Source organism: Candoia aspera, chromosome 14 (genome assembly GCF_035149785.1).
Source record: "Candoia aspera isolate rCanAsp1 chromosome 14, rCanAsp1.hap2, whole genome shotgun sequence".
Classification (NCBI taxonomy): Eukaryota; Metazoa; Chordata; class Lepidosauria; order Squamata; family Boidae; genus Candoia; species Candoia aspera.
Window position 1 is genome coordinate 511,224 of NC_086166.1, and position 261,866 is coordinate 773,089.

General features: G+C 54.2%; 12 protein-coding genes and 1 long non-coding RNA gene across 19 annotated transcripts; 6 read left to right on the plus strand and 7 right to left on the minus strand.

Moving 5' to 3' along the window:
• Positions 1-608: 608 nt before the first annotated feature.
• On the minus strand, positions 609-6,454 carry LOC134505325 (alpha-N-acetylgalactosaminidase-like). Of its 2 annotated transcripts, XM_063314984.1 has the most exons (7): positions 5,986-6,454; positions 5,518-5,692; positions 4,901-5,078; positions 4,291-4,385; positions 3,588-3,749; positions 2,836-3,033; positions 615-1,098 (listed from the first exon to the last, which is right to left on the minus strand). In XM_063314984.1, the coding sequence occupies exons 1-7, from the start codon at positions 6,138-6,140 to the stop codon at positions 838-840; spliced, it is 1,224 nt and encodes a 407-aa protein (XP_063171054.1). In that variant the 5' UTR covers positions 6,141-6,454; the 3' UTR covers positions 615-837. The 2 variants fall into 2 exon arrangements, with proteins under 2 accessions (XP_063171055.1, XP_063171054.1); XM_063314985.1 differs by lacking the exon at positions 2,836-3,033 and having other exon boundaries at positions 609-1,098.
• A 601-nt stretch (positions 6,455-7,055) lies between these two features.
• On the plus strand, positions 7,056-28,823 carry ZC3H7A (zinc finger CCCH-type containing 7A). The gene is made up of 23 exons (XM_063314966.1): positions 7,056-7,196; positions 9,513-9,616; positions 12,265-12,304; positions 12,660-12,857; positions 14,161-14,319; positions 14,838-14,918; positions 15,000-15,035; positions 15,613-15,646; positions 16,440-16,720; positions 17,215-17,422; positions 18,443-18,507; positions 18,863-19,061; positions 19,692-19,853; positions 20,068-20,264; positions 20,894-20,991; positions 22,302-22,483; positions 23,048-23,124; positions 24,595-24,728; positions 25,228-25,333; positions 25,879-25,987; positions 26,328-26,461; positions 26,984-27,147; positions 27,890-28,823. The coding sequence occupies exons 2-23, from the start codon at positions 9,549-9,551 to the stop codon at positions 28,077-28,079; spliced, it is 2,922 nt and encodes a 973-aa protein (XP_063171036.1). The 5' UTR covers positions 7,056-7,196; positions 9,513-9,548; the 3' UTR covers positions 28,080-28,823.
• Positions 28,824-29,448: 625 nt separating this feature from the next.
• TXNDC11 (thioredoxin domain containing 11) lies at positions 29,449-44,599 on the plus strand. The gene is made up of 12 exons (XM_063314977.1): positions 29,449-29,702; positions 30,921-31,137; positions 31,342-31,439; positions 32,017-32,146; positions 33,400-33,493; positions 35,205-35,317; positions 36,581-36,781; positions 37,711-38,470; positions 39,656-39,804; positions 40,381-40,490; positions 41,758-41,842; positions 43,673-44,599. Exons 1-12 carry the CDS (start codon positions 29,542-29,544, stop codon positions 44,291-44,293), a joined length of 2,739 nt encoding a protein of 912 aa, XP_063171047.1. The 5' UTR covers positions 29,449-29,541; the 3' UTR covers positions 44,294-44,599.
• Positions 44,600-46,206: 1,607 nt separating this feature from the next.
• Positions 46,207-48,591, minus strand: SNN (stannin). Its single transcript, XM_063315001.1, has 2 exons — positions 48,468-48,591; positions 46,207-46,591 (listed from the first exon to the last, which is right to left on the minus strand). Exon 2 carries the CDS (start codon positions 46,523-46,525, stop codon positions 46,262-46,264), a length of 264 nt encoding a protein of 87 aa, XP_063171071.1. The 5' UTR covers positions 46,526-46,591; positions 48,468-48,591; the 3' UTR covers positions 46,207-46,261.
• A 14,376-nt stretch (positions 48,592-62,967) lies between these two features.
• LITAF (lipopolysaccharide induced TNF factor) lies at positions 62,968-64,050 on the plus strand. The gene is made up of 3 exons (XM_063315009.1): positions 62,968-63,220; positions 63,581-63,742; positions 63,853-64,050. Exons 1-3 carry the CDS (start codon positions 63,030-63,032, stop codon positions 63,959-63,961), a joined length of 462 nt encoding a protein of 153 aa, XP_063171079.1. The 5' UTR covers positions 62,968-63,029; the 3' UTR covers positions 63,962-64,050.
• Positions 64,051-65,482: 1,432 nt separating this feature from the next.
• LOC134505338 (multidrug resistance-associated protein 1-like) lies at positions 65,483-95,955 on the minus strand. Its single transcript, XM_063315005.1, has 32 exons — positions 95,791-95,955; positions 90,179-90,355; positions 89,334-89,459; positions 88,945-89,082; positions 88,266-88,391; positions 86,302-86,363; positions 85,781-85,912; positions 84,413-84,640; positions 83,325-83,502; positions 82,164-82,325; positions 81,869-81,961; positions 81,278-81,481; positions 80,801-80,947; positions 79,973-80,060; positions 79,399-79,471; positions 79,058-79,184; positions 78,547-78,723; positions 78,138-78,305; positions 77,746-77,927; positions 76,895-76,908; positions 75,993-76,071; positions 75,156-75,294; positions 73,562-73,769; positions 71,950-72,260; positions 71,207-71,406; positions 70,980-71,106; positions 70,060-70,161; positions 68,940-69,086; positions 68,337-68,495; positions 67,767-67,933; positions 66,414-66,608; positions 65,483-66,324 (listed from the first exon to the last, which is right to left on the minus strand). The coding sequence occupies exons 1-32, from the start codon at positions 95,839-95,841 to the stop codon at positions 66,216-66,218; spliced, it is 4,596 nt and encodes a 1,531-aa protein (XP_063171075.1). The 5' UTR covers positions 95,842-95,955; the 3' UTR covers positions 65,483-66,215.
• Positions 95,956-96,881: 926 nt separating this feature from the next.
• On the plus strand, positions 96,882-99,234 carry CEP20 (centrosomal protein 20). The gene is made up of 5 exons (XM_063314999.1): positions 96,882-96,927; positions 97,091-97,288; positions 97,587-97,671; positions 98,120-98,256; positions 99,132-99,234. Exons 1-5 carry the CDS (start codon positions 96,900-96,902, stop codon positions 99,206-99,208), a joined length of 525 nt encoding a protein of 174 aa, XP_063171069.1. The 5' UTR covers positions 96,882-96,899; the 3' UTR covers positions 99,209-99,234.
• Positions 99,235-104,153: 4,919 nt separating this feature from the next.
• On the plus strand, positions 104,154-142,737 carry MYH11 (myosin heavy chain 11). Its single transcript, XM_063315003.1, has 41 exons — positions 104,154-104,284; positions 108,052-108,413; positions 110,866-111,022; positions 116,448-116,475; positions 118,974-119,076; positions 120,125-120,145; positions 122,341-122,433; positions 122,732-122,795; positions 124,238-124,336; positions 124,757-124,900; positions 125,512-125,607; positions 125,743-125,861; positions 125,993-126,145; positions 126,336-126,509; positions 127,021-127,194; positions 127,343-127,457; positions 127,696-127,889; positions 128,648-128,769; positions 129,647-129,716; positions 130,084-130,244; positions 130,751-130,859; positions 131,085-131,216; positions 131,657-131,863; positions 132,427-132,564; positions 132,914-133,209; positions 133,617-133,829; positions 133,993-134,137; positions 134,235-134,441; positions 135,014-135,118; positions 135,204-135,356; positions 135,757-136,005; positions 136,283-136,495; positions 137,000-137,212; positions 137,437-137,598; positions 137,825-137,953; positions 138,441-138,529; positions 138,688-138,811; positions 138,922-139,130; positions 139,723-139,831; positions 139,996-140,168; positions 142,085-142,737. Exons 2-41 carry the CDS (start codon positions 108,069-108,071, stop codon positions 142,230-142,232), a joined length of 5,955 nt encoding a protein of 1,984 aa, XP_063171073.1. The 5' UTR covers positions 104,154-104,284; positions 108,052-108,068; the 3' UTR covers positions 142,233-142,737.
• Positions 142,738-144,088: 1,351 nt separating this feature from the next.
• Positions 144,089-149,333, minus strand: NDE1 (nudE neurodevelopment protein 1). Of its 3 annotated transcripts, XM_063314988.1 has the most exons (9): positions 149,227-149,333; positions 148,303-148,456; positions 147,188-147,336; positions 146,892-147,028; positions 146,325-146,504; positions 145,704-145,795; positions 145,430-145,566; positions 144,815-144,894; positions 144,089-144,339 (listed from the first exon to the last, which is right to left on the minus strand). In XM_063314988.1, exons 1-9 carry the CDS (start codon positions 149,310-149,312, stop codon positions 144,317-144,319), a joined length of 1,038 nt encoding a protein of 345 aa, XP_063171058.1. In that variant the 5' UTR covers positions 149,313-149,333; the 3' UTR covers positions 144,089-144,316. The 3 variants fall into 3 exon arrangements, with proteins under 3 accessions (XP_063171058.1, XP_063171059.1, XP_063171057.1); XM_063314989.1 differs by lacking the exon at positions 144,815-144,894; XM_063314987.1 differs by lacking the exon at positions 144,089-144,339 and having other exon boundaries at positions 144,479-144,894.
• Positions 149,334-159,023: 9,690 nt separating this feature from the next.
• SOCS1 (suppressor of cytokine signaling 1) lies at positions 159,024-162,362 on the plus strand. The gene is made up of 2 exons (XM_063314998.1): positions 159,024-159,296; positions 161,194-162,362. Exon 2 carries the CDS (start codon positions 161,269-161,271, stop codon positions 161,890-161,892), a length of 624 nt encoding a protein of 207 aa, XP_063171068.1. The 5' UTR covers positions 159,024-159,296; positions 161,194-161,268; the 3' UTR covers positions 161,893-162,362.
• Positions 162,363-190,441: 28,079 nt separating this feature from the next.
• Positions 190,442-238,739, minus strand: CLEC16A (C-type lectin domain containing 16A). Of its 4 annotated transcripts, XM_063314969.1 has the most exons (24): positions 238,475-238,739; positions 235,896-236,024; positions 234,824-234,957; positions 233,783-233,931; positions 232,589-232,694; positions 231,102-231,225; positions 230,841-231,015; positions 229,166-229,219; positions 228,512-228,625; positions 225,696-225,906; positions 225,088-225,196; positions 224,053-224,153; positions 221,292-221,414; positions 220,484-220,593; positions 219,834-219,878; positions 219,222-219,272; positions 218,515-218,643; positions 215,505-215,625; positions 212,496-212,647; positions 210,698-210,902; positions 209,595-209,762; positions 198,340-198,483; positions 195,171-195,291; positions 191,387-191,500 (listed from the first exon to the last, which is right to left on the minus strand). In XM_063314969.1, the coding sequence occupies exons 1-23, from the start codon at positions 238,546-238,548 to the stop codon at positions 195,215-195,217; spliced, it is 2,805 nt and encodes a 934-aa protein (XP_063171039.1). In that variant the 5' UTR covers positions 238,549-238,739; the 3' UTR covers positions 191,387-191,500; positions 195,171-195,214. The 4 variants fall into 4 exon arrangements, with proteins under 4 accessions (XP_063171037.1, XP_063171038.1, XP_063171040.1 ...); XM_063314967.1 differs by lacking the exon at positions 195,171-195,291 and having other exon boundaries at positions 190,442-191,500; positions 238,475-238,735; XM_063314968.1 differs by lacking the exons at positions 195,171-195,291; positions 198,340-198,483 and having other exon boundaries at positions 190,442-191,500; positions 238,475-238,738.
• A 3,624-nt stretch (positions 238,740-242,363) lies between these two features.
• CIITA (class II major histocompatibility complex transactivator) lies at positions 242,364-255,522 on the minus strand. The gene is made up of 18 exons (XM_063315056.1): positions 255,385-255,522; positions 254,637-254,762; positions 253,094-253,153; positions 252,633-252,702; positions 251,401-251,555; positions 251,201-251,316; positions 250,614-251,064; positions 250,209-250,496; positions 247,702-249,343; positions 246,691-246,864; positions 246,101-246,148; positions 245,660-245,740; positions 245,115-245,207; positions 244,687-244,770; positions 244,330-244,413; positions 243,807-243,890; positions 243,373-243,464; positions 242,364-242,921 (listed from the first exon to the last, which is right to left on the minus strand). The coding sequence occupies exons 1-17, from the start codon at positions 255,401-255,403 to the stop codon at positions 243,389-243,391; spliced, it is 3,651 nt and encodes a 1,216-aa protein (XP_063171126.1). The 5' UTR covers positions 255,404-255,522; the 3' UTR covers positions 242,364-242,921; positions 243,373-243,388.
• LOC134505343 (uncharacterized) lies at positions 249,220-251,296 on the minus strand. Its single transcript, XR_010068721.1, has 3 exons — positions 251,167-251,296; positions 250,209-250,328; positions 249,220-249,343 (listed from the first exon to the last, which is right to left on the minus strand). It is a non-coding gene; the product is annotated as an uncharacterized LOC134505343 (long non-coding RNA).
• Positions 255,523-261,866: the final 6,344 nt, after the last annotated feature.

The window sequence follows — 261,866 nt, forward strand, 5'->3', positions numbered from 1 at the left end:
GTAGCCGGCAGGGGGCCACGGCAGCCCCTCAGCCACGGGACCCACACCCAGAAGGGGTCAACGCATCTGAGAGCCTTTCGGCAGGGGTTGGGCGCCAGAGCCGCCCGCTGGTGCCAAAACCAGCAGTCCCTGTGCTCACGGGACGTCGCCTCAGACCTCCAACGCTTTGCTCTGGCTTCGCTTCGCTTCCTGCCAAACTGGGCTCCATTGCCGCTGCTTTCCAGACTCCTCCGCTGGCTCTGCTGGCCGTCTCGCTGGAGAGGGGGGCTCTCTGAGTCTCAAGGCGGAAACTTGAGAGGATTCTGAAGGGGCCTTTCAGAGAGGATTCCTGGGGGGGAGATCGATCCGGGGCTGGATGAACGTGGGAAGCATCTCCTCCTCCCTGAACCTCCCCACACCCAGCATGGGAACGTCTGCAGAGATCCAGTTCTTTGGCCCCCCCCTCATCTGGCCCAGCAGATGCTGGGTGTGCCAGTGCATGACGTATGATGGAGAGCTGGCCCGCTGGCCCCCCCTGCCTCCCTGGTCTTCGGAGGGAAACCAGTTCAGGATAACTGGAGCATCTAAACTAGTACATCTGCTGCAGGTCTGCTGTGGGGCGAACTTGCAGCTGCAGTGACTATTGCACCCTCTGCAGGCTCCGAATTTGTTAAGTGGTCCTTCTCTGGCTCGGGAAATGCATCTTCACGGAGGTGCTTCAGAGATGAAGTTCCCTCTGGGAGAAGTGGCAGCAGGACAGCAAGGAAGAGGATGGGGGAGCCCACCTTACCTTAAGCGTCACACAAGGAGGACGCAGCCGGTCCAGTTCCCCAAACGCAACCCTCCGCAAGGATTGGGTTAGCACAGCGGGTACAGGAAGAGCAGGACCACTCCGGTGGGGGGAACCTTAGCAATGAGGGTGTCACTGAGAGCATATGCTCCCAGGAACAGCTTGTCCAGCACACTGTAGATCTTATAGCCCACTCTGCAGCTCGAGATATCCAGAAGTCTCAGCGTTGTGGCAAAGGAGCGAGGGGCCCCGTCGGTGCAGTTGTTCAGAACAGCAATGGCATACTGCCCATTGACAAGGGGCCTCTTCCACACTTCGAAGTTCTGCTTCTGTTCGAGAGACAAGCCGGAGGGCAGAGCGGTGACCAGCCTTGCTCACTCCACAGAAATCCGCCCTTTCCACCTCTGCTTGTTCAGAGCGTTAGGCTTTTCTTCTGAATGGAAAAAAACTTACTTAGAAGGCTTTTTTCCTCCTGTACTTGCTCTGGAAAAATCTGTAAACATTACTTAGTATCCTTCATTCCGTCATTGATCCCCCTGTGAGTCTGCTGTGTAGATCAAGCCTCAGTTCAGTACCATGCAGGTCTGCTGAGTTCCAGTTCACGCCCCACGGCTGGCATGACCGTCTCACTGGGTCTGCAGCCCGAAACTGCGGTGAGGCTCTGGCCAGCCACAAGACCTATCCCTGTCTCTGTCCTGAATGCTGAGTTTAAAAGTCTGCAATACTCACCTGCCTGGAACAAGACCCTTTTCAACCAGATGGAGGCTGTGAAACAGACCTCAGAGACACAGGAAGTATTCTGCTAGTTGCTGAAAGGGAGATGGGAGAAGCTTCTGCCCCCCCTGAGCTGCCTGGAAGGCTGGCACTGGCATGGACGACGCAGCACGCTGGGCCTTTGGCCTGTTCCAGCAAAGCACTTCAACTGTTCGTAGATTTCTAGCTCCATCCCCCTAACTGTTTTCAAAACATTCCTTCTGGGTACCCTCTTCTCAACTCTTTCCCCAGTTCGCTGCTGCCAAGAGGGTCACAGCCTGCCTGGATTGGCACAGCCCCCAGCAGGGGATGGGGGCGTGGTTCAATCTCAGCAGTCAGCCTGGCTCAGCCCGACTGGGGGCGGCAGAGAGAGGGCCACCCCCTGCCAAACTGTGGCAGCAGCGCAGGACTCAGTAAAAGGTCACCCTCCCGCTCACCCATGCCAGCAACTGGATTGGACCTTGCCAAGATTGCTGGCAGGTGCTCAGTTCTTCCTGCTGCTACAGTGCCCAACATGTTCAAAGCCGAGCAGGGCTCCCTAGCAAGTGGATATCCTGGGAGGAGGTTGTTGCTGTTAGAGCCATAAGGACTGCAGTGGTGCACAAACGGATAGTCTGCTCAGTGACGAGCAAAGAGTGCAAAGGCTTGAGAGAGTGCTCAGCCCATCAAGAAACTGGTCTCCCACAGGAGCTGCACGAGGCCAAGGTCAGGAGGAGACGCCAGGGGGCTTCAGCTGCCTCTCAACAAATAGACTTGGGCAGACTCTGCAAAACACGGGATTCTGCCACCAAGCACAGTGGCAGTCCCATCAAGCCCAGGGTCGGTGGCCTCTCCCTTCCCAGTGTCTGTTCTGCCAGATACCGAGAAAGCTGATGCTCAGCCTTCTCTTCTGACTGATGTGCCACAGGCCTTGTTGAGCAGAGAGCTCCTGCCCAAGAGCCCACAAACTCTGCTGCATATCAACTGGCTCAGCCACTTCCTGACCTTCCACAGAGAGACCCCCTCCCCCTGAAGCTGCCGATGGGCACAGTGACCCTCCGCTTTGGGCTGCTCAGCCCATTCCCACTCTGCCAGAGGCTCCCCAGCTGGAGCCCACCACTGGGCCCAGCCCATCTTGGCCTGTGGACTGAACTCTGCCCAGTCCCTAGCAGCATCTGCACCTCAGGGAATGCAGGGCAACAGCTCCTCCCCCCAGGAGAATGGTTGCCACCCGGTGGTAGAAGCGCCAGGGGCAAGAGAACAAGAAGGCAGCTGCTCATTTTTCCCAGGCCACAAAACATCTCTGCTCTGGTGAAAAGACTTCCAATACGTACCCTGGCAACAAGTCTGCCTTGAATCCCCCTCAGATCCTGGTTTATGTAGATCAGGAGCGGATTCTGTAAGATATCCTTGGCCTCCTCTGAGATGTTCCTCAAGTTGCAGGAGATGAAGAAGGGGGCAGCCAGGATCGCCCACAGTGCCGCCTGCACCTTCGATTGCTCGTGACTCAGGCCAAAGTCACTGACAATCAGCTGGAAAGAGACCAGACGTCAGGCGCCTGGCCCGGTCCACTGGGAAGAGAAGCGCGATGTGGGAATAAAAGGAACTTCAGCTTTGGAGCAGGATCCGGCACACCCAGGAAGCTGAGCTGCTTCAGAACTGCCGAGTGGTTAGTAGTAACCAGCTCTGAGCGAGAGCTCCAATTTAACGCAGCCACCGTCAAACGGAGAGATGCTGCTGCTGCTGGTGGGATTAATGCTGTATGAAAAGGGTCAGGGTCTGCACAGATTTCAAAAGCTTTGACTCTTGGGGACAGAAAGCTGGACAGAAAGTTGGCTGCTGGTGGCCCTGAAGGTGACAGACTTGTCTCAAGGGATGTCCAACCCAACCCACCGCTTCTTCCTCACTCATGTCCACTTTCTGTTCTAGCTGCCCATTTCCCAGCACACCTTTGCATATTTTCCTCTTGCCCTTTCTGCCAACTGACGCCTGTCTGGTCTTGACGCCTCCTTGAGGAGCTGCCATCACACATCACCCTTTCCTGGGCTCAGGGGACAGGAAAGTGGGTGCAGAAGCAGCAGCTCACCATATCAGGGTCATTCCACCTTCCTGGCCCTGAAGCAGGCTGCAGGATGTCTTGATGATCTCCATACCATTCAATGATACCGAAGAGGCTGTCCCAGGTATCTTCAATATCAGCATAATTTCTCCACAAGTTACATATTTGGCCCAGTAAAGTGTAATTCACCTTAATTAAAACAAAAAGATTTAGGCTTCTGAAACGAAAGAAGTGCCTACCCTGTCTTTGTGACTGCCTGCTATCTTCAAAATCGCTTGCTTGGCCAACGGAAAACAGAAAGAATTGCCACAGCTAATGGACAATTTATGGTCCCACAAGGAGAGAGGGAACGTTGCCTTCACTGCCCTGCCTCTCAAACAGTCATCAGAAAGATACCTATCAAAAACATGGTAGGAGTGCTGGCTGCTTCTCCCGCCCTTGCTGCCATCCCAGAGGAGAAAAGGGGGCTTGAGGCTGGGGCCCCTTTGGTGGGAAGGGTGGGAGGCAGGCCTTTGCTCACAACCACAGGCCATTGTCTCCCTTAACAAACTGCTGCCCAGGGTTTTATCCTATGCAGAAACTGTGTTCACAAGCCCTTCCTTTCTCCTCTCAATGGCCTTGAAAGAAACCATGCCCGTAAAGGTGCAGTCCTGTGGGCATGCCATTTGCTGGATGGTCCTCCACCCCAGGCCAAGGGCGGGAAAAGGCATGAAACGGGCTCTGAGATTACCTTTGGCGGAAGACCCCCTTCGTAAGCGGGCCAACTGCAAGACAAGGCAATTGGCCGTCCAGTTCTGTTTAATGCTCTGCTCATTTTGGGATAGCCTGCAAAGAGATCGTTGCAAGAGATGTGTAAGTTGCACAGGTGGAGGCTGTGTAAGCTACTTCAAGCCCTCTGGGGATCCCGAGAGCCGGTCGGCCTCCATCGCCTGCACAGGAGGGACTGTTTTGGGAGCAAAGCCCCTGGCGTGTGCCCACCTTTGGCATTAAAGAACCCTAAAGGGAGTTTGAGGACCCCAACTGGACCGGCCCTCCCCCAGGATGACGCCTCGTGACATCGAGTTTCCGTCTTTACCAACTTTCTTTGGAAGTGAAACAACCCTGTCTCTGGTGCCTGAAGTGGAACTGCCCCACCTGGGGGTGTCCACAGCAAACTGCGGTGTTGCCATAAAGAGGACGTGGGCGCAGCAACAGCCTTGCGCAAACCCTGCCGCTCCCCTGACGGCTCAGGCCAGTGTGGAAGCGGTGACGGCTTTTGGGACGGTGTTGTCTGCCCCTTCCCCCCTGACCTGCAGACCCCCGTGCCCCCTGAGCGATGGTTCCACCACGGAAGAGCAGACCTATTGCCTTGAGAGAGGAGTTGGAGTGGCAGCCATCCAGTTTCAGCATGTCAACCCCCCACTCCGCAAAGGTTTCTGCGTCCGTCTCAACAACATCCAGCGTTGTCCCGGGATAACCCGCACAGGTGGCATTGCCCAAGTCACTGTAGATGCCAAATTTCAAGCCTTTGGAATGAACCTGGAGAAGGAGAAAAGGGGCTGGAGACGCCCAGTGCAATTCTGCAAGTCCCAGTAAATCCACAGGAGCAGACGCCCCCCAGAGGGGCCCGACTGCTGGTCTGAGCTGGAGCAAGGCAGCTGCATTGTGCCACTCTCCCGAGATGAGGGCTGAGCCATAGATACCAATGCTAAGGTCTGGTCTATGTTATATTTTCAAATGACCTGTAAAATATTGATGCAATGCAGCACGCACAATTTGTTAAAAACTCTTAGTTTTTATATTCATGGGCAGCCTTGTTCAGCTGAGCAGACATAAAACCTGAACGGGTGCCTGATATTCCATGTTCTTTGCGTAAAGTTACCTTTGAATGTAGCTAACCATTAGCAGTTTTTTCTTACAAATCTAAAACCTTTTGATGATAACGCGGTTTTAGAGGAAGGCGCTTTCCCGAACGTACGTAATCAGCAAGGGTCTTCATGCCGCTGGGGAACCTCTGGGGATCCGCCTGGAGTCTCCCTTCAACATCCCGCTTCCTGGCTGCCCAGCAGTCATCCAGCGTGATGTACTCATAGCCGAGCTTCTTCCACCCATCACCAGCCAGTCTGTCTGCCATAGCCTTGATCAAGTGTTCACTGTGGATAAAGTTAGGCTTGATCTCACTTGGAGCTTTATTTTTTGTTTTTTAATCCCAGGATTCAGCAGATCCAGCAGAGAACGTTAACATCTTACATGAGCAAAACTAAAGAGGTCTCCTGAGACTGGAAAAGACCTTTTAACAGTTCCTGGGACAGGCTCCAATTCACGTCTAATTGGACAACTATCAGCTTCGTGAATACGCCCGACGCTAGACCTTTTGGGGAAGACCCGAATCCTCGCCCCTCCCTCTCTAACCACACCAATCGCGGGCAGCCTTGCGCCCCCACACCTGATGCAGTTCTCGGGATCCCTCTTGCAGTCCGTGTTGCATTTGAAGCGCACCCAGGGCTCCCAGCCCATCGGAGGCGTCCTCAGCAGCCCGTTGTCAAGAAGGGAGACGCAAGCGGCCAGGCCCAGCAAGACCCCCAGGGCGAAGGACAGCATGCTGCGGCCGACCCTCCGCCGAGCAAAGGCTCAGACCGACAACCGGTCGCCCTCCAACTTCATCTCAGGAGCTTGACGTTACGTTTGACACCGAACACGTGTCTCTCCGTAGACTTTCTGGGGCCACCTGGAGGTTCCGCGCGGTCCACCGGGCGCCGCAGCTCGCTCCTCCCAGCGCTCCAGTCCCGCGGGAGCAGCGGAAGGCTCCGGGCCGGGGCCGCCTGCCCAGCTGACGGGGCTTCCCCGTTGCGTCACAGGGACCCCCTCTGTGACGTCGCCAAAGGACGCGGCGAGCGGTTAACCGCAGGCGCCTTCGAACCCCACCTCCACTTAGCGCCGCCCACGCGTCGCGGACGGCCGCGCGCAAGCGCACTCTCCATCCCCCCCCCGCGGAGGGAAGAAGTCTGGGTGGCCGCGTGCTTAGGACGCATGCGCAGCGCGTGCCACACCTCCCTCTCTTTACCTCCTCCAGACGGCAAACGGTTCCGTTCGCTGGGAACGCGTCCGCGCATCGGGCAAGGGAGGGCGGCACGTGCGGACGGCAGACACTCTCGTCCAAAGCTGCCCCCTCTTTAGCAGCCTTCCCTCACGAGCCCAGGGGCGCTCCGGTTCCCGTTTGAGGAGGCGGAGCTCGGAGAGAGCGGGACCGTAGGGTCGAAATTGTTGACCTATCCGAGCGCCGACCCGTCCAAGACTAGCCAATGGGCAGGGAGCACCTCTTCGTTCTGACCAATGGGAACGAGAGGGGGTGCAATCTCGGCCCGGCCCTCTGGGGAGCCTAAGGAGCCGCGGCGCCCTGTCCGCGTCGTCTGTGGCCCCGCCCCTCGAGGTCGCTGCCCGCTTCGCCCGCCGTTTCGCATTGTGGCGCCTCAAGGCGGCCTCCGGTCGGAAGAGGGCGCTCCAGTGAGCGCAGCCAGCGGCCTAGCCTGGAAGGGGACGCCGGCGAGGCGGAAGCAGCGGGGAGAGAGAGTGGGCCTGGCTCGCCGCAACGCGCCTCGACCGCCGCCGCCGCCTCCTCCGCTGCCGACGCGACGCGGCTCCGGCCTGAGGGAGCAGGTGAGGCCGCAGCCGGAGGCGGGGAGGGGGGATAACAGAGGTGACCTCGCGCTGAGCCGCTCCGGGGCCGAGCTCCCCCGCGGCGGGCAGGGGCCCCCGTGCTGCCACGAAGGGGAACGGCCGCTTTCCCCGCGCCCGCCCCGGGGCGGCAGGAGCCCCGCGGACGAGATCCCGGTTGGCCGAGCCCGGTTGGCGAGAGGCGGCGGGCCTGCAGGGCTCCCGGGCGGAGGCCGAGCGAGCGGAAGGGCTGGCGCGCCTCGGGACACAGGCCCGCTGCTCCCTCGGCGTAGGCCCGAAGGATCGCCGCTCTCGAAGAGCGAAGGGGAGACGGGGCCGGCCGGCCGGCGGCCTTCTGCCCTCCGCTCCCTTGAGGTTGGCGCTCGTGGGGCCTGTCCGGGCGAGGTGAGGGGACCTCCCGGCCCCAGCGCGGACTTGTGGCCCGTGGAGTCTGCAGCCACCGCCCCTGGTTGGGGTGGCGCGAGGCTGCTCCTCGGCCGCTTTTTGCCCTCGCGTTCTGTATTTCGGACGTATCCGGTCTGGTTAAAAACGGCAAAACCGACCGCCGCCTCCGTGGTTAATCCGGGTGCCAGCACCAGGGACAGGGCTTTTCCACCATCCCGGAGGAATTCCCGCAAAATCCTGGCCCCTTTCGGGGGATCGTAAGCATTTGCGTCTTGTGCTCAACCTTTTAATCTGGGGCCGATTCTAATATATAATCGTATACGCTACGACTTTTTATTCCGCGTTAATTCCATTATAGTCTTTTAAGTGTTTGAATAGGAAGGTGTATTCGGAGAGCCTGCCCTACAGAGTGGGGTGGAAGTGACATAAGTGGTCCTGGTTTGTTCCGTATTGCTCTTTAGAGCTTGTTGGAGGGGAGGAACTTATGAATTTAACGTGTAGAGTAAAATTAGATTTGCAGACTATATATTGTTTAGATTGTCTACATAGCTGAGGCCAAGTTAAGGTGAATTACAGGAACTAAAGTTGGAGTGATGTAAAATAATTTCAGACTTCAAAGTAAGTTTTCCTAGTATGATGCCTTTCAGAAGTTTTGAACCTAACCCAACTCCTAATTCCTTGACAGAGTAGTCAGCAGGAAGATTGGTTTAACCAAATGCAAATAGCATTGTTCTTTTGCTTTCATTTTCTTTTATTTTTGGTGGTGGTGTTCTCCATCATAATGCATTATATATTGAAAGGGACCCATGATTAATTGTGAGTCTCTTATCCTGTTTCAGAATAGAATGTTTCAGAAACATTCAAAATATTTATTTATTTATCTATCAAATTTGTCACCGCCCATCTCCTCCCACCGGAGGGACTCTGGGTGGTTTACAAGAAGGTAGTCAGTTAAATAACAACAACAAATAAAAAATCCTGTGTTGTTTGAAATATTTTGTTTTGTTTCCCAGGATGGTGGGGCTTTTATTTTGATAAGTTACTTCAAAATATGGCTGTGTTTATTTGCATTTATCTTTGAAGTAATAATTTAGGTTTTATGTTGCAATATTTAGAATTAATTGGTTTCTGGCTAAAACAGTGAAAAGTTTTATAGTATCTTAATGTGCTTATTGTGCACCATGTTTTTGTGAACTAGACTCTGTTTTCTCAGATAAATGAAAGGGGTTAATGCTGTTTGCTGGATTGGTCTAAATATATTGCGACAACCTTGCTGGGTGGGTATCCTGGGGAATTGTAGTCCCAAGTATTGGGAAGATACCAGCTGGCAAAGGCTGCATTATAGCTTTTTCCCCTGGAATTTGTAAGTATTAATAGGTTGATATTTTTTTTTAATGAGATTCTGGAGGGTACTACCCTTCATTTATACAGAACCCAGTTTCAGAGGGATAATGATAGAACAGAGGGGATATTTATTGCATAATTTGTCTAAATTAATAAAGCTTAAACTGTAGTTAATGTATGGATCACTTTGGGTGAAAAAGACTCTAAACATTGTTTAGCAACATGGTTAATATAAACAAACTTACTTTATAAAATAGATTTATTGTATTAGAGCTGATGTTGAATATTCTAGGGCTGATGCTGGAACTGAATATTTTTATTAGCCTATAGTTAAGATCAACCATGGTTTATCTGGCTTTGGATGGGAAGGTGAGTTGTACTTAATAAAATGAAAAGTTTGTCATTCCTCCTGATGGCTGTACCAGAGGAATAGGGGGGTATGTGCACAAGTTTAATGTTAAATATAAACCAAGATAGCTAGTTTACATACATTTGTCCTGCTTCTGTTTGATAAATAACTTCTCACAGATTGTTTTGCAAGCCAGCAACTCGCTGTTATTTTTGTTTCAGAAGCTGCATACTGAAGACGAGGGTGCTCATGATAACATGTCCAGTGTTTCTGTGGACAGAAGCATCAGACTGCAGGACATTAAGAAAGGGCTGCAGTTTATACAGTAAGAACGTTGGGTAACTGGACATATGTGCGTGAGAGCTGTTTAACGTGATGCAATATTTTTCTTTTTTACAGCAGTTGTGCTAAGCTTATATTAAAGATTAGCTCGCCATGCTGTTACAAAATAAAAACATGGGCACACAATTTTCTAGGTGGACTGTCTCTCATGTCTTGTGCACAGTACTCTTTAGCTTGCATTTGATTGCGCCCTTATTTTGGAGTATCCACTATTTGTTAATTGTTTGCAACAGGAAGTAATTTTGTCAGAAGCAAATAAAATCACTTGGATCCGTTCCAAGCTGGACTCCGAGTGTGAGACAGAGTCTGAGGAGATACTCAGGGAATGTACTTACCATGTTATCTAGGAACAGTTTAATCCTGTTGAACCCGAGGAAGTGGACAGGATCCTTTGGTCTGTAAATGCCACCACTTGCCAATTAGATCCGTGTCCCTCCTGGCTGGTGAAAGCAGCTCGGGAGGTTACATGTGATTGGGTCCAAGTGGTGGTGGATTCATCCTTGAGAGAGGGGGTGTTCCCAGCAGCTTTCAAGGAAGTGCTGGTGCACCCCCTCCTCAAGAAACCATCGCTGGACCCTACCATCCTGGACGTTTTTCACCCAGTCTCCCTCCTCCCCTTTTTGGGGAAAGTGTTTGAGAAAATGGTGGCCCTGCAGCTCCAGAGGATCCTGGATGAAACGGATTATCTGGACCCCTTTCAGTCAGGTTTCAGACCCAGTTATGGGACAGAAATGGCATTGGTCGCACTTATGGATGATCTGTGGTGGGAGCGGGATGGGGGCAGTGCATCCATCCTCACTCTCCTTGACCTCTCAGCAGCTTTTGATACCATCGACCATGGTATCCGTCTGGACTGACTTAGGGAGTTGGGAGTGGGCAGTGTGGTTCTGCGCTGGTTCACCTCCTTCCTCCAGGATCGATCTCAGTCGGTGTTGATAGGGAACGAGAGATCCACCCCACGGCCCCTACTCTGTGAGGTGCTGCAGGGCTCGGTTCTCTCCCCACTGCTCTTTAACATCTACATGAAACTGCTGGGTGAGATCACCCGTCACCATGGGATGAGGTATCATCAATATGTGGATGATACTCAATTATACACCTCCATCCCGGGTGAAGTAAGTGATGCCGTGACCACCCTCTCCAAGTGTCTGGGGGCTGTGGGGGCCTGGATGGGGAACAACAGTCTTTGGCTGAACCCTGGTAAGACGGAGTGGCTGTGGATTAATGGCCCTTCGGTTTCTGGGAATTTGTCACCTTTGGACCTGGATGGGGTTGCACTGCCCCAGACAGATCTGGTGCATAACTTGGGGGTCCTTCTGGACTCACGACTCCTGCTTGAAGGAGTTGTGCGCCAGTTACGCCCCTTCCTGGAACAAGAGGCCCTTCGAACAGTCACTCATGCCCTGGTTATCTCGCATATAGACTACTGTAATGCGCTCTACATGGGGCTACCCTTGAAGAGTATCTGGAAGCTACAGCTGGTCCAGAATGCAGCCACATGGGTAATTTTAGGTGCCCCTAGGGTGGCACATGTAACACCTTTACTGCGCAAGCTGCATTGGGTGCTAGTTTGCTTCCGGGTCCGATTCAAGGTGTTGGTTATGGCCTTGAAAGCCCTACATGGCATGGGACCAGGCTTCCTGAGGGACCGTCTCGTCCCCATTACATAGACCCCTCCCACCCGATCGTGCAGGGACCCCGTCTGTTAAAGAGTTTCGTCTGGCGGGATTGTGGAAGCATGCCTTCTCTGCAGTAGTGACTGCCCTTTGGAACGTTCTCCCCCCGGAGTTGAGGCAGGTCCCCTCACCCCTGGACTTCTGAAAAAAATTAAAAATCTGGCTCTGTCAACATGCCTCGGGGGGGAAAGAGAATAATTCTTCTTGGGGATGGTTAGCTCCATAGAGTTGCCCTGTTTGCTTGTGCATAGAGAGAATATTTTAGCCTTTTGATTTTTATTATATTTTAACATATTTATGTTTTTATGTTATTGATATTACTGTATATCGTTGATGTTATATTATGGCCAAATGTTTTTATTGTGAACTGCCCGGAGTCCCTCCTTGTAGGGGAGATGGGCAGTAATAAATTTGACAGACAGACAGACAGGAAGATCAGTGAATGCTGCTTTTCCCTCCTGGTCTCTCAGCTGGGCTTTAGGATTGTCACATTGCTCCATTGTTAAAATATTCAATTTCTTATTAGTACATAGTTTAAAGATTTTATACTCTTGAAAAGGAGTGAAACTGAAATATTTTGGTGGAGGAAAAAAAACCGGTAAGCCACAAATGAACTGCAATTTTTGTACCCTTAACTGTGAGGAAGCCTCTCCGAACAGTTGGTTGGTCTAAAGGCAGCGCTTAAATCCATGCTGCTGTCAGGAGACGGAGGGGGCTACTGGGAGTCGCAGAAGAACAGTTCTCTTGTTGGTTCCATCAGAAATAAACAGTCTTCTGTTTGGCACGTGGATATCTTGACTAAGTTTTCATAGGTTTCATCGAGGTGGCTGAGCTTGGGGATGATTCGGATTGCACAGTCCATTCTTGTGGCAAAGATGGACAATCCCAGTAGCAAGTGTCGTAGACGTATAAGATCCTTAAATGTGATCTGACATTTTATCTTTTTGATTCCTAGGTCTACTCTGCCGTACCCTGGGTCTCAAGAACAATATGAGGTGACTGATGTTCCTTTCTGAACTTCTTTGCCTGAGGCATTGGGGTCTCAGCAGTGGTAGGAACCTCTAGAATCCTGGCCTTTGTAGAATGTGATGAATTCTCTTTATCTTACTGGCCATATCAGCCTTGTCTGATGATTGGTTGTTAGCAGCAGTTGTGTTGAGGCAGTAGAAGGGCCTCCTTACTGCATTTTGGTAGAAGGACAAACTGGTAATAAAGAAGCTTTGCTATGAGATGCGCTTCTTTGCGCCTCTGCTTGGACCCACTCCAGAACAGGTGGTTGATGAGAGCAAAGCTCCTCTTGCTGCGTTGCAGAACGGCCTGTGTGCACTTAACCAAGGATTTGTGTTTCAGATCTTCATACGAGAACTTGTTAAAAACCTATTTAATGAAGGGAATGATGCATACCGAGAAAGTGATTGGGAAGGGTCACTGAACAATTATTCAGAAGCTTTGAACATAGCCGATTATGCCAATTCCGAAGGAATCCACATTTCTGATGAAATATTAGAGAAACTGCGTGTTAATCGTATAGCATGTTACTCAAAGAAGGTAGGTGCTTCATAGAAAAGCTCATGGCTTATCAAGAACTGTATTCCCATTCTAACTCTAGTGGGTGGGGTGGAATCAGCATTTTAAGAGCCTGGGCAGTTTACAATAGAGCATTAAAAACAAACACCATGTGACTCTCACACAACCATATTTACCACCTTGGTGACAATCGGTAAGGCAGGAGCCAGGTGAACCTCCAAGGGCAAGGTGTTCTTCAGCGTTAAAGGCATCACAGAAGGGTTGCCTTTGGGCCCATGCCCCCTTGATTTCTCATAGGAACAGGACCTTAGGCATCCTCTCTCATCCTCAACCCCAGCCCAGGCAGACTCCACGTGGGATCTCATCCTCTGGCCCAGCCCAAGACCGACGACGAATCAATCCAGTCAAACTTCAGTTCTTTATTTGCTCACGCTGTGTAGACCAAATCTTGCCAGACTAAAGCAACTCCACCTAACCTCGGGGGAAATTACCTGGGAAAGCTCTAGGGCGGTGCTATCTGAACCTCCTAGTTTTCCCACAACGCTTCCCAGGCTGCGTTCCCTCTTATCTTGTCCCACTCCTTGGAATGTGTTCCCTCCTTCCTGAGAACCAGCAGCATTACTGAAATCCACCACATCACCTCCCTCTTCAGAGGCACGTTCCATAACGTTTATAGACTAAAACCAGCACTTAAACTGATGTCAGAAATCTATTGGTAACCAATCCAGTCACCAGATAATTGGTGTTACATTAGAACAGCAGCTCTCACTCGCCAAAATCCTGCCTGCAGTTTCTGGGTTGTCTTCAAAGGCAGACCTGTGCTTAACTTGTTACAGTAGTTGAGGGGGCTGGTGATGAGGACGTAAGTCACTGTCACCAAAACGTCACCATCACTGTAGGGCCACAACTGGTGCACGTGCTGAAGTCTTCCAAAGAAGGAGGAAGAAAAACTCACTCAGGTGTGAGTTCTTCAGAACATTGCAGTACCTGATAGTGATCTACTGGCTCTGAGAAAAGGAGCTGGTGTGGGCTTTTAAATTTAAATTAGGGTGGTACATGTTTAATCCATGATCCAATGTAGGAATACAGATTTGATTTCAAGGGGAGTGTTGAATTCTCACTTCACGCTTTTCTTTTTGACATTTCTTAGGAAATAAAGAAGTCTTGGCATTTAGTGTTCTGAGATTATAAGAGTTTAGAAAGAATTTGCCTGATCTCCCTGATGTGTGTGTGTGTATGTGTATGCTGTTTTGGAATATGCTTGCAGCCTGAGATTCGAATCACAAAATGCCTATTTCCTTTGTTCTGTGTTTCATTCTTACAGGGGTTGCATGATAGAGTTCTAGAAGACTGTGGGATAGTTTTAAAGTTGAATGAAAATAATTTCAGAGCCCTTTACCGGAAATCCAGAGCTTTAAAAGAACTGGGAAGATACAAAGAGGCTTATGATGCCGTTGCAAAATGTTCCCTTGCTGTGCCCCAGGTGCGCATATCATGTTAGCTAGTAGAGGGGGGCATTTAATAGTCTTTACCTGCCCATGGTTTGAGAACAATGGAGAGTAGATAAGTCCTCCAGAATAAAAACTTACTGGAGAAGCTTGATTCCATTCCTGTATTCATTGTTCTAGCAATCCAATAGGCCTGGGGGAGAGTGAATACATGTATGATTACAATATATTGTTGTGTTATTTTATTAATTGAATGTTGCACATGGCCTAGAATCGTAGCTGATTGAGGTGAGAAATGGATTTCATGGATACATAAATACGCATCATAACCTTGCCTGTACTCAGTGCAAGAATTATTATTAATTATTTAAATTTATTGGCTGCCCCACTCCAGTGGACTCCGAGCATCTTGGTCCACAGCCCTGACTCAGGGTGGCTCCATGCAAAGCCCAGATCAGATGCTGGTGACATTGATGTGCCTGATGCTGTTGTGTGAAATTTCTGACTAACGTTTGGTGATAACTTACATTAGATTCTGTTTTTTACAATCTAGGATGAAAGTGTAATAAAATTAACTCAAGAACTTGCTCAGAAGCTTGGATTAAAAATAAGGAAAGCCTATGTTAGGGCAAAAGTAAGTAAAAGTAGTTGTGTACTTCTGTTTTGAAGTTTTGCTTAATGCATTTGTTATTTATGATGGTATGCTTAATTTCAGCCTTCCCCAAACACTGTTTCTGGAGAAGTATCAAAGGTAAGGTTCCGTTCTGTTTTCCCTTTGGATCCGATCAGTGAAGTAAAAATGTGACATTGTTAAAAGATACATGGCTTCCTTAATTTTTAAATATTTCAATTGGAACCTTGTTTGATTTAAATATTTAAAGTAAGTAGCTGTTGAGTTTGAAGAGTCTGTGTACTGTTCTTGCTTCAGAGTTTTAGCTAGGATTCCCCTTTAATAACTGAAAATAAAAGTAAGATTTGCTTTTGAGAGGAGGAGGTCAGCTTGCTGACTTTATGCTTCCCATGTGAACAGCACCAGAGTCATGCTTCAGTAGCCACTCTGCCAAAAGTGGTTTGCAATAATGGTAATAGTAGTAGAAAATAGTAATGGTAGTAACTTATTGAATGTGTATGCCACCTGACTCCCAGCAACTCTGGATGGTTAATAGAAAGGAAACCTGGCATCAAAACTGCAGGAGCATCTTGTAAACTGCATGTGTGTTACTTAGCAGGGGTCCGATGCATTTTAGAAAATAGCCTGGCAGGAGATAGCTGGCCTAAGTCTTTTGCTGTTTATACTTCTGGATGACAGATCTTTCGCTTGCTTTCAGAGTTCAAATTCTTCTATAGAAGACATTGAATCAGGTGAGGCCTTCTGGACTAAATGGGAGGAAGTTTTGTAAGGGAAACAACAGCATCACTTTGTGTAGATCAGCTTGAGGTAGCTCTGTCTGTTTTTGCTGCTTTGTATTTCTGTGTGTGGGAGAGAGATACATTTCTCCCTTCCCAAAGTGTAAGCTGGGGTTCCACTGGCTTCTAAGCAGGCAAGAGAGAGTCAGGGATGAATGGTGTCCCAGGACTGAGCTGCTGAAGGGAAGGTCCCTCTGTGAGACTTTCCCTGCAGCCTTCTCCCTGCTGTTCAATATGTGCTGCTTAAGAATCTGGGGTTGTTTATTTCTTTATAAAAACAAATGATAGTATTTCCTTAAGTGCTGGACAGGCACACTTCTCTGGAAAGCCAGCCTTCTGATCTGTGCTGCACGAGCCTTGCCTCTTTTCTGGGGAAAGCATCCATTGGTGCCTTTTATCAGCAGTGATCGCCCTGCTCTTAAGGGGGCCTGACTGAGTAAAAGCTTGGCTGCTCGTCCTGCATGTGAGGGATGCTCTGGCTTGGCGTGGGCTGGCTTCTTCCAGCTGAGCTCTGACCAGTTTGATCTGGAGGGCTTTGCATCAGGAGGGAGCCAGTTGGGGATACGCCAGGGTCCAGTGCCACTGGGACTTGGAAGCGAGGGCAGGAGCCGTGGCCAGCTCCTGAACTGTGGGGGCTCGGAGAGGATATGGCAGCATCCGTGCTCCCTCTGTGCCTCCCTTGGGGGTTTGCCTCCGCCTTTCAGAACCTCTGCTAAGAGCGCTCTTCCCAAATCAACATCTGTTTCAGATTTTTCCAGTTGGACGGAAAAGATCCTTTCTTCCTCCTCCGCTTCCTCTTCCCCTTCCAGTTTTGCTCCCGAACTGCCAAGCGACCTCCCTCCCTTACCAGCGGTGTCCCGAATTGCCCTCCCAGCTGAGAAGGCTGCTCTCTCCGCCCCTTCACTGGCAAACGGAGGGCCCTTCTCCATCCCTGACGGCTGCTTGGATTGTGGGGATGGGGATGACATTATTGGAGACGAGCTAGATGAATTGCTTGATTCGGTTTCTGATCCTGGCGAAGGTGGAATGGTGAGCCGCCATTCGGTTTTCTGGGAGGGAGCTCGGCAGAAGCTGCAGGGCTGCCCATCCCCCTCCCTGCTTCTGGGGGAGCAGCCCTCGCCAGCCTGGTGCTGCTCACGCTAACGGGCCGCGTTCGCACCAGCTGCCCACCGTTTGGGGAGGAGAGCCCGGGTGTTTGTCAGTCCCACTGGGCTCCCTCTCCCGTTCCAGTATACAGCTAGGGGGCGTGCCTTCTGCAGTCCTTTATCTCCTCCAGCACTTCCAGCAAGCTCTCCGGGCCCTTCGTCAGAAGAGCGCTTTGGCCACGCTTGCTGCGTGATACTTTCACTTGGGGAGACGGGGCTATAGCTGAGATCTCTGCGTAGCCGCTGAATCGTCAGCTGTCCTGCGGCTTCTCAGGAAGCAGAACTCGAGTTGGGCCGTTCCCGGGAGGGAGATACGGGTGGGGCCCGGGCGGAAGGAGAGAGCCTTGAAGGCCACAGCCATCTCCCTTCTTTCCTCAGCCGAGCACCGTCGTCCGAGGAGCCTTGCCGGCTGCTCCCGTGGCTCCTGGCATCCCATTCTCTGCCCCTCTGCTTGGGACGCTGTCGGTCGGGGCACGGTTCGTTCCCACTGCCTCTCTGTCCGAAATGTATTCCCAGCCTTTGGTTTCTGCCCTGGACAGCTTCTGCTCCTCTCTAAATGCTTTCTCAATCAGCGACTCTAAAAGAGGTAAGACAAGTCTCAGGCAGAGCCTCGTTAGCAGGTGGCGTGCCTCCGTCGGGACAACCGTCCTGTGCTGTGACCCGGCCCTGGGGAGGGGTGCTGGATGGGGCATCCGTCTCGGGAGCAGGAAGCTCTGCGCCCCGACTTTTCTGCCTGAAGAGGTGGGGGGCAGACACGAACGCAGCCCTCCCCAGCCCACCTGCTCCCGCTGGAGGTGCTGGGACTGCATGGCCAGCCCTGTCGGCAGCAGGCGGGGAGTGCTTGAAGCCACAGCCCCAACACCTGTGGAGGGTGCCCGGCCAGGGAAGGCTGAGCCTGAAATGGGTGGTTCCAGCGCTCCCCCCCCCCCAGTGAACAAAGCTGCTGACCGAGCCTGTGCTGCCCTGGGCAAGGTTCCCCTTCGGGACCCCTGACGCCTGGGCCGTCTGCAGGGGCCGCCCTCCCCCAGAAAAGGCACGTTCGTGGCGGCCCAGTTTTCTGTTTCTCTCCCGCTTGACGGCAGGTTCCTTCTGAGTTACCCTTATTGCAGGAGTAATAAAACTGCACATACATTTCATCTTCTGCCTCCCATCGGAACACAAACCTCTGAGTGGCGGCGGCAGCAGCAGCAGCAGCAGAGTCCCACTAATGCTGTCTCCCGGTGCCCTCCGTGCCCTTCGTTTCCTATTGCTCAGGAATGACCTGGCCTCTGGGCAGCAGCAGTCCCTTTGCACACTTGCCCCCCCCCCAATGTCTGTCCTTGTTGCATAAGTGATTCGTTGTATCCGAACGTGGCTGTTTCTCCAGATGTTGGTTGGAGACCGGATTGGTGCACGTGTCCTTGGTGGGAGTCTAATTCCGAAAGACGCAGTTCAGCCCCTCGCAGCTCTTTGCTGTGTCTGAGTTACACACGTGGTGGGAGAGGGGGCTGGATTCTCACCATGGTAAAGCAGATCCTGCTCCTGCGAGCGAGGCCATTGCCCATTTTGCTGTGCGTGCATAAGCAGCATGTACCAAACTAATGCGTGGTGTTCTTAATTCCAATAGATATACCCAATTCTCTTTCTAGAGATGTCAGCGCAGCATTAAGCAGTAATTCTCCTCTGCGACTTGTAAGTATCTGTGTGGGTTTTCCTTCACAAGCACTTTGTTGTTCTAATATTGTTTTGTGCAAATTTTAAATGGGTTTGTTTTGATCGTGTTTCTTTAAATTGGAACCCGTAACCTCAGAATATATTTTAAAAATGAGCTAGGACCGTTTGAGGCCCAGACTCAGATCTCCAGTCAGTCCCCTGGATGACCTTGGGGGCAGCCACCACCCCTCAAGGTTGTGGTAGTAATAAGATGGCGAGCAGGAGACCCCTAAATAATTCCCCAAGTTCCTTGAAAAGAGGGCAGGGGAAGAATGGGTGTTGTGGCTGTGATGAGACTGTTTTCCAGCAACAACGCGTCTGTTTCATCCAACAGATGAACGGCCCCACAAGTCTGTTTGGGTCTGAGACCTACATGGGGATGGCAAGTCCGGCTCGGAATGACTATTCTGGCGTATTTAGCAGCGGACCTGCTAATCTGCCTGTCTCAACGGCATCCTCCTTAGCTGCAAGAAACCCACTGGAAGGCACCCATGAGCTCAGACAGGCCTGCCAGGCGTGTTTTGTCAAGAAGGGTGAGGAGCTGGGGGAGGCCTGCGGGACGGCCTGCTCTTTGGCTCGGGAGGCGAAGGCGGCTTCCCGGGTTTCAGCCTTTTGGACTGTTCTGGGGAGAGGGGGCCATTGTTCTCATTGCTCGCTCTTTGGGTGCCTAAAAGCATCCCTGAAATGCAGGCGGATTGGGTGAGAGAATGGTCAGCATGTGCAGCTGTGTGACATTCGCTTTCTATGCATGAAAACCCATCTTTTGAGGTTTTATAACTCAGTCATGTAACCTGTTTTTTTTCCTTTGATTGTTTTTTAGTATATATAATTAGTAGAGATTACCCTGCCCTCCTTTTCCACATGTCAGTTTCAGAGTATTTCAAGAGCCAAGAATGCATAATTTAAAAATTGGTTGCTATTGGAAATAAAATTATAGGACGGCGAGCACATGTCTTATGGACACAGCTGTGCTCTTCTAAGCTCAGCTTCCTCCCATCAGACCCTTGAAATGTTAGCTTCTGGATCCTCCCATTCCAGCATTTTGCAGCTAGAGAGAATCGTTTGGGGAGGGTTGATGTGGGTTTTCCAGAGGTAAAAATTGGTTAAAGTGGGCTGGAAAAAAATTGGGACAACCTTTGTAACCATTCTCCTATATCTTTTAGATCCCAAATCATTGGAGTACACTTACCATCCAAACTTAGAGCACATGTGTAAGAAGGATATCCTAATTGGTAGAATAAAGATCTCTGAAGATAAATCTTGGAAAAAAATAAGACCAAGACCAACAAAAACACAGTATGTGGGACCATATTATATATGCAAAGGTAAGGGTGCCCATTCCTGGATGCCTGTTTGGAAGCCCCTTTTCCCCAAGGATTTGGGATGGGTCGCAGCATTTCCCTATTGATCAGTGAAAGAACGGTCCCTGGAAGGCACCTGGTTTTCCCATCTCTCACACGGGAAGCTGACCTGAGAGCTGGCCAGGGCACCCCAGCTGCCCCCCTGCCTCACGGTGTTGTCTTTCTTGTGGTGCTGCAGATGTGGCTGCAGGAGAGGAGTGCCGATACTCCGGCCATTGCACCTTTGCGTATTGTCAGGAGGAGATTGACGTGTGGACCCTGGAGCGGAAGGGGGCCTTCAGCCGCGAGGCCCTCTTCGAAGGCAGCGGAGAGATCAGCCTGACAGTCCCCCGGCTCCTTCAGGAGCACCACGGACTCTTCATGTTTCTGTGCGAGGTGCTTTTCTTCTTACGTTGCCCGCAGGAACTGTGCCACAGAGTAGTCGGCCACTTTAGAGTGTGGCCTGGTTATGGGTGGGTGATGGTCCTGGCTTGGGCTGCCAGTGTTCCCTCCTTCGGTAGCTAGCGCTTTTTCATTAGCCTTTGAGCCAGGCAAGCCCAGCAGTTCATCCTAGCAGCATGGGCGGCCCCAAGAGGACCTCGTGTGGGCTTCTGGGAGAGGAGGGGCATGGCCGTTGGCATTCTGCAGCTCATGAACCCTTGTTGTTTTCCTTCCAGTTTACCAAACCGATAGGAACTTAGCTGCTCAAACATGCCTAGGAAAAAAGAACCTGCAGCTGAATGTTCAGTTCAAGCAGGAGCTCCTGCTGAAGGAGCTCCCTGTCCTGCCCGCCCCAGCAGTGGGGCAGAAGGCCAAGGAGGGTCCTCTTTGGGCCACCCTTCCTGTTCCAGCTGGCACTTTGGCTGCCCCCTCCTGGGACTGACGCTCCATCCCCAGAATTCTTCCTTCTTCCCAGGGGCCTCATCTTGACTCCAGTTCGGTTGGCCCTGACAAGCAGAATTTGAGGGTGTGGAACAAGGAGCGGACTTCCTGTTTTGCTTATGTGCTTTGGTTTTGCATTTCAGAAATGTTTTGAGCATAAACCCAGAATAATCAGCAAGAGGAATAAGGATAACTCCTCTTCCTGCTCTCACCCTGCTATGCACGACTTTGAGGAGAACAAGTATGTTCCTTTTCTGCCTTGTGTTTTAAACTATAAGATGCACAGAGTTATTTCTAGTGTGCGCATGTGCTCCTTCCCAAGTGCTCATCAGCTGCTACATTGTGCCCTTTCCCCATGGAGAGTTAGTGTGCAGGAGAGGGATGGCTGCAGCTCCCAGTGAGGCTTCCTGGTCTCCTTCCTGCAGCCACCATGGGCTGCCTGCAAGTATCATCTCTTGATAGCTTTTTAATTTTGCCTGCCACCTCGCCATCTTTTGACATTTTGGAGATACTGGAGATTCAGCCGGAATAAAAATGTGCTTTGTCAGCTGTAGACTTAGGTTGTGGCTGGTTTGTGCATGTGGTTGGGTGTCCCTTCTTTTGCAGGCTTGCACCCTTTAGAGCAGCCTTGCTCAACCTTTTGACCTGGAGGAACCCCTGAAATATTTTTCAGGCCTCAGGGAACCCCTGCACATTCAGGCTCCAAGATAGGCCAGAAGTTACAAAATGATTATGTTCATTTCATGTGTGGGCCTGTATATATGCATTCACAGTGTTCTTAAACTAAAAATGAAAATGAAACTTACCTCTTTAATGTGAAGTTGCCTGAATTTGAAATATTTTTTTCAATAAATTGTGATCTCCCAGGGAACCTCTAGTGGCCTCTCACGGAACCCTGGCTGAGAAACCCTGGTTTAGAGAGTCTCCTTCTGCCAGGAGAGCCAGAAGCTCAAACTGCACAGAGAAGCCATCCTGGCTGAGTGGGTTGGGCCCTGCTTTGCAGCCAGCAATCACAGCTTCAGATCCCTGCTCCCCACAGCCAGTGGGGGCGGGAACGGCTTCTGCCTTGCGAGGAGTTGGAGAAGCTGCCGCCCCAGCCAGACATGGCTGGCCTGGTAGAAGGTGGTGCTTTGGTCTCTAGTACCGTAGCAACGGACCAGGGAGCTAGACGGGGGCAGTGGTTAAGGCTGAGCTGCATCTCGGAGAAGTTCCGGCTTCTCAGCCCTTCGTTGCCATGGATCACTCTGTCTTCGTCCTCTGAGACTCCCTCAGTCTAGCTCTGCAACAGACAAGGGCAGAGTTGTGGGCCTGTGAAGGATTGGCTTGAAACTGATCCTGGGAAGTTCCATTTGGGAGCAAGCAAGCAAGCAGAAGTAAATGTTTTCACTGTAAAGAGTGACGAATGCAGGCCTGTTTCTTAAGTGACTATGGAGAGATGTTCCTAAATATAATGGCTTATATATTACTTTGTGATTTTTGAAGCAGATTTTCAAAAACTTCCTTTACTCACCCTTGACCTTTCTCTAAAAACCCCCAACAATATAACCCTAGGTGCCTTGTCCACATTTTGCGAGAAACGACCGTGAAGTATTCTAAGATACGACCCTTTCACCCTCAAGGTCAGCTAGACTTGTGCAGGCATGAAGCTCGCTATGGCTGTTCTCGGGATGATGAGTGTTTCTATGCTCACAGTCTTGTCGAGCTCCAAGTATGGATGATGCAGAATAAGACAGGTGAGACTGTGCTTCAGACAAGTTCTCAGCCCTTCCGGAATTAGGGGGATATCCGCGTGGTTTCTCTTTCAGCAGAAACACTCTTCTGCTTCTGGTGTTCTGAGGGTTAGTGCTTTGCGCTGAGTCCGTTGGTTTTCCGATATGCTCAGTTCCCAGCACACAGATACTTGGGAAAGGAGCCAGACCATTTCTGCTTTGACTAAATGCAGATTTGTGTTTATATTCATAAAGGCTCTAACCTTTTCCCATGTTAAAAAAAACCTAAATGATCAGCGGTGAATTTTGCCTTTTATGAAAACAATTTTTTTTCATTTCACCTGTGATCTTCTGCCTGCCTTACCTGAAAGTGAGCCCTCTCAGAAGGGGAAGAGTAGTGACTTCTGCACAGACACGTCCAGAGTCGCACGGCTCGCCTCCCTGGACAGGATCGTTCCGTCAGAAGCCGTTTTAAAATACTGCCCGTCACCGGAATCAAAACGTTCCCAAAGTGGTCTTCCCCATCAGTGCTTGCACCAGAGCTGGGTACGGCCCAGTTGCCTGAGATGCCTCTTTCCCTCCCTGCAGGTATCACCCAGGAGGCTATTGTTCAAGAATCAAAAAAATATTGGCAGAATCTGGACTCTGCTGCACACGGAGCACAGGTACTTCTCTCAGGTTGCCTCACAAGCCAAAATAGTGGCTTGCAAAAACAAAACAAAACAAAAAACCCGTGGTGGCTTTGCACGCTGAAGGGACTGGGTCCAGTTCATGTAGACATTGGAGCGTCTGTTGCCTCAGAGGACACACTGGCCAAGCACACTGGGCATAGAAGCTCTCCTTCGAAAGAGGCCGGCCAGGCTGGTCCTTCCTCAAAAGGAAAGGCGGTGGTTTCTGAAGTGACCTGAGGCCCTGCTCCAGGTGGGCCTCCCCGCTTGGGCAGGTCACGCTGCGCTTCAGGGAGGAGCGAGGGCCGGGAAACTAGTTGGCGCTTGGCTGATGATTGCATCGTCCTTTTGTCAGCCCTTTGCTCAGATTCCAATAGATGAACCGGCAGTACAACTGCAGAGCTCTAGTGAGGTGGTGCCCGGCAAAATACTCTGTGTAATTTTGGAAGCCTTAAGACCCTTCCCTCCTGGATCTTAAGTCTGCAGAGCTTCTGGGCCTTGTACAACTTTCTCAGAGGGAGAAGAGAAGAGAGGTAGCCCATTTGGAAGCATCAACTTTTGATTCCCCAAGTTTAAAACATCTTTTGTCAGTTTGGATAAAGCTACGTTGAGGCAGAATTGCTCCTAAATTTCAACTGCTACTGACATAACTAGTGAAGGTTATCAGAGATTTCTATGCTGCATACCATTATATATTATATTACGCTGGTCTATGACCATTATAAAGATTTGTTGATGGTGATGACGTGTTATGTTGATTCTCTCTGTAGTTTCAGAGGTGGTTAGCAACACATGATGGGAGATAGATGTTTGACACCACTTCCCAAAGAAACTGCAAGGGTTCAGGATAAGCAGTCCTGTACTTTGGATCTTGACTGGGTCGCTGTATTTTAAAAGAAGAAAAAATTAAATGAACAATTAAAACATGATGATAGACGGTCCCACCCAGATTTTTACATATTTAAAGCATTTTTATATTGTTGTATTTTTAAAAAGGCTAAAGCGTCTTGTAAGAAATACAGTAATCCTACATTGTATAAACAGCAAGCAGACAGCAATAAAAAAAATTAAACTGAGAACATGGAGGACATGTTTAAAAATAAAATCTGTAAAGCCGCAATTAAAAACAATTGCCAAAAGCTAACAAGCCCTCTAAAGTTTTTTTTAAAAAAGTCTTCACCTGTCACTGAAATAAGGAACGGATTGGTCCCTTCATTGCTTGCTGAGGAAGTTGTCCCATAAATGGGGTGCCAACACAAAGCTCTCTTCACGATTGCCATCCACCTGACTGCTCCTGCGGTTGCATCCAGTTGAGAAAAAGGTTCTGAACTAAATCTTAAGTTCCAGGTAGAGCCATGTGGGGAAAAGTGGCCTTTATGGCTTTGTCCTTTCTTCATGGATCGCTAATGGCCCAAACAATCATTCCGAACCACCTAAACTGTCTTGTCTTCTGTTGTATCTCTCAAGATTCTCAGCAGCCAGGTGAAGCATGGCTCCCTGAATTTGAAAATGAAGTTTGTCTGTGCTCAGTGCTGGAGAAATGGCCAAGTTAGCGAGCCAGACAAAAACAAAAAATACTGCAGTGCAAAAGCTAGGCACCCGTAAGTCTTTTCTGCTTTTCAAAGTTGCCTGGGGGTGGTGAGCGGGTCAACCTAAGTTCTGTGGTTTCTGGGGAATCTGGGAGTTGAAGTCCACCCATCTTAAAGTTGCCAAGGTTGAGAAACACTGGACTAGAGAATAAGGCACCTCTCACCTCAGATTGGGGTGCTGTCAAAGCTCCAGAATCTCCAGGTAAGTAGATTCTTAAGATGGACTTGGGGAGGACACTTTAGGCCATGCTTGTGCCAGGATGGCATCCAACTGCTCCCAGGCACTCCCCGGGACTGCTGGAGCAAGGGAGCAGACAGCTGTTGATTCCCTGGTGGAAGCTGAATTACAATTGGGTGGTGTCCATCTGTTTTGGAGTAGGTTGTCAGTGGGGTATGCAGAGTTCTGTTTAGAGCCACGAGCTGAGAAATTTCCATTTGTTGGAGCTCCATTCTGGTTTTGATGCCGCCACCTTGAAGCGGTTCTGTAGCTGAGTTGGCCTTTCCTTGATAGGTGGACCAAAGACCGCCGTGTGATGCTGGTGATGTCAAACGAGCGCAGGAAGTGGAATACAATTCGCCCCCTTCCCACAAAGAAGCAAGTGCCTTTGCAATTTGATGTGAGCATGTCTCTTACAATCAGGTTTTTTTTTCTTTTCCTAATTTGTCCTTTGCTGGAGAAGCCTATTAGTGAACTTCATGTGATTATCCAAATTTTAGGAAAAAGTCATTTTGTTATCCTACTTCAAAATGCTTTTCAACTGGGAATATTTTAAAAAATCCTAAACAAGGAAAATAAGTTTAAATTTTACTTTAAAGGAATGGAGGTAATCTTATTTGCCTCCCATTTTCTCTGAAGGAATTCAGGGTGGTTACAAGGGAGACTGCATAGCCTCTGAGGTAGGCTGTCTGAGAGACTGGCCCAGATTCATCCAAGGGGGTGGACATCGACCCTCTGTGCCACCGTGGCTGCCTTCAGAACCCTTTGCAGGCCAGAAGAAGTTTGCCCCAGTCATTCACTTCGCTGCTCCCGCCAAACACCGGCTCCTTCTTGTCCTCCTCCCGCCTGTACCCGCTGCTCTCCATCTGTGTGTGTGTGGGAAGGAGAGCCCCCCCCCCCCCAGGAGAACACATCTCGGCTGATTTGTTTCTCTCCTTTATCTAGCTGTGCAATCATATTGCCTCGGGCAAGAAGTGTTTATATGTTGGAAACTGCTCCTTTGCTCACAGTCAGGAGGAGCGAGAAATGTGGACTTACATGAAAGAGAACGGCAGTAAGTAAAGTGAACAGGGCCTGAACGTGTGCTGTGCATCCCTGGGCCTTCTGCCTTTCTGACAGCTGTCTGCTCTCCCTTCCTGCCTTTATTCAGTTGATCAGTCTCCCCCATTTCCGTCTCCTCTTTCTGGGGATGATCCAACCCCCATAGCCCAATTCCCGATGGAAGCGTTGCCATGAAGATCTGAGAGAATAACCCCAATTTTCTAAGTTGTAATAACAATGGTCCTTGAGTTTATTCTGTTAGTAATAACTTGTTTCTCAGTTAATGCCAGCTTCTAGAGCTTCCTTGTGCAAACGCCAATTGCTGGGAACTTACCCCAGCCCGTTTCCTTCAGTTCAGGACATGGAGCAGCTGTATGAAATGTGGCTGAAGAGTCAAAAGCCAGAAAAAGGAGAGGATCCAGCTCCTCAAGCAAGCAAAGAAAACGGGAAACAAATCCATATGCCAACAGATTATGCTGAAGTTACAGTAAGTCGCGGGGACTGAGCAGTTACCTGGGACTCTGGCATCTTGTGCAATGGTTGCTTGACAGTTGTGTGGCATTTTGGCTGAGAAAATGGTTGGAATCAGACAGAGGAAGGCGAGCTTTCTGATGGTCTGAAGTGCAGGAGGCCTGGATATCCAGGCTCTGCTATTCTGGGTGTAACTCAAGCAAGCCCTGCCCTGGGGTGCTCTGTGATTGGTCGATAGTACCTGTAAATAAAAGTGCAGTTTATGCTGTTCCTAAGCACGTTGCTCTGGGGGAGGAGCCAACAGGTACACATGGGCGCTTTCAGGTCCTCTCAGCACGTTCAGGTCTGGAGGGATGTTCTTCTCTATTCACTAGCACTGCATGGCTAAACTTCCATGAGTCTGCCCTGTGTATGGAGAGAAAACGCCAATTCCTTGATCAAAAAAGCTGCATGTTTGGATCTGCATAAATTGCTTAGATTAACCAGATTTATACAAGTGGCCTCTCCTGCAGTTTTCATCTTGGGTTTGTGTAAACAGGTGGACTTCCACTGCTGGATGTGTGGCAAAAACTGTAACAGTGAGAAACAATGGCAAGGCCACATTTCTTCAGAAAAACATAAAGAGAAAGTTTTCCACACAGAAGATGACCAAAACCGCTGGCAGCATCGCTTTCCAACTGGGTGTTTCAGCATTTGTGATAGGTAGGTTCCTTCTAAAAATTTGGGATCTGTTTATCTATTCAACAAAAAGCCAGCTGTCGAATTATGATTCCTTTACACTCCCAGTTTCTAGTGTTTGGCAGAGCTGAAGTAAAATTGTTAATCCATTTCATTGTCTGTACATGCAAAATGAGCTGTAAGGAAAGGTTCCATTTTTCACTGTTACATATTTGGTGCTGCAGAGTATTAGGGGGACCGTGAGGGTCTTGTGATGGGAGATGTGAGACTGTTGATGAGTGACAACCCTTCCCACAACTTGCCTTTGACCATCTTGTGATTCATAAAATCAGTTTTTTTTGGGGGCAGGGTGTTAAATCTTTCAGAAACATTAGCTCTTCCATTTAGTAACATAACAATTTTCAGACATTCGCCTAACCTTTAAAAACTGAGTCACTGGCAAGAATTCCTTTTCAATTTACGTCCTGATCTCTCCACGTTTTGAGTCCTCCTCTTAAGCAGTCTGTTGGGCTTCTCTGCTTTCCCTTTTCAGTAGAGAGCAGGACTGGTGTTAAATTCAGCAGCAAGGCAGAGCCATAGCAAATGAGCCGCTGGCCCCTCCCGTTGCCTGTTTGTGGAGGCTCAGCCAGGTTGTGAGGGCTGGTTGGAAGCTGGAATTGACGGTGGAAGGCCTGGTCTTGTATCAGGGGTTGTATTATTAGCCCCCCAATGTTTTGCACTGATGCTGTATTCGGAGAATGTGCTACTTGCTTGTTCTTTTGCACAGATTTATGGCTGGTACGTGTGTCGAGGGAAATAACTGTAAATTTGCACATGGGCCGGCCGAACTCCGTGAATGGGAGGAGCGGAGACACGTTCTGAGGATGAAGTTCAACAAAGCCAGAAAAGACCACTTGATTGCTCCCAACGATAATGACTTTGGAAAATATAGTTTTTTGTTTAAAGATTTAAACTAACCTTATAACAATGCACTTGTGTTGCCAGATGGAAGCATCAGATCAGAATTTGACAATAATCAAAAGCATGTGACAGAAGCTGCAGATTTTCTGCTTTTATTGGCCCGTATTGTTCCTCCTGAAGAACAAAATGTAGTAGATGTGTAGGGGGGGAGTGAGTCGGCAGGTCTGTCTGTGCTCTCATGAAGCAGAATGGTGAAGTAATAATAAAAAAACACAGCCTGAAGTCTTACGTGCTTATTCGCCTTCTGTTGGACAGAAGAAAATTGGAAAACAGCCAGAGGAGGGTGTTGTAATGCCGAGGGAGCCCCTCCTGTTGGCCTTTCAGCTGAAGCCTTTTAAGGTAAGCTTCTTAAAACAGAGGGTTTGAGCTCAGAAGAAAATGATGGATGAAATTCTTCAGATGTTTTAATGGAGAGGATTTCTTTAAAAACCAGTTTGCTATTTATCTCTATGTAGGTTGCTTAATAAAAGGATTTTCTTATTAAAAAGATTTTAAGCAAAATAACCATTTAACTACAATATATGTTGAATGGGGTATTTTTCTCTATTTGTATGTTTCAATATAACTTACCAAAAAGGATCTTGGAAGAGAAGAGAGACGCGTATTACTTTTTTGAGAATCAAGTAGTTAAAAATTCTGTTTCTTGGTCTTTACTGTTAAATGATGATTTTGAAAGATTCACCTTGTATGTCAGTATTGTGTATTGTATGGACCAATATTGCCTGTAATAAAGATAACTTTACATAAAGACTAAAGGGTCATTGATAACCAGCTGGACGCTGACCCCTTTCTGCAGCGTGGGAGGGGCAGGTCCTCCTCTGGGGGGCTGGCCAGAAGGGGGAGCCCCCCCCCCGCAGCGTGAGCCCGGCCAGGCTCTTCCAGGGCACCTGCGCCCCCTCCCCGCACACCTGGCCCGGCGGCGCCCCCTGCTGGCCCCCTCGGCGGACGGGGGCGCTGCCCCTTCGATTGGCCCGCTCAGGGTCCAATGCCTGCGCAGGCGCCTTCCCATTGGCTGAGAGGAGCTGGCCCACCCTTATAAAAGGCAGGCAGGCGGCCGGCCGGGCGCCACCCTCTGCCCAGTCCCCTCGGGCAGCGCGGGGGGGGGGGAAGGAGTCGGGGTCCCACCCAGGCCCGCGTAAGCCCGGCGCCACGCGGCCACTCCTCCCTCGGTTACTCGCTCAGAGCGCGCCCGAGGACGCTCACTTGCTCCCGGCCGGCAGGACGCCACGGCGAGGCCCCTAGACCCGATAGACTTGTCCGGGCGCGGAGGCTCGTCGCGGGCCATGGCGGCGGAGGCGGGCCCGAGGAGGCCGGGCGTCGCGCGCCCCCGCCCCGTCACGCCGTCATCGGGCGGGCCGGGAGACGTGGCGGCGCCTCGTTCGGCTTCCCGGCGAGGGCCCGACCCGGAGGCGCGCTCGGCCCCGCCTCGGGCAGGGAGGCCCGGCGGCCGGGGAGGGGATGTCGTCGGCCCGCGAAGGCCCCGCCGCCCCGCCGCCGCCCGCGCAGGAGAGCCCAGCGCGCCCCGCCGCCCCCCGCATGGCCCGGCGGCCCGAGCTGCTGTGCGGCGCGGCCGTGGTGCTGGGCTGCGCCTGCCTGGTGGCGCTGCGGGCCTCGTGCAGGTGAGCCGGGGCCCCGGGGGCCGCGTCGCTCGGGGGCCCGCGCGGAACTGAGCCCCGAGGCAGGCCCCGCATCGCCGGCCGAGAGGAAAGTGGCCGGGCCGGTCTCTGCCCGCTCGCCTGGCCTGGGGCCTGCAGGGGCTCCGCGGGGCGAGCAGGCGAGGCGTCCGGAGGGAGCAGGCCCGGGCGTCTGGAGGGCGGGTCGCTTTGGAGGGTGTCCGTGTGAGGCGGTGGACACGTGCAGGCAAAAAGGCATCCGCGGCTCGGGTGTGCGGAGAAGCTCGCTGGGAAACCGTGCTGGCTGCAGGCTGCGACAGGCGCGCGTCGGGCTCCGGGCAGGCTTGCCCTGCCACGTAATGCGTGACGCGCCCGAGTTTACTTTCGGAGCACATGGGAAAGGGAGAGCGGAGGGGTGGCGTGGCAGGTGGAGGTGGCTGAGAACGTATTTGCGGCCCCGGAGCCTTGTTTTTCGCGCGTAGGAAAGGGCTTGAACGCAAGGAACCGTTGAATGCCCCCGGAGGCCTGCTTGGATGCCGGCTAAGAGTACTTTGCGTGTGCGTGAACGTCAACGAATAGTACCCTGGTGCTTATAACGGAGACGCCTTTAAAAATAAGTGCAGGTTTCTCTCGGACTGCAAGTCCACCGTTTTCTCCACCATTTCAGTCACCACCATCCAGTTAAATCTGCGTTTAAAAACTTTTTGATAGCGTTTTTGGAATCAAGTGGGACAAATATCAGAAACTCAGGGAACACTGCTGGAAGAGTCCCACACTCCTCCAGCATTCCCTTTTGGAAAATCCAACGTGCAGGACCTAAAAATAGGGCTGTGGTCAGGAGAGTGGAATGGACTGTGTCTTCACAAGCCTTTGGGAGCTGCTTTTTCATAGGACGTTGTGTTGGACACCAACACAGCAGCTTTAAATTGAGGTCAGCAAATGTGGTGGCTCGGCACAGTTCGCAGCTCAGAGGCAGCCTCCTTCTAAGGTTACCTGATGGTGGGGCCCACCATGCTCTGCAGTTCAGCCGCTGGGCTTTTCCAGAGCCAAGAGTGGGCTTCCGTGGGCTGAAGCTGAAGGACTTTTTCCACAAGTGGACTGTGGACTGAGCAGCTGCTTGCACAAGTTCAGTTCTCCCTATTAGAAGGGAGAAGGTGCAGTTCTGTTGATCTCTGGTCTCTGAGTTTGTGATGCCTCTCCCCTTCTCTCTGCCCCCCCCCCCAGCCGTGCAAAAGATGTGACAATGCCTGCCAAGCTGCCGATCGGCTTCTTCTCTTCGACATCAGCAGTCCACGATCTTTTCCTTGGGCAGCTGGATCAAGCTGAGGACATCCGCCAGAGTTCAGAGATCACACTGTTTTTTTTCTACGCTCCTTGGTGCGGTCAGTCGGCCGCAGTGAGGGAAGAGATTGAGCACGTGGCAAAGAGCCTGGCGGATCAGGTAACAAAGGGTGGGCTGCGGTCAGCCACGGTCCCGTTCTCCAAACTTCTTTGCCTTGGATGGCTGCCAGTTTTGATTGCCTGCAGATCCTTTGAGGCTCTACCTGCAGCTCAGAAGCACGCTGGTTGCTGTGCAGGTCCAAGAAACGCTTTCTGAACCAGGCCGAACCTTTGCACTTGCATGTTTTGTGTTTTTCCCTGGTAGGTGATGTTTGTGGCCATCAACTGCTGGTGGAATCAAGGGAAATGCAGGAAGCAGAAGCATTTCTTCTACTTTCCCGTGATATACTTGTACCATCAGAGGTGAGAGCTTTGGTGAAGTGGATATTGGGGCTGCGATGGGGGGGAAAAAAATCACAGAGTGACAGTTGTGTTTTTAGAACGAATTAATCCTGACGGCCTGAGCAAAATAAAGAAGATGGTACTTGAAAGCAGGCACCAGGGAGGCTGTTTCCAGTTTCCTAACTCTCTGGTTTCACCCGTCACATCCTTTGTGTGCAGTGGCTATCATCAGCCTTTTCTGTAACGCTGCTCTGACTGGCTGCTTTTCCAGCTGTTTGTTCCACAGCTCTGACTCTGCCCTTCTGGGCTGGGCAGGGAGGTCCAGCAGGCTGAGAAAGGTGTCTGGGTGATGGTGGGCGAATCAAACCTGTGAGCAGTTTGCACAGTGATCTCTTGCCCAGCCAGGAGTTGTCTCTCTCTCTGCCTGAGACTGAAATTAAAGTGCTTTCCCATTTATATTAAACCCTTCCTTGACAGACCATCCTGGTCTTTGATGCTGACGTTTTGCTTTTGCCGGCTCCAGTGTTTCTCAGCGTAGGAATTTGATTTACATTGGCAGACAGACTTCTGACATGATTTACGTTTTCTTTAATGCCAGCTTTGGGCCCATTGAATACAAAGGCCCAATGAAAGCCGTTTACATTGAGGAATTTGTTCGTCGAGTGATGACTCCTCTCCTTTACGTCTCATCTCAATCCAAGCTGCAACAGTTCCTCTCCAATTATGAGGTAACCTGCTCGGCTTTTGGGGGTCACTGTGCCAGACCCCTCTGTTTGGGGCCTGTTGCTTTCAGGGGCTGTCCTATCACTCACTACCAAGAGCAGAGCAGTTTTCTTTTCAAGGTTCCTGAAGAGTCTGAATTTCTCATTGCAGCTTTTTAAAATTAAGAGGCCAGCTTACGTCTTTCCCAACTGGCTGAGTCTGTTTCTTTCTGGCAACATTTGGCAGAGGGTTGTGGCTCTGGAGGAGAGGTCAGCATCGACACACGATAAAACAACATTCTGAAATATCTGTTCCCCTCCTCAAGTCAGAAACCTACATCAACGAAGGTTGTTGCTGGATTGAAGCAGCTTATTAAATTAACAAAACACTTAGATTTGCATGCATTTTCAAAGCAGAAGTGTTAAACACAAGGATGTGTTTCCTTTGAAGTTTGGGGATGTTTTTGTACATCACAGCTCACAGCATCTCAGGAGCAACTTGTCTCTGTGCCCGCAAAGGGAAAGGTTTGTTTGCCGGCGGCTGTCTGCCTTCCTCCCCGGGTTTTGAAATTTTTTTTTAATGCGTTTCAAGATAGAACAATTAGATTAGGGCAAGAGAGGAAAAGCGGGGAACCACTGCCACTGGGGTGTTTCAGTTCCTGCTTCTATTTTTTTTGTTTCCACTTGCCCTTTTCTGTGATTCCTTGCCCCCCCCCCCCTGCCTTCTAGGGGTGGTTTGTGAATTTTCTCTGTTGCTCCAAGCCACAAGAGGGAGCCAGCTGGAAAGGCTGGAACGTCCCTGAGCGCAGGGGCTGATTCATTTTTCTGCCAGGTCTTTCCGGCTGCTTCTGCTCCCCCTCCCCAAAATAGGTTTGCCTGGTGACCGTCCTTGAGGCCTTCAGGAGCAGAGTCAGAGTTTAAACTTCCCCAAAACTCTTGCAAAGTTTAGGCGTTCTGTGGTCTTCTGCTGTATTGTGTGCCCTGCGCAGTTCTTGTTGTTTTTAAAGGTTGGATGTTTGCAGTCTACATTCCGGGTCTTAATTTGCACGCTGGTATTTTGCGCAAGGCAGAGTAGAAGGGTTTTAGATACCCCAAAGCCACCAAAGCCAACCCTTTCTCCACCAAAGTTGGCCTTGCCCGCTCTGGATGGCAGCGGCGAGTCTCCTGGGCAGTCCAGAGCGCCCGGCGAGGCTTGGAGTTGACCCAGCCGCATTCCCTGAGACATGGACTTGCCGCATTCATTTTGTCGTGCCCCTGACACTTCCTTGTGCCTTTTGCAGCCTGGCATCTTGGGATACTTTGAGTTCAACGCCTCCCCCCAGCCCCCGGGCTACTCGACGTTCTTCACTTCGGCGCTGCACTCGTTAAGCAAAGGTCAGTGAGGAGGTTGCCCACTCGCTGCTCAGGGCGCTCCCAACAGCTTGTTGCTTTCTGGCTTTTCCCTTTTGTCAGAAACGGTCAAGAATGTTCTTTATGGATTGGAAATGGTGTGAAAATGAGAGCAGTCCAAATAGTTGAGGAGGGCAGAGAAATTTGGGGGCTCTCATTTGGAAGAGGAAATAAATGGTGAAGGAAAGAGAAAAAGGTGATGTACACGCGTAAAATAAGGATGTGAAATGAAGCTGGCAAGGGAGAAATTTCTCTTACATCAAGGGCCAGGGTGGTCTTGAAGGAAGATGAACGGTGTGAGGGGTGAGGGTGGGATTCAGGAATTCCCAGTGGAGGGAAGGAAGAAGTTCCCTTGCACAAGGCCCACCACAGCGGGCAGCTCCGTTGCGCTGGGCAGAGCTCCTGTGTCTTCCCGCCACCCGCAGCAGTTGCTTCGCGGGGAAGAGCTTTCTGGGCCAAAGCAAGCAGAAGTCTGCCAGTGGGGTGGGAAGGAGGGCAGGGCTAGGGACTTGGGCTCGTAGGACACGGTATTGTCGATCTGGACAAGCCAGGTTCAGATTTCCACCTCAGGTGACCTTGGGCATGACTTGTCTCAGGAGGACAATTGGATATTAATGCAGACAGCGAGTGAGGGTTGCTCCGCGTAATGCCTGGCGACCAAGATGGCATGGCTTTCCCTCCGTCCCACTGCCGTGAGCTTAGGAACATTCTTCAAAGGCCTTCCGAATCCGGCCTCCTGTTTCTGCGGCCTTCACCCCCCGCAGCCGTCCAGGTCCGTCTGGGGAGAGCAGCGGCCTTTCCCACAGTTAGTCCCCCGTGGAGAGAGCGCCTTTCTTGCCAGCCTGTTCTCGGCCGGTTGGGAGAGGGACCATCTGGAGATCCCGGCTTCTGAGTCGTGCTCGTGGGCTGGATCTGCCGGTGGGAAGAACCAAGCCAGAGCAATGGGGCTTTGGGGCCAGGCCAGCCTATTTTGCCCTTCCGGCCTAGCAGGATGTTCAGAGACACCTCCGTCCTGTGGAGTCCCCTTCTGGGCTGGCTTTGAACCCTCTCCCAGAAACGCTGCCAGGCTCCGGAGCTCGCTGGTCCAAGGGTCCTTCTCTTGTGCAGCTCCCCCTGCCCCTGTGCTCGGATCCTCTCACCTGGGGACACCCTTCTCTCGAGTTTGTCCCTGGGTGCCTGGGGAACCCAGCAAGAGCAGCTGTGCCACGTCAGGCCGCGTCACAGAGGAGGCGGATGTCACTTTCAAGGAGATGCCATTTTCTGGTCTCCATGGCAACAGAAGCAGCTGCTTCTCAGGCTGACAAAGAGTACAGCTGGATGCTCGCTCCTGGGGCATCCTGCCCCCAAGCGATCAGGGCAAGGGAAGGACTGCCTAGGTTTTCCCCAGCAACGTCCTTTGGGCGCCCAGTGGGGTCTGAACTCCTGTGAGCTCTTCCTGTTTCCCTGGCAACTGGATATCAGAGTCTGGAAGGTCGAGGCCGCAGGCCAGGAAGCCGCACACTCCTAGAAGAGGTTCGGCTAGTGGAGGCCTTCTGCACTAGAAGCCAATTGGGGAGGTGGTCAGAGAAAGCAGAAGGTGGACAGTCGGTGTTTGTGGGTGCATTTATTTTCCAAAGGTCTTCTTCCTGCTGGGTGGGCTCCTGGGAAGTAGCACAGCTGTTGTTTTGCTTACGGGATCCCTGATGTACTCTTCCAGATTATCTCGGAACCATTCGCTTTGGTGTGATCACAGACAGGCTGCTTGCAAAGGAAATCGCGCTGACCGACTCGGGGAGCATCTACTTGCACAGACATGTCAACGTGTCACTTGTGAGTAGCGCCCTTCCCTGCTGGCATCCCAAAAGCAAGCTAGCGCCGCTCAAGTTGTCCAGGAGGGTTCTTCCTGCTCGGCCCTCACCCACAAGCCTGGCCCTGGCCCCGGATCACCCCTTGATTTGGGGAGCAGAAGGGGGTGTCTGGTGAAAGAAGCAAACCTGTTTCTCTGGAGGGGGTCGAGGTCAGCGTGGTTTGCATCCAAGGCAGGCAGAGCTTTTAGCCGAAATATTAAATGAATATAGCGGAAGGCGTTTTGTTGCTTGTGCTGCTCAAGTGTTTGCGTTGGGAGTCAGACTTCCTGGCTGGCCCCTTCCCTTACCCGCCAAGCAGGAACATGTGCAGCCAGGGCCACGTGCTCTCACCTGTTCTGCAGGGATGAGGTACCTCCCAAGGAGGCAGGGCCAGGTGGAACAGGAGGTGGGCCTCTGGAAGGGGTTTTCCGCTCACCTCTCCCAGTCCAGCATTGCAGAAGTGGTGCTACAGATGAAGGAAACCACGTAGTCCCCAGGCCCGTAGGATAACATTGTCTGTGGGTAAAGACAGCTGAGTGACTTCCGAGTAAAAAGGCCAAGCCCTAAAATGCTTCTGGAGAAGCAAGTCCTGTTTTTTGCCATGTTTTGAGTGGACCTGATAGCAAAGCAGGCGGCTTTCAAACCGGTTTTTTCCTCTGCAGCTTAATCCACGCGCAGTGAGTAAAAACCCAAATATGCAGACCTATCTAGATTTTCTGCTTGTTCTGCATTACCAGACTTTTCTCTGGACTCTACTGTGTGCAGTCAAGCTCTAGAACAAGGGTAGAATCAGCTTGAAAACACAAAGCAATCTGGGATTAGCTCATTCTTAAAATCGGCTCAGCTCCTGGGGCATTAAATGGGATTTTGTTGGGCCTTTTCTGGGCCACAGCAGTGGCCCCAGGATTTTCCCCCTTTCTAGCTTAGGCCCCCCTTTTGGAGATGTGTCAGGCAGGATCTCTTGGAGGCAGGGGATCTGCTTGCCAAGCGGAAGAGCTCTTTTTGGAGCCAGGCTGGGGATTGACCAGTTCCTTGCATCAAGTGGAAAAAGTCTTCCTTCCCAGGTGGCATCCTGGCTCAGTTTGTTTGGAGTCCTTTCAGGGGCTTCCAAGAACTGGCCTGGGGTCCAGTGTCTAGGAGGGTGGAAGCCTCTGCTGAGGGCTCATCTGCATCCCCTCAGGCGATCAGTCGCTCGTACTGCCGGCTTGCTTGTGTTGCCCAAGAACTGACTTCCCTCTCGTTCCAGCTCTATCCCCACGAAACCATGAACTTCACTGCCGAAAACGTTTGGAAGTGGGCCCTGGAGAACCGGGAGATGTTCCTCCGCTGGCTGAGACCCCACGGGGGGAAGAGTCTGTTGCTGTACAATGAGCTGAAGAAGGGACCGGCCCTTTTTCTCTTCCTCCCCTTTGACCCCTTGGCCAAAATCCACCCTCTCCTGGACGAGGTGAGCTCATGCCGACTTGACGGTGCTCACAGGCCGCTTCCGGCCAGGCCCTCCTTCTCAGCCCAGCCCACCTCAGAGGAAAGCGAGACATTAGTGTTACCAGCTGATCCCCTGCCCGGGCCAAACAGAGGAGTTGCTGGTCCTCTCCAGACCCCAGGCTCTTGGCCCGGGTGAGACTTTGCTGGCCGGCGGGCAGCACAGCTCCTCGTCCTCCTGCCTCATGCATGCAAGAGACTTGGGTCCTTGTGGGACTCGGTCCTGTGCGCGCTTGTTCGGCCGGCTTTCCTTCTGGGTCTTCCAAGGCATCTGTCCCGATTGAATCCCATCTACTCTTGGCCTGGCTGGACCACCTGACTTTCCCCAGGGACGCCCAAGGCGACTTCGTTCCCAAGGGGACCGGCGCTGCCTCCAAGCCGCAAGCCGTCCAGGCAGCCCTGTGCTACGCAGCTCCTCGGGGTCCTCTGGGGAAGCCGGGCTGGAAGCTGATTGGGGGAGCTCTGCTCGCTTTGCAGGCACTCTGCGAGGGCCGAGCCTGAGTTACGGGAGACGCGGGGCAACCTCTTTGGCCCCCCTCGCTCCGGCCCCTGCGGGCACAGCTGCCCCTCCTTGGTCTTGTGCTCCAGGCTGTGTCACCCTTGGGGGAGCAGCAGCCCAGAAGGCCTCTTGATGGGGCCAGCGCAGGCTTTTGGGTCCCAGCTGCTTTTCGGCTGAGCCTCCCAGAACAGGCCCAGGGAGAAGGAGGCCTGTGGCAGTTGCTGGTCAGCTTAGCCGCCCTCTGCAGTCTTAGGTTGGAAAACCTTCCGGCGATTGGCCCACTGTGGCGCTGTGGCTCGGCCATGGTTGCCTCTTGGTCCCAGTGCTGCACCTGCTGTAACGGAGTATCCCAGCAGGAGCACAGCCATGGTTTGGTGTTCTTTTGTTTCCCCTAGATTTCCGAACTGGCCTTAGAATACAAGCGCTGCAACAGAAGTCACGGGGGGGACGTGGATCCCCGGCGGCTGCAAGGAGATCTCTTGGCTGTAGGCCCTCGCCTCCTGGGGACCAAAACCGTCCCTGACACTGGCCCCCCTTGCTGCAACACAGTGCTGCTGCCTGCCCAGTGGCACGGCCTGTCCCGGACCCACAATGTCTGCGAGCTGTGCGTCGACCAGACCAGCGGGGTCCGGCCCAGCCCCCTGGTCCGCTTGCACTGCAACTTTGTGGACATCAAGGTGGCCGTGGACTTGTTCTACCTCAAGGAGCAAACCTTTTTCCACGTCGTGTCGAAGACCGTCTCCTCGTGCAGCAACTTCCTCAGTTTCTATAGCCCTTTCAGCTACTACACCGCGTGCTGCAGGACAGTGAGAGGGGACCGGCTGAATTTGGTCAACTCTGGAAAGACGTTTTTCCATCCGCTGGAAGTAGGCCTGGCTCCCCAGGGAAAGAGCTGGAGAGAAGACCCCCCCCACTCTATTCCTCACATTGAGGAGGGGGCTGGCCTCCTGGGCTCTGCCCTGGCTGGTCTGAGCTGCAGGACCAACAAGACTTTGAACCTGTACCTGCTGGATTCAAACCTCTTCTGGATCTACGCGGAGAGGCTGGGCGCCTCTCGGTCTCCTCCCATGAAGGAATTTGCTGCCATCGTGGACCTCAGAGAAGAGGTGCACTACGTCCTGGGCCAGAAACAGGCCCTCTTGAGGTCCAGCCTCGGTACGGCCCACTTCTGCCCTGCCGGTTCCCCTTTGCGGCAGAGGGGTGGGAGAAAGAACGGCAGCCGGGTTTCACTCAGAAGAGGACACCGTTTCTCTCCAGCTTCTTGGCTCCTTTCCTTCCCACCTTTCAGGCCATGCTTTGTCCCACACAGATTCAGAGTAGGTTACAAGGAACCAAATCTGATCTGTCGGGCCAGGCACGGGCTAGCTGCTGCTGGGGATGTTTTTGACCTGGGCCTCCAAAGGAAGGGGCCGTGTCATCTCAAGGGTTCCTCCCACTGCTGCAGCATCATAGCCAGAGAGCCACGCTCTGGTTGCACGCGGCCTCCGGGCCAGGCCTGGCTGGGTGTCATCCGGTGTGTCTGCCTGGGGTCCTAGGCTGGCGCTGGCTGCCAGGAACGTGGCCTGCCTTGTGGCGGTGCCTGTCTTCTGCTCCCTCTGCGGCCCGCTTGGCTTCCTTCCCCAGGACGGGTGGGGGGAGCAGCTCTTTGGGCTTCAGCATTTCTGGGCATTACAACCACCAGTTCGGGCCTCCTTTTTTAATCTCTTTCATTATTTTTACTTCTTTGTCATTAGGTGCCTTGCAGGGGGGAGGAGAGGGGAGAATCCCGTTTGTGGGTCGATAAGGCAGAGGAGAACCATTTTAATGCATTCTCGTTTATTGTGCCAGCCCTTGCTCTGCCTGAAAAATAGCACACAAATAGCACACCCTGAGTTCGTAATAGAACAGAAGGAAGAAACAAAATGCGATACACGTGTTTGCGGGAACAGTGGAAGCGTGCCAGGCGTGGCCAAATTCGGTCAATTGCAAGCCGTTCTAGCAAATAGTAGGGAGGCGCTTTCCCCCCTGCATGCTGACCCTGGCCTAGGCATTGCCAATCCCACTCTGCCAGAGACTCTCTCAAGAGGTTCAGTTTTTTCTTAGCTACAAACCTTTTTGCTTTCTGAAAATTCAAGGCTCTGAAGTGAAGCCTTCACCTGGTACTAAATTGGTGCTGGTGGAAACCAAACCACACTGCCCCCACGCTAGCTGATGATAAAAGCCTCTTGCGTCTTTCGCCGTGAAATAACCGTGGACGTCAGCTGGCCCCACTGAGGGCGGAAATGGCTTTTCAACTCCCGATCTTGCTGCTTTGTCAGCAGATCTGGAATGCCCAGCTGACTTCCCGCCTCTTGCTTTCAGAAACCTTCATCCAAAACTACAGTGTTCTGTACAGTCCCTTGAAAAGGCATCTTGTCGGTGACCCAAGGCCCGGACAGGCTCGTGCGCGGCACATCGTTCAAGAAATCACCACCAGCACTTTCCACGAGCTGGTCTTAAGGAGTCCAAAGGTAACGCTGGCATTGTGCCCACGGCTTGTTTCGGGCGCTGCTTTGCATCCCAGCTATCCTGGGCAGCTTCCCATTTTTACCTTGGAAAATGCCAACGCTTTTAGGGGAGAAACAGCCACATCTGAAGACGGGACAGGATGGGACAGGGAAGTGGGAAGAGGAGGTTGGGGCAGGTCTAGGCTGTTCTGCTGTCTAGCTGTGGCTGCGAAATGTAGAACTGGAGGTTTAACTTCCCCAGCCCGATGGTGTCGGCCCTGTGGGATAGAGCCCCATAATCCCTAGCCAGCACTGCTAGAGGTTGGGAAAGTTGCCAGGCCAGTCTTGCCATGCAGTTCCAGCTCAGGGGCTTGCGTTTCGGAAAGCAGAGGAGGACGGGCGCCGCCGGGCAAAGACGCCTGGGGACACTGCCCCTAACGCTGCCTCTGCACACCCAAGAAAGGGCCCCGAGAGGAGAGGGTTTCTCCACGGATTTGCGGATGTCTTTTAATAAGCGGAGACGGGGGCTCTTCCTTTGCCCTCTCCCAAGCCTTCAGAGGCAGCCCAAGCATCTTCTGACCGCCCTCCCCCCCCCAACAGGCTGTCCTGCTGCTCTATTACGCCCCGTGGTGCGGCTTCTGCGCATCTCTTGGCCACGTCTTCATCCAGCTGGCCCGGATTCTGCCCCCCCAGCACTTCATTGTGGCAAGGTAGGCCAGCCCGTCCTTCATGCTCTTCAGGCCCCAGCAGGGTCATTTCCTAGCCCCAAAGGGGGGGCACCTCACCCACACCAGACGCAGCTTTGCGGCTGTCGGTGCCATTGGGGGGGCACGCAAAAGCTGGAGCACAGGAACCTTGGAGAGCACAGGCAGATGGGGGGGTGTCTGGCTCTTCCGCCTCCCGCTGGGACCCCTCGTGGCTGTTCTGGCCAAGTTCCGACTTAGAGACTGCAGGAGAAGAAATGTTGGGGGCCTCCCTCAGAAACGTCTCCCCGGGGATCCCTCCACCTCCCTGTCCTCTCATGGCTGTCTGGGGGGGAGGGTTTCCTGTTGATGGATGGTAAGGGGACGCCACCGGCCGTGCCCCCCATCACATGTGCTCTGTGGGCGCTCAGTGGCTGGAGGAGAGGAGGGGGCACAACTCGCGCAGCAGCAGGGCTCAGATAGGACTGCGGGGCAGCTGGTGCATTTTGAGCATTGCACTTTCCGAAGCTGCTCAGCAGTTAGCGAAACGGGCTGTCTCCTCCCCAGCCCCAAATTTAACTTGTTCTCCCACCTGATTCCCAAGATAAGGAATGACCCGTCTCCATCACCTCCGTTACTGTCAGTGTTCCGGGTTCATTCCAGGGGCCGCCTGCTCCTGGGGGCCCCGCTTCCTGGAGCAGGAAAAGGGAGCCCTTGGGACATCCACTTAGAACTGGGCTGACCGAGAGCAGCGCCTGCGAAATGGGCTGGAGAGGCCGACGGTTCAGGGAACGACTCGCGTCCAGCCAGGAAAGGGCCTTAGGTTCATCCCAAAAGCCTTGGGGGTGGGGGGGACAAGCAAGAATGACACATCCCGCCAGACCAATCCGTTATAAAAGGAACAAACTAAGGACCCAGTTTACTCCTCCGTGCGCGTGAGAGTCTTTGGTGCTGCTTGAGAGACTGTGATTCGAATGCACTTTAAAGTTTTTCTCTCCTGTTGCTTTGCTCAACTTTGCCAGGTGTACCTGATATTTCCTGGCATCTTCTCTGTGATTTGAATGCCGCAACAACAAATCCTGATCCTTTAAAATCCAAACAAAGCGGTTTTCACGTGCCAGAGGTTTTGAGCAGATCCGGCTTATGCTTAGCCTGGCCACTCTGCCTCTGCCCAAAAGACCAGCTTCTCAGCCTTGAGCCTGCAGCCATTCCCTTGAAATGCTGGGCTCTTCCGGGTGCCTTTGTGCCGAACCGCCCAGCTTGTTATGCTGTGTGTGTTTCTCTGTTTTGATAGGATCGACGTTTCTCAGAATGATCTCCCCTGGGAATTCATGACGGACCACCTGCCCAACGTTCTGTTTTTTCCTCATGATCGGCAAGTAGCAAATTCTTCTACATCTGGATTGTGACGTTTTCATAAAATATATGCACAATATAAGAAGGAAACTTAATTGCAATAGTGCTGTGTTAAGTCTCATTAAAAGTAAAAGCAGCCTTGATCCTAAGAGGAAAAACGTACTGCAATTGTGCAAGCATGGTAACTGAAGATAAAATAACGTAGGCTCCTGTGTTCTTGAGAATTCATGAAAACTCTATAGTTTGCACCCTACTTTTGTAAATCATTAGCAAAAATACTATTTTTTTTCAGACAGCAGAACCTCAATGCAACCTGAAAGGGCTGCCTGCTTAAAAGCAACACTTGTGGGGTGTGGGGTGGTGCCTCCAAGTTAGCGCTGACTCCTGGAGGCTGCCTGGACAAGTCCCTGCAGTTTTCTTGGCAAGATTTTTGAAGTGTTTTGCCATAGCCTCCTTCCTGGGGTTGAGAGGGAGTGACTAGCCCAAGGTCCTCCAGCTGGCTTCATGCCTAAGGCAGGACTAGAACTCACAGTCTCCCAGTTTCTAGGCCGGTGCCTTAACCACAACACCAAGCTGGCTTTCAAAGCCCCTACTGGTCTGGATATCAAGAGGGAGCCTCTCACCTTATTCTTTGTGATTGGTCATAATCAGCCATAGCCACATTGCAAAGTAGGTGTGTGATTTCCCTTCTCCAGTGATGTGGGGCTGAGATTAAGTTGATGAGCAGGTTGCCCAGGGTGGAATTGGAAGCGGGGGTTTCCTGGTTCAGCTTTTTCCCACCCCCAAGCGTTATCAAACAGTGATATTTTAAAAGAAGGGTTCCCTACATGAAGTCTGCAACTCAAGCTGCAGGATCAAAACCTTTTCTAATCCACTTGTTCCATGGAGAACACAGGCAAGCCTGGGGGCCAGGGGCTTCTCCCCCTCTGCCCTTTACCGTAATCGGAAGTGCTCTTGGGGCGGGGTGGGGGGAATGCTGGCTGAAGTTCAGCTACAATTAATTTAATTGTTGCTTTTGTTGCCTTGGAAGAAAAGAATGCAGCGAATGCTGGCCCACTTGTCTCCACTTGTGTTTTGCATTGCACCTTGGTGTTGATCCTGGCCTCATGTGTCTTAGGAGCAGCCTATAAAGCTTCAAGGGCTGGGCCGCTTGGATTTGGTCCAGGCCCCCAAATGTCCAAAGAATAGGGCCGATGCACCTGGACCCATCAGAATCACATTCCTGTTTTGCCTTCAGTTTTGGAAATCAGGCCGGGAAAGTTCACTCGGTTGGGAAGCACTGTGGGCCCTGCAAAGCTGTAAGGAGCCCTGGGCCAGCGAAACTGCAGCTGGGCCTGAGAGTTGGGATCTAGGGCTTGCCAGCTGGGGACCTTGGCTCAGGAGCTGGGTGGGAAGAAAGAAAAGCTGCCACTCTAGTGGTTTTCTCAGGAGCGTGATTTCGCTGCTGCTGCTGCCGCCCAGAGCCGGTATTTCTTGCCCGTCTGCTTCTGGGATAGAAACTGGCGGAGCAGCGCAGATTCCGCCCCACTGTCTTCTGACTCTTGGCTGGATCCGTGGGAGCCTTATAGTGGCCACTGGGATCAACACGAAAGGCCAGACTTGCCCTAAGCTGGGGGTCCCTTCTGCCCTCCCCTCCCCACCTAATCATAACCCCCAGTGCTAGAGCCACCTGCAGAAACGTTCCCCGCAGAAACCTGGGGAGATGCTGTTGGGATGGGACTGTCAGAAAATTAAGTCAAGCTTCCTCCTCCATGGGGTGCTTTTAGAAGCCTCCTCCGCGCAGAGCAGGCATCTTAACGCTGTCACCCCCTGCCCCCAGCGAGGCTCACCCCTCTCTCCGCTCTCCTAGGAAGGGCCAGAGCACAAAGTTCCCAGCTGCTTCCCTGATCAGCGTGCCCAACCTCCTGAAATTCGTCCTCTGCCACTCCAGCCCACCCAGCCTGGCCACAGCCTGGGGGTCTGGCCTCAACAGTGGCCTCTGGCGGGAGACCGTCCTCCAGCAGGCGCGCATCGCCCGCCTGGAAAGCGAGATCGAGATGCTGAAGGCAGAGATCCGGGCCCTCCACCGGGCCCAGGCCCAGCTGCAGGGCCAGCTTTCCGACGCCCGGCGTGAGAGTCGGCGGCTCCAGCAAGAGGCGCACGCCCTGAGGGAGCAGCAGAGCCGCCAGGAGCAGCTGCAGGGGCTGTGTGGCTGGAAGACGTGGCAGCTGGGGGGCACCGCGGAGAAGCTGCAGGATTTGGCCGACGCCTCGGAGACCCTCCTGGCCGAGAACGCCCTCCTCAAGGCCCTGCTGGCCTCTGCAGAGAGACGCCTGGCAGCGGAGCCGAGCCCAGAGCGTGGACTTCCCCGTGAGGAGGCTGCCGGCCTTCCCACCCCGGGGCACGATCGCTTCCCCCAGGTGGAAGAGGAGGGGGCCGCTCCCCTTGACGGCAGGATCCCCACGGAGCACAGCAAAGAGAACTGGACCGAGTAGCTCCACTGAGCCTGGACGGATGAAGCTCAGTCCGAACTGCAGGGAAGACCTTTGTGCAAACTTTATTGAAATGTCATTAGAAAGCCCCCCCCCCTTTGCTGGACTGGAAAAATCAAAGTATTTTTTTTACTGAGTTATGGACCCAGATTGACAGGTCTTGGGATCTGTGAGATTGACGAATTGCAGGGATTGTTCTTTGCACTTTAAAATTGCACTAATTTGATAGCTTTTGTATCAATCTAACCTAAATTAAACCATTTGGGGGGTAGCAGTCTGAGGCTTCTCTTCCCCCACCCACAAACAAGGCTACGTTAGTTTACTCCATCAGTGGGTTTCTTTCTTCAGCTTAAAATCAGATGCCCGATTTATGCAAAACATTCAACCTGGTTACCTTCAAGAATTTTGTTTACAGAACTTTCGGGACCCTTCAGGGAGGCATTAATTGGTAAGATTAAGGGGTGGGGGGAGTAAGAGTTTCAGTCCCTCCTCCGTGCCGCCCAAGGCGCACAGCCCTTTTTGCCAGGAGAGCCTCCCATGTGCTTGGCCCGCTCTGGGACGGTGAAATGGCCGGGGCTGGGCGAGAGGCTGTCGGTGGCCGACCAACTCTCCTGCAGCCAGGGAGACTGGATGGGGAACACCGGTGTGCCTGGGGGCCACCAAGTGGCTAGCCGAGAGCGGAGGAGGGGGACCTCCGATCAAAGGCTGTGCAAGACCCTCTTGGGGGCCTCTCTAGCTCGTTTGGGTATTGCATTTCAGCAGCTGATTTCCAGAACAGCCAGTCAGAGGGACTGAAGTGGGGGATTCTGAGCTTTTCCTCTTGCTGAGCAAACATCGGGGAAAGTTGGGGCATGAGGGTCCACTGGCAGCCAACTGCTTAGGAAAAAGTGAGAAACAAAGGGCCCCTGGTTTTGAGAAAGAAACTAAAAGCACATGTGGAAATCTGAAAGGTCAAAGAAGCCAGAGTGACAAACACTTGAGGGAAAAGCTCTCCCTCACGCTTGGCTGGATATTCACAGAAGCCTCTCGTTGAAGAAAGCCGTCTATCTACAACAAGTCACTGAGACCGCACATCAGATGCACATGCGCGAAGTACCCTGCCCGCCAGGGTGGGGAGGGCCGGTCACAGAAATGCTTCGCGGCCCTCTTGCCGCACACGCCGGGGGGGGGCGCACGCCTGCCGCCAGCCCCCCAGCAGCCTTCAGACTGCCTCACAATGAAAGCAGTCGTCACTGGCTGCGGCGGTGGCTGCTTTTGGCAATCAGAAACAGCGGTTCCCCCATGGCTGCCGCCGCCCCTCACAGGCCCGTAACTTCGGGTACTGTGGACTCGATTCCCACCCATTGGATCGCAGCTCCCAGCCAACGTGGCCTGGACAGCATTGGCAGGCCACCTCGAGATTCATTCTGTCTCTGTGTTTGGGCCCCTATTAAAGCACAATAACAAAACAGCCATCCAGAGCCACAGCATTTTGCAGCAGCAGCAGTGGCGGCAGGCACAGAGAAACGCTTCAGCTGCCAATACGGGAATTCATCTTCTGCCCTGGAACACGAGAAGCATGTTCAAAAGTGCCCCCCACTCCCACTCTGCTTGGCTTCAGAGAAATCCCAGCAGCAGTCACACGTCTCCTGAATTCGAGGGCACTGCTCGCACCAAGCACCTTCCCGGGTACTCAGAACAGCACAGCCAGCTCCCTGCGCGCACGCTCCATGGTCATTCACATTATGTCAGGGGCTCACTGGGAGATTCAAGTAACAGGGCCGAGGCCCCCCATGCTGCACTCCTGCCCGTCCATTGCCAGCCACGGACAGCATGCCAGGAACAGAGAGGCGTGTCCTGGTTCAGGGGGAGCCATCTTCCCCGCATAGGCATAGCTGCAAACGACCAAGCCCAAAGGCTGGGGTGGCTCACACAGCCCTGCATGGTCCCTTCACAGCATGGGTGGGAATTCCAGCCTATGCAAAACGCTGGTTAGCTGTGCGCCTTGGGGCCACCGGGGCTCAGTTTGGCCTTCCTCTCTGTGCAAGGTCCCCGCGCAGAGTACTGAACCAGAAGGAAGGGCTCTTTGGCATCACCTTCGCCCACAATGCTCTCCTCGTCTTCCGACTGGCTGATCCGCTGGAGGCGCAGGTAGCACCAGCAGCCCAGAATCAGGGTGCCAAGGGCCGCGATGGCGATGAGGATGACGATGACTGTCACCACCCCTGTGGTTGGGCTGTGGTCCGTGATGGACATGGCCGGCTGGAGAGACTTGTGCCCTCGGCTGGCAGCTGCTCTGTTGCAAGAGGAAGGTCTCAGCGCCTGCGGAGGCAGAGACACACCAATCAGGCTGGGAAGGGCCACAGCCGAGTGCAGCCCCCCACCCACCCAGGGCAGTCGGCCCACTTGGAGTCCTCCTGAACCCCGGCGGGAGCAGTTGGTTCCCCAAGGAGCCAATGCCGGCCGGCCACAGGAAGGGCGAAGAGGAACAAGGGAAGGTCAAATGGCACCCCGATTCTGGAACAGCCCACGTGCCCATCTTCGAGCTCTCCTCCAAGGACAGAGGCCCCCCTTGCCCGCGCCCTGAAGGCCTTCTCCAGGGGCAGCCAGCCAGCCTGGACGTCCTCCCCTCACGCTGCCTTTGGCCACCCTCATCCCCCTCCACCCCAGTTGCTGGCCACCCCTGGTTTCAGTCCCCTGCGTGGACACAGCTGTGAGAATGGGGCACGGGGGGGGGTAGACCCTATGCTGAGAGGGACCCCTCCGGGAGCTGTGGCTAACCATGGGGCAGTCCTGGCCTGGACAGAGGGGCTGCCAACGTTTCTGAGCCGCTTCGCAGAAGGGGGCCAGAAGATCTCGAGAGGGGAAGTGGGGGCGAAGCCGGCTGCATCTGCCACAGCGAGAAACCGGCGCCTTTCCCAGGGACGGGCGGGTGGGTTCCGCCTCTGGGCCAGGGGTCTTCTGGCATGAATGGAATTCTGGGACGCCGAAAGCCCCGGCCGCTTTGGGCCCGTCCCTGGGCCGCATCTTGGGGGAGCCGCCCGCAGTCGCCCCATCGCCCCCCTCCCAAGACAGCGCCTGCTCTCCCGCAACCCGCGCCGGCAGCCACCGGCAGGCCGCTTTTCCGGGCCGGCTTGCCAGGCTCGGTCCTCTCCCTCCAGCAGGAGCGGGCGAAGTTCGTCGAGCCCCAGAAACAGGCTCCGCGTCTCCAGAAGGCGCAGCAGCCAGCGGGGAGGGAGGAAAGCCGTTTGCAGGGGGAGGGAAGCGGCCGCAGGGGAGCCGCAGGAGGGGGCTGACGGCTTCAGCGCTCGACTCCGCCGCCCTCAATCCCCCGTTCCCACCCCCACCCGCGGGGAAGACGGTAGGCAAGACAATGCCATCCCGCGGGCAAGGGCTGTGGGTGGCACAGGCATTTTTTAAGTCAATCACATCCCCTCGGAAGGGAAGGCCGAAACCCTCGGGCTTGGGGGACGGGAATCGCAAAACGCCCGGGGCCCACGGAGGGCGGGGCGACGGAGGGAGGGGACGGACACTTCGCCGGGCAGTCCACGGGCACTCGATCCGCCGACGGAGGCAGAGCGCACGTGCGGCCGCCCCGGGCAGTAGGCCCCCGCCTTCGCTCCCGAGGACCGGAGCCGCTGCGCGCGCTCGCCGCCAACAATAAGCAGCCGCCGCGCGGGACAAAGGACCTCGCCTCGCGCCCGCCCGACTGGCAGGCGAAGCGGGCGGACGGGTCGCGGGGAAGGGCGGGCGCTCGGCGTGGGCCGGGCCGGAGGAGCTCAGCTTTCTGCAGCGGCATGCAGGCAGGCCGCCCGTTCGGCCCGGCCGGGCCCATCCTGCGGGGGGCTCAGCGGGGCGCCCCGAGGAAGGGGGAGAGAGAGGCAACGCGCGGCCGCCGCGCCTCCGATCGGCACCTCCGCCTCCGCCTCCCTTTGTTCGCCCAGCGCTGGGCCGGGAGGGGCGGGGATCCCCGCCCCAAGACCCCGGAGGCAGGATCCCGCGCCGCAACGCCCGCGTCCCGCTCGCGCACCCGGGCGCCCCTCTTGCCGCAGGCGCGCGCCGCGCAGCCGCTCCCCGCTCGCCAGGCACCCTCTGCGCGCGGCCGCGGGCAAGGGGGCGAGCGGGCGGAAGAGGGCCGGGCCGCGCCCCCCCGCCGCGCCCCCCGGAGAAGCCTCTGCGGCCCTGGCCCCCGGCTCACCAGGGAGGACGCGCTTCCGCCCGGGGAGGCGTGGAGCTGGAGCCGCCTGCCGCCGCCGCCGCCGCCCTCCTCGCACGGCCCCTCGCGCGCCGCGGCCCCTCGGCAGCCACCATGCCGGAGCCGCGGAGAGCCCGCACTGCCGTTCGCCGCCTCGGCGCCGCCTTATAAGGCGGCGTTGGCGGCCAATCCGCGCGGGCGCTGGAGCCCGCTTGGCAACAGCTGACGGCGGAGGGGAGGGGAGGGGAGGGGCGGGGCGGGGCGGGGGAGGGGGACGTGGAGCTCGCCGGGCTCAGGGGCATCGCGGTGCCCAGCCGCCCCTCCCTCGCCGCGCCGCCCTTCGGGCTTCTCCTGCGGGAAGAGCCGCCGCGGCGAGAGCGGGCCGGGAACCAGGGCCACCGCCAGCCCCCCGCGGCTCCCTCGCTGCGATGGCGACCGCAGAGGGACCCGCGGGCAGCAGCCCAGCAGGGGAGTCCCCTGGCCGCAGCGAGCGCGGGGTGGGCTGGAGCCTCTGCCTGCGGGAGCCGCCAGGGAAGAGCAGCGCTTGGTGTGATCCAGCCCGTCGGGGCTTCTTCAGCAAGCCCGGATTAAACCGTGCGGCTGCGTGTGCCTGTGAGCTCAGCCCCGCTCGGGCGCTTTTGGCTTCGCCTTCGCGCCTGTTCCTCCGCACTTTAGCCTTTGCGGATCTCCCCTTGGGGATTCCGCCCCGCTCCCTCCAGCCCTCTTCTACTGTAGCTAGTCGAGAGCTTCCTGCACATCCCCAGCTCCCCGCTCTTTTTTCCCTCATCAGAACAGCGAGCAGTTGTGAGGTTCCCAACCCTCCTGCTCTCCCTCTGAGATGAGGATTTCTGCCCTGGGGGGCCCCTGAGAGGGTCTCACCCCGGAAAATTATCTACAGCAAATGCTCCAAATGGAAAGGAAAACGGGTCAGAGGAGGAGGAGGAGCACAGCCGCTGAGAAGAAGGCCTTAGAATTAAGACAGCCCCCCTCCGACCCCCCCCCCCCGGGACTGTTCAGAGCTGGTTCTCTCCACAGGCAGGCCCACGGGCCCTCGGCGGCTGGGGTTCTCCCCGCGTGTCTGGCCTCCCTGGGCTCACGTGCTACACCTGCTCAGCCGCAGAAAAGAAGCTGCCATCTCCCTGGCAACAAATCGTGGAAGATCTCTCGCGCCTCTGGTCCTTGCGGGGGGGTGGGGGGGGTCGATTCCCTGCAGAGGCAGCAGGTAAGGAGAGAAGCTTTCCCCGAGGGTCCCAGCAGATCGAGGCAAAGGCTCCCTCTGGTGTTCCGAGGGCTCGCGGGAAGTCCCAGAGCAGAGCATGAGTGCAAGAGCCGCCCGCCTCCCCGCCCCACCGCAGCGCCCATGCACTTCCGCAAGGAACCCGCCCCGTGGAGTTTCTCCAGTGCTGGAGGGAACCTCAGGGCTGGGAAGTCCAGAGTCTCGGCTGACCCTCGTGAGCTTGTCCAGCTCCTTTCCAAGCTGACGGCCACCGGGGTCTAACCGCCCAGCCTGGGGTAGCTGTGGCTCTACTTCTCGCCTTTCCATGCTGACCAGCTCCTCCTCCTGGCCAGGCTGACAGGGGCTGCGGACGTTACAGGCGCTGCCTGGGGAGGTTCCGCTGAACACTGGGGAGCAGTGGCTTCCTCGTTCTCCTGCTTTGCGCCATGTGATGTAGGAAGACTCGCTTGGTCTGAAAAATGCTCGCTCTTCAACGGCGAGGGACAGGTGCAAACGCAAAGGTGGAGAGATACAGATAAACACCCACCAACTTCCGACGTGTTTGGCCAGAGGTGATCAAGGCATCTTCTGGAGTATTTATTGACAGTTCGTTTACTAATAGGGAGAGCCATTCATTCGGCCCTCCTTGGTGGGGAATGTTACTAATGTTGACAGCTACTCATTAGAGTGCTTTAACATATCTAATTTTGAGCATGAGCTACATTTCAGTGTCTCTGCCTCGTGAGCAGGAGAGATTCAACTGCTTTTAGCAGTTTTATATTTAGAAAAGCCCTGATGAGGAACTGATCCTGCAATGGAGAAAGAGAAATTTTCACCTCAGGAAGTCCAGGAGAATATCCTCAATTCACAAACTCTGACCTTCATTTGTCTCAGCCCCTCTCCCTGACTCACGGGGGGCCCAAATGTCTCAGGGCTGCCCTTGCCACCTCGACAGACCAGGTGCAAGAATTAGACTTTCTTCCAGGTCTGCCTTCCCAGAGCAGACTCAAGTAGATTTCCTGCGCAGGATAGGGAGGCACGCAGACAAGAAGGCCTCGCCTCTCAACACCCAGGAATCCCGCCCCTTTTGGGAGTCAGTCCAAAGTTGCCAGCCCTGGGTCTCCTCTCCCCCTTTTTGAGCGGACAGTGGTCTCCAGCCTTGAAGGGTTCTGCCACCTTCTCTGCGTTCAAAGCATCTTTGCTCTGCCTCACCAGCTTCACCCTTTACAGCAAGTGCCAGAACTCCCAGTCAGCGTAGCTGAAGTCTGCAAAAGGGGTGGGGCAGGGGGCTCACAGACTGTCCTGCCAGACTTGGGGTGCGGCTGACAAGGCCACAGAGAGAGGTTGCCCACAGGAGGCGTCAGTCGGTTGCTTCACCGCTCCCCGCAGCCCCCGTCCCGAACTCCCTCTCTCGAGTGGGACGGTGACTTGGTGCTGTCCTTGGTCCTTACCCCTGGCGATAAGAGGGGACCAAGGGGAGTCGGCGTCTGCTCTGGGAAGGAAGTGGAACCATCTTGGCTTTTGCTTCAGGCAGCAAGACAGCCGGGTCAGCCTCATCCATACACCCTGGGTCTAGGGGACTCTGTTTCCTCAGCCAGCAGAACGGCTATTCTCCCAGATGCCCCCTGCCCTTTGCTTGCTTCTGAATAAGGACTGTAGATGGCCATTCTAAAAACTGATCAAGCAAATTTAGTGCTTAAGCTGCTGGTCTCTAAATCGAGAGAGACATTATTGCAATCTGAAGGAACTGAAGGAACTGTTGTTATGTAATTTTGGGTTGTGCCAGGGGTGGGATTGGTTGTTGACAAACAAGAGTGGCATCTGTGCCCAGGGAAGCTGCGGCCCTTAGCTTCCCTTCCACAAATGCACCTATCTTAATACATTGTGCTGGTCCCCAGCCTCCATGAGGGCCTCTTGATGCTTCATGTGCCTTGAAAGAGCATGCAGCTTTTGTTGTGGCTCTGCTCTGCATGGGAAGGGCCATTGCTCAGTGCGCACTCTTTGCATCCTCAAAGCAAAGAGCAGTTTGGACTGCCTATTTGCTCAGATCTTCTGCAAGCCCATCTATAGAAGAGATACTTCTCTCTAGTGGCACCCCATTTTTAGAATAATTTTCTGGATGACCTTCATTGGGGCCCCTAGTCAAAGTCCTCCCCCCTCACTTTTGCCAATGTCTTCTGGTTCTTTTTTAATGGATTGGCTTGTTTGCTTGCTGGGGAAGACTTTTTTTTAATGCTTCTCCATCTGTAATGTTGTCATGTTGTATTTATTATACTACGCTATTTTTGCATGCACTGCTATGATGGAAGGGAGTGTGGCATATTATTTAAAACGAACAAAATTAAAATAAAGACCAAAAGCTGCACATGTCTGCACGCCTGGCCACCTTCAGTAGAGAACATCAGGCAGCAGCGGAGGGAAAGTGGGTTCATGCAACATCTGATTTTGCACATAGCAGCCTTATGCAGACGATGAACCTGAACACACTTTCTCATGTAGGCACAGACCTAATCAGTGAAGTTTTTTTCCGTAATGGAAGCTTAAATTATTTATCTCTTTTCTCCAGCAGAGGAGTCTGGGAAGAGTTCCCCTCTCTCAGTCCCACTGCGTGGCACTGCTGAGAAAGTACATGACTCTGGAGGTGGGGCCCTTCACTTGGGGGGGAAGCAAGGGTGCTGCTCTGGGCCCAAAGGGCAGAGCCTTGATGGGCCATTCCTGCGAGGGAGCCCTCGGCTGCCACCCCCAGGCCTGCAGGATCCGCCTGGCGATCTCACACACAGGAAGCCACAGCCAGAGGACTTTTAGAGATCATTGGCAGGCCGTGATTCTCACAATTAGACCAGTTGTGCTTCTGCATCCACAAGGCATATTTTACCAGCAGGAAATGCGGGGGATGGTAAGAAGATGTGACGGGCTCTTGGCATATCTCCCCTTTAGCGGACAGGGAGGCAGATGCCATTTTGGATCCTCAGCCTATCAGAAGCCGAAGAACTGAGTTTCACTGACCGGTTAATCAGGCAGCCTGACTGAAGCTCTGGGAACAAACACCACCACCTTCTGCTACTCTTTTGATCAAGTTCCTGCCAAACAGTTCAAGCATTTCCCTGACATCTGAGCCGGGTGGCAGCACCCAGCTATCCTGGACTAATCTCAGAAAGCTAAGCAGGCCTGGGCCCCCTTGGCACTCAGATGACGGAACTTGGCACTGGACCCAAAGGAGCCTTTCCTCTCACCGCCAGACACATTTCTGCAGCGTTGCCGAGCGGCGGGGATCCGTGACTCCAAATGGACTCCTGAGCATCACTGCTTTTGACTCTCAGTAAGTGGCATGATTGTAAGAATGGTGGAGGGCAATTGAGTTGCAATTTCAGAGACCTGGAAGGGCAAAGTTGGATTGATCTGCTATTGCAAGGCAAAAGATTACAGGGGATGTCCTAGCAGAAGGCCCCAAAGCCTGGGGGGCTGCTCGACGGCCATGTTTGAAATGCAGGTTTGAAAACAAAGCAGCCTTCGCCTCACCGAGCATCAGGAGGAGGATTTGCTCTGCTGCAGTGCTCTGTTGGGGAAGCAAAGATGATCTGGCTGCTTAAATAAGCAAAATTAAGCAGGCTGCCCTTGCATTGCCAGGGACGGCTGCAGAAGGGCTGCATCCCTGTGTTAAATGCAAGACACACTACCAAGGGTTTGGGAGCCCGTTCCCTGTCCCCAGGGTTTCAGAGAGGAGAGGCTTGGCACTTTGGACAGCCAGGGGGGCTGCTTGGCTCCTACCGTTTCAACCTCCATCCATCCCTGAGCGGCCTCCAGGGCATCCTTGGCAATCTCCTTCCCCAGGCTTCAGCCCCTCCATTTCCCTCTTTTCTGCTCATTCACCCAAAGCAGCCAAGTCGGGCCCTCTGGAAGCTCTCCCCACAAAGAATTATTCTCGGGGGGAACAGGCTTCTTTCCAAAACCCTTCTGTGCTACCTCCGCCCTCCTTGGCCACTTGCTGGTTTATGAAGTGCAAAAAGAGTTCATTGCAGCAGAGAGTTCCAAAATAGCAGGTGTTAAGCAGCAGGGCTTGAGAATGATTCCATTAAGGTTATGAAGAGAGTGTCTAGGCTTTTATTTCTTCTGGGGGTGTCTGTTAGCCTGCCCCCAAACACCATGTCTTCTGAAGGCCCCAGTTTCTCCAACCCAGGGGGCCCAGTCTCTGGAAGCAGCCTGTTCTACCACCCCAGGGAGGGCAAATGGGAGATGCCTTGGCCAACCTTCTTGCCCTGGGTGGTCATGGGTGAGGGTGGCTGTAGCTCAATGGAGGCTCTGCAGGCCCAGCTGGCTTGAGGGGAGGACCCTCTGCCTCCCAGAGAAGGACTCCTGTGGGGCACCCACCACCACATGGTCAAGTGAGTGAGCGAAGAGGGAGGGGGGCAAAGGGGGCAAAAAAACAGGAGCAGCTGGTAGCCCCTTTTCCCACTAGCCAATTTTGTCAGGAGCTTCACTGAGCTGCAGCTCCCTTGTCATGGGCCTGGTGGGAGGAGGCTGGTGTAGGATTTAATTTGGGGGAGGTGGGGGTGGGAAAGGGGGCAGAAGATGGGTTGGTTATTCAGATGCAGGTTCCCTGTGAGACCAATTAATGACCAATTAACAATTAACAATTTTAATGAGCTTAAAGGGGATCAACAGTGTTAAAATCCCCAAAGGGGCATGGGTTTGCGTGTTTTTTCTCCAGCCAATCCAAGCAGGGCCAGGAAAACCACGGTTGCCAGCATGAACCCCCCTCCTCCCAGCGCAGCAGCATCTCTGGGTGCCCAGCCTGCCCACCAGGAGATGGAGATGGCCTGCATTCAGATCTGGGGGAACCACCTGTCATGAGTACTGATGGTGAGCAGGAGGGGGCCCCTATCCAGGGGGGAAAACGCATGCGTAGTACTGAGGAGTTGAGCAGCCATTCAAAGAGACACAGATCAGACCCGCCTTGACTTTTGGGGTTTATCTGTCTGGGTTCTTCCCACGCTTCTTCATTTTGTTAGGACTTTCTGTCTAATGCAGCAGTAATAAACACTAGAGACCTATTCCTTGTCTCAGCGTGGTTCCTGGCTGTTAGGACACCACCCTCCCACCCTTCTGTGAGAAAGCTTGCCGTTGGGGGGGGGGGCGGGTTGGCTCCAGGGGGTGGGCTGCTAGGAAAAGAGAAGAACTGTGAGCTTTAATTAGCAGGATAATCTTTTTATGGAAGCCGGAGCTCAGCAAACGTGGAGGGGGGTGAAAGGAGAAGCAGGTGGGGGAACTATAAATGGAAGAACCACGTGAGAAACAGAGCAGGGGGTGGGTGCAGGGCAGGGGGGAGTGGAATGGAGACCGACGAACCCCCAACGACGATGATTCCGGGTGCGGTGCGGCCTCTGGCTTGCCCCATGTTAAGGCCTCGAAAGGGGATGCTCCCCCCTCTCCTCCCCCCCGCCCCGGCAGATGGTGACATTGCTCCAAGAGACCTGGTGTGTTCAGGAATCCATTGGTCCACAAGAGGCTGCAGGTCTAGCTGCAATAAGTGGCTGCATGGCTGCTGTCCCTGCGAACTCGCATGGGCTGCCTGGGAACGGGACCCTCCCTCCCTTTGCGCGGTTCTGCCTTGGCCCATGGGGTGGCTGCCAGAGTGGCCGGTGAGCAAAGGCTGCAGCTCGGAGAGATGCTGTGGCACCCTGATGCTGGGCCAGCAACTAGTTAGGTCAGGCCACCACATCAACCCAGTGAACGTGTCTGCACATCATCCAAGGCAGGGGGAGGACGTGCTCGGCTCCGGAGCATAGCCTAGGCAAAGCACATGACTCCTGCCCCCGCCCCCTTAACGCTGCCAGCGCCTGGCACACTCGGGGCGCCCAAGCCACCTCAGCTGTAAACCTTTTCTCCAGCAGTCAGAGGCCAAGGCTGCCTGGACTCTCTGGTGACTGACCTCCAGTGCCCCTGCATGCAGTGGAGTGAAGTGGAATCGAAGCATTTCTGGGAGAATTCCTGAGGCAATGCCGTTTGTTTTTTTTTTGCACCCAGGCAAAAGGATCCCACTGCACAGTCCTTCCAAGGGCGGGGAGGGCCCTGAGGTAGGAACTGGGGAGAGGCACTTTTTCTTCTGCAGGATTCTGGTGTGCTGAGCCCTGGTTTAATGAATGATGGTTTACTGAGTATCTCCCAATGGGCTGGATGTATGACACTGGATGCTGGGGCCCTGATCCAGAAGCCGCAGAGGGCAGGGGCACAGACCCCCCCCCCCCAAACAGTCCCTGCTTTGTTTTGGCCTGGGTGAAGTCAGACCGCCGCTGGGGCCCACCCACAGGCATGATTCCTGCCTGCCCAGGCCAGCTCCAGTCGCCACGGAAAGGCTGTGCCAGAAAGCATCGCCCCCCACTCCCCGCCGGAGCTGCTCCTCTTCCTCAAGGGGGGAGGCCCCGACCAGGCTTGGCTTTTCCGGCTCTCTGCACCCAGAAGACCTTTCCAGGAAGAGCAGCAGCGCCCCGGGGCAGAAGAAGAGCGGAGACAACAGCCAAAGCCCGACGAGAGAAACGGAGGACGCCCCCGGGGGCCGGGGCACCCCTTCTCCCGCGCCGACCCCGGCGCGCTCCCCCGCTCGGCGCGAAGGAACGCAGCCCTGTCCCCAAGAGGGCGCCCTCGGGGGACTGGGCCGGTGGCAGAGGAGCCCCTCTCGGTCGTAAGTCCGTCGGGGGACGCTTTTGAAAAGCGCCGCGCGGGCCAGGAGGGCTCCGCGGCTCTCGGCGCTGGGTCTGGAGACCCGGCCGACCGGCCGGCGGGGCGCTGCCGCGACCTCTTCCTCATCTTTCTGCCTGGGTCGTCGACCCGCCACGCCTGCAGCCAGCGCGCAGCAGGGACCCGGGGCGGGCGGGGCGGGCGGGGCGGGCGGGGCCGGCCTGGAGCGGGCGGGCTGGGCTCCCCGGCGCAGCGAAAGCGGAAGCTCCCGACGGCGAGCAGACGCGGCGCGTTCCGGACGGCTGGTAGGTGAGTCGCTTTCCCTGCTCTCTCCCTGCCTCCCTCCCCGGCCCCAAGCGGGAGGGCAGGGCCGGGCCCCTCGGGGCGCGGCGGGGAGGGCGCCAGGGGCCGGGGAGCCCGGGGTCAAGTGGCCGGGTGCGAAGCGCCTCTCAGCGGCTTCGGCCCCGCGGCGTGGGAGGCGGTGGCGGCGGCGGCGGCCTTCCCGAAGAGCGGGCGCTGCCCGTCTTTGACAGCCTTGCGCCGACCTTTGACAGCCTTGCGCCGCGGTCGGGGTGTTGTGTGCCCGCCCAGCGCCCGAGGGAGCCCCGCGTGGAAGGGCGGCGGCCGCCAGGTGCGGGGCGGGGGCGGGCGCGGGATTGGCGCCGGGCCGGGCCGTTGCGCTCAGCGGCTGCTTCTGCTGGGCTCTTGGCCCGCTTTCCGTGCGGGCTGGGAAGAGGCGGCCCGGTTCGCTCACTACCCGCCACCCCTCCTCGCGGCCGGGGGCCAAAGCGTGGCGTTCCCCCGCCCCGTTGCCGGCAGGTGGCCCGTCGAGCGGCTCTGCGGGCTTCTGCTGCCCGCTCCGTCCACCTGCCGGGGGAGGGGAGGCGCCGTCCGGTTCCTCCCGCTCCGTCCCAGCTTCGGAGCAGAAGCGGGGAGCCACTCGGGGAACGGGGCTGCAGGGCAGTGGCGCCTCGGCTGGGTGCCTGTCCTCCTGCTCAGCTGGACCCCGGCGTCCCGAGCCTTGATGGCCGTGTTGGCTGCCCGCTCGGACCTTCTTCTGGCCCAACCAGCAGCCAGGCGCTGGCGGTCGCCGGTCGCGTTCCTGCTCCAGGAAACAACTCATATTTTTTCCTGTTGAAACCGCCAGGATCCTGTGTCCGGTGGCAACGCCTAACAAATCTTCGTCCACTTTCCTGAGTTAGATGCAAGTCAAAAGTCGGCACAACTGTGGAGGTTTTAAGCCTGTGCAAATGTTTGCCATTGTTAGGGGGGTCTAAGTTGTGTAGAAAACCTGCCAAAGGCTTTTAGAACTGTTGCTTTAGTGGATGCCAAGTATCATTCTGCTCAGGCCAAACAGCTCGAACAAAATCACAAAATGTTAGAGCTTTAAATTGATCTTGGCAATGGGATGTGTTTGGATCCAAATCGAAAACGTATCCTGTGGATGCTGGGAGTTGGAGTCCGACCCATTTGGATGGTGCCTGTTTGGGGAAGGCTGAAATAAATCAGTGTTGAAGCACCATAGCATTCAATTGTAACTGAGGGAGGTGTTACCCAAACAGGTCCAGAAGTTAGTGCAAAATGGCTCCATGAAAGCAGTGCCTGGGCTGGTGGTGCAAACTGTCTCCTTTAAATCATTTTTCTCCTTCAGCCTCAATGCCCAAGCCAGGAAGGAGCATGCGCAAGGCGTCCTGGGCTTGACTTCCATTGAGAGAGGGAAAATGGAGCTCCCTTAGCGGGGGCACCAAAACCCAAAGATGGCTGCTACGGGCAAGTGGTGGGAAAGGCAGCTCTGGGCCCACTTGTGAGCCCGGGTGGGGTTTCCATGCTTGGGCCTTGCACACTTTGGGGCTAAGTGGTGAGTGATTAAAAACAATGAAGAATAAAAATGCAGCATGGGAAAGGTCCTTTTAAGACGGCGTCAGCACGTGGGCTGTTCGGATTAAAGGCTGTGCTAAATGCTCCAGGATGCCTGGGATGAGCTTAGAACAGTGAGAGTCACAGAATGCAAGGACTGGGAGGGATCTTGGAGGTCATCTAGTCCAACTCCCTGGCCCATGCAGGAATCCAGCACTATCAGGAGAAGAGAAATGCCTTTTGCATGCTTTAAATGAGGCCAAACATTGATACCCTTCAGTTGGGAGGTCTAGCCTCTATCCCATTACCATGTGGTTTTCTTTTGAAACAAAGTCCGAGTTTCTTTTGAACCAGCGTCAGGGTTTCTTTGTAGGGTTGTGCAATGAAACTTTCCACCCACTTCCTTCTCCTGGTGTGAGGTTAATCATCACCCTGGCATCCTGGAAGTTGCTCCACAGGTGAGGCTCACAGCCTCCTGTGGGGGATGGATAACATTTCTGGTGCAGATTGTAGCATCTCCCTGGTGAAGAAGCAGACAAAGGCAGTTTCTTGGCTGGGGGGGTCCCTGTCCTCCCTCCCAGCTGCTTGGCTGCAGCAATCCTTTCCAATCCTCGCACTCCACTCAGGATAGTTGGCTGCTTCCCCACTAAGTGGGGATGGGGCGGGGGTGGGTGGGCGACCCTCACTCACACCGCAGGAGATGGGGCTGACTTTGACGCAGTGTTGCGGCAAAAGGCAGGTGAGCTTCTTTGCCCCACAGGCAGGCAGAGGGGATGCAAACCGGACCGAGGAAGCTGCGGGAGATTTACTCTGCAGGTAAACAGTGCGGAGAAAGCGGCTGGGTGGACTTGCAGGGGCTGTTTTGGGAGGGGCTGCCTGCCCTTCAACGCACAAGGCAGGGGGGCCTCTGAGCTGGGTCCCCCCCTCGATGGGCCGGTGAGCCTAGAGACTCCTGGGGCTGGAACGTGATGGCATCTTTCGGCTGGTCAGCCTGGACCCGTGTTTCAGCTCTTGGAAGTGAGTTTCTGGAGCTGATGTGGGAGGGGATTTCCAGGCCCCTCCTGATCCTCCTCTGGGGGGCTTGGGTGGAGTGAAAATTCATGCCTGTTGTGTTGCACAAAGTGTTTGCAGGCCTGGATAGAGAAGCAGGAGTGGGGCGAGGAAGGTGGGCCTGAGAGCCCTCGCCAGGAAAGGGCCCTGTTTGGGCAACCCAGCTGGAGCTGACCTGCAAGGGGGGGGGGTGTTGTTCGTGCCCAGCATTCCTTGGGGCCCCTTTCCTTGGCACTCTGGGGGTCTTCCGCTGGTGTGTGGACTTGCGACATGTTGCTGTGTGGCGGGGAGTGCAGGGACTGAGGCCAGGCCCGCAGCTAGGGTCTGTGTCACCCGGGGCAAATAATGGATTCTGTGCTCATTTTGGTGCCCCCCCAGCATGGTGCCTGGGGCACATGTCCCACGCCCCCCCCCCAGTTGTGGCCCTGTGAGGCTGCCCCACCCCTGCAGTGCACCCTGCCCCTCTCTGAGGCTGGCATCACTGTGGCTCCTGACCTCACAAAGGCTTGGTGGGCGGGCTCCCCCCCACAGCCTCTCAAGGGCTGGGCAGCCTCCAGAGCCACACTGCGGTTTCACCAGGTGCGTTGCTGCTCCCTCAGCTCTCCTCCGCTCCATGAGAAGTTCTGTCGGCAGCCAAGAACGGCTTGGCTGGAGACAGAAATGTCCCCCTTCTGGGTCCTGCCAACAGCGGGTCCCCTTTCCTCCCCTCCTGCCCTGTAGCTGCGCCTATGGTGTTCCTTCCTCCCTGGCAGGGCCTCTTAGCTGGGGAAGGAAAAGTCTGTGCTTCCCCACAAGAAAAGGGGGTGCGTGGGGTGGCGGGGGAGAGGAGGCCGTGGTGCAGGTGCTGCGCTGTCCCTCTGTGGAGCAGGGCCCTGCAGGGTCCCTTCCTTCCTTTGGGGAAGTGCCGTTGAACATCTGACTCAGAGCCTGGTTGCCCAACCAGAAACGTTGCAGAATGGCACCCGGCAGCTGGGTGCCTGATTTCTCACTAATATCCCCCCCTCAGGATTTCTATGCTTCTGGGAATGGGGCGGGGGCTGGTGAGCTCACAGCTGAAGGAATCCTACTGAAGGCTGCCTCCAGTGGAGCTCAGCTCCTGCGGACGGAGTGTGGCAGAAGTAATAAAAGAGGCAGTGAAAAGAAAATCAGAACTTTTGATGGCAATCCTTGGAAGGCCTGGAGGCTGGGGGAGCTGGGGCCAAATGCCCCATTTGGTGGGTCCTGGCCATTCATCCCTCGGCCCGCTGCCATTTTTTTGGCACCTGGGGGGCCCTCTCAAGACCCGCATCGGGCCAAGGCCAGCCCCCCAGAGGAAAGCAGAGCAGTTGGGGGGTGCCCCTTCCGGAGAGCAGGCTGCTCCGAGAGGCCTGTTGGCTCCTCTTGCTTCCGAGCAGGCATGTTTGCACACTCACTACACAAGGCAGTGCAAACTCTTCTCAGGCTTCAGCTGGAGCCCCTCTCAGGACCGGTCGGGTCTTACCAGCCGGGCAGAGCTCTGGGGCTGCCCCCCTCCTGCCGGCGGAGGGAGCCGAGCAAGGGCCGTCTTGGCTGCCCCCCACCTCTCTCATCCCCCCTCCCCCTGCGTTCATGTCTAGCCCTTTGGGTTTCACTGAGGCCACTTGGCCGTTACAGAATCTACTTCCCCAAACGGAGGTTTCGAAAGGTTTGGGGCGAGGAGGCAGGGGGCCGGCATGCCTTTTTCTGAAGCTCTTCCGCTCTGCTTCTGAGTCACGAGCTCTCTTGCTGCTCTTGAGGCCAGCGGGCCTGGGTGGCTGGCATCCCATGACCCCATCTGGGTTTCGCCAGTCTGGCTCCTGGGGTTGAGCCGGGAATCCCAGGTTAAGGGCCCGCTCTGGGGGGCAGCAGCGCTCTTGGTACATGAGCGCCAGCCCTTTGAGGCAGGCCAGGCCAAGCAATAGGCAAGACAGGGACTCCAGAGAAGATAACGGAGGGTTGCGGGGCGTGATAACCTACTGAGTCTTGAAAGCCTGTCCCAGTCTCTCTCTCCTGCCTCTTGTCCTAAACCAGATCAAGCCGGAGTTACATTGAGTTTCTTTCTCATGCCTGTGTCTGTGGGCTGTGTGATCTTAACAGCTTACTCACAGCTTCCCCAAGGTCATCACGACTGGTGTGTGCTTGACCAGTTTTGCAAATATTGCTCGGGGTGGGGTGGAGTTTTGCTCTCCGGAAGAGCCTGCAAGAGAAAACTTCGGTGTTCGGGGCAAGCTCCGTGGCAGGCCAAGAGCACCGCAGGAGGCAGGCAGGCCGGAGGGAGATGGGTCTGACATTTGCAGAAGGAAAGGCAAAGCTCCACCTATGGCTATCAAAAATGGAGTGCCTTCCGCCTTTTGCACATATAGCCTGTGCCTTGAGGACTAGGAACTTGGCTTTTAAAATGAAACGACTTTAACAAAAGTTGAGGGATTGAAGATTTTGGTTTTGGTCCATTCCCCTAAAGCCTCCCCCAGTGCAACCGGTTCCTTTGCTAACCCAAACCCTGCGGGGCCAGTTCACTGAGCAGAGCTCTGTACCAGCCGCATGCGTGTGGGGCAGGCGGGGGTCCTGCTTCCGCAACCCCAGATGCCTTTGGGCAAGTCTGCCCTGTTTTCCGGCAACGATCATAATGCTGTCGATGCAGAGTGCATGCGCAAAGTGCCCTTCATGGGGGGGGGGGACGTGGGCCCCTTTCTTGGCTCTGCCCCTCGAAATTGGGCTGAGCCGTACCTTTGCAGGAACAGAAGGTGCCACCTTGTGCTTGATGACGCTGCCGCCAGGCCTTGCATGGTTGGGGCCCAGCCCGCAGACTTTGCCCGGCTACAGAGACAGATGCTGGCACCCTGCAGAGGTGTGGGACTCCGACTCTCAGCCAGCCAGGTTGTGCTGCCTTGCCTGGCTGGGGTGGAGGATGGTCGGAGTCCACCCTGTGAGGAGGCCACCATGTTGGGACACTGGGAGGTAGCCTTGCCACACAACTCCAATCCTGTCCCCGCTGGATTTCTGGTTTGCCTCCCTGCCTGGGCACACATTTGTTCTTCTGAGGTCCCTTCCTGGTTTAGCCAAGCAAAGTTTGGGCCCACGAGGAATCTGTAAAAAAACAATATGTGCTGGCCAGCTTAGTGGGAGACACTTTGTCATTGGCCCCCCACACTCCAGATTCAGCGGGTCCTGCATGGCCCCCATTCCCCTGGGGATGAATTGATGCTGGCCTGTGACCTGATGCTCCTTGGGTGGAGCAAAAATGGCCCATGGAGGGAGGTCTGGTGGACAGTGGGAGGTCACTTTGGTGCTCTGCGGAGAGATGTCGATGCCTTGTAGGTGCAGTGCCTGGTGGAGGGAAACGAATGCTCCACTGAAGAGCTGGGGGGAAAATACGTGGAAGAGATTGTGAAGGAAGTGAGATTCTGAGTGAAGCCCACATCCCCTGTGCAGCTGCCCTTCTCTGCTGGGGAGCAGCAGCAGCTGGGCCACACCTGGGGCCTCCCCCTTTGCTGCCTGGCTGTGGAATATGGGTTCTGCAGAGGTGGCAGAGGCCTCCTCCGACTGCTCGGAGGAGCTCTGCTGGTGATGGCACCTTTGGGGCAGACTTCTTGGCGGGCTCACCGGCCAGCTCCCTTTCCCTTTTGGAGAATGCTGTTGGGCCAGGATGGCTGCCGCCGCCGCCGCCTCCTCCTCCTCCTCCTCCTCCTCCTCCTCCTCCTTGCAGGGCTGTTTCCCTGAGGGGCCAGGCAAGCCCCCTTCAGCTTCTTTTTGACCTCTCTCATAGAAACATGGCTGCTCACTCCTCAGCCCCACCGCCGACTTACGAAGAGACGACTGGCACCAATAACTCAGTCCCGTATCCCTACCCACCTGCAGGGGACACTGCTGTGAAAGGGGCGCCAGCCCCGCCAGCCCCACATTACGCTTCATACCCACCCCAGCCCTATGGCATGCAACCTGGACCAGCCCCAGCGATGCCTGCGGGTGAGTCTGGGCAGCGTGTGGCTTGCAGGAGGGCGTGGGGGACACCCTCCACTGGGAGGTTGGTTGGCTGCAGCTGGGCTGGCCCCTGCATCCCTGCCCAGCCCGGAAGCCGTTGGTGGGGTGAGGGGGCCAGGCCTGCAGCTAGGGTCTCTGTCACCTGGGGCAAACATGGATTCCGCGCCCATTTTGGCGCCTCCCCAGCACGGCGCCTGGGGCACATGCCCCACTTGCCCCCGCCCCAGTTGTGGCCCTGGAGGGGGCGGCTGTTGTCGCAGCACCTCAAGGGGAGGGAGCAAACTGGGTGTCCATGATGGGCACCTCGGAAACATCTGCTCACTTTATGGGGCCCGCCTCTTCCTCTCTCAGTCCAGGCCGTCTACATCCCGGGCCCGCTGGTGTTCCTTGACCGCCCCATGCAGATACGCTGCCCCGCCTGCAACCAGATCATTGTGACCCGGATCGCGCACAGCCCGGGGGCTCTGGCCTGGCTCTCTTGTGGCGGCCTGGCCCTGCTGGGGTAAGTTGGTCCCAGCGCCTTCCCTGGGAAGCGGGTCGTGGAGCCCTCTGGGCTGAGCCTCCCGCTGCGCTGTGGCCACGTCCGCCTGACGGCTTTGCCCTTTCTTGCAGCTGCTGGCTGGGCTGCTGCCTCATCCCCTTCTGTGTGGAGGCCATGCTCGACGTGGAACACTACTGCCCCTGCTGCAACACCTACCTGGGCGTCCACAAGCGTCTCTGAGTGGGTCCGGGCCTCCGATTCTGGGAGGCGCCAGGTCCCCTCTTTGCGTTACTTCGCCCAAATCCTTTTATGCCATGCCTCTGGGCAGCCTGTCGAATGTCTCTTCAAGACGGTTGGGGAAATGCCAATTGCTCTTGCGTCTCTCCCCCCCAACGTGGGCCTGTCGCAACCTGCAGAGCTGCCCCAGGGAGGGACTGGTCCCGGCTCTCTGTGAAGGAGCAAAGCAAGCCGTGCGGACGCTGCTGCCTCTCTGTGCCAGACCGCCTCTGCAGGGGGAGACCCTGTGGCTGCCCTGGCTGAGAACAACAGAGCGACGGCTGCTGGCATGCAGCACCATGACTGAGGCTCTGCTCTGCGCTTGGGGGCTCGGGGGTTTCCTGCTCCCAGAAAGGAGAAGGGCCTTTTCTGCTGTGGATTGGGGACCAGGGAGGCTGGGGCAGAGCAGCTGGAGGGGGGGGTCATCACGGGAGCACTTTAAGGGTGCAGCCTCTGCAAGCCCAACTTGATTACTGATTTGCTTCTGAACTAAGTCGAGACTTTTCAGCCTTTGAAATAAAACTGTGTCTTGCAAGAAGAAAGAGCCAGATGCTAAGCCTAGTTTTTCCTAATGGAGAGATCTGCCCCTCCTGGGGGTTGGCATTCTCCCCGACGCACGGCCCACCCCAGCCCTCCTTGCTGTGGGAAAAAGGTCAGGGAGGCCAGCCGCTGGGAGTGGCAGGGGCCTCTGCTGGGAGCCTGGCCCGGCTTTCAGGGCGTCTGCGCAAGGGCCTGGGCCCTTCTGGGGAGGCAGATTGGTGTGGAGGCGGGGGGCCAGGCAGCCTCCCTGCTTGGAGCACTGCAGCTGCTGCAGGGTCACCCCAGATCAGGGGCCCTGCAGAAAACCAAGGTTGGGCAGAAGCCACGCTGGGAAAAAGGCAGTCCATTCTGGCACCCTGCCTGCCTTTTGGGGAGTGTGAGGCTGGGCCCCTCTCCCTCACTTGGGCGGGATCCTTCCTGCTGATGAAAGCGGTTTTCTGCCGCGCTTGGCCTGCTGGAGTGTGAAGTGCATTCCTCAGCAGGTGCAGCCGTGGGCTTGCAACCCAGTTTACCTGATCAGCATCTGCATTTCTGATGTGGGATTTGGTGCCAGAGGGGAGAGAGAGATCGGGTCCCCTTTGGCTTTATGCTGCCATCAAAAGCAGCATGGCCAAGATGCCGTTGCAATGTCCATCATTCAGAGCCTGTGCGGTGGCTGCGATGCGAACTGCAATCCAACCCATCACGAAACCCACCCATGTCCCTCTCGGCTTGCAGTTTTGCTTCCCAAAGTGAATGAAGCAACTTTGGAGAGGAAGGTTTTGCTGCGCGCTGGGCTTCGCAGGCATCGAGGGCTGTGGCTGCTGAGCTTTTAAAGCAGCGTCCGCCTGGACGGGCCTCTAGCTTGACTGCAGGGCATCTTCCCGCAAGCAAACCAGTGGAAGTGTGGCCGGGGCCCCTGGAGGCCCCCCAGCCAAGCCGCTTGACAAGGAACAGAGGGGACAGTTCTCCAACCAAAAACCAATTTACTGAAAATGCCTTCTGTGAGTCATTACAAAAGTACCAAAGTAAGTTTCAGTCAGCTTAACTTCAGAGAAATTTATTTACAAATATTAAATAAATAATAGTACTCTATGAAAAGAGATGTCTGGGGCTCCCCCCCCCCTTAGGGAAAAAAAAAGCCCACATTATTCCAACTGATGCTTCTAAGCTCCCATGCTGGTCCAGGGTTTTCCTTCACTTAAAACTTAACCAAGGCTTCCCAAGTAAAGGAGGATATAAGCCAAGAAGGCGCCTGAGGGGGGGGGAAACCAGCCCTAAGGGGGGAAACAATCAGGCAGAAATAATAATTTTGCTTTTTTGCATCATAGCAGCATTTAACCTGCTGCAACATTTGAATCTTGGCTGAAGCTGTTAAAAGCTGAAGGGGCCCTTTCTAAATCTACAGCCAAACCATACTGCTCCTCTGGAGCCTTTCTCCCACCACCAGAATAAGTTAAAATACAGGTTTTTTTGTGCAGATGGTAAATCCAGCCAGACGGTCTTCCGTGTCAGGGGAACCCCCTCCGCACTCCACGCAGCTGTGCCCCCCACCGAGCAAGGGCCCAGAATGGGGCGGGGGAGGAAGCAGCCAGTGCCAGGTCTTTGCACAGTGGAATGAACAGCTGAAGTGCCGGCAGATGCTGCCCGCCCACCCGTGCTTCTACCCGAGGGGCGGGGGAAGGCCGACTTCACCTGGTCAAACCAAGCCGGAGTCTTTGGCCATGTCGCAGAAGATGCCTCCGCTCTCGATGAGGGTGCCAGGAGCCCCGCACTCCACAATTTCGCCTTTCTCGAGGACAATCACCCTAGACAGACAACAGCCCCATCACCGCACCGATCCGCCTTTCCGCCCCGTGCGAACTGCCAGCGGTGGCCGATTCCCCAGCAGCCTTACCGTGCATAGTCCATGATGGTGTTCAAGCGGTGAGCAATTGTCAGGACGGTGCAGCCCTCAAACTGCATTCGGATGGTTGACTGGATCAGGCTGTCTGTCTCGAGGTCCACGGCCGCGGTGGCCTCATCCAGAACTAGGATTTTGGATTTCCGCAGCAAGGCTCGAGCCAGGCACACCAGCTGCCGCTGACCCACACTTGAAGACAGAAAAGGCTACGTTAAACACCTGGAGGCCAACGTGGCAGATCCTTTGTCCTTCTTTAAAAAGCGGGAGCTTTGCAAACAGAGGCTGTGCCTCCCCGTGCCCGTCTCCCAGCCGCAGGCCAAGACAAGGCGGCGTGTGTGTGTGTCTGTTTATCCAGGGACTGGCTTCTGTTTATCTCAAAAGGGGCATTTCACGAGGTGCTCCTAAAAGGGTGGATATGATTGCAGGGTCTGCTGGACTCAGGAGCATTTCAGTCTTAATGCACACTTTAAATTGGCATTTTCTGGGCAGCCATCAAAAATTGCCCCAGATTAGAGCCCATGCCAGAAACCAATTTACTAGAATATTTAGGACAGTCACATTGCATCCTTCTTTTCCAAGAAAGGCTGCAGCCAGAAATGGGCAGCCTCACTTCTCTCCCTCTCTTTTTAATTATTTTAAAGATACTCAAGAACAGGACCAGAAAAAAGAAAGACCCAGAGGACAAAAAAAAAAAAAGGGATTTAACATATATTAAGAAAAAAGAAAAACATTCCTTTGTTATCCTACTGGAAGCATTAAACTGATGAAGTATATAAAGCCTATCTTACATCAATCTGGTGTGAGAATGATCCTTCAAAACAACGACGATTATTATTATGAGACCGCAAGCATTTCCAGGGAATCTGAGCCAGTCTGTCCTTGGCTTCATGACTAACCAGCCAAAGTCTGGAGCAGGAGGAATGTGCACCTTCCCTTCCCCCAGGAAAGAACCAGCCAGGTAAACACCAGACACCCATCTCCTCCTGGTGCTGCATAACGCAAAGGTGCTTCAGAAGGCTGAACTGCTGAAGAGCAGGCAGGGCCCATCTGCTTCTCCCTGTGCTCCCAAACACCCAGAGTCTCATGCCGGTTAAGCCTGTGGATTGACCCTTTGGTGGGCAGCTAGGCACCCAGCCTGATGACCCCAGCCAAAACTGCCCCAGGGGAGCTTCTGCAAACCCAGCAGATGCTTTCCTGGCCGAGACAGTCTAGTGGCTGCCAGAATTTAGAGGCAAACAAGCTTTGCAATGCTCAGCGTCATGCTCTTAAACAACTTCCCAACATGCACGCACCCTTGGGCACGGTAAAACTTCTGGTTTTTTTTTTCAATCCCGTGGTCCTATATACCTGAGGTTCTCTCCACCTTCCGAACACTCGTGGTGGAGCTTGTCAGGAAGGGAAGACACGAAGGTCTTCAGGTGAGCAAGCTCTAGAGACCTCCAGACATCTTCGTCAGAGTATTGGTCAAAAGGGTCCAGATTCATGCGCAAGGAGCCAGAAAACAAGATGGGATCCTATTTGGGCAAGACAAAGAACCACCAGGCTTTGCCCTCTGCAGAACCACCAACTTTAGGAGAGTTTCTGCAGGGCATCACAAAGCACAATAAATGTTCCATGGGGCCATCGCTCGTTAAGAGCTCCCGGCTGTTTCTTGGCGCAGTTTCTCTCCCTTTCCTAAAACTTCTTTCTGTGTAGGAAGCTTAAAACGTTCAAAGTTGTCTGAAGTCACAAAGACACAGCTTGGCTTTGTGCTTCCCAGTCAACAAGGCAAACAGCAGGCAAGCAAGAACCGGCTCCAACTGGGCCTGCACCTGCGTGCGTTCTCTCTTGGATGGTTACATTAAGTAGGGCTCCAGGTGGGTGGGAGGTGGGACCTTAAAGAGGGGGCCATGGGTCCTCGTGGCAGCCCCTACCGACCTGGGGGATGATGGTGATCTTGAAGCGAAGATCATGCAGCCCGATTTTGGCAATGTTAATCCCGTCAATGAGGATCTCTCCTTCTGCTGCCTCTTTGATCCGAAACAAGCCGAGCGTCAGGGAGGACTTTCCAGCCCCGGTTCTTCCCACAATGCCCACCTGGCAAGGGCAGAGAGAGGAGAGGGAGAACGGCCCTGCAGCCAAGGGGGGCTGAAGCTGCAACTGGGGCAGAAAAAGGGCTAAGCGCTTGTCTAGAGGGACTTTCTCTTTGGCTCCCAAGGGGAGTTAAACGTATTTTTGAGAACCAAAAACATGTGGGCTGCACGGAAGGGACATTTAGTTTTGCCCAGGCAAACATCTCAAAACCTGCAGGCAGGGAAGGTTCTCTTTATCAGCCTTGAGGATGTCTCGGCACGCAGGATCCCCTCCTGAGGGCATGGCATCTGCACCGCTCCCCATTGGTCCAGATGGGCACAGAAGGAGCTCCTGGCTGCACCAGCTTCTCTGCTGCCCCAAGTGCCAGAAAGCATTATTCCCCTGCCCCCACTCTTTCCCCACAGAGATGCGGCTGCTTCCAGCTCCCTGGCGCCACCTTAGACTCACTTTCTCCCCCCCGTGGATCACGATGGAGATGTTCCGCAGCACCGGGTCCATGTCGCTCCTGTAGCGGAGGCTGTAGCCCCGGAATTCCACCCGCCCTTCGTGGGGCCAGCCGCCTGGGGTGGCCGATCGCTCAGAGGTCCACTCGGCCTGGGAGAGAGAGAGAAATTGGGCTCTCCTGCACCCAAGCCATTCCTGCAGTCCGGGGGCCTTCCCAAGACCACCCGCTGGCTCAACCTTCGGACCCCAATTCCCCTGGCCAAGCGCTTGGCCTCCGGCCCCCTTCCCTTGCCCGCTGCACCTTTTCTCCAGGGGACACCCGGACGGATGCCACTTTGGGTGACTCCCAGCAAACGGACAAAGTCCAGTGGTGGTGCCTCTCTTGGCCACCAGAGGGTGCTGCTGCTCTGCAAGTCAAGCAGCCAGGAGGGTGCCAGGTAGGCCAGGAGGACCTCAGGACGCCTTTCGCCCCTTTGCTCTTGTGTGGATGTGGCCAAAGTTCATGCGGGGTGACAAAGCCATGGGAGTCTGGGGTTTTAGTTCTGAGAGATTTTTAAAGAAAGGATCCAGCCAACTACAGATGGTTTCTAACCATTAGCCACATGGAACCTTCTTGTTTAGGGTCAGTCTATCTCAAAGAACCATCTGCCAGGAAGAGAGAACAGGAAAGGGTGCAAGTCCTGAACTCCAGAATGAGCAGGGAGGACCGAATGCGTTCTTGGGCTGGCCTAAGACTGAGAGGGCCGTGGGTGGCTGGCTATGTGCGTGCAAGCGTGCGTGCACACACATAGTGCTCTGCTGGAGCAACCAGCCAGCACTGAAAGGAACCTCTAATCTGCTGGCCTTCAGATCGGATGGATTTGTAATTATGGAGGTTGAAGTCCAGCCGAGCCGAAGGCCAGCAGATTAGAGGTTCCTTTCAGTGCTGGCTTGGGGGCTGACCAGCAGTTTGGGTAGCTTCCTGAGGCCCCACCTTTTTGCATCCACCGCAGCTTCTCCTGGGAGAATCTGGAGCACCGGTCAAAGGGATGCCTCTTCACACAATGAAAGATTTTGTGCCCAAAGAACTTAAAGGCATAAAACGCACCATTGGCCCCAATTCCAGCTACGTGCAGAGACTCACCTCCTTCTCCTTTTCTGAGTATTCCTTGACTCTTTCCACAGCTACGATGTTGGTCTCCATCTCAGATGACATGCGAACCAACCAGTTTAAGTAAGTGGTGATCTGCCAAAGGAAGACCACCACCTTGGACATTGCAGCGCAAGAGGAACCTTGCCTATCTGAGGGGCAGCAGGCAGCACCTTTGGGGGGATGCGGCGGGAGGGCTCTGTCCTTGAGACAGCCGCCAGCAGGGCCGGGATTCACGGCAAACAGAGCCACCGCAGGGCTGCTGGGAAGGACCCCCTGCCCAATGCAGACTTCCAGCAGGAGCCTGGTTTTTGTTGCGGGGGGTGGTGGGCAGCACCAGCTCTCAGTTCTCAGGGGCCCAGAAGAGCCAGGCTGTTTCTGGGCAAAGCAGCTCTTCCGGCTGCCAGTGAATCTCATGGAGGAGCTGGCTGTCTCTCCTGCCAGCAGTTTCTATCCACAAGTGAGTGAAAGGTGAAAGGTCCCCTGTGCCAGCACCGAGTCACATCTGACCCTTTGGGGGGATGCCGCTTTCGCGACGTTTTCTTGGCAGACTATAGAGCGGGGTGGTTTGCCACTGCCTTCCCCAGTCATCCCCTTCCCCAGCAAGCTGGGTGCTCGTTTTACTGACCTTGGAAGGATGGAAGGCAGAGTCAACGTGAGCCGGCCACCCGAGAGAGAATCCAGCTTCCGCTGGGATCGAACTCAGGTCATGGGGAGAGTTTCGGTTGCAATACTGCTACCTACCACCCTGTGCCACACGACCACCTACCACCCTGTGCCACACAAGGCTTATTCCTATCCATTTTCCCAGACCCCTCCACCCGAAGCATAAGGCACCCTCTGGTCTGTGAAGGCCTGGCTCTCAGAAAGGCAGAGCCAAAGCCAACCCAAGCTGCCCTGCGGCCGTCCGGTACCTGCAGCGAGTACGAGATGGACAGGCCCACCAAGCCTGGGCTCAGGCTGTGCCGAGCGATGACGGCAAACAGGGCGGCAAAGAGGACGATGCAGTTCCCCACCGACTCCAGCCGGACCGCCAGCCACCTGTGAAGCCAGGAGGGAGAGAGCGGGGTCAAAGGCTGGCCCCGGGCACAGCGTCCATACTTCAGCTGGTGGCCCGTTGGAGGATGCCTGCCTGACTCACCGGTTGGCCACGATGCTGGGGTAGTAGGCCTTCTGGTTCTCGTCCACTTTCAGGTCGCTCTGCCGGATGAACCTCTTCTGCTCCTCAAAGGCGCGGATGACGCTGACGCCCAGAAGCGTCTCGTTGAAGTGCGAGTACACGGGGGACCGGCTGACTGACTCCAGGCGCTTCAGCTGGCGCGAGGTGGCCACGTAGAACCGCTGGGGAGGTGGGAGAGAAGGGGCGGGAGTCAGGCAGGCCCAGGCCCAGGGCCAGAGCACGGGCGAGTGGCCACGAGGCAGCCTGACCCGTGGCCTGACCCCGGCCCACCCTCTGAACATGCTAGGACTTGGGGGAACTGGGGGATCCGCTGTGCGTGGCTTTGCTCCTCTTCCTCTTTGGGCACCACATTCTTAATCCCACGATATTTGAGGGGACAAAACTGGCAAAGCGTCCTCTTCCTCATTGCGCCAGCAAGGAGCTGCTGCTCCTTCTCTGTTTGCAAGGTAGTGGGGGGGGGGGACCCAGATTCCTGCCCAGGGACCCTTATGAGCATTTGCACGGTACGCCTCCAGCATCTCCATCATTGGCGCATCATGTTCTGACTCCGTCTGGGAGTGACGGAGCCGGGAGAGCTGCCCGAGAGGGGAGAGGGGAAAAGCCACCCCCCCCAGACAAGGCAAGGGAGGGTCTCTGCATGGCCTGCCAGGAGGGCCGGGGCAGTTCTGCCGAGGTCCAGCGAAGGCAGGGCAGCCGGCCCTCACCTGCACAAAGAAGTAGACCAGCCCCAGGGGAGGGATGACCGCGGCCGCTATGGGTGTGGCCAGGAGGATGACGACGCAGGCCCCGAGGACGTTGAAGAGTGAGCCCATGAACATCTTGATGATCTGCGGGAGGGTGGAGTCGATGGTGTCCATCTCCTTGGAGAAGCGGTTCACCAGGTTCCCGCTGGGCGTCCGCTCGAAGAAGCTCACGGGGCAGCGCAGGACGTCGTGCAGCAGGTCCAGGTGGAGGCGGCGGGAAGCGAAGATCCCTCCAATGGACACCGCCATCGAGTAGCCGAGCACCGCGATGCCTGCAAGAAGCCAAAGCACGGGGCGTTCCTTGGGGAAATGGGGAGGCCCGGCCCGGCCGCCTCCATCCCTGGAAGTCAACTCAGCCCCAGCAACAAAGACGTAGCTCGCCAGGACCAACGAGACCCTCTGGAGAGTTCAAAAGCTCGGCCGGATAAAAGGCGCTGCCCAACTCTGGGGTTTAAGGTGCTTCCCCCTTGGCTCTACAGAGGACACCTTCAAGGTCACCCAGGTCTGCTCTTTGCAGAGCTCAGGGTCCGGAGGTTCTTCAGACCTGCTTCCCAACCACAGAAACGGCCCCCACCAGCCACCAATCTGGGAGAAGAGGCCACTACGAACTGGCACGGACGCCAGTTGTCCTCAAACTGTAGCCCACACAGCGAACAGGCTGGGGCAGGCTGGGAACGAGACTCTCTGCTGTTCAGGGAAAGGCCTCTTTTCAGCTGGTTTTAACTTGGTGGCTCTGCAGCTGTTTGTCAGGGAGCAAGAGGGGGAAGCTCCAGGTGCCTCCTCTTGACCCAGGTGGGCTCCCCCACCAGACTTTCTGCAGCCCAGCCTCCCTGGGCTGCCCCTGACTTGCGCTGGGCCCTCTCCTTGGCTGCTCCTGCACAAGCTGAACGCCTGCTAAGAGAGGCATGTTTCCCCGAGAGCCTGCCTGCCCAAGCCTTGCGCACCCAGCCCCGTGCCAACTGCTGAGGGCACTGCACATCCAGCCCATGGGCCAGGATCCAGGCCCCTGGAAATTTCTCACAGGGCAGCCTGCAAGGGCCCCAGGGCTGGGAAGCGGACCCAGTAGGCAGGGGCAGCCTGGGCACCATGCTCGCTCTTGCTCATGGCACTGTTGCACCTGGAGGGTGGGGCTGAAGGGAAAGGCCAAGGCAAGCGCCTGGCACAGATGAACTGAGAGCCAGGAGCCGACTTGGCATACCATGGCCTTTCCTTCCCTCGCCTCCCTTCCACCTCATCCTGCTCCACAAAAACCAAGTTCAGCCAGGTGGTGCCGGGCAACAAGACCTCCACTTTCCAAAGACAAGACAGCTCTGGAGTCTTTGGGGAGAATGAATTCTGTGCCAGCAAAATGCAGGATTCCTGCATGTGGGCTTGAGAAGGGGGGCGCCCTCCACTATGAGCAGGGAGCCTTCGGGTGTGGCAATGTTTCCAGACGAGACCAGGCAGGGTCATTGCAGCAGCCCAGAGAGTGATGAAATCCCATGTCTGTTGCTGGAGCTGCAGCTCTGAAGCACAAGGGATCGCCCCTCAGGATGCTGTCGGGGGGGTGGGGTGGGGGGGAAGGCCAGCAGACCTTGAGATATCCCCAGGGTGCCGTAGACCCCCAGGCGGAGGTTGGTGTGCTGCTGCGTCCCGTTGAGGACGGGGTCGTCCGTCCAGAGGCTGAGCCAGTAATTGGAAGCCAGGGAAGCCACGTGGTTGCACATGAAGAGGAAGATGCTCACGAAGGAGATGCCCAGCCCAATTGCTTTCATGTACTCCCAATAGATGACCATCTTCACCTAAAGCGACACATGCAGCAGCCATCAGGGGCAGGACCCCCCTCTCCAAATCGCCAGGCTCCCTCCCAGCCCCCAAGCCTGCTCCCTGGTTGGGGACAGAGCAGGAACCCGCTGCCCAAAAGAGGAGATGTGTGTTTTCTCTGGCCGCAGAATGGTTCCCTTGGAGGCCTGAGGGGCTCCCCGCACCTCCCGGATCCTGTATCCCACCCTACCTTTGCCCCCATCTCCCTTTGTTGTTGGCCAAGCCTGATGTTTTCAGCCCATTCTGGCTCCCTCCTGGATGGCTGGTATAAGAGAAGGCCCCGGTTCACACCATCGCTCCCTCTGGGTCTTGGGAGACCCAGAAAGATCCTGTCTCAACAAGGGAGGCGACGGTCCAGGGTCTTGCTCAGCAGGAGTGTGGCAATGGCTGGGGCTGCTCACAGAAGAAACTTGGCATCGCTCGTGGGAGCAGCTGTGTCCTGCCCCCAAGGGCCTAATGCCCCTGCCCAGAGGGGGCTAGAGGGCAGGGCCGGGCAAGATGGATTCCAGGTGGATGGAACAAGGCAGCCGCGAGTTGTTTCCGCTGCGGCTGGCCAGTTCAGTGTCTCCCAGTGGAGAAAAACAAACATACGTGTGGCCTTCACGGGCAGGGATTATGGCCCTGCCCTTGACCCTGAAAACCTGGGCTGGGCCAGCTGTCCAAATTCCAGCCTCGTGCTGGCTCCGACTAGAAGCCTTTTCCAGGAAGAATTCAACCTCTCCAGCAATGGGCAGTCCCTGCAGCTAGTTTACACTACGTGGCCTGCCTTCGACTGAGAAGCAGCTTGTGACCAGCAGGTGGACGATTCCTTTTAAGAAAACACCACTGCTGAGTTACTGTTGGCATAAATAGTGCTAAAAACCTTATCCCAGAATAAAGGAATACGGGTAAGCCCTGAACTTAATCCCTGAATACGGGGACTCTGTTGGCCCTTCGAGGCAGTCCAGGTCAGGAAACAGACTTTGCGGGGAGTCCAGGAATGCTACCGGATCATGGCCACGTGTATGGACAGAGTCCCGAAAGAGCCCCTCTCTGCCCCGCCTCATGCCAGAGTGAACCAAGGCGCCCTGCTTGGAGTTTCTCTCTCCCGCCTCCTTCGCTCTCTGGACAGGGTAGCCTCTGCCCGAAACCCCCCTCCCCACCGTCAGCCCCAAACTCCCTCTCAGACCGAGACCCGAGTAGAGCATCAGGACCCCCATCTTCCCATTCGAGGTCTGTTCAGGGCTGCTCCCCGTAGGCGGGCAGAGGGCTGCCACAGCCGATCCCCAACTCCAAAAAGCCTCTGCGGCTGGTCAGAGAGCCCGTCTGGCTGGTCTGAATGGGAGCAAACCTGGAAACCCAGGGGAGGAACTGGCCGCACTTACTCTCCCCGTCTGGGCAGTATCCGCTTCAGTCAACTTCCAGGTGTTCTTTCCTTCTGGTGCCTTCTGGGTCTCAGCAGTGCCGCTCCGCACCAAGGATTTCTCTGTTTCACTGCTGTACGTGGAGGAGACGCTGATCTGCCTGCAAGGCCAGCACAGGGCACTTGAACCCAGGGCCACCCGGCCGTTCCACACAATGCTCTGACCCCGTCCCCCGAACTGCTGCAGCCTGGCGCACAGACAGCTGGCCCTCCACAGGGTTCCCCCCCCTCAAATGACTCAGATCCGAGGGTCCCGGTGCAAAGGGACCAAGCTCATGGCCCCACCTCCGGGTGCAGGGAGCATCTGGGGCTGGGCTCTCCGCCCCCAAACAGCAGAAGCAGCAGCTGCCCAGGGAAGGGGTCTGCCCTCGGAGCCTCAGCTGCATCCCCAGCAGAAGGGGCGGGAGGATTGCCACAGGCAGGGAAGCCAGGAAAGACGACCTCTGGGCCAGAGAGGCCTCCTGCCGGACCAGGGACGCCTTAACCCTTCAGCCTGGCCATGTCATGGACCTCAGCCAAGCAGCAGCCCCCTCATTTCAGGGGAGGAGGAGGAGGAGGCTAGAGCAGAGCCTGTCTCCAGGGTCCCAACCCCCGTGCTAAAAACACGCCCTTCCCCGTGGGAGCAGCTCAGCAAGCAACTGAAGGGCCCCTTGGTGGAACTGGGGCACCCGCTGGGTTGGATCCAAGCACATGCAGGGTGGGGAGCCCTTCCTGGCTCATGCAAAATTGGGCCCTCCCCTCAAAGGCTGCGGGAGCAAAGCCACTGGATGTGCCCCCCCATAGCCGCTTGCTCGCCCACCTCATCACTTGGACGGAGCTTTCGCTGGCAAGAACCCCGTTCTCCAGGGGTTTTTCTTCCCTCGTGAACGGACTGGGTGCTTCTGCAGGAATTGGCAGACGGGCAGATGGAGGGTTTGTGCAGGAAACGAGACAGGCAGAATTCCCGGCCAAAGGCAAAGGAAATATTTCCCAATTAAACCTGCTGCTAAAGAGGACTGTCCTCGACTCTAAGTAGGAAGGTATGTCTCTCTCTTTTGGTGCCAATTCAGAGTCTCCCAGGCCACTTATGTGGATGACGGGAGCGCCAGCCCTGGATGCAGCCCTCAGCAGTGGCCCCGGCGTGGTTGGCACTGCTGGGGCCCATCAGCGCTCGGCTGCTGACACTCCTCAGCAGAGGCTCCGGAGCCAGAGATTTTCAGGCTGGGCCAACAGACCCTCACTCACCCACTTGCCTGCCCAGAAGCCCAGAGACTTCAAACCCATAAACTTTTCTGAGATATTTAAGAAACGAAGGTACTAACGACAATCGACTTGCTGAACAGTGGGTAAGAATTTGGACAATTCTCTCTTCTCCCAGAAAGAAAGACAAGCATTCAAAAGGTTTTGGGAGGTGGGGGGAAAAAGTATCGATCTGTTATTGAGGATCTAAAAAAAATCTCTCCTCATCCTCTTTGCTCCAAGCTACTCTTTATGAATCCAAAGAAAGAGGGGAAAACGAATGAAGAAGAGAGTTCAGCCTTCCTGGCCGCCACTCGTTAGCTCTGCCTGCTTGTTTGAGGAGTGCAGAGTCTGCAAAGCGCAGTTCAATCCGGCTGCGGCTACACAAGAGAGTTGAAACAATTGAGGGCAATTCCCAGAGCCATCTTCATGCCAGCTGTTTCCACAATCAAATAAAATGGAATTTTTATTAGCTTTAAAAACGCCCAATTAAGCCACTCTATCTTCAGGATATTAGATGAACGAGGAGCACCGCACACTCTCTCTGCAGAGCAAGCTGGCAAACTCAGAAGCAGTGAGTCCAGCACAGCAATGCTTTTGGCAGTAACATCGGAGTCAGCAACCCGTTCCTGGAGTGTTCTAAACAAGTGACCGGCAGACCAAGACTGCGGTGGAGGGAGCAGCTCAGGCCCCTGACTGGGGCCAAACAAGGTCTTTAGAATCCTGGCCAAGAACGAAAAGGCAATCCAAATTAGCTTTGGGACCAGCAAAGGAAGACGCGTTGCAAAACTAACCATGCCAGTGACATCAGATGAACTGGTCAAACTTTGCTGGCTTCCATCTAGGACAGTGTTTTCAAACTTGGCCACTTTAAGATGGGTGGCCTTCAACTCCCAGAATTCCCCAGCCAGCATGCTGGGAGTTGAAGGCCACCCATCTGAAAGTGGCCAAGGCTGAGAAACACTGGTCTAATAACTAAAACCCAACCATGATTCAACCATCACTGGAAAAGAACACACACACACACACGCCTTCCCATTCCACAGGAAGCAACAGACACACAGATAAGCAGATCGGCCATCTAAGGGGTCCACCGTCAAGACGGCATCGCTCGGTCCAACAGCAACTTCTCCCAGAGGACCACCCCTCCAGCACCCCCCAAGCAGGCAGGAGGGTGCTAACAGGGCGGGGAAACATCTGGAACGCAAGACCAGCACGCCACCAACGCCCCGGCGGGACAGGGGCTACGTCTGCTCCCGCCTGCCGTGCCTGCGCCCCGGCCAAGGTCTTGCCGGCAGTGGAAGCGGTTGGGGCATCCAGATGGCGCCAGGTGCTTGCCTTCCTCGGCCGCGTTCTGATCTGCCCCGGCGTACGTGCGCAGGAACTCCGCAAAGGCCTGGTCTTGCTGCAGCAGCTCTTGGTACGACCCCATCTCCGAGATTTTGCCTTCGGACAGCACGACGATCGTGTCCATCAGCGGCAGGTAACTGACCCCGTGGGTCACCAGAATCCGGGTCTGGGCAGAAAGGAACAGGCAAAACGCGGGACGTTGAGGCATCGAGAAACCTGCACATTTGCTGTGTCTGTGTCAGGCAACAAATGCAGTTTCTGATTTGGGTCATTTAATATTGCGGGGATGGTGAAAAGATCGATGGATGGCACAACCCTGCCCTCGAGTTATGGGAGGGCACAAAAAGTTCGTCCACAAGCTTTCCCACATGCATACTTTATTCTTCAGGATGCCCTTCGGCCCAATGACTTTGTCGAAAATGTGCTTCCCAACGTGAGCGTCCACCGCCGACAAGGGGTCGTCCAGCAAGTAAACGTCAGTGTCGGCATAGACAGCCCGGGCCAGGCTGACCCTCTGCTTCTGGCCGCCCGACAGGTTTACCCCCTGAGGGAGAGAGAGAGAGCAGGCGCCCTCAGGGTTGGGCAGTGGCAAGAGGGGCCATGGGGGGGGGGGTTTGCACCCAAGCGCGATCCAGGGGTTCCACAGAGGAGGAAAGGAGAGGGAAATGGCACCACACAGAGATTTTAATCTAGAGAAGTTTTGACATGGCCTGCAGGGAGGAGGGAACCCTCCAGAAGCAAGGGTGGGAGCCCCCTCGGACGGTGCTCACGGCTGCCTCAAGTACCTTTTCTCCAATCTCCGTCTGGTCTCCTGAAGGGAAGATCTCCAAGTCGGGCAGAAGGGCGCAGGCCTCGATCACCCGCTGGTAGGACCTCTCGTTCAGCTCCCGCCCAAATATGATGTTCTCCTGCAAGGTTGCGTTCTGGATCCAGGCTTGCTGAGGGACGTAAGCGACGGAGCCCTGCCGAGAGGGAGCCTGCTGCTGAGTTTCTCCGCCAGGGAACCCACGGCTGTCCAGATGTTGCTGATTTAAGATCCCAGTGTCTCCCCTCAGCTCAAGCCCCCTGCAGGCGGTCCCCGAGGAAGCGAGACCCCTCCCTGATTTGCCACCACAAGGAAGAGAACGGCTCAAGCCGAGGCAGGAGGTGCCCGCGGTTCTGCTGGTGGGGCCAAACAGCAGAGGTTGCCCCTCCCTCTGCCGGGCCGCCCGTCTTGGCCATCAAAGGACCGACACCGCCTTAGGGCCCCCCGAAGTGCCTCTGCCCATCCTGGGGGTTCCCACTTATCCAACATACCCTGAGAGAGACGTGCCCGTCCAGCTTCTCCATTTCTCCCAGAAGCGCCGACAAGAGAGAGGATTTGCCGCACCCAACCTGGCCCACCACGGCCACCAGGGACGAGTCCTGAATGGCAAGGTTAATGCTGGAAGGAAAGGGAGTGCCGACTCAGCCCTTGACCCCTGGAAAACCAGGGAGGCGAGTCTGCTTGACCCCTGGGGTGAAACGGGGGATCCCCAGAAATGTCAGCGAGACCCCAGGGACCCCAAGAGCCATCTGCTGGGGACCAGCTGGAGAGGCTTCTTGGAGACTGAAGGGCCAGAAGCAGCTGCGGGCAGGGGAGCAGAATCCAGTCGTACTTGCTCAGCACCGGGGGGTCAGTCCGCGACCAGCTGAAGGAGGCGCTCTTCACGTTGACGCTGTTGCCGCCCGCTGGCGAGTCCCAAAAGGAAAGGTGCATCTGAGCAGGGCAGTGGTGGAACAGGGCCACATCCACCAGAGGTGGGGGCCTGCTTGTCCTCCCCAGGGGAAGGCTTTCTGCCACACCAGTCCTCCGCCCCACCCTCTGGCCGCGGGAGTCTTCCCAGCTGCCGATGTATGCCATTTCAGACTTTTCTGGCATGCCATACACACCGCACTGCATTTTCAATAGCAAATGATGCCTTTTAACATCACCACCCCTCGGGGAGACGTGTGGCATGGAGAACGCATTCCTATCACACACTCTCTGGAGGCAGGACTCAACTCCCCCAATTCCAGCCACCGAAAGGCAGGAATTACAAGGCCAGCACGTCTGAACGTCCCAAACTGGGAACGCTGATGATGGTGCAGATGTTGACGCTTACAATGAGCCATGCTGAATATGAAGGAGGAGGGATCTGGCGGCTGCTACTGACACTAAGTGCCCCCTTTGTTGATAAATGCCAGACTCACCATTTTTGATGGCACTTCGGACAACGTTGTCTGGATCCAACTCTTCATGGGACAGGAACACGCGGAGACGCTTCAGGGAGACGCTGGCCTGGAGGGTCAATCCCAAAGATGGTGAGAGCAGAGGGATGCTCCATGCCCCCCCCATCCAGCCACCCCTCCTTCCCAAAGCGTGGTCCGATGATGCCTACAGCTGGTTGAACTCTCTGCTGCAGGATGAGATGGCAGCTCCCCCCCACTCCCCGAGGGCTCTGCACGAAAGTGGCGAAACTCAAGTGCTGCTGCCTGTCGATGGCTGACAGCCAGGAGATGGGAGACAGAGACAATGTGGCAGCTGTGAACAGCTCTCCCTTCGCTCTGCCTGCTGGGAAGCAGGAGGCTGGCCTGTCCAGCAAAGAACCAACCCCAATTCCCAGCCATTCCCTAAGCTTTATGTTATAAAAGGCCAACCACAAATTGACAGTTCAGAGTGTTCCTTTTCTTTCCTCATCAGTCACGTTTTTTCACAACCCCAACAGACAGGTTGAAATTCCGGGGCCGATGAGGGGTAGGCACTGTGGGTCGCCCACCCCTGGGGAAAGGCAGAATCCTAGAATCGTCACTTGGGAGGGACCTTAGAGGTTACCTAGAGCCAGCCCTGCTCAGTGCAGGGTTCACGAGAGACCTCCTGTGCTTGAAGACCCCCAAGGAAGGAGGACTCCCCCAGTCATAACTCCACCTGTCCACGCCATCAGGAGTCCCTCCTGATGCCTGGCCTGAACCTGCCCACGCCTGGGCCTAAGCCCTGGTGAGGGTCCTGCCCTCGCCAACAGCAGAGCTGAAAGAGCTTACTTGCACGATGCTGCTGACGACCATTGGAAGGATGTTGAGGGGGAACCGGAGGATGTTGAACAACGCCAGAGACACAAATGCCTTCTGGGCATCCAGGATGTTCTCTTCCGAAACGGTCACATAAACAGCAAAAGTGGACAAAGCAACCTAGGAACAAGCAGACCGGAGCAGGTCAGGGTGGAGCGCACGTCCTCCCAAAAGGAGGCAAGAGGAAGTCAAGCTCCAGGCCGCCGCAGGGTGGAAGCGGAGAAAGGACAAAGCCACAGTGCGGGGAAAAACCTCAGCTCAAATCTAGCAGCTCAGATTTTAGAATGGGGATGTGGTTATTTGAGCAGAACCTGAAAACAATCTTGGCCACTGCTGTGACGAGAAGAAAGACAATCACAGCGTGGAAGGCCGAGAGGTCTGTCCTCCGATGACCTGCCCAGCCACTCCTCTCTCCCTGCGAAGCCCCTAAAGGTTTCTGGAAACTCTCACCAGGAACGGGGCACACACCCAGGTGAAGGTGCCCATGGCCGCGAGGTAGGCGGATTTCTTGAGGACCTTCAGCTCCTCTTGCCGGATCTCCAGGACTTTCCGCTTGAAGGCCAGCTCCCAGGCATACAGTTTCAGCACTTTGATTCCGTTGAGGATTTCGTTCATCAGTTTAATCCGGCTGTCCTTACTCTTCATGTGAGCAACCTGGAGCCACCAGAAGCAAGTTAGGATACCCCTAGCCATGGCACGAAGCCCTGGGACACATCCTGTACTGGCTGCCACCTGCATTTTTGCAGCTCTGGGCTAGAACACGGAAGAGCCTGGCCCACAAGCCCTCTGGCCGTGTTGGGCTTGCTTCCCATAGCCTCCATGCTGTGGCCTGGGGATTCTGGGAACAGATATCCAGCACTCCCAAAGAGCACAGTTTGGGGATGCCTGCATTTCATTGGCGCTCAATGAAAATTGTTCTTGCATTTGAAAGGTGAAACCATGAAGGGCAGCTTCAAATGACCTAAACAAATCAAAATATAGGGGGAAACAGGCAGCGGGGCCTATTTGCAGAGGAAGAGTCCAGATGGCAGAGCCTCCCACCTGGTAGGTTTTGGTCTTCATTGCTATCACAGCGTTCACCGGGACCAGCAGCAACATGACAGCCACGCCCGCTAACACGGAGGGGCCTAAATTCTGAGGAGAAGAGGGTCATCAGACATCCCGATCCCAGGCCCGGTGGGCCAGTCACACTGCTCGGCCCCCTGGGAGGCATCGTGGGGTGCAAGAGATGCCCAGCCCCCTTGGACTTGGGGGAGCTCCCGCCCCCCTCAAAACTTCAGGCAAGGGAACCAACTTAGCTTGGCCACTCCCAAAGTGGCCTGGGTGCCGTCCCTACCTGCCACAGCAGATACAAAGCCAGCATCACTTGAAAGGGAGCAGACCACACCATGTTGATGTAGGTTGCCAAGTCCATAAACCGCTGGGCATCCACTGACATCAGGTTGACGATCTCCCCCACCGTGGAAGTCCTCCGTGCTGAATTGGTGATGACCAAGGCCTTGGCAGCAGAGACAGGACACAAGAGGCCGCTTAAGCACCAAGGGAGCCCACGACCAGCAGAACAACACAAGAACCCGGAAGCCAAACTCGGCTTCAGTGCCCGGATGTCCCGTTAGCCGAAACAGCCTTACGAAGACGCGCCTTGAGCTTATGCATCCCCGCGGGGGCTGCAGGGCTGCAACTGGGGTCTGTGTCACCTGGGGCAAACATGGATTCCATGCCCATTTTGGTGCCCCCCAGCGCTCATTTTGGCACCCCCCCAGTGCGGCGCCTGGGGCTGCACCGAGTTCCTTTGCTCCTTTTTGGATTTGGATTAGGGATGTTTCAGTTCAATTAGGTTTTACTAGGTTTTCAACATAGTTAAGATTAACCATGATTTAGGGCTTGGATATAGTGGTGGAGTTTCCCCGGCTTCATCACGTGGCCAGTCTGGAGGAGATGGAAAAACAGGGAGAGGCGTGCAAGAGCCAAGGGCACGTCTTTGTCTGGGGAGGACATGATGCCTTTATGTGCAAACGGAGCCACAGCGATGGGCAGCAAAGAAAGAATGTGACGCCTTCATGCCCGCAGTTCCTATAAGGGTCACCAAATGCTTCTGAAGTTAAATTAATTGCCACTGCTGCTGCAAGGGATTTGGGCAACTCACAGCTATGAAATGCACCCATTCTCCATGTAGCCACCCACCTCCCTATTTCAGGAAAGAAGTCTTTTAAAGTCAGTGTTGACCCAGACGCTTGCTAATAAAACAAGGGGGAGAGAGGTGGAGAAAAATGCCTCTTTGTCCCCAGGACAATTCCTGCATTGCAGGGCATTTCCTGCATTTGTTATCCAGAGTGTTTCTGTCTCAGCAGATAAGCAAGGCCACTTTACTCCCAGGGTGGAAGTCACTGAAAGGAGGGGGACAGCCTGTGGCTGCAGCTCCCAGCTGGGCTTGCCCAGGTGAGGAGAAAGACGCCATGCCCCCAGCGAAGGTGGCCGTCCGTTCCTGTCCCTGCACCTTTCGGTAGATGGCCCCGATGACCGCCGTCTTGAGCCTCATCCCCGTCACAAAGCAGATATGGAAATACTGGTGGAGGACCAGCGTCTGCAGGCCGGCTGAGACGAAGAGCAGCCCCGTGTACAGGAAGCCTTGCCAGCTGGGAGCACTTTTGTCTTTGACAAAGTTAATGAGCAACCTGGAAGGAGAAGGCAGATGGGTGGAGGGGCAGCTGCAGAAGGGAGGGATCGGTGGGATCGGCAACCCCGGCTTTGGGACTGGATGCCCGGCCCCGCTGGCCTGGCAAAACACCCTCTCCCTGCGAGACAGAGAACACAGAGCCCTGGGTCGACTGGAGCTTTTGAAACAAAAACAAACACACCCTCAAACCGTCTTGCTCTTTACCGCCAATGTTCAAAGCAGCAAAAAAACCACAACATAAAACAACTTGCAATTAATGTCATCAAAGGCCAGAGACGTTTGTAACGGGGGGGGGGGGTTCAGGTGGGAAAAGACAGAGACACAGACAGACACAACCCAATAAGCAAAAAGGCAACAGTCGTTTGGTGGGACTAAATCCAAGACTATCTCAGGTGAGATTTTAGTTATAAACACCCAACCAAGGTTTGGGGAACTTCCCATGGAGCCTTCTGCTCTTTCACCAAGGAGCAGAGTCAGCGCCTGGAGCCCCTCCCGGCTTTTCCTCCAACTAGCCAGATGGTTCTGCAGCACTCACACACCTCTCAAAACCAACCAAGGGATTGTCGGGATGTGACTTGATCCCAGCGCCATCTGGAAAGAGCCACCAGCATGTCTACACTATTGCAAGCTGATCACCAGCAGAGCCCAGATCAGCATCTAAGGGGTCTTAGCCACAGCAATTATACCTTCCTTCCCGATCTTGCCAGGGGAGGGACAGCAAGCCCCAGATCTCTGTACTTGGAGGTCTGATCTACGTGCAAACGGGCCACAGCTGGAACGCCAGGCTCAGCTTCCTAAAGTCATGGTACCAGTTGGCCATCAAGCCCAGCCACCCAGGAGGGGTCTCAGAAATGGGGCAATGTAACAGTCAAGCCCCCCATCGAGCAGCCTGAGAGCCCTGCGCTTACTTCAAGAGCTCGGGTCCCGTGAACATCATGAGGTCGTGGAAGGCCTTGAAGAGGAAGCTCATCAGGAAGTACGGCCCGAAGGTCTTGTAGAGCACCCTGAACAGCGAGGGCTCCCTGCTCCTGGCAGGCGGTCCCAGGATCAGGGCCTCTGCCTCTTCTGTCACGTCCGAACTGGAGTTGCTCAGCTTGGCCGGCTTCTTGGGCGAGTACAACATGGGGCTTGGAAGCCTGCAGAGCCAGAGGGGCACAGACATGGACGGTCGCTCTTCACTTGCAGAGACCTCTGTTGTATCGCTACACCAGCCTTTCTCAGCCTTGGCGACTTTAAGATGGGTGGACTTCAACTCCCAGAATTCCCCAGCCAGCTTTGCTGGGGAATTCTGGGAGCTGAAGTCCACCCATCTTAAAAGTCGCCATGGTTGAGAAACACTGCTCTACACAAACACCGGTTGATGTCACAATCGGCCCACAAAACGGGTCCTCAAAGCGAATCCAGGGCCGTCTCCTGTTTGGGATCAGGAGTTTTCCACACTTCGGGAGCACAGCCTGCCACATCACAACAGGTCCCCCGGCTGTGTCAGAGCCACAACTCCCAGAATTGCCAGCCAAGGTGGGAGTTGCATCCCCAATGCACCTAGAGAGCATCAGCCAGACAAAACTGTCACAATGTTTGCACTGAGCAAGAGCAAGGACCCTCCTCACACCCCAATTTGGCATTAGAAAATCTCAGGGGCTGTGCTGATCATTGCTGACTTAATTTAAAGGCCCCAAACTAAATGAGACCCCCCCTCCCAATACATCCAGGCAGAAGCAGGAGCTATAGGTGGTCCTTGCTTAACAATCACAGTTGGGACTGGCATTTTGGTTGCTAAGCGAAGCAGTCATTAAGTGAATCTGACCTAATCTTTACAACTTTTGCAGTGGTTGTTAAGTGAACCACTTGTTCGTTAAGCAAATCATGTAGTTCCCCATTGATTTTGTTAGCTGGGAAGGTTGAAAATGACAATCACGTGACCATGGGATGCTGTGATGGTCGTAAGTGCGAACTGGTTGCCAAGTGCCCAAATCGTGATCGCATGACTGTGGGAACGGTTGTAAGTGTGAGGACCGGTCATAAGTCATTTTTTTTCAGCACCATTGTAAGTTCGAACTGTCGCTCAACAAATGGCTGTTAAACGAGGACTACCTGTATTCACAGCACGGCCAACCTTTACCCACAAAACTTTTGATGTTCTCTGTGAAAGGAGTGGCACTGAAGAGTAAGATAGCAAATAAGAAAAAGAACGTATCTGTACAAATTTGACAAGCATCGCAACAGAAGCGAGCCCTCTTGAAGCTCCCGCATCTTCAAAGCAGAGCGACACATACCTCTGAGCCCGGCCGTATTCCTGGGCCCAGCTGTCAGCCAGGCCAGGCACCACTTCCTCCGACGTGTCTTCCTTGTTTAGAGACCACAAATCTTTTGCTTCCAATGGCTGCCGGTACCCCTGAATCATCAGCCTAAGGGGAAGGAGATGTTTTGGCCTCACGGAGTTACACCAAACGGCTGCAGATACCCCACTGGGAACTCTCCCCCCAACGAGCAAAAGCCCCGGTAATCTCAGCAGGGCGTCCGCTCAGAGAAACCAGGCCTGAGCACTGCAAAACCACCATCCGATCCCTTGCAGGGTGAAACAGCGCCATGGAGATGCACGCAGCTTTGGCCCCCGAAGGGCCAGCAGGCTCAGCCAGCTTCCCCAGCCGGGTGCCCTTCAGCTAAGTTGTACTACAACTCCCAGAATCCCCAGCCATTGTGACCCCCAAGGAGGTTCAGTCCCCAGTCAGCTATGAGGCCTCAGCTTGGAGAATGCAGGGGTAGCTCACTTCTAGGGAAATATCTGTTTTCTTACCCAGAGATCCACCAAAACGTGATCTTGGAGAGGAAGGAAGCACTGGACTCTGGGCAGGGATTCTGGCGGGAAAAGGATTCGCCCGATTATCAAGGGTTTCGCATCACCAGCTTCTAATCACCTTCAGACCGCTGGGGAGGGAGGGAAGGAAGCGGGACGGCTGCGTTCGCATCCCCGGCTCGGCTAAAGACCGGACAGACTGGCTGGCACTAACCTTGGTTGGGCTTCTTTGGCTGAGCATGTTGTGGAACGCAGCCGTCGGATAGCTTACGGCTCAGGGGAGTTTGCAAACTCAACAATGGGCTGTTTCAGCCACAAGGTTAAGGGGTGAGGTGGACGCAGCAACTGCGTTCAGAGGAGCATGTGGGGAGGTGTGCACTCCCACGCCTGCGCTCCCATGCCAAGGACTTCCAGCCCGCATTCTGTTTAGTAAAGGTAAAGGTTTCCCTTGACGTAAAGTCCAGTCAAATCCGACTCTAGGGGGCGGTGCTCATCTCCGTTTCTAAGCCATGGAGCCGGTGTTGTCATAGACACTTCCGGGTCATATGGCCAGCATGACGACTCGGAACGCCGTTACCTTCCCGCCGAAGCGGTACCTATTGATCTACTCACATTTTGCATGTTTTCGAACTGCTAGGTGAGCAGGAGCTGGGACGAGCAACGGGAGCTCACCCCGCCACGCGGTTTCGAACCGCCGACCTTCCGATCGGCAGCTCAGCGGTTTAACCCGCAGCGCCACCGCGTCCCGCATTCTGTTTAGAAGGCATTAAATTAAATTTAATGCATGCTTGCATGAGACGGCAAATCTCCCTGGTCCCGAGCCTGCATTTCTATGCTTTGTGTGCTTCTGACAGGCCAGGGCAGAACCTTTTACAAAATCAGTTTCTCCGCTGTCCTGACCCCCCCAGAATCACCTTCCTAGACCCACTGAGCATCTCTGCCAAAGGAGCAATGGGAGCACAGAGCAGCTCTTTGTGGGTGTCCCTGTGAATCACCAGCATGGGGAGCTGTTCCAGCCAATCCCCCGAGTGGGAGGTGGGGGCCAAAAAAAGGGGAAGGGGCTTTTTTCTGCCAGGCTGCTGGCAGACACGTGACTAAGTGTCAGAACAAGACTCTGATCTGCTTGGAGGACTCAACAAGGTCGAAAAACATTACTAGTTCACCTTATGAAGCCGAGAGCTGATTATTCAAACTTTGCTGCGTACAACGAAGAAGGGGAAGTGCCCTCTGGGGCTTCAGGGGCAAATGCCACCTAGGGTATGCTTATTTTCATAGTCTGATGCCAACAGGATCCACTCTCAGCCAGTTATCCATCTTCCTTCTGTTTTTATGGGGCAGAATCTGCAGCTGGAGCCCAGCAGAGCAAAGCCAGGACTCACCTGGGGCCTGGGTGGCTGCCAGCTGCATCATACTCTAAAAATAGCCCACAACTGGGAGCAGAATTAGGGCTCAAGGACACGGTGCAAGAGGATTATGGCAGGAATCTGAAGAATCAGGCTGAGTGCAGAAGCAGACAAGGAGGCCGGTCGGACACTCCTGAAATCTGAGCGTTCCCCAACAGCAGGCGTTCACCCTGAACCCTTCACAATGGAAAGAGATTCCTTCTGCGCAAAAAGCTGCCTGAACAACCCTACAATTCCTGTCTCTTCTCCACAGTCCTCCCTCTGATTTTGGAACCTCAGGTTTGATTCAGAGCCATACAAAACTTTCCACATTTATTTGTGGAAATAAAAAGGAACAAAATGATCTTTTGAATTAAAAAAGAACCCAAACCACAGCCAATATTTCAGCCAACAATCGTGGTGCAGGCTGGAAACTCAAGCAATGGAGTTTGAAAAAATGGTCCAGAATAGATAAAATTGTTTACATACAATCAGACAAAAGGTTAAAAAGCAGTTTGGTTAAGCAAAGACATTGCTGGCCCAAGTATTACGCATTCAGCCAATGGCCGTGGCAATACCTACAGGAACTTGAACGTCTTCTGAAAACAAAGGTGGACGTTCTGGGAAACAGGAGAGAATAAACTGTATCAGCACCAAAGTGAAGTAGATATAGAAAGTGGTATAGCGAAAGACGTCAATTTCTGCATCCTAGAAAGGGGAACAAGAGCGCTGTCAGTGAAGTTCATGAAATCCCTTGTGGTTGGGAGAATGTCAGCTCCCTCTTCCCCTTATGATAGAATTCATGGTCATCCAACAAAACTGATCAAAAAGAAATAAAAACAGAACGTGGAAGGACTGACCTACTGCCTAATCAGTTGAGGGAACTCCCTGCTACAAGATGCGAGGGGGCTTGCAGAACGAGGTGACTCTAAAATTGTGCTTCACCCACCTCGCTGAGAGCTTCAGTTTGAACAGCCATGTGGGGAATTCTTCAAATGATTATCAGGGAAAGGACCGCTGCCAGCTTTGGCACCCACCGCCGGCCACGGGGTGGGCAGAAGGGTCTTTCTGAGATGGCTTGGCCAATCACAGCAAGGCTGGGGTTAGACTTTCAAATGAAACCAAACAGGCCAATTTAGTGGCTCTAAAACTACGGAGGAGAGAGCATTTAATGCATCATTAACCCGAGGCTCAATCATTAAGCTGCCCCTGCAGCCTCCCAAGGATTCTGCCCACATGCCAGGCAGCAGCTGCCTCTCACCGGGTTGGAAGCGTGCATCGTTTTGGATCTGAACGTTACGATGGCGCACAGGAATGCAATCAACCAGAACAGGAGCATCACTCCTGAGGACTGGACTCCTTTCATCCTCTCGTGTTGTATCAAAAATGTGGCAAGCAGCTGCAGACAGGGAAGTCAAAGTGCAGACTGTTACTGTCCATGGAGGCTCGCGGAGCGAGAGCTCTCCTCCTGGACCACAGCCACTCACCCCATGCCAGAACATGTGAGATCTGAGATTTGCAAGACATCATTTGCTTTCCAAGGGAACCTTCCAGCCCTGTTATAAACATCACAGCCTGCTTCAGCCGTGCTAAGGAAGTTTCATGGTTAAAACCACGCAGAGGCAAATAACCAAAGTTACTTTCACTTACCATCGTTATGCCCAGAATTGTAGGACTGACTAAAAAAACTGGAGCTCGTACAATGTTGCGATTTCTTTCCCAGAAAGAGTAGAAAAGGTCTGCCCAGCAGACAAGCCACAGTAAGAGGCCCAAGGTCTGAAACGCAAGGAGGGCGTTTTTCAAGATAGGGTCTGTGCGTTTGCTTGACGCCCACCTTTCTCCCCAAGCAAGCATGGAAAGAGGCGAGGAGGATTCCAGGCACTCAAGGGCTAAAACCCAGATGGGTAGAACCTGTGCTAAAATTAATCCTAACCCCGATTCCCCTTTGCAAGCCTGACGTGGGAGACCCGTCTCTGCAGGTTTCCAAACGCTGAGGCGCCGGCGTGGGCCAGAGTCACTCCTCAGAAGCCCATTCTGGCCCCATCTCCCCCAGACTGGCCACCGTGACTTGGGCTTCCAAGAGGGAAGCGGCCCGTGGTCTAAATCGCAGCGCCCTCGGGGTGGGTCTGGCTGGGCATGTTGGGCCTGCCTGGCCTGAAAACCTGCAGCGAGGTCTCCCGGAAGGAATGGCGCACCAGGCCATGCCAACCCCCGGGCAGGCGGATTTCCAGCAGGAGCCTCCCTGGGGGGGTCAGGCTCCCTCATCACATCCCCCCCCCCCCCCCGGTGGAGACGGAACGGTGGAAGAAGCGGCTGCGGAGGCGCCCTATTTCTTCCCCAGCCTGGAAGGTTCCTGTCTTGCGGTTTACCAGTGATGCGTCTGGAGAGATGCTCACACTGCATCTTTGTGACCCCCCGAGCCCTAAAGGGCACGGGTGCGTCTCCACAGGTGCACGCAAAAAGAGCCCCGTCCAGCCCAACTCGTGCCCACTCACCGTTTTGGCTTTGTTGAGATGAGACATTTGGATGTAGCCCCGGCCATGGCGGCGGAGGTAGGCGAAGTAGAGGGGGAAGCTCACCCAGAGGAAAAGGCAGGGGGTCCAGGCGAGGGCCGTGTTCTGGAAGCACGGGGTAAAATCTGGGCGCTCCGTGTGCCAGGTCAGGTTCCAGTCCTGCGGAAGGCGGAGAAGTCAGGTGGGGAAAGGGCCTGGGGCTGCCTCGGCAGGGAGGGCCCGGCCAGGCTTGCTCCCTGCTGCGCCTGCCTCAGGCTGTGCATCGCTTTCAGTTACCCCACTCCAGCTGGGAATGCCAATTGACTTGGCCCCGACATCGAGGTAGCCTTGAAGTCTGCCCCATTTTGGAAGAAGCTGTCCCACATCTGCTCGGGGGCACCTGCTGTAAGGTGCCCTCCTACCGACCCCCTTCAGTTCCCATGTAGCTCTGCTCCCAAAGAAATGCCTGTGAACTGGCAAAGTACAGCTCCCCAACCCACCCCCAGGCAACTCCACAGTGCCTCCTTCAGGGTCGCCTCTCCTGAAAGGCCAGGGTGTGGGCCCCGCTACTCCGCAGGGATGGGAACAGCCTGAATGGGGGCGTGGGGGAAGCCTTGTTGCCCCTCCTCGGCGGCACCACCTGTGTTTGTAACACTCCTTTTCTTTTCAGCAATCCCCAAAATGCCGTAAGATTAGCTCAGCTCTCTCGGTGGCCTCTCCAGAACCCTGGCAGAGATTAACAACTATTTTTAATTACAAGAGGAGGGTGGCAATGGGGAAGCTATTTTAATGGCAAAAGATCTCACCAATTTAGGAACAGCTAAGTGAAGTGGGAAGCCAGGCCACGGGGAACTGGTCCAGCCTGTCGAAGGGGCTTTTTGAAAGCCCCCCACAGCCTGACTTTTTCCCTGATCCACACCACCTGCAGCTTCTGTAAGACAGGGTCAATTTTTTTTTTCTAACCCTTCCCAAATTAAAGCCAAAACATGCACAGCATCCACATCAAGCCGATTAGTTGGGGCAGAATTCCAGCTCTTTTGGGAAAAGATTTGAGCAATCCTGCTGGTCTCACGTAATTGCTCATCACAAAAATGGGGGTGGTGGCAGGGATCACCCCAAATCTCCTTAAATGAGAGAGAATTCTAAAGACAGGGCTAGGTGAACCACGAAACCGTAGAAGGGCAGGGCAGGAACGCCAAGGAAAGGGCACACTGGCACAATCCGCAGTCGGTGCACAATGCAGAGGGAGGAAGTGCCTTGCAAAATCTCATTTCTTGGCAGCTCACAACGCCTCTGAGGAGTTGACCAGAACAAGGAGAAAGTGCGTCAGGCTGGCTAGCTTCTCGGGGGTGACCTGAAGTGACTTCGGAGTAACTTCCCAGACACCAAATTTAGCAAAGCATTTCACACCCATTACCAGAGGCGGTGGCAGCTCATCACCCTCCCCCAAGCTGCTGCTTCACAATTAAGGCAAGGATGAGTCAGGAACCCAGCAGGGCACCTCCCTCTGCCCACCAGGGCCACAAACACCCGCGGGGAACTCAAGCAGCCCAGTGGCCTTGTCCTGCCCCAAATGACAAGCCCTCATGCGCAGCGCCAGCCCCCAAGCCAGGAGCCTGGCAGCACCTTTTCCGGCTGACCCCTACACAGCTCTCCTGGCCACGCTCCCTTTCCCACTGGGTCAGCTGACAGCACTTTCAGCAAGCAAAGCCACACAAGGCAAATGCTGCTGGTCGCACAGCTCTCCGGGTTAAAGTGGCCAACCCCTTGAAAGCACAACCAATAATTAGGGCCCGCTGGCCAGCTGTGCCAACTTGGGTTTGTTTTGCAAAGGCCTCTGAACTAAAGCCCCCAAACAACAAGTTTATTTACTTTATTTATTTCTCACATTTCTTCATGGCCCATCTCACCAAGCGACAAACACCTGTAAATTGTGTTTGGCCTGAAATTGTTTTGTCTAAAATGCACTAAACAAGAGTCGGTGCTCCTGTAATGTCATACTCTGGCTAGTCAGAGCTGTGATCTATTGAAATGCAGTATCTGGCAGACAAAACAAGTTTAACTGTAAAAAAACAGGAAGCTGGAACGCATGGCAAAACTTTTAAAGCAGCAGATTAGCAGAGTCCTTTTCTCATAACAACAACTTGTGTGCCCCTTAATATTACACAAGTTGCGGACAGTCAACATTCCTGGAATGTGGATAATTTGAAGGCTGAGCTTCTGTTCCTCCATGTCTCACTTTTGACACGGGGGTTCACCTGCCACTCTGAAAGCAAACGCAAATGCCCATCCCAACCAAGATTTCTCAGAATTTGGAAGAATCTGATTGTTATTCATCTTTTACTTCGCAAAGCCAAGATTCTGAAATTGTTGGCACAGTACAGAAGCACAAAAGTATCCACTCAAATACCTAAAAAATGACACCATTTTTTCCAGGACAGTCAGAAGGCATGCCATTCAATCATTAGGGTGAGACCAGGCAAACCAAAACGCTCAAAAACTGTTTTTTCAGCCTTGAATTCCAAGGATACAAAGCGGAAAGAAACACCATACAAGGACCCTTAATTTCCACAAGGACCGAACCTGCTGTGCACAATCTCCAGCAGGCTAGGAGGTCCCTTTCCTTTCAAGTTCTGTGCCGAAAGGAGAATTCTGCTCCTTGCCGCTTCCCATAACTGGAAAATGGCTTATTTATTCATTTATTCATTCAATCCCGCCTTTATTATTTTTATAAATAACTCAAGGCAGCGAACATACCAAATACTCCTTCCTCCTATTTTCCCCAACCTGCACGCCCGAAGTAAATTCTAGGATTTGTCATCTACTATGTTATATATTATATATTGTATATTGTATATCATATATTATTATTATTGTATTATATTATTTTCTTTCCCTTTATTATTTTTATAAATAACTCAAAGTGGCAAACATGCCTAATACTCCTCCCTCTTTTCCCCACAACAACAACCCTGTGAGGTGGGTTGGGCTGAGAGAGAGGGACTGGCCCAAGGGCACCCAGCTGGCTTTCATGCCTAAGGCGGGACTAGAACTCACCACCTCCTGGTCTCTAGCCCGTTGCCTTAACCACTAGACCAAACTGGCTCAACCAAACTTGTTTTCTGAACAGCGGGAAGCAGGCACATGGCCTCGACCCCGGGTAAGGGAAGCCATGCATTTTCTATCCTGCAGCCTGGCTCCCGAGCAACTGGGGCACGTTCCATTCAAAGTCCCAGGAAAGTGACTCTGTGGGAGAAGGAACATTCCACATTTAGATCAGGATCTGGGATTGGAGGAAAACAGAGCGACTGAGCCATCAAGCAAATGAAGCCCTTAGAGCAGTGTTCCTCAGCCTTGGCCACTTTAAGATGGGTGGACTTCAACTCCCAGAATTCCCTAGCAAGCATGGCTGGCTAGAGAATTCTGGGAGTTGAAGTCCACCCATCTTAAAGAGGCCAAGGCTGAGGAACAGCGTTAGAGCAATGCTGAAAGCAGTTTCCCATCTCTCGGCCACCCTGGAGGCAGATGGAATGCACCAGTCCAGCGGCTTTTCTTTAACGTTGATCACTCAACCATTTGATTACACCTTGGACCAAGTCTGGCCAGGGCAGATATTTTTAACACAGTTGCTGGTCCAGGGGGAATTACCGTTTTTTCCCCATTAACTCTCTCACTGTAAACAAACACTGAGCACAATCCCTTGGCAACGAGCTATTTTCCTGCTTCAAGCACAGTGAATCCTTGCAGGTCAAGACACGCAGGAAGGCAAATGCCAGCTGCTTTCTGGGGTACTGCTGAAGGTGCCATGTTCAAAGCCCACAGCAGTAGCTAAGGGATGGGGGGTGGGCGAGCCAGGCACTGGGAGAATCAGTGGGCTGGCTGGCGAGGAAGAAGGGGAAGGCAAAGGGTGAGGGCACCAGCCTCACCTCGTGCCTCCTAAGACCCTCCTGGGTTTCAATTTGAGCAAAGCCCAGAAGATCCAAAATGTTCCAGGATTTGGGTCTGCAAAATTCACAGAATGCAACATGTTTCTTTTGTGTGTGTGTGTGTGTGAATCTGTTTTGTGCACACTCCTAAATTTACAGCGATACATTCTCTGAAGGTGAAAACTGGGCAACTTGGCACCCAAATGTATATGTATTGCATGACTGCCTGCAAACCAAGCAGCTGCTAATAGTCCTGACTGGCTTCAGGGCAGAGGTGGAGAGAGGCCAAGAAAGAGCAGCCAATGCCACGGGCGTAGGGACAAGGGATGGGCGGAGCAGCTTGGGCGAAGGGTGTAACCCAGCAGCGCTGAGCATCTGCTTTGCCTGCAGGAGGGGCCAGGCTCAGTCCCCAGACCCCAGGCAAGAGGGAATCAACACAGCAGCAGCAAGAGGCTGTCTTTTACCTACAGGGCCAAACCCACTGGTGGGCCAGGCTCTTGACCTGGGCAGAGGCACCATCATGGTTGGGAAAGGCTGGCACACTACTTCTCAGCCCCTCCTTCCAGCAGTGGGCAAGCAGGGGACTGCAGGAGGGCACAATGCCACGCTTCTTCTGCACCCAACGCAGGAGGCTCCGCCAGCCCCTTTGGCCCTTCCTCCACCATTCTTCATCCCAGTTCCTGATGCCCCCCCCCAACACCTCATCTCTGTCTTCACAGAGGGCCTTGGAAGAGCACGGTCCACCCTTGCAATACGCGGCTCACACCCTGCCAACCCACGCAGCCTTTGAGAAACAACAAACCCGCTAGGCTGCCGGGACGCCCTGCTCCCGGGAAGCGTGCCCAGCCCTGCCTTTCCACGCTGAAACCCAATCTGGGCCAGAGAAAAAGCAGCCCAGGAGAAACACTTTTTCTTCCTTGCAAAGAGCGGCTGGAACAAGCGCTGTGGCGAAGAGGAGCGATTTTTCCGGCTCCTGAGCTTGGCCTCTGCTGCCCCGCGCGTCACCCGGTTACATAAGCGCGCCAGTCCGCGTGCGGGAGGCGACGCTCCGGGGCACCGGCCGAACGCCTCGGCCGCCGAGGCTCTAGAGAGGCGCCCGGGCAAGTTTACCGGGATGCAGAAAGTTCGCGGCGCCCCGAAGCAGACCTGGGGCTCTGCTGCCGGGGAGAGGACGGCAGGCAGCCGCATCCACCCGCTCCCAAATGACCCGGGCACCGGCCCCCCGGAGCGGAGCCCGCGCCCTGCCCCGCTCTGGGCCGTCAGACGCACTTCCCGGGCTCGGGAGGACGCGCCGGGAGCCCAGCCCGCCGCCCCCGAGACCTCCGCCGCTCCAGTCAGGGCGGCGGCCTTCCGCGCGCTCCTTCCAGGAAGCAGCCCCCAAGGGCGGCAGAGCGGGGAGGGGGCTCTGATCCCACGGCAAGTCAGCTTTCGGGCGGGGGGCAGCCCTCGCGCCCGGCCTCCCGGACCAAAGCAGGTCCGCGCTGAGCAGCAGCAGCAGCAGCAGCAGCAGCGCCGCGCGCCTCCCGGGACCCCCCGCCCGCCGCCAGTCCCGCCGAGGCGGCGCATCCCGGAGCGGAGTGCGCGCCCTGCCCTGCCCTGCCCTGCCCGCCGGGGCCGCGTGGCCGGACCCCGCTCGCGCCTGCGCCTCCGCCCCCGGCCGGCGGGGGGCACCGCCCGGCCGCCTCTTACCCAGAACGGCGCGGAGCCGGCGGGGCCGCTGCAGAGCCGGGGGGCGCCCATGGAGCCGCCAGCCGGGAGGAGGAGGCGGCGGCAAGCGCTGCTCCCGGCCACCCCGGGCCCCTCGCAGGCGCAGCAGATGGTCGGCGGAAGGCAGGAAGAGGGCGGAGCGGCTGGCGGGGGGGCGGGCGCTGATTGGGCGCGGTGCGGCAGCCTCGGAGCCCGGCTCGGTGCGACGCGGGAGGGACCCGGCCGGCCTCGTCGGGGGAGGTCGCGGGCAGCCCCTGCAAGCCGGCTCAGGCGCCTCGCGCATCCCTCCCAGGGCTTCCCCCCCGGCCCCAGGCGGGGCTCGCGGCCAGCCCGCCCCTGCACGTGGCGCCTCCCGTCCGGTCGGGGGTCCCTTCCACCGAGCGCCAGGTCGGACCCCTGCCGGCGTCCCGGCCCCGCATCCCCCCCGACGCTGCTGCCAAGGCGCGCGTGCGCCCCCGTCCCCGGCTACAGGGCCGCCTTCCTCGCCCGCCACCCAAAATCCGGGAGCGGCGGGCGAGGAGCGTCTCACGTCGCCGAGGCGAACCGGGGCTTGGAAGGGGGAGACCGACGGCGCAGCTGCCCGCCCCCATCCCTGGAGGAAACGGCGCCCTCGGCTCAAGGACCCCCCAGGGAACGCGGCCTGCGGAAAGGCCTTCGGGCCCCGCGAGAGCTTTTTCGGGGCGGCGGGCCCTTCCTCCCGGGGGCCGGGCTGGGGGGCTCGGAGGGCAGCCTGGGCGCTGGAAAGGAGGGCGCCGCTCCGCTCATTGAAAGAGCTGCCCCCCCGGCAGATCTCCCGGCTGCGGCTGAAGCGCGGGGGCCGCCGCCTCTCCGCCCCCGGCTGGCCCCCCCGCTCGCCCTCCGCCTCTGGCGGGCGCCGCGCGTCGGGCGGGGGGAGTCCGGGCAGCGCCTCCAGGGGGCGCCCGCGAGCGGGCGCGGGGCCTGGGCGCGCTGACTCAGCGTCCGCCGCCGTCGCTGCTGAGTCAGCCTCCGCCGCGATTGGCCGGGCGCGGGCCAATGGGGGTGAAGGGCGGGCTTCGGCGGCTCCGGTCCGCCCTGCGTCGCAATCCGGGAAACCGCCCCCGCCCCCCAAGATGGCGACCGTCGCCGAGCTGAAAGCGGGTAACGGCGGCGCGGCGGCTTCTCCCCTTCTCGGCGGCGCGGCGCGGCCGGGGCCCTCCTTGCTCGGCCCCCCCGCGCGACGGGCAGGGATGCTGGGGAGGGGCGGGCGGAGGGCCGCGGCGGGGCTGCCCCTGTTGAACGGCGCCCCCCCTGTCTCCGGCAGCCCTGAAGGACGCGCTGGCGAGGAGCGGGGCGCTTGGGCAGGTGCGGGCCCGCGTCCGGGCCGAGGTCTTCGCCGTGCTGGACGACCCGGGCGAGCCGCGCCCCGCCGTCCCCCGCGAGACCCTCCTGCTGAACGAGCTCATCCGCGAGTACCTGCAGTTCCACCGGTACAGCTCCAGCGCCTCCGTGTTCCTGGCCGGTGAGGGCTCCTTCCTCCTGCAGCCCGGCGGGCGAGGCGGGGACTCGGGGGACCCCCTGAGACCGGGAGGGGGCCCGAGAGGTCATCCATCCGACCCCTGGGCCCACCAGGCGGGCCAGAGCAGCACACCGACCCCCGGGGAGGCCGCAGCTGCTCTGGGAAGAGGCGCCGCCCCCCGTGGCTCCGGGCAGCCCCTGGACATCCCAGACTGGAGGAGCCCTCAGCCCCCTTTCGCCAGGGAAAAGGTCGCCCTCCTGACTCTCGGCGCAAACCGAGCGGCCTCTCTCCTGTGTTGCAGAGTCCGGCCAGCCCGAAATCCCCCTGGGCCGGGAATTCCTCGCTAACGAGCTCAATATCGTGGAAGAGCCCAGCAGCAGATCCGTGTAAGATCCACGAGCGCCTCTCTTGAGGTTTTCCCCCTTGTTGGAACGTTGACCGAGTCTCAGCCCCAATCCCAAATCATTTGCGCCAGGCAGGCAGTTGTAAGTGGTCTTTGTGGTCTGACTAAAAGCAACCATTTTTCCAGCGACACCCACGTGTTTCTGGAGTTTGTTCACATTAGCATCTGGCTGGATCTTGTGCTTCGGAGGCTGGTAAATATGTCCAAATACCCTTCTTGAGAATGCTCTGGTGGGATAAATCCTATTGGATTGGGAGAGCTTTATTGCCGATTACGCTCAACCCCTTGTGTCGTATTTCCTTCCCACTGGGCGTCTCTGGAAGTCCCTTGCAGGCCCCACTGAAGTGGGGAGCTGCAAAGGAGCCCTTCCATGTAGTGCTGCACATTCCTCCCCCTCTTTAAGTATCGGAATTTTTTCTCTCTCTTGACAGGCCACTTTTGTATGGAATTCTAACCCAGCTGTTACGTGGCAGTGAAAAGACGGTCCCCCACATGTTCCCCAGAGCCCCGTCTTTGTCGTGTTCAAAGTGGACTGTCAGCAAGCCATCCCACCAAAGGAGCCAAACGGGTACAGTATATGTGAATCAAGAAACATGAAAATAATAATAGTAATAACAGCAACAACAACAACAACTTATTAAACATATTTGTTGCCTGACTGCCGATGACTCTAGGCAGCTCACAACAATCAAACAAAGTAAAATCAACAAAAGGTAAAAGATGGCCAGCGCGATGAAACAAGCGGCATCCCTCTCCCTCGCCAAAGGCCCGGTGAAGAGCCAGATCTTCATGGCTCTTCTAAACAAGAGCAGAGTGGGGGGAAATCCGAGTCTTGGGGGGGGGCTTGTTCCAGAGGGCAGGTATTGCTACAGAGAAGGCACGCTTCCACGGTGCCAATAGATGACATTGTTTAATCGAAGGAACCCAGAGCGCACCAGCCCTGCAGGATCAGATCAGCTTGGCAGATGCCATGGGATGTGCTAGACATTCCAGGAAAAAGAAATTGCTGTGCAGATCCTCAAAAATGCACATCAGTGGAGCAGTCTGGGTTGTGAGACCCCACTTAATAGGAGTGATGCATGCCTACCTGTTTGGTTCTTCTCTCCCTGTGGCTTTAAAATATCTCCTGCTAGCTGGTTTGAGTTCAGTGGGACTTAGATCCAAGTCATGGTTCATGGTTTTGCAGAATTGGTGTAACAGGACTGTTCTTAGCCCTGGCAGACGGGGCATGGGATGCCCTCAGGGCAGATCTCTTGTATGAACTGAAGTTAAGAGGCCAAGAATTGTGCATGAGCTCAGCAGCGCACTTCTGTCCCTGGAAGAGGAAATGGCCCCGCACTATAGAAGAGCGATTGGTTAATCTTTCTTGGGCTCACCGTGCTGCAGTCTCTACCTGGATGCTGATGCACCAGCCGCTTACAGAGCCTTTATCTTAATTTTCAGAAACCGTTCCAGAGTCCGGACACGTGGCTGGGGTGAGACTTGAAGATATGTGGGATTCACAGGGCATCCATAAGTGAAATAAAGAACTGCAAGTTTTTTTTTATGAGTAGCAGCTGTTTATATTTGTTATTGTATGAATCTCCTTTTTCTTTCCTATAAAAGTGGTTGATTCAAAAGGGCCAGAATCATTTATACACTTAATGCTTCTTTCAGCTGGTGTTGGGTCGTCAGTTATTTATAATTTTTAGTTACTTGCTGAAGTTTTACTCTGTCTATTTCTTCAACTATCAAAGCAACTTACAACACTAGGAAAAATATGCAATTTTTTTTAAAAAAAGAATTAAAAGTAAAAATAGACAGGGAAGTAACAGGGAAAGCTTTGACAAAAGGGATGTATTTTTACCATGTTCCCATAGATTGCAAAACTGGGCACACGTCTTGAGCATGTGCCCATTTTCAGTAGAACTTCAGAAATTGCTCTAAAGGACTGAACCTCACTGATTGGGAACTAGAGGAATTGTGAAATGGAATCGAAGAAGTTGTTAATGGATGAATATGAAAAGTGACTGCCAAAGACCAAGAAACAGAAGAAAGCAAACTTATTAGAAGGGGGGGGGGGTTGCCCAAGAAGAGAAGAAGAATCAAAGCCAAGAAAGACAAAGGAACCTAACAAAGAATTTCAGAGAGATACTAAAGAGACAAAAAGCAGTATTGCAACGAAGGACTAGGAATAAGAGACATTGCTGATGCAGGCTGGATAATTGAGAGGCCCAAAGAATACCGAAAAAGTCTGTATGTGTTTTATTGATGGCAAAAAGGACTTCAGTTGTGTCAATTAAGTCAAGCTGTGAAATGTCCTTGGGGAAATGGGGATCCCAGAACATCTCATTGTCTTGCGCAAAACCTACACACAGGAAGCCACAGTGGATGGAACATGGCAAAAAAGACTGGCTCCAGGTTAGCAAAGGACAGCAGCAAGGCTGTATCCTCCCCCCTTATTTATTCAGCTGATCTGCTGAATTTATATTGATGGAGCCTGGTTTGGAAGGAAATGGGTGTGGTTTTAGAATTGGAGGAACAAGCATCAATAATCTGTGCTAATGACACTACTCTGGTAGCTGAAAATGCAAATGATCTGCAGGCTTTAGTAATGAAAGGGAGCACAGTGAAAAAATGACTTAGATTAAATTTGAAGCAGACCAAACTAATGACAGGCACAGCAACCAACCTTAGAATTGAAGACATTGAAGAGATGGACAGCTTCTGCCTTTTAGCATCAACTGTCAACAGCAAAGGAACCCACAGTCAGGAAATGCGCTGTAGACTAGCTTTTGGTAGATATTCAGACCCCATAATGTATCTATACAAGCAAGAAACTGTAGGCAATGGTTTTCCCTGTGACACTCTATGGAAGTGAAAGCTGGACTTTGAAGAAGCAGGACAGAAAGGGTATTGATGCTTTCGAACACTGGTGTTGGAGAAGACTCCTGAGAATGCCATGGTCAGTCAAGAAACAAACAAATGGATCACAGAACAATCAGTCCAGAGTTCCCACTTGAGGTAGAAACGCCTAGGCTCAAGTTGCCGTATTTTGCACAGCACGCGTTATGCAAAGACCTACTTCTAAGTCCATAATGCTGGGAAAGGTGGAAGGAAGGAGAAGAAGAGGATGGCCAGTAGCAAGATGGATGGACTCATTTGCAGGGGCAATGGGCGCACCATTGGAAGACCTGAAGACCTAGACGGGACAGATGATCCTAGAGAAGCTCTCTGTAGTAGGTAAAAGTTGACACTGACCTGATGGCACATTATCAAGTCATCTGGCTGCTGAGCAGGCACAACAAAATTACAAAACGCATGTTAAACCTTCAGACAGGCTGTGCCAGTTCTGCTTTTTAGAAGGAGGCATAAATCAACTTTGTTAGGGAGGGGAAAACCCCTCAGTCAGGGCCTTGGTTTCCTGTGCGTTAATCTGCTGCAGCTCTTGACTAAACAATTGGATCTGGCATGCTTGCGGTGTAAGAAACACGAACAGAGGACCTGTGTAGCACGCAAGGGTGGCAGTCCTGAGAAAAGGAATGCCTGCAAAGGCGGAAGTGGAAGAGCTGTCCTTGCAACAATGAAAGATAATGTGTTTCTCACCAGAGGGGAGATCCGGGGCAGCGGGCTCCAACTCTTGAGTTGTGCTGGGATGGCCCAGGAGGTGAACCAGGTCTGGGCAGCCCTCCGAGGGCAGCAGGCTGCTCCTTCCTGGCCATGTGGTGGAGTTCACCGTCTGTCCGGGGCTGGCCCCCCAGGGGAGGGCAGGCTGGCCTGGCCTCGGGAAGGGCTACTTCGGGCGGGTGGAGCAGAGGACCTCCTTCAATGACATGGCTTCAGTTCCAAGTTTTCCAGCTTCTCCTGGGCAAGGGTGTGATGTGTGTGGGTTTCTTTAGTGTGTGTGTCTTCCACCTTTCATTTGGGAGGAGGAGGAGGAACCCCTGCAGTTTCTGTCCAAGTGGGTTGCAGACCCAGGCCACTTAGCTGAAATGTTCCAGCCTGGTGCTCTCCTGCCCCATAAATCATCCGTCGCTTGGGATTCTTGCTCATCAGCCAGCCGCCGCTGGACGTGAAGGCCCGGAAAGGGTTTCCACTCCTTTTTAAGTTGTTGCCATCGCAAGGTGCAGATATTTATGGAACAACTTTACAGCTCTTCTGAGAGGTGCTGGCTGCCCACCTTCCGAGGCATGTTGCTTTAGCGCACAGATTCTCAAAGATGTGCCCGTGAGAGGCAGCGGCTGCTGCTGACCCTCCTCTGTGGGTCCTTTGCCTTTCCCTGCTCAGTCCATCCCAAAACCTGTGCCAAAAAAGAGACGTTGCTAATCCAGCCTTACCAAGCTTGAATTGCTGGATACTGTAGGATCTGAACTCTGCCCAGCCGGGCCCAGTAGTCAGGATGGGGCCTGTAGCTGGACAGCATCTGGGACTGAGCTGTGCCCCAGTCTGTTCTTCCTCTTTATTTGAGATTGCGGGACGGAAAAAGCAAGCAGGGACACAGGGCTGCCCAGTGGGTTCCCCTTTGGCAAAGCCCAGTGGGATGGCAGGATCTGTCGCCACCTTCCCCAGCCTGGGGTCCTTTGGAGCATTGAACTTTGGCCATGCTGGCTGGTGGAGATTGGGAAGGGAGTTTCCGCACATCTGGAGAGCATCACTTGGGGTTCTGTAATGGTATATGAGAAAGCCCTTGAGAGACAGGGGAGGAGATGCTGCCAGGGGAACGGTCAGATTAGAGAGAGCATAGCCCGCAGCTGCATAATGGGTGGAGAAAGAGGCTCAGAAGGGACCCCCTCTAGTTTCTTGGACTGTAAAGGAGATGGGGGGGGGAGGTGTACTTTCAGACCTGCAAGATTCTGTTAATGCAGCTTTACAATAAGAATGAGCTCATCTGGTCGTGTTTCCCGTCTGGTCTACCTGGGAGGGCTGACAGGGTTGGGGCCCCTGCCAGGGAAAGCTGGCTCCTGGAACCACAGGGCCCTTGGGTGGGCCCAAAGGAGCTTCTGGCTTGGTTTGTGGGGTGCAAGCAAAGAGCAGCTGGGTTCACCCACAGTGGGGCTGCAATCCCAAAGGGGTGGCTTAGGCAACGGGACCCTTCTAGGATAACCATCATCTGTTCATCCCCATTTCTTAGCAAGGGTCGGGGGCAAGAAGCAAGGTGCCCAAAGGGCAGACAGGGCAATGCCATGTGAGACCTGAGCAGTTTCCTGGAGATCTGCTGCCGAGGTCAGTCTGCTCCCCTTTCCCTTCCCAGGTTAGCAGAGTCCCCTCCCAGGGCCTGGGGAGGGGAGCAGAGGAGCTGCTGCACAGCTGGAGAGCATCGGGCTGGGCACTTGCTTGGCAGGCAATGGGCCCCTTGGTCCTTGGGCCAGACTCCCAGGCACAGGGCAGCAAGTGGGTCAGCATCCTTGCCTCCCCTGGGCTGCTCCCTCCTCTCCTGCTTGGGAAGGTAGGCCTGCAAGTGCCCCCCAGCTTGGCCTTTCCTGCCTGGACTTGGGCTCCATATTTAGGCGGCTGCTGCTGCTGCTGCTGCTGCTGCTGCACATCTGCTGCAGGGACATTTTTGCATCCGGTACGTTGATGGGAATTGTTGGAGGATCCCAGTGTTCCCTATTTGGGATGTCTGAGAAGCCCAGGCGAGCATCTGGGGCTGGGGCTGGGGCTGTGCAGGGAGGGAGGGGTCCAAGGTTTTAGGGGGCCTGGTGAGGGTCAGCCTCTTCCCCCTCCCCACTCGGCACCAGTGGGACCTCCTGCCTCCTTCCCCACTGGGCTGAGAGGGACCCACCCCGCCCCCTTCCCCCCAGTGCCCCAGACCTTTTAACAGCTGTTTTTTGCCATTTAAGGGCAGAGGGAGGAAGCTGGGTATATTTACAACGGGTTCTCAGGAGCTGAGCCCGAGGCAGCCGTTGCTGCAGAAACAGCCGGGCACAAGCTGGGAAAAGGCGAGCACTGTCATTCCCGAGAGACGGGCCAGGACCAAAACTGCCCAAGGTCCCCGAATGTTACATAAACACGTGAGGAACACAGCAGACCTTCCCCCCTGGGAACGGCCTCCCCCACGGAGCAGGGCCTCTCTGGGCAGGCCCGAGCTCTGCATCAAAGCTGGTGCCAGATAAGAGCGGGTGTATTGCCAGGGAGAAGTAGGGGAGCTGCCTCTCATCAGCCCTCGCCCTGGGCAGCTCCCCTTGGCTGGCCCTGGCAGCACATGAGAAAGCAGGAAGGGTTAAGCCAGGCTCCTCGTATCTCTGGGCCAGATGAAAGAAAGCTCCATTTTGGGAAATTGTGTTGCAATGGGAAGGCAGATAATTTCCAAGCCATCCCATAATGTGATGACACAAGTTATTAGGGGGAAATGGGAGAGGGAGAAAATGCCTCTTAGCTTGACGGTGAACTCTGGCTGCAAACCCATCACTTAAACCCTCTCTCTTCTCCCACCCCCTGCCCAAGTTTTCATATTTTAGCTCCGGAGACACTGTTGGAGGGGAGGAATCTGTGGCCCCTCCCCAGAGCCCATCACCTCTATATAGGGAGGGGGCAAGAGCATCAGGCGCCGTCTGCCCAGCTGCTAGCAAGCACCCGCCTGGACGCGCCTGCATCTTCTGCTCTCCTCCTGGACCTCTGTAAGTACTCTGGCTGGCCCCTGCCCTGCCGGTGGCGAAGGAGTCGCTGCTCCCCTTCGGGCCAAGTTTACTGAGCCTCTTTGGAAAGCAGCAAAGCAGCCGTTCCCCCCCCGGGACACAGGCAAGCCCAGCGTTGCTGGACCCAGGCTGTGCCCTAGCTGAGAGAACCCCCTTCCGCTTTCTAAACACTGCCTTGTGCAATGCTGGGGCTGGGCGTGGGCTTTGGAGCGTCTTGTGGTTGCTGTCTGAGCACCCAAGGGGCAGTAGCGGGGTGAATGGCATGAGTGGGTGAGCCGGACCTCGTAGGATTGTGGAACAGGAGGGGACCCCAAGGATCACCTAGTCCAACCCTCTGCAGTGTGCAGGAATCCCCACTCAAGCACCCTGGGGAGGGGGCTGCGCATCCTCTTCTTAATAATTCCAGAGGTGGAGAATCCTCGCCTCCGTAGGTAGCTCACTCCGCCGCAGCATGGACCTGGCTGCCAGGAAGCATAGAAATGAAGTAAGAACGCAAAGTAGAGTTCACAACATCCCTAAGAAGCCAATGCCGTATTCAGTGCCAGATCTTTTTCCAAATGAATTTGCATAGAAAACAATCCCAAGTAGGACAGTTCCAGTGATCGAAGTGATAGATCCAAAATCATTTATGTTTCAAACATTTTTTTAATTGTTGGTATATACTATCAGACTCACATTTAAGGCATTTTTTTTGGTCAAATTGCCTCCATGAATTCCTGAATGTGATTAGTTGCTGGTAATTAAAGTACATTTTCTGGCCCTGAGTCCCACTGCAGTTGCTGTTCCCCAAAAGATCCTGAGCATTCACTCTGGTGCAGGTGAACTTAGCCCGCAGCTCGCTCCATCCTGCACGGCAGCGCAAAGGCTAAAGGTGCCTTCTCTGTGGCCCTTCCGGAGAGGAGGGCTTCCAGGCTGGGCCCCTCGTGGCAACACCCTGATTTTAAAAAGGAGCAATCGCAGCTGGTTCGGTGGAGCCCTCACAGCCTTCTTACCTAATTTAGTTAACGGCTTTGGTTTATATTTTCCTGAAAAAGGCGGTTAAACCAAGGGGGCCGTAAGATGCTGTGCGTGAAGGGAGAGATCGGTAGAGGGCAGTAACAGAAGCTCCCTCTCTCCGTCTTCCAGCCAGGCCTTCGGTGCCTGCTGAGGAATGCTCCAAGAAAGGGTCTTACCCAGCAAACCTGGAGTTCAGCTGAGCTCGCCGTTGGGAACCAGCCACGGCCATGCGGGCCTTTGGGCAAAGGGTGCCCTCTTTGCATGTCACGAATTTGGAAGTTCCCCAGAACGAACCTTCTGAAGCCACCAGGCATCCCATCCGGGACTGTGTAACCTCCTCCTCCTCCTCTTGTCAAACAGCGCAAAGAGAGCCTTCCCGTGCCGGAGAGTTCTCTCCTGAGGAGCCGGGTGGCAGGCTGCCCCCCCAGGAAGGCTTTGCAGAGGGGTCCCATTTCCAGGGCTGCTAATTCCACCCCCCACCCCACCCCCCATGGGAGCCCCACTGCAGGCCTTCTGCCAGGATGTGGCTGGAAGGGACAGCTCCCGCCAGCCACACTCCTGAACGGCAACCCCCTGTGCAGGGAGTGCGGATCTGGGGGTCCTGCTAGAGCCGTTGGATGTAAATGGCCACTTTTTTTAATAATTGTCTTTGGAAACTATTTTGTTATGCCCTAAAAGGTATTTGTTTTGAACTTGTTATCATTAGGGGCTTTTTTTCTCTTTTTTTGGCTGGATCTGCTCATAATGAGAAGAACGTGGCCATATATGGTAGCCTGCCTGCATCTGCAAGCAGGGAGCGTTTGTGGATGGCTCGCCTCTCTGCCTTCGCAGGTTTTGCATCCTCTCTGACATGAGGTCAAGGGAACCCTTCTGGCTCTCCCCCCCTCCAACGCCCTTTTATTTTGTAAGTGTGTGGCTGCTGCAGATTTTAAAAAACAAGTGAGCAGGAGCCCAGGGTTCATCAGAAGCTGCTCAGGACCGTTCCTTTCTGCTCCTTAAAGATCCCGGGGAGCTTTTTAAAAATCTGCATTCTGACTCCACCTTAATCTTGTGTGATGGATTCCTGTCTCCCAGGCTCAGAGTCCATCAGCAGATGCAGCTGACAATATTTATGTTGTTGTCAAATGTTTAGATTCTGCCTTTCAGCCTGCAGCGCAGGACCTCCAAGGCAGCTGAGAAACGCAAATTCAGAACACAGCAATAGAGTAAGAACAACGCAACTCAAAGGGGTGCCATCAAAACAACCTCAGTGAGGCCAACTAGATAGCATGACCAACCCGGCCAAAGGTGAAATGGCATGGCCTGCTTGGACGCTGCGCAGCATGCCAGCTGAGGCATTCCAAGGCTGGGCCAGCCCAGAGAAGGCCACGCTGGCAGTTTTGCTGGCAGTTGGAGGCCGAGCAGGGCCTTCTCCATGGACCCTACTGACCTGTGATTCATGTCATAAATATTTGACCAAAGGCCAGCCAGCCTTGCCAAACCAGCGGTGAAAGTTCCCAGCTCTAACCCGTTGGTAACACATGAGAAAGATTCCCTCTGTGCAGTTTGCAGAAGTTTTCCAGGCTGGAGACAGTTTTGATTTGCCACCAGCCAACAGGCCAGTGAGGTGTGGACAGGCCCGCTCGAGTGAGATGGATCCCAGTGGATGAGCAGCACCCTTTTGACCACAGGGTGCCCATTTTCAAAGGGAGGCCATTTCTGCATTTCTGATGCCAGCGGAGTAAAAGGGCAGTTTATCAACAGTGAAAACACTGCTGACAGTGGCACTTCCATGTTCCAAGGCAGTATATCTTTGACTCCAGATGCTGGGAGTTGGCAGAAGGAGGCCTGTTTTCTTCCTGTCTTGCCAGGAATTAATTAATTAATGCTTCTCTTGAAAAGAAAAGTTTTTGATCATTATCTGAGGCATAAAACAATTTTAAGGAGTTTGACTTTGTTGCTAAAAGTTGTCTTTTTTTTTATGAAGTTATTTTCACTGCAATTTGTGCATTTTTAATGTAGCTTGATAGAAGAATTAAAACAAAATCCCCAAAATAAGGATGTTTTTCTATGCCATGGAGCTGCTTGGGAGGCGTCCTCCCCTAGCCAAGATGGGGGGAGAGTTGCCCCATCCAACCAGCTGCAATTCTTACAACCATCCCTGTTTACTGAGGCAGCATCCTTGTCTCTCTGCCAGATGGGACCCCCATTTTATCCCAGGGTTTTGCTTTGCTTAAAAAGTGGCCATGGACTTTGCCCTGGTTCAGAGCCTTGAGATGTCTCTGGAGCATCAAAAATGAATGGAGGAGCAGAGGGGTCTCTTCTCTAGTGGGGTGTGCATGCGTGCACGTAACTGCACGTGGCTAGGAAGGCATGATGCCACGTGGAACTTGCTGTTTGAAACCCAGTGCAGCCACAGGCATCTGTTTGAAGCAGCTCCTAATGTCTTTTTAAGACAAATTATGCTGTTGCTTGGCTTTTAAGCTGGCACCGGGCAAGACCCTGCAGAGCAGGTGATGGCTGGCTGATTCCTGTACCCCTGTAGAGATGGCAGATTTAGACCGCAGCCACTTGTGGCCCTGTTTGGTGTCAGCATTGGGTTGATGGCTTAATGTGATGCGCAAACTGTACCCTGTAGCTTATTCAGCCAACTGTGAGTAAATGCACAGCCCTTGTTCCAATCAAGAGGGAGATGCTGTGCTGCCTCAATGCTTTGTGGGCAAAAGCGTGATGCGCAGCTCCCCAATGCTCTCTCCGTCTGCCGCCCCCCGCAGGCGCCCCCTGAGCCAAAATGGCACAGAAGAGCCAACTCAGCGACGACGAGAAGTTCCTGTTTGTAGATAAGAGTATCATCAGCAGCACAGTGGCCCAGGCCGACTGGTCAGCCAAGAAGCTGGTCTGGGTCCCGTCGGAAAAGCACGGCTTCGAAGCCGCCGGCATCAAGGAGGAGAAGGGGGATGAAGTGCTGGTGGAGCTGGCCGAGAACGGGAAGAAGGTGACCTTCAGCAAGGATGACATCCAGAAGATGAACCCGCCGAAGTTCTCCAAGGTGGAGGACATGGCCGAACTCACCTGCCTGAACGAAGCCTCCGTCTTGCACAACCTCCGGGAGAGATACTACTCGGGCCTCATTTATGTAAGTCCCTGAGCCCAAGAGGCCCCTGGCAGGGAAAGGCGGGAATCTGGGCCTGGGCTGCTGGCTGCCGACAACCAGCCTGGCTTTCCCCAGCCTGACGTCCTCCCAAAGCGATGGCTGTCCTCCATCAGCGTGGCCAAAGGGAGGGGGAGGGGCACCCAGGGCCCAAGTGACCGGAGCAGCCAGGCTGGGGAAGGGGTGTGGCTTTGGCCAGGGAGGGGCTTGATTTATTCTGGTGGCTGTCATGTACCAGTAAGGGGCACAGAAAAGGAAGAAGGTGCAGTGGGTGGGTGGGTAGAGACAAAGACAAAGGCCAGAAAGCAAAAAAGAAGCCCCAAGCAAAACACAACACACACACACACACACAGGAGAGACCCAGCCCCTCTGCTCCCCTCGGCCGTTTATTGCCGCGGCCCACATGCAGGGGAGCGGCCGGGCGCTTTCTCTGGGGCGTCCTGCTTTCTTTGTATGGCACTTTTCCCTCTCCACTGCTTTTGAAAATGCAGCAGGCCTTTGTGCATTTGTGCTCTCTGTCGGGAGTGGATGATGGGTCCTTCCCAAGGGCAGCGTAAGTCCTGGAAGCCCCCCATTGCTCTCCCCCCTTGGACCGCTTTTCGGGGGAGCTTGGAAGATGCCTTGCAAAATTCCCTGGGAAACCGTTTGGCAGGGGGAGGCTTCCCCCTGGTTTTTTCTGGGGCTTTCGGAGGGCTTTTGTTTTCAGAGAGTCAGCATCCCACGGGGACAGAAGGGCCTTAGTTTTCGCAGTTCTCAAGGTCAGGTGGGGATTGTCATCCTGGGGGCTGCCCACGTGTTTAGGCGCCTTTCAAACCCAAAAATGCACCAAGGGTGGAAACAAGGTGAACCTGACTGTGCCCTCCCTTGTTTGGAAATACGACCTGCCACCCGTGTGGCCGAAAGAAAGACGCGCTCTCCCTCCGAGGGTGGCCGAGGGTGGAGGAGAGGTTCTTTGGCCTCCTGCGGGGGTGCGTGTGGGGTTTCAGCCTTGAGGGAAAGGTTTATGCCCTAGTAAATCCATGAATCTTTTACATGCTGCAGCAAACACAGATCCAGAAGCGGGACATCGTAAATTCCTGTTTCCACATTTATTGGCCTTTGGCAGGTCTTGCAGGGAATAGTGCTTTTTTGTAGTTACGGTGACCATGTGCGAGGCTGCCAGGAGTTCCCAAGCAGAGCTTCTAAAGGCAGCCATGAATGAACGGGAAGGCTAAACCCAGGGGTGGCCGTTGGCAGGGCCAGGCTCAGCTGCCTCCGGGACTCTCAGCCAAGATGGCAAATGGCTGCTGGGAGAAACATGTAGAACATTGCACCAAACCAGCGGCACGTGGGGGTCCAGCCAGTCCTAATGACCCCTCCTTCTTTGCCCCTTGCCCTGAATATCGAGGCTCTCTTCACAGTCTCGCTCGGTGCTGCCTCCCGGCGGGCCTGTCTGCCTGGAAAGCTTCTCGCAAGTCCCTCCAAACATCAAGTGAGCACCCCAAAGTCCAGCGGGGGTACTCCAAACCGCTGCCGGCCCTCCTGGGAACCCAGGGCTCAACCCCCAAAAGGCATGCACTGCCAGAGCAGCCCAGGGCCCTGACTTCCCTGGCTTTGCCGAATGCCATATAAAGTGCTGTGTTGCTGTGAAATCTTTGGGACATTTCCTAATATGGTCAAGAAAAGGGAAACCCCGGGCTGCACATTTTGGCTCAAAGGCTTGCTTGATTTCAAGGTCAGCCTGGATGCATCCATGCAATTACATAGTTGGAAGCTCTAATAAGACATGTTTTGTGGGGGCGGGGGGGTGAACAGACAGGAGAAACCACCCTTATGGATGCGTGCATCAGTGGCCTCGGCCCCAAACCTTGACCAGAGGCATCGGGGAGGAGAAGAACTGAGACCACCCTTGAAAATGGGGAGGGGGGGTTGTGTGCAAAGTGCCGTGCGTTTACAGGCCATCCGGGCTGATTCAGAATCACACCTATTTCAGCCGCCCTTCTTTTTCCTGATGTTCCCGTTATAAGCGACTTTAAACCTGTATCATGTGGGAGACATGCCCTTCCTTCCCGTGTGGTGGCTCCAAGGTGAGGGTCCTGCCGAGAAGGTGCCCCAAGGCCTGAGGCAGGCGACCGGCTTAGTTAATGGTGAGCAGGAAATTCTCGCTGGGGCCGTTGTGGCTGCTAGCTGGGATGGCCCTGTGGAGCCTGCCTGTTCAGAAGCAGTCCATCCCCGGATGCCAGGCCCTGGGAAGGAGCACTCCCCTCTGAAGGGCAGGGCACCCCTTGAAGCGAGGCAGAGACACATCGGCTTCCCGGCCCCCAAACTGCCACGGCTCCCTGCAAAGAACTGGCCTCCCCCAGACGTTCAGCCCCCAATGGGAAAGGGGCAGCTGCTCAGGTGGTGGTTCCAGGTGGAAGCAGCCAAAGGCTGACCGGTCAGTGGGCTTTCCTTGCAGACGTACTCTGGTCTCTTCTGTGTGGTGGTCAACCCTTACAAGCAGCTGCCCATCTACTCAGAGAAGATCGTTGACATGTACAAGGGGAAGAAACGCCACGAGATGCCGCCCCACATCTATGCCATTGCTGACACCGCGTACCGGAGCATGTTGCAGGGTAAGGATGCACCACCCTGCCGGATGGGCAATGACCAGCGGCTTCTGCCATCCCGTGGCAGTGCACGGAAAGGCTGGGCAGCCCAGCCGTCACTAGTGGCTGCCCATCCCAGACCAGTGGGGCTCTTCTGCAGGGAAGGGCTGAAGCTCAAGGAAAGAGGGGAATGTGCCCCAGCCCTCAAGGTTGTGCCAGGGCAGTGGGCTGACAAGGAGCTGATGCGCCACTGTGCAGTTCCATTTAAAAATCCTGGGAATCGGGGTAGGGAGCCCCCATCAGGTTTACCATTCATCCCTTCTCTTTTTTTAATTAGACCCTTCCATCCGAAAAGCCCCCAAGGCTAAGCGTTTTAGTCCAGGCCCCTGCTGACCTCTCTGCTCTGCCTATTCGGTGGCCACTGGAGGCAAGGATGTGGAGGATGTGACCCCCATCTCGAACAATGTTGCCCTAAAATCCCAGGTGGTGGTGGGGCCGTGGCTTGTCTGTAAGAAGAGGGGCTAGCCAGAGGCAGGGCTGGCAGAGGCTTCTCGCAGCAAAGCCTGGCCCTTCCTGGGAATCCACCCCTGCACGCTTCACGTGCCTGTGAGAGTGGACAGATGGACCCTTGCTTAACCAAACGGCTTGACTACAGCTGCCCGTGGGGCTCCATCTGGCGGGTGGTTCTCGGGGGCACAGGGACAGGCTAGAACATTCCTCGGAAGCCTTTGGCGTCAGCGTCTGCCACCCTCAGCCACCCTGTGACTCAAAAAGGAAAAACTCTCCGTCCGCCTGTGCCGGGGCGCATGGCCAGAGAGAAACCCAACACATAGTTTGGCAAATAGGGGCATGGAGAAAGAGAGGAAGGCAGGCAGGCAGGCAGGAGGCCACCTCCTGGCTGCGGAGGCTCTGACTCCTGGTTGGAGTCTGCCAAACCGCCCTTAGCCACCTGGACTCTGAATTCTTCTCCTGAAGCCTCTGCCCAAATCAGAGAGACCATGGCTGGTCTAAGTGGTGTGGTCGTGCCAAAATCTGGTGCTTAGGCAGCTGGGTGCCTGGCATTGGACCCCTAAATCACACACACACACACCCATTTTGCAAAAGGGCCAGCTGGGCCGGCTGGACATGAGCTGGCCTCGTGCGCGGCTTCTTGGTGGAGGCTGCTCCGCGATGTTCTGCCACAGAGGCTGCTCAGCATGCAGAGGGGTCACAGCCGTCCCATGGCCGGGTTGTCCTTTCTTCTCCTCCAGTCAGTGACTCTTTTAACGGGGGAGCTGCAGCCGGCCGGTTCCCTTCTCCCTGGGCGGAAGAGATAGCTGGCTCCTGCCTGCTTTGAGGCCTGCGGTTTCCTCTCCTGGTGCCCTTTCTGGCACATGCAGCTCTCTGTTGTTGGGTGTCGCAGGAGGAGAGCCACGGGAGTCTCTGGCAGCCAAAAACCAGGAGGAGTCGGCAGCGCCTTTCCTGGCTAATAATGTTGATTAAAAGGCATGCTTTCGTGAGCTCTGTTCATCAGATGGGTGGCACAACCTAGTATTTAAACACAGAGAGATGGAGGGTGGGGGCAGAACAGGGGGTTATGCCGACAAAGCTTCCAAGGGACAGGTTACCGGTGCCTTATCGCTTGGCAATTATAATGTGCAAAAAAGCCCAACGTGCTCGTTGAGACCTGCGATAGCCTGAAACGTTTTGATGCACCTGAGTTCGGCAGCCGCTCACTCGGTTGCCCTGGAAAGGGTTCCTTGTTCCAAAACAGCTACTTTGAGATCTGAGATGGAGTGTCCCGGGAGGCCCAAATGCTCTGCGTTGCCCTGTCCTTGTTTTGAGTCTGAGGTCAGACTTACCTCCATAAACACCTTTGCCCAAAGGTGGACCTGCCCATCCTGGAGAGTCCGGAGGGGCGCTGCTGGCAACCCCCACGTGAGGAGGAGCACGGGAAGGTGCCTCGGATCTTGTGTGCACGTGTGTTGGGCCCTGTGGTGGTGCTGTTGGTGCAGATGCGGGGCAAAGGAGGTGTCTGGCTGGCTGCAGGGTCCGGTTCCCACGTTGGCATCGCTGTCCTGTTGTCGTGAGCATCTGCTTCAGGGTGGGCAGCTGTCTGTATGCAAGCACAGGCCTGCCCTCAGGGCCTGAGAAGGTGCAGGGCCACTGTCCACTTTGGGCTGTCCCTTGTTAATGTGGCCCCTGAGTGGCTGGAGCTGTTCTGTGGCCTGTCTTTGAACAGGTCTTCCCTAGGAATTTGACTGGCTCTGCTGGTTTGTCTCTTGACCCCGCTGGGTGGGCAGCTCGGGCTCCTGCGGGCCGGGGTCAATGCCATCCGTTGAGCATCTCGGTCCGGGGGTCCGAACAAATGCAGCTGCAGGGTAGGTTTGGAGGCATACTCTGGGTAGAAGCCAGAAGCATGTGGGCATCCCTGGTTTTCCATATGATGTGGTGTTTGTGTGTCCGTTGTGTAGTTTTATTGTGACATCAAGAAAGTTTGATAGAAACAGGCTTGTCGCTGGACTCGATTCTAACCTCCTTCCCAGGCTTCTTCTCAAGACTTTGACCAGGTCCCGCTTACCCAAGAGGTGCCCTCTAGATGTGGGGACTGCGACTCCTGAGCCCCAGACAGCCTACAGGAGAGGCAGGTCAAACACCCAGTCAGGGAAGCCCACGTGGAAACCAGCCGAGCCCAGGCGCTCCTGTCCCACATGGTGGTTTCTTGAATGCAGAGTTGTTTCCATTGTGAGCTCCTTCAGGCAGAGACCCATCACCCTGTCACTCCACCTAAAGCACCACCATATAGGATAGTTCGATCACCCTGCCATGTTGCTTGCACAGCTGCCAGAAGGATGGAATAGCCAATGTATAATTTAACATAGTTTATAAGCTAATGTTTGTGTTATCCAAACATGCCTGGAAAGTGACTTCCTGCTGATTTACTGGCAAATAATACTGTTTGATTCCTGCTGCATTTGTTCGTTATCCAACTTCACTTAACCTACTGGGGCTTCCAGCTGCCGCTATAAATCAACTGCATTGATTAAAAGTTTATCTTTGGAAATAACAGAGAGGGAGAAGTAGGGGGTGGGTGGCAGTGGTCTGCGTGCAACGGAGCTGGTTGTTTATGTCAGTGCCTGGCAGGCTAAGAGATCAATTGCAGAAGCTTTTTGATGACTAAGCTGCAGGGGAGGATCCGGGATCCACTCCTTGTCCACTTGTCTGGGGCGTGCAGAGGAAGGTGGGCGAGTGCCCATCACAGCTGGAGTTGCCTGGCCCCTCTTCTGTCCCCAAAGCTGCCCTCTGGCCCCTTCTGCCCAGCTGTGCCGCAGAGCCGTTTCTCAGCTGCAGCTCCTCCTTCTCGTCACCCCCTTCCTTGGCCCCTCTCCGGACCCCCCTGGGAACGCAGGAGCCCTTGGGGCCGCTGGCCTGGCATCCAAGCCAAGGAAGCTGCTGCCAGCTTGCCGGGTCCTTCTCTGCTCCCAACATCTTTCATCTTTTATGGCCAAGCTGCTCTTTGCAGGAAGCCCACAATTCCCACAGTGCTACCACTCTCTGGGGTGGGAGCACCAGCCAGGCTGATCCGGGGGGTGCCTAGTTCTGCCCAGGGAAGATGCTGCGTCCTGGGGAGGAAGGGCTGGTGGTGGGTCTCGGCTCCAGAGGCACAGAGTTCAGCCTCTTTTTGCAGGGGGTGTGGGAGGGAGAGGGATGCTAAAGGAGAAACTCTACCCCCCCCCCCGGTGACTCCCCAGTGGGGTGGGAACTGCGTCTCCAATCATTCCCAGCCTGCATGACCGAAGCTAAGTGAAATAGAGCCTCCATAAAATAAAATATATATTCCAAAAATATATATTCCTAACCATCAGTGACCAGAGTTGCATGCAATGTCATAAAATGAACTAAAGTATTGTATGAATAAAGTGATAGTTGGAGAAATCTGAAAGGCAGGCACAGCACTAATTGATTGAGTAAATAGAAGTATCAGATGGCCAATTATGCAATTCCTTCAATATGAGGTGCTGAGAGACTTACCTTCAAATTAAATTGTTTAGCCACTCATGAGCAGGTCCAGAGTAGGTGTGCCAGAACCTCCTGAAACCTCCATGAGAGAAGCAGTCTACCTTTCAATACCCAATTCCAGGGGCAGATCCAGTTGCTTGTGGACTCCCAAAACAATGTGGCAATATGGTATCTGGTGGCCTTATCCCAAGCAGCAGCCATTCTCTGGATGGCAGATCCAGATTTCTTCCCCATCTTTTTAAAATTTCTGCCCTGCCCACTTTTAATGTGCGTGTTTCATGTCAGCCAAGCTCATGTTTCCCCAACTGGTCACCCCATATCTTCTTCAAGGCCATCTCTGCCCTTTTTGACATTGGTGGAGAGAGATGGCCTGCTGGAGGGGCTTGGCAGGGGCCCTGGAATTCCATGCTGGCCTGCTTTGATTGGCAATGTCGGAAATTAAAAATGGGGCACTCTGCCGTTTCTGTGGCTTGCAGTTGGGGTGGATCAGGAAGCTTAGTCCAGCAAAAAGGGGAATTCCTCTAAGGCAGTGTTTCTCAACCTTGGCAACTTGAAGATGTGTGGACTTCAACACCCAGAATGCTGGCTGGGGAATTCTGGGAGTTGAAGTCCACACACCTTCAAGTTGCCAAGGTTGAGAAATACTAGGGGTGCATCTGAAAAACTATTTTTCCACAATTGCCCAACTGCCCCCCTCCCCTGCACAAGCTGTGCTGGTTGGCTGGAAGACCTCTGCTTCCTACTCAGATTTAGCCTCTGGCTTATTGACAGCCTGGCTTCTCATGGATGTCTCCACTCTGATGCATCAGCACTCCCGGGAGGCGGCTGAGGCTACGATAGAGACCTGCCTCTTACACCTTCCTGCTCTGAATGGGCAGCGCTGCTCTGCCATCACTGTTTCCCTCGGCTTTAGCCAGCTGCCTCTGGTTTCATTGGCCTCCATCACTGTTGCTTCGGCTTGGGAGAAGGTCTCTGGCTTTTCCCCTGTGGATTTTGGATTTTTGGAGGCCTAAAATCAACGTCAGTGGTCCATGGAAGGCAGCTTAAGACTCTTTGTCTGGATCTAATCCATAAATAGAATTGTGTGCATCTGTAACCTCATATCCTCAATTCTTTCCCTGTAGACACAAAGGCAAGAGGTTGGTTTACCAATCTGGAAAATGGGATAAAAAGTCCAGCGGTGATGGGTCATGGGGGCGAAGGGCACCGAGTCTCCTCTGTATGTGGCAAAGGGGAAGGGTCCGCCCTCTGCCTTGCATGCAGACTGTCCCAGTTCATCCCCCAGCACTTCCAGTTTCAAAAAGGAGCAAGCAATGGGTGGCAGAAGTTGCCTGCTCTGGGTGAGACCAGGATGACTCCACCTCTGCTTGCTTTCCCAGTTCCAGAGATGTCTAGACGTCTCCCTGAAAGGGCTCCGGGGGCTGGGAACTCATGGCTCTTTTCTTGTCCACAGATCGAGAAGATCAGTCCATCCTTTGCACGTAAGTAGAGCTAGAAGACTGGCTGTTGGCACGCACCTTGATTGGCTCGCAGCTCCCTTGGAGCCCCCTTCATGTCTCAGTGCCTTTTAAGGACTTCTAGGCACATCCTAGGCCTTCTAGGCACACCCTGACGACCAGGGGGAGGGTGCCCCAGCCGGCACGGGGCACGGAGGCTGTGGAGGACGGGGCAGCCCAACATAGCTAGAGTCCTAGGCTGGGGGAGCACTGCTTTGGATCAAATCCTAGCAGTCCCCACTGCTGCAGGCATGGTGCCTTAGGAGCCCTTTGGTCACCCGAATAATGCCACCAAGGCACAGGCAGTCCTCCCTTGCCCAGCCCCTCTCTGCCTTCCCCTTCTCCTTTCGGCTGCGTTTGGCTGCATGATGGTGGCTGACCCCTCCTCCCTGCGGTGGAGCAACATTTTCAGGAACAGCTGCTGTGGCTAACAGCCGGCCTTTGAAAGCTCCGGGAGGAACGCGACCCGAGGCAGAAACATCTGGGCAGATCCAGTACCAGCGGCTCCTGCCCAGGTGGGGTCGAGGGAGGAGGCTTCCCAGGAGACTGTGGGGGCAGGGTGTGATGGGGGTTGTAGTCCAGCACATCCAGGGGAGGCATGTCTGGAAAGGTGGCAGTTTGTTCCTTCCTGCTGGGAAAGGAAATGCAGTGGCAGGAGGGATGGCCAGAAACAAAGAAGTTCAAAGGCTCGAGGCGGTTGTAAAAAAATCAAAGGCGAGCGCACGCAAAGGGGATTTATGGGACTGCTTTCTCCATAAGTGGCCTCCCACCAGCGTGTTTGTTCTGGAGCAATTCCCAGAACACTTAACATTTATCAATACAAACCACAGTCGTCTTTGGGCTTCTGAGCAAGGCAACCGTATCCGGGGATCGGCCCCCTGCAGCCAACGGCACCCCCCACGGGACCCAGTTCAGCTTCTACCAAAGCCCAGGGGGAGCCTTTGCCTTCTGGTGTTGACCAGAAAGGGGGACTCAGCCCCTTCCTCCGCAGGGATGGAGGGTTGCCTGGCAGGCACAGTCCGAGAGCCCACCCACTGAACCTCGGGGGGGGCGCACTGGGCAGCACAGAGATGGAGCGCCTCTGGCTGTGGAGGCTTCCTTTAAGCTTCCTGCAGGGCTCGGGGCACGCTAGGACAGCTACTCTGAGGGACAAGGGAAAGAGGTTGCAGAGGTACTCCCAGCATGTACACAGGCCAATCTGCGACACTCCGGTGGCAAGTCCACCGCTGCAGACGAAGCAAAGCCCATCCAGGTTGCAGGAATCTCGTCCTCTGCCTGCCCTCGCTGGCCTGGGCACCCCCTGGGGATCAGAGGGATCATCCTTAAGAACAAGGAGTCCTGCAGGAAGCAGCCGCCTGGCCTTTTAAGGCTCTCTGTCCACTGGTGCCTGTCCTGTCTGCCTTCCTCTCGTCCACCCCCGTTCATCGGTGGGGGAGAAAAGGCGCCTCCAAATTAGGAAGAGGAATTGCGTGGCTGCTGGGTGCTGGTAGGAGGCCTCCATGTTTGGGGGGACTTGCTCAGCTGCACAGTCTGAGCCTTTCCAGGCAGTTCCTCCCTCCCTCCCTCCCTTGTGGAAGGCAAGGGGCTGGATCCCTCTGGCCAGGAGCTCCTCGGGCCCTCTGAGCCAAGCCAGTCACTTCCTTGATCCAAGCCACCCCATCCTCCTCAGCCGGAGAACGGATGTTTTCCAACAGCGTCACCCTGGGTTTGGTCGCAAAGTCATCATTTGCCACCAAAAAATGATTGCAAAGCGTGCATCTTAAGACAGATGCAGGTCCAGCTCTGGGATGCACCTAGACTGGTGCCACTAAAGGAACATACGGACAGGTGTGCGTGGCTGAAAATCGCCCTGCTACACCCCAGAGTGCCAGGCATTCAGTGGTATGCGGGGGAGCCGAACTAGGGGTTTGCTCACTTGCTTCAGCCCTTCTGCCGTGTGGAGGGCAATGATGGGGTCGGTGAAGGGACGTTCCGGGCAGAAGCTCTGGGCAGGGTGGTCCTTCCCCCTTGGGAGAGGTTTCCTGCTCCGTGCAGGAGGGGCTCCCAGGCTGTGACCACCCCCCCAGTGAACTAAAAGTGCCCACAAGCCTCTCTGGGGAGGGCTGGGAAAACTCCCAGGAGAGGCTTTGGGGAGATCTGAGTGAGCAAGCAGCCCAGCGGGAGTGCAATTAGGAGTGCAAGGCCACGGGATGCTGCGGTGTCAGATTTTGGCTTCAGTGTGAAAGCAAACGGTTCCACCCAGGGGTGTGGGGAATTTCCTAGGGCAGCGTTTCTCAACCTTGGCTACCTGAAGATGGGGCCTTCAAGCGGCCCAGGCTGAGGAACACTGCCCTAGGTGGCCGGAAGAGGCTGGACGGAGTGGGACTGCTGCTACTCCCTCCCGCTCTTCCCTCCCTCCGCAGCCTTTCTGGCTCCTCAGGAGACCCGTCTGTTACACGGAGGGCGGTGGGGGTGTAACAGTCTTCTCTCTCTTCCTCCCCCAGGGGAGAATCAGGTGCGGGCAAGACAGAAAACACCAAGAAAGTGATTCAGTATTTGGCCGTCGTCGCCTCCTCCCATAAGGGTAAAAAAGACACCAGCATCACGGTGAGCAAACAACCCCCCCCCCGGAAGTCTAGGTGGCAGGAGTGGGTGGGGGGGGCTTCTTTCTCCCTCTGCCCAGACTGGGGCAGCTGGTCCCAAAGCCATGCGGCTGACCGCTTCTCTCCCCCTTCGGTGGCCAAGGACTGAGCAGGTCACTCCCAGGGGTCGCCTCTCCGCTGCTGGCCTGGCAAGAAAAGGCTCCCTTGGAAGTCTGTGCCCGAAGCCCACCGGGAGGGGGGCACACGCAGAAGCTTCCTTGGGGGGCTCCTTTGCTGGGAACCGCCACCCGCCGCTGGCAGGACAAACAGCTGCCAGGCCAGGGTGGCCCCACCAACCTGCCCATCTCCCCCAGCTCTCTGGGGAGCTGAGGACCGCCCGGGTGGGAGGCCTGCCGTAGAGGAAAAGCAGAGGAAGGTTCTGCTCTGTCCCCACCAAAGGACTCGCATCGCTGGCCCTCCTCTCCCTGTCCCAAGTGGCACATTTTGAAAAACCCAAGGGAGCGAAGCTCTCAAAGGGGCTGGGTGGTGCTGGGGGCATGAGGGAGCACCCTCTCAGACCAACTTTCAGAAACAGTGAGACGACAACAACTTAGGGAACTAAAAGTTTTTTTTCCCTAAGATGTTGATTACACCACTGGCTTCCCCAAGCTGACAGCCTCTGGATGATCTGGACTCAACTTTGATCAAACTGGCCCAACCGCGGGCCGCCAAGAGTGATGGGAGTTGTAGTCTAACACTTCTGGAGGCTGCCAGTGGGGCAAAGCTGATCCGTCCGCCTGTCAGATAGTGCCTGCTTAGCGAAGGACAGGCGCTGATGCTCACCTTGCCAGGCTGAGTGGGTGTATTCTGGGAGGGAGCAGGGACTGGATGCGAAAGAGAACCTTCTGGAGGCTGGATCAGATCCAACCCACTGGTCGGTCCTTTGCGAAGATGCCTTGCGCAGCTGGAGACCAAGAGGTGTATCTTGTGAATATGGGTGCTTACACAAAGAAGCGTTTCAGGAAGTGACATGGGCAAGACTGACGCTTGTTTTATGCCATGTTTGACTGCAGCAAGGGCCGTCTTTTGCTTACGTGAGTAAACTGGATTCAGCGTGTGTGTCAAGGCACAGCGTGTAGATATGCATGGTATTCTTGCACTCCATCCCCCTGGAAGAGGGTCTTTGGGGCCCTGAGTATGCCCTGCCCGGAGCAACAGGGCACCTGATGGCTACCCGTCTGGTCCTAGGGCCTGGGTCCCAGCATGCTGTTTCTTGGGAGCAAGCGATGGGCGTTCAGCTGCCCTTGCTCCCAGGCCAACAGGATTGTGGCCCTCCAACCGCAGGGTTGTTCTGTGGAATAGCATCCTTTTGATTCGCACGCTGGAATGCTTCTGGTTGGGACCAGCCTTGGAAGGGCAAAAGGGCAGCCTCGGTGGGCGTGACCCAAAGAGGGGGTGTGCGGTTTGGGGGGGCTGATGGAAGCTTGGCCTTTTTCAGGCGGTCTTACTCCCCAGATGATCACCGTGTGCTAGTAGAATGATCGGCAACGTCTCATTGGCTTGCCACCTGCAGCTCTTTCCTGCTCCCTTGCCTGCCATCCTGCCCTTGTGGGGATTCCTTGACTACGGATCTTCTGCATGCTTTGCAACTGGCTGAGCGTGCCCGTCTTCCTGCAGAGAGGAGAAGTCTGAGCCTCTGGCAATTGTACTGATGCGGAGGCAGCTACTTGTGGCGGAGAAGCTGAGACTCCTAAAGCTGGGATGGGGTCCGTAGCTAAGCGGAAGGAGGTCCTGGCCCTCTCCCTGGTGCTCGGCGGAAGGACTCTGGAGGCAGAATTGCTGTCCCTGCCAAATTCTTCCTTATGCCTCTTTCTAATGTTGGAAGAGCAAATTGGAGGGGTGGGGGGTGTTGATCTGGCACAAGACATTGCACTGAGTCCTGGTTTGTTAAACAAACTACCATTGACTAGCTTCACCAATTGTGCTAAGCCCTGATTTAAAAACTACGATAATTGCGTTGCCGGCTTGTGCTAAGCACCGGCGTGCTTTGCTTAGAGTTGGCTCTGCGGGGTCTGACAATCCAGGCATCGATTTCCGGCCTGTCCAGACAGAATCAAAGCAGTCAAAAAGGGATCTGTCAAGAAAGCTCTCCCCAGCTCCAGCAACATTTTCCTACCCAGAAAAGTCCTGCTTTAAGCAAGCTTGTTATAAAATGGAGCCTTTTCTCCAGTGATGGGGCAGAGACCCTTCCCATAACAAAGGGCAACGATGCTGACCATAGTTTGACTACCTCCCTACCTATTTGCTATAAACCAGTGTTTCTCCACCTTGACAACTTTAAGAGGTGTGGACTTCAACTCCCAGAATTCCCCAGCCAGCTTTAGATATTTACAAGCCAATAGTGTCTTCTACAGCTGATCAAAAGGCTTTTCACTGACAATCTGATTTCTTGTTGATCTAAACTTACTCGCATCAGTCTTTGCTTTGAGACAGGGATAGGGAGCCATCCCCCCTCCCAGCTTCAACCTTGATGAAATTTTAAGAAAAAAATTGCTATTCTTTAGCGTGGCTTGCATGCATGGCTTTATCAGTGTGGACCTGCCTGGTGTTCCTTTTTCTGCATGGAAAAGTCATCTTATTTTTAAATATAAATCATGCATCGTCAGAGCCAGTATTTAGAGAGCCCTGCATTTAACCTGATTGATAGATGCCATGTAATCTGCTTTGGGCTGCATTATGAGGAAGACTGTTTGTAGCCATTCCTTCTGCCCCCTTGCCTACTTTCCATTGTCGTTTCCTTGCCAAATGAATGCTTCGGCGGCAATTGCAAAAAATAAATAAATACTTTGGTTTGCTTTGGCCTAATAAATGTGCTGGAAAAAGATACGGGTTATGACTGATTGCCACGGGTTGAAGAGGATCCTCTTTATTTTACCCAGAAGGCAGCAATCAGCCATCTTGACTAAAAAAAAAAAAAAAAAGACAAAATCCTACCAAGAGTAGAACAAGAGGCAAAAATGCGCCACAGAAAATCTCTGTGTGGGTAAAATGCATCCTGGTTGTGTTGAACAAAAGGTGCGGGCGCCTCGTTTCCTGCGCTGCATCTGGGCATTTCTCCCATCCCTGATGGGCAAATGCTGGTTCAAGAACAATGTGCCTTTTTGTGCATTTTATCCAGATGGAGATCGTTTCTCGGCAGGGCAACTTGAATAATACCCCAATCCTTTCCGATTCAAGCCTCCCTCTGCTGGTCCACGTATTTACAGTCAAACATCTGGATCAATTTTAGGGCGAGTTGGAAAAGCAACTTCTCCAGGCCAACCCCATCCTCGAGGCTTTTGGGAATGCCAAAACCGTGAAGAACGACAACTCCTCCCGATTCGTAAGTTGCCAACTTCTTGGAGGGGGAATTGGGGGGAGGGGGGGCTGGCAGAGCCAAATAAGTACATGAAACCTTCCCTGTATTGTGGCTCCAAGAAGGGAGAGGCTGGGCAGCAATCAAAGGCTCTCCAGTCGCCAGATGTGTCCCTTGCTGGCTGTTCTCCCAACTCTAATCTGGTTCTTAAGCCGCATGGGGTGAGGGGGGGGAGGCTGTATGACTCCCCTCCCCATATGGACCCCCAGGCCCCTCCAAAGCCCCCTGCGCTGCACCCAACTGGGCCGTCTCCTCTTGCCAACAGGGCAAATTTATCCGCATCAACTTTGATGTCACGGGGTACATCGTGGGAGCAAACATCGAAACCTGTATCCTTTGGCCAGACCGGCTGTGACTCTGGGCCGGATTCTCCCCACCAGGCCCCCGCGATGAAGCTCTGCTGATGGGATGCTCTCGGTCAAACAGCTTCCCACTCTGGATTCGGCAGATCATCTTCTCTCGGGTGTAGCAGCAGCAGCCTGTGGCCCACAGACCCTTTTTTTGCAGATCCCAAGGACTCCCTCTCTCTGAAAACAGGGAGCCCAGGCTGAATGGCAAAGAGATAAAAATGGAAGGGTAATTCCTAAAAAAATCAGGGTTAAAAAACACAGCCCTCCATCTCCCTGCCCCCCCTGCACACATGCCTTCCCCATTTGGGGACCCTTGGGCCACCCCCAACAGAGACCAGCCCTTGGCCAGCTCAGCTCTGAGGTGAAGCCCACACTAGGCACATTTTGCAAATGTTTTCCACCACACCTCGGGTTGGAGAACAACTTCCTTATCAGTGACATTTGTCCTCCTCTGCTTTTGTTGCTTTACAATAGCACACACACACACAGACACACCAGTAGCTTGAAGCGACGGCATGAAAGCAGCTCCTGAGTTTCCTCCTTCGCCAGAGTGAATCCCAGTTCAAGGCCACTGGCCTTGGTGTCCTTTGGGTCTTCTGAAGGGGTTCATGGGCAGAGTACAGCTGCTTCCCGCAGGAATGCAGTGCCAGTGTTTCCCATCCCTCCTACTCTGGGGCAAGAGGGGCTGCCCACAGCCGCTGCTGTTGCATTTGCGCAAAGGCACTTCATTTACAGAGAGAGAAACAGGCCTGGGAACAGATTCCTCCTCCAAGGAACGTCCTCACTGAAAAATCAAATGAGAAAAAACGTTTGCAAGAAAGTCCAATCTGCAGAGCTGGGGGAGGGCAGAGAACATGAAGGGGAGGATTGGAATGTCTCTTTTATCCCAAAAAGCTGGCAATGGGGAGAAACACGAAAAAAGAGCAGCCCAGTGAGAGAGAGGGTTGTGTTTGGAAAGCATAGTAGGAAATGGGGTGGGGGGGGGCTTGTTTGCCTGGATTGCAGGGAGGCCTGAATCGGGGAGCAGTGCAATGCAATGAGCAGGGGTGCATTTTGCACAAATCAGCGGACTTGTTCCCTCCTCCTCCTCCTCCCTTGCTAGGACCTTATTAACAGGCCCCACTTTTTAACGGTTGCAGCATATTGCTATGTATGAACTAGGGATCATGGTTTGTTTAAGGCCCAGCTTCTCTCTCCACCCCACAGCTGAATGTGGCCTTTTTCCTGCCAGCTTCCTTCGGGCTCCTGCACCTTCCCCATCCTGGGGCCCCAAGGCAAGGGCAGCTCGCCCTCTGTTTTTTCGGAACTCCCATTTGTTTGCTTCAGGCAACTGCCTTGTTTTGCCTAATGGCAGGTGGGCTGATCAGGGGTTATTTAACGCGTCCGGTCTGTTTGTTTGCTTGCTGAACCTTCACGGACAGATTTGCTGGAAAAGTCTCGTGCTATTCGACAAGCCCGAGAAGAGAGGACCTTCCACATCTTCTATTATTTGATTGCCGGAGCCAACGAACAAATGAAGAGTAGGGCATCTCTTCTGCCGATTTCTGGGAGGGTCTGCCAGGCGGTGGGATGGCTTGAGGAGCGGGTTCAGTTCGTCGTGGGGGAGCAGACTTGCCCTTCCCAACCTGTTGGGCATTTCTGCTCACACACGATGGCCAGTGGCTGCTTGTAACGGGAAGCCTCGTGCCCAGCTGGAAAACTCTGCTCTCGGCATTGGCTCCCCAGCGAAGGCAACTGCATTTTGGGGTGGGGAGGCTGTCCTTTCACTTACGTCATGAGTGGGGCTGCCCCAGCAAATCTTTCACGGCTGGGGCCGGGTGGTGTGGGGCGAGCGGTGTGGCCAGGAGGCCCCAGGAGTCTGGACCCAGAGCCCGGGAGCAGAACTGGGGGTCCCAGCTGGTGCTTCGGCTGACCCAGGTCTCGCTCTGTCCCCCTTGCAGAGGAGCTTCTGCTGGAAGGGTTCAACAACTACACCTTCCTCTCCAACGGCTACGTGCCCATTCCTTCTCAGCAGGACAACGAAATGTTCGAGGACACCCTGGAAGCCATGAGTATTATGGGATTCACTGAAGAAGAGCAAACTGGTAAGAGAAGCAAAGAGGATTTTGCCGCAACGGATTGCTTTTCGTTTGGAAGTTTAGGATAAGGCTAGATTTGCTGCGGTATCTTTTTGTCTCAGACACTGGTTCTCCCAAAGAAAACATAGCAAATAAACAAACCTCCGTCAGGTTCCACCTATCTGCAGCGAGGCTGGCTGAGGGGTTTTCCCAAACGTTCCTCTTTCTGAGCCTCGGCACGGGGAAACTGCATGTGTGGGGTGCTCTGGTGCCCTGGACCCTCCTTGGAACCCGCTCAGGCACCGGAGAATGTTGCTTTCCCCTCTGCCTGCACTCAGCGAAGTCTTGGATGGCTCCATGCAATTGGTGATGCCTCAAGGGCCAGATGGCAGTCTGCGAAAATATTCAGGGACGGCAGACGGGGAGAGCTGGAAGTCCTTATTCAGATCATGCAGGCTCAGGGCACCGGCTCGGGCGCTTTGGCCTTTATGAACTGGAAAACCGGGACTAGGTCCCCATCTCTGAACTCCGCAGAGCGTCTGGCGGGATAGTTACGGGGCAGAAAGCCTCTGAGATCGCGTGGGAGAGCTCACACACCCAGACTTGTCCTCTGAATTCCTCTCCTTCATAACGCGCAGCGATGCTGAAAGTCGTCTCATCAGTTCTCCAGCTTGGCAATATCATCTTCAAGAAGGAGAGAAACACCGACCAGGCGTCCATGCCGGATAACACAGGTATGTGCTGAGCAGCGGTGGAAGAACTTTGAGTTTCCCGGAGGAGGCCAGGGTGCCAGGTCAGCCCATACCTGGGTGGCCATGGACTGATACGGTCATCAGCATGGTCTCCATGTTGACATCTCTTGATTCCAGCTGCCCAAAAGGTTTGTCACCTGATGGGCATCAACGTGACGGATTTCACAAGGTCCATCCTCACCCCCCGGATCAAGGTTGGGCGAGACGTTGTTCAGAAGGCGCAGACCAAGGAGCAGGTGAGGAGCCCCGTTCCCAGCTCAGCTTATCAGTCTTGGGTCTCGATGCCTTGCTGGGGGTGCCGGCACGTCTGGACCCCGGAGGAGTTTGGCCCGGGGTCTCTTGCCTCACGGGAGGTCTTTCTCCCCAGGCTGATTTTGCGGTTGAGGCCTTGGCCAAAGCAACGTACGAACGCCTCTTCCGCTGGATCCTTACCCGGGTGAACAAAGCCCTTGACAAGACCAAGAGGCAAGGCGCGTCCTTCTTGGGAATCCTGGACATTGCCGGCTTCGAGATTTTTGAGGTAGGGCCTCGGGCTGGTTCCGGGGCATTTCTGAACGGGCCTTTTGTGGGCGCAGAGGCATAATCTGGTTTGGGTTTTGTGAGCGCAGCCCTTGGGTTGTGGGTAGTTCAGCAAACTGTTCCTGCTACGAGCCGTGGCTTAGTGTGATGCATGGATATAGGTCACCTTGCTTTCTCAACTGCCTTTCCAGATCAATTCCTTCGAGCAGCTTTGCATCAACTACACCAACGAGAAGCTCCAGCAGCTCTTCAACCACACCATGTTCATCCTGGAGCAGGAGGAGTACCAGCGGGAAGGCATCGAATGGAACTTCATTGACTTCGGGCTAGACCTGCAACCCTGCATTGAGCTGATCGAAAGGCCGGTGAGGCTGGCTTCCTTTGCTGGGGAGGCGTGAAAAGCGCAGCCCTGAGGCCTCCACCTCTCCCCATCAACACTGGGACCACCAGTGGGCAGGAGGAACGTGGCCTTTCGGCCGTGCTGGGGCTTGGGAGCCATGTCCCAGGATGCAGCGGGTCATGGCAGAAAACGTCGGTGGAAGGGCCAATAGCTTTAGTCTTAAAGTGTTCACGTACAAGGGGATAGAGACATTGGTTATATTAGCGATTTAAGTTTAATCCAGCCAAAATCAGTGTCGTGCTGGCTGCACTCCATTCCTCTGGGGTGGATCACCACTCGGTGATCAATTCAAACCTCCCTCCGCACCAAAAAAAGGGTCTGTTGAACAAAGCACATGGATGCTTGACAACTCGACTCTCCGCCGATGATTTCCTCCTTTGGGGTGAACGCTCCTCCCCCAGAAGTCCCAACAGCGCTAGACTGTGCGGAGGTCCCGTTCACTAGCAGCCTCACGCCGCCCGCCCTTGACGTTTCAGAACAACCCTCCTGGTGTCCTGGCCTTGCTGGACGAGGAGTGCTGGTTCCCAAAGGCGACCGACACCTCCTTCGTGGAGAAGCTGTGCACCGAACAAGGCAACCATCCCAAGTTCCTGAAGCAGAAGCAGCTCAAGGACAAAACCGAGTTCTGCATCCTGCACTACGCAGGAAAGGTACCCACCGGAGGGAGTTTCCCTTACGCCTTCCCTGTGATTCTGCTCTGCATTCCCTTGTGGCTGCCCTGCCTTGCTCGCCACCCGTGTCAACAGCCTCCGGGTGGCGTTCCTGGCCACTGCTTGTGACCCTCGTTTTCCCTGGAAGGTGAGCTACAACGCCAGTGCCTGGCTGACCAAAAATATGGATCCTCTGAACGACAACGTGACGGCCTTGCTGAATCAATCTTCCGAGAAGTTTGTGGCAGACCTCTGGAAAGACGGTAGGGCATAACTTGCGTGTGCCATAGTAACCCTGCCTGGGTGGGAATTAGGGGAGCTGTAGTCCAAGTTTTATGAAGGTGCCAACTGGGCAAGATGTTCAGGGGCCCTACAAAGTGCACCTCCGTGGAATTGTGAGGGAGCAGCTCTGCTTGGTTGTTCCACCTCGCTGGACGAGGACTGTTTGAAGCGGCGTGAACAGGCCTGGAGGTTGACTCTGCAACCTCACTTGTTTTTCAGTGGACCGCATTGTGGGCTTGGACCAGATGGCCAAGATGACCGAGAGCTCCCTCCCCAGCGCTTCCAAGACCAAGAAGGGCATGTTCCGGACCGTGGGGCAGCTGTACAAGGAGCAGCTGACGAAGCTCATGACCACCTTGAGAAACACCAACCCCAACTTTGTCCGCTGCATTATCCCAAACCACGAGAAAAGGGTCTGTACCCCAGCAGGTTTTCCTACCTGACAGATGTTTGGGAGCTCTTTCCTACACACGTCAGGCACCTCAGCTCTGTTGGACTCCAACTCTCATCCTGCCCAGCCAGCATGGGAGTTTGGGTCCAGTGCATCTGCAGAAATAGCTTTACAGGTTGGGGAAGGCTGGCACAGGCCTACACAGTCTGCTTCCCTACTTAAAGTAGCGTCGGACGTGGCACTTGGCCTCTTTCTGGTGAGGGGGCATTTCACAAAACGTCCTCCTTGATAGGAGAGCAGAAGTCGCCCACAGGCTGCAGTACAGACTAAACTGGTTTATCAGTTAATTTGTCCCTCCAGTGAAATCTTAGAAGCCTAATTCATGAGTTCCGTGGATGAGAGACCACTAAGGAATTCAAGGGCTTGTGGCTAGACCAAAAAGTAAGACAAACAAACAAACAAACAAACAAATAAATAAATAAAATAAACTGATCCCGGAAGAAAATAAGGCAAGCCACTTCCATACTTTTGTGAAGAACTTGCCCCTTTTACCTGTCCTTGGAAGACCCGTGGCATTTCAGGTGCACAAAACCGTTCTATGTATGTAGCACAGAGAGGCTCTGGAATCTGTTTTTTAAAGATTATTCATTTAGGGATATTGTTGTTGTGTGTTTTATCCCAGCTTCTCACCACAGGAACCAAGGCACCCCAGTCGACATCTCCCTCCCACCTCCTTTCCTCTCCTGCAGGGACGGTAACCTAATTCTTCATTTCTTCCAGGCAGGGAAACTGGATGCCCACTTGGTGCTGGAGCAGCTAAGATGCAACGGTGTCTTGGAAGGGATCCGCATCTGTCGCCAGGGCTTCCCTAACAGGATCGTCTTCCAGGAATTCCGGCAGCGGTGAGGAGGGTCCTTTCCAAAGACAGGCTTAAGTTCGTGGAGCCGATCCACACATGCAGGAGCTTGGGTACCTGAAGCATGCCAAGGCTGGGGGGAGATCGGCAGTGAAGGTTCTCCTGTGGAGTGATCAAGAATTGGGCGACTGTACCATGATTCTGGTGAACATCTCCCAGGAGAAGGTGGCTCTCAGTGGAGGGTTGGAGGCCTTGTGGGACAAGCCCACTGCGGGCTGCTTCATCCGGGAGGCCTTCCTCCACCAGAGTCCTTTCTTTGGAACCTCTTTGGCATCAGCTGCCTGAACCATAACTGCCCTGCCGCTTTTCTGTGGGGGGAGTCAGCGCACCCAGGAACACCGAGGTGGAAATGGTCGGGGCAGAACCAACCTGCCCACTAAAATACGTTAGTGAGGGAGAAGGCGAGAAAGGCAGACGTCATCTCAGCTTCCCCCAAAGAGCTGGGTCTTCAGAAGGCACACCAAGAAAGTAGAGAAGCCGTTTCACCCACCCAGATTTGTTTGGGGACCTGGGGGGCCCAAGCCATGCTGAATGTCACTTGGAGGTGGGTGGACTTCAACTCCCAGAATTCTCAGCCAGTGTGGGAATTCTGGGAGTTGAAGTCCACCCATCTTCAAGTGGCCAGGGTTGAGAAACACTGGTCAAAAGCAAGACTAACCCCATGAATTTGTCCCCCCAAAGGTTCAGAGTAGATCTGTAGGGTCAGGGCTGTCCAGAAGACAGTCCTGTGGTTTGGGGTGGTTGATATTTCTGGGTGCTTTTCCAGGACAGGACCAGGGAGAGGCCATGACAGGAATCCAGGCTTCTTAATGTTGAACTGAAACGGAGTGATGGTGCTGTTTTCCCTGATGCTTTCCCCACAGGTATGAGATCCTTGCAGCTAATGCCATCCCAAAGGGCTTCATGGATGGGAAGCAGGCCTGCATCCTGATGGTGAGCATCCCCCCCTTTTCTTTCTCTCCCTATGCACCTTTCTCTAGGATCACCTTGTGGTTTTGGCCTGCTGTTTTAAGGACAGTTTGGAATTCACTGATACCTGCATGTATCAATTACATAAGTTCAAAAATGCATTTGAAAAAAATATACCTTAAGTTACCAGCAGTTTTCCTCTGTCCCTCCCCCCTCCCTCCCTCCCAAGGAGGCTTCTGTGCGGTAAGTAATAGCTTTTTGGCATCAGAGGCCAAAACTCTTACCTGTTGGGACTTCTACTCATCAAGCAGTGCATACCGTGTTGGGAGGAAGGTGGGAGATCCCATTATGTTGTCCAACTGGGTATTGCCATCTCCTCTCCACCCAACAGATCAGAGCCCTGGAACTGGATCCCAACCTGTACAGGATCGGCCAGAGCAAGATCTTCTTCCGGACTGGCGTCCTGGCTCACCTGGAGGAGGAGCGAGACCTGAAGATCACAGATATCATCATTGCCTTCCAGGCCCAATGCCGGGGCTACCTGGCTAGAAAGTAAGGCGAGAAGCTGGCCTGCGCTGGGTCCCCCCGCCCCAGACCGAGGCCTCCCCTGCCCCCGTCCTCCCAGGGGAGCGGCCTGGCTACCCGCAAGCCACGCTCCGTGGCAGACTGAGGCCCGGAGGACCTGCTGCAACCCGAGAGGCAATGAGAGATGCCCGTTGGCCCTGCCATGACCGCCTCTCCGCCCCACCCTTGACTTTGGGGCAGTGCCTGGTTGGAATCGCCCCTTCCTGTCGCTCTGCCTGTTGCTTCAGTGGTCAGTGGTGCCTTTAGGGACCCGATCTTAGTGCTGAGTGGCTCCCTACGGGCTTTTCCCATGGGGATACAGATGGGAGAGGGAGGAGGCAGCCAGGAGACACATCGATGGGTTGGCCTCCCCCCCACTCGCCTGTCAGTGTTCAGCTGCCCCATGCAGCCCCCGCAGCCTTGCAGGGCCCTCCTGGCTCAGGGCGGTCTCCTATCGGTGCAAATGGCCCAGGTTTTGTGCTTAACGCCTCCAGGGCTTTCGCCAAGAGGCAGCAGCAGCTGACCGCCATGAAGGTCATCCAGAGGAACTGCGCCGCTTACCTGAAGCTGAGAAACTGGCAGTGGTGGAGACTCTTCACCAAAGTAGGTCACCAGCCCTGGGGGGCAGCCCCCCCGGCCCCTGAAAGCGAGACCACCCTGGGGAGACGGCCCCCCCGGGTGGGGTGGTGGGCTGCATTCCTCTCCCCTTTCAGGCCCCGAGGGACTGACCCCCGAAAGTGCCGGTTTGGGTTCCCTCAGCTCGTTGGGCCAGGCAGGCCGAGCCTTGGACCGGCCGAGAAGTAAGTGGCCCTGGTTCTTGGCTTGCAGGTGAAGCCGCTGCTGCAGGTCACGCGGCAAGAGGAAGAAATGCAGGCAAAGGACGAGGAGCTCAAGGTGGTGAAGGAGAGGCAGATCAAGGCAGAGGGTGAGCTGAAGGAGCTGGAGCAGAAGCACGGCCAGGTGAGCCCCCGCTGCTCCTGAGCCCCCCCCAGGCTGGGCCAAGCTAATGGGGGATGCTGGAGGAGCCCCCCCAGCACACCTGGGGGCTGAGTAGGGGATGGCTGCTCTTGAGCGTGCCTCGCCTGCCGGAGGTGCTGGTTCAGGGTGCCAGGCCCTCCCTTCGAGGCCCAGAGCGAAGCCATTGGCCCACCTCCCCTGCTGCCTTCTCACTCTGTAGCAGGTACAGTCCTCGCACTTAAAGCCTTTGTTCCAGCCTTGAGGGCTAGGAACTTGTTTTCATTTTAGAAACACCTGGAAGCAGAAAGGCCCAGGGGCTCCTGCGGCATAGCTTTTCCAGCCCACGAGAGTCCACCTTGGGTGGCTAGCCAAGCTTTGGCTGCCCTGGGCAGCGTGCCCCGTCCCTGGCTTAAAACCCCCCTCTCCCTGTGCCTCTTGAACAGCTGACCGAAGAGAAGAACCTGCTTCAGGAGCAGCTGCAGGCTGAGACGGAGCTCTACGCGGAGGCCGAGGAGATGAGGATCCGCCTGGCCGCCAAGAAGCAGGAGCTGGAGGAGATCCTGCACGAAATGGAGGCCCGGATCGAAGAGGAAGAGGAGCGCGGGCAGCAGCTGCAGGCCGAGAAGAAGAAGCTGCAGCAGCAGATGCTGGTACCCAGGCAGACTCTGGGGCTGGCAGGCAGCCCGTTTCAGGCCAGCAAAGCTGGGAGAGCTTTGCCTTAAGGCCCACCGTCACCTCTTCCGGCCTTAGGCCAGACAAAAATGGGTTTTCTTTATCCCAAAGTTGAATTCCTCCAGCCCCGTCAGAGGGGACTAACTGGAGGGTGGGGGGGTGGGCAGGGAGGGAAGAGATTCCTTGGAGCCAGTTAAAAGCCATGGCAATTAATGCTTGTACATTTTCATGGTCCGTTCCATATGTGTGAGGCTTGCAGGTGGCGAAGGAGATTTAAATCTCTGCCCTGCAGCCCCTGCGTAAGGCTGTGTCAGGAGCATCTGGCAAGCCTCTTGGCACCCCAGAGACAGCCCAGCCTGGGATGTCTTAGGGGTCCAAAGGCAGCAAGCTCGGCTGCGTGGCCAAGGAAGAAGCTGAGGGGTGCTTGAGGCCCAGGACCAGCTGGTGTCCAGAACGCACCGCCACGGGGGCCGCCGTTGTCCCCAAGATTTCTCTCTCCCTGCCTCACTGTTCTTTCTCCCCATCCTTGTCCCCCACAAAGGACCTGGAGGACCAGTTAGAAGAGGAAGAAGCCGCCAGGCAGAAGCTGCAGCTGGAGAAGGTCACAGCGGAAGCCAAAATCAAGAAGATGGAGGATGACATCCTGGTCATGGAAGACCAAAACAACAAGCTCTCCAAGGTCGGTGCCAGCAACTCATCCCCCCCTTTGCATCCAAGGTCAGGGAAATGTGCAAAATCCCCATCCCCCAGTGCAAGGGGGTGGCTGGGGGTGCAGCTGGTCCTGCGCTGGGCTTCCAGAGTCAGCATTCACGCTTGACTGTTTTGCCCCTCCCTCCGGCGGGTCACCCGTTCAGCCTCTGAAGGGTGCGCCCCGAAGATAAGCAAAGCTGCGTTCTCTTGTCCTGGTGGCCATCTCCACCACTCAACCATGCCCTGTGGACCCCCCTGCCCACGCACCAGCGCTTCTTCTGCCTGTTCCAGGCACCGAGAGCAGCCGGCGCGATGCCCTCTTTCCTCCTTCCCCCCAGGAAAGAAAACTCCTCGAGGAAAGAGTGAGTGATTTGACGACGAACCTGGCGGAAGAGGAGGAGAAAGCCAAGAACCTGACCAAGCTGAAGAACAAACACGAGTCCATGATTTCGGAACTGGAAGTGCGCCTGAAGAAGGAAGAGAAGTGCCGGCAGGAACTGGAGAAGATGAAGAGGAAGCTCGAGGGGGATTCGAGCGACCTCCATGAGCAGATCGCTGACCTCCAAGCCCAGATTGCTGAGCTGAAGATGCAGCTGGCCAAGAAGGAGGAGGAGCTGCAGGCCGCCTTGGCCAGGTGGGCGACTTGCAACCAGGCTGGCCGGCTGCCCCGGAAGGACGGAGAGCCTCCGGGAGGAGGAAGAGGACAGGCGGCCTCCACGGGGCGGGAGTTCAGAGGGCGCATGGTGGCTACCCTTGTTCAAGGGAAGTGGCTGGTTGAGCCAACGTGTAGGTCCCTGCCACATTTCGGACAATAAAACAGGACTGTCCGTTGGCTGCCATCCATGTGCCCACTCCGCTGACCTGCGCTGGAACAGCTAGAAAATCCCTCTCCCACCAGGGACCCGGTTTCTCCCCCCTCCTCCAGTCCTCCTGCATGTGGGAACTACTTAATCCCCCTTGGGATGAGAGAAGCATTTCTGCAGTTAAGCCGCTTGGTCTCAAGCATTTGGACTTGACGTCCATCCTGCTTCCCTCATCCAGGCTGGAAGACGAAATTGGCCAGAAGAACAACGCCCTGAAAAAGATCCGCGAGTTGGAAGCCCACATCTCTGACCTCCAAGAGGACCTGGACTCCGAGCGGGCGGCACGGAGTAAGGCTGAGAAGCAGAAGCGGGACCTGGGCGAGGAGCTGGAGGCCCTCAAGACGGAGCTGGAGGACACCCTGGATAGCACCGCCACCCAGCAGGAGCTCAGGTGGGGGCAGGGAGCCCGGGGGTCCCCCTCGGGGTGGGGCGCAGCATGATCCTGCATGGAAGCAGGCCTCGGAGGGGAACGCAGGGGTGCCCCAGGCAAGGGCAGAGGACGGGGGTGCCTCGGCGTGCACCCGGATCCATCACCCTTTCTGTCGGCGGCCCAGAGCAAAGAGGGAACAGGAGGTGACGGTCCTGAGGCGGGCGCTGGAGGAGGAGGCCCGAACCCATGAGGCCCAGGTGCAGGAGATGCGTCAGAAGCACGCCCAGGCTGTGGAGGAGCTGGCGGAGCAGCTGGAGCAGTTCAAGCGGGTAATTGCGGGTGGGCGGGGAAGAGGGCCCTTGCCTGGGGAGGCCTTGCCCGCCCAAGACCAGTGTCCCGCCCGCTGACTATCCTTGACGCTTTCAGGCCAAGGCCAACCTGGACAAGACCAAGCAGGTGCTGGAGAAGGGCAACGCGGACCTGAGCCATGAGGTCCGGGCGCTCAGCCAGGCCAGGCAGGAGGTGGAGTACAAGAAGAAGAAGCTGGAGGGGCAGCTGCAGGAGCTGCAGGCCAAGTTCGCCGACGGGGAGCGTGTCCGGACAGAGCTCAATGAGAAAGTCCACAAGCTGCAGGTGACCCTGAGGGGGGTGTCCCTCCCCACCCCCATCTTTAAACAAAGGAAACAGCCAGCCAGGAAAGATGTCTGCGGCGGTGGCCCTGCCTCCAGGTGGGCTGCCGCGGCCTTTCGTGCCCGTGGCTGGCAGGAAGCTGAGCTGGGTTCCACGGGTGCTGAACCAATGCCCTCCCCTTCCATAAGGGACTCCTGGCCAGGGGGCCCTGCTCAGCCAAGGCCCCGTGCAACACCAGCAAGACCTTCCTCTCTGCTCCCCTTGTCCTGTTAGTGCTGCTTCATCAGTGCCGCCGGGGCTCCCTGGGGCACCTTCGCTGCTGGGCGCGCAACAGGTGAACCCCGTGCTCAGGTGGTGGATCTCCACAGAGTGGTCTGCTTTCGGCTTTCTCCGGCTCTCCAGGTCCAGCAATAAAGTTAGATCTGTCTGCTGCGGTTCTGCTGTTTTTGGTCGCTTTTTCCCTTATTCTTAGCCATCTTCTTTTAGCAGCTCTTTCCTAGCAACACAGGCTATCAGCACTGGAAATGACACACAAGGTAGGTCAACTGGCTCCCAGCGCTGTTCCCCTTTTCTAGGCGGAGGCTGAAAACATGGCGGTTCTGCTGAATGAAGCTGAGGGCAAGACCATCAAGCTGACCAAGGATGTCGCGACTCTGAGCTCTCAGCTGCAGGACACTCAGGTGGGTGCCTCCGTGGGCTTCAGCTCTGGGAAGGCTGAGACGGGTCTTTGGGAAGAAGCTCACCAAGGGGTGCTCAACCGTCCAGGAGCTGCTGCAGGAAGAGACTCGGCAGAAACTCAGCCTGTCCACCAAGCTTCGGCAAATGGAGGATGAGAAGAACGGCCTGCAGGATCAGCTGGAGGAAGAGGCAGAAGCGAAGCAGAACCTGGAGAGGCAGATTTCCACATTAAACACTCAGGTATGAAGAGCTGTGACTGCCTTCCCGGTTTATCCTTGCACAGCTCCTGCATGGTTGGTTGCTTGCTTGCTTTTTATGCCTGTTCTGCGCCCACAGCAAGTGGTCATTGAACCCAACTCTACACCCAAGCAAGGTTACCAACTCAACGGTAGGAGTGGTGGGTCATGCCTTCTTTGTGCCTTGCTGTAAATTTGGGGCGTTCCTTAAATATTCCAAAAGATTGGGTCATCCCATTGCATTTTGTTGTGACAAGCCTGAGAGAGGAGGCAAGAACGTGGCAGGATGCCACGTGCCCGGGAATGGTGGAGCATCCTACTGCCTGCCTTCAAAGGTGGGGGCTGCTCCGCCGAGCAGACTCAAGCCGTCCTCATGGCTACGTTTCTCCGAATCCCACCTGCAGCTCTCTGACTCGAAGAGGAAGGTGCAAGAGTACCTTGGCACCATTGAAAGCATGGAGGAAGGCAAGAAGAAGCTCCAGAAGGAAATCGAGGGCCTCACCCAACAGTTTGAGGAAAAAGCTGCTTCCTACGACAAACTGGAAAAAACCAAGAACCGGCTTCAGCAAGAGCTGGATGACCTCGTGGTTGACTTAGATAACCAACGTCAGATGGTTTCCAACCTGGAGAAGAAGCAGAAGAAATTTGACCAGGCAAGAATTTAACCCTTTGAATGACCTACTGTCCAGCTATGGCCTAGTGCATCTGTACTTCAGCTGATGCGTTACTTAATGTAATGTTTCAGTAAATTAATCAACCTGTTCGTTGATTACAGGTTATAATAAATTAATTCAGTAAATCCACCAAAGCAGTTGTAGTAATGTTAGCCTTCTACCCAGTCCCCTGAATTTGGTAGGCAGGTAAGGGACAGTAGATGGCCCCACGGCTGCCACTCAAAGGGACCACCCAACCCCTCCCCTGCCTTCCTAGATGCTTGCTGAGGAGAAGAACACCTCTTCCAAATACGCGGAGGAAAGGGACCGAGCAGAGGCGGAAGCCAGAGAAAAGGAGACGAAGGCGCTCTCGCTGGCCCGGGCGCTGGAGGAGGCCTGGGAAGCCAAGGAGGAACTAGAGAGAGCCAACAAGTTGCTGAGGGCAGAGATGGAAGACCTCGTGAGCTCCAAGGATGATGTTGGCAAGAATGTAAGTCTCCGGAGATGCAGCTGGCTCCATCTCAGAGTGCAGTGACACCCTTAAAAGGAACCAATACAGCAAACTGCTGATGTTTGCCACTATTACTTTTTCCCTTAGTAATAGCTATCTTTTCAAAAAATTACTCTGGAGTCCAGGCGACCCCTTCTGAGATTCCAGCTGCTCATTGCGTTCCTCTCTTGCTGTGCTGCCAAGACAAGCCCCTCAAGGGGGGGTGGGGGGCGCAGGGTGGAAGGCTGGTGAAATGACGGGAGAGAGCAGCTGCCTTTACTGGGGGCGCTCCGGGTGTGGTGGACTACCACTTCCCATCGGCACAGAGAGTCCCAGGCCAGAAAAGGCCGATATAAGAAAAGCCGTGGGATGACTTCAGACGGGGTGGGGGGAAGATCGATGTTCCGGGGCCCGCAGACTTTTCTAGGGACTTCAGCTTCTGCTTCCTTGTTTTCAATAAGCTGCTTCTTCTCCCTCCTCCTGCTCCTCCTCCTTCCTGGGAAGGTCCACGACCTGGAGAAGTCCAAACGGGCCCTGGAGCAGCAGGTGGAAGAGATGAAGACGCAGCTGGAAGAGCTGGAAGACGAGCTGCAGGCGACGGAGGACGCCAAGCTGAGGCTGGAGGTCAACATGCAGGCCCTGAAGGGGCAGTTCGAGAGGGATCTGCAAGCCCGTGACGAGCAGAACGATGAGAAGCGCCGGCAGCTGCAGAAGCAGGTACGGGCGCCCCCGCTTCTCCTCCCAGGCGTTCGTGTCGTGCCAGGAGGAACGGAAGGACCCCTGCCTTCCCAGCTGGTTCATACCCGAGTGGGCATCCTCCGTAGAGAGCCCCAAGGGTCAGAGGCGCTTGCACTGGGGGGTGGCCTTTGGTAGCCTGTGCGGCTGCCCATGCTCTGCCACGTGGAGCCCGTCCTCAGGGGCCCTTCCCGGTCGTTCTCCAGCTCCACGAGCTGGAAGTCGAGTTGGAAGATGAGCGCAAGCAGCGAGGCTTGGCAGCGGCTGCCAAGAAGAAGCTGGAGGTGGACCTCAAGGACCTGGAAGGGCAGGTGGACTCTGCCAACAAGGGCCGTGAGGAAGCCATCAAGCAGCTGCGGAAACTGCAGGTCGGGAGAACCACCCGTGCCCTTCTAGAGCACCCTTCCCCGCTCCTCTGGGGGTGCCCTCCAGGGGCATCGGGCGACGACCTTGTGCCCCCCGACAGGCACCGTGGGGTGGAACTGTCTGAGGGAAGGGAAGAGAGTGTTGCTCAAGCAACAGTAGGGTCAAGGAGGGACAGGGGCTGGGCCCAGGCCAAAGAGCAACCCTCTGCCGCTTTGAACCCGCCCCCAGGCCCAGATGAAGGACTTCCAGCGGGAGCTGGACGATGCCCGGGCCGCCCGGGAAGAGGTCTTTGCCACAGCCCGGGAGAACGAGAAGAAAGCAAAGAACCTGGAGGCCGAGCTGATGCAGCTTCAAGAGGTGAGCGGGGGGGGGCGGGCGGGCTTAAAAACCAACCCAGAAGGGGACTTGGGTCTGCTGGGAGGGCCAAGGACATCTGCTGCACAGCTCCCGCCCCCAGAACACGCGTGAGTGCAGGAGTGGCGAGGGGGCCGGAGAAGAACCGGGGAGACCCGACTCTGACCACCCTCCTCGCAGGGTGGCTCTCGGGATAAATGTTGAGGTGGGAGCGCCGTGCAGGCCACCTCGAACCCGGGGGGAAAGCAGGAGAGCAATCTGGCTAAGCCACCATTTAAAATGTCCCCTCTGCCCAAGCTGGGGGAATTCTAGCAAACCAAGTGCCCTCTAGATGAGTTGGGTTATGGCTCCCCGCATCTGGGAGGGGTGGCCCCAGGCCCCCAGAGGGCCCTGGCTTGTCAGGCCCCATCTGCACAGCTGGCAGCCCGGCAGGGCCACGTCTAGCCCCGGGAGGTGGCTCAGCCTGTTCATGGAGCATCTCCCTCGGCAGGATTTGGCAGCTGCGGAGCGAGCCCGGAAGCAAGCCGAGCAGGAGAAGGAGGACCTGGCGGAAGAGCTGGCCAGTTCGGCCGCGGGGAGGTAAGGGGGCCCGACTGGCAGAGCACCCTCAGCCCAGCCTGAGAGTTGGCCCCCAGGCCCAGTCTGACAGCCGCTCAGAGGAGCTGCCCAGCCCTGGCCCTGGGGCTTGCCGCCTGGATGGTGACGGGCCGCCCACTGCCACTTTCAAACCCCTCCAGGACCAGCCTGCAGGACGAGAAGCGCCGCTTAGAGGCCCGGATCACCCAGATGGAGGAGGAGCTCGAAGAGGAGCAGGGCAACATGGAGGCCATGAGTGACCGCTTCCGCAAGGCAGTGCAGCAGGTGAGCCCCTCCCCTGCTGAGCCAGGCCAGAGGTTGCAAGGGGGCAACTGGCAACCCTAACCCTAAAGTCGCCGGCAGCCTTGCCAAGTCCTTTCCCTGCTTGGCCGCAGTCGGAGCAGCTGAGCAACGAGCTGGCATCGGAGCGTACCACGGCCCAGAAGAATGAGAGTGCCCGCCAGCAGCTGGAGCGGCAGAACAAGGAGCTGAAGTCCAAGCTGCAGGAGATGGAGGGGGCTGTCAAGTCCAAGTTCAAGGCTACCATCACGGCGCTGGAGGCCAAGATCGGCCAGCTGGAAGAGCAGCTGGAGCAGGAATCCAGGTACCCACGGCCGGAGGGCGGTGTGTGGGGGCTCCTGATGCCCGGAGTGCGTGCTGAGCTGCGTTGGGTGTTGCAGTAAACCTGGGGGGTGCATGTGTGGGCCTGGTTGTTTTGCACAAGTGCGTGCGCCAAACCTCAAGGCCTGACCTTGGGAACCCGCCTGGATGAGTTTTCCAGACGCCAGGCTAGACCCTTCTGGCAGACCGAAAAGCGCCTGTTAACTTTTCTCAAGGCCTTTGTAACTTTGTACTCAGTTCTGAGTAAATAAAAACCTTTTTTGTGGAAGTACAAACCGTGTGCTTTGCAACGATCTGAGGAACGTTCGGAAACGTTTTTAAAATGCATCCATTTTCTCTCCACGGCCCTGGACGCAGTCCACGAGGCAAAGTCTGTTCCCCCCAAAGGAACAAACACACGGGCCTGTCAGTTTAAGGGGGTGGAACTGCGGGGACCTTTCCCCCAAAACGGTGTCTCTTGACCCCCCTCCCGCCTGCGGATCTTGCTGGGCTGCTGCTTCCAAGCCCTGGAGAACTTCACGTGGACTAGCGCCTTCGAACTCTTCTCTGCCTCTCTAACCCCTCCCACCCCGCAGAGAAAAGCAGACGGTGGCCAAGGCGCTGCGCCAGAAGGACAAGAAGCTCAAGGAGGTGCTGCTGCAGGCGGAGGACGAGCGGAAGCAGGCTGAGCAGTACAAGGACCAGGTGCGCGCCCAGCCGGGCCAGGGGTCGGGAGGCATTTGTGGGTGGGCAGCGGCGGCAGCCACTCGGGCGAGGGAGTCCGGCCGTGCTCTCCTGAAGCGGGACCCCAACCCCGGCCATTCCCCCCACCCCCGCCGGCTCTGACACCCCTGCGGCCGCCCCTGCAGGCGGACAAGGCTGGCGCCCGCGTGAAGCAACTGAAGCGGCAGCTAGAAGAGGCTGAGGAGGAATCGCAGCGCATCACCGCCAGCCGCAGGAAGCTGCAGCGGGAGCTGGACGAGGCCACGGAGAGCAACGAGGTGCTCGGGCGGGAGATGGTGGCCCTGAAGAGCAAGCTCAGGTGAGGCCCCTTCCCCGGCAGGCCACCCCTCCGCCAAGGGCCCATGCCTGCACCAGCCCAACCGAACGGGAGCTGCAGAAGCCGTGCGGGGGAGGCGGGATGAGGGGGTTGCCCTCCCCTCATTCTCGCCGGGAGGGCTGCGCTGGCAGTGGAGCCGGCCGGTCAGTCCTGGGCAGGCCCGAGGGTCAGCCAGCGGTGCCCTCCCCGCGGACGGCCCGTCTTGGGCTAATGTCTCGGGACGCTTCTCTTTCAGAGGGAACCCAGAACCTCCGCAGTGACTGAGCAGGTACCCGGCCTTCCCTGTCGCAGCCTGCTTGCGATTGCAAAACCACAAACCAACACAAACACCCAACATCCCTTTAGGTTCCAGGGACAGCCACGCAAGGCGCCCGCAGGCGGCAGGGGCTTGGCCATCTAAGCGTTGGCGGCTTGTTCCGAGACAAATATTACAGATTTCGCTTCATAACGCCCCTCTTCACACAGCCCTTCTCTCCATCATGCCGTCCTGCAAATTTACACCCTCATTGCTCATGAAGTAATTGAGCCTCTGCAATACATCCCTCCTTGACCGATCCTCAGCCACACACCACACACACTCAAAAACCATCTCAGAGTGCTCTGGACCGCAGGCAAGGTCCAGATTTAAAGAGGCAGCTCACTGGCATTCATTGAGTCTTCGGGCAGTGATGCCTTTTCCCCGCTGGCTCACATAGGAACGTTGAGGAAGAACCTGGCTGCTGGCGTGGCCAATGGGGCCGTGCGGAGGCCCAGAGCGTTTCCTCCCATTGCTTTTGACACGTGGCCAGACCTAACGCTTGAGGTGGCTGCCACAGGGCACTGCCAGGCATGCTACCATCACGGGCAGCCTGGGTCCTACTGCTGCCTTGTGATGCCAAAGCACACTTAGGAACTGGCTCCTTTGGGGAGTAATGCACTGGTTTGGAACCTGCACATAGTGGAAGCTGGGCAGGGGTGCCACCGTGCTCCGGGCACACCCCACGGTCTTCTCTCTCTCTCTCTTGGTGTGCTGATGTAGTTCTGCCAGCCACTCCCAGCCGTGATCATGACCGTTCTCCTGTATCGACATGGGAATTCGTACGTCACTCAGTGTGTAAAGAAGTCTCTGAATGGGTTGGGTCACCTGTGTTCTGTAATATTTGTAGATTCTCCTTTGCAGGGGGATTCCTCTCCAGCACCACTCAGCTTTGCTGCTGCCACTGAGGGGTGTGTGTGTGTTGTGTGTGTGTTTGCAAAGCCAAATGCCTGCAGCTGCATCTCACACACCTCTTCAGCTGGCCTCTTCCATTTCTGCGCAGGACCAGGGCGGTCAGAATTGCGTCTTTGCCATCCTTGTTCATGCGGTTCTATTCCATGCATTCCAGAAAAGGAGAGCCAAGCGCTGGGAAAAGGCCGCTGGTCACTCATTTCTTGCTTAAATTTGGACTCTGATGCAAGGAAAACGTTTGGTCCTTTGTTAGTTTAGGGGGGAAAGGCTATTTATACTTTGGTGGGGAGAATGGAGGGAGAGAAGGGCCAGGAAGCAGTTAGCAGGGAGTTGCAGCTGGTGGAAAAAAATTCCTCCATCTGGCAATGCACTCTTAGCCCATGGAACTCTCTGCCACAAGGTGCAGTGATGGCATAGAGCGCAGAAAGGTTGGGCTAACTGGGGGAGAAAGGACCAAATTTGTCAGCAGCTCTTGGGCAGAGTGCATCCCCAAGGCCCCTTTTCCTGCTTTGGTCAGACATCCCTGAAAGTCTCCTCCTCCTCTTTGTGAAGGAGGTTGGCAGTTTCTCCTCTTAAGCCTGCAGCCATTTAGCACAGAGGGATTTCGAAGAGGCGCACCTTGACTAACACATGGGCACCTCCCTTCCTCAAAAGGATTTAGAAGGATTATCACCCTTTCTCCCAACTGCAGGCGAGGGAACGAGCCCACCCCCTTCGCCCCCTCGCGCCGATCGGGCGGCAGTGGCGGCAGGCGCGTGGTTGAAAATGCCACCGAGGGCTCCGAGGAGGAGGGCGACACCCGGGATGGAAACCTCAACGGAACCAAAACCAGCGACTAACCCAATGCCACGCTTGCTCGTTTTCATGGGGCACAAGAAAAAGGAGAAAGAAAAAAAGGGGGGGGGTATTTGTAGCACCAGGCTGCTTTGTCTGCCCCAAAGCCACGTTTGCCCTGAGCACAACCGCCTTTACTCCAGCGTAGACAGACACTCTTAGCTGCTGGGGCGCATCTTGGTCCACAGCAGCAACTCCTTGCCAGGGAGACCCCTGTGCCCATGGGACCAGGGCCGCCCCAGCAGCACCCCCTGCCCCCAGGCGAGAAAGCCCCCTTGCCTTGCCCCCAGACTCTTTCGCTTTCTGGTTGCTTCCCAGACATACAGACTCCCCCCACCCCCGAAGGAGACACCCCAACCTCCTGATTTTGCCCAAATCCAAGTCTTTCTGAGTGGGCACTGTGGGGGGCGGGGGTGAAATGGTAACTCAACCGTTACTACTTCGGATGACCTTTGTGCTTAATTAACACACACACACACACACACTAATAAAGGTTGTTAAAAATCAGAAGAGCGTGAGCATGATGTGTGCAGCAAAGTGTGCTGGAGCAAATATGTACCACTCTCAAGCCTGTGTCTCTTCACGCAGAGGGCTAGAAACTTACTGCATTTCCAAACCTACGTGGAGGAAGCCTGCTTTTATGTCAAGATTCAAGGGTATTTCCTTGCTGCCAACTCTCTGCTTCAGTTCTAGTGAATGCTGAGCCAAGAAAAATCAAGCTGGAAACGGAAGTACAGCAGTTTTGGATGGGAAACCAGTTTAATAACTCAGCAGCCCCCACACCCCCTTCCCGGTACATAAAAGGATACCTCATCCCAGAAACCCTACCCCACACTCCAAAAATAAACTTCCAAGGTGAAATAGGAATTGCAACCCAAATTTTGCCTCTGGGATTCCCCTCCTCCTGCAAACATTTTATAACCTGCTGTCTTAAGGCATCTTGGGTTATTAAAGTGCACTGATTTAAACGGGGAAACGGATAGGATGGAGGCACTGGAGGCACTTTTTACAGCAGACTTCCATTTCTCCAGATGTGCTGGACTACAACGCCTATCACCCCTGAGGCCATGTTAGCTGAGGATGAAGGGAGTCCCTGTCCCAAACTTCTAGTACTTTGCTTACTTAGCAAATTTATAGGGTGGCCCCCCTTAACCTCTAGCTCTTGGCAGCTGACGAAAAGCCTGCATCAAACCCTCGTGTTGCTAAGCTTTCTAAAACCCAAACTGCTTCTTCCAGAAAATGGCCTCCAGGCAGTCTTGGAGAAAGTCCCTGGAGTGGGAGCGTTTCTAGGGCCTAAGCAGGCACTTAGGAGAGGGGGGTGCAAATGCCCCTTCGCAGCCACCCCATGAAGGGTAGCCAGGGCCTGAGAGACCCCACACTCCATACTTGCAATGAGATGTCGGCGTTCTGCATCAGTTGAAGGATCCCTGCAGGCGTCACAAAAGAACCGACACGGGGCTTTTCCGGGAGATGACCCCCCCCCTTCGAGTGCACGGGCCCTCGCGGGGGGGCCCAGCGGGAGCAGGAGGGGCCAAGATGCTCTACCCTCCCTGCAAGGAAAGCAGGGCCTCCGGCTGGGGGAAAGCAGGCTCCACCCACTCAGGAAACCCGTCTCTGGCTCCCCCGCGGGGTCCTTGATGTGGCCCTCCTGCCACTGACTGGGATCAGCAGCAGCCACGGCCCACAGGCCGGATCCCACCCGAAGCTGGTGTGGGCTCCTGGGTCTTCTTGGGTCTGGAGCTGGGGAGAGGGGCCCCAATGCGAGGGGGTCTGCAGCTGCTGGTTCTGCTCTGGTGTAGCTCCCGGCGAGTCTGTGCCCGGCGTCGCTGCCTTCTGCACCCGGCACCCCTGCGCTGGGAGGCAAAGGAAAGCTGGGGGGCGGGCAAGGCGGCCTTGCTCCTTCTCCACACCCAGCCAGCTTTCCTTGTTCCTCTCCCCCTCCGTCGCAGGTGAACAGCCAAGACTGCCTCGGGATTCCACTGCCGGCTGCCAGAGCCATGGGCTGGCCCCAAAGTCCCTCAGGAAAGCATCTGGGCTACCCTCTGCGCAGGAAGGCCCGCCGGCCCAGCAAGGTTGGACGGCTGCGTGCTTAAATCCAGTCGTTTGGCCAGCCTGCAGGATCAGAAGTTTCGACAGTGGGATTGAGATCTTTGACCCCAGTGCCCTGGGATCAACTTTTAACAGTGGGAAGAGTCAGGCGAGAAGGCCAAAATCCACACCAGACAAGGGGAGAGCACAACCAGCTCCTGGTTCTCACTGCCTTGGTAGAAAGAGCCAGCCCTGGGCAAGGAATCGGCACCCTTCCTGCCCCAGGAGGGTGGGTTCCCTCTTGCGGCTCCAGGGCGTCTTTCTTTCACCCGATCTCGCCTCCTTCCCCCTTTTCACACGAGGCCAACCCGGCTCTCTCCAGACTGGGCGGGGGGCAGTCCCAGTTTCCAGGCAGCTGGGAATCTGGAGTGCACCAGGTTGCAGAAGGCAAGGGCCAGGTGCCGTGTTTCCTCCCTGTTCTCTCGCAACGGCGCTGTGGGGCGCCTCTTTGCCCAACTCCAGGGCCTCCCCAAGCCCTGAAGATGCTGGCCAGACTGACCTTGGGGCCCAATCCAGCAGGGCTCTTCTCTGGCGGGATTGAGCAGCCAGGGGTGGTGCATTTGAGCAAAGGGGCAAAGTCTTTAAATAAAGAGAATGCGGGAGATGCTTACTCAACCTGGATAAAAGCTGCTGGGCCATGCGGGTGGCTCCGCTAACATTGTGAGTGAAAATGTTCCACGGAGGTGCCAGCCCAGCTCAACAGCGGGTCTGTCCTTTGCTCCTGGTCCCAGGAGCAAGCGAGCAACCAGCCCTCGCCTGGGTCAAAATTGGGAGATGCTCCGTGCTCAACGACGCCAGCCCCTCTGGTGGCACCAGGAATGCCCACATTTCCACAAATAGGCTGAGAAAACCAGATTCCACTTGGTGCTGGCAAGACATAGTTTACGCCAATTCAGAATCCCCCATGATGGGGATTCCAGCCCATCCAGAGGACACCAAGTTGGGGAAGGCCCACCAAGCCTCCTTGGAAGCCTTTTTGGGGGTGAAGGTACACTGCCACACCTCGTGGCTCACCACCTTTAAAGCAACATTGACCTGGATGGGCCACGTGGAGCAACACCGAGATTCCAGCAGTTCTCCCCTCTCCAAGGTGGAGGGCTTCCTGTAGACTCACCCCTGGGAAACGCGGGGGCCGCTCAGCCACCTCTGGTACACATCCCTGCCCAAACAGGCAGGTGGGGGTGCCAGGCTTTGGTACGGAGCCTGGTCATACACGAAGTTTCGGCAGGAGGCCAGCTTGGATTCCAGCGCCTGGGGGCAAAGACAAAGGCTAACTCAGCCGAGGGGGAAATCGAGTGTGGACCCCACTCCTTGGCGAGCAGTGAAAGTTAAATCCTAGCCTCGAGTTACTGCTCCTTCCTCTTAAGAGCCCTGTCCCGACAACTCACCCCAACTTTCCGGAGGAGGTCCCCCACTATGTTCAGTGCTGATATCCGCGCCGCTGGCGTAAGCGGGGTTGCACTGCAGCCATCCTCGAAACCTTTTTTTGTTAAAAAAAAAAAAAGAGGCTTTATTTACAAAGCAAACACTGCGTGCATTGCGTAAGAAAAAGGCGTTTTTAGCTCTCTTTCTAAATGTGCAAGAAGCTAGTCCTCAGGACTGAAGGGCAGGGCATGAAGGTGCCAGAAGCCCTCTCGCTGAATCTTCTGGTTTTCATCTCTGAAGCCAATTCTGGAGAAGTTTTAAGGAGAAGTTTAAGGAGAAGGTCAGAAGAAACCTCAGGCAAGGAATTATTAAGAATCCATGGCCTTAAAAATTCTTAGGCTTTCTAAAAATCTTCTTCCTGAACTGGCTTTGTAACAGGGCTGGGGGGTTTTCTGTCCTGACTCAGTCCCAGGCCATTAGTGATCTCAGTCACCTTCAGGGACACTGAGGCACAATGCACGGCCACTTCTTCACCTTGCTCACCAGGGGGCACTATTGCTTCATGGAACTCTACTGGGCAAGACGTGGTTCTGTTGTCAGCCAGAGCTGACAACAGAAAGGGGTGTGTGAAATGGCCCTTTCACCTCTTCTGAAGGCTCCTGGGGTACTAAATCCAAGGCTTGGCCCTCGGGAGACCACAGGGGTTGACGGCCTGGAAAAGGCAGCTTGCACGGCTGTGTCTGTCTGTCCAGCTTCCAGGGAGCCCTCCGCCGCAGCCTTTGGCTTCTCCTGCTTCTGCTGCACAGCCAGCTCTTGGCGCAGATCTAGGAGGGCAAAGTGGCTCAACGGTGAGATGGCCCTGCCTGTCCTGCCCCTGTGGGCCTTGGCTCAGCCTGGTTAACAGGCGGGCACCCTCAAAGTGCCCCAAAGGGCCCAGCTGCCACCTGGGGAGCAGTGTCCAGCAGACTTGGTAGGAAGAGGAAAAGGTCCCCCAATCAGCCCGGATCCAATCCGTTCTTCTGGCTGGCCACCTACAGTAACAGGGAACTTGGCAGCGGGGCCCCTGCCCGCCTTGCTCCTCTTCCCTGTCTTTTCTTCTTTAATGTTGTGTCTCTTACACCGCAACCCTGGGCCTCACTGAAATGAACCGAGTGCTTTTGGCCACAGAGCGGACTGGGAAAGTGCCAGATACTGGACAAGGTACTGCTTACCTCTGGCTTCATCCTTCAGCCGCTGCACCGACTCCAAGAGGCTCTCTTTTTCGTCCAGCTCACTCTCAAGGAAGGCGTTGCGTTCGATGGCCTGGTTCAGCCGCTGCTCGAAGTCCTCCAGGGTTGTGATGGTGGCCCTGCGAGAAGCCCAGGTGGCACTTGAGCCGGGAGGGCCCCACTCGGAGGAAGTGAGTCCCTTGCCCCTGGGGACCTGTGGGGGGCCCCGGGGCCCATCTGGGCTCCCAGAAGGAGCCACACTGGGCTAGAATGTGACTGCCCCATTCCACCACTGGTACCTCTTGGCTCTTTCCAGGTCATCGTTGCCTTGTTCCAGCTCCCGGATGTACCTCTGCAGCTGGTCCCGGGAGGCCCTTGCCTGCGCCAGCTCCTCCTCCAGGGCCGAGACCTGCTGGTGCCCTGTGGCGTGTTGACTCGCGAGCTTCTCCTGCCCGACCCCAGCAGAGAGGGCAACACATGCATCACACAGTTCTGCTGCGCATCCTGGGTGTTCTGTGCCGGAGGGCCTTTGCACACGCCGACCCTCGTGTGCCCTGTCTTGCCCCACCCAGCTGGGCTTACACAGCTAAACCCCGCCCAGGCGGGATCCTCAGTGAGCCGGGCAGAAGACCCATTAAAGCTCAGCTGACCAGTCCCCCCAAGGGGAAGAGAGAGGCCTGGCGTCCCTCTGGGGCCTCCTGGACTTCACTGGGGGCCACCAGCCAGGCTGACCTGGCCAGAGGGAGACCCAGTTTGTCTTCTCACTTGGGGGGGCTAAACCCATGGCCCCTTCGGAAGCACAGCCAGTGCAGCAGGGAGGGGGTGCACGTTCATTGGCCCCCTGCCACTGGCCTAGATTCGGGCTCTGAACGCAAACGCTCCCCTTAAGAGGTGGACCCCTGACCTCAGCTCGGGCCTCTCTGCCGCCCGCCCAGTGCTCCCCACCAGCACAGCCACCTGGCAGCTGGCGCAGCATCAATGGGCTTCTGTTCCAGCACTGCTCTGGTGGGGGGGCACAGATGAATGAATGGATTGTCAGGAGACGCTCTCCCTGTCAGAGAGCTTCTTTCTTGGTTACGGACTGAGGGATTGAGGCATTAAAACAGGGCCCAAAGCGCTTTGGGAGAGACACTGAGGCTCACGGGCTGTTCTCCCCCGCTTTCACCTTCACCAAGCCTTGCGCCATCTGTTCCCCCTTCTTCCACTAGCCCCAGATGTGGCTGATGTCTCCCTGGCAAAACTCTGCCAACATCCCAAGATGGGCAGGGCGATCAGGACCCCCACATGGAGAAAGAGGCCAGGCCCACCGATCCTTCCAGCACCAACACCAACCCACCTCCATTTGCAAACTGCCCCACAGGGGACTGCGGCCTCCAGGAGTGCTCCCGGGCAGGGCCCCCGACCCCTCCCTCACCTTGACCGACTCCACTTCCATCTGCAGCCGGCTGTTCTCCGAGAGCAGATCCCGGTTCCGAGACTCAAGCTGCTGCAGCTGCATCTCCAGCTCGGCTTCGTACTCCCGGCTGCCTTCCTGGAACTCGTGCAGCTCCTCCTGGGCGCTCTCTGCACTGAAGGGCAAAGCGGGCAGACCCGGTCATTCCTGTCTCAAGGCCGAGCCCGTCTGGAAGGGGTGCGCGGCCCAGGGACTGGGCGGGTTGCCATGCGAAGGGGGAGGCTGCGCCCGCATGCCGCAGGGAGAAGCGGGGGGCCACACCCCCTTGCAAACCTTGTTCGACTTTCAGGTCTCCTGTTATAAGGTGTGGGGGGAGACAAGATTCCTGAGGAGGAAGAGGCCCCCCAGGCAGACAGCAGGCAGACAGTTCTGGCGCTTTCTGGTTTTATTATTTCAGCCGTCAGCCAAAGCAAGAGTAGTTAAAAACGATGATCAAATAGAAGAGCTTTTATTCCTAAATTAGCAGATCGTCCCAAGGATTAAAATAAAAGCTAACTCGCTTTGCTCTGAAGATGCTGTTTACTGGGCCAGCAGAACCTTCCCAACCTTTTATTACAATCCTAAAGCCGTGACGTATTGGGCCCAGCTGGGCGGGATTCTGGGAAAACGCATAGGCAGAACCGCCCTCCAAAAGAAAACATGAAATGGAACCAAAAGCTCAAACACCCTCAGAAAAATGCCCTCGACGTTTTAAAGGCTGCCCTGAAGTGGCTGCAATGGAGACGCTGCAAATGAGGAAAGAACAGGCTGTCCTCTTTGCCAGGCACCACTTCTCGGGAAAATCTCCCCCGCCCCTGCGCACTGGCACCCTGGCGCCCCTCCACCCGCCGGACGCTCAGAAATGCCACTCCTCAGGAACCCAGGGAAGCCGCCGAGGAGCTTTACCACTGCTTGTATTTGGCCGAGAGCTCCTTCCAGTAGCTCTTCTCTTCTTCTGCGGAGTTGAACGTCCTCCCTTCAGGGTCACTCATCGTAAAAGCCGCCTGGCATTATTTTTCTGTTGGGGGGAGAGGAGGGAACGCCACTGAGAGCAGGTTTGTGGCAAAGCCTGTCGCATATTTGGCAGAACCAAGTGTCGGGTTTAAATCAACCGTTGGATGATGCACCTCCCAACCCTGCTGCGGGAGGATCCGGACCCCGAAGCAGCGTCAAGGCCCCACTGGAACCCTGCACGCGCCCAGACCTGTTTTCCTGCACGCACAGGGAGGAAGAGGCCCAGAACAAGCTATTTTGGTGGAGCAGTTGGACGAGAGGGATCCTGCCCCACCCAGTGATCTTTCAAGCAAGAGAGCATGGATGGAATAGGCGGCAGCTTCTCCCCATCTCCAAGGGGACACCCACTGCCTCAAGGCCTAAAAACACGTCCCCCTTTCTTTAAAATGGCAGGCAGCAGCTTGTAAACTACAATACTATGTTATTCAGAAGTAAAACCAAACGCTTTCCTTATGTCAGCCCTTTCTCAGCCACTTTTAAGGGCTGCGAGGTGCTGCCGGGAGGCGGGGGTGGCCCAGTCAGCTGGCCTTTCCTGCGGAACAGGAGGCCCTGCAAGGCCCCCCGCGGCTCTGAAGGAGACGTCCAGGGGTTTCTGGCCACCGGCGGAAGTCTCCTGCAGGGTGGGCCCTCCTGTCTGAGGCGGTAAGGTGCACGGGGCACCAGACCGGCTGATCAGGAACTGGAGGTCTGACCGAGCTGGGTCTGGAGCCAAGAGGATGCCAGGGGCGGGCCAAAACGGGGGGAACGTCGGAGCCAGTCCTGGCACTTCCCTCAACCAGGCCCATCTTTCCTCTCCTTCCCCAGAGGGCTACCGGCCATTGGCCTCAGAGCCCCCAAGGGAAGGGGGCCGGTGCAGCCAACTGCTTCACGCTGGACCGCGGGGATGAGGAGGCAAAGAGCTCCCAAGGGGTTCGCAGGGGTCTGCCTGACCCGGAGCGGCGGTCCCGGCGGGCCCCCCCCCCCCCGCGAGAGCCTTTCCTGAGAGCGGAGTCAGGCTTTTTCCCCAGACGCTCCTTATGTTCGGCCTGCCCAGCGCCGGCAGCCCCGGGGCGGCTTGGTAAAGCCTCAACCCCGCAGCTGGGACGCCTCGCCCACCCCGGTCGGCTTCGCCCAGGCTAGGCGGGTTCCCCTTCCCTCCCGCTCCCCGAACTGCGAGGCGAAACCGCGGGGTTGGGCTGGGCAGGGCCGGGTGCGGACCAGGGCCGGCTGTGACTGCGCACATCTGGAAGGGCCCGGGCCGGGGGGCGGGGGCGGACGGCCGAGCGAACCCAGCGCCACCTCTGTCGGGGCATCCGGGCCCCGCCGGCGAAGCAGCGTTGGAGTCTCTCCTCCTCGCAGGGACACAAGACCGATACTACCCGGCGTTCACCAATAGGGGTAGCGGGCAAAGGTGAGCCCCCGGCGAGGAAGGGCGGCGCAGGAGACGTGGGGAGGCCCTTTCTGGCCCCCGAACCCACTCCGGGAGCAACGGGGGCGCCTCCCGGGAGACCCTCCGCATCCCAGGCGAGGGGCGCCTGGCTCGCCCGGGGTCTAGCCGCCTCCTGGCCCCGAAGCTTCGCCCCCGGCCCGCTTCCCTCCTCTCCCAAGGAAAACTTCCGGGCCCGGCCGGCCGAACAGCCACCCGCCGCCACTCACCGGCCCGCAGCCAGGAGGAGCCGCCGCCGCCGCCGCGCTCAACTGGCAGCTCTCGGCCCGTCCGAAAGAGCCCAAACAGCCGCTGTGCGGCCTCCCATTGGCTGCCGGGTCACGCGACTCCGCCGGGCTCCTCCAATCGGCACGCGCCGGTGGAACGTTGAAACTTTTGTATCTGTCCAGGCTCCCACTCCCGTTTTTCTCAATTGGGCGGTGGGGGTGAGAGAGCGCGCGCTCGGGCGTCGGGGGAGCGGGCTATTGGAACAGACCGCGACAGCAGCGCTTCCCTTCCCCGGGAAGCAGAGCAATCCGACCCCCCGAGTGCCCCCCCACTTTGGAGTTCGACGCCCAGCATCCCGAGCCAGTATAGTGGCTGCCATTCCCACGACCAGCTTTTGGCCATATGTGGCCAGAATGATGGGAGTTGGAGCCAAATGCCTCTAGAGCAGGGTTTTTCAACCCGGGCCTCTTTAAGATGGGTGGGGGATTCTGCGAGTCTAAGTCCACCCATCTTAAAGCCTCCCAGGTTGAGAAACCCTGCTCTGGAGGATGCCAGGGGCAAGTTCTCAAACCACGGGCCAGCTCATCCTGGGTAACGCGCCAGAGAAGGAACAGCGAGGGGAGCTGAGCCGGAATCTGCCAATCTTCCTGGGGAGAGTAAGGCTTTGGCCTGTGTGAGTGTACCCCCGGCTCCCTTGCTTTCTCCACTCTCATCATTTCAGCTCCTTGCTGAAGGCAGCATTGTGCCAGCCAAGAGTGTGCACCTAGGCATGGCCGGCCTCTTTCCTGCTGGCGGTGTCGAGCCCTGGTGAATTGCTGGCTTGAAGTGGGACCCACCTGGGCTGAGCGATGGCCGCGTCCCTGTCTTTGGGCTCTCTTGGGTGAAACAGCCGGTTGGACCAGACGGGCAGAGCCAGAGAGTCCTTTCCCTGCCCGGGCCGTGGGCTGCTAAGAAGGCTCCTTAGGCATGCCGGAGACCGACTATCACTCCGAGCCTGCTTGGTTCCGAAGACCTTCTGCGGCCTTTCCCAGCCTGTGCCCCTCCGAAACTTTTGGCTCACAGCTCAGGCAGCACAGGAAGGGCCCAGCATGATGGGAGCGGCAGTCCAAACCATTTGGGGGCACAGAAACTCAAATAGGCCAAAGCTGCTCTATTGTACAGAGTCTGTGCTGATTCCAGCCCCCCATTTCCATTCTTCTCCATCGTCACCGCCACCTCCTCCTCCTGCTCTTGTTTCTCTTGGGTCAGTATTTAGATGGAAGGCTCCTTGGGCCTGGCCTCTGGCATTTCGTCATGCATGCCGATGTGTCACTACAGAAGAACAACAGTGGCTTAATGACTTCCACTTCCTGGTGTGACCTGTCAGGCCTCTTCTGGTGAGGAGGGATGCTGTGCCATTTCGCCATCCCCGGTTCCTGCTGCCTATTAAGGCTGTGCTGATTCATGTGCCTTTCCTTCCCTGTAAATCAGGATCCTAATAACCTCACAATTAACTATGGCTCTTCCCGTGGGCCAGAATGAAGCACCTCCCCCCCCCCCCCATTCTCCAAGAGAACAGCAAAGGAGCCCTGAAGGAAGTGCAGGCCTGGGGGGGTGGATCCTGCCCTCTCTCAAACTGCTGTTCCCATTCAGAAGAGTCTTCCTGGGTCAGTTAAAAGGATGAGCCTGCCTGCTTGTCCCAGAAAAAAAAACAACGAACAATTTGGAGGGTGGGAGGGAGCAGCAACCTCCTCATTGGCAGCCATTTTGTGAGAGCACCCACACACCAAGGGCCAACAGCTGCTCTCCAATCACCATGCAAAGGGGAGACACGGAGGTCAGGCCAGCATTCTCCACCTGGCAGGGGATGCTGGGTGAAAGAGAAGCCCAGCCTGGGTCTCTGAGCCGAGCACGGAGGCCGGCCAGCAAAGGCATCCGCACACGCAGAACCGCAGTTGGCTTCCCCAGCCTGTGTGGAGACAGGTGGAAGAGCTGGCTCTCTAATTTTAGCCTCCCGTGGGCGTTGCAGCCCTGTTTCATCTAATTAAGGTCTAACGAGTTCACATTTCTTCCTGAAATCTAATTATCTTAAAACATTTGCAAACTGATTTATTCACACCACAGCCACCCAGTTCCCTTTCCTTCTTCGCCCCAGAAGGTTTTTTTGAGGCAATCTAACCCCAGCAGAGGGAAATACGGTAAGGCCGCCTTGTGCAGGTTTGGTGCCCACCCTTCCAGGCCTGGTTGGGTGGTCTTGCAGCTGGTCCTTCCCGGGCCAGAGCAGAATCCAGCCTTGCCTTTGCTGGGAGCGAAGGACAAGTGAGGCTGCTGCAGGATGATGGAACAGTGCCTGGCCCCCCGTCCATCTCTTGGGCAGAGCAAGGTGGGAGGGAACCCTGAACCAAACCTGATAAAGGATGAGCAGGGAGGGGGGAGAGAGGATGGAGGGCTCGCTGTTTCCAGGCTTCTGATCAGCCAAGGGAGAGCCCCCTCATGGCCCCAGAAAGGCTTCTCCATTTGTTTGCACAAACCTTTTCAGGAATCCTCAGGGTTGTTAGACTGGGGAGAAGCTGTTTCAGGGGAGCTCAGGCAGAGGAATGGTGTTTTGCCCTCCCAGCTTCCTCATAACCTGCTGGCCCCACAGCATTCAAGCTCCATGGGTTCAACAAGGGCAAAAGGAAATGGAGGCGGGTGCGGGAGGGCTCCAGACTCCTCTCTTGGTGTGCAAGAAACTAACAGGGGCTGAGCCTTTGAAAGCAGGGCCGCCTTCAATGGTGAACAACCAGGAAAGAAAGGGGGTCTTCTGACCATGGGCAGACTGCCTTTCCCTGCAGGCAGCCTGGCATCTCTGAGACCAGAACAAGGAGAGGAGCTGCCCTCCGGTGCAGCACCATCTGGGGCCTGGCACTTTTCGCCAAGGATGGGTGTTTCTTAAGGAAAGGCGGCCCCCAGCAAGTTACATTTCTGTGGGGTGGAGGAAGGCTGCGCTCTGAAAGCTTTGCCCGGCAGAGGGCAGCAGCCCACAGCCTCTTTTTTGGACACGCCGAATTTCTTTGGAAGCTGAGTGATATTTGTGCAGTTGCTGCTTCAGGAACTAACAGCTCTTCCTCGGAAGCAGGGCCCACAATTAAGCAAATTAGGGTGAATTGTCTGCTTCCCCACGTCATTCTCTGCAGCAAGCCCTCACAAATGTGTGTGGTGTGGTGTGCGTGTGTGTGTGCTTGAACTTCTCCTGACATCTGCTTCCTGTTACCACGTGTGACCCTGCAACACAAAGACGACTGACTCCCCCCCACACCTGCTGGATGTGCAAGGCTGCGATGCCCACCCCCTCCATCCCCTTCATCCCCACCCTGCCAAGGGGCCGGGAGCTGCTTCCTGCGAAAGAGATGTGTATCAGGAGGACTCAAAACCCTGTTCCTAGGAAAACATGGCCTGTCCCCAAGCAAGTGCCGGTTCGTCTCTGTCTTCACCGAGAAAGTGGGGGTTCCATGGAATTCAGGGACCAGGTCTGCAGGCCAGCCCCTGTTTCACACTTTCATCTCGGTGTGGTTCAATTTCCCTGAAATCACCCTTTTCAGAAAAGAAGAGAGAAACCACAGTTTCAGTCTCTCTGGAGGATCAGAAACCAGCTTCAGGAAACAGAACCGGCTTTGATGCTGGTAAGCGCAGCACTCCGAACGTCTAGAGGTTTCTTCTGAAGCCGCCTCCCCCAAGAAAAGAGAGCATCCTTCTTTAAAAAGGAAAATAAAAAACCCCATGCCAGAAAGAAAAAGGACACTCATTTGAGGACAACAATGTTCACATTTTGGACAGAGAAGATAGGTGGTTTGAGAGAGGGGTTAAGGAATCCATTCATGCCAAAGTGGGAAATCCTTCCCTCAACAGAGGTGGAGGCCTCAGACACAACTTGTCCCCCATTTTTCATGCTGCTGTTTCATCAGTCCCCAGGAAGATTAAGACCACCAGGAAGGTCACTCTTAACAATCCACTTGGGGATGAGCAAGGGATTTAGGAGTAAGACATCCCAAAGGCAATCCCCACCTCCATGGCACAATTAACAAGCCATTCAGGTGTAGGGACAGTGCAGCCACCCTGGAAGACATATATGGGGTCCCCTCACCAACCTTTGCCCAGACTGAAGAAGCTGCTTGGATAAGCAGCAAAACTTTTCTACCAAAAAGAAAGAAATCCAGTTGCCATGACTCAACCTACAGACCCATGCCAGGATGTGTTGCAAAACTGCCTGAGGCGTCCTGGCCCTTTGAATGGCCCTGCCTTGCTGCAAAGTCAGACAGACTAGGCTCCTGTGCTAGTCAGACATTCAACAGGTACTGATTTTCCCAGCCTGGAAACATGACCTGTTGCAATCCTGCCTGTTCAGAGGCTTTTTAACCTAAAAAGTGAGAACCAGGCCAGGGACATCGGAGGGGTGAGATAAATATCTGAGGCTTGTTTGAAAAATAGTTGCTGTTTGAAAGTTGGAGGCTCAGGTCTGTGAGGAGGTACGCTCAGCTCCCTCAGAATTTTTTCCTTACGGGGTTCTTTGCTGGGGTAAGCCCGCACCCACAGACACGGACCAGCGACAATGGTGAATTGGACTCCTGGACTTGGACATCATGTAAAGGCTCTCGTGTGAAAAGGGTTAGGGTGAAAAGGTGCATGCGCCGGCCCACAGTTGGCCCAAGGGGCTGTGCAAGCCATGATTGCTGGCTTAAAAGTGGCCGTTTGGAAGTCCGGCAGATTTCAGGAAGCTGCAGCGTTCGCAGCAGCCCCGACCTCCTTCCAGGAAAAAAAAAGTAACATCCTGCTTTTATTCTCCGATCTTTCATCTCAGTGATCAGTTTCTGAGATGATTTCCCAAAAAAAAAGGCTTATTAGAATCCAGGATAATGACACGTGCGAGGCAAGGGCTATTCTGGAAAGAGACGGTGTGTGAGTGAGGGGGGGCGGAGAAGGGGGGACTGAATGCAGGAGAAACAGCCTTTTACCCAAAGCAGGGCTGAGAACAGGGAGGGCTGCTCTGTTCCCAGTTGTGGGAAGCACGCCTGGGGGGGGGTGGAAAGGACTCCCTGGACTTGCTCCCCCCTTTACGAAAAGCAGCGGTGGGTTATAGGGTGCTCCTGCCAGGATCTTCCACTCTGTTTCGCTACTCTGCTGGGTCCCTCCCAGAGAAAGTGAGGAGGGGCAGGAGAGCTATTACCCGTAAATACCCTTCGGACAATATTTCACCCCCCCCCGCCTAGACCCCCCCATTTTTATGAAAAGATCTCTTTTGCCCCTTTAGCGGTTGCAGAAGCCGCCCTTGGCTTGAAATTAACCAGCAGCGCGGCGGCAGGACAAGAGGAAGCCACCGGCTCCAGACCCTCCCCCCGGGAGATTATGGATGGGCTGCCCGTCCGCCGGCTGCTGGCCCTCTGAACAAAAACTGCAGCGCGACTGCGACGCGAGACCTTCAACTGGGATGCGCTTCTTGGCCTTATTTTCCAAGGAGTGCGTTGGAAGCCGTGGCGCGTTTTCTAAAGAAGTCAGTGTTGAACGCTTTTCCGGTGAAGGCGCTTTTCCAAGGCTGGACAGTTGGATACCAGGAACCTCTGATGCGATGTCTTGCTTTTGGGTTTCCATGAAAAATACACACTTCTGGGAATGACACACCTGGATTCTTTGGAACCCACAAGTAACACCGTACAGGATGTCAACAGAGGAGGAAGTGCAAGCAGACGCTTTGCCTCTCATTGTTATGCGGCCCCTTCGCCAGCCACGCCAGCTTCCCTTTCGGCCAGGTACCCAGCGCAAACGTGGGGATCAGGGTCCACCTGCCTGCCCTCCCTGCTGGGCTCCTCGGCTGACCCGGCGGGAGGCAGGAAGCCGGGCCAAGGGAGGAGGGGGCCGCCCGGGTCTGGCCCAGAACGGCTGGGCTTGCCTTCTTAGGCAGCCGCCTCTCTGCTGTGTTTTCGCTGCCCGCCCGGGCGAGGTCAGAGACGCCGAGCAGCCGGCCCCGAGGAGACGGCAGAAGCCACCTTTCCAAACGGGCCATCTGCTCGTCCTCCCCGAGGCTTTAGAGGGAGGAGGGAGGGGGCGGCGGGAAAGCTGGGAGACTCAGCGACGCCGCCGCTCCACCGTGGCAAGGGTGGAGCGGCGCCCAGGGCTGCTCCTTTCCCCGGCCAGGCAGCGGCCCAGGCCGCCCCGGACTGCCTCCCCTCCCCCCTGCCGGCAAGACCGGCACACCTTGTCCCGCTTCTGCTCCGGGTCAGCGAGGACTCGCTCATGTCCCCCGAGCCGGGCGAGAAAAGGAAAGGAAAAGTCACTCGCGAGATCCAGCTGATTGTCGGGCACGCGCTTTCTGAGAACTGGAGGGGAGGGGGGCGCGGCTTACAATAAACGGACCGCTTATCCGGAAAGGGCTCCGCCGCTGTAGGGAGCTGGGCGGCGGCGGCGGAGCAAACGGAGATGTTTCGGGCCACTTTGGCCTCACCGGCCCCGTCCTCCTCGCCCCCCTCAGCCCGGCTTCCTAACGTCGCGGAAGACCCGGACCTCCGGCGTTTGGCGGGGAGGCTCTCTGCCGTGGCGGCCTCACTCCGAAGGGGCAGCCGCTGACCCGACCCGCTCCTTCTCTGCCCTGGGCTCGGGAACGCGGTGCTTGCAAGCCGGGACGCAGAAGCCGCCCAACCTTCCGAGCCCCCCGACGGCGGCAGCCCCCACCCCCAGGTCACGGATCCGATACTGCAGACTGTTCCAGACATTCTTCCCCAGAATGCGGCCGGTTTCTCAGAACGGCAAACGGGCGCCCTCCCCGCGAAGCGCTCCTCTTTCGGTCTCACTCTTGCTCAGACCTCCTCGCCCACGGGCCGCCGTTCTGCGCCGCCGGGCCGCCCGGCGCCTCCAGAGACCCTGCGGGGCTCCCGGCTGGGACAGCAGCCGCTGCCCAGCTTCCCGCCTCTCCGACCCTTTTGCCCTACCGACTGACCCGCAGTCGGGGCTGAATCTCTTCGGAACCGTCTGAACAACTGGAAATGGAACACGAACCTGTGTTAGGAAGCTGTAGTTTCACAAGCATGTGTAAAAGTACCGGGCGGGTGGGTGAGTGGGTGGGCTGTACAACATCCCTTTCAGACTCACTTGCTAGCTGCTTGGGATGAAAAAACTCACCTTTGGATTCTGGCCAGCCTTCCCTTGCCCGCCCCCCCCCCCGGCCTTTTTCAGTGTCCTGCAACTGACAACGTTCTTAGGCTCCCCAGCAGGCTTGGGGCTGCCCCCTCCCCTTTCACAGCCCCTCCGGCTTCGCCTGTTCCTACGAACGGGGCTGAGGGAAGACCGGGCCGACCAGGTTGTGTAACTCATCGCAATTCACCCAAGCCCGCCCCGCCCCGCCCCCTCTTGCAAGTTGCGGTTTTCCAGAAATTGGCCGCCGTCTTCCTAGCCCAAGATAGCCCCCTCGGTGGGGGTGGGGGGCGCTGTTCTGGCTCCGGGTGCGAAACCCGAGGCTCTCTCGGGCCTTCCAGATCCTTTTCCGGGCGCGAAGACTTGGTGCTCCAGGCGGGGGAGGGGGAGTCCGTGTCCCGCCTTAACCTGCAGGGACGACGGGGGGCGGCTTTTCCTCCGGGGGCGCCTGTGCAAGCAGAGAGGGGCGGTGCGGTGGGGGGCTCTAGCGAGGGGCCACCGCCAGCCCCGTCTCGGTCGCCCGACGCGCTCTGGCCCCGCGGACCAGGAGTCCCGCTTTCTCTTTCTTTTCCCCGCAGCCGCCCGCTTTCCGGGACGGGCCCGGTTCGAGAAGTGCCCGGGCGGCCCGGCGCGCCCTCCCCGCCCGCCGCGAGAGCCCCCGCCGAGCGCCGCCTGCAGCGCGGGCGCGGGGGGCGCCTGCCGAAGACCCGGCCCGCAGCTCCCCGGGGGCCCGGCCGCCCCCCCCGCCCCCACTCCTCCGCCGCAGGAGAGGGAAAGCGAAAGTCTGCCGGGAGGGCGGGCGCGCGGGGCGGAGCCTGGCGCTGGAAGAGCGAAAGCGAGAGCGCCCACGCGTTAAAAAGCCCCGGCGGCGGCCAGGCCGGGAGACGGGCGCTGGGCGCCGTACCAGCAACAGCGGCAGCGGCAGCGGCAGCGGCACCGGCACCAGCACCAGCACCCGGTTCGGCGCGGATGATGCGGCTGCGGCGGCTGCAGCGCCCCGAGCAAGCAGCGCGCACAGGCAGCGGGGCCCGGCCTTGGCGAGCCGCGGTGACCGGGAGTCCCTCTCGCCGGAGAGCTGAGGCGGCGGCGGCGGGGCGGCGGCCCGGCCTTGAGCGGCCCCGCCGCGGCCACCATCCGGCCCCGCGGCTCCGGACGGGGAAGGCAGCCTGCCGGCGCCGAGGCGTCCGAGGTAAGCGCCCGCTCGGGGCCGCGGGGCCTTTCCGGGAGCTCCTCGGCCGCTGCCTGGAAGAGCCGCGGCGGGGCAGCCGTGGAACGCGCGGGCGGCGGCGGCGGCGGCGGCGGCCGGAACGGGAGCCAAAGCGGCGGCTGCAGCTGGAGGGCCGCGGAGGGAGCGGGCGCCGAGCAGTCCGGCCTTCCTTGCCCCGGGGCCGCCGCCCTCGTCGTCCTGGCAAGCCCGGGCTGAGAAACGGCGTTTCCGACACTCGCGGCTTTGTCTCCCCTTCCCTGGCTGGGATCCCTGCCCGCCCCCCGCTCGCCCCTGCCCTTTGGAGCCGGTCCCCTTTTTCCTTCCCTACGTGTCGGCCCGCTGGGACGGGTGTCGGTTTTCATCTCCTGGAGTTCCCCCAAGGCGAGCCGCAGCGCGCGGGCCGGCCTAGTCGGGGAGCTTCGGGGCAGCGCAGGGCTTCCCTCCAGCCAAGCCGCTGGCGGGTCTCCCTCGCCCCGTGCCAGCCTTGTCCACCTTGCCCAGAGGGCGGCTGCGGGTTAGCCAAAGAGTGCAAGAGGGTCCCAGCAGCTTGCCCAGATTAGGGGCACCTCCTAGCATCGGGGGGGGGGGGAGGTTCAGTGGTGGCCCAGCAAAGGGCCCTCCAGCCTGAGAGGTGGGGGTCTCCTTGGGTCCCCTTGAACCTCCTCCTCCTCCTCCAGCTGACCTGAAGCTGCACCCACAAAGTGGGCCTGGTGATATTTGGTGTTTCCGTGCCTGTTGGCATGCAAGTCTGGGGTGCAGTGTTTCAGAACCCTCCTGTTGCCGATGCACACGCACAGGCACACACAGGCACAGAGGCCAGAGGGCTCAGGGCCCTGGTGGCAGAAATCCAGGACCCGTCAGTCCAGAAGGTCGCAAACCAGCCATTCTCTGGCAATCTCAGTTGATGAGAATGCAGCGCGAAGTAGGAGGGGCTTCCCAAACTGCTTTTCAGGAGAGTTGCCGAAGGAGCTGGGTGAAGCCCTTCACCCCTCTCCCACGGGCAGGAGGAAGCCTTTGAGTGTCAGCTTGAGAAAGAGCAGCTGAGTGGCAGGTTCAGGGTTCAGGATCTGTAGTCGTGGGCCTGAAGATGCCTTCAGGCGGGGGCTGCAGAGGAAGGGAAGGGGCTTCTCAAGGGGAAGATCTCAGATTACTCAGGAATGTGGCAAGCACACAAGCCATGTGGTTTGATGCTGCACAAAGAGGCCGTGGGGTCCACTTGGGGGGATTTGAGCCTGAGCTGTTAACCAGCCCTTGTGTCTTTTAGTGTGGGCTTCCCCGTCCATCCAGTTTCCCGAGAGAGGGAGGGAGAACGTCTGGGACAATCTGCTGGGACAGTCCTGCACAGACTCCACTGGGGGGGGGGGGCATCACCATGCCAGGAAAGCCTCTTTTGTTCCATGCATCATTTAGCGAGCTTCTACTTTTGATGATGCGTCTTCCCTCCTTCTCGTAACCATTCAAACTAAAACCAGAAGGAGGGAGGAGCACAGCCGCAGCACCAGGTCTCTGTGGTGAGGGAGGGAAAGCTGAAAATAGCTTGCCTTGAAGGTCAGGCTTTCACTCTGCCTCTGTTCCTGGAGAGAAGAAGGCAGGACGGAGAAGTGGCAGGGCTGGTGGTTTAACATCTGATGGGAAAGAGGTGGAACTGAGCTGGCAGTTCCTGTCAGCGGGCCCCTGTGGCCGAGGGGAAGAAACCAGGCCAGAGCAGGGGTAGAAAGGCTGCTTCGACCGCGGCGCCTGGCTTCCCAAGAGGGGCAGCCGCGAAGGGGGTCCGCCTAAGCCAAGGTTCGGTGCTCTGACAGATGGATGTGGGGTGGCCGCTTCAACTGACTCTGAGTGGATCCAATTTAACCCCCTTTGTCTTCTCTCTGATTTGCAGGAGAGCCCCTGGACAGCAGCCCCCCCCTGGCCCCCCAAGCGATGGGAGGCACCTCCAGAGGATCTCGGTTGTAGGATGGTAGCACACAGTAGCGTAACGCCTGAGAATGGAATTGCGAGGGAGCTGAGATGTCGGCTTGAGCCCTCTGTCCGGGACGCTCTGCAAGCCCGCCCCCACCCTGGTCTGGGCCCGGCCGGCGCTGTGCAAACCCCGCGGGACACCCACTTCCACACCTTTCGCTCCCAGGAGGACTTTGGCACCATCTTCCGCACCAGTGCCTTGCTGGACCAGTGTGGCTTTTATTGGGGTCCGTTGTCCGTTGGCGCCGCCCACGAGAAACTGAAAGGTGAGCTGGTGGGGACGTTCCTCATCCGTGACAGCCGGCAAAAGAATTGCTTCTTCACCGTTAGCGTTAAGACGGCCACCGGGCCAACCAGCGTGCGCATCCTCTTCCAGGCAGGCCACTTCAGCCTGGACGGCAGCAAGGAGACCTTTGACTGCCTCTTCAAGCTGCTGGAACATTATGTGGACTCCCCCCGGAAGGTCCTGGTCGCTCCGCTGCACAAGGAGCGCTTGCGGTCCTTGCAGGATCTCTGCCGCAAAAAGATCGTGGCGGCTTTTGGGAGAGAGAATTTGCAGCACATCCCTCTCAACCCGGTCCTCAGGGGTTACGTGGAGTCCTTCCCCTTCAAGCTGTAAGGGGTGAGCATTAAGCTGGGGATGCGCTGGAGAGGATGGGAGAAGGAGGCAGTTCCGGGTGCTGGAAGCTGGGCGTTCAGTGGGGTGCAATCCCAGCGCGCCGGGCCAGGGAGCCAAGGCCCGTTTGCGCATGGAGAACTGTGGGAGAAGCAGAGCCCTTGCAGCGGTGAACCGCAGGTGACACTGGGCACATGCATCGGTGTGGAAAGACGTGACGCAAACCCGCGTCTGGATTTTTATAAATGCCCAGAATCGATTGTGAGCGCATCTCATTTCTGTAGCAGTTCCACTGTATTTGAACACTTGACCACCAATGTTTACACAACTGATAAACTGTTTGCACAAACGGAGGCTCTCAGAAGCCTTGTTGGTAATTTTCTGCTGTGCAGAGCCATTTTTGTTACTTTATATCTATTTTTTCTAAAGTTAATAATAAACCTTATTGTAAAGGTTCTTTTTCTAAAAAAAAAGGTAACGCTTTCTCTGGTCTTTGTTCACATGGGATTTGGATACGGATACCGGTGAGAAGCATGCACACACACACAGTAGGGCTGACTAACTCCCCTCTGCTAAGTCTCAGTTACCCAGCTGGGATTTGCGCTGATGAGCCCTCTGACCCAAAGGGATCTCTGCCAGGAATGCCCGTCGCCCTGGAACATGGAAAGCATGCTGGCAGGGCAGGGCAGGGCCAGGCCATCTCCCCTGTTCCTGGGAGGGGGCCAGCAGAAGGCAGCCAAGGCCCTTCCTGAAGGTTCACATGGGCCCTGCCAGCTGGCAGCCCTTCCTACAGGAAAGACTCCCTGCTCAGGGTTGGACGATGGGCCCTGTGTCGCACAGGGTCTTCTGGGCACTTCCCAGGCACCTCTCCAAAGGCCTGGCCACCATGGGGCTGATCCATGGCACTCCGGGACACAAGGCCCATTTCCAAGAGGACGGTGTAAACCCCACCGCCCAGCCTGGGGGAAGGTGAAGGTTCAGGTGGCAAATGGAGTTTGGTGTGATGATGTCATGAGTAAGGATGGCGAGCAGGGGGCTCCCATCCTTACTCATGACAGATGTGGGTGGGAAAAAGCCTTACCCATCGGTTTTGTGTTCAAAGGTCAGCTTGGGGTCATGGCAGAAAAGTACTCTTGCTTTGGGAGGTGGGGTGCTATAAAAGCCTGGCACGGTTTAGCCTTCGATGGGGTCAGGCTGCAAATTTCATGCAGGACAGATGCTTTGATGCCTCTCCCTCAGCTGCCCACAGCCAGACTGGAAAGGGAAAGGCTGCAGAAGTCTGCCCACCCCCTTTAGCCAGCAGGGGCCTCAGGTGTCTGCAGTACCTCTGGGGTCATGAGGGAACACGTGTGCCCGGGTGTCTGTTCCTGATCTCCCATCCTGGGGTCTTTGGGATCACTGGGGAGCGCAAGGCCAGCTGCCTCGTGCCACATGGCCGGGAGGGAGGGGCTTAGAACGGGAGAGTCGGCAGCATTCCGTGCCCCTGACCCGCTGCCCCTCCTTGCAGGATCCACTTGAGGGGCGCGTTTTCTTCTCTGCAGTCCCTGGCCGGATCCAGCTCGTGGTTTAACGTGACCTTTATTTTGGTGGCTTCTCCATCCAAACCGAATTTGGTCTCATTCTGTTCTGGTTGTGGAGACTCATCCTGTTGACAGATGGTCAGAGTCCTGAGTTCTCCGGTGCACTGCCCAAGGCCAGCTACATGCGGCACCTGCAGTAAGGTTCCCCCTGCCCTAGGGCAGCTTCTGGGGCAATCCGATGATTGAGATCTCAAGGCTCAGAGGAAGGCAGGCAGGCAGGCAGGATGCAGGAGAACAGGGTCTGAAGCGTCACCTGCAGGGGACTTGGAACAGGATCGGGACCCACCACGGAAGTGGAGAAGTCCTGTTCCCCTTCCCCAGGTGACCTCCTCCTTCCTGCTCACGTTCTCCAGCTGCTAACTGCTTTCAGGGGTGGCCCCGCACCACTAAGCCTTGGACGGTCAGCCCCAGCTCCTCCTCCTCCACTTCCTTCCTTCCTAACATTGCCCGAGTTATTGGAGGGGAAAAATACTCAAGTCGTGCACAACAAAAGGCCCAAAAAATATTTAACTAGAAAAACTTAGTTTGACAGCAGAACTTCTAAGCGTTTTCCCCCAAAAAAATTTCAGTTGGCTCTGTGGAAAGGCTGAGTAAGGTCTAATAATAGAGCAGTTACAAGGATTTAGTTGTTACACGGAATTGTGGAAACTGGAGGTTCTGTAATTTCCTGAAGTTCAGTGCAGGGCAGTTCCAAAGAACACGATGCATTTCTTTAACCTTCACCATCTATCTTTCCATTTGTTTCTCATTCTGTTCTCCATAATTTCTCAGGAACAACAGGTCACTTTCACCAGAATCAATACTGGTTCCTTAAATGTACAAGCCATCTTTGGTCCCTTCACAGTCAAGCAACAAAGTAAGAGGCACTTCATCCCCAAGACCCAAACACTTAAAAAAAAAAAGGGGGGGGGACACAACAAAAAAATCAGCTTTGCTTTGGTGCATCTGGACACAACAGTTTATTTGTCAGTGCAAGGCATCATCACATTTGTTTCAGAAGGCTTTGGTTTTCCCGTGGTCCCTAATGTGGCATTTGCTCTCTCCATGTCCGCAGCATGCAGTCTGCACCAAGTAATCTGTGCACCTTTTCCCAGCTGGACACCACCAGCTCAGAGTCTGCTCAGTTTAGGTCAGCCTTTCTCAACCTTCTGACCCTGGAAGATCCCTGGAAATATTTTTCAGGCCTCGGGGAAGGATCCCCTGCACATTCAGGCTCAAAGATAGGCCAGAAGTTGCAAAATCATTATATTTGTTTCATGGGTAGGCCTGTAGATATGCATTCACAGTGTTCTTAAACTGAAAATAAAGAATGAAACTGACCTCTTTAATGGGAAGTTGCCCAAATTTGAAATAACTTTTTAAATAAATCGTGATCCCCCAGGGAACCCCTAGGGACCTCTTGTGGAACCCCAGGGTGCCACGGAGCCCTGGTGGAGAAACCCTGGCTTAGGTGGTTTGGATCCTGGCCCAGCCAGAGACGCCCTGCAGCCACACACCCCTTGCAGGGTGAGGTGAGGTGAGGGAAGAGAGAAGGCAGGAACCGGCTGTTCCCTCTCCGGGTCTTGCAGAAACTGAGAGCCAAGGCACAGGTAGGTCGAGCTGTCCTCTTGGGCACCGCCAGCAGACAGGCACTTCCACGGCCAGCCTTTCACATCGGCGCTTGGTGCACGGCTGCCCACCCACTGCAACCTCCCTGGGTAGAGAGCTCAATGAGTGAAGCTTCCAAGGGGAAGATGCCCCTCACACTGCCCCCTCTCCTCGCCTCTGACCCACAGGAGACCGGCTGCGTCGAGGGCATGTGGCGGGAGGACGGCCTTCCTTCCCCGGGGGTGTGAACAGGGGATAAAGATCAACTTTCCCTCCCAGCTGCTTTCAGCCAGTCGTGTCTGAGGGCCTCAGCCAGTGGCTGGCGGTCCTCCTCCTTCCAAGAATGGCAACTGCCAACAGACGAAACCATCTCCTGTCAAAGGGAGGTCCAACGTGGGGCTCCTTTTCTGAATCCTGCCACCCTCCAGCACGCAAGGTGGGGAAAATGCCCAGGAAGATTCTGGAGAGACTCCAGAATTGGTGGTGTTGCAGCCTCGATATTGTGGGAACAATATCGTTCCCGTTCCCCTGCCGCATCAGGTCTGAGGGAGCAGGTGCTTTCCAGTTCTCAGTGGCTTCTTAGGAATTTAGCTCGGGAGTGCTCCCATGCTGCTCTCCTGGCCGGACGAGGCCAGGCCGTGTCCTTATTTGAACAACGTTTGGTCAGGAAAGGGAAGAGCTGCCCAGTTTTACGGACCGTGGGTGGCGTTTTGCAAAGGCCTTTATGAGCCTGACACGGTTTATCCATAAAAGCAAGACTGGTCTGCAGGGCTGTGTTTAAATTGCTTAATCGGCTAGAAGCCTCATTCACCAACCCTAAGTCGATCCTAACTTAGTCGGGCAGCAGGTTTTGATTCTCTCCAGCCCATGGGAATGCCAGGATGGTTTTCACTCTCCAGCATTTGCCAAAACTCTCTGCTCCTTTACCCACTAGCAAGATGTGCAATTTTTCAGTCTTCACAAGGAGCAACACTTTTGCCTGGGCCAGATGATGTTTTCTTTATGGCTTGCAGCGTGAGAACTGGTCATGCACTCCTGAAATGCTGCAGGGTCTGGGTTGCGCTCTCCAGAGTCTCTTACATCCACTAGGGTGTTTTGCAAACTTCTCTGACCTCCTGCCTTCTGCCAAGGTGCATTAGAAAAGCAGCAAGCAGGAACCACAGAAAATTTAGTTATAAAGTAAGGAAAAGTAATTGACAACGAATGTACAACCAGGAATAAAACCACAGCAAAACACTGCCCTCCAAAGAAGGAGGGCTGGGAAAGAGCCCCTGCTGTGCTGTACCCACAGGAAGTCCCAGGTGGGGCGGAGAGATTCTTGCCCGGGACACAGGAGAGCTGCTGCTGGTTGGCCGGAGCACCAGCCAGACTCTGTGGAAGGCCTTTCTCTGCTTGGATGGGGTGGAGTGGGGGGTCATTTTCTGAACATGCCCCCCCTTGGCAGATTCCACAGACAAGACAATGCTGAACTGAGATGTTAGCACCACTTCTGGCTTGTTGGGCACACCCTGCCTGCCAACCCCAGGACCAGGCCTTAGAGTTGCCTGGGGCCCTTTGAGGTCATGGGGAGGCTGTAGGGCCACCTGCTATTGGCACATCTCAGACACACCTCCAGTTGTGCCCCAGGCAAAACCGATGCTTCTCTTAAGTGTGCTCCCTTCTGCCAAGGCTGGGCCCAGGTTGGCAGCACCCGAGAGAACCCTCCCCATGATGTTACAGTTCATAGCTGGAGCGGCTGGCCTTCTTTGTAGCGTACCTGGTAGACAATAACAAGAGAGGTTCAAGAAGTTCTGATCTTGGTGATTAAAACAAGCCACTTCCTTCCTGACAAACACACAGAATAGCTGGGTCTCTTTTCTCCGTGTACAGAATGTGAGCACAATTGCAAATGAGTGTGCTTCCCACAATTGCAGCTTCGCTCTCTGCCTCTTTGAGTTTGCGTGCAGCCATGTCAGTCAAATCAGGACTTTCAGAGACCCAGAGGCAGATGCAGAGGAGCAATGGCCTTGGAGGAGCAGCCTGGCCATTTCCTAGGTGCTGAGCATCCCCAGGGTTGTGTGTGTGCGTGTGCGTGTGTGTGTTGTATCCTGCCATGGCTAAACTGCACAATCCTGGAAACACCACATGGATTTCAGATCAACAGACAGGAATCAACCATTCTGGAAGAACGGTGGGGCCTGCCCAGGGTCGTCTTTTCCCCACCTAATCCAGGAAGGCAAGTTTAGCACAATTTGGGTTACGTTTCAAATCTGACAAAAGGATAGGAGCCAAGTCTTCATATGAGGAGGAAGAAATGCTCAGAGAGGCTGCAAGGTCTCAACTAGCAAAATTACAGCATTCTTGAAACGGTGGCGGAATCTGTATTGTGGGACCCAGAAAATCCAAAGGATCATCTCCGGGTCTGGGATGCAAGTCCTGAGGTTTCCATGCACCTGTCCGAGGCTGTTCTTTTAAGTTACTCCTCGTATTGTGGGAAGGGAGGATTCAGCAGGTAAAGCCGTCTGACATGCAGGCCCAGCGGCACAGAAAGAAATGGGGGGGGGGGGGGTTGGATTTAAAACCACCAGTTGCCCCACCTCTGTCTTTCCTAAGGGAAGTCTCAGCTGCTGTTTCACATCTCCTGGTGAAGAAGTATAAGAAGTTAAGTTTCCTTTGCTTGTTGAAACCCCTGGTGTTAGTAATCCTGCTATGACTGAGGCCATTTACAAGAAGCAAGGCTGCAGTTCCTGCGAGCACCGCTGCCCCCTTTTCCTCTTTCAGTAGCAAGCTAAAAAGAAAGAGGTGGCATCCTGTAAGCCGGCAGACACTGGCTGACTGTATCTTGCCATCAGCGCTGCTCGTCAGCAAGCACTCAAACCATCCCGCCCAATCTGGTTGTCTCAGCCTGCCGGCCAGCAGAAATTAAAAAAGTCCGGGTGGACGTGAAAAGCCCTGGCCCAGCAGCTCACCCCGACGCAGCCCCCTTCCTCCTCTTGCTCGTGACCCCTTGTTGGAATTGATGGTGCCACCAGTTCTCAGAAATGGGATGAGGGAGTTACTAGAAGCAGGACCTGGAGCGGTCTGCCTCTTCGAGGTCTAGAGGCAGCTGCAGAATTAAAGCTGTGCCAAGGCAAGGCATGCATATGTTGGGGGTGGGGTGGGGGGTGGGGAGGAAACAGAGATTGATTGGGTAGCATTCTCACCCCAGGCCAAAGTCTAGCCCGGTTGCTAAAGGGAGAAACCCCGCAAGGATGTCTTCGCGTGCCCCAGTTCAGAAAGGGAAAAACAGTTGGGCTGCCTTCTGCAAAGAGGGCAAGGGTGGGAGGGAAGTCCTGAGGCCGTGTTGAAACTCACCCTCTGCGCAGGGCCAGGAACCCAAAGTTGGAGCATCCTCACAGACGGCAATACCCGTGTAAGGTCAGCCTTGCAAGAAGCCAGTCCAGGTATTTCTCCTGAGCTCCCACCAAAAGCCACCCTCTTGTAACATAAACCTTTTCCAGAGCAGCACAGAACCAGCCTGCCCCCTCCCCCGTGGGACAGACCTTCAGACTAAACAGTCACTCAACCTTCCCCATAGGAATAGGTTTCCAGACGCACCGCCCCCCCCCGTCTCTGCCAACCTAACACCACCCTTTGCAGAACCAGTTGATATGATGGATATTTTCCCACTGGCTGGTGCCCCACTGAAAGGGTTACAAGACTCCAGCGGACTTTCTAGATAGATTTTCCACTGAGACCCTTTAGGGATTTTGTTTCACAATCAAATGGAAGCAGTGGATTAAGACAGAGAGTCTGCCCAAAGTTTCAGCACCGCAGACTCAAAAGGGCCTCTGGAGCAGGAGAAAAGGATGTGATCCGTGGGTCCTCCCTTGGATCTCCTTGGGATGCCAAAGAGACGAGGAAGTGAGCAATACCGTAGCTGCAGGGGTACAGCCACCCTACCCCATGTCCGTCATTTCTAATTAGGCAGTGGTGCTGGCTCCCTTGACGGCCTCGTTCCTCCCAGCTACTAGCAATGGTGATTTTGTGGCGGCCACTTGCAACCACGTTTCCCAGGGATGCCAGGAGTGGCCTTTGGCCATAGCAGGCTGCTTCTCTCTCCAGCCCCAAAACGTTTCCTTGGAGTGATGGTGGCTTACAGGGTCTTGGGCAGGCTGAGGTTCCCGACACTCTACCTGGGACCTTCTCTTACAGGAGCCCCATTGAGGGGGGCAGCGGGCATGCTGGAGCCTTCGCCACCCTTCTACCCGACTCTTCTGTCTCTATGGCTGGGTCTGCCAAGGCTACTGAGCGGCAGCTCCTCCAGACCTCTGCATGAACCTCTCCCTTCTTCCCGGGACATTTCACAGTACCCAGAACACCACCACTGCTTTTTCCTGGGCCACAGCCCCACTGGCAGACAGGTCTGGGGGGATGTTCCTGCAGTGCGTTGGACAGTGTCCAGTCAAGGGCTAGCCTCTTTCACAGGAGAAGACCAGGGGAAAAGGGTCTTCTCCCTCTGGCAGAGACGGTAGTCAGCTGTGACTTCCCTTTGTCTGAACTTCCCTTCCTTTCAGCTTCAGTTTCTGCTTCTCCAGCCAATAACCAACTTTCCAGGAATCTGCTCTTCTGAAAGATCTGCCAGCAGGCCAATGAATCTTCAAATGTTCCTCTTCTGTTTTTGTTTCTTTTTAAGGGAATTCTTGCTGCTTTCTGAGAATCCAGGGACACCATGTATGTTGTCTTCAGCTCAAAATCCCAATAAATACTTTGCCCTCTTAATACTTGGGACTGGAGGGAAAGGCAGAATGACAAACACACACTTGGCCATCAGTGTGATTTAATCAGTAACAGTGGAGACATTTGGGTGAAGCAACAGGCATCAGGCTCTGCCAATTTACAAAAACATGTGGTGTGCTCTCCAAGGCCCTACCATGAAGACTACCTTTCTAAATGTGGCTGCTTGCAATATTAAAAGAAATGGAACGTACTTCCTTGTACCCCCCAATCCTGCTGTTTGGTACCAGGCTGATTAAATTATTGGGGATGCATAGGGTGGGGGAGCCAGAATCCAGAACTGGGAATTAAAACAATGCAAAAACAGTTCCTGCAGTCTTCCTCTGCCCAGTTCTCTCCACAAGGGTTTCTCCCAAGCCTCCGGAGCAGGATACGGATTTCTCGCCACGAAAGTCAGAGAATTACAACCGTCCTGAGTAATGGTTTCCAGTAAAACAGCTGCTTTCACTTTCCCCAGCACATCACTGTTTACTCTAAAAGGTGGCTCTGAATCGTTAGTGGCTTTGCTAACCACGCACGTTTCACGGTGGTGGAAGAGCAGTCTGCCCCTAACGTTTACCTGCACCAAGGGGCCACACTTTCGAGGATCCCCAAGACAGGTTGAAAAGTGGCCGGGGGTGGCCCTACATGAATGGCTTCCTGAACAGATGAAAACAATCCATTAAAAAGATACCGAGGGCAGCAAATCTTTGGAGAGGAAGAATTGGGGAAGAGCTTCAAGCAACTTCCCCAGAAAAGGATGGCGTGTTGGGGGTGGAATCGTTCAATGGGATGAAGGAAAGGGTGCAGGTTTGCCCAGCTGAACAGGGCAGCTTCCCCTGAGACCTGGCCTTGCCCCACCCAGTTACCACACCTTAGTAGCAAGCATGCCGTGGATGATGGGCGTTAGCAGCACAACCCATCTAGACGAGGAAGGATGGCAGTCTGACAGCGGCGGATGGAAGCCGCAGCCCAGCACTTCTGAGTGCCCACCAGGATGGAGAGCGGAATGGCCGTGCTGGCTGAAGATGATGGGAGTTGCAGTCCAACCATTTTGGAGGGTGCCTGGCGGTGGAAGGCTGCTTGTGTCGGCTCTTTGTGCAGGAATCAGCCTTCTCTTTCAGGGCGGGGAACCCAGAGAATTCACTGCCTCTGCTTGTTCTGAAAGGCACGCAGGGCCACAACTAGGGGGTGCAAGTGGGGCATGTGCCCCGGGCACCGCGCTGGGGCGGTGCCAAAATGAGCACTGGGGGGGCGTCAAAATGGGCACGGGATCCACATTTGCCCCGGGTGACACAGACCCTAGTTGTGGGCCTGAAGGCCTGTTTCCTGGCTTCAGAAAGTGGACTCCATACTGGGAATGCCCGAAAGGCAACCTGGGCCTGCCCAGCAGGCGAAAATGGGCTGCAGAAGGGAGGAGTCAGAGCCACCCTGGTGTTTTCAACTTACCTTGGCAAACCTCCCCCGTCCCGGCTCATGACCCCTTTGAGGACCTTGAAATGTTCCTGAGTTAGGTTTTTAAAAAAACCCATTAAACTGGATGGGATATTCTGAAGAAAGAAAAAAAGAAGTCCATCCCTGCAAGAGACTCCGGAAATTCCCTGTTCAGTTCTTTCAAATTCGTCTGTCTGGCTCTTGTGGCTGATTCAACTTCCTTCGTAAATTCGGAGCGTGCAGCTGGTGGCCCTGAAAGCAGGGTGCAGATCTGTTCTCTGCTGTGGTATCCTCCCTCCCTCCCTCCCTCTTTTGACTCCCACAGCTATAAAGCATTTGGATTCACATATCACATCAAGACAGAAGGTGGTTCGCTTGATGGCTCTGCTTTCGCAACACACTTTTCTATCACTAACCGCATAATTACCTTGTTTCCACAGCTTACTGACCATAAAATAACCGCAACATGCTAAAACATGCACACATCAAAAAGCACTATTTATTTATTTAAATTTTTATCCCGCCTTTATTATTTTTATAAATAACTCAAGGCGGTGAACATACCTAATAATACTCCTTCCTCCTCCTATTTTCCCCACAACAGCAACCCTGTGACATAGGCTGGGCTGAGAGAGTGACCGGCCCAAGGTCACCCAGCCAGCTTTCATGCCTACGGTGGGACTAGGACTCACAGCCTTCTGGTTTCTGGCCCAGCACCTTAGCCACGAGACCAAACTGGCTCTAGTTTGGTCAAACTGATCAAACACTACATGTGTTGCATGCAGCCAGCCACTCTGTTCAGTGGCTTTGTGTGAAGTTCTTGCCTGGCAAATTGCAGCACAGCAAACAGCACCCCACAGAGCTGGTCCTTGTGGGATCTGCTTGGTCTGCAAGATCAGAGCAGCTTTCCCACCCCTGAGAAGGGCCCCAGGGGCCCTAGCTTGGCGCTGGTGCTACGGGGCCCTGGGGAAGTTGAGGAAGGCCGACCTCCTCTGACCTGCTCTTTTCTGAAGAAAAGGGTGAGCAAAGGGGAAATGCCAGAATTGCGAAAATTAAGGGCTTTATCCTAGGCCATCCTAGCTTGGCAGCATCCTGGGCCAGGAGGGTCTTCGCACTTCCCCGAGGGAGACTCACAGACTGGGCTGGCCTCTGCCTGGAGTTTTGGTTACGACTGAAGGGCACTCGGAGAGATGAAAAAGACGCTTGGAGAATGGGAATTGGTGGTTCTGTTTCTCAGGCAGCTCAAATAGCCTATAAAAAGAGGTTTAAACAGCTTACTTTGGAGAGGGACAAGGGTTCACTCGCACCTGCCCAGACCCACCGCGAACCACAGGGGGCTTGGCTTGGCCTCCCTCCTGCTTTGGGCACCTGGGCCACTGCTCTGCACCCGGCCCAAGGGCAGCCCTCCAGAACCAATGGTGACCAGTGCTTTGGGGAAAAGCGCTGCCCCTGGAAGTGCCACCAGGTCAGGGGTGGCCTGAAGGGAAGGAGAAGGCAGAGCTGGCACTTCGGTGCAGCTCAAGGTCACGGATGCGCCCAAGCGTCCGCTGGGGTCTGCCGCCGCTGCCTCTCAACCAGAGGGCCCGAGAAGACCACCAACGGCAGGGCTTGTTTTGGTCCGAGGGCTTCTAATCAAAGGAAAGGGTTTGAGTTCTGGTCATCTCGGAGGCAGCGGACCATTCCTCCTACGGAAACCTGCCTGGTACCTCTCTCAAGATGTTCTCCGGCCTCTGCCTTGAACCCGTGAATCTCCTCTGCTCCACCACCAGTGGCTGAAAAGATCTGTTTCCATCCCCCTGCAGGAGGCATGTGGTTCTGTTCTCCCATCTCACTACCGCCCCTCGCTGCCTTGACTTCTGGATGCCGCTTCGGGGTAGGAGAGTGGAGACAGCTGAGCCCGTCTGCCTGCTCCTCGAAGAGCTAACTCAGAGCAGCGATTTCCTCGGAATTAAACAGAGGGAGGAGCTGCCCTTGGTCAAACAGAAAAGTTGAGGGTGGGCGTGGAATCAGCTGGAGGGCCAAATACTAGAAACAAGAGGAGCTGGGGTGGCATCAGCCCCTCTGAACTTAACCACAAACTGAGCACATACAGCAAGCTTGGTCCGATCCAGAACTCCTGGATCCGGCCTTTGGCACTCAGCTCACCCCACTTGGCATCCCCCTTTGCAGGCAGAGACCAACCCCTCGCGTTAGACAGTGCGGACGCTGAGGTGGCCCTCAGAGCTGTGCCGGCCTCCAGAAAGCCTCGGAAATGCTCTGGCCCTCCCAGAAGGGTGGCCCGGCGGGGAGAAAAAGGGGCTGCTCCCTTAAGGCACCCTGGAGACCTTTACAGCAGCAGCAACTTTTTTCAGCCCCCCCCCCAGTTGAAGTTAATGGGCAACAGGGAAGGCTGTGCTTGTGCCCGGCCTGAAGCACTTTCCTGATGAAGTTCAAGCGTCCACAGCCAACGAACCTGCCTCTGGAGTGTGGGGACGTGTGTGTGTTTAAAGGGCGGGGGACGGGGGGAGAAAAAAAACATTGTCAGAAAACCCAGGCACGAAGCAGCCCTTCTCAGAATTCAGGTTATTTGAACACTGAGCTCTGCCCTCCAGGAAGCTTTGAAAAAAACTGCCTTTCAGCCAGACATGTCTATTGCAAAGGTGTGGGGTGCTGCATTAAGCCACCAAAGTAATTGCCAGAGAGCATGGTGGGGAAGTTGAAAACGTGAGGAGATATTCCTGGAAATGGGGGTGGGGGTGGGGGGTGGCCAACAGTGAGCTGATTCTGGCTAATCTGGAGGTCGGTTTCAAGAGGGGAGCCGCCTTCTCTTGCCCACCTTCCTGCCCACGTACGAAGCTGACCGGAACGCAGGAGGACGTGGGCTGGGGCCAAAGCGGCACCTGCCCAGAGCCGGCTGCATCCCGGCTGGGGTGATGCCACTCTGGTTCCCTTTCTCCCCCATGTGTGGAACCGAGATGGGCCCTCACAGGGATCTTGGGCATTGCTTTTCTGCCCAGGGGACCAGCTGTGCCTGTGGGCAAGGGGCGAGGGCTCTGACCGCCAGCTTGGCTACACGCTTCGTTTTTAGCAATAGCATTTTAATGTGTCCACTGAGGTGCTTTTGCAGGCAAGCTCTGCCGTGCTGCAAGTGCGTATCTGCAGTCGAGCTGTGGGCCTTGACAAAGGCGCTGCCTTTCGCCCATGTGACAGAAGGTCCGGTTGTTTAAAGAGTTGCGCTAACCTTCGGGGTGGATTCCTTATGGCTGTAGCCCCTCTTCTCAGGCTGGGTGGGGGGAAGGAGGGAGTGGGTCCACGTGTGCAAGATCCGAGGAATTCCTCCTGAATTGTTTCTGGAGCATGCGGGTGCTCAGTGGGACTGCACCTGCACCTGCACCTGCGTAGGTGTGCGCGCACACTCAGAGACCAGAGGGGGAACAAGTTTGTCCTTGTGCTGTTCTGTCTTTTCTGGAAAAGTCAGATTTTTCTGAGGAGTGAAAAAGCACATAGCCAGCCCAAGACAGCTGGTGAAGTCATGTTGAGAACAAGAGCACCACCCTCGGCAGCTCTGGAGTGAAGGCCCGAGCTTCCATTAGAAGCACCCTGGTGAGGACATCCATGCTTCCTGCATGTGTGAATGCAGATGAGGTTGTGCTAAGACGTTCCCGAGCAAGGTAGAGATGGAAGTTTTTAGAGAACCTCCGAGGACCTCTAGTTGGCTCTGTTGGCTGGTTTCACCTAAATCTTCCAGTTATCTGTACTGACCATCTGGCCTCCGTGCCACCCTTGTTGCCCACCAGAGATATCAGAGAGATCCAGGCCATCCCACAAGATGCAGAGAAGGTGTAAAATGGAGGGTGTTTCCCCAAGGGCTGTTCCTGAATGCAGATTCTGCTCTCAGGTGGCTCTCCTCCTTCTCCTTCTCCTTCTCCTTCTCCTTCTCCTTCTCCTTCTCCTTCTCCTTCTCCTTCTCCTCCCCCAGAGCTTCTATCAACAAGTCAAGTGGAAAAAAGGGAGGGCCATTTCTTGGAAGAGATCAAGGGAGCTTTGACAGTGAAGACAAGATGGCTATCAAATGCTGGCTAGGCAGATAAGCAACTCAGGGAGATTGTAATATGATAAAATCAAACCCCACACATTGATGGCCCTTTAGATCAGCAGAATTGGAAGACTTCCTTCAACCTGAGGCTGGATGCCAACATCTGCAATCCTCCACTTGCTGCTGCAAGAATGACAGAGCTTGGCCTCTAAAGCATCTGATGGGCACCAGGTTGCAGGAATCTGATATGTGCATCTCTGCGTTGATCCAGCTGCCAGTGCAGGCCAGACATGGTTGATGAGATGTTCCTTTTGGTTTCCTTCTGTAAAAAAGTGTTCCTTTTTTAATGCTTCATCTTCCCACTTACTTTCATTTTCTCTCTTGCCTGTTCTGTTCCATTGACCCCGTGGTATCTCGCATCAGCAGATATCCTGGCTGAGCGTAGCCCCACCCTTTCCTCTAATCTGAACCTTGTTGGGCCAGAGGGGTCCCCTAATTTTTTTTTGAAGAGAGGCCTTCTGGGAATCCCTTGACTTTCCTACCTCAGATCCAGGGATGGAGAGATGAAGAAAGAGAGAAGATTCTTTCCCCTCCTTTGGGACTCTGAAGCCCCCAAGGGAGGGGCTGTTAATCCAGCAGTAATGCAACAGAATTCAAGGCCATGGGGATAACAAGGCATTTCCTCCAAGGCTGGGGGCAGAAGACCAGCAGCAGGAAGGGGCAGAGGTCTTTCAAATCCTGCTTTGAGCTTCTTGAAACGTGCCCAGGAAAGGCACTTCCTGTCTGGCCCTGAACTCAACCAACTGGGGCACTTCTCAGCCCCGCTTCCAAGAGCAGGCTCAGGGCTTGCCAAGATCAGGATGGGCCCATCCTCTCCAGCCCCTCTACTAGATCAGGCCTTGTCCACTTGGACATTTCTCTGTCCCATTCTTCTCTTGTAGAAAGGACTCAGGATGGAAAGAGACCCAGGGCTGTGTTCCTGCACAACGTGGCCTTCCTTGAAAGCTGAAAAAGTGGGACTTGTCCAACCAGGATCTCATGAGACCTGGATCCAATCTGTTGCCTTTCCCATTTCTCAGCTCCAGCCACACATCAGGGCCAGGACTTTCCCACTTCTCAGTCGCATCATTCTGAGAATCGATCAAGCTGTTCCAAGGGAGTCTGTCAAGCCAACATTCCCGTGGGAAATTAAACCCCAACCTCGGGGTTGTGCCTCTTCACTGTCAAGACTGGTTGCGCCCCAGAATGTGTCCTGTCTTAGGGATATTATCCACTCAATCCTTCCTCGACCTGGTGCCCCCCAGCTGTGGTGGTCTGGCACTCACACCAGGGAAAGCAGTGTGAACAGCCTGCTATCTTCACTGGCCTCCCACATCAACGTGGCTCTCCTAGCTTGCCCGCATGATGTATGTCTGGGCCATGTAGGAATTGCTGGAGTTTGAGATGCTTGAAAGCTCTGCTGGTCAACCCCATTTTCACTGCATCTCCCCATGTGATTACCCCCCTCCACAGTGCTTCTGGGTCCCTGAGGGACTCTGGGGTGCAGCCAGCGGGGTGCAGGGACCAGGGGTTGTGTCTCCCCAACTCTGTAGCCCCTTGTCCCATTTCCTCTTGTCCTTCTGGTTCACCCAGGAATGACCCAGTCTGGGGGCTGTTCAAGAGCCATCCTCTTGGTTCCAACTCCCAGTTCGAGCCACTGGAGCAGAGAGGCCACCCTACCATTGGACAGAATGAAGCAGCTGCAGTAACAGCTGTTGGAGAGGAGGATGTTCCTGGCAGCCTTCAGCCCCAGCAGAGGATGCTCCATCTTCTTCCTGCTGAAGGAAGATTCAGCTCCAGCTCAGAAGACGTTGGGAGCTGAGATGGTAAGGGGCACCAGGGCAGCCCCCCAGCAGCAACCATCAGGAGGGCAAAGGATACAGTTACGGGGTGGGGATCGCTTGTGCCCTTGGCCCACAGGAAGAGGCAAAGCATTGCTGCTGGCCCTGACTTGGAAGAGGAAAACATTGCCTGCTGTTGCTTTAAGGCAGAAAGAGAATAAGTTCGAACATTCCTGGTTGCAATTCCATGTACCTCATTCTTCTGGAATCTGTTTATCTGGACTTTATGGCTATGTGGGATTTCAAACCACTGATGCTGCAATTCTTTCCTGATTTAGAATTCCTAAGGCCTACTTCTAGGGAAATGCAGACAGAACTGCAAGGTTATTTTACTTTCAATTGTCTTTGATTTGTCTTGATTTCTCTGATGCTTAGACAGGAATTTTTCTCAGAGCATAAAATGCATCTGATGGTGGTGGAGCAGTTGCATCTGTTTTGTTCCACGTGCCTCCTAGATCACGGAGGTGCCTCCCGGCCTCCCATTTCACACTTCTGCTGCTCTGCTACCTTCAGTTTGTGACAGCCTGTTGGGCTACAACTATATCTTCCTTCGCCCAGCCACAAGAGACGCTGCTCCCGGCAGGCCACACTCGTGCAGGATGGAGTGGGGCAGCCCCCTGACAGCTTGCCAAGTGCTGGTGTCCCCTTGGGGGGTGCCATTGCCTGTAACAGCCGAGCCAAGCCACTTTGACAACTGCGATGGGGAGCCCGAATGGCCAAGACCCACCATGCCAAAGCATGTCTGGGCCAGAGGGACTCGGGTCTCAGGAAGCCACCAACCCAAAGAGTCCTTTGGACATCCTGCTCATGGGACACCACGAACCCCGGGGCCTGGGCAGAGCGGCCTTCTGCAGCTGAGGATTCCTTCCTTGTCAAGGCTCAAGACTGCCTCTCCTCTGTACCTGTTTCTGGGCAAGATGTTCCACCCATCCTGCCCTGTCTGTCTCTGGGGATGAGATGGCCGCTCGGATTCATCAGGGAGTCACGCAGACCCTCTCCTCGTTTCAGTTAGATGAGCCGCCTCTTCCTTCTGCTCCTGCATGCTTTGCAGCCTCTCTGCTGGGCTGCTTTCCTCCATGCAGACTGGGACTGTCCTAAGCCAACATCTCAAGCCACGTGCAAGACACCAGAAGGCAGGGAGTGGAGAGACTGTGCTGAGGAGCACCACAATCCAAAGGGAGATCTTGGGAGCCGGGGGCTCTGTCTGATGCAGGCTGGGCAGGCCTGCCCACACCACTTCTCCTGCTAGGGAGCCCGGGGGAGACGAGAGGAGACGTGAGGAGGACGACAGTGGCTCCCATTTGCCAGGGCAAATGAAACTCCTGCCACTTGGCTGTCTCAGCAGTGGCCCTGACTTCCTCTGTTTTCGATCGTGACCCTGGAAGGCTGCAAGCCAGGGTCAGGCTGTGCAAATGTTGCATGCCCGCTTAATAAGCATCCCTGTGTGTTAGCACCAGCCATTACCTGCTGCAGCCAAGGCTAACTTGTCTCTGGGTGACACACAACCCTCGCAGAGGCTTTGTGAGAAAAAAAGAGCAGCTTGCCAGAAGCTGCCCTTGCACTTGGGGGGGAGGAGGGGCTTCCTCCGCTGCCAAAGAAAACGCTGTTGGGAACCAGATGGACTGCAGAGACGTGGAAAGGAAGGCCTCACCAGCAGATTTAACTCTTCTGCACAGCTTTAGGGGACCCCAGCCCAGAATCAAAGGCTGGTGCAGGATCCGCGCTCACCAAGGCACGCAGCTCCGACTCCAGGTGGTCTGAGCTCCCTCCCGGCCATGCCAGCACAACACCCCTGCTAGCCGAGCCGGGTGGCTTCAGAAGATGACAGATCACCTAACCCAAATGACAGCGATGGATGGGCAGAACGAGCTGGAGATGGCAGTCCCACCAGTAACCCAGGCCTGTGCCATGAAAGCCTTTTCAGGTGGTAAGCAGCACCTTGAACTGCATGCTGGCTGGGGGATTCTGGGAGTTGAGGCTTCACAACTCAGTTGCTGAGACTGAGAAACACTGGTCTAATCAAGGGGTGGCTGAGGTGTGTGAGGAAGATATGGCTAGAAATGTTTCAGAGACGATACCTGGATTATGCACATTACATATAGTGAAGCGCAAGTTTCTTCACACTGTTTTTTAAAAATGGGCAAATAATGGGAAAGGAGAGTGAAGATGCCCAGAATGAGTGGGCGCTGAAGTGAAGGCACTTCCTCAGCCAGGCAGCTCAGGGCTGACCTTGGATGGATGGACAGACTTTTTGCATCATCGTGTTTGGAAAAATGGCTGTGACTTCCGCCTGACCTGCTTACCGTTGCACCTTCTGGACGTCCTGGACACCCACCATTCTGGGCAAACGCTCTGTTCGCTGCCTGTGAAAAGGTGCAGAGCTTGGCCCGTCAGCCCCATTCCCAGCGTGGCCTCAGCCTCCCTTTGCCCAGAAGCCCCTGGATGAGGCTCCTCGGGGGAGAGGGGCCTTCCTGGGACCTCGGAGGTCACCCTGCCTGCCCCCAGAGCGCCCCTCCTTTCTTCTGCCTGCCCCCTCCGGCTCAGCACCTGGCAGGGTTTCTCTACACCCCCATATCCATCATCCCCATCCAGCATTGCCTGCAGGAACTGAGCTTGAATCCCTGCCCCCCCATCGGGTGGGGGAGGCTGCTCTGAGAGCCAAAGAAGCCAGTTGTACTGATTACCAACGGATGGCAAAGGAGGAGAGACTCCTTTTAATCTGACAGCAGTGCGTGGCCTGGAGGAAGCAGTTTAAACAAACACGAAAAAGCCTTTGGTGGAAATGGTTCTGTCAAGCTCTTCTAGGGAAATTGCGGATGGATTCTTTCCAGCAGTAAATACTTCGAAGGAACAATCAGGAGCCCCCCCCCTTTTTTAAAGGAGCACTCAGAGTCATAAGGAAGGAAAGTGGGGGTGGGGTGAGGGGGAGAGAGAAGTACGAGACAGGCCAATTTAAACAGCAAGAAGCTCTCCCCACCCCCAGATTCAGCCACCAGACTTCCCCCACCGCTGAGCTAAAGGGCTTTCTCTACCATTCTTAAGACACATTGGATGCTGTGGAAGAAAGAACTGGCAGGTTGATTTGCAAAGAAATGGGATCTCCTTCAACTGTGGCAGAATCTGAATCCCAATTTGAGCTCTGGGATCGCTTTGGGAGGTGAAAGGCCTCCAAAGCCCTTCAGATGAAGCATGGGGGCTCAATGGGTGGGAACCCTCCGGTTCAGCCTCCTTCGATGTCAGCCAGCCCTGCCCTGCCCTGCCCTGCCCTGCCCCCCTCAGAGTGAGCACGGGCCGGCTCCCGTCTTCCAGCCACTGGCAGTTCCAGATGTGCTTCCTCCGAGCAAGGAGGTTCCATGGGGGCAGCTTTGTTAAAAGCCCTTATACGCTCCTCTTCTGCCACTGCCACTGCCCGCCTGCCTCCCTTATACGCTCCTCTTGTCCAGCCAGAGACGCAGGTGACCATCCACCTTGCAGCTGCAGTAATTCCATCTCCTTTGCACAAAAATGCATTTTGCCCTAACCCTTCACCTCAGGAGAGGGCATGCCAGTGGCAGAGCCGGCACTGGTAGAAGGGAGAGCAAGCCCAAAGCCAGGTGCACCAGGGCGGCCTGGTAGGAGGGGAAGGGCAGACCTGGTGCCAGCCACGCAATTTGCGGGCGGAGCTCTCCTTGCTGGCAGCTTGGGACTCCTGCACTTGCTCTTGAAATGGCTGAGCCAGGAGGCTGGATGGGGGGGGCTGTGCAGGACCCTCCCTGTTCTCAATCAGCCTGGCAGCACCCCATCAGCCACCTCTAGCCACGTGCGGGCACAGTGGCACCAGCCCTCGTGGAAGGCTCTTTCCACACCTACACACCAAGATGGATTTCCCAAGACCACCGTTCAGGACCACCCAGTATTTTTCAAAGTGTCTTTTTCCTCCTTTCTGTTGGCAGCTGCTGGGGAGAGGATTTGACAGCTGGTACTTCTCTGCTTCAGGGTTTTAGGATAGCTTCGAGGAATGACAACGGAGCCCCAGAAGCAGGGTCCTGAAACAGAGAGTGATTTTAAAGAATGGGTAATGGGAGATGCCTAGGATCTAAAACCCAGGTGGGCAGGAATGCACGTGGTCTGAGTTGGGCGACTGTATAAATGTCCTAAATAAATAAACAATAAATCCAGGAAGGGAATTCCAGAACACAGAGACAAACTGCCCTCCAGCCAGAGTCCCCTCGGAGTATCTGGAGCAGCATCCCGCCTTCTTTGCGGAGGGGCCGTGGGACGGGTATTGCGTAGCCAGACCCACCAAGAGTTTCGCAGCCCCAGGATGACAAGATTCCGAGGAAAGGCTTATTCTTGTTCTTACTGCCTGGCATCCGTGAACCAAGCCTGCAGGGCACCTGCTGCCGTGCCCACGTTAGTTCTCTCATGGGCACTGGGGCTGCTTGGACCGCAGTTAGATGATGCCCTCCACCTCTCACCTTCCCGGCCTTGCGAAGGAGCACAAGGCGAGGGACCTGGGACTTCCGGGCGGGTCTGGAGACGGACTGGGCTCTGCTCCTGCTTGGCTTCACCGAGGGGGCGCCCCACATAAGGCAGCACCCACCCAAAAAGCTCAGTGATAAAGAGCGGAGCAGGAAAGAGGGTTCCCTCCCCGGCCAGCTGTGGCTTGGCTGGGACATGAATGCCTGCCTGGCCCCCTGCGGGGAGAGGATGGCTAGCAGGGGCTCCTCCTCTCTCCCCATCTGCGGCACGGCCTTCTCCCTGGCAGAAGGAGAGCCGTTCAGTGGAAAAGAAGCCGACCCAGTTGGCACAGGGCCACCGGGGTGTGGTTGGCCCTCCGCCAGGAAGCTTCTCTCTTGCTCGGGAGGAGCCAGCGAGTGCTGCTGCTTCCAGAGAAGTCAGGCAGGTAATTAAGCCAGGGAGAAAATCATGCAAAGCAGCTGGTGGCCATTTTGCCCAGCAAGCATTTCACGGGCAGGGCAGGGCAGGGCAGGGCAGGGCAGGGCAGGGCAGGGCAGGGCAGGCGTTGATGGTTGTGCTGAATGAGTTCCTTTTCCCAACCCAAGAGCTGCTGCCCCTTCACCTCCTCTGAAAGGTAGATGCCCATCTGGGCCTGGCATCTTCCGAGAGACATGGGTGGAGAGCGAGGAAAGCCCACCAGGAGGACACACTCACACCCCTCAGCACCACCAGGACTACCACCCCAGAATTCCCTTCCTAGGGGGCATTTCATCTGGCTTGTGCCAGGGGCAAGCAAAGGCAGATCTATCCCTCTGGGTTTTTCCTGACTTCTAATTGAGGCAATTCCATCCAGTCTGGTTCATTTTCTAAAGTCTGCACCAAAATGCATATACGCCTTAGATGCGCTCTTCTCCTGGCAGTTCAAATCCAAGACAAACTTTTCAGTCTGAAGGCTGTTGTGTCTCTGACCTGGGACCTTCTGGATAATAACAATTTCCCAAAGGTCTGAAAAAGGAGGCCCACACCTCTCCCCGCCTCTTGCTGCGATGCGGCACTCTGACGCAGGCAGCCTGGACACGGGGAAAGTGGAAGACACTCTTGGGGAGGAAACAGAAACTCTGCAATTTGATCCCAGGCAGAACTGGCTGGTTGAGACAGGAACCTCCCCGGTCTGGGGACTGGGGACCACCACCTCTCCTTGGATGCCAATAAGAACCATTTTGTTGTGGATATGAGTTTGTTGTGGGCTGAGAAACACCGTATGCAAACTCAGGCCAGATAGCAGCACTCTAACTGCAGCAAAAGCAGCCCCAGCCCTGGGCTATTAACCCCCACGTTTAGGAGCAGCACGTTTTTTGCAGGGGCCTGGCTGGCCCTGGGGCAAAGTGCTGCTGGGGAAGCATGTCTGGAGGCCCCGACTGTCAAAGTCCTTGGCAACAACCGGATCTGGCCAGATGTGTGGTCTGTGGCGCTGACATCGTGAGAGGGCGGGCACATGGAGATGCCCCAGGGAGAGATTTGAGGACAGGCAGGAACAAAAGGAACTGCTTGGCCGCCTCACTCAACAACCATCTCGGATGTCTCTTCACACTCAAGTGAGGAGCCTGACTGTCAGAAGGGCCAGGGAGGCCCAGGTGGAGCCCTTTGCTAGCAGGGCTCGGACCATCAGACCGTCCTCTGCACACGCTCTCCAGCAGCGCCTGTGTTTTCCCAACAGAGAGGAAGGGTGGGGGGCTCAGCTGGTGCTTTGTCCTGGGATGACCGATCGTGCAATGTGAAACCGTCCGCGAATTACTAACGGCTCCCCCCCACCATCATCTGGCCTAATTCTGGCCTGGCCCTTTCTACGCCAGAGAAGAGAAGAGCAGAGCCCTTCTGGAGGGCTCGGAAGTGCACCAGCGCAGCCGTAGCGGGTCCTCAGCAGGGCAGTGAGGCCCAGCTCTGCAGGTTTGCTGAACTGGCATTTTAGAAAAGCTTGGGAGGAGCAGGCAAACACTGGCATTTCCTTGGTCCCCAAAGGGATTTTGGTCGCTGTGCCACATTCTGTGCTGAACGTGGCCCTAAGAAAGGAAGGAATGGAAGTGGGGCCAGGCATCACCCACTCAACGTGGCAACCTCCTTGGGGCTCCCTCTTTCGCGAGGAGCGTCATGGGCACCGACGTTTCTGCTGGTAGAGCATCTTGGCTTAAAGAGATGTGCCCAAGGTGCCCTGCAGGGTGCAGCTCTCAGAACCCTTCTGGGTCAGCCGTGCTCCGAGCCTATTGGGGCAAAAGAATCCACTGTCACTGAGTGTAGCACGATGAGTAGCAGAGAGGAAAGGCCAGCTCCCCACTCCTGCAAGCTGCGGGGAAGGGAGAGCCAGTCTGCATGTCAGTCGGGGCAGTACAGCAGGCCCCCAGGGTGGGGCGGGGCGGCGACTTTGTCCAGGAAAAAGCAAAGCATGGACAGAGGCCCAGCACAAAAGCCTCTGAATGTGCGTGTTGCTCCCCCCTCCCCAGGGCTAGAAAGACCAGTGATGATGCTCCTCCTCCTCCCCTTTGTGCTGCTGAAGCAACCCTTCTCTTGCATCTCCCATCTGCCCATGTCCTTCTGGTCTGGCATTCCAGAGACAGGGTGGTCCCATCTTGACCCTGAGGGCAGGGGAGGCCGCGTGGATTCCATTCTGCCCTGACCTGGCAGGTGGCTTCTGTGCCTTGCCCTGCAGGAACAGCAAAAGCCCAGCCCAGACCCCCTCACCAGGAGGCCACATGGCGTGCAGACTCAGAGGCGGCCACGGCATCTGTGCTGGTCAATCCAGCCCGGACATGGGGACGAGGAACAAGGTGGCATAAAGCCCCGCACCCTCCAAGGGGCTGGGTTTCTGCATTCTCCCAGCAACTTGTGGGCTGAGGGATCCAGCACCCTGGCTGCTCCTGCTCTCCTCTGGACCAAACTGGATCAGGGGGCTTTGGGAGGGACAGCAAGGATCCTCTCTAACCCCTTTTTCTGTCAACCAAGCACAGCAGCAAGAAAGCCACCGACTTCCTCCAGCCACCTTGGCACGGGCAAAGGCTCTTCCCCGCCCCAAGAGTGCTCTTCTGCTTGGAGAGCGCCAGGCAGAGAAGTTGGTTTCTGGGAGAGGGGAACGGCGTGAACGAAGCAGGCCCACCCGTAGTTCCTTTCAGAAGGCTGGTGTGACGTTCCTGCTTTCCTCAGCCAGAGTGGTAGGCCGTTTGTTTGCCTCCAGGATGTCATAAACAAGGGAGCAGGATGGATTAGAAAGAAGAGTTAGCACAGTATGTAACGGCATGTCCTTGCTGGGAGAACAGATGAAAGAGGACTTGAATGGTACAAGAGGAGCTACCAGATTCCCAGATGACGTGGTTTGGTTTGTCATCTGACCCATGTAGTTCGACATAGCCTGGTTTTGTCCATGACAGCATCAGCCACGTGGCTCCCTTCATCCCCAGTAATCTGCAAGGGCTCCTTGGGGTTGGGGAGATGATGCTGGCAGACTTGGAATCCCAAGAGCCAACCCGGGCAGGAACATGCCCCCCCCCATAGGCAAGGGGCCATGTCCACGGAGAGATGGCAAGTGGGGACTAGATGCAAACACTGCTCCTATCCCCCGGCCAGCCATTGCCACAACACCCCAGTGGGAAGGACTTCTGAAGTTCTTCTCATTTAGATGTAATTACTGTAATGAGGGCTTTGGAGGTAGGAGGTAGGATGGGGTGGGTTTAACTGAAAGCAGCATCTACCCACGGAGATTCCAGGAACAATAATTTCTGTTGGCATCTCAAACTTGTCTAATTAACTTGTCTAATTAAATCCTTTAAACGAATGGGTCTTCTTGTATCTTCTGGCCTCAGGTTCTGAAAGCCCACGTCCCCAGCCCTGTCCCAAACTCACTGGTATTCATTTTCACTGATTCATCATGGAGTGGGGGGAAGCTTTTCCCTCTCTCATCTGCCCTCAAACTCTGTCCTAGGAGTGCTCCTTCCATGAAAGGGTGCCCAGCTGTGGGGCCATTTTGCTGGCTCTTTTGCGGCCTCCCTGTCCACAAGAGAGAGCCGGGATTTCTCTGTGGCCTTATTTGGACTCGTAGCATTCAACTTCACCCTTGTGGGAGCGTCAGAAAACTGCTCAGGGTAGATACTGTCAGAGTAAGAAAAGAATCCGATGTTTGGGAACAAACAGTTCCACTTTCGAGGAATGCGGTCTGCTTGGAATGTGCAAGGAACCCAAGAGGAGAAGGTGAGTTCCACACACTTGGAAGAATTCCTGTAGGGAACCCAAGATCAGCCACCCTGAGCTCCTGTACAAAAGGCAGGATATAAATCCAATGCGTAAATAAAATAAAGCAGGGAGCATTTGGCTTGACTGACATCTGGTGAAAAGTGCACAACTCGCAGAAGAAAATCACACAGCCAAGACCAGCCAAGCAACACGCTGCTGTGGGCAGACGGCCACGTTTGCACAAATGCGACATGGTCTCTGCGAGTCCTCCCTTGTCATGACAATGACGTTCCTGGGTTGGGCTGGGACTTTGGGGGTATCTGGAGGAGGAGGGTAATAGGATGAAGCCTAAACTAACAGAGGGAGCCCTTTCCCAGGGTCTCCTGCAGGATGATCAACAAGTTCAGGAGGGTCAGGGACTGGAAGCGGTCAGATGCCCGGAGCGTGATGACAGCTCTCGAGCGGGAGGATACGGGGCAGGGAATACAATGTCCCACAAGCTGCCAAGTGTGATTAGATTTCCCAAGGATACCTTCCCACTTGGATCCAAGAGGAAACTTCTTACACTCTGGAGTGAGAGGCACCCTCCTACCCGCAAGGTTGGGTTCCCAGTTCTTGGGCAGAGCATGTCCAACTGAGGATGCCTTCTTGCTTGTTGGCCAATTGTTCTCAGCAGTGGCCCCTTCTCCCGCCATTGGTCAGAAAGCTTCATCCAACAGGCTTCCTTCAAGATGGGGCACACGTGCCATGGAGTCAGCTTTGGGGCAGGAGTGGCCTTCCCCGAGCGGCCGGCTCAGCTCAAAATCTGCCAGAATGGGGTGACTTCCCAGTCAGAAAAGATCCAAAGCACGGCCCAACTTCTGGCCTATGAAGGGCAGGAATTCCAAACATTCCCAGCTGGGAGTTCCAGTCCTGGCATCTCTGGAGCTCACTAGATGGGTGAAGGTAACGTTCTGGGGCAAAGGGCAGACCCTTTAAAGGTGATGTTCATGTGATCTTGGCCTCTCAATGAAAGAGTTCGCGAAGACTGATCGGAAGGGCCTGGAAAGAGAGCGAAGGCTCCCCACAGAGCTGACCTGGCCCCAAAGAGACTCTGCTGGAGCTGCTGCATTTGGCGGGCTGTTTGACTTACAGAGTAAAATTTGCTCTGACATCCCTGGGCCAGGTCTTCCTGGCTGGGGTCGACGGGCACTGTGATGCCGCCCATCTGCAGAGCCCTAGGCTGCAGGGGAGGTGGAATGGCCGTGATGATTTGGGCTGCGGGCCAAGAGCTGAACCCAGAAGCGCTTTTCCTGGTTCCTTCTCAGGAACTCAGCTAACTCAAAACGTGTGCTGGGGCCAACATCTTTCTCAGGAAAGGACAGGTCAGATAACGCATTCATGTGGAGGAAGCTGGTGCACAGCTGATGGCAGGAGGGCCAGCCGTGGCAGGAAAAGGGAGCTGGGAAGGGCAAAGCCACAAGAGCGGCAATCTGCAGGGACCGCCGAGGGCCACCTGCACGGAGCTCTTTTCTGCCGGGCAGGTGATCCTTACCTTAGTGAGCCAGCCCCACCAGGGTGTTACATCACCACTCACTCGCTGGGCATGCTAAGAAGCCACTTCCTCTCTCTTTACGAGCACTTGCAACAGAATACCAAGAATTCCGCTGAGCAACATCCACCTATTGGCTTCTTTTCACGATTATTACGTACCGTGCACACCGATGACCAGACGGGGTGAGTGGACGAGAGATCCTGGGGGCTTTGGGGCTTGCTCATGCCCGTTTAGAGGGGGCAGGGTTACGCATTCTGCAAAACAGATAAACCCACCCACCCACGAGGATCCTGCTGAGAAGCCAAACACGATCCCCATCCCACTCCCAAACCGTAAGTATCCAGGACGTTGGCATCATGTCACATCCTGAAGCAAAAGAGTATTCATCCCTGCTTTGCATGTGGCTGCATGTTTTGGGTGGCGTTTGCGTGGTTGGCCACTGGGGTGGGGGCCCTTAGAGAATCACCTGTGGGGGAGGCACGTGGACATGCATCTGGCTTCTGAAGCTCCGCCCCCCCAGCATACCTGTAGACGTGGCTCATCCCTTTTCTGTGCAAAAGGTGGGAATTCTTTGCCTGGGGACACTCCCTGGATTCTTACTCGGATTGGAAGAGGGCCAGATTTGAGCAGTGACTCATTGTTGCTGTGGCTTCAAAGAAACACGACATGCCACGTCATGCTGTGGAAACCTTTCCGTGCTCAGAGGTGCTGGACTATAGTTCTCCAAATTCTCAGTGGGGATGGCCAGGCCAGGCCCAGACCTAGCACCATCAGTATCCCAGTGTTTCTCAGCCGTGAAGATGGGTGGACTTCAACTCCCAGAATTCCCCAGCCAGCATGTTGAAGTCCACCCAACTTCAAGTTGCCAAGGCTGAGAAACACTGGTCTATCCAAAGGGCCGGGCGAGCTTGTTCTCCACCCGGGGCTTGGGACACCTCCGGTTCAGCTTAACGCCTGGCCCCTTGGAGCCTTCTGCCTCCCTCGTCTGCCGCTTCCAGCGGTGACCGAGACACATGTAAAAATGTTGAATAAAGATGAACGGATTTGGTGTGACACCATCAAGCCTGAAGCCTCTTCCAAGAGAACATGAAGGCAACCAAGAGGCATTGGAACAGTGTGGCCTATGGGGGATAAATCCACCAGGAAGGCTTTCTGTGGAAATGCTCTGGTTTCACAAGATTCTTTACTGCTTCAAGAAGAGCCTGTGATTCAAAACCCTGCTCTCCCACCTCCCTACAGAAAACGTTTGCAGCTGCATTAATAGCCATGGCACAATCCCCATATTAAATGCCATTTTAAACTAAGTGCCATCACACAGCCTGGGCTCTCCCCTCTCCCCAATTAACAGGGAAAGCTGCAAAGTTATCCCAATCTCTCTTGACAGAATCCAGCACTTAAGAGTGCAAGATGGCTCTCAGGGGGCCCGTAATTTGTCTCCAGCCTTTGCCAGCTACGTACTTCCAGCTGAACCCAGCCCATCGCTCCTCCAAAGCCCTCACTGAACAGGAGAGAGAGATCGACCTGCCTGTTGATGGCTGCCTGCACATCTCCACCTGCTTGGGCTTGAACAGCTGCTGGCCCCCCAAAAGAGGAAGACGTTACTTTAGCACTATCTAGTGAGTAGCACTGGCTTTCCCAGATTTGCCTTCTTTGCCTACTGAGGCAGCCCCAAGGCAAACCGGCCAGAAGAAAACACAGGGTGGGGGATCCCCAGCAAGAGAAGGGGCCCCTGCCATCTTTGTAGGAATAACTTTGGGCAGCTTTCCATAACCTGGGGCCTCCCAATGTTGGGACAACTCCCAGAATCCCCAGCACGCCTCCTTATCCAACATCCAGGAACTGCTCCCCCCAGTCCTGGAGGGCTGATTCATGCCGGGACACTTTGCATGTTGAGCTGGATCATGAGTCGGCCCGAGATTCCAGTCCCACCCAGAACTGACTGATTATTGCTCAAATCTCCTTTCCTCTCCCTCCTTTGCCAAAAGAGTTCTCCAAACACACCTTTGGAACAGCTCAGCAACAGGTAATCCGGTTTCCTGGATACACGAGAATGATTCGTAAGGCCGCCTGACTTCACCCTGCCTTCATTTCCCAAGCCTGAAAGCAGGATGGGGGGAGTACGCGTGGCAGGGGGAGCCCAAGCCTCCCTTGGGCAGTCTCGGGAAGGAACCGTCTCGGGCGCAGCAACACTTCTGCATCCACGGCACCAGGGTGTGGGACATTAACGCGGGCCGAGGGCGCTCAGGGTGTCTTGCTATTTATGACCCTCGCCTCTGTCCTGCCCGCCTCCGCTTTGAGGTCTTAGTGCTTTGCCTTGGATAGGCTACGTACTTACAAAGGATGATGCTCCTTGGACTGGCCGGCAGATTCCAGAAACAGTCCTTAAATTCAAGCTCCACTCCCAGGAGAAGTCCAGCTTCCAGGCCGCAGGAGAAGAAAAGGCATTTGAAACCAAATGTTGCATCCATGACGTTCTCCTCCAATTAGTGAAAGGCTGTGACCCTATATGAGGGCTAAATTTTGGCACTGCAAATATTAAAGGTAGTGGCAGAGCAACGGACCTGCTAAAATGCAAGAGGTGAGCCCTCCCGGTAGGATCGCTTGCTTTGACTTTCAGGATTCCTTGGACAGCGGGTCCGCTTGGATCACCCAGGTGTGTCCCAGGAAACTAATGCCAGCATAGGACCGCAGGTAGACTGCAGGCTGGCTTTTTAAGCCTTCCAGCCCGTGAAGGAAGTGGGGAGATGATCACCTCCTGCGTTTTTTTTGGAAAAGGAAGACCCCACAGTGGCCTGACTGGGGGGGCTCGGTGGACAGAGGGAGGGGCATGCCCTTCCCCAACCTTTCCTGGCCCCACATGACAAAAACAGGGGGTGAAAGCAAAACAGTGACTTACAGAGTGTTCCTAAAGAAGTTCCATTTTTCTGTTCAGAAGCCAGGAGAGAAAGCCATCAGAGATGGCAATGTAGTTTCCCCTCTAGATTAATTTTGGGAATTAATCTGAATCGGTTGTGGTGTTTGCGTGACATTCTACTCACCCCACTCCCACCCAGTGAAGCACGCTGCGGACACACACACACACACACACACACACACTCACACAATAACAAAAATGGAATGAAGGACAGTATCAGTATGCTAAAATACTTTACATTCCTCTGAAATCCTTTACACAAAACTCCTGACAACATTCCTCCATGTGTTCACCCAAAGCAGCCCTTAAGATGTACGCAAAAAATCTGAATTCTGTATTTGCAAATCCCCACCCGTAACAGATGTGTGTGTACAGCTTCAAGTTAAAATTATTTCACACGGAATACACACAAGCTCAATGTTGAAGTTTACAGTGCTATGAGTACAAATGGCAGCTCAGCTAGGATTCCCACAGACTATCGTGCCCTCAAGGAAAAGGAAAGACACAAAGAAAAAAGAAACTGGGAGAGGCTGGTAGACCAGAAGAGTTTTGCTCTAACGGCGTGTCTGTGTTCGTGGGGGAAATCCCTCTGGGGCAGAGCAGAAAGTGGGACGTTCGGTGAAGATCCAGCCCAAAGGAGCTGACTTGGCTTTGCCGGCAGCAAACTCAGTAGAAGCGGAACAGAACAAGCGGCAAGGGAAAAATCCACAGGTCCTTCAGAAACCCCTGCTATTTCCAGTCCCTTAAATTACGCCCTGCCGCCAGCGTCCCATACCAGTCCCAGGTCTCACAGCTGCCTCTTTTTTACCTTTCCCGTAAAGAAATGCTGAAGGTTTGCCTACTGTTTGGTAAGAGAAGCAGGCGACACGCCGGGGAGGTCACCAGGCCTCGAGAGCTGCTCACGTGGACGAGGCCCGACTCACCCTCCAACTCGGGGTCGCACTCTGGCGGATGGCTACGGCTGCTGCTCTGGATCCGGGCAGACACCCAGCTCTGCAGCCGGGGGCTGGACGCAGCCGACAGCAAGAATGCTGTCCACAGCCACTGGGGGGACCAGCGTCAGCGACTCAGTGCTCAGGGTGTCCGTGCTGTCCTTGGAGATCAAGGAGATTGTAGGCTGTGGGGCAGGAATCAGGCTCGGAGACAAGTTTGCCGGTTCCGCTTCACTCTTTGCATGGTTCTTGCCAGATTTCAAAATGGGCAGCGAAGAGCGATCTACTGTGGATTGATGACCGGACGAAGAGGGCTGAGATTGCTCAAGTGTGACCGAGTCATCTGCAGAAGAGGAGGAAAGTGCGTGAGCCTGTTCCACTCGGGCGTAATGCTCCAAAGCTACCTGGATCCCCTCTCCCTGCCCAGCAGCCTGGAGCGTCCGACTGTCGCACCTGGACAATCTGGGCAGAACAGCCCCGGAGCCAGAGGACTCTGTGTCTGTCTGGCACCTTCACAAAAGCTTAGGGCTACCCTGACCTTTCTACGGTGGGATTCCTGGGGCAGCTGGTTGGCAAATGGGAGGACAGTTAAGAGGACCTCTGGGGACCTCCTGGGCGTGAGACACTCCTGGCCTTGGGATGGCGTACTCCGCACCGTGCCTGCAAGCGTAGCTTCTGTGGATGGTTGCCTCCAGCAGCCTTCTGCAATCTAGTTCTCTGGGGGAAGCCAACCCCAGCTGCACTACCAAGATGGCCAAAACCCAGGAGGTGATGGCAGGTGTAGCCTAAAACCCCTGATGGGCACTTTGCTGTGTCTGGGAGACCACTGGCTGAAGGATGAGCCCCACTTTCCAAAAGATACTGGGCCCTTTGACATCCTCCCTTTAGGGCAATTCCATTTTGTATGCAATGAGCTTCATGGAGAAAAATTTGCAACTATCCCATGATGCCTGAGCCATGTCAAGTGATGGCAGAGTTCTCACACACCAAGAAGAACACCGCCACTTGCCTGCACCGCCTCGCAGTTGGTCACTGTGCCCATCAGGAAGGGTTGTTTCTGTAAAACCATGGATGATGGCTCAGCATCTGCTTAGCTTGGGGGGGTTACTTTTCACTAACCCAGGGATGACTTCCTATTTATTGAGAACGTCACCATCTTTTTCCCATCTCACAGGCTCTTCCCTTCATTTAAAGCTTCCTTTCATCTTGGAGCTGCCCTCTTCCTCTCTGGACCTTTACCCAGCACTTTTGGAAGCCCGTTTCACAGAGTGGCAATTAATGGTCCGCAGTCTCCCCTCCCCTCCCCTCCCCTCCCCTCCCAGCTATGGTGACCTACAAGCAGGGAGCCCACAAAGATGCCTCTCTCTCTCGCTAGGCCTGATTTTATCACTCACATCTCAATGCATTATCGCCTGCGTATCTGCCTGTGAGGGGGTGCGTGTTTCTGCCTTAAGTTTCCCTGAGGTTCATTTCAGACAGAAACACGGCATTCCAATCAGGCAAGGAAGTCACGAACAAAGTCCCCTGGTTAGAATCTGACAGCAGCTGCCCCAGTTCTGGGTTTCTCCCCGGTGAACCAGGAACACCAATCCCTTCCCAAAGAGCCCCACCAGCTCAGTATTGTCTTTGTATTATCTCTGAGCGAGGTGGGGTTGACTAAATTTGAAATACAGATATAAATTCTAAAAATCATCTTTGTACTGCAGTGAAAGGTCCCTGCAGAGCCCTCCCACCGGGAATGCAGAGCGTGGCCATTCCCTGCAGGGGGAATTCTGCTCTAGCAAACCAGAAACTTCAAACAGGAAGAGCAAATGGGAGAGGGAAGGACTGGAGAGTAAGATTGAGGTAAAAGGCAATCACCTCAGTGAGAGAATAAGGAAGAATGCGCAGCATGCAGAGTGGAGGACGGGACAGAGTGCGACTCCTGTAGAGCGTGTCCGTTCTTAAAAGGCCCCCAGCCCACGGGGAGAGGGAGGGATCTTGTGAACAGAAAGACCCTTGGGTTTTCCAGGGCTCCTTGAGAAGAGCCCCGAGGCCCTCAACCACCCCTTCCCTTCTTTTGGAAAAACAAGAGTAGAGGCTCGTAGAAGAAGAGGCCTCTTGGTGGCTCGAGGGCTGAAGAAGAGAGCGAGAGCAAGGCTTGCGGGGGGGTGCCCCAAGTGCCGCACTGCTCCGGGAGGCAAACCCATTTCCTTGAATTTGGGCCGGCAAATGTGGTCCAAAGCGGTCCTGCCGGGGGTGCCTGATCTCAGGAGCTGCAGAGGCATTCTGGAATTCTCACTGAGGGCTGCTGTGTGGGAACTGCCAGGACCTGCAAGTCGGCTGCCAGAAGTCCAAGCGTTTGTCCGCTTCCAGCTGGTGGCAGAGCAAGCCTGCTGAAATACTTGGAAAGGCTCGTCTGGGTCTGTGACCAGGAGACTTGGTTACAGCAGACCAGATTTCTCCCCCTCCCTGCCAGGATGGCCAAAGGCCAGCTGCTGTTCCTAACAGGTTTGCTTCGTTGCTGCAGGAATCCTGCTTTCCAGGGACCAGGCCCATCTCGGCGGTCTGACACGCTGGCAAGCCGAGGTATTTGCTTATTAACGAAGGCAATCTCTGCAGCCCACTTCAGTCAGCCTGGAAGGACTGATCCGCTTATCAATGCTATTGACTAAGGCCTTCACTGTAAATTAAAATCAGGCCTTCAAACTGTCACTACGGATAACCAGGAAAAGGCTTCTGAGAACGATCCCACTAGGCCCACCTTCCCCACCTGGTGCCTTCCTGACGGCTCCACGGGCATGGCCGCCTGGTTGTGGACAAGGGTGCCAGGAGTGGGGTGGGGTGGGAGTGAGCGAGCTCAATATCCTTGGCCAGCTGGGATGGGCGTTCAAGAGGCAGGCCAGTTCTCTCACACCGTCACATTATTTCGTATGGCTGGATGAAGCTAGAGAAAGTGTGTGTGTGTGTGTGTAGCAAGAAAGGCGCTGGGAGAGCAAAAGACCCTTTTGGGGTCTTGCCACCTGGGCACATGGCTGAGAAATTTGCTGAACGGTTCGGCTGGATGCCCTGGGCTCGTTTTCAGCAAGGTCATTCCCATCTCGGAATATGAGCACATTTCTGAAAGCCTGAGCAGAAGAGAGTTAAGGCCAGGTGTGGGAAGAGGCAACACACTGCTTTTGCTGAAAATTATCTGCGCAGAATATCTTTCTTGCCTGAAAACACTGCTTTTATCCACTTCACCATCTCTGGAAGACCTGCTGTTTCAGAACAGGCAAACCCTCGGCATGGCCACCCAGGTGGAAGCCAAAGAGCATTTCGTACGAAGGGCACAGACTGCCCCAGTGGCTGAAGAAGGAGCCACGTGGAAAAACGGAGAGGTTTTGGCAGAGGAGCCCCTCATGGACCCCTACTCTACAAGGCATGGGCTTGGGCCAAGACAAATGAGATTTCAAAATAGGAAAGGCGGGAAGAAAGCAGTCCTGGGCAGAAAGCAAAATCACCGCAAATAAAACCAAGTAGCCAACGGATGCAAAATGAAAAATGGCCAATACCCAATGTATAAATTACAAAAACAAAAATAAGCCACTCATGCTAAGAAACAGCTTGCCTGAATCAAGCCATGTTTGAAGTTTTCAGATTTGGATTCCACTGAATTTACCTCGAAGCAGCCCTCGATGCTACGGCAAGGAGGGAGACCTATTTCCACTGACTCCCTGGGCCTGATGTGGTCCCATGCGCCCACTTAGCCTTCGTTTGCTACTGGGCAAGCGCTGAAGGCCTTGCTAGCTCCCCCCAGACACCACCAGCAGAGGCCTGAGGTTTCTTCTCTTCACAAAGGGGAAGAGCTGCAATTCTTCCAAGGAAAAAAGGGAGAACAGAAGAGAGGCAGTGCCCAACTGGAATGGGAAAATGCCCCGCTTGCCCAAGAAGGGGAGGAAGCCATTTCCGTGTGTGTGGAAGAAGATGCCACGTTAACACAGAATCCGGGTGGAAAGAGGCGCGTGCGCAAAAACACATCCGAGGAGACCTGCCTGAAAGGGTTCTGCAAGGACGGTGGCAGCTGCTGCTGGACGGCCTAAACCCAGTGTCCACCGTGACTGTCAGCCTCTGAAAGACTAAGCACTCTCCGGCGTCCTTTCCTGCCAGGCCTTACTAGAGGGAAGCACAGGGAGATATCATAGGAAGCCTTGAACAACTGGAGCGGGGAGGGGTAATCACGGAAGGGAGGAAACAGGAAGGAGGACATGTTAGAGTGTCAACAGAAGCACCACCAAGGCAGAGACGTCGGCTTGCGGGCATCGCTTGCTTCATTAACCCAGGAGGGTGCCGGTTGCCGAACACCGGCACACCCTCAGCTGACTTGAGGACGGTGCCCCGAGACAGGGCAATGTTCTCGCTCGCAAATGAAGCCAGCTCGCTCTTTTGCAGACTTCTGTTGGGTTAGCAATATTCCACCTCATTTAATGACAACGGACTCCTTGAAGGCACTCTCCCCAAAGTGGGCAATAAATTGTATCACTGGAGAAATTTATCCGTTCAGTACCAAGCCTGAAATACCGCACCTGGAATACAAAGCTAAATGTGCGGCTTCATTGATTTAAACCAAAAAGACTACCTGGGAAGCAAGGGTGGAAAAAACACAGAATTTGGCATGCTGAAATAGCTGGGAAAGTATTTTGGGCGACAGGCAACAGGGCATGGAGGAAAAGGAGACAGGGGGTCTATTTTCTACCTTCTCCTGTTTCGTGAGACCCTGAGCTTTTCCCAGTGGTACCCAGATCCCTCACATGTAGCTCCTACCATTATCTGCTCCGCCTGTTTTCAGTATGCAAAGCGCCACAGAACTCCCAACAACTCCTGTGGGGTTATACAACCCAGCGGGTCCTCTGGACAACCCCACACACACCCATGGGTCAAGGTCAGACGCTCTTCCGCGCTGAAGCCCTCCATCTGCCTCTTCCTCCCTTTAGGTTTTAAGTAGGGAAACCGTTCAGATGTCCCCTGCCGCCAACCACATGCACTTCCAAAGATGGCTGGCCCTGAAGGCGACTGTCGGGCACTGGGGGAAGAAAAAAGCCCTTCCTCGTGAGAACCGGAGGAGTGGCGCGTCCGATTCTGCCCCCACTTAATGCTCACATGTTGAGCACGTGTTCAGCAGGCTGCTCCATTGCGCAGTGGGATTGTTCTGAGGCCCCGGACTAGGAAAGCCGCTGCAACCAGGTGGACTTTGCTTTCCCACAGCCCGGGCTGGTGCTTGCCGGAGCAGTGCCCGAAGACGGCTGGGCCTGGCGCCAGCAGCCCTCAGACAGGTGTGGCAGTGGCGGAGAGCAGGGTGGAGGTTGAATACACCAATGGGACAACCTCAGTGGACTCAGCACTTTTTTTCCCCGTAAAGACTGAAGTTCCAATAACTGCAGGGTAATTCTCTCCAATTACCAACTGCAACAAAGGCGGAGAAGTTCGGGGAATGGACTTTGATCCAAATGAAAGTGCTAAAATCCCCTTCGAGCTCTGCAGCAAATAACTGGTCCAAGGGACTTTCCTTGGTGCCAGAAGGAAAGCTTCCTCTTTCACCCTCCTAGGGCCTGTTAAGAGTTCTCTAAAGAGTAGCCGGGGTGCAGCCAGAGCAAAATCCTTTGATTGAAAAGGGAAAAAAGAAAAGGAAAAAGCAAAGCTCGCAGTCTGCAAGCACCCTTGTGGGACACCTCATTATCAATGGTTCTGTCTGCACGGCTAGCTCCTTATATACTACGCATTTCTCATTTTTAATTTCCTTGCCTAAAGACACATAAGATTTTTTTCCATCATCCAATGCATTTCTTGCCCATTTTATAAATGGCTTGCCACCCATTTCTTGCCACAACTACCCACAATCTGTTTCAGCCACATCTCATACCCTCGTTTTGGCTCTGTGAGGGTTCAGCAAGCCGAGTTACCCTCGGAGCAGTGCTGAAAGGCCAGGGATTCATCTGCTTCCAAAGAAGTGCAGAGATCAGACTGCCAGGAGCCTGGTAGCACCTTTCCAGAAACGCTTCTGCCTTTTAATGAAATCTGCTAGCTGGAAGAGGGGCCACCAGGCTCCTCCTGACTCCGGGCTACTGCAGACTAACAAGGCAGCACACGATGTGAAGTCAAAAGGGGAGAAGCCCTTTTCCCTGGGAATGTCTGTGACTGTTGGTAAGCATTTGGTTTTATAAATTCTTTTTTTTTCTTCAGAATTCATGTTTGTGAGCCAAGTTTAAGGTCCCTAAGACACAGAGGAACTTAATACAGAAGAGTTCCTTGGAATACTTTTAGGGAAGGTTTAAAACAATTTACCACTTCTAGGCACGGCACAGGAAGGCCTCCAGAATGATACTGGAGCAGATTGGTTGTGGTAGAAATCTACACTTGAGCTTTGCTAGAGGGCTTCTGAAATCAAGCTCAGGCTGCAAGTTGCCCCCCTTCCCCCCAACGGAGGCCACCATCCAGGTGGGCCAATTGGCTTGTCTCCAAGGACCCTTCTAAAAGGACATTATTTTGAAATGTTATTTTCACTCCCCCGCCCCACTCCAGCATGGAAAAAATTCAACCCAAAAAGAAAGAACCTGACATAAAAACAGGCATATCAAAGAGCAGAATAAAATAAATTTACATGGATTATTTGGAAGGCTTTGAAGGGTTTGGGTTTTTTTTAACATTTATGGTAATGCTGCAGCCCTATTAATCATTTACATAAACCTGACCTCTAAATTCGTGCCAAGGAAGGTACAAAATAAATAGTGGTGCCCACACATCTGCCTGGGATGCGGCGGCTTCATCGTGGAGCAACCAAGCCAGCCCCTCTGTGTCCAGGACTCAGCTGAGGACAGAGGGTGTCGGCGTGGGGACAGCTTGGAGCAGCGTGTCAGGCAGCTCAGGATGAGCCCCCCCGTTAACCCAGCACTGGTGGACTGTCTGCCCTCAGACCTCCCTGTGAATGCAGCAGGGCAGGGATTCAAAGTGAGGGCTTTCAGACACGTAGCTGGTTTGGTTTGTCCAAGCCAAAGAGAAGCTGCTTCTGAGGAAAAATAACTTGGCAGATCACTTTACGTGCCTGGTGTTTTCCAGAACATCTGTCTAACGAAGGAGAGGATTTGTATGATTAAACAGCCTCATTAAAACCTTGTAAGTAGAGTTCACACTGAGAGCTGCATGAGCTGGAAGCCCAGGCTCGAGTACCTGACGGGCTCTGTGTAACGGAGGGCATGGACGTGGTACTGGCAGCCGCCGAGTCGCAGCACCCGGTGCTCCTGCTGGAGGAAGGGGACAGCGATGACGACGAGGAGGGGTTGTGCTGGTTGAGACAGTGGGCAACAGCAAAGCCTGCAAGAGAGGAAAACAGGACTTACACGGAAAGCCTGTGGCAGAAAGGCACCAGTGTCCTTGCGCCTGAAGGAGGCAGCCACAATGCCGGCAGAGAGGAAAGAGAGAGGCAGGAGGGGGAAGTGGGTCTGGCGGCTGCCGGGCAGGCGATGCAGTGCCTCGCTGCAGCATCCAGGAAGGGCCCTGCTGGGCAAGTCAGAGATTCCTCTCCTGCATCCTGCTTCCGGGAAGATGCAAACTATGGGCCAGCTGTCCTCCCTGAGGTTGCCCAGACCACTGAGGACTCCAGTATCTCCCACCTTTCCCACCAAGCAAGCACTGAATATTGCTGCCCTCCCACCTTGGGCCACAAAGAAACTACTGGCTACCCAGTGAAACATCTTCAGTGGCCATCAGAAACAGAATTCAGACAGGGATTGTTCCAGGCCTCCTACAGAGGCCATGGAGCCAACGTTCTGCAGTTTCTCCAAAAAACCTGACTAATGCGTGAGAAGGAAGAATGCTGGGACTCGGAATAATTCTCCAGCCCCACGGGGTCTGCTTCTGGAGGAGGTTCTCAAAGCTGCAGCAAAAGCCTCTTTTCCACAGCGGAATCGTGCCCACGTCTCCCCGCAAGCTGTGCCACAGGCAAGCCAGCAAGTAAGCAGCAAGACAGCGAACGCTGCGGGAAACGTTTCTTCCATGACTCATCTTGCTGTCAAGGAACCCAGAAAGAGGAGGGACAGCTGCTTCCTTCCAGCCAGTTCTCATCTCCTCGAGCAGAGGGCAGTTTTCACGGCCAGGGCGTTTTTCCCATGTTAGCTGTCCATCTGCAGGATGGGGCGTTCAGCAATGTGGCCAAGCTGCAAGTCTTGGAGGCTGTCCCATGCCCACCTGCTTGACCACCCCACGGGCACCGATGGACCAATCGCTCAGCTTTCCAGGGAAGGCCAAGTGAAAGAGGCTCGCTTCCCCTGCCCAGAAGCGTCTTAAAAAGCAAACAATGGAAGCAGCAGCAAAACTGAACGGGAACTGAGCACCAAAGCGCGGCTCACGGGGAACTGGTGGTTGGGCGCTTTGGAAATGGAACAAATGACCGTCAAGCGATCAATCACCCTAACCCTTGATAAAAATTCCGGCACTGAGGATCCCAGACCCTTGACCTCTCTCTCGAGGCCATTTCCGGGAAGAAGGCAGCCGCCATCTTCTTTGGCCAGGCAATGACAACGTGCTGAGCAAAATGCAAATGAGGTCAAAGCCTCGGGAACACAGCTGTGCAGTGAAGCCAGACACGGGAGGTCTCCTCCCCAATTCCATCTCCAGCCTCTCTGATCAGGGGAACACCCCGCCCCCGGCCAGCACCCCAGAAGGCCGCTGCCACAGTCTGGCTTCAGGGAGGACTGCGCTTTGCTTGCTCCCTGTGTCTGTATGCAGGGCGTGCACGGACCCCATGAGTTGCCAGGGAGTCCCAAGGGTTGGTGCAGCCGCCCGGACAATGGCAAACTGCCGCCAGCCACCAATCTGGGGAAGTGCTGCCAAGCCAAAAAGGCACTGGATGCTGTATTCTGGTTCCTGAGAATATCAGCTGGCACTTAAAAATAGTTTCTAGCTCTTACGACTCTAAAACTAGAGTCTAAACTCTGGAACTGAGTTTAGTTCTAAAAATATGAGGGCAACACCATGAAAATCTAATCAGCTGCAGAGAGGTGAAGCGCCTGTGGGCAGAATCGGCCAGGGGCCTGCCAGTCCAGCCTCCTTGCCCGCTTCCCTGGTTGGACGTTCTCTCTGAGGCCTGCTTCCTGCAATTCAAGAGCGGGTGTATTGGTGACAGTCCTGTCTTCCAGGACCCCGACCCCATTAAAGGGGTGACTTGGGGCCCCAACCCTTCTCCCCAGCCGCAGGGGGTGCACGATTTCATGCTTTGGCTCTAAGCTCAAAAACTGCCTGCACCGCACCCCCAATGCTCCTCTGGGTTTCTGGCTTTGTCCCCGGCCCCTCCCATGAATCTGCATACACTTCACACTTCAAATTCATCTCTGCACAACACAGCATATTTGTTTACTTCAAAAGCTAGCATGAAGGGTCTCCTTAAGACTTTCCTCCAAAGGAACTCCCGCTAACTGTGGTGGCAGAGCCCCTAGGGACCAGAGATACATAAATTGATCAGCAAATTTTCTGGGCGGGGGGGAGAGCATGATCTTCCTTTATTGCCCAAGGCCTGTTCTGATAAACGGAACATTTATAGAACTTCTTTGTAAGTGGCAGGCTGAAACAGAACGGGGGAGCTCCACTCTTAACACAGTGTTTAATCTGCATGTGTGACTCACTTCCAACTTCCTCCAGCTCCCCGCTGTTTACAGTAGGCGTGTCCCTCTCTGCTATTTTGGAAATGGCAATGTGAGCCAACAACCTTCACTCCCCCATTTTCAAGAACTTCCAAGGAACAGGACTTCCACAGGCCCCTTCTCCCGAGGCCCCTGCAGAGGAGAGGAGAGAAGCCACAGCCCTCGTGGCCCGGTCCCCCTTCACCTCCATTTGACGGGATTGCACTCTCAAATGACACCAATTTTAAATGAGTGGAGACGTACCTACGTTCTGCCCTTCAACAGCCCAGCCTATAACTTGAGCGGATGCCCTGAAAGGGCTCAGCGTCATTAATGCAACCAGGGCCCCACATGATGGCAGCCTTGTTTACTGTTCTCTATAGTTATTCTGCCCATATGGCACAATCTGGAACCACGATGTGGCAGCCTACGCAGAGGATATGCAAAGCCCTGCTGAACACCTTGCCAGAACCTTCTGCTGCACTAAAGTAGCCCTCCGCAGTAACAGGCAGAGTCACGTTAGGACGGTGAGGGTGGCCAGAAGCGCCAGGGGCTTGCCAAGGGCACAGAGAAGCTGCATCCCCAACGCCAAGACCCTGGTGGAAGCAGGGGCCAGGCACTCTGTGGCAACCATTTGCTGCTGCGCAGGAAAAGCCTGCCGCCCCCTGCCAGAGCCCCTGGGAAAGCAAAGGGGAGGGGAGGCAGCCGAGCCCCTTTAGAAAGGGCAAGGCTGGGGAGGCTTTTTACGACACCCCACTTTACCTGGCACATGACAGCATGACCAGCAGGGGCTTTCCAATTGCACCAATTACAGGTGAGCTGACGCCATGGTCAACCGTCCCCACAAAATGGGATGGCCAGTCCAGTGAGAGCAGGGAGCCCGGGAGGGGAGCACTGAGCCCGAGGACATGGCCACTGAAGCCAGAAAGCTGCCCTGCCAGCAAGGGTGGGAAGGCATGGGCAAAGGACTGGCACCCTAACCAGCAATCCTGATGCAATTGTACTCTGTTCTGCAAAAAACTAAAGGCAGGCAGCTGGGGATGCTGAACTCCCCAACTGCTGGGAGTCGGGCAGCATTTGCACTAGATAAGCAAACAAACACACACTTGCCGAGTCCCCAAGACCTCTCGCACCTCGCAAACGCCACCCAGACCTAGTCACCTGCACCATCTGCTTCCTGGGGCCTATCAGTAGGATGGGACTGGGAAGAATCAGCGTAAAGAGAGAGGCTGTGCTTAAGCACCCAGGTTACCCTGTAAGACTCCTAGCAAAAAATTAACAAACTGACTTGCACAGGAAGGGTGCTTCTTCTCCTGCTTGTCAGCATCGTCCACTGCAAGAGTCATTCCTTAAAAGTGAAACAGAAGTGGCAGGGGCGAGCCGTACGCTCAGGCAGCCGGGCTACATGGATGATGGCAGCTGTGGTCCAATGCCCAGCAGCTGTCTGGCTGAGGAGGCCGCCTTGAACTGGACCTGCCAAGAGGACTGAGGCCACAGAGGTCTCTCAGTCGGAAGCCAGGGGAGCAGGAACGGTGCCTTGCCAAGTTGCCCTTCAGCTAGGAATGACCTCAGGGCTTGTTCCAAGCCAGGCCAGGGAGATTTACTCTGATGGGCAGAGATTCCCCAGGATCCTGGGCAAAGAAAGATGCTGGCAAGGACCGCTGGCATGCAAAGCTGCCAACTGCTTCTCATATAGGCAGCTGTTCTGCTTTCAGACTGGACAGACCTGGCTTGGAGGGGGCAGAACTGAGGGTCTGGGAGTGGCTGCAGTGGGCTTCCTTCCATCGCAGCTCTAAAAGGCTTGCGGGAGGGCCAGAGATCGAGCCCGCTGTTTGCTCTGCCCCTCAGGGATGCTCGTGCACAAATTGAAGACAGTGGCCATGGTGGAAATGTACCCAGAATCAGGGGCAGTCCAGGGGCTGAGAACAGGGGAATGCATAATTTCCCTAGAGTCCCCAGGTGCCCTTCATTGATAAAACAGTTAAATATTCTGAAGTTAACTCAATCACGTGCACAAGGCTAGACATCTAGCTGGTGGTTGTGGAAACCAAAGGCTGGATGGAACTGGGTTGGGCGAATTGAAATCCTTACACACCCTGAGTTCACTCCATGTTAAATGAAGCACAAATCATGGTTCCTGGCTGGAACTGGGAGAGGAACTCTGCAAGCAAGGAAAAGTGAGAAGCCTGCTTTGAAAGGCCAAGCCTCCTCTTGGCACCAACTCAGGAACAGGTTCCAGGCCTCCAGCTATGTGCCCAGTGATTTGGATGCATTACCCTAGCGTCTAGCTTGTCACCTTCAACTGAAGAGATAAGAGATCTATGAAAAAGATTCTTTTTTAAAAAACCAGCAACAGGAAATGGCACCTATGTCTGCCAGAAAATACAATACTTTTGAAAACCACAGAAGTCAGTAAACCTGTTGTTTAGTAGACCTTGGGAACACATCACAGTCTAACAACCATTTGTTCATGGCACCCAGCAGAATGAAGGGTATGGGTATGTTTAACTTCTGCAAAAGGAAGTCTTCTCCCCGCTGACCCAAAAAAAGAAAACCACTCTACTGTAGCAGGAGACCAAGAAGTGTGATGGAGCCGTCTGCGAATCCATCAACACTGCTGGGGAAAAGGAAAAAAATTCCGAAAGCAAGAGGACCAGGGATGCTGAGAAATGCCCCAAGTGCAAGGATACTGCTTACCAGGGAGCTGTTCTGGATACTGAACCAGAACTGAGGGAGGGCGGGCTGAAACTGGGTTGCAAAACCCATGTAAATTATGAGCTCTTGAGAAGTCTCACAAGCGTTCCTGCCCACCCACCTGTTTGTCAATCAACCATTTGCAACACATCATGGATAGAATTCTGATTTGCAAATGATTCCTGGCCTAATGACCTGCAGAAAATTCTTACTCGTTACACAGCTTACACATCTGGGGTAAGAAAGTTGAGGGAAAATTTATTGTGGTTAAAAGATGGATTAGCCTCAAGTTCTCTTAGACAAGCTTCACAGCACCCTGTGGGATGCAAAATTAAGCTCCTGGAGTATTTTCAGCTTTGGTACAATGAATAAAAACAAGCCTGGCACACATTCAGCATGAAGAGGCACCAAGTGTGTAGGCGGGCTTGCTAAAATCTCTGGAGCCAGAAGAAGATGCTGAAACAGGATTCCCGTGCGGGTGGCGTGGGGGTGGAACAAGGCGTGGTCCTTCTGCTAATTGCCTGCTTGGCCCTTCCCCTTGGCTATCAACAAGAAAATAAAATTGTGCAAAGCAGAAACAGCGTACAAATACAATGCAAGAAATACACATTTGCATATTTCTAAATATATTTAGATTGAATTCAACAGCTGTGGGGCTGAACTTTTCTTGAGGTAGGATATAATTGTTCTGAGTAGTTTTTAAGACACTCGCAGCTCTAAAACTAGAAATTTGACACCAAGCATTTATTTATTTATATTTCAAATTCCTGTCACCGCCCATCTCCCCCCAAAGGGGGGCTCTTAGACAGTAATAACTTTGCTCTAATTGCCTATTACATTTCAGTCACACAAAAATGCACTGCAGGGCTGACTTTTGGGAAAACCCATTCATTGGCAGAGATGGGAAGGGAGCCCAAGAAACCCGTCTCCCATTCTGGGGCTCTAGTTGTGAGAGAAAGGCTGTCCTGGCCTTCCTCAATCAATTATCTCGACAATGCCAATTTCAAGACCTAAGAATGCGGTGGTCCAGAGGGGGCAGCTCAGATGGCCTCAGCTGCCTTTGCTCAGGATGTTTCATTTCTGATGCCTCCAAGACCAGGCACCTGGGGGACAGCATTTTCTACTCATTGTTGACAGCTTGGTCCTTCCACCTTCACTGTAGATGGCCAGGAGGACAGGGCTCCAGGAAGAGGCTTCCACACTTTCACTGCCATCTTCATCACTAGCACTCTGGTCCTACCAAAATGAGCACCAACTGCTGCAGATGCATGCACCAAAGGTGCGATCCTTGCTCCAAAGAGAACAGTGAAGCTTCGGCATTTCCAAGCATGTCCTCTGCTGACTGAGGTCAACTCTCTAAAAGCAGGGAGGCTTACAGGCTGCTCCTCCCAATGCATTGTCTGAAAATGGACCATGAAATATTTTTACAGTTCTCTGTATCAAGTTATAGCTCTCCTCCAGAGATTAGTCTGGTTCGTGTAATCTGGTTTCTGAATTATAGACAGAAAATGCCCCCACATCCAACACTGGAGAGTCTTCAGAAAACAGTGGCTGCATGGAGAGCCTTAAGAGATGGAACTCGTGGTGGGACAAGGCAATCCCCAAACCCACCATTTTTTGTGATCTACTAGAGGCCCTTCCAATCACAAGTGACAAGAACTGTGGTGGTCTGATTTCCAAGCAACAAACACAACACAATGGTGTACCCTAACCTCCATTGTAAAACAGACTACAACAGCTAAAAGGAAAAAGGAAAAAACCCAATCACCCCACCCTCCATGGGAACAAAACAGAAATACCAGGTTCAACTCACACGTGTGATGGCACTGGGCTTGCTTTGCATCACAGCCTTCCAAAAATTGTTACATAACCCCATATCCCTAAATATTACCCACCCCTTCCCACAGCCCTGATAGCAGTCGTTTTCCAAGCAAAACCGAGTGGGTTTCCATGGGTTTCCAAGGAAAACTGAGCAAGGAAGGCTTGGCCTCTGATGCAGAATGACCAAGAGGGGTTAGCACTGAATGCTGTGTTACTAGTATACAATTGTCTTCCAGACAGTCTACGGGAAGCAAGGCCTTTCCACACATTTACTATTACCCAGCTACTGTAATTAAAAGTAGTCAGGAGAACCATAAAACAGTATTATGAAATCCCCTGCCATGCAGTGCAAATCAAGAAACAGGATCTGGCCTTATCTCACTTGGAGCCATCAGGTATATTATCCCACTTTTCTTTAGAAATGCTCATTTGGATATCAGAAGGCCAAGCAGCATAAAGTCACTTTTCACAAACCCTATCAGATGGGTTATCTCATTTATAACTTCTATGGAAGGACACATCATCCAGTGCAAAGAGACTGTTTCTGTTTGTAAAAAGGAAAAAAAAAGCTAATTACAGCCAATTGTTTACCTAAAAAGGCACCCTTTTTCTACTGAACTGCTCTATTGTATTGCTGTAAACTTGGGTAATGTGTCTGACTAAAAAGATTTCAAAAACAGAGCTGAGAAAAACCCCTTAGGAAGTGGTCAAATACCAAAGTATACAAGACTGGACTAAAGGCCCAAGTGATTAACGTGGAGGCCCCAGAGCTTCAAGTCCTGCTAAAGTCTCCAGCCTGTCCAACATACAAATCCTGCACTAACAGGGCTGGAAGTCGTCCCTGTCCATCGCCTCCTCAGCCCTCCATTTACACTGGTGCTTTTCAAATACAGTCCTGGGTTCCCTTCCTTCCCCTCCCCATCACTGAAGACAAGGTCGGTAGAGATGGTTGTTTTTTTTACTGTTCTAAGCTTCCATGCATCATTTTCCCCCCAGTCCATGTAAGCCTGGTTATTTTTCTTCCCACTCAGCAGCCTCCATCAACTACAACAGCTGGTTTGTCTCGCCTATCTTGTCCTCAAGCAAAGAAACTGGAAGTGGTGGCGGCGATGAGCTTGGTCCCTTCTGAGAAGTTTCTTCCTTTGTGCCCCTGCTTGTAAAAGAGATTTGCTCTCATGTAATAAATCTGCCCAGGACCTTGGGACAACTCTTTAACCACACCTTTTCCATTTGTGACAACATTCACACTAGGTAGCACCAAGAAGGCACTGGCGCTTCTCCCCGGGCTGCTGAAGTGTGACGAAAGACTTCAGTTGTGGAACTGGCACAGTGCTTCTTCAGCGCTCACCCAGAAGGCCCAGTGTTCCTAGTCCAACAAAATGCGGATGATTGGATCCTCATTCACAACTGTGGCCTGGAGGGAGCGTGTCCAATCAGACTTTCCAGTTCAGGAGCCACGGGAGATGATGGTTTAACAGCCTTCCCTGTGCTGGGCAAGCCAGAAGCAAAAGGAACTGTGATCCCCCTATCCCTGTTTCCAGCCAGGTAGTGCTGGGGTGGAAACACGACATCTGAACTGAGCTGTTAACAGCTGCCAGGACTGCGTACAAACCTGGGCAAACCCCTCCCTTGTGATTCTCAGCCAAAACACACAAACCAGCCCCCAGAAGCAGATTTCTGTTGATGCAGTTTATCCTGCCAAATGAAGCCTAGATTTGTGACTCCTACAGAAGGGGGAGCCAAGGAAGCAGCCCCCGCCTTCACAAAACAACGAGCCTTGCTCTGTGCTGCCAAACACCTTTCTTCAGAGCCGAGGAATCTGCAAGTGGCCTGCTCAGGAGAGTGGAGCGTACACCCGTCCCCGTCCCCTCCCACTGCCTACAGAGCCACTGACGGTGCAGACCGGCCCCTTTCAAGGACATCTGAGAAGCTGCAGCCCTGTGGAGCTCCAGCTGGGTGCCTCGAGTCCCGGGGCTTCCCTCGAGCCAACGCCGGCCTTGTCTAGAGAAAGCACCAGTCTGGATGGGCTCAGAAAGCACCAAAGGGACCAAACCCAAGCAGGCAGCGGACGGTTCCCCATATTCCTTTTCACTCAGGCAATCTGACAGCAGGGCACGGGCTCCAGCAAAAGCCCTTGGCAGACCCACAGCAGCAGAGCCCACTGAAACAGCTCGCGGTTGAATGGCCAAATCCAGAGCAGTGCGCCTGTCCTCGCCTTTTTGTCAGACCAGCTTCCTAGCATCTAAACATGACAGGTTCACTGCTGGCGCAAGTGTCGCCCTCCAGCCACGGCCTGCACACCGTGCCACACAATTGACGTGACTCATGCCTGTTGCGCAACGACTGACCCTCTTGCCCCCAAACAGGCAGAAGCTGTGGTTTGCTCTCGGCCTCCAAATCACAACATGTTTGGGAGAGGCAACTCAGGGACCTGAGAAATTCTGGAGCTGCAGTCCAGTTGCATCTGGAGGCTGCCCGGCTGGGAAAGGCCACCCTAGAAGAAGCGTTCCGGGAGCACCCCACAGGGTGCAACCGTGAGTTCCGTGGAGGGGGCGGGGGCGCCGTCTGCTTCCCTTCCAGCATTCCCCTCCTGGACCATCTGACATGTTGTGTTTCTTGCCAAAGGCCACCATTAAGGGTTTCTCTAGGTAAATGGCAGATTATGAACAGGGTGAATATGAAAACAAATGGGTTTAATATACCCCAGAACTATCAAGGTTTTGCTTTGGCTTATCTATTTTGGGCATTTCATTTTTTTTTAATATCACTTTCTCACATTATAGGATCTTTCTCACAAACACACAGTGTAAGAAAGGGAATCACACCCACGTTGTAAGAACGTATACTTATAAAAATTCAATTAAATTGTAGATTATTCATTATTCAAAATGAGCATTCTTCTTAGGCAGTAAGAATAGGTAGCAAGAGGAAATTTGATTTAAATCAATGATTTAAACTGTACAGTTTCCTAGCTTTATTAAATTGCAGATTTAAATAAATTTGACTTCAGCTAATCTGTTTTACGCATCAAAAAGCAGAGTTTTAGGGGATTACTTTTATGGGATTCATGGACCAGAGATATAACGAACAGGATTCAGAACACAGCCAGCTGCAAATAAAAACACTAGATTTAGATGCTGCATGTAAATCGAACAGAACCAGAAATTATGGAAACAAAGGATGTTAAATTATCTACACGCAACTGCTACCGCTGGGCTCTTCCTCCTGAGCCTGTTCGCACACACCTCACATCTGGGCTCCATTATATGCAGTCTCCGTTAAATGCTTCTTTCGAGAAACAACAAGGCAACATCAGAAGCGGAAGACGCGGCCGCACAAGCACACAATCTAACCGAGCAGCCCTGCCGAACCAACTGAAAAGGCTGAAACGGAGAAAACTGACACCTGCAAAAGCTTTAAGAAGTTACACAAAAAACCCAAAAGAGATGATTATTTCTCAAAATGGATAATGGAAGAGGAGGGAGCTAAAGGGAAATCTCTCCTCCAGAAGATGCTCACATCCCTGTGAGGCTCGTGAGGAGGTGCCAAGCAGCGCTGTCAGCTTAAAGGGTCAGAGAGCAAATGATGGGAGAACCCGGCCGGAAAGGGAGAGTCCAGGCAGATGGACCAGTGACCTGACTTTGGGCAAGGAATTCTGCTCCTGAAACTGGCTAGAAGTTGTGGAAGTTGAAACGAAGCAGCAAACAAAACCAGAGAACTTTATAGGCCTGTTCACCCAGCTCTTCCATATGAAATAGGGGCATGTCTCACATGACCTTCTTCCTTTGAGGATTATCAAGTAACATACCTGGAGCATTTAAAAAATCCTACAGTGCTGGAGAGATGCCAGGTTGCTATAAGCACCCAGGAGTCCCCCCCCCCACTCCCGGCTCAAATCTGTAGAACTCATTTCCAGTTGATGCTCCCTGGGCCCCACCAGGATAGGCTCTTCCAACAAGCACTAAACCTGGAGTTTGTTTTGGTTTGTGTGTAAACAGCACTATCAAGTTTTAATTACTCTTTTTAAATGCTATCATTCTATTTTTTGTTTTTGCATTTTTAACCCATTTCATTTACTATGTTTTCTGATTCTGAATTTTCTTACGTCACCCTCTTGCTAAAGGGTGGCAAATGAAATTTTTAAATGAGTACGTTTTTAAAAATAAGATTAGTATTACAGCAGCAAAAGAAATTAATTTGCTGGGACACTTTTCTCTGCCCCAATACTGTAACTTCATTGTGGCAACCTACCTAAGTTGCACAGGGGAAAGGAGGAGGCAAGAGGGAACTCACCTGGGACTTTGTCGACAGATGCAAACACCGAGCGCTGCACAGCTGGGTCGCAGCTGCTTCGCCGGGCTTGCTCATAAAACCGGAATGGCAGATGCTGTGTTGCAGCAGCAGAGCTATGTCCAAAGCCCATCACTTCATTGGCTGGCTGGACTGGCAAGTCTAGAAGAGCTGGGTTCAAGTAGATCACATTTTAACTTTCTGCTAAGAAACACCTGTCTCAACTGCACTTGCGTATAGCTAAGCCAGGCACCTTGAACGGAACACCTTAACCTTAAGTTCTCTCCCATTTGCTGTTAGAAGACTGAGTATCTAAACAAGCTATAGATGAGCCTTCATGGTTGATTTACTGTGACATGTGAACTGTGATTCCACAGTTGCTCTCTCAAAACTAGCCAGGAATAGGAAACCAAGAATAAATAATGGCTTCTGACTTGTTTGGAAAAAAACAGGCCTAATTTGCAACAGAGGTCCCTATAGTGTTTTTTTGTTTGTTTTAAAAGTTAGCAAGATGAGCTAAGCAGAAGTGATAGAAGCCTGCTTGCCTGTTCACAGTGACCAAAATTCTGAAGGATTCTGTCTTATTACAGATTGCTGCTGTCTCACTTTGATAACATGTAAGAAATAGGATTGTTTGCAGGGCCTTCATGCTGGAGAACAAATGCTGATTATTTCAAAAGTTAAGAAGACAACAGAGTTCATTTTGAGAAGCACTCGTGTTCAGAATTCCTTGGACATGGCAACATTTGTTTAAATGTTTTTTAATCCTGCTTTTCTACTTAAAAAGCGCTCAGAAAGGCTGCCTGAAAACAACTTGAGAGGCAGCAACTGACTGAGGGGGCAAATGTGGATGCCATCAAATATGGCAGGATGAGAGACTGATGGCATGAGGCATGTTCCCGAAGATTCCTTAGTACAAGTCACATGGCAGTGAATAGGCCTGTGAAAGGGCATCACAATAAAGAAACGGAATCCAGGGAGGTGAAGAGGTCATCAGCCCTCGAACCTGGCAGCTGTAAGAAGTTATCAGCCTTCTACCCACCCCTCTGTTCACAGAGGGAGACCAATGAGACACTGCAAGCAACAGGCGGACCAGGCCGGGTTACCTGCAATTCTTTGCATTTTCATACGCCGAGCCTGGATGCGTCCCTTGGCTAAGCGCTGCTTTGCAATGATGCAACGGATGTGATCTGAAAAAATGAAGGTCGCCTGAAGGATGGGGAAGGGTTTCGAGTGTGGGCTGGAAGCCGGCTTGTGTATGACGATGTTCAGGGCCCGGCTGTCATCTTCCACTCCTGTCACCTGCATGTCCTGGAAGGGGGAAGGAAGGAAATACATTTGATTGGCAAAGACCTATGTGTAGAGTTGAGATCCAGCAAAGGCACTAGAGCTACACTTGCAAAAAACAACAAGGCATATTTACCCTTTTTTACTATAACCAAACCCAGACCCCTTGCTGTTGCTCCTCTCTTCCGGTGAACGGATAAGGTTAAGCACTGGAGCACTAGATCAGGTGTCCAGCTCAGAGACCTCATACTGATTGTATTCACACGACACATTAGCCTAGCTACTGAATTCACTCACTTCTTCTGTTTGCACAATACACGGAACTGTAAACCAACCCAAGGGGCTGAATTTGCATAACACACTAAGCCATGGGAAGGAACCAAGGTGAACGCTAATTGAGCTCTGGGCATTCTGCAAATGCAGCTGCTGGATCTTTTGCTGACTTGCATTCCTTCCTTCCTTCCTTCCTTCCTTCCTTCCTTCCTTCCTTCCTTCCTTCCTTCCTTCCTTCCTTCCTCCCTCCCTCCCTCCCTCCCTCCCTCCCTCCCTCCCTCCCTCCCTCCTTCCTTCCTTCCTTCCTTCCTTCCTTCCATTCATTCTTTCATTCATTTGTATAGCCAGCCATCTCAAACCAGTAACTCTGGGCAGTGAACAATCATAAAAATGATTAAAACAGTTAAACGCAATACAAAAAGAAATTAAATTAAAAAAGCAGCCAACAGATATTATAATCCGTTGGTGTCAGCACAACCATGAAACGGGGCCCTTCGCACACTTGGGACCCCGGGCCCAGGCACACAGTCAGGTCTTCAAGGCCTTTCGAAAGGCCAGCAGGGTCGGGGCCATCCTAATCTCGGGAGGGAGGGTGTTCCAGAGGACAGGTGCCATGGCAGAAAAGGCAGGTCTCCTGGTCCCCGCCAGCCAACAATCCTTGGCTGATGGGACCTGGAGCATGCCCAACCTACCAGATTGAATTTGATGAGTAGAAACTACTGGGAGAAGACGGTCCCTCAGGTGACCTGAGCATTAACTAAGCACTGAATGGAGCCAGTCAATAACAGAATGACATGAAAGTACAATGCAGGTTATTCTTGCTGCTTTAAAGTCAGTAAACTGAAAGCTAATTAACCACAAGCGAATACTGGCAAGTCTCCGCTTGCACTAAATTGTACATACCAGCAGGCTGCTCAGCACATTAAATCAGAATAAAGTAAGCAATCTGCCTTAGATAGGAACATGGTGAAATAGAAGGTGGAAGGGTGGAAAACAGCCTTATCAAGCTGCCACAAATTCATGGTCTGAAAACATCCGATTTGTAGCACGAAATCAGTTGTTACCCCCATCCATTCTTCATTCTGAAAAACTCAGAAGGGGTCTCAGCACCCCTCCTTTTGGGAAGCACGCAAGAGCTCAGGGGCTGCTCTGGGCAGGAGACTCATCCCTCCTCACTTGGGGGGAAACGCTGCTTAGTCAGCACAGGTGACTAAGGAAGTGCTTTGCTTTGAGGTTGCTCTAGGTGACATTCGCCAGAACATGCACACGTGCATACCTTTATACAATCACTGAGGCAGCTCAAAATCTGAACCATCTGTCGATTTTTACAACGTTCATGCTCACCTGGAGAAGGCCAGCAAATTTAACAACTCCCCAGCCTAAGCGTCCAACATCTGGCTCCACCAAACTCATCTGGTAAATATCCACAGCCAGAAACCTCTGGACTTGACCACTGTCTTTGGTGATCACGGTGCAGGCAATCAAATCACTGTTATCTGAAGGAAGAAGAGCAAGAAGAAGAGCCATTACGGAGGTAATTCTGTGGCTTTCCTAGAAGGAGAACTCTGCATTGCATTATTTCCAACTTTTCAGCTGGTTCTATTGACATTCACACCCCTTTGCTTGGTGCATTTTATCCTCCGATGCTCCCTGCCGTTGGAATAACCCCGTTTGTGTGAAGGCCCACAAAGGGACCCACATCCACCAACCTGAGGAAAAGGCTGGCCTGGAAGGGGATGCTCTGCCTTCCCCAGAAGAGCCTGACTGGTTAACTAAGATCTCTCTGCGCTGCAGATGGACTCCTCCTTTGCTCAGCTGTAAGTAACGTTTGTCCCTTCTAAAACAGCATGTCTTTCTCCGCTACAGAAGAGAAGAGAAACTATGCCACATGCCAACTGTGGTGCCTCTTCTGAAAGCTTCTGCACTAAAAACAAGCTGGGTGTATGATAACTTCAGTTTGTCTATTTTAATGTTCATGGTTATCAACTAGAGCACAGAGCAAGGATAAACTCTTTGCATGTGCTGAAGGAATTTCTGGGTTGCAATCAACGGCTGGCCAACATCTTCTGCAAGGCGACGGAGCAATATAATCATTGCAGCTTCTGCCTAACGGAAACTGGCTGGTGCATCATTTGAACAGTCCTGGCTGGCCCACTAAGTGCCAGAGGTCTGTCTCTCAGTCCACAGAGACACAACATATTCTTAAACCAACAGCAAGTCTCACTGAGGCTGAAAACAACTAGTCTCCACAGAAAATAAATGATTTGGCTTCCAGGAAAAATAACCAAACCAATATTTAATCTTTGCAATCACTGACATATCAGAGAGTTGGGAACCGCCTGTTTAGACAAGAGACACTGGGAAACTGAACTGCAAAATGCATTTTAATGCACCAGAGCCCAGTTGTGATTGTTCTATGAAACAGAGCAAGGTTACAGGAATCACATCAATGAGCATCACTGAAAATAAAAAAAGCGGGGAGGGCAAAGCAGGTACTAATCAAACAATCAATATGTAGGAAACAACAATATCATTCCATTTGAAAGCCAGAAGGAATATTGTAATTTGATTTGTTTCAAGAACATGCATGTAAAATAGTTGGCAGGCAAATTTTAATTGCATATCCAGTTAGTTTACAAGCTGCTGGCTTAAATTCTGCTCTAGGAAGCTGTTTCCTGAGAAGGTTGGGACTAGAGCAAATCACAAAAAAATTCCTAGGAACACAAGAAATGGCACCAATGTAGTCTTGTCACTTCCTAGCGTGTGGGCAGGGAGTGGCATCCAGCCCGAAGGCCTTCCCATGGGGGCCAAAGGAGGTCTGCATTAATCGCTGCAGCCCAGCGTTCTGGTCTGAGACAGTGAAGCCTCTTTCCAGTTGTTTTTCCCTGCAGTCCCACATGCTGGGAGGTGCCCAACCAAGGGGTCCGACACTATGCTGGACAACATTCTAGGAACATCTCTGTCCTGTTCCTCCTCCAGTTGCTCATCTCATTTTCTGAAGTATAAAGCCAAGAATGGTCTTTCAAGGGAAAAGATGCTCCGATTCCTCTTATTTCATTCAAGTTTCCCCACACCTTTCCAACAGGGGACTGTTGAGGCAGGGTGACTGGAACAGGAGAGTTCAGATGGCAGATGAACCCTAGCCAACAACGGCAGTTTGTTCTGACCCCTCCCCTCTACTCCCATAGCCACTGCACGTCCAGATGTTTTCACTGAATCTCTGCCACTGACCCAAAGTTCAGATGGCAAAAGAAAATATCTTTTCAAAGGACACTGAGTGAGGAAGTGCTCAGTGGCACTGTGCCTACGGCATTTCCTTGTACCAATAAAACCTGTTGCAGGGGGAGGACCAAAATGGCACGCTCGGGAGGAAACGGCTGTCCTGCTGCTTGAAGTCACTTGGGCATTCTCGCTTATTTAGGGCCACAAAGCCAGGTAAAACAATGTAGAGCTCAACTTCCTAAAATACCCATTACAGTAAAATAAATTCTTTAAAATTACTACCGTAAACAGGACTGACATTTTTCTATTAATAGATACTGTGTGTGCCAAAATGAAAACAAGGGCACTATGTTTCCTAGCATACACAATTTATTGTCATAATAACGAGTTATTACCAGAATACCATGGGGCTATTTTGGGACTCATGACTTCCAGTTAGTGTTACTGTGACAACTGGTGTTTCACCTATCCCAGACAAAAAAGGGAGAAAAGTTACAAGACACACAGAGAGCCACAAAATGCCATTTGCGAGGGAAGAAATGGCCCCTTTTTCAGCTCAGCCAGTCCTCCTGATGCTACACTCACATGACCTCCAATGAGGGTTACCACGATAGAAGAGCTATAGGTGTCAGGCCTGGCCCAAGAGCAACGAAGAATCAATCCAGTTCTTCAGTTCTTTATTTGCTCATGCTGTGTAGACCGAATCTCGCCAGACTAAAGCAACTCCACCTAACCTCGGAGGAAATTACCTGGGAAAGCTCCAGGACAGTGCTATCTGAACCTCCTAGTTTTCCCACAATGCTTCCCGGGCTGTGTTCCCTCTTATCTTGTCCCCCTCCTTGGAATGTGCTCCCTCCTTCCTGAGAACCAGCAGCATTACTGAAACCCACCACAGTAGGTGGCCCCAAACCCTTCTCCCTCCTACCCAACTATCCAAGCCAGGAAGACCCCAACACGCATGGAGAGAAGGCAATCCATCAAACGCGGAGAGCCTGGTGTTTTGGAGGCACAGAACTTGAAAGCAGGAGTGAAAGAGATCCTATTCGCTGCTGCGCTTTAATTCCTATTTTCCCTCCGGAGCAACACATGGAGTCGAGAACATGGCCCGGTCCCCTCATGGTGGATACTCACTCAGATCCAGGACGTCGTCCGTTCTAATTAAGTCCTCCTCCCTCGTCAGAGGCAGCTGCGTCTCTGGCTCATCCTGAAGATGCAGTGATAGAGAGCGCAGCATGAAGAACACTCGGATGGCCTGCAGACACAAAAGGCGGCAGCAAAGAGGCTCAACCAGGTTCAATTTACGCAGTTAAAGGAAAGGGAAAAGATAATGCGTCTTAAGGCAGCTGCACTGAATACCTGGCATAAAAAAAAAAGGAAAATGGCAAAGGCCACACTTTTCATTTCGAGCCAATTCATTTTCTCTGTACCTGCTTTTTTAACTGTTTGGGTAGCCCGTAGTACAGGTACACAGGAGCAATTCGGGAAAGATATGGCGGAATTGGCAAAATTAGGAACACTAGAAATCCAGCCCATCTCCCTCGGGTTTAAGGACTGCAGCCTTCTTGAATAAATTCCCCAGAGGTGGATAAAAAGAAACAACTGCTAAAAGGCTTTACACAAGCATTCCCCAACCGTCAGACAGAGGTGGCTTCCAACTTCATAATCTCCAGCTAGCATGTCGAAAGAACTGGATTCAAAGGCTAGGCTGGCTGGGAATTATGTGAGTTGCAGTCCGGCATGTCAAGCGTGACAGGGCAGGGAAAGGCATTTTATACTGCATTTGTCATGTCCATTTTCTTAGAATACAAACATACAGAAACCCAGAAAAAAACCCTGCAAATGGCTGCCATCACTTTCCACCTTACCGTATGATCTAACAAATGAAGACCAATGAATTTTTTTTTAAAAGCTGTAGGTTTACTGTAGGTCTGCTTGGCAAATCATTAACTTCGAACGGATTTGCTGCTAGTAAAAAATAACCAGTCTGTATCCGCAAAGTAATCATCCAAATGTGCCTTGTAATACTGGTTTTCGAAAAAAAAAGTATGAAAAGACTGGTATCTGAAGTTTTGAATTATCTTTTTCTGGACCCAGTTAAGGCTACTGGGAGGGTGAAAAGAGGGATCAGTAAGGAAGGTGGAAGGCCCGAGGCTCTCCTGGGCTACCTAATATTGCCCGTGAATGCTCCAGAGGAAGCCTCACCAAGAAACTGCTAAGCGCTAGAGTGGGACATCTGGACACATCTGTGCAGGTGTGAAAGAGAGGCCAAGGCGGCTATCCTAGGCAGCCACACCTGGCTTTTTCAAACAGCCCTTGAGAAGATCTTGAAAATGGTGGGTAAATGGAGGAAAGAGTGACCTTCTTTAGGTCCCCGAATGAAGCCACTGAAGTCTTCCAAGGTGAGTATCTTGAATGGGCTCCAAATTAAACTGGTAGCCAGTGCAACGGCTGAGAACCGGTCGTGCGCATCTTCCCCGACTGCTGGTCTGGCCAATTCTTTTCAACCTGTCCTCATCCCTGAGACCTTTTCAAAGGCAGCCAATGGCAACTATGAGGCCAAAAGGATGAGGTTCACGCAACGCACGAGAGCAGGCTGGGCACTTTAGGGTTTAGCACGTTGTTTTGATTGACTCAATTTACTAAAATGCCACATTTGATCGCAGGAGGATTTATTTGTCTGCGCAAAGGATGTAACATGGGCACAGCAACTGTATTTTATTAACTCAAGGATTTAGTGGGTTGTGAATCCAGCCAGAAAATGTCACTTGGGTCATTTTTAGGGGTGCTGGCAAAAAGCAAGAAGCAACGTAGGGCTCAACAAGCGTCTGCAAAGGGATGTGGTTTGTGGCTTCCTACAGACAAGAGATGATTTTTTAATGTACTTTATTTGCACGTGTTAGAATGCAACCTTTGTTTGTAAGGACAAAATCTGGGTATGAAGACTATCGCCACCCTGTATTTCTGGAGAAAAGATCTAAAACGTTTGTTTCTAAACAGCAGAAACTCTTGCTTCGACAGTCGTCAAATAAGAACATTTTTTTTTCAGTGTTCAAGACTGAGCGATCTCAGGTTCATTACAAGTGAGTGTATAGCTTTTCTTCCCTCCCCCAGCTATTCAGAAACCCCATAAAAAGGGAATAGGTTTTGTTCTAGGAAAAAGGTTCCTTTGCTTTCACAGAAGTCCGGTTGTACGTGAAAAAGCAAGATAAGAGATAAGGTACCAATGAGAGCTGTATAAACAGAACTATTCAGAGACCAGCCAGATAACTAGGATTTCCAAGAATGCTCTTCAGGCCCTGAAGATCTCGTCAGTCTTCTAGAACTCCCTCCCCCAGACAGAGCCCACTCTATGTGCGCTGAAAGCAAAGAGCCCTCAGGATTAGATCAGAGGATGTCACCAGAGCAACGTAATCAGGCACCCGCACACAGGGCTGCGTTTTCTATGCAAGAGGAAAGAAGCAGACACCCCGGCAGGAATTCTCCGAGTACAAACCATTCAGTTTGCTCATCAACAGCTTTACAGCAAGGAGAGAAGAAGAGAGTCTGCGGACCCCAGAGCTGCTCTAATCACGCGTCAGAAGGGCCATTTCTTTCTCTTTTTTTACAGCAACTTGCGAGCCGATTACAGAGGCTGTGACGCAGGTCTGGGTCAGACGCTCCTGCCGATGGGATGGGTCGACACACTTCAACACTTTTGTCATTCTCCAGATGCACTCTTCAGGGGGCTGGGTGCCTCCCTGCTCTGCATCGTGTGTGCGGGGCAAGCATAAGGGCCCCTGGCTCAGAGTGCTTCTGCCTCTAGCCTCATGGCTTCACCTCACCCCTTTCCTCCTTGTCCAACCATCCTTTGCAAAAGCTCATGGGGAAAAGGGGAGAGAAGAGTTTGAGCTGACTTCCTGCCTACGTCATAACCAGGGAGGAAGGAGCAAGCTACAGATTTGCCTGCCACCGCCACCTCAACCCCCCACAGTGGCAGTACCCACATTCCTCCCCTCCTCTTATAAAGTGAGCAGGGTTGGCTAGAGTGGCCAGCTAGGAGTGACCCATGCAAGCCTCTGTCCAGCTGTTCCACAGACAGCAGGAGAACCACTGTGCCCCTTGAGGTCCCTGAGGGGCAAAACCACAAGGGAGGTGCACTCACCCTCCTCGTTCTCTCCACGTCTCCACAGGGGAGCCTCTTCACAAAGTCAATCCCTGTGAGGGGGGTTCCTGTGGGCGGCAGCAGGATGGAAGCATCCATCATCAAGTACTCCACGTTCATGGGCTTCAGCTGGAAGAGAACATTCTACACTTAGTGTGCAACACAACTGTAAACTCAACATACAAACCCCCTCGATCCTACCTTCTCCTCCTCTGAGGAGACTATGACAGAAAGGAGACGAACTTTCCATAGAAGCACAGAGAGTTGGTTCCAGTCTTTCAGGCTGTGGCCAACATTCCCTGTGGCTTCTATCCAGTTAAGGAGAGAGACAGCCTCACACTGCTTGGTGCATTCCCCTCCCCCGCTTCTCAAAAGAGAGCTTAATTGGGTTGGATGGGGGAGGGTCCCCGGTCCTGTAGAATGCCCAGTCAGTTTCATCCCTACTCCAGCTTCACCAACATGTCCACTTTTCTCCCTCTTCAACTTTTTGCTGTTGGCCCAACTGTTCCATTTATGCAACACTATTAATCTTTTATTGATATTTTGCATATTTTACAGGTCTTCTTCAATACTTCCTTCTCTTTCCATAAAAGATTACTGATAAAAAACTAGTAACAACAACACTTTTAAACAAAGCTTAGTTTAAATGGTTTGCAACAACATTCCAGTTTGTCACTTCTGTATCTATCTGGTGATTTATTACTTACAGTCATACTTCTATATTCATCTTCAAACATATCCAGAAAAATTTCTTCTCCCTTTAAAGAAAATAAAGGATTGCATTTTTTCCTGCATAAGCATTCTTAGAGTGGTAATGATTCTCATTCGATGGGCTTAAATCAATCTTACTTTCCACTAATCCACATTCTTGAAGATCTAGTTCAGCTTCAAATAAGAATGAGTACAATTCCAATACCAATTTTCTTCTTCAATTTGAAGAAATGTTTATTTGGAGGCAAGGTCATGCCTCACTAATTTGCCTTGCCTGCAAAATGGGGCACTTGCTTAATTGTGCAACTGCTTTCAAAGTATTTCTGTTGTGCTTCCTGGTCTTTTGTTCCCAATCAGTGAAGGACCAATTCAGCTGCCTCGTAAGAACCCCTCACCAAGCGAAGAACCACTTTTGTGAAGCAGAATCTCCACAAATATCTAAAGGAGTTGATTAAAACCAGCTTTAAACATGCTGGAACATCTGACGGCAAGACAGCCTTCTTGGGCAAGAATTACAAACCATTTAAATCTTATTCTTTGGAAGTCACAGCTAGCTCCCTCAGATGTTTCCAGTATTCAATCTAGGAGAGTTAAGGACCCGAGAATACCTTATAAAAACGCCGCACCAGATGAACGCTTTCTTCTCTTGCCCCCTAAATAAGAAAGAAAAATCCTCAGTTCAAGGCACAAATGTTGAGGAATGGGCTACAGGATAACAGAAGTAATATACTCCCTCCCTGCATGACACCCCCCCCACAACACATGCACTATTTGCAGTAGAGCTTTCTCCCTAAAAAATTATTAAGAAAGGAAAACATGGGTCATGATGCTTATTAGTAAGGATTATATAGGCTGGGAGAAAAGGGGCTGGCATGGATCAAATGGGGGATCAAAGGATCAAGCCTATTAACAGTGAATTGCTATTTGCAAGGATCGCAAATCAAAAGGAACATGGATTGCAGGGTCAGAAAAGGGTCTCTCTTCCTAAGAATCTGGACAGTGGTGGCCAGGCAGAACAGGCTCAGCTGGCAAGGGAGAGAAGAAGCTTAATGTGATGAGGGGATTTCCTAGGCACAGTGGTTGGACACTCACGATCCTCAGTGCCTCGCTATCAGTTCTGCCTGTGGAAAAAGCAGGGACAGACTCCGGCTGCACAAAGAGTTCCCATGGAGAGACGATTGTTCACGCAGTTCTGCAAATTACTCTGGAACAGGGATCAGACCACCCCAACGTTTCCACAGGAGAAATTGTGACTCACCTCCAAGCAGGCAAGGTGCACGTCTTTTATAATGCTACCGTGCTTGGTCAACACCAGCTGCTTCAACAGCAGGCAGCCAAGATCCAGGGTGGCCAAACGAATTTTGCCATCTGCAGCGGGGGAGGGGGGCAGGGCAGGAGAAGATTCAGACAACACTTATTGTACTGGTGTCACGTCTTCCTGGCCAACTCAGTTTCAGTTAACAGTTTAGCACCTGTTCCAAACCAGTTCAAGTGGGGCAGGTTTAACACATCAACAGCAAAGTGCTTTCTGCCCCTGAAGTTAGAAGCATCAAAGGAAACTTGCTGAAAATTTCACCAGGCATCTAGAACCAGGTATTTTATTTAAAGGTGGAAAAGGGGCAGACTGATTTGGTCCTTCTCTACCAAGCCACTTTGTTGTGGGCTGTGTTTTTTACTAGTCCAAGAGGGTAGAAGCCTATGCTGATATACAGAGGGAAGCTTTTCCCTTCTCTGCAACCAACTCTGAGCAGGCTAGTAGTTTTATAAGTTGCCACAGAATCTCCCCTCAAAAAATGGGTCCGTTCACCATCCCAGGAGACACGCTCTGCTTGAAATGACTGTACGTCAGACAAGATTTGTGGATTTACAACCAACACTCCCCAATATCTTTAACCGCCCGCTTGCTGCTCTACGCTTTTATTGTCATAAACTGCTCTGCGATCCCAGCTTGGAAGGAAAGCTGTATGTTTCCTTCTTTTTCAAAAATTAGTTTTAGACAACACACAGCTGCCAAGTTGCAGGACTGACCGGCAGAAAGAGAAGACGGTGCATGACAAACCCTCTACCTGGCTGAGCAGCATAGCTCATGATCCTGATGAGCCTTTCCGCAAGCCCGGGGTTGTACGAGTTCTTCTCCTCGGCTTCCTGGGCCGATAACTGAATCCTCTCCAGGGTGATTGGCTTGATTCCTTGGGAGAAACAGGAACTGAATGTGGTACCTACAACTTGGTTTGGCAAAGCATAATTCTAAGGAACCACCAGCAAAAAAAGTGCAGCTCAGCTTGTGGTACAATTTAGCAAAACTGCCCACACAAAGATTTGGAATGCTTAGGAAGCAATAATTTATTTGTTTGTTTGTTTCATTAGATTTGGGAGCCACCCAACTCCAACACGACTCTGGGCAGGTAGTGAAGATAGTGAAACAGCAGCCCCATGCACACAGTGTAAATGAATCAGCCTTCCTCTCTCCTGATCACCCGGGTTCACCTTTAGCTTCCCTCCAGCTCATGACCCTGCCATGAGGGGATGGCTAAGGGCTGTAGTCCCACACACCACAGGGCAGCAGCCTAAGACTGTTGGCTTACTCATCACATTTGTATCCTTAGTCTTCCTAAAATATTTCAAAGGAGTGGTCAACTTCCTAACATAACCTCACGACAGCCTGTGAAAAGTCCTGAGGGAGATGGGCTGGCCCAGGTCACCAGATGAGGTCTTTGATGTCTGGATGCTGCAGTCCAAGCCAAAAGCTACACCCACCGGATTTTAACCACCAACACCAGCATCTTGGCCACACAGGTAGGTCACAACCAGTACTTCCTTTTGCCCTCTCTTGCTTAATAAAAGGACCCCCTGGAAAGAGGAAGCCTTATGGGACAATCTAAAGACATAGGAGAATGGAGAGAAGAGGAGCAGAAAGGTACAGACTAGTACCTGTATCTGTATTGTTATCAGTATAGTTACATGCACATTGTGAAATGAAGGTCCCCTACAGCTGGAGGTTGAAAATGACAGCCAAGATCAACAAAAGCTAAAGACCTTTGTATGCATGAGCTATGGAACCAAGATCAATTAACAGATGCTGGTTTGAGCGTACAAGTTATTTAAAGCCACATAATACAGCAAGCTGTTCCTGTAATGCAGTGAGGTTATTTCTCAGAATAGACTGCTTTGAAACAAGCTAGCCTCATTCAACAATGCTTGTGTCAGTAATGACCTTTGGTCATGCGTTAAGGATAGCACACAAAAGTTCACTGTTGTAATTCTACACAAAGGGGAAACCTTTTTGTAAAGAATGCAGAACAGTGTGCAATTCTCCATTTCATATCAACCAACCCTGAACTCCGTGGTCCAGAATTTCCAGCAGAACCATTTGTGACTAGCAGTTAATGAATTCACGAACTCCAACTTTAGGAGTTTAACACTTTAATATCCGCTTGTAGCAGACTTTCTTGCTCAAGGCCTCTACAGGCCTCAGATTGCTTCTGTCAGAGAAAGGAGTCTCTCAGCAAGGAAGCCCTTGATTTTCTCCACCGTGTTAATACTGCTCATGCTCCTAGTCTTGGAGGAGAAGGACCTAACTTCCAAACTCTTGTAAAAGTTGCATCTCAGTGCGGGAGAAACCAGGGGGCCACTGCGAGTGGCGGAGCTTTTGATCCCCAACGCCAGTGGCAGTCTCTCAGAGACTCACCCCAGAAGAACAGCGTGGCTCAAACACCCACCACTTCCCCTCCAAAAATTTCACTTCTTTTGCTGATGCAAATTACCACTGCCAAAGCAGTGGAGGAAAGGGGACTGGGCTGAAATCTAACCCCACCAGCCAGCGGAAGGTGTCAGACCAGCAGAGTGGGCTTCTGCAGCACCACTGCTGCTGGGTCCCCTTGCCCATAAATGGGGCATTCCGGTACATCTCTGACAGCAACAGGGAAACATTCGCAGAGCTATGTGGCATCCACACTGGAGAGGCGTGTCTGCCTTGTCGTTATTCAAAACCACAGCCCAGTAGACTCTCTGCCCCACAGCTCGACGCACAAGGACAAAGCGAACGGAGCTTCACACCGCCCTGCCCTCCCCGCCTGTGTTTCAGAGGGAGGTTCATTTCACAACAACACAGAACTACTGGGAAGAAACATGTCCGTGCCGACTTTCTGGAGGTCATCCACTAATGCCCAAGCTTGTGCGGTATGCCGACTGATTTGCCCAAGGGAGAGAAACACGCGATTCAGTGACTGCCCCACGTGGAAGCACAAACCAACTGGCGGCAGAAACGCCAACAGAAGCCCCACACTCTCACATCTCAGAGCAGGGTAACACGGACTATCTGGTCGGCAGCACCCCCCCCAAGCGCTTGAGAGAGTGGCGAGCCTAAGAAGCTTCAGCCAAGGAAGGAGGGAGGACGGTTCATTGGGAGGAAGCCAACAGGGTGGCGCCAGACCATTTCTGAGCCGTACCCTAAGCTGCAAAGGAGCTGGGCATTTCCCCCCCCATGGACAATCCGTTGAGGGCACCTTCTTCGGCTCACTGTCCCTCTTTCGCTTCCCTCTTACTCCCATCCACCACCCCCTTCATCCCTCACATGTGCCACGGCCGTAGCTCCAGCTCTGCATCTCAGTGTCGATGCTTGCGGACGCAAGTCCACTCTTCCATCCGGAATCCAGACTCTCCGGAAGGAAGTTTGCCTTCACAGAGAAGGCACCGATTAAACAACCACCTCTTAAATGGCATCACAGTAATAAGGAACCGACCTGACGCAACCATTTTCCTACAAGTCAGGACAGCCAGGTCGAGCAACCCTAGCAAGGGCCAACAAGCAGAAGGCCCACACTTTACCTTTGTTGTGAGACATGGCGTAGAGAAGACACAACACAAAAAGAGCATAATAGTCAAACTCAGCACACTCCAGGGCATTATACACCATCTCCAGAAAAGGCCTGGGGAAAAAGAGAGGAAACGTTTTAAAAATCAATTTCTGAGTATTCTGCTCTTTATTTTTATGCCCGATAACAAGATTTCTGCAAGCATAGGAGGGCTGGCCTGGGCCTGAATTGTAGTTAGCAAAAGGGTCCCTGGAAAGCTCTATGAAGGGATGAGCCCCTTTTCCTTGCCGGGTTACAGGTCGTGGTCCCCAAACCTTGGGAGGTTCCTGGGCCGGATAAAAGGGAAGGTTGGACTAACAGCACGCAGGCTGGAGAACGTTACGGCCAGGGTGCCACCCGTTCTGTGGCTTGGGAGGGGAGTTTCAAGGGATTGCTAAGGGCAAGGCTGGAACATAGAGCGGAGAATGCCGAGCTGGGTGGCTCTGTGCTCCTCTGCGCCTCCTCCTTTCTCTCTGGCCTAACCTCCCCCCCAATACTCATTTTGTCTCTAGCCAAGAGAGCTCAAGGGTGTCCTACGGCTTCCTACGTGACGTGGATCTTTAAAAATTCCTCACTTAGGCAGCTTAAGCATAAGATGTCTCAGAGGGCATACTACAATACACACTAAACTGGAAAAGGTCTAATTCAGCAAGGAAACAGAATATAACCTGTAAAACAGAGGAACAGTCCCAAAGTGGGGGGTTGGCTTGGCACCAGAAGCGCCAGACTAAAAGCCCTCGTCTAGCAAACGGGACAACCGGTCCTGATGCTTCGACTACCGGTGTCAGAATTAATGTTCCTGAAATGCGTGTAATTCCTCACTGTTCTAGCCCGGAGACCAAGGGAGGAAACCGCTACCAGTTGTCTGTCTCTGTGACCTGGAAAGTGAAGGGACCATGCAAAACAATACCAGGCCTACTCTGCGAAGATAAGGAGTTAGGGCTGACCCTAACCCCGGCAAGGGCTGCGCAGCGGGAACCTGGCTGACCACCACCGATCCCTCGCCTACCGGTTCCAACTGGACGTTTCGGAAGCAGCTGCGCTCTTCTCCTCATCTGTTATGTTTTGCTCTGTGGCAGAAATTAATTTGCAGCGTTCCATGATCACCATCTCGATTTCTGAAGAGAAACATCAGAGCACAAATTTTAGAGAGAGGGGTTTGTTCAACAAGAGAGAGGCAGGCAGACACTGCCCATGGGTGGCTGGGATCCTGGCCAAATGAAATGGAATAGGTCATCAGGATCTGGTCCATGTAATCCCAAAAAAAGAGCTCAAAGGATCCCTGCAAATAGATTAGTGATGCCCCAGCTACGAAGAAATCCTGCTGCCTAGTAGGCTGAAAACCCAGGGATTCTACGAAAACCATCAAGACAAGCAGATTATGTAGGACCAAAGCCAGGCCTGCTACCGGAGCACGCAAGGGCAGGGCTGCCTTTCTTTCCCCCACTGGCATGAAGAATGTGCCAAGCACTCTGCAGCGGGAAGGGAATCCCGGTCTGATCCGGAAGAATCTCCACAGGGCAGCTGCAGAGTCAAGACAGCAGGGCAGAGGGTAAGGCAGGCAAAGACAACCAGAAGAATTGGGAATGGGCAGCTGGCACCAGGAGACACACTCACCTTCACTCTCCCCACTGGGCTTGATGCCTTTGGAAGGACTCTCTGTGCCTTCTTGGGGGTCTTCCGGGACCCGCTCTTCCTCCTCATCCTCCCCAATGTTTTTATAGTTGGGCCTTTTCTGCAGTCTCTTTTTTCCCTTCTGTTTATTAATTTCTAGAGAGCGCTCCAAGGTCTCGGAAGGTTTAATGAAGCACCTGATGCCCGTCTTGATCTAAAACATCAGCATGAACAAAAGTCAGAAGGAACTCGGCTCCATGGCCTTTCTAGCAAAACGAACAGGCTGAGCTTCAAGTGGAGGAAAGTCATTCGTCTGCCCCGCTCTTTTAGAACTGTAGGAGAAATGCCAAGCATCCGTTTAGTTTCCAAAACACGGTCTCACTGGCTGATTCCTTGTCTGTAGCACGTGGCTAGGAAAAGGGATCCTGACAACTCTGCGCTCTTACGCAACAGGGGTTCCTTCTATTGATCTGATGAAATCATCTGGTCCACAAAACCTCAGTGAAATCAGCTAGCCTTTCGGATGCCACAAATCCCTTGTGGAGGCGAGGGAGGTCTTATTGTTACATTGGGGGGCAGTAAATCCAACAATACCCTTTAAGAAAACGGTGGCAACAATAATCACAGACTGCTGGTCTCACCAACTACTAGAAGCCTATACTGTTTTATTCCATGTCAAGAACCTTGTGGAACACGAAGGGGATTATTCAAACCCCACCTCACAACAGCATTTCTTCTGATTCATGAACATTCGATCAATCCCTAACCAAGTCACAATTCTAACTATAAATGGCATCTTTCTTATAAATGCGAGGGGTCAACCAATGCTTGAAATGACTTATTCTTGCCCCACAGAGATTCACCAAAACCCAAAAGCAGTTTTAAGGGTATAATCTGGGAAACCTCTGTTCTTTCTTGCAAGCGAAAGACGACGTTTATAGTCAGAAGAAGAGAAAAGACAGATTGATATCACAGTTGGACAAAGCTCTCAACCTAGAAAAAGAGGCCTCGGTGTTACCGTTCTTAATGACTTAACTATACTATTTTTCACTTCCAGCATGCATTTATTTGGGGGGACACGTCACATATTTCCTAACTCTACTTAGTTTGGTACAGTGTTTCAGCTGAGACTAAGAAGCAAATCATGCAGAGATGAGTATTTATCACTGGTTGCCTAGTTGGGTGAGACTGTTTAGCCAACTATATACATTTAAATTTAGGTTGGAACATCTGCTTGATAAGCCAAACCTTTCTAGGCCCCCCTCGGGGTTACAGAAAGGAGCGAAAGTAGGTTAAGCCCAGGCAGAGAGCAGCAGGAACAAGCCACATCCGATTCAGGCAGGAAGCAAAGCAAAACCAGTTCAAAGGAGGGAAGGCAAGTGCCGAATGTGACTTTTGGTCCAACTCATGCGGGGTGCAGTACGAAGGCGCATGACTCACCAACCCCAGACAGCTAGGAGACCACCCTCTTCTGGCACTTCCCACTGCTGGAAACACAAGTGCGCTTCTCGGATTTGAAAACTGTCTCATAGCAAGAGGAGCACTCTCCTCCAGACCACCGATACTTTGAACAAAGGAGTGTGTCAGCTATGGGGGCTGATCACCAAGCCCACCTCTCAGCTCACCGAGATATGCGAAGACGGGGGGAAGGGAGATAAACCGCACACTGCTTTCCCAGTTTTCTCAGCTGCTCTAAGAAATGAATGTTTCCTCCGCCACTTGCTTATCCCCATTTCTTTCCATCTAATGATGCCATGGCTTGAACCTAAGGCCTTCCGCTTACTAGTATCAGCATATTCTGTGGTACTGCCTGTAAAGGGCAAACAGAATTAAGCCAGAAATGTCCAGCCATTGCTACCATCTGAGTTGTTTCTACAGAGCAGGCAGTGATTCTCCCAAGTGGCAACACAGGGGCACCTGAATATCCCATCTTCGTTCTGCTCTGCTCCACCATTTGCCTTATTGCCATCAATACTGGACAGGGCTGCTGCTGTGTCATGGGAGGGGCTTCTTTAAACCCACTGGTATTATAGTTTCAAAGCAATCTACCCTTACCAGCCGTTTTGCCTGCCCTCACTCAAGAGGCTTCTTTTACTGGGGGGCAACGCTTTTTTTGAGAGTTGCAGGACAGCTGACCAACGTGCGCTTGTTTTGGTGTGATACGGGATCTGCTTCATGGAGCTAGCCATGTTTCTCCCACCCAGAGATTTTCAGTGACTGTCCTATACCAGATCTGCTTCCAGGGCTTTATGGACTCGCCCCTATCTTACTTAATAAACGCTACGACTTATGTAACATTGGTTGCTGGCCATAATATAGAAATAAAGTCACAATGCAAAATTAGCTCGTGGCCACAGCTGCCTTTTGAGGGATTAAACTTACATAGAAAAACCACTAAAATGACATCTCCCACTGCTAGTAATTCATCTTCTCACATACTTTAAAAAAAAGACCAAGAAACTCTGCAAAATACATTCAGTGGAAGTCAGACTGCTAGAGCAGAAAAAGTTGACAAGCTTCTGACCACAGATTTCCCAGTAACAGAACCCGCTAAGCAAAAAAAATGGGCAAAACCCAGAAAGAGTCTGCGTACTGTAAAGACAAGATCATTTTCATGTGCAACTGTTCTTTTTATCTTCCCGCTTGCATGAGACATTCTGACTTCTAAAAAAATGCCAAGATAAAGGGGACTGAATACAAGAACCCAAACAATACCTCAGATGCCAGGCCCTGGAGGCAAAGCAGATCCCCCACAGCCCCATTCCTGCCAAGCAAACAAAGGAGGTGTCTTGTGGTCGACAGAGGGCCTTTGCACTTACGGAGTTTTTCTGGATATCCTGCTCCGCTTTTGAAAAAAGCACAGAGAGGTCTCCGTTCAGAATGACTTCAGCCAATGAATTCACCAGGGGTGCATAATGTATGATTAGGAAAACCTGTGGGCAGAGGCAGAGAAGCAGAAAACAGTTAGGGGGGAGCTGACAGAGGGGATGCAGATTAACATCCCAGCTATCTTGTCCTTTTCCTCTTCTCTACAGTAATTCCTTTAGGCCAATTTCACCATGTGATAATCCTTTAAAGTGTGTGGGAGAGAGGGGGACAGGAGGAAATATCTCCCATCTGAATGCTTCCTGACATTGTGCTGAAGAGCTAGCAGTTTTCTGTAGCAGGGAATGTGGTTTGTAAACCCAGTTCTAACTAATCCAGGAGTTGTCACCCCCATCACCCCAATACCATGTTCAGCCTGTTTGCCTTGGCTCTCTTTCAAGGCCTCTTCTGAATAACTCTGGTCTCTTTACTGCTGTTCCACTGTCCCAACCCCATCCCAACTCGCTACTGTAAAATGCCCAACTCTGTCCTTTTTTCCCTTCATGGCTAGCTTCATCACAATGGCTACAGCGTTGTTAAAAAGTAGAAGGAACCCTCTTTCAGATTCTTAATACAGGATCTAGAGTCAGTCCTGGATCAACACTTACTTGGGACAACAGATACAGAGAAACCTGGAGGCTTATTTTTGGCCGTTCTCCAGCCTGAGGAGGAAACAATTAAGAAATGGCTTTTAACTGTGGGACATTATTGCCTTTCCCTTTCGAATCACACACATTAAAACCCCTCTCCAAAACACATGGCACGATTAGCAAGGAAAAACGTTTGCTATGACCTCACCACTGCTTCTAGGACAGAAGAATTACTCAATCATAGAAAGGGTTCGGGGCAATCATGGGAATTGGGATGAAGTCCTCTTGTCTATAGGGAACAGAACCAGGTGATTCAAACCAAGGGCAAGTTCATGTGACTACTTAAGCCATGCTTCTTCAGTCACTAAAAGGAACCCTAAATAAAAACTTTTAAAAGTTTCCAGAAGTACTCAAGGAAAGTTTTGTTTAGAACCAAACACACTTCTATACACCTCATTATATTAGGGACTGGCGGAGCAATCAAGCAAGCTGTCTTAATCCAACCGCACTGCTAGCTGGCTGCAGTGCACACTGCCTTCTTACTGTCCCCAGAGACCATTAACAGAACTGCCTTCCTGAACTAGAGGCTTTGTATGTCCTCGGAGGAAGGCCAAGTACAGGCAGTCCTCACTTAACAACTGCCCAAAGTTACGACGGCCTCGGAAAAAGCGCCTTACACTTACAACTGTGGCATAACACTGCACCACCTTCGCAGTCACATGATCGCAATTCAGGCACTTGGCAGCAGGCTTGCATTTACAACCAGTAGGAGCATTTTGCGGTCACGGGATTACAATTTGTGACCTTTTTTGCCGGTTTCTGGCAAAAAACGTCCATTGGGGAAGCTGGATTTGCTTAACGACCATGGTGATTCACATAATGACCCATGATTCACTTAACAGCCATCATAAAAATGGTCGTAAAATTGGGTCCAGTCACATGGTGACTCACTTAACGACTGCACCACTTAACCAGTTTTCCAGTCCCTATTGTGGTCGTTAAGAGAGGACTAACTGTATAAATATAAGTAAGAAAGGCATAAGCTGCTAACGAAAGCAAGAGCCCTTCTTTGTTGCTTGTGCCCAGCATCTATAAACCCCACAGGGAACAGGCGACCCACAGGGCCAGGGCCTGCATATGAATGCTTCCAACCATCAACCTAGAAGGAAAAAGACAAAAACCCGAAGGTTTAATCAGAACCCCTGAGGTCAATTCTGTGGCTATCCAAAAGATGACTAGCCAATGCAAGCCACAGAATGACTCAGTGTGTGTTACTACGTCAAGAGGAATTTAGAAACCTTTGTTATGAAAGAACTTAGCTGGCCTTATCATTTCAATTGCATCATATGTTTAGGGTCCAATGCAGGATGCTCACTGTGAAGTCATGACCTCCCGTTCTCCTTCACCTCACCCTGACACGAAAACCGTGACCCTGCGACCTCTCTTGCAAATAGTGGTGAGAAAAAGCATGTGTGCATTGGAGCAGTTCTCTCTTTCTTGTGCTGAACTGCCCATGGTTACTGATATAAGCGATAGTTATTTTTAATAAGATAATGCAGTTTCAGGTTTACGACTCAGTGAGAGAGACTTTTTGCTGCACTACTGCAGAAAGATTCCCCAAGGCAGCCAAACCGTTCGGCTCTCGTAAAGCTACCTCGAGCGAGGAGAAGGCGCTTCAGACAGTAACCCTTACCTTGTCCTGACTGACCAACGAGTACACGTAGAGCGGCAAGAAGAGGCTGTTCAGCAAGTGGTCCGTCAATACATCGTTTAAGAACTCACAGTTAATAATTAGGATATCATTCAGGTAATGAAGGTGATCCAGGTGCTCAGCTACAAGGTCACTCAGCTTGCCCCTGTTTCTGTGCCTGCAAAAAAAGTGTGTGCGCTAAATAGGCAGCCACCACCCACCCCGCCCCAGAAAAATGGAACCATGTTACTAAGAAAGGCTTACTCCTCATCAGTTTGAACACAGTTGTCCAGTTCTATCACGTGACTTCCAATAAACCAGACGAGGTTGGAGAAGTAAGGGACAGCAGTCTTGTCTCGAATGTAGTGCAACATAGCCTGGTTGTCCACTGAAGGCAAACATTCCGTTACATTCATGTATATATTTTTCTCCAAATATTTTAAAAATGAATCCCTTCCTCTAGCTAGCTTTTAGCAACATGTGCCAAAATCAATTCTACTTCATGCTTAATTTTCCATCATAGTTTTTGGGAGGGTCCAACGGCCCCTCAAGATATTAAACCAAAGCGTTACAAAAATGCTGAAAACAGCTGGTGTCTACTGTAACTGAGAAATGCCTCACTTTCTTTCTAGGGAACTGGATAACAGTACAAGGATAAATGTACAATGGCGGGAAAATCGATCAGCAGACTTACATGACACTGTTTTAAGGGACACAGGATTCATCAGTGAAGAAAGGACGAGAGGAGACAAGAAAGACAACACAGTTAACAGGGTTAGGAACTCCAAAGAGGTCAGTAGCTAAAGCAGGAAGCATCTAGGCTAGAAGAGATGAGTCAGAAACAGGTAGCAGTCGAAAAACCTCCGTCCCCAGGCAGGCTGCCACAGGGCCCCCCCACCCCCACCTGCACATCCTGGGGCAGGGCAGTGACTTTGCTAGCCCTTCTGTCCTCCTCCCTAGACTTCCCAGAAGCTGCTTCTAAGCGAATTCTAAGGAATTCTAAGGAATTCTGTGTAAGTACAATTTCTAGAGTGCGTGAGTGAAACCACTCTTTTGAAGAGGCCCGCCTCCAATGTACAGGTTTTTTACATGAGGGACAGGCAAATCCAATGGCGCTCCCCCTCCTTGGTTGCAGGGTTCCCTAGGTTCTGGACACCAGCTTTAAATGGGCACGAAAGCCAGCCAAGAATGCTTTCCTAGCTTAGTAACTCTTCTCCCTCTGATTTCTGGATTCCTACTGCATAACGAAGAGACGCATGGCCCCTTTGTCCTCCAACAGAAAACATCTGGCTGAGTTCTACGCTGCAGGACGCTGACATTTTCTTCACTGATGAACAAGAGTGTGTATGCGTAAGGCATGAGAAAGCGAGGGGTGGAGAGAGACTCTAAATATTCCAGGAAACTGCTTTTGGTTCTGACCAAGCAACTTAGCATTTCTCACTTTCACATTCTCAAGAAGAATTCTTCTGAAAGTGCAAAGCCTCACGCCAAGAGTGACCTCTAGTGGCCATCCCCGAAGAGTCTCTTCTGGGCAGAGCTTCCGCGGCTCCCTCTCAGCTGAGGTGAGAGCAGCGGTTTAAAACGCCCTGCTCTGGAAACCAAAGCTTCTGGCGAGAGCGTGATGTTGCCCACGGGGTCAGACCAGGTTTTGCCCTAACCTTTTCTTGCTAAAACTGTGGACCCCCAGAAGTCCCAGCTCCCCCTCCAAACAAGGGTGCAGTGCTGAAACCACCCCGGAGGACGCTTCTTACCTTTGTAGACATTTAACGTGATGGTCCTAACTGCAATCCTGACCATGCTTTCTGGATGGTTGAAGAATTTAATGGCCTCCGTGTACAAGGCAAAATCATTGGTATGCTAACAAAGAAGACAGTAAAGACCACGGGTTACGTGTTTCATGCATTCTGATTACGCGCGTTCAGACCCTGTACTGCTACAGCACATTCTGGGGCCTCAGTAGAACAAGAGGGTTCCCTTTGTGTCCGATCTGGCCTATAAGCTTTCAGACGGAATTTCAAAGCATCCTTCCCCCAGGCTGGGTCCCTCCAGATGTTCTCAATTGCAACTCCCTCCAGCACGGATCACGAGGCAAGGAATCAGGGTTATCGGAGTGGCGGTCCAGAAGATCTTGCAAGGCTCCGCTTAGGAAATGTAATTCTAGAGGTGAGCACCTGAAGTGGGCTTAAAGAAATGGGCCCAACCATAAGTATGGGACACTAAAGGAACTTCCTCTTCACTTCCAAGCCACGAGCGAAAGCAGCCCGAGCTATGAATGACCAGACCAGCATCTGCAGAAAGAACTGTCCTGCTGGAATTCCTGGGTGGAGCAGCTACAGGCTAAAAAGGCAGGCAAAGGACCTGCTCCAACAGAACAACAGTTCTGCCAGAAGCCTCCTCCTGAGGAAGCTGCAGCCTGTCTCTAAGGAGAGCCCCCCAGCACCTCTAGATCAGTGGGGCCGGTGTTGAGAAAATGCAACAGCACGGACTGGAAATAAAGATCTAAGGAAGTCATTCTGCAACTTCAGTGACTAGATCGCAGAACAAGGGGAGAACACAACCTGACTGATTTACAACACTGCCTTCTGCCCTGCCATTAATGGATTATGGAAAGCAAACTCTAGACACTGGGCAACGTAAAACTATGACAAAAAGAAATAAATAACAGTTTTGATTCTTGATAATACTAGCTGCATATTTATGCAAGTTGTCCTTCTTTACTTTTTCTCATTGATGATCTTTTTAAATATTCACAGATTTGAAATAAACAATTAGGGCACAAAACTAATCACATTCACTTCTCAAGTCTTTATACATTTGGCAACAATATATAAATTACCTTTTTAATACTATATAAACCCTCTCTCCAGAAAATATTTAACCTACTCTCAACAATCAGAATTTACTGGCACTTGAAAACTGCATTTGGTTTCCAACCTGAGACTCACCTCATTGTAAAAAAAGTGAACAGTGTGATTATTGAGCTTCAGAGAAAGTGTTTTTAGGAATGAAATATAGTATGCCATGATTTCTTCATCTGAGAAGTCAAATTTGTGCACAATGATAGAATTCACATAGTTGTTAGACAGTAGATAGTCTGAGGACAAAATACAGATAAAAATTAAGCCAACAAATTAAAGGAGGCACACAAAACATTCTAGCAGACAGTTTTCTTAAATGAACATAGTCATCTCTGAGCTTTCCAATCAGAAACAAAGACAAAAGGGAACAATGAGAAATCTCTGAAATTGCCAGTCATATCTGGCAGAAGCACATTTGGTCATAAATGATTACACCGATATTTATTCTACCCTCTTATTTATGTACTCTGAGTTCTCTTGCCTTGCCTAATCTTGATGATGGCATGCCTCACAGACCACCACCCTTCTTCCACCTAAGGGAGCACAACAAACACTGCAGTTAAGTGCATAAAAGAAAAGACTTTGCTCGCAAAACCCCTTTTCAATTCCACACATTTTCTCCCTTCTCAACATATTTCAAAGGAGAACTTTCTGTTCATAGTTTACTGCTTTTTTATTCAGGAAAAACAAGTAACAAAACACTTTAGAAGGAAGCTTAAAGAAATCTTTATGATTTATACCACAAGCCTTTTTGCAAAGGTCGTGTCTCCCCATGAAGAGAGAGACCACTTGGCCTAACAAACACAATGTAATAAAGATTAAGCAGCCAAAGAGAACCGCACGTTGAAGAATATTGACCATTCCAAGTCTCAATGTATTTCATACATTTACTGAAAACCTCGTATAACACTTTTCATTTTGTTTGGGATGAATGAGTAGGTTTTTTTCACGTCCCAACATAATCCTAGCTGTAAGAAAGAGAGAAAAAAATCTTTGAGGCAAGGCTCAAGTTCCACAACCTTCAAGACAAAAGTCGAGAAACTTAGTTACGTGTGGAGCTCATGTGGCGAGTGGCTTTTCAACAACAGTGTGACTTTGTATAAAGTGACAAGAAATGTGCATACTTACACAGAGACGTTTCGTGACTAATGTTCTCAAAGAGGATATTCAAAGTCTGCAGAAGCTGCACACACACGTAGCGGCCCGACCTCTGACGCAAGATGTTCAGGAAGAACACAAACATGTTCTTCTCCAGGAAAAAGCTAGAAGGCCAAACGGGGTACCAGTTTACTGTGTCTTACTGAGGACATTTCATGCGAACGTCTATTGGCGGAACAATGTGATATTGGTGAAGAGAGTCACAATTGCACTTCAACAAGCACGAATAGGGCCGTATTGGTGTAATATTTATCTATTGGCTTCTTAGGCCACTGCAGTCAGGTGACTCTCAGCAGTGTACAGAAAATAAAACATCCATAGTACAGTAACATAATAAATACATATAATGAAAAAAGCATTCGTCGTTAACTTAAAACCAGAGCAACATACATAATTTACCTCTTTCCCATCATTGCTGTACAAGAAAACACTGAATTCTTTTTTTGACAAGAATAAATGACTTGGATCAACAGACCTCAGAGCTGAAACACTTGCCTGCTTTTTGAACGCCCCTGCTTCTTTTCTATCCCTTCTTTTCTGCCACTCTTTTTGCCTGATGAAGAACTCCAGAGAACTAAAGAACGGGCACATCCTGTACTGCTTTGGGGTCATCCCTAAGAAAGGGGCTGCCTCTTAGGGAGGTGGACGATTTGGAACGTGGGTCATTACCTTGTCTGTCTGCAAACACATTCTTGAGATTTTTGCAGTGACTAGAATAAGAAAGAAATACCACAAAAGGCTTTTTTTTGGAATTAATGTGACTTTAGGAAGAATACATGGTAAGTTCTCTCTGGAATCTAAGCTTTTCAGAGGATACGGAAAAGATCTGCCAGGAGGCACCAGGGCAGCTGGTGCCCAAAGCAGAATGCCCAAATGGAACCCTCAATTCTAATTCTGACTCCTTGGCATCAAGCACCATGAGCCGACGGGGACTCAGCTTCTGAGGAAGCCGAGGAAGCCACATCTGTCCTGTTGGGTGGTTCACATTGACAGCTTGCTGTACAGTGTATACATTTCAAAGCAAAATCATACAAGCTCTTACTCAAAGACCGAACTGTCGTTTTGATCTCCCCAGATCAGGATCTCTGTTATCGATCGAATGGTTTCCACCAACAGGTTGCGGTTGTGGTCAGTCACAGTGGTATTTTTGGTCAGAATGTGATACATATATCTGGAAGACAAGAAAAGAGGGTCAGGTTGGGCCCTCCAATCCTGGCATTCACAGGCAAAGGGTCTGGCACAGGACGATGAATGTGGAAGGTGAAGCCGGGGAGAATCTGTGGCTCTCTGGAACCATTGGAGAAGCAATCCGAATACTCTGATCTCTCTTTGTCTCTTCTTTAAATTCATTAAATTTTCTCTGGTTTGGCATATGCCACCCTGTAATCAACTCCTCTGGCACCCAGGGCATCCTCTATGCTTCCTTCTCTTTTCCAGGCATTTTCCCTCCAGAAAAGGCAATCAAGGACTCAACCAGAACTTTTTCCAGCTAAAGAAAGGCCAGAGGAAATGCCTAGGAAGCCGGCAAGTACCAAAGCGTGCCCTGCTGATGCAGACAAAACTTAGCCACAACTAGCTTGAACTATACATTTGCTTTATACAAACTGTTCATTTATGGTTTTATAGAATTATGAAATCTATGAAAATAAACCGCAGACTATGTCTCAGTACACAGTTTAAACTTGGAACACTGTATTGTGCACCTTAAGAAATTCGTACAGACATGGAATGGTGACAGAAAGCAATCTCCAAGATGATCAAGGGACCTGACAATCCTAGCAGAATTTGTGGGTTTTTATGGGTAAAGAATAAGACAGAGGCCTGACAGATTATGCTTGAGTGGAGAAAGTGGTACCAGAAAACTTTTAACATTTTCAAAATTCTGAAAGAATAATCCAATAAAGCTGAAAGGAAGTAATTCTTACTTACATAATGAAATTGTCAGATTCACTACCAGAAAACTGCTTTGGCATTCTTTGTATCAAAAAGTAGAATAAGAATACTTCAAGTAAAATAAATCAATACAATACAGTGCTGGCCACCAGTTTGGACACCTTTAGAAGAAAATTACACAAACGTACAGCAGTTAAAACTGCTGGTCATGACGACTATGTGTTACCTCAGAAAGGCACACGATTTGCCTCTCCCTACCAAATGCAAGGGGCTGTCTGAGGGAGGGGGCTGTCAGTTCATGCTCTGCTTAGAGGCCTCCTTCCCAGCATGGAACTGACTGTTGAAAGGTAATCTTGGCCTAAGGGGGCCTTCGTCTGACCCAGCCTAGGCCTTGTGATCTTACGTTTCTTTGGCTGGGTGAGACGGAAGCCTTCCCCAGCACGATGTCCCCAGACACACCGGATCACAATTACAACAGTTCCCACTCAACACACTAGCTGGAGTATTAACAGGAAGTACTGTTTTATGGTCATTTGGGCAAATTACCTAATTTATCTTCTACCCACAGTGTGTGTTATTTTGTATAGAACTAATAATATACCAATAAGCTGAGAAAAACAGATGCAGAATTTCCTTTTGATATATAACTTCCCTTTACTATTAGACTTATGCTGTTTGGATTTTCCTGTTCTTGCAAAATGCTTATGGCTACAGAGATGGGCAAAATTGTAAGTTAAATTACCCACCGACTTTTGTTAAATGCTATTGTTAAAGTCAGCAAAAGGTTTACGGGAGAACAGCCGGGTTGGGTCAGTCCAATTCTGGGAGTTGAAGTCCACACATCTTGAAGATGCTGAGGTTGAAAAACGCTGCCCTAGAGCAGGGTTCCTCAAAGTGGTCAATATCGACCTCCAAGGGGGTCAGTAAATGTCTGAGGGCCAATAGGTGGGTGATAAACAAAGCTGATTGGGGTCAATTAATCTTCTGGGGTCTCTGCAGAGCGCCACACCAGTCCCTAGTCCTGAAGGTGAGGCGGCTAGCAGCAAGGCAGCGTTCCCCAGGGTTGGTCAGCCGCAGCGAGAGCAGCCTTGAGTCGTCTCTTATTAAGTACATGCTGTTACAGCGATGTTTATTGTTTTCCTATAATCAGTGCTTGGCGGTCGATGAAGGATCTGAAACTGGACGGAGGGGTTGACGAGCTGCAGCGTTTGGGGACCCCGCTCTAGAGGAAGGGCTGGGGGGTGAAGCCCACCCGCCTTGAAGTTTCTGGCCTGACAGTTTAGCACAGTGTTGTTCAACCTCAGCCTCTTTAAGATGGGTGGACTTAAACTCCCAGAATTCCCAGCTTGGCTGGCTGGGGAATTCTGGGAGTTGAAGTGTGGCCAAAACCCGCTTTAGAACGAGTCTTTTCAGGAGGCCCCGATGTCGACGTCGACCTGCCCCGTCAACAAGTACCTGCCTAAGTGCCCGCGGATCTCCCCAAACCTCCGACGACCCAGAAGCCCCAGAGAAGGGGCGGCCAAGCCGGCCGGGGGCGCTGCAACGCGGCTTCTCGGCGGGGGCGCAATGAGCGAACGGGGCTCCTTGGCGGATTCCGCCCCCGGCCCATTTCCTCCCCGACAGCCCCGCGGCTCTCCCCCCCGGGCCCGGAGCCCACGCTCCGGACGCGGGGCCGGCTGCGGACGATGGGCGCGGGAGTCCCGCAGGCCGGGCCGCGCCGGGACTCACTTGAGGTGCTCGAGCGAGTGGATGTTGCGCGAGGCCTTGCCGCCGCCGCCCCAGCTGCGCGAGCGCCCGAACATCGTGCGCGGGCCGAGCAGACGCGCCTCCGCTCCTACGGTCGCCGCCGCCGCCGCCGCCGCCGCTGCTGCTGCCCCTCCTCGGTCGCCTCGTCCTCGGCGGCCGTCGCCGCCATCCTCCCCTCAGCCCCTCAGACTAGCAAGCCGCCGCCGCTGCCTTCCCCTCGGCCAACGCGCAGGCGCGGGGCACGCCGGGAAGCGCAGTCTCACGCGCCCGCGCCTGCCCGGACGCCCGACGCCAGGCGGACGGACCGCAAACTCCCTCTCCCGGCGCCCCCTGCGCGCGAGCAGTCCGGAAGACGGCGGAGCGGGCGGGCCTTTGTGACCCAAGGGGGGCGGGGCGAACACGCCAATCAAGCGCTGCGTCACGGTTAACCCCCTCGCGGCCGCGCTGCAGGCGCAGCGGGGGGTTGCGCCAGGGGCGCCCACGGTCCTTGGGCCGGGCGTGACGGCAGCGCCCGAGAGTCCGGCGGGCCCCTTCGTGCCCGGGCGGCGGCCAAGCCAAGCCAAGCCCACCCTGCCGGCTCCACACGCAGACACCGGGCCACGAGCCGGCCGCCCCGCGGAGCCTGGCGGGTCGCGCGAAAGCAGCCCCGCGGGGTTCGTCGGTTCGCGATGACCGGGGCAGGCGCAGAAGCCCGGGCGGCGCCCGCGCCCTTCGGGGGTTAGGGAGGGGCCGTGGGGCGCGGCCGCGAGGGCGCCCGGGCTGCCCCGATGCCCCGCAGCGGCCCCGCCGCAGCCCTCCGGCTGAGCCCCGCGGGGAGCGGGCGAGCGGCCCCGGGAGTCGGGCGGCTCCCCTCAGCTGCCACTCACGGCGCGCCTCCAATCGGCGTCGAGGAGGCGGGCGGGAGCGGCGGGGCTCTGCGGGAGGGGGCTGCGGCAGAGCGGCCGGCGGGGCCCGGGAGGCGGCCGCAGCGGGAGCCTTGCGCGGGCGGGGCTGCTGCCTCTCCGCTGCGGGTCCGCGAGGCTCGCCGGCCGCTGGGCTGCCGAGGTCGGCCGGGCCGGGTTCGCCGGCGGAGGGGCCTCGCTCCGCCTGCCCCGGGACTGCGGCGGCGCGCCCTGCCCTGCGGGGTCGGCCGGGCTCGGGTCGTGCCAGGCAGCCTGGGCGGGCGCGCCGCTGGACGCCCCCGCCGCCCCCGCCCGGCCCGCGCCCTCGATGTTCTCCGCCGGCCTCTTCCTGGTCAACCTGCTGATCCTCTACTACGCCTTCCTGCTGGAGTACATCGCCCTCAACGTGGGCATCGTCTTCCTGCCCGACGACATGGACCAGGCGCTGGCGGACCTCGGGCTGCTCTCGGACCCGGCGCTCGGCCTCTACCGGCTGGACAGCGAGGGGGAGCCGCTGGACGCCTTCTGGGACTAGGGCCGGCCGCCGCGGGGCCGGGGCAGGAAGGCAGGCGGGCGGCCGCGCGGCCCCTCGCCCGCGGAGGTAGGGGCGCTGACGGGCGCGGGCGGAGCTGGGGGGCGGTCACGGCCGGCCTTTACGCGCCCTTGAGCGAGTCGCTCGGGAGGGAGATGCCTGGAATGTGTTGCGACTACAGCCCCCATCATCCCGAACCAGCAGAGGGAAGGCTGGGCGGCTGCCCCAGGCAGGGGAGGCCAGAGGAGATCGCGGTGGGCGAGCTGAATTTTCGGGAAGGGCACCCGGGCCTCCCTCCCTCCCTCTTGAGCCTTAGAAAAGGAGTTCACCAGACCAGGATTGCCACCATGTCCCTTTGTCAGCCGACTTCTGGGTCTGCTTGGGGAGAACTAAGCTATCCCACTGTTGGCCTTTCAGCCCCGGGGGGCATCTCCTTCAGAGCCCCCAGCAGGCCCACTTTGCCTCTGGACAGGAGCTTACCATATACAGCCTGTCTCCCTGCAGGGAACACGGAGCCATGCTTTTACACTTGGTTTTAATTCAAATTTCTACAGGGTTGCTGCACGAGGGAAGAAAGGATAAAAGAGTCCAGAAAGGAACACGCAGATCCTGGCAGGCACGCTTCAGGCATTCCCGGGCTCCCCAGGGAAGCTGGACTGAGGATGGGACCTGCCCATTGCTGTAACTCTTGTTTCGCCACGGTCCTGCAATTCTGAATTCATTGAACACGATATCGGGGCTTACCCAGAGAATCTGGAGGGGCTTCTGGCTACACAGAGCACAAGGGTCTAATTTGTTACACTGAACAAAGGCATTTACCCCTCGTTTGCAGACTCCCAGGGAACAAGAATTGGTTCTGTTGTTTTTGAAAAGCCAAAGGTATGTCCAGAACTAGCTTAGATTCTTAGGGAAGGCAAGTGATGGCTATGATGGGGTGGTCAAGTTTTGAGGGTGCTGGAAAAAAAATGGTGAGACCCTGAGGTTGCTTGCCACAGCACATGTTCCTGAACACAGAACCGTTCAGCAGTTGAGAGTTGGCCTTGCGTCACAGCGCAGAACCCAAAATCACATTTTCCTTGGAGGGCAGTAAAATTTAGCCCTCAGTTATCAATACTATCCATATCTGTGAGAGCTTTTAAAAAAAGAACTTCCCTGTCCTTGGGGGAAATGTTTTCCTTCATGTGGAAAGCTAGTGTGACATTAGTGAAGCCTTCTCCTAACATGCTAAGTTTCCCGCTGCCGGGAGAGGCAGATGTGGAAATATGGTGAAACATTCAGTTTGCACACGAGCCCTTAAGTATTTTTAGCCACGAAGTCTCCAGTTTCTGCTCTTTCAAAACGTGGAATTGTTGGAAGTCTTGAACTGACAATCTCCATTTGCTGTGAATGATCAGGTTGCACTTCTTAGATTTTATTTTTTTATTTTTCGGATCCCATGAGCCTTGGCAAAGCCCACAAAATGTCCGCTTTTTAAAGAGGAATAATTTAAGAAAAAGAATTGCAGGGATTTGGGGTGTTTCTGTCACACAGTGTTACGAACTGATTTTGTAAGTATTTTTGTAATTTTGGAGAAGGAAAGGAGGCCTCGTCACTGATTACTACAAGTTACTTTGGAAAATGTTCAGATGCACTGTTATGTAAAGCAGGAAGTGTAAAAAAAGCAATACCTCGATAACCAGACCTCTTTCAAGTGCACACGAATGCAGGTGAGCTACAAGAAGTCTTGCATATCTATTGATTGCGGTTGCTGGGGTGATTTCAAGACAAGGGCTGCAGCTGGATTGCCCTCTTGGGACCTTTGCCTAATGCATGCTTAAAAGTGGGGATTTATCCCCCCCCCCCCCCCCGTTGGCCAGAGAGGCTGCACGGCTCTAGCAGAAGAGGGCTTGCCTTGGCCACTGCCGGACACAGGATGCTGGGCCAAATCAAACTGGGTATCCATAGGATGAGCTGCAAGTGACTATCAGCATGTCATGCCAGTAAAGACAATGAATGCCGAAGTACAACTTGAATTCTTGCATTTTTTCCTGAAGGTTGCAAGCCGAAGGTATTAATCTCGAGGGATACTAAAACCAAAACGAAAAACAAAATGCTTGGCCTTTGAGAGGAGTTCAGACAGATGGAAATTGTGAAACAAGCTCTACTGGATTGAAGACCCAAAGGCCCATGTTGCCCAGCAGTTCGGGGTGCAGATGCTCAAGGCAGGTCCCGTTCCTTGCTGTCTCACAAAATTCCTTTTAGGAGCAACCACCAATAACCCCTTTCCCCTCCGCTTTGTCTACTCTCCTTCAGAAGCCATGGCAAAGCTACCATCCTTCCTCATCTTCTGCCAGTTGGTTCCTACAGGGAAGGATGCCTTGCATGAAGTCAATGCAAAACGGCCAGTTTAGCTGCTCCCCCTGAATTTTTAATCCAAGACTCCATTAATATTCCCATTTCCAACAATCAAGTCAGACACTTCTAGAAAAAGATTTAATGACAGTTCCTGAGGGGGATGAAAACTGAACATTAGAGTTCACTCTCGTAAGACACTGTAGGGTCAAATAGTCCGAGAAATGCTCATAGGCACAGAGACACACCAATACGTTTGCATCCCTCCACGTTTGCTAAATCTTAAAATGACCTCTCGCTTGGTCAGGATTCTTCTTCTCCCTCACCTGTTTGTGTGTTAGTTACGAGACATAATTTCTCCACAGTTTTAGCAAGTGGTGAGTGGCTGATCTTCTTAATTCATGCAGAAGTACTTCGGAAGGGTACCAGCACTCAAAAGTTAGCTGAGTTTATTCAGGAAGCACCAGATTTTTTTTTTAAGTCAGTTGCTTATTCTCCACAGATACTTCTGCTAAGTCAAATAACAGAAGCTCCTATCCATCTACATGCACCACACCATTTTTATGACATCCTTCCATTTGCCTTCACCAACATCACAAAATTTAGGACCTACAGTCCACCTACCCTGGAGGGTACTTTCGGGAAGGTGAAACGGTGGTTAATGGTTTAGCAGCAGAATTTCCTCCTGTGAGAGAGAAAATGGGGGGGGGGTCTGTCTTAAAGTCATGCAGTTGCCATCTGAAGTTTCCTAGCCCAAGGATTAAAAGTAAGCCGGGTGGGGGGAGTGACTCTTCAGCCTGATTGATCCGGGGCACCCTTTTAATTCAAAGTGCTTATTAATCAGTTCCATTGATGAAAATAATGGAAAGAGTTTTTTGTCCCAGGCCAAATGAAAAGTTTGGATATCGGGGGTAGGGGGTGGGGTGGGGTGTTCAGAATGCTTATGACTATAAAGAGCTTTCTATGATTTATGGGACTTTCAAAGGGGACCCAAGAGAGCACCAGCCCCCATTTTGAGAGATTGATGACTGGGAAGAGTGCGATTCAGCATGTATTCCAGTGAGAAGCATTCAATGGGCTGGATGTAGAACCACAGAAGCGCCAAGATGCCCACCCACGTCAGAATCCAAACCTACCAGTCAGTGGCTCCCTCTAAAATCTCCTGATTCGAGAATCCAGCTGCTGCAGGTGGTCAAGAACCCCGTGAGGAATAGTTGGGTTCCACAACCTAGGGAGGTTTTTGTAAAGCAAGATGTTAAAGAAAGATGAGCATCAAACGCAGCCGGAAGGAGCATGTCTCCCTAAAAAACACCACCAGCTTCTGCTACTCAGGGCAGACCGGCTTTCCCATCCCGTCTGATTCTGGCACCGCTGCTCTGCAGCTGGCTGGGAACCCTAGAGTCGCAGAAGACCCCGGGCGAAAGGATGCTCTAGCACAGCATGGGCAAATGAGCTGCCCTGCGCAGAGCCTCCTCTGAAGCCGGGCCCACCGGTCGAACCCGGTGCAGTCTGTAGGAGACTTTGAGCCTGCCAGGGCCCAGGACTCGGTCGCAGAGAAGCAAAGACTCACGCCAGGCTCTGGATGCGAGGGCACTTCCTCAGGCAGTCTGTCAGACGCTGGGCTCCGGCAGCAGAAATCTTGTTGCAGTGCAGGCTGGGGGGGAAGGTGGCACAGGGGCCCTGTTGAGCTGCAGTTGCTCCCTCCCTTTGCCAGAAACAGGCAGCAGAAGGGCACTCGGGGCAGGTGGGCCACGAGGAAGATGGCAAAAGGGCTGAGCAGCAAGCAGTCTTTGGGCACCCTCCTTGTTCTAACGGGCCTCCCCATATTTGGGACTCTGGGGTGCAGGGGTCTCCCCGAGAGCCTGGTGGGCAGAGCAGGGACGGGCCGAGGCACTCAACCATCAGAGCAGACTTCCCCTTCTCCCCCTGGACTCCCCGCCCCATCGAGTGGCCCAGCAGGCTGGGGGGCTATAGCTAAGGTGGTTCTGTATCAGGGTCCAGGGCTTCCAGTACTGTGCGAAAGGCTCCTCTGGGTCCCGGGAATCAGACCTCCGTCCCTCCCAGGTCTCAGCCACAGACCCTTCCATGCTTACTCCAAAACCCGCAAGGCACTCATCTGGGGCAACATCTCAGCAAAACGCCCCGCTCCAGCATCCCCGATGTTGTTTTTGTACAAGCTGCAGGAGCAGAAACAACCAAGAGCTTTGAGAAGCCGATCCAGGCTTTTCTGTCAAAGGCCAAGTCCCCCCCCCCCCTCCCAGCAATCTGTTGGGGGCCTTTAGGAGGCAGGGGAGGGGCAAGAAAGGAGGTACAGCCCCCCCGGGGGGGGCGCTTCCTAAGTCTCTCCAGATTTCTGATCTGTCCCCAGAGGCTCTGGTGATGGGTGGAGGGCTGCACGTGGTCACAGCCCCGGTCCAGAGTTTGCAGACCCCGAGAGGACCAGGCCTCACCTGAGCGTCTTCAGCAAAAGCAGGGACGGGAGGGCTCTGGCCAGCGGCTCTGCGCCCAGATCCGTGATCTTGTTCCGGGACAAGCTGGGAGCAAAACACGGGCACGTTCAGGACATTTCAAACAGTGGGAAGTTTCTTTCCCTTCCTCTCTGGGATGCCCTGTGTGTGAGGCTGGCCAATGGCAGCCTCTTCCTAAATAAACGTCACTGTTTTATTGCTTTCTGTTTTTAATTCTGTTTATAACCTGTCCCAAGAGCTTTGGCTGTTAGGCACTTTGGAAATGCAGGAACCATTCAATGGTTCAACAGGTTTCACGCATACACACGCACACTTCACAGTGATTCTCTGGGAGATACATTGGGGGGGGGGCTCCTCACCATGACATTACTGGCTTCCTGCAACCTGGAATTGCAGAACTGCAAGCTTACTTTAATGTTTCCAGAGAAGCCAAGCGAGGAAGGATGCCGCTGAGGGACTTCATCCCGTCATCTCCGATTTCATTTTCATCGGGGGAATCCAAGCTGTGGAACAATTGGGTGCCTGTGGTCAGAATGACTGCAAATGGTGCCTCAGCCATCTGGGGTCAGGTTTTGGGGGAGAACGCAGGCCAGGGGGTGGTGCGAGAGGAGGAGACAGGCTCTGCAAAACATCCCACAGAGCATAAACCCTCGCAGGCTGGGGTGCTTTGCTTCCCAGGGAAACTAAGCAAGGAACCACCTTGACGTCACTGGATCCGGGGTGTGTGTGTGTGGGGAGGGTGCCAGCAGGATTAGGAATATCCCCAGAGCCCCATTCCAGCCAGGCCAACTTATCCTGAAGACTGGGCAGGGCAACGCTTGTGGGGAGAGAAGGACCCGTAGCTTCCCGTCGCTGGGGTCCTGATGTGCTCCAGGTCTTTGTGCACCCAACCCTGGGGCCTCCTTGTCCTTGCCCCCCCCCCCCCCGTTCAAGCGGGGCCCCTTGGCTCACTTACTCCAGATGCTGAAGAGCCGGAAAGGCAACCAAAGACTCTGCCAGCTTTTGGAAACCCTCCAAGCCACAGCTGGGTCCGAGGCTGCAAGGCACATGGGGTGAGGAAAACAGTGGGTGCTGACTCCTGATCCAAGCACCCCCCGCCCATGCCCCTGCAGAGCATGTCTTTCCTTCACTGTTCATTTGGCACAGAAGTCACTGAAGACCCAATCTCCCCAAAGAATTCCCCAGGGCTGGAATTTGTAGAAAGATGAAAAGCCAAAGGCCTTTTTTTCTTGCTACAGAACCAGGAATGCCAAATTCCATAACTGGGCGTCCTCTAGAGCAGTGTTTCTCAACTTTAAGATATAGGGACTTCAACTCCCAGAATTCCCTGGCCAGCATGTTAACACACTTGCCTGCTGCTGCATTTCCCTCTGAAAATGTGCCCCTATTAGCTTACCTGAATTCCAGTTTCAGGAGCCCGGCAATGGCCGGAATGAGATGGCCACTGGAACCCACAGGGTCCTCCCTGCTGAACCGAAAAGGGGGTGGGGTGGGGAGATGGTCAGTGTGTGACACTTTGAGAAGAGAGGAAGGGCTCCAAGGGCAGGACCTTTTTGGTGCAACGATGGCTGCATCTCCTAGACTAGACCCACCAGCGTCCTCCATCTTTGCCAGGCTTTGCGAATCTGCTTGGCGAGCACCATGCCTGTGGCTCCTTCCATGCCACGTCAGACCCTGCAGCCGCTACGGCCGGGGGCAGGCCCACCCCTGTGTCACAGTCACCTGGCGCTTTCTCCCAGCGGTCAGACCCGAGCTGTGGCCGAGGAGCACTGCATCTGCTCACTCCCCTCCCTACATCCCCCGATTCCAAAGTCAGTGTGTGGAGCGGGAGTGGGACTCTCCATGCCACACACACTGCTCATCCAGAGACCTTCTCTTCATGCTGCTCTTTGGGGGGGGGGGTGTCAGATTGCTTTGTAGGTTGGGCTCTTTGTGGTGAGCTGTCGCCCCGCACAACCCCAGCCCAGCTCAGCGGGATCGCCTTACCCTTCCGCCATTTCTCTCTGCAGCTGCACCAGCTTGAGAAGTGAGTCCACGTCCTCCATTGTCTGGGCTCTGAAGGGCACCAGGAGGAACTTCTCCATGGCGGTCTGCAGGGCTCCCCTCTCCTTGATTCCCCACAGGTGCTTCCAGAGCGCCACTGCCTCGCCGAGGGACACCCTGTGAAAAGACCCCCTGAAGGAACTGCGGGAACTGCAGTCTGTCCCTCTCACACTGGAAGGTCTAGGTGGAGATTCAGCCTCACCTGCTCCTCCCGGCTTCAGGGCAAGAAGCTCCTCCTCTGTCTTGGGGACGGAAGGCTTCCTCGGCCTTCCCCTGCCTATCTGGTTCTGCCTTTACCTTGGGAAGATCTCGGGGTTGGTCCTGGCCTCATCAGATGCCCTGCGGTACTAGATCGGGTCTGGCCTGGGGCTGCTTCCTGGGTACTGACAGCAGCTGCGCCCTCGCCTTCCCAGACCTTCAATCCGTTCTCTTCCTGCCTTGGCATCCCATCAAGCGAAGATGCCTTGAGTTGTTCCAAAGACAATTTCACGGGCATGCCAAGGACGCTGGCCCTCAGCCAAAACATCTTGAATTTGATTTTGCAATCTACCTCCAGCCTGGCCCTTTCTCAGAGATGCAAGTCTCATCTCCCAGCCACTGCCAACTCAGCCATGTACCAGCAGGCAAAAGGCTCCATGCCACCACTCACAAGCAGGAGAGGTGGACCTCGTCCCACTTGCTTGGGTTGTGTACCGTTGAGCGTGGCCAGGTAGGGGCAGAGCTATCAGAATAAATCCCATGGGAAGTCCCTCAAAACTAACCTCTATCTTTAGAAGCATTTTCAAGCTGTAGTTCCAGCCATCTCACCAGCAGGCCCCAAAGACTGGCCCCATCTAGACTCACCCACTAGATCCACTGCTTTTTGGCCCTTTATTCCTAGCATCTGGTCCCCAGACCTAGTGACCTGAAGCCCAGTCCTCACCCAGATGCAACACTCAGAAAACTCCAGCCAACCTGAACTTTGTGACATTCTTCAGGTCAACAAGGTTCCTGAGTCCATCCACGTGAACGCAACTCCCCCTCAGGTCTAAAGTGAACTCTTTGGAGCACCTTCTCAACACAGACTGAAGGACACTGACGTCCGATGGAGTGAGTGGAAAGCCCAAGAAAGAGAGGTCTGGCCTGAGCGAGAAGGTGAAGTGGTTCAAGAGGCTTGGGTCTTCTGCTTCATGGACACAGTGGAGAAGCTCCAGGAGCTTGTCTGGACTGAAATCCTGAATGGAAAGTTTCCGGATGAATTTCAAGAGGCTTCTCTGCTTCTTGGTGATCATCTTCTCTGTATCTAGCTCACCTTCCTCGCCAAAAAGGAGAGAACTGCTGAGGTCATCCTTTAAGAACAGCAAGCCAGACAAGAAACGGGGCACCAGGCCCCACGAAGAGAGAAATTTCCTGGACCTGGAGCCCAAGCCAAGGTATTTGGTGAGTTTTTTGCCCTTCATCTCTTTGGCAAGAGTCAAGTGCAGGGCCACCAAGAAATGTTGGACCCCAAAGTTGGGAAAGACATATACCCCCCCCTCCTCCACCACGAGCCCAGCCTTCAGAGCAAAGTCCTTTACAGCTACAGAAGGGAACTGGTTGCTGAGGAGGGCGTTTTGGCAATGTTGCCCAAGAGACCAGGAGACCTCAGCCAAGGCCGTGAGGTTCTGGTGCTTCGAGGCCGCGCTGTTTGCAGTCAAACTCGCCAGCTTGCGGAGGAGGAACCTGGTGAAGAGGCCGGTGAGGGTGGAGGGCAGCTCTTCGCCGCTCATTCCGAACACCGCCTCGCAGATGAGCTGGCAGAGGCCGGGGTTGTGGCAGTGGCTGAACAGGTACGGAGAAGTTCTGATCAGGTTCTCCTTCTGCTCCCCGTGGGGGGAGCCTTTGAAATAGCGAGCCAGGTAGAGGGAGGCCTGCTCCGCAGAGAAGCCCACGACTTCCAGAACCGTGTCCACCCGAGGGAGACATGGGGGGAGCCTGTCTTGGGGCCGTCCTGTTAATAGCAGAGTGCAGCCGTTGAGAAGCTTCTTCTGGAAGAGGGCAGCCAAGAGGGTGCCGATGCCATGACCCTCCCCGTGGGATGGGCTCCCCGAGGCAAAGCCAGCCAGGTCCTCCAGTTCTCCCATGCCGTCGAAGAGGAGGAGGACCCTTTCTGGGTTCTGCAGCATGCGCTCATAGACATCGTCAACACCCTCGCAGAGCCCCCCCAGGACATCCGAGAGCAGGGGCCTGAGGTCACGGTGGGCCCCATGGAGGAGGCCCAGCCTCCGGCAATCAAAGCGGAAAACAAAGTCAAACTGGGCCATCTGGCCGTTGGCCCAGTCCAGGCAGATCTTCTGGGCCAGAAGACTCTTCCCCATGCCAGCCTTCCCCAGGACCACGATGATGCTGCCCCCCGGGTCCCTCTTCCCGGGCATCTGGAACAGCCTGCTCCTCTCCACGGGGGCCCCCTGCATCTGCCCCGGGTTGCAGAGTCTCAGGTCCGCATTCCTCCTGCCATCTGGACGATGCCGCACCAAGGCCCCCTCGAGGTAAAGATGCCCTAAGAGCTGCTGGGGCGCCGACTGGCACTGCCTGCAGAAATGTTCCTTCAGCCGTTTGCAGAAGGCCCTCGCCAGCTCTGGAAAAGGACAAAGAGGATCAGGGACTGCAGAGCGGATATGGAAGGAAGCCGTGCCTTGAAGTCTGGGATTCCAAAGCCCTGCCCTTACTTCAGAGTTCCCCCCTCTTGTGACTCCCAAGGTACCCCCACTAGGGAGCACGGGCTGAGATTGGAAAATGCCCACAGGCAGGAGAGCCCGTCAGCTGGGCAGGCAACTCCTTTGCCAAGCCAGAGCGGGCAGACCCGGCAGCAGGAGCTTGTCCGAGACTTATGTGGGCCAGGTCAGCTGGGCTTCTTCAACCAGCCATGGTTTGGATTGGTTTCCTTAGCTGAAGAGTTGAAGGTGGCCTTCCTAGTCCTCCCTCGTCCATTTCTCCTCACAACCACAACAACTCTGGGAGGTAGGATGGGCTGGGGGAGAGGGGCTGTCCCAAAGTCCCAGGGCTGGAACGGAATCTGGGTCTTCCCCATGACTTATGAACCTGACTTGGGTGACCCCGCCGAGATATTTATCCTTCGTGGGTTTTTTTGGTGGTGCTTTCGTGTCCTGGTGGATCCAGGACTGGCACAAAACTGGGGAGCGTGGGGCTCACCAAGGCTTTGGGAAGCTTTACTATAAGTAAAGAAGCGGCCCTCGAAACAGCCAGTTGGTCACCCCCCTGTCCCCTGCAGGAAAAGGAAGCAGGGAGGGAGGACCTCCATGAACACCAGTTAACCTCTGGTCAACCCTAGTGTGGTTTTGTACAAGCATGGTTATTTGTTGGCACCGCCTTCTCCGAGACAGGCTGCCAGGCAACCGGGGCCTTGTGCCTTGCTGGGCAGAGCAGTGGTTCCGGGATCCAGCTCCTGTGGAGGTGGCTGGCGGCTTGAACAGAGGAGTCACCTGGGGCAGTTGGTGGCTCAGGAGACAAGGGGGGTTGCTGGGCATTTTCAAAGGTGAAGATCATCTGGATGTTGCTCATATGTTGTGGGAAGCACCAGAACTCTGGATTTGCAGAAGACCCTGGAAAAGAGAGAGGAAGCAGGTCTACGCTCAGCCCTCCTTCCTTCCCGCAAGGAAGGGACTGAAGCCCGGCCAGAGTCAACCGTGAATCCTGGTGGTGCCAGTCCAAAGCTTTGAAGGCTACCAACTGCGATGCCCCGTTGCTGTCAGTGGGCGGTGTTGTTTTGCCTGCACAAAAGCGGACAGGGAGTTTTTATGCCACCTGAACGGGGCCAAAATACCATCCCTGCCTTGTGCCAGAGACATCTCCAGAACAGACCTCAGGGCTGTGAGAATGGGTCTTGCCTGCGCCATCTGAATCGGCCTGCCCGGCTGCCTCAAGAGACCACCCCAGCACTCTGGGGGCCAGAAGCGGCCGACCAAGATGGTGAGAAGACGGAGGGGTCTGTGGCAACAGCCTCTGGGTTGGCGTCTCTTCGGCGGAGTGCACCTCTTCCCCCGCTGCCACGCAGGGGCAGGGACTGAGCTGAGCCAAGGGCCCCAAGCTGGGCAGCCCATGTTCGTGACCCAGCCCCGGGTGGTGGAGCGGGGAGAGCCCGTCCCCCTCCTCCTCCATATCAGCAGCAGGCCAAGGGAGAAAGAGGGAGGGGGGCCTGAGACGAGCCCCCAAGCCTGGCATCTGCTCCAGCCCCTCTCTGGAGCTCAGCCCAGACGCCGCAGGCCTGCGTGGCAGGAGAAGATGCCACTCCTGAACCCAGCGGCTCTCAGCCTGGCTCTGCAGCTGCCACTTCTCAGCCTGAAAGTCACGGCTGCATTGAGACCCGGCCGGACACGCACTTCAGCAGGAGAGCGTTGGCATGTCAGGCCCAGAGCGCCAGCCCCTGGATGCTTCATGTACCGAAGGCTTCCGGAGGGCTCCCCGCAGGGCCAACCGTGGCCACCAGAATCTCCACGTGGAAGTCGGGTGGCGAGATGGTGCCATCCTGGCAGGGGTTCGGAGGGATGGCAACAGGGTTCCCGCTCACGATGCACAGGGCTGGTGAGTTTGCTGTGGGAGAGAAGCAACATTACCCGGCCTTCCCCACAGGGTGCCACAGAAGGGAAGCCGCCTGCCAAGGGAGCAGCCACTCACCCAGCCTTGGGCGCTTGGCCTCGGGAGCCTCTGAGGAGCAGCCTGCAAGGGAAGAAAGGCAAGGTGAAGCCAGGGCCACTTCTCTGCCGACGCCTGTCTTCGGGGAGGTGGGCGGTGGAAGCCCTGGCCCCTCGGCAGCCCTGCCCAGTCCGGCTCTGTAAGTGAGGCTGGCTGAGGGCACCGGGTTGGGGGAGGATGGTCAGGAGCAGCGTAGCACCAAATACCCATTGTTGAACTAGTACTATTGATGCTTCTTTGGGACCCTGGAAGGCAGGCAAGCTGAAAGGGACCCCGTTGCTCTCTTTCAGAGTTCAGCAACAGGCAATCCCTTCACTGGCCGCATTCACACAACATGCTGAGCTAAGTGGACAGGGGTCGAGGGGGCTGGTGGCTCAACACATGGAAGAAAATTTTGTTTTAGCACTTTCTGAGAATCAGCCCATCAGTCGGTTCCTTTGTTTGGGCATACAGTGCTACGAACTTGGTTTACCTGGGTTAGGCTTCATCTGTTGTGTGAACCCAGCCATTGTGTTCTTTCAAACAAGCCAACTGCTGATGCTTTAGAGTGTTTGAATGTGTTTTGTGTTTGTCCACAAGATGCTGAAGAATGCACACTGCAGGCCACAAATGCCGTACAGGTAGTCCTCGACTTATGACCATTTGACTGTTCAAAGGTACAACAGTGCTGAAAAATGTGACTTGTGACTGGTCCTCGCACTTAAAACCATTGCAGCATCCCCACAGTCATGTGATCAAAATTTGGGCGCTTAGCAACCAGTGTGTATTTCCCAGGGGGCTGCTGACAAGCAAAGTCAATGGGGGATGTTGGATTCGCTTGACAACTGTGGCAAAAATGTTGTAATATCAGGCACGACTCACTTAACAACTCTATCGCCTAGCAACAGACATTCTGGTCCCAACTGTGCTTGTAAGTCGAGGACTAACTGTATTCCATTTTTGTTTATTAGTCAGACTGGCATCCCCCACTCTAGCAGCTCAATGTGGCGCTCACCGCATTACCTTCTCTGCTACTTCCCCACAACATCCCTGTGAGGTAGGTTGGGCTGAGAGACCACAACCACCCTAAAGTCACCCCTGGGAGCTTCCAGGGTTGAGGGTGGACCCAAACCCGTCTCCGGTCGTAATCTAGCATCTGGAACCACTGGAAACCCGAACTCAACCAGGCCTTCTTTGCTGCTTGCTGCAGCCCTCTGCCTTCCTGCTGTGCTCACCTACCCCGGTTCTTGGCCTCTGCGCAGCCCCCCGAGCCTTCAGCAGCAGTGATGTCCGACAACAGGCTCTCTGGCGCAGCGTTGTTTCAAGAGGGAAGAACAGGGGGTTCGTGTTAGCGCCAATGGGGCTGGGAATGGGGGGAATGGAAAAAAAGAGGGGGACCGAGATTTCAATGCAAGGAGGAGGCCTTGGGGAGGGGCAGTGCCAGGCTTGGGCATCCCTGGATGGAAGAGGCCCAAGGGGCCAGTCCCAAGAAGGGCCAGGAGGGGAGGAGGAGCAGGACGGGCATGGAGCCCTTGGCTGCGGCGGGGGAATTCTCTCAAGAGGAGAGGCTGGTTTTCCGCTGCACCCTGGACTGGATCCATCCTGGCCAGAGCAAAGCCAGACCTCTCCCAAGGGGGGCCTTGCATGCGGCCCCTGGAAGAAAAGGGCGGCAAAGGAGGGGAAAGACGACACTCACCAAAATGCTCGTCTGCTGGGGCATCTTGCTGGTCTTTGAGTAAATATTCAGCCAGTGTAGCTAAAGATGGGTGGGGGGGACATGACATAAAACATCAGGACCACGAACCCTTTCTGAAGTCCAGACCTCTCACCAAACGCACCGCCCACAGCAGGGACATTCTGCCGCCCACTTAAATTCGGCTACTGGAGGGCAGGGGGCCTTGGCTGGGCTGCTGATCCTGCCTGCAATGGGGGGGGGGTGATGCTTCAGGCTGGCCTGAGGCACCCTCCTGCCCTGCCTTGCCCTGCCAGCCCCCCTGATGTCCTCAGCTAGGCGTCCTAGGTGGGCCCATTTGGGCAACTGTGTGCCCAGTTGGGCTCCTGAGTCTGGTGAGTCGCTGCCCTGGCTGATGATGCAGAGTGAAGGGCACCTTTTCCCATCAGCTGCTGCTCCCAAGGGGAGGCTTTCTTGACCTCTATGCTAGAGCCCCTCTGGGATTGCCCTGGCCAGCTGCCTCTTGTCTGGCTCCACCATCGAGGACTCCACCGACCCTGGGAGGGCACCCTCGCCCCTCTCTTCCCTCGCTTAGCCCGGAAGGTGTGATCGGAGCAGGAAGGAAAGTGGCCCTCCAGGCCCAAACCAGGCCATGAACAGGTGGCTCGCAAAAGCTCCCCCTTCCCTTCTGGGGTCCCAGGAGGCAGCGCAGGTGAGGGCACCGCATCTGCTCAAGCGTGCTTCCCGCTGCCAGGAGGATGGGGCATCTGTCTGTGCCCTCGCAGAGGGAGGGCTGCTCCTGCCTGCTTCCAGCCCCTGGTGGCCTGCCTTGGCAGACGGCTGCCTCAAACGCCAACCCTAATGCCAGCCTCCTGGCACTTTGGCATTAGCAATGGGGCCAGGGTGGGGGAGAAGAAGGGCACCAATGTCTCTGCTCTGTTTTGCTGACAATGGAGCAGGTGGATATATTTTGCGTCCAGCTGTCACCAGGAGCAGCACCGGAGACATCAACATGAGTGCCAGCCAGCAGACAGTGGACTTCAGCCCCTCTTGGATTTCTTCAAGGGTGCCAGTTTCTCACTGCTTTCTCCGGCCTGGCCCACTATAAGTTGTCCATTATGACACCCAGACCAGTGTTTCTCAAGCTTAGCAGCTTTAAGATGGGTGGACTTCAACTCCCAGAATTCCTCAGCCAGCATGTAATTCTGGGAGTTGAAGTCCACCCATCTTAAAGCTGCTAAGGTTGAGAAACACTGACCCAGACTATTCTACTGGGAACTATCCGGGGCTGCTTTGAAAGATGGCTCCGAAGCTTCAATGGGTCCAAAAGGTGGTGGTTAATCTGCACCTTTGGAAAAAGGCATTTGGGAGGTGGGTAACCCCCTGGATGGAGCCCCCCAGTTGTGGGATAGCCTTCCAGAAAATAGGGAACCCTCCAGCTCTCAATCGTCCTTCTTCCAGGTGCTCTACAAACTTGGCCTTGATGGAAAGGACGGGGCGAGTGATTTTTTTTAGCCAGGGCATCTCCCCCTGCTCAGATGCTACTGACCCTGAACATGTTACCCACCAATTTTACTGTAGGCCTCCCCCATGTCGGAGCACAGGCAGACGACTTCTCCACTTTCATCCCTTTCCACGGTGTAAAACACCTCTGGGTTGTCTTGATCGTCACCGATCACCTCAGTGGCTTGAACTTGTGGGAAGAAAAAGAGGAAAGGCCAATGGTGAGCAAAAGAGGAGCTGTTCCCTTGAGGTCTGACCAGCGGAGCCCCACCTTGGTTCCCCCCTGCCCACCTGCAAAGAGAAAGGCCACCATCCCTGGAGATGGGCTCAGCCTGAGAAAAGCCCGAGCAGCCAAGCCCCAGAGGTGACGGGGAGAATCTGCTGGGATGGGAGGCCACCAGGGAATGTCGGGTCTGGGCGTTTGGCCAGGAGGTTGAAAAGCGCCCTCCAAGAAGGCGGTGGGAAAGTGCCTGATCGGTTCCCTGCAGCTCCAGCTCCCCTCTTTCCCAGCCTGTCCACCCTCCCTGGGAATTCTGGGATTGTAGCCGCAACCTGCCCACCAGAGGCACCGGGTGGGGGAAGGCTGCACCTGACCCAAGGGATGCAGGACCTCTTGCCTGTCTGGAGGGGACACGCCTTGGTGCAGAGCCCGGCTAAGTCAAACCAGCAAGAGACCTGGCTGGGAGGGGAGGGGAGGGGAGGAGAAGAAAGGGGAAGGGGAAGGGGAAGGGGAATGGAAGGAAGAAAAAGGAGGAAAAAGGAGAGAAAAAAAGGAAAGGAGAGGAGGCTTTCCCTGTGCCAGGGTCAAGCACCTGCAGGAGCCTCGGCCATCTCTTCCACCAGCTTGCCCAGAAGCGAAGGCTGGACCTCACTCTGCAGGCAGTCCCAGCAGTGGGTCTCTGGCAGGATCCCCGCAGGCGTCACATCGTCTGATAGGGAAATAGCAGGGGGCGGGGGGGGGGAACCTGGTTGAAGCTCCTAACAAGGCGAAATAACTTTTCAATTGTTTGCCTTGGGCTATTGAAAGTACGGGCTGGTTTGAGAACATGCCGCCTCCTGCTCTGGAGAGAAAGAAATGCGCGCATGTTTCCTCTTCCTGACCCTCACGCCTGGCTCCCCTTTCCAAGGATCTGGAAAAATCGTGCAGCGGAGGGAGGCAACGTTCTTCGGGGCTCCTGCACTGAAAGGGAACTGGGATGCAGGTCTGTGTCTGGCTTGGGGTCAGTGTGCTGATCCAGGCTTTGCTTTATTTGGGTTTACTGAATAAACCATAGCTAGATAGCTGGCTTCCTGTGATGTACTAAGCTCTAAAACACGGTTTACAGTCTGGCTGGGATGATCAGCCACCCTGAAAAGCGCAGGCTGGCAGAGGGCCCAAGAGGAGGTAAGGGGCATCCAGGAAATTATCCTGCAGGGTGGGGATCCCCCAGGAGGAGAAGCAACCAAAGAGAGAGCAACAGAGGGACCGCTCTGCAGGGTGACGGGACCCCTGGGGGGCTTGTGGCCATGAGCTCATCCCGGTGGGAACAGAAAAGCTGCGCTTGCACAATGTGTGGACCCAGGATTGCCTGGATGTGCTCCGTTCAGTTGGCCCAATTTTCTGGGGTTGTCTGATACCCCGAATCCAGATGGGCAAGGTTCTCACGAAACGCTCAGTTCAAGGGTGGCTGATGAGAGAGAGAGGGTCAGCGTGTTGTGTGAACACAGCTGAACCAGAATGAGTTCTCGGATGCCAGCAGGAATCCTGTGGTGACTCTCAATCCCATGGAAGGACGCTTCGAAGCTGTTTCATTTTTCCGAAAGGACAATGAAGACCAGCTGGTGAGGATGGCCTTCAGGTGGAGCAGCTTCTGGTGAGGTGGGGGCTGTTTGAGTCCTGATCCACCAGAAGTGGCTGATTTCCCTGGGCTGGATCATGGTTAGTGATGGCGAAGAGGACGCCAGAGCAGTCCTGAGTTGGGAGGGGCACTTTGGCACCAGTTATCACCCCCACCTGAAGAAAGAGGCCCCCCACTTTACAGTTTGCAATAACTTTGCTTCTAAATTGCCCTTCCCACGACTGACTTCTCTCGGACCAGAGACAGCTCCTGCCTATGATCAAAACAGCAGCCTTTGTGGAGCCTCTCAGGGACCCCCAGGTTAAAAATAGCCACTAGCCAGCAAAATACGGCCCCTGCAACTCTTTGATGCACCTAACCCTTTTTTGACAATGGGTGGTTCAAAGGAGTGCGTTAGACCACACAGCTGTGTTCACACAGAAAAAGGAGAACAGAAAGCAGGGCCTGGACCTTCTGCAAAATGCACATCTTCTATAAATATCAACCAAAGGTCCAAACCAATTGGGAAATCAAGCCAGAACTTTGTTGAGGTGGGGGATTCCAGCTTAGTTCAAATAAATGGTGCTCCACTCATGTAAAGGAGGGCAAGAAGACATCCCATTTTCTTGGAAGCCCCCCCCCCCACAAATGTAGGGGAGCTATGCCACTTGCTGCAGCTCAAAAGTGTCCCTTGTTGCATTGATGGATTTGGGATCTCAGCTGTAACATTGCATCTCTCAGCATTTGAAATGAGGATGGGGTTAAGAGTACATGGGTGAGCACGCGGGTTCCAGGGCAAACACCTGCCCCTTTGGAGAGCTGCAGAAGAGGAGGCAGATTGCCAGCCTTACATTTGTTTACAAAACCACAGGTTGAGTTTAACCAGCTCCTGGTCAGCTGCCCCAACCAAGCCTCTGTCCATCCAGAACCTCCGAACTCCTGAACCCATGTCTTTCCCTTTTCAGATGATAATGGAAGGCAGGGTCTCCCTCTTATCCAAATGGCCAAATAGTTTGCTTTCCAATGGTGGGGAATGGAAATAATTGCCTTCTTTAAGCAAGCGCAGCTCACCTGCCTCTTCTCTTCCGCACACCCCGCCTGACGGGAGGGAGGGACACACAGAACAGGGACTCAGCCAGAGGCAGAACTCCAAGACCCCACCCCTCAACACTCAGATACAATAGGAGTGGGGACTAGCCCTTTCTTGCCCTCCTCCCTGAAAATCTGAGCCCTCTGCCAGCTTTCCGGTTTATGGCAGCTTCTCTCCAGGCTTCGGAGTCACTAGCTTTCCTTCTGCCCAAGCAACGCTATCAGCTGAACTTGCTGGCATATCCGAGGTCAACACGAGGGTGATCTTGCCCGGCCCCTCCTGAGAGTTTCCTGGGTGGCAAAGGAGGCATTTGGGTGTCTCATGGCAGGCAGCAGAGGATGGGGAAAGCCAGAAGCAGAGACTGCCCACACAATGCCATCCTGAGGCTGCAAGAGCTGAAGACTGACCTGGCAGGAAATGTTCCAACTGTCCCTTCTGCAAACAGGGTTGGATGGGGGGCTCCTGATCACAAGCCATCCTGGGTGCCACCAAGCAACCCTGGATGTGTCCAGGCTGCCAGTCTCTTTGTCTTGCTGCAGGAGGCTGACTGTAAACATGCTGGGAAAATCCCAACAAGGGAGTAACGAGGAATTTCCCTCTTATTCTGCTATGAGTGTTTTACAAATCATTTATTGAGAGCTTTCAAGGCTGGCAAGTCCCACCCTCCACTTTTTTTAGATTTTTTTTTTACCCCACCTTTATTATTTTTATAAATAACTCAAGGCAGGGAACATACCCAATACTCCTTCCTCCTCCTCTTTTCCCCACAACAACAACCCTGTGAGGTGGGTTGGGCTGAGGGAGAGGGGCTGGCCCAAGGTCACCCAGCCAGCTTTCCTGCCTAGGGCCGTACCCTTTCTTAACCTTGTTCCTTTCCTGAAAACAGGGGACTTCCTGCCTGGCAAATACCCAGGTTTTCTACTCTGCCTGACCACAAGCTCCACATTCCCTGCAGTGCCCAAGTACGTACCTCATGGCAGCCAGACCCCTCACCAGCAGACTCAAGGGTAAAATGTTCAGGACACACAGCAGGCAACTTGGTGGAGAACTCACCTACTTTCTGCCTTGCAACTAGGCAGGGCTGCAGAACCGAAAGTGATCTGCGGCAAAGTTTCATTTTCTCTCCTTAGTGATCCAGATTCTTTCAGGTCCACCCACCTACCTCATTGCAAGCAGTACAAATTTACTTCTCACACTTCCTTCCTTGTGAAAACTTTCCCTCTGTGCTTTCCACGTGCTGCTTCTCCCACCTGTTTGCACCGGACAGTTTCGCCTACCCTAGAGCCACGGTGCGGCCGGCATATGGCTGCCATGTGGACGGTTGCACCACAACTGCATCGACATCAATGCCCGTGAGAGAAAGGGGGCTGAAGCGGCCCAGATCATCTCCCAGGTCACTGTTGTGGGAACAGAAAGTCACTTTCGCCTTCCAGAGGAAACGTGGAATATTAATTAAAAGAGTCCTGGTGAGGCTTATGATGACAATTAGCTGCAGTTCTGCTCTTGGCAACCCCCAGCTGTGTCAGACTGCAATTCCCATCATTCTCAGGAGCAGCAGCGGTCACTAGTGCTGCCCTCCAGCACATCTGGGCCTTGCTGGAGAAGAGGATGCATCACCAGGGCTCAGCCTTATGGCCAGCAGGGAGGCCCCATCTGTCTGCCACTCCTCTGCCCCTCTGCCCGTCTCCCTGGGGAGGAGAAGGGGTCAGGGGTGGGCGGGGTGGCAGGCCCTTGGCCTGTACGGTCAGAAGAGCCGACCAAGAGCTTGTTTCTCAGCTTTCCCTCCTTGATACGACCTTGCCACCTCTCCTCCTGCCCCGCTGCTCTGTCCTGGAAGGAGGGCGCTTCTGATGGACACCAAGGACTGGCCCATTGCACTGCTCTCCGCCTTCCAGCTGCCAGCCCCCTCCCACCCACCCACCCGGGTGAGTTTCTGTTGACCTCCTTCTGGAGCAGCAACTCTGCGGGGCTGCGGAGCTGCTGCTTGCCTTAAGTGCTCCCTCCAGTCTGGCCAGGCTCCAAACGTCCAGTTGGACCAGCATCCGAGGCTGAGACAGAAGCCCACCCGCCTTTCCCCGCCGCTGAGCCGCTCCTGCCACGAGCCGCCGAGGAGAAGCCCCCGTCTCCAGGCAGGGGACGGAGAGGGGCTGCGGCGGCTCCCCGGGCAGTGTCCCTCCTCCTCCTCCTCCTCCTCCTCCTCCTCCTCCTGTCTTGGCAGAGACAGCAAGGCCGGGGCGGATGCGGCTCTTTGCTCTGATGCTGTGGGATGGGGGGTCTTCGGTGCCCCCCAGAGAGGGGCCCAGGATGGCTCGGAGCAGCAGCAGGAAGCAGGAGGAAAGTCTCAAACTTTCCAACAAATTCATTTAACGTTAGAGGGCCATTCATACTGAAACACTTGATGAGAGCTGCTGGTGTCCTATTCTTATCTCGCAACTGGGCCCCGTTCAAAAAGGAGTTTGTGGGTGGGTGGGGAGGTTAGCAGAGTCAGGGCCAAAAGGAAATAAATAGCTGAAGCTTCACAAACCCAGTCCAATATTTCTATTGGCCATCGCTGAGGTTCCTGTCTCAAATTAATTAAATGATTTTTTTTAATGCTTTCAAGATTTTAAAATGAGATTTCAGAATGTCCCCTGCCCTATTTGTGATGATAAATTGAAACTCAACAATAATATTTAAACCTTAGATCCAAGTAGAAACATAAGGTCAAAAAGGCAATCAGAGAGATAGATAGGATTTATCCTATTTCAGAATTAAATTAGCGTTTACTGATTTTTGAATTAAATTTAAATTCGAGTTAGATCTAAGTACCTACCTATCTATCAGACAAAGCAGCTGAAATTACCAAACTAACCTTCTGATATGGCCATTTGACTAATCAATAAAGTTATTCTTCTCCCAAACTAACCAGGAAGAAGGTGTTGCTCCGAGAATGAGGTTGGATGCACCTTACATAACTATTCCCTCCCCACCCACAAACATTCAGTGCACAGTGAACCATATTATATTTTTAACCAACCTTACCAGTCAAGTTTCTAGTGTCCAGCGAGACTGCTCCATTCTTAGCATTTTCTGTAGGATTGCCAGAAAGCTGTAAACAGGAGTGGCATGTGGAATTTGAACGCTCAGCCTGTTTTCCAAGAAGGGTCAGAGCAATCTTCCTTGCCAAATCATCAGTGTCCTTTTCATACAGTAATGTCTGATAATATTCCTTTGAAATAATTCCTTCCCCCAACATGTATTCCAGGAAAGTTTGAACCTGTGGGGCTGAAGCATTTGATAAAATCTCCCTAACCTCTGGTAAGATTTCCTTGAAAATATTCATCTTGGCAGCAGGAACGTTTGGATTACTCTGAATCAAGTATGCTGCACTTCTGTGTCTTTATGTGGCAGACCTCATCCCAAAAAGATGAAGTGAAAAAGGAAAATCATAACAATACATTTGATTTGGGGAATCATCAGTATTATTTCCTCATTTAGCTGAATGTATGAATGCAGCTTCCAAGGAAGCCTCAACAGATTCTCACTTTTTTATTTCTAAACATCGATCTCAGCAAAAATTGATCTACAGCTTGGATACTTCCTTGACTGCAGTTAATAGCAAAACAATACACCGCGGCTGTCTTTTTAAAAAATCTCCCAAGGGCGGGAAATTCACCCAAACCGTGGGTAGAGCCGGAATGAGGGTTTTGTTCAGAGGGGGTGCGAGAGAGAGCCTTGCCGGTGAAAAGGCACGTTTAATGTTGCTCAGCTGCAGAGACAGTTTGCAAACTGCCTTTGGGACCTCCCTGGGTGCGGCGAAGGCGACAGAGAACGCCTCGAGCGCAGCCCCAGGGCGAAAGACCCCCCCGCCCCTTGGCCTCGACCGGAGGGGTAATTCCGGTTGATAAGCTGGTCAAATGCAGGCCAGGTGCAAACAGACACATGCCTCCTTCACAAAGTTTGCGGAGGGGGGGGGAAGCGGGGAACCCCGTTCCCACGCTTCGCCTGAGCGGCAGCTTGTCTGGCCCGGTTTTGCATTCTAGGCTTTGCATTCTTGGCTGGATTTCGGTTGTGCGGTGTTGCATCAGCTGCTTCGCTTTCCCTGAGGGCGGCCTGCTTTGCAACGGGGAAAAAACTCCTCGGGCAGAAATGAATGATGAAGGTTAATAGAAAACCTCACTGAACGGGCGGCGGATGGACCGGAGCAAGTGCAATAGTCCGACAATGGGGGCCCGAAAGGGCCGGCCCAAACCCATTCAGGGTCGGGGACTTCGGTCCATCGGGTCCATCGCCCCGAGGCTCCCCGGTCTCCCAAAACCAGGCGGCCCTCCGCCTCCCGGCCGCACCGGCCCCTTGCTGCCTGGCGGCATCCCGCTCCGGTTGCCATAGCAACGGGCGGGAGGCGGCA

Excerpts from the sequence above, each read along its gene's own strand:
- LOC134505325 (XM_063314984.1), bottom strand. The coding sequence starts at position 6,140 with ATGCTGTCCTTCGCCCTGGGGGTCTTGCTGGGCCTGGCCGCTTGCGTC. Across the intron at positions 5,079-5,517 it reads TGAAGACCCTTGCTGATTAC|GTTCATTCCAAAGGCTTGAA; the intron begins GTACGTTCGGGA and ends CTCCTTCTCCAG. Across the intron at positions 4,386-4,900 it reads CTCCTCTCTCAAGGCAATAG|GCTATCCCAAAATGAGCAGA; the intron begins GTCTGCTCTTCC and ends ATCTCTTTGCAG.
- ZC3H7A (XM_063314966.1), top strand. The coding sequence starts at position 9,549 with ATGTCCAGTGTTTCTGTGGACAGAAGCATCAGACTGCAGGACATTAAG. Across the intron at positions 19,062-19,691 it reads GGCGTGTTTTGTCAAGAAGG|ATCCCAAATCATTGGAGTAC; the intron begins GTGAGGAGCTGG and ends TATATCTTTTAG. Across the intron at positions 20,265-20,893 it reads TCTTCATGTTTCTGTGCGAG|AAATGTTTTGAGCATAAACC; the intron begins GTGCTTTTCTTC and ends TTTGCATTTCAG.
- TXNDC11 (XM_063314977.1), top strand. The coding sequence starts at position 29,542 with ATGTCGTCGGCCCGCGAAGGCCCCGCCGCCCCGCCGCCGCCCGCGCAG. Across the intron at positions 32,147-33,399 it reads AGTTCCTCTCCAATTATGAG|CCTGGCATCTTGGGATACTT; the intron begins GTAACCTGCTCG and ends TGCCTTTTGCAG. Across the intron at positions 40,491-41,757 it reads CAGCACTTCATTGTGGCAAG|GATCGACGTTTCTCAGAATG; the intron begins GTAGGCCAGCCC and ends CTGTTTTGATAG.
- SNN (XM_063315001.1), bottom strand. The coding sequence starts at position 46,525 with ATGTCCATCACGGACCACAGCCCAACCACAGGGGTGGTGACAGTCATC.
- LITAF (XM_063315009.1), top strand. The coding sequence starts at position 63,030 with ATGGCTGCTCACTCCTCAGCCCCACCGCCGACTTACGAAGAGACGACT. Across the intron at positions 63,221-63,580 it reads GGACCAGCCCCAGCGATGCC|TCCTCTCTCAGTCCAGGCCG; the intron begins TGCGGGTGAGTC and ends GGGCCCGCCTCT. Across the intron at positions 63,743-63,852 it reads GGCGGCCTGGCCCTGCTGGG|CTGCTGGCTGGGCTGCTGCC; the intron begins GTAAGTTGGTCC and ends CCTTTCTTGCAG.
- LOC134505338 (XM_063315005.1), bottom strand. The coding sequence starts at position 95,841 with ATGGGCGCCCCCCGGCTCTGCAGCGGCCCCGCCGGCTCCGCGCCGTTC. Across the intron at positions 82,326-83,324 it reads TCGGGGCCATCTACCGAAAG|GCCTTGGTCATCACCAATTC; the intron begins GTGCAGGGACAG and ends TCTGCTGCCAAG. Across the intron at positions 80,948-81,277 it reads GGGTGTGTGCCCCGTTCCTG|GTTGCTTTGTCCACTTTTGC; the intron begins GTGAGAGTTTCC and ends GCTTGTTCCTAG.
- CEP20 (XM_063314999.1), top strand. The coding sequence starts at position 96,900 with ATGGCGACCGTCGCCGAGCTGAAAGCGG. Across the intron at positions 96,928-97,090 it reads CGTCGCCGAGCTGAAAGCGG|CCCTGAAGGACGCGCTGGCG; the intron begins GTAACGGCGGCG and ends TGTCTCCGGCAG. Across the intron at positions 97,672-98,119 it reads GAGCCCAGCAGCAGATCCGT|GCCACTTTTGTATGGAATTC; the intron begins GTAAGATCCACG and ends CTCTCTTGACAG.
- MYH11 (XM_063315003.1), top strand. The coding sequence starts at position 108,069 with ATGGCACAGAAGAGCCAACTCAGCGACGACGAGAAGTTCCTGTTTGTA. Across the intron at positions 127,458-127,695 it reads GGCAGACCTCTGGAAAGACG|TGGACCGCATTGTGGGCTTG; the intron begins GTAGGGCATAAC and ends CTTGTTTTTCAG. Across the intron at positions 128,770-129,646 it reads TTCCAGGAATTCCGGCAGCG|GTATGAGATCCTTGCAGCTA; the intron begins GTGAGGAGGGTC and ends CTTTCCCCACAG.
- NDE1 (XM_063314987.1), bottom strand. The coding sequence starts at position 149,312 with ATGAGTGACCCTGAAGGGAGGACGTTCAACTCCGCAGAAGAAGAGAAG. Across the intron at positions 145,796-146,324 it reads CCCAGGAGCCTTCAGAAGAG|GTTTCGAGGATGGCTGCAGT; the intron begins GTGAAAGGGCCA and ends TAACAAAAAAAG. Across the intron at positions 144,895-145,429 it reads GGCCCCCGCGTTTCCCAGGG|ACTTTGCCCCTTTGCTCAAA; the intron begins GTGAGTCTACAG and ends CTTTATTTAAAG.
- SOCS1 (XM_063314998.1), top strand. The coding sequence starts at position 161,269 with ATGGTAGCACACAGTAGCGTAACGCCTGAGAATGGAATTGCGAGGGAG.
- CLEC16A (XM_063314967.1), bottom strand. The coding sequence starts at position 238,548 with ATGTTCGGGCGCTCGCGCAGCTGGGGCGGCGGCGGCAAGGCCTCGCGC. Across the intron at positions 232,695-233,782 it reads TTCACTTTTTTTACAATGAG|CATACCAATGATTTTGCCTT; the intron begins GTGAGTCTCAGG and ends CTTCTTTGTTAG. Across the intron at positions 219,273-219,833 it reads TGGTGCGGCGTTTTTATAAG|GGAGAAGAAATTTTTCTGGA; the intron begins GTATTCTCGGGT and ends TTTTCTTTAAAG.
- CIITA (XM_063315056.1), bottom strand. Across the intron at positions 251,556-252,632 it reads GAGGCCAAGAACCGGGGTAG|AGCCGGACTGGGCAGGGCTG; the intron begins GTGAGCACAGCA and ends CCTCACTTACAG. Across the intron at positions 243,891-244,329 it reads AGTGCCTTGCGGGTTTTGGA|CCTGCACTGCAACAAGATTT; the intron begins GTAAGCATGGAA and ends CTTCCCCCCCAG.